This window comes from Gopherus evgoodei, chromosome 14, assembly GCF_007399415.2.
Source record: "Gopherus evgoodei ecotype Sinaloan lineage chromosome 14, rGopEvg1_v1.p, whole genome shotgun sequence".
NCBI classification, from domain to species: Eukaryota; Metazoa; Chordata; order Testudines; family Testudinidae; genus Gopherus; species Gopherus evgoodei.
Genome location: NC_044335.1, coordinates 17689242 through 17951732, shown reverse-complemented (window position 1 = coordinate 17951732; position 262491 = coordinate 17689242). Strand labels below are relative to the sequence as shown.

Here is a 262491-nt window from a genome sequence, read left to right as displayed (position 1 = left end):
TTAACCTTATGTTTCTGTCTCAAAGTCACTGCTGCATTTATTTATTTATTTATTTATTTATTTTCCTGTTTCCATAAATTAAATACGCTCAGATACTTTTTTCTGTTCCAGGGCCCAGCCTCCTATTCCCACACTATTACAATCACAATGCTTCCCTCTGCTTCTTCGGCCTGGGAGCTAAAAATCCCCAAGCTGCGCCCCGACCCTGTGGCTGAACTGGAAAGTTGGTAGCTTGAAAGTTGCTAGTTTGCCAACTTTGTCTCCTGTGTTCACCTCAAAGTGAATTTCATTTCCCTTTTAGTAAATGCTGAGGCAGGAAAAGTCACGCAATCGAGGCAATGCTATCTGAGTCAATATTTAAACTACTATTTAATGTGGCTAGCTTTTTTGTTGATGCTGCTGATGAACTACCCAGCTTCAAAGACGTTTCCTGATTTAGATGCTAACATGGGGAGCAGTGCTGTGACTGTGTCCTTACAAAGCTATTACCGTTGCTAAACAGATGTTACCTGTGTCCAAAAAACTCGAAGTGCTAATAAAAATGCTTTCATTCTGGAATGTTTAGGTCACTTCTAGAGGATTCTTATAAGATGTTCTGTTAAGTTTTGGGAGAGAGTTACATTTCATAGGGTCAGCTACGCTGTAGGGACTGAATGGTTCACAGGGAAAGGAATATGATCTAGTCACTAGAGCCAGGATTTGGGATTCAGGAGACCTGGATGTGTTCCAGGTTCTGCCACTGACTCACTGACACTCTCTGTGCTTGCAAATTTGGTGCCCTTTTTTCCACACTGGTGCAGCTGTCGGAATGGTGAATAGTGCTAGTGTAGCCATGCCCAGGTGTTTTACTGCTATGTCATGAACGTATGTACACTGCTGCTACCACTGGTATCAAGCAGATGACAACTGTCAGAATTCACTGAACAGATTGTGTCAGCATGTTCTGTCTATGGGGCTTCCATCAATTATCTCTACAGTTATCGGGTACTTCAACTCCATCCTGGCTTCCCTATTAGTCAGTGACATATGTTTTCATCTTAACCAACAGAGGAACATAATCAATTAATGTATTTAAGTACAGAAGGCCTGAGTTGTCCTTTCATGCAAGAAGCGTAGATAGGCTGGTGATTTTTGAGCTGAGATCCGGGCTTTTTACTGACTGGTAATTTTAGTGTTGTTTGTCTTGGACATGGGCTCTGTACACAAGTCTGCTTATTGGAGGTCTTCTTAATCCTAACTGCTCATTGAGTCACAGCACCCCAAGTAGCATATAGACCCAGAAGAGAACAGACAAAAGAACTTCTAGTAAATCACCCCAAATATGCAGGAGGCAATGACTGAGGCCCAGTAATCCCATTACTGCTCAGCAAAAGCACTTAAGCATATGCTTAACATATGCTTAACATATGCTTAACTCAAATAGTGAGTAGTCCTATTGTCTTCCACAGGTACTTAAAACTAAAACACACGCTTAAGTGCTTTGCTGAATTGGGATATAATAAGAAAAGTAAGAGGTCTTTTTGATAAGTTTCTTTTCAAAATAAGTTTTTACATCTTCAGAACATTGGGGGATCATTTTTCTTTTTTTCTTTTTCTTATACTTTCTGAAAAGATTTTCATTAGTCTTTGTACAGAACTTTAATTTTGGTAGGGTGAAGGTTTTTTTAATTCCTATTTCTCCTAGCAATCATATTCCTTTATTGTAATGTCCTTCTGTGCTCTTAAAACAGTGCATTTACTTTAGAGTCCCCATGATGCTTGCTTAGACTGGAAATTTTACAACTTGCCAGCATGGAAGGAATTTTCAATCTTTAAAGGGACACAGTGTTTTCTGTTTCTTGTTTCCCCTTTGTTTATTTCAAACATGAAAATTTTGTAGCTTAACACAGTTGCTGTTCAATTTTAAAAGACAATTTGTTGCCACATGTTTTCCAACAAGATTGACAAGACAGGCCTGAAAGAAAATGCAACTGGCCACTTGTGCAAAACATCCACCATGTCAGGGATTATCACTGGGTCAAAGTATTAGATGCCATGAAATTCCCTGGGTTTATAAAGATGCAATTATTTACATTAGATTGTAAGCTGTTTGGAGCTGTCTTTTTGTTATACATTTCTACAGTGCCTACCATAATGGCACAATGGAGTTAAGGGCCCTAGGTCTACCATAAATGAATGATAAATAATAGTAATAATCCATTGCATGTCCTATGTCCTTACTGACCCTAGTCCACGACCAGGGTCAAGTTCTACTGTTGTAGAATGTTTGCAGTAAGGGGTCTGATCCAGCAAAATATTGCAGTCAATGGAAGCCTCCCACAGATTTCAATGAGGTTTGGATTGCATCAGATGCTGAGGAATAAGCATTAGGTGATATCTGGGGAACTTGTTGTGTTTATCCAGAGTGGACTCATCCTTTAGACTAAGAAGGAGTAGGTATGTCAAGAGACAACCAGAGCCCATAAGCTGTCTACTTGCCTCTCTCTGCTTCTTTCTCTCTGTTTAACAGACTTGGATTATCTGGGAGAAGTCTGTTCAGCAGAATCAGAGTGATTCCTTGAAGGTCTTTCCAAAAGCACACTATTCTGTGTATTGCCTGCTGTTCTAGGGACCAATCTAAAGTCCATAGAAGACAATGGGATTCTTTCCATTGACTTCAGTGGACTTTGGATCAGGCCCCTATCCTGACTGAGCAAAATTCACCACTTGGGTTTAGTTTGGTGGTGGTTGGGGATGAGGGTAGATGTTCACCACATTACCAATCTGTCATGACTCGTAATCTGTTCACGCATTGCATATGTGATTATATGAAGCAATCCCCTACAGTTTATTTATGTATTTATTTATTTATTGTGGTGCCAAATAACACCAGCCTCACATGCTTGATTTATGAAAATGTTTACACAGCTTTTCAGTGGAATTTACTGCACCACAGTTTTGCAGTTTATTGAATCTCTTTGCGGTTGAAAGTATCCAGACAAGCAAAGAAAGTGTAGAGACGCATGATTATAGGAGCAATATAACTGTGCATTCCTTTGCAATGGAGATCAGGGGAGGGGGAGAGAGAGAGTTTCTCCCCCTGTGTCATGATTGGTGCTTTTGTGTGTGTGTGTGGCTGTGTCAGAAAAGCAGCTAAATAGTGTCTACCTGTATTTACTATATAAGATGGCTTTGTAGATTCTCATTGTGATATAGGTCAAGGAAGTCTTCATCTTGGACACTGTTGACTTAACATGCATTTGCCTAAAGCCAGCCTATGTGACAATGCCACTCATTCTTGAATTGAGGTGCACAGTACTTACACATTGGACCAGCAGATTCTTGACAGATCTTCAAGGGTCCATAATCCAGTGGGAACAACTCCACAGATGATGTTTAATAGTGCCAGGTCCCTGATTAGGGATTACTTCCTTAGCAGTTTTCAGCAGCACCAATCAAACCCTTACAGACTATAAGTACTTCCTGGTATCATCTGCTGTTAGATACCTTTTAACAAAGACATATTTGATGGTTCTAGCCAGATGAGGCTGCACTCTGATTGTAATATAAGAGAAATGGGGCTAGAATCTGACCTGGCACACTGATATAGATCAAGAGTAAACCCACTGAAGTTAATGGAATTACACCAAAAGTAAGATGAGAATCCAGCCAGAGGCTTTTGTCTGGTGAATGGCCGCAAATGTTTATAAATTATGAGCCATGTTACCATAGCATACCGTACAGATAAGTAGCATATCTCAGTCAAAGAAAGTTATCATTTGGGCAGTGGCCCCCTGTCATAACAGATAAGGTAAGATGTTTATGAACAGAAGTACTTCATCTCTCTTTTGCCTGTAAAGGGTTAACAAGATCAGTGAGCCTGGCTGTCACCTGACCAGAGGACCAATCAGGGGACAAGATACTTTCAAATCTTGAGGGAGGGAAGTTTTTGTGTGGCTGTTAGTTTTTGGTTGTTTGTTCTCTCTGGGTTCTGAGAGTGACTATACTGCAACCAGCTTTCTCTCCAATCTCTCTGATACAGGCTCTTATATGTCCAGAATAGTAAGTACTAGGGTAGATAAAGCTAGTTAGCTTATGTTTGTTTTTCTTTATTTGCAAATGTGTATTTGGCTGGGAGGAGTTCAATGTGTATTTGGCTGGAAGGAGTTCAAATTTGTATTTTGCTAAAGGATTTTAATTTGTACTTGTATACTTAGGCTGGGAGGGTATTCCAGTGTCTATAGCTGAAAGACCGCTGTAGACATATTCCATCTTAATTTACAAAGATAATTTTTACTGTTTTTTTCCTTCTTTAATTAAAAGCTTTTCTTGTTTAAGAACCTGATTGTTTTCTTATTCTGTGAGACCCTGGGGACTGGGTCTGGATCCACCAGAGAACTGATGGGAGGAAAGAGGGAGGGGGAGAGAAAGGTATTTTCTCTCTGTGTTAGGATTACTTTCCTCTCAGGGAGAGTCTGGGAGGGGGAGAGAGAAGGAGGAGGAAGGTGGATTTTCCTCTCTGTTTCAAGATTCAAGGAGTTGAATCACAGTGATCTTCCAGGATAACCCAGGGAGGGGGAAGCCTGGGAGAGGCAAAGGGGGGAAAGGGTTTACTTTCTTGTATTAAGATCCAGAGGGTCCTGGGTCTTGGGGGTCCCCGGGCAAGGGGTTTGGGGGGGACCGGAGTGTACCAGGCACTGGAATTCCTGGTTGGTGGGCAGCGCTAGAAGTACTAAGCTGGTAATTGAGCTTAGAGGAATTCATGCTGGTACCCCATCTTTTGGATGCTAGGTTCAGAGTGGGGAATTATACCATGACACACCTTTTTTAAAATTTCTGTTGGGCTTAGGTACAGCAACATTTGTAGTATGTCAAAATTCAAGATAAGCAGCGAGAGAGCCACCATCTAGGTGCTTCACTAGCTAGGCAGAGTGAGATCTCCAACTGAATTCACCTTGCTCAGTTGGGTTTAAAGCATCACCATACCAACTGTAACCTAGTTTTTTGGCCTTTCAGTTCCTCGTTATTTATTTGTTTTCCTTTTTACCCCAGGAGAAATTGTGTTGCCATCATTTTGTTTTATACTGATTCTGCTGAATTTGGTTTCATTTCCATAATACACACTGTATGGTTCCCCTTGTTGGTCTCATCTGGTGATATTATTTCTAACTTAAATATTCTGGCTAATTTCACCTTCTTTCTTTTCTTCAAAGTCTTCCTGTTGGCATCTGACCATATGGCACATGTTGCCTGAATAGCAAATACTTTTTAAAATTAAACTTGTTTTTAGATTGAATTGATCAGAAAAGCTTCTAAATTATGTAACGTTTAAAATATTTTTTTTTTTGTATTGGGGCCTGGCATGGCAAGGCATTATATATTTTAAGAAGCATGAACAAGCTACATTGATCCTTAACGAAAACCTCAACTGACTGACAGCTTGTGTACAAGGTTTCTTCCTAGTGAGACTTGAAACAGATGAGATGTTAAAACCAGGGTTGGTAACAGAAGCCCTTGTGCAACTTTAATAATGATATTACTGACCTAATGGAGCAGGCATAATTATACCATCTTCCATGCACTTTGGTATAACAGGCACCCCAATACAGTGCACATCACTTAAAAGAAATAGGAAATGAAAATAGATTTCTCATATATATGGCCAAATTCAGTAACCAAATGTGGTCTAAATCTAGAATAACACTTTTGAAGTTAGTGGATTTATACCCATGTAAGTGAGAAAAGAATTCTGCCCAGTTTCTGATCTTCGTTACATTGGTGTAAATTCAGAGTAATTCCACTGAAGATAATGGAGTTACTCCAGATTTTCACCAGTATAACAGAGATCAGAATCTGGCCCACATATAGTTGACATGAATCTTCTCAAATTTACCCCTGCGTAATTCACGCCAATTCATTGACTTCAGTGGAGTCACTCCTGATTTATTCCCTGGTAAGCAGCTCATAATCAGGCCCTTCTCAGGACTTGGTGTCCTACAAATGAATTCTCTGCAACCAAGATAAATTGTGTTAGTTTTCAATGAGCTTTGTAGAAATCATGTCTCAAGTTCTCACTCTCCAGGAACCATAGCTGACAACAGAGCATTTGCATTTCCTTTTTCAGCTTCAGCATAAACAATTCTTTACAAAGAAAAAGTTTTCGAGTTCCTAGACTGCAAAATGAATTTGAACAAAACCATAGAGCAAAAAACCAGACTTGCTGGTTAGGACTGGGTAAAAAAAATAAAAATAGCTTCCACCTTTCACATGAGGACATAAAACACTTAATTAATTTAAACTCGCAACACTTCTGCGAAGGAGATAAGTGTTATCATGCCTATTTTAAAGATGGGGGAACTAAGGCACAGAGAGATGAAGTGACTTGTCCAAGGCCCCACAATAAGTCAGAAGTAGAATTCTTGAGTAGTGACCCTCATCCCCTCCTTAACCACAGATCCCACTCAAAGAGGATCTGTTGCCAAGAGCTTTGCATTGTGGCCACCTCATGTTCAACTCAGTTGGTTGTAGTACTTATTAGACAGGTTCCAGGCTGCTACTGTATTTTAACTATCCTGATGTTCAGACTTTTTCCTGAGCATGATAATGACACGGTGATTAAAACACTGACTGCTGCTTGGCACCCAAACTATGCTAGCGCTGCCAGCTGGTGCTACCACCGGTGCATTAGGGGGAAAAGTCCTAGGCCTGGTCTACACTACGCGTTTATACCGATTTTAGCAGAGTTAAACCGATTAACGCTGCACCCGTCCACACTACGAGGCCCTTTATATCGATATAAAGGCTCTTTAAACCGATTTCTGTACCTCCTCCCCCGATGAGAAGAGTAGCGCTGAAATCGGTATTACATATCAGATTAGTGGTAGTGTGGCCGCAAATCGACGGTATTGGCCTCCGGGCGGTATCCCACAGTGCAGCACTGTGACCTCTCTGGACAGCAATCTGAACTCGGATGCACTGGCCAGGTAGACAGGAAAAGCCTCGCAAACTTTGAATTTCATTTCCCGTTTGGCCAGCGTGGAGAGTCTCATCAGCACAGGTAACAATGCAGTCTCCTGAGAATCGAAAAAGAGCTCCAGCATGGACCGCATGGGAGGTATTGGATCGGATCGCTATATGGGGAGAGGATTCTGTGCTAACAGAACTCCGTTCCAAAAGACGAAATGAAAAAACATTTGAAAAAGTTTCCAAGGCCATGATGGAGAAAGGCCACACCAGGGACTCAGTGTAGTGCAGATGGAAAGTGAAGGAGCTCAGACAAGCCTACCAGAAAACCAAAGAATGCAAACGGAAGGTCTGGGGCAGGGCCGAAAACATGCCGCTTCTTCACTGAGTTTGCATACAATTCTAGGGGGGTCCGCCACCACTACCCCACCCCTGTCCGTGGATTCCGAGGTGGGAGTGGTATTCTCAGCCATGGCTGAGGATTCTGCGGACGGGGAAGATGAGGAAGAAGAGGAGGATGAGCTTGCAGAGAGCACACAGCACTCCGTTCTCCCCAACAGCCAGGAGCTGTTTTCTCACCAGATGGAATTACCCTCCCAGCCCTCCCAAGCCTCTAGCCCAGACAACAAGCCATGGAAGCGACCTCTGGTGAGTGTACCTTAGTAATATAAAACATGGTTTAAAAGCAACCGTTTTTTAATGATTGATTTGCCCTGAGTACTTGGGATGCATTCACAGCCAGTAGAGTTATTGGAAAAGTTTGTTAACATGTCTGGGGATGGAGTGGAAATCCTCCAGGGACATCTCCATGAAAGCTCTCCTGGAGGTACTACCAAAAGCCTTGCAGAAGGTTTCTGGGCAAGGCAGCCTTATTCCGTCCACCATAGTAGGACATTTGACCACGCCATGCATGTAGCAAGTAATCTGGTATCATTGCATGACAAAGCCTAGCTGCGTATGGTCCCGGTGATGCTGGCATTCAAGCAACATCCGTTCTTTATCTCGCTGTGTTATCCTCAGGAGAGTGATATCGTTCATGGGTAACCTGGTTGAAATTCAGGAATTTAATTAAGGGGACAGAGATGGCCATTCCTACTGGGTTGTTTGCCTGTTGCTTAAAAGCAAGATCCTTCCTTGCAGGTGGCCAAGTGGGGGGACGGGGGGGGGGGTAATGGTACTGAGCTTTTTTCGCGTTTGGCTAGCATGGGGATCTTCCCTGCTACCAGCCACGCGGTGGTTGGGTGGGCAGGGGGGTGATTAGCAGTAATCTTCCATGATACCAGCCATGGCGGTGGGGGGAGGGGTAAACGATCATCACAGAGAATTGGATGGGGGGGGTCCTGCTGCTGCATGTTAACAGGAAAGAAGTAGCACTGAACGGGATTTGCTGGTATTTGGGAAAGGAGGGCACTTTGTATATGAAGGCTGCAGAAGCCGAAAGACAATGGCTTACCATGGCCGCATGCAAGCTGAAATTCTGCTGCCCGGACCTGCGTCTCTGAGATCTCTAACACCAGAGCCGCAGGCACTCAATATTAAGATGCAAAATGCGACCTTGTAGTGAAATCACATGTGCTATGTAAGGTGAATGTGTTGTTCACTGTGAAAGAGTAACCATTGTTCTGTAAAATGTATCTTTTTAAATACTTCTCTCCCTTTTTACCTGCCTCACGCAGCTGCAAATTTTCAAGCCTCCCTACTCCATCCCGAAGGCTATCTCAGATAAGGCGGAGGAAAAAAAAAGATGCGAGACGAAATGTTCTTGGAAATCATGGAAGTAACCCGCAATGAAAGAGCTCATCTGAATGAGTGGAAGGACGTGGTATCAAATTACAGGAAAGATGCCAGTGAACATGAGGACAGGAGGGACCAACATGAGGAGAGGAGAGACGCTTGAGATGAGAGGTGGCAGCAGGAAGATCAGAGGTGTCGGCAGGAAGATCACGGTGGCGGGATGCAACGCTGGGCTGCTGCGTGATCAAACTGACGTCCTCCGACGTCTGGTGGAGCTTCAGGAACAGCAGCAGGGTCACAGAGTGCTGCTGCAGCCCTGTGTAACCACCCTCACCCCTCACCATGTTCCATATCTTCCTCACCCAGACGTGTAAGAACACATTGGGGAAGGTTTTGTGCACCCGCCCACTCCACCCCCATGGACGGCCCAACCAAAAGGCTGTCATTACTTTGAAATATTTTTAGTGGCCTTTTCCTTCCCTCCTATCCTCCTCCCAAACCACACCTGGGATACCTTGTCAGTTCTCTCCCTCTTTTTATAATGAATTTTTAATAAAGAATACATGATTTTAAAATGATAGTGACTTTATTTCCTTAAGCAAGCTGTAATCGAAGGGGGAGAGTGGGTTGCTTACAGGGAATGAGTCAATCGGGAGGGGAGGTCATCAAGGGGAAACAACACAACAGTCACACCGTACTCTGGCCCATGATGAAACTCATTTTCAAAGCTTCTCTGCTGCGCACCGCTTCGTGGTGTGCTCTGCTAATCGCCCTGGTGTCTGGGCTGCGTGTAATCACGGCCAGGTGATTTGTCTCAGTCTCCCATCGTGCCATAAAGGTCTCCCCCTTACTCTCACAGAGATTGTGGAACACACAGCAAGCAACAGATAACAATGGGTACACTCGGGGTTTTGGCTGAGGTCTGAGCGGGTCGTAATGTGCGCAGCGTGCCTTTAAACGGCCAAATGCACATTATCCTTACCACCATTCTGCAACTTGCTCAGTCTGTAATTGAACAGCTCCTGACTACTGTCCAGGCTGCCTGTGTAATGGCTTCATAAGCCTGGCATCAAGGGTTAGCTGGTCACCCAGGATAACTACCCAACTGTTATTTCCTGGTCTGGGAAGTATTCCCTTGCTGCAGCCAGTTTAAACAGAGTAGTGTTCCTGAGACACAAGCGTCATGAAACCCTTCCTGGCCAGCCCCGTGGATGTTGTGAAATGCCCCTTGTGATCCACCAGTGCTTGCAGCACCCTGAAATTACCCCTTGCGGTTTGCGTACTGGTGCCCTGGTGCTCGCAGGTGCCAAGATAGGGATATGAGTTCCATCTATCGCCCCCTCCCCCACAGTTAGGGAATCCCATTGCAGCAAAAGCCATCCACTATGACTTGCACGTTTCCCAGAGTCACAACCTTTCGTAGCAGCAGCTTAATGATTGCTTGGCTACTTGCATCACAGCAGCCCCCACAGTAGATTTTCCTACTCCAAATTGGATTCCCGACTGACCGGTAGCTGTCTGGTGTTGCATGCTTCCAGAGGGCTATTTGCCACTCGCTTCTGAACTGTGAGGGCTGCGTCTCATCTTGGTATTATGGCTTTTCAGGGCAGGGGAAAGCAAGTCACAACGTTCCATGAAAAGTGCTCTTACACATGTGGAAGTTTCGCAGCCACTGCAAATTGTCCCAAACCTGCAAAACTATGTGGTCCCACCAGTCTGTGCTTTGTTTCCTGGGCCCAAAATTGTGCGTTCAATGGCTAAACCTTCCCCATTACCAGCGGGGGGATCTCCAAAGTGCAGGGGGCCGCTGTTTGGAGAATTCTGTGTCCATGTCCTCATCAGTCCTCGTCGCCGCTCTGCCGTAGCCGCCTCCTCCTCGCCTGGCTTTGCAGGTCCTGGTTCAGCATTAGACTGCACTAGAATGTGCGAGGTGTTTACAATGTCCACGATTGCTGTCGTGATCTAGCAGGGTCCAATGATTGCTGTGCTGTGGTGTTTGCACAGTTTACCCAGGAAGAAAAGGTGCAAAACTGTTGTCTGCTGCTTTCACAGAAGGAGGGGTGAGGCTGTACCCAGAACCACCTGCGACAATGTTTTTTGCCCCATCAGGCACTGGGATCTCAAACCCAGAATTCCAAGGGGCGGAGGAGACTGCGGAACTATGGGATAGCTACGGAATAGCTAGCCACAGTGCAACACTCAGGAAATCAACAATTGCCTCAGTACATGACACACACCACCGAATTAATGTCTTAGTGTGGCCGCGTGCACTCGACTTTATACAACCTGTTTTACAAAACTGATTTATGTAAATCCGAATAATCCCGTAGGTAGACATACCCCTAGTGTCACCACAACCTTATGTCAGCACTTCAGGATCTGAGACAAGTAGCATTTCAATGTGTCTCTCAGCTGTATAGGACATTACTAAAATGCACATTACAAGTTGGTTTAGCAAAGGACGGATGCACCAGACTGTACATCTGTCCATGTGGGTGTAGCTGACCGAGCTGTAGGTGGTCAGGCCTACTGGTTGAACAAGAGATTACCTACCGTAAGAGGTCCAGGTGGGCAGAATCCAGAGAGTCAGTACTGGGAGGACATAACCAATGCCAAAGCCAGAGGAGTCAACCACCATCATAAGCCTGAGACACACGGGATCGAAGCCAGAACTCAGAAACTGGACCCTGGGGCAGGCGGGACAAGGACTGGACCAGAGCAGAAGCATGGCTGGGAATAGAACAAGAGCATGGACTGGAACAAGGGATGGGCAGAGTGCAGAAGATGAGTCGAGAGTCAGTACTGAAGGAACAGAAGCCTGAGTGTCAAAAGCCAAAAGGAACAAACCCTGGAGCAGAGCAGGAGCAGTGACTAGAAGCAGCTGGGGCAGGGACTGGAACAGAAAAGGAGCAAGTACTGGAAGCAGAGACTGGAACATGGGCAAGTGCAGCTGGCAGGCGTGATTTAAAATGTCTAGTATTCTAGAATCTAGTTCCTAAAAATGTTTCTTGACTTAGTAATCTCTCAGTATATACATTTCTGCATGACTTGTCCTTCTTGCACCAGATTCAGCCCATTTGTTGTACATTCCCCTCTTTTGCTCTTCCCTAATTAACACTTCTTATGTAAAACTCATCACAGTTTGATTGGATTTTTATGATGCTCTTTCCTGGCATAATAGTTTTTGATTATGTGATTAAGAGCTCTCCTTGGGCTCTTGAACTCAGAGGTTTGGGGGTTTAATCAAAGGGCCTTGCTCAGTTCCAACTGTTATTTTTTTAAACCGTGATTAGTGCAAAAAGCACTTTCACATAAAGAAAATCACAGATGTTATCCCTGCCTTAATTTCTGTAGCATTTATGGATACCATGTGTTGGACTTGACCCTTCTCCTGTTAAAGGCATGGTCAAATCCCCCTTTGTGTTGAACATCAGGGTTCAGGTCATTAATATCTGAAGCATAATAATGAGAACTGAGGGAACAACATTCGAGATGCTTGAAACAGGAGAATTTTGTATACTCATTGCTAGGGGGACCAGATAGCACTGTGAAAAAACGGGGACGGGGTTGGGGGGTAATAGGTGCCTATATAAAAAAAGTCCCAAAAAATGGGACTGTCCCTATAAAAAACTGACCATCTGGTCACCCTACTCATTGCAGATGTGAATTGGTCCCATTCTCATGAATGCTCTCATTAAAAGGGTCCTTTTTCCAAGTCAAATTTGTTTTTTTCCCTTAGAATCATTTTAAAACTCATCATTTCATAAATTTTACTGCCAAATTAAACATTTCCTGTGAATTTCATGAAGTTTTTGGAGGAACAAAGAGAAGTATAAACAAAATTGCAGTAATTTTGCAAAAACTGTTGTGAAATATTTTTGTCTAGACTGTAAAACATCCAAGAAAAAGGCCACTCTTGCATGTTTTCACTTTTAAGTAAATGAAGCAATAATGAGCAGTAGCAATTGTGGTATTTTTGTTTGTAAATAGCTCCCTTGTAGCTGCATGTGTTTCAAGTTTTTTTCCACTGGTCGATTCGTTTTACTAGAAACCCCCTTTCGTTGGTGTCAGCATGACCAATGAAGATGTTGCATATATTAATAAAGCAGCTACTTCTAAACTCTGCGGTTCTTTAAATAGAACCAGAAAAAACCAATTCTTGACGATAGAATAGAGAATTACAGGTCAGACAAACATTGTTTATTAGGAAAATAAAACATACACCCTCCCTCTTTCTCTTCTCTGCATCCCTCTTTTCTGCCTCTTTCTTTCCTGTTTGTGTAGTTCAGATGATGATGACAGCGGAAGCCTTCCAGAGTGGCACAGCAGCCTGTATGCCAGAAGCTTTCAACTTAAACACATGCCTAAGAACTTTATTGAAAGGAATGAAATCACTCATTTCAGATCATGCTTAAGTGACTTGTTAAACTGGGGCCTCATTCCCTCCTTCTAGGGAGACCTCTGGAGTTGTGTGAAGGAAGGAGACCTCATATGAACATCTGCCGCGGCTTGAGACATCTGCTGCCCTGACGTTCATTTATTCATTGCATCAAACTCATTTGAACAAGTTGTTCTAACCCTCTGTTTTTCATTGTCTCCAGCCCCTTTGCTAGTTTTCTTCCCCAACCCTTGCTTATATTTTTTTTAATGGGAGGGGAGCTGTGTAACCTGATGTCTATGTGTCTGAGGTGCTCTCCTTTAAATGTAAAGCACATGGGCGCTCTGTAGGGTTATGCAACATGTATTTGATATCAGGATCTGACTCTTTGTCTAAAAGTTGAGAGGTAGACTGGGCCCACAAAATACTAAATCAGCAGAAGTTGCACTACCTTGCCACTTGCAATTCACTCTCTGACAATCAAACATTCAGGGCAAAACTCTCTTCTGAGTTACCACGGTGCAACTCCTTCGGCATCAGTTACACTGATGTAACTGAGATGAATTTATCCCCGAAGACGTAACGTACACCACTGAGTTCAGCCCAGAGAGTCCCAATGGAGTTAAAGCTGCTTGTATCAGGACAGAATCGGAGCTAAGCTCTCAAAGGGTAGGAGCAGAGACACATACTGGGAAAATGTCATCCAGCTTCAACAAAATACTAATCAACTAAAGAAGTCACACTAGGTAAAGTCAGAGACAGCGAATGATACATTTTCTGCCTGACTGATATCACTATAGCATGATTTATCTTTTCGCTTGCAAATTTCCTGCAGAAACCTTAAAAGTTGATTAAGTACAAGCCCCTGATAAACTGACAGTATCACTCATGTATTTTCAACTGAATCTCACTGCAAATGTCAGACAAGTCATAACACGAAACCCCTGGCAGTAAATTAAACACATAAGGCAAGGCCTGAGCGCTCTGCTGAAGAAGATGGTACTGCATGTAAATGCATAATGACTTAGGCCCAGATCCCCAATGAGAGTTAGGTGCCCGATACCTTTGAGGATCTGGGCCTTCGTGCAGAGCACAAAGGAGATGTAGGTATTAGCTTGAAGATGTAAGGAAACAGACCAGATCTGTTCTTCCTACAGCTTTTGTGAGAAATCAGAGTTACAGTGAAGGCTGCAAATGTTTCAGCTATAACCCCTTATTTTCTGAAGCTCATAGCTATAGGGAGAATTTCCTTTCTAGGACAAAACTTTCCCTGCCTCATCTCAGCCCCAAAGCAGAAAATTTGAAAAAATTTTGTTGAGTTTGGCAAGGATGAAAACAATGTTCCTTCCATTTCCTGATTTAAAAAAAAATCACCATGCAGACTTAACATTGCATTAACATCCCTTTTGAATGTCAGGGTATGTCTATACTGTGAAATTGTTGACTAAACTTTTGTCTTTCATGGGTACTTAAAAAAGCTCCTCCTCCCCGCCCCGAAAAACAAAAGTTTTGCAGATGCAAATGGCAGTGTGAATGCGTCTTTGTCGGCAGGAGCGCTCTTCTGCCGACAAAGCTAACACTGCTTGTGGGGCTGGAAGTATTTTGTCAGCAAAAGTGCCGACAAAGTGCCGACAGAGCATTTACACATGCTGACTTTTAGTGACAAGGCTGTGACGACACAGCCTTGTCGCTAAAAGTTGCATGGTGTAGACAAGCCCTAAGTATCAAGTGAACGTTGCAAAGGCAAACCTTTGGGTGAACAAAAAGGACCTGCCAAAATTCCAGACACTTGTTGTTAACATGTGGTTTGATTCTTGTAGCCCTCAGACTCTCCCCACTATTAGGATAGGTGTAAGGTGAATAAAAACATGTGACAGGCTAAGAAGAACTGTTTTGTTTCCTTTCTTTAGAATGTTGACTGAAGCCTGATTTACACCTAACACTTTGATTGATTAGCTACATCGCTCAGGGGTGTAAGAAATACACACCACTGAGAGACATAGTTAAGTCAACCCAGCCCCGGTGTAGACACCACTAGGTAGACAGAAGAATTCTTTTCTCTTGAGAAGATGAATTTACTACGGTGACAGAAAAACCTATACATGTTTACAGACTTACAGCATCTACAGCTGTGCTCAGGTAGTGCTTATAATGTAGATATACCCTGAGGCGTGACTGTGCAGCCATTACTCACATTAGTGGGCACTTCCTCACAAAAGTCCCACAAAATGATTTATCCCTTTCTGAAACTCCACACCAAGCTGAAATAGCAGCCTTAGGGCTGGACTGAATCTTGCAAGCACTGCCCCATATGGAGCCACACCACCTCAGTGGGAGTTAGCAGTGAGACAAGACACCACCTAGAGTCCTCCGAGATGCAGGGGGAAAGCAGCCACTGCACCATCCCTGAGCAGAGCGCGATGAGAACTCTCTCTTCGGACTGGCCAGCATGGGAGTGGGAGGAGCCTATTTCTTCCCTACCTTCTTGGGATAGGTAGCACCAATGCCCTGATGCAGTGCTGCGCATAGCCTTGCGCAGCCCCACCTGCCCTGGCCACTTGTACTGGAGTGGGGTCCAAATTAGCCTTTAGTGCAGGGAGTTTAGCAAGTTGCCTTAGGCCTTATTTTTGTCCCTTATGCATCAGGTCACAATTGCAAATAAGCTCAGAGTCAAATCCTGCTCAATTTACTCTTCCAGATATGTACACAGAAATCAGGGGGCACATGAATAATGTGGGCAGTGCTTGGCCCTGAGTGTATCTAGATGGTTACTATTGATTTATAAAACATCTAGAGAGAAAATAACACACACAGCCCTGCTCTTTTAGGTGAACACTTTGCAGAACGATTTCAGTTTCAAGTTCCTAATAACACCACACTATGACATTTGTGGTTTCATTTCTCTCTTAGTCGACACAGTACACTGCAACATCCCTTCGTATAGGATCTTGCATACAGATTGTATCCTGGAGTTAAATAATACAACCACAGAGTCAAATATCAAGGAGAGAGAGAAACTAAAGGAGAAGGTTTAAAATGAAATCTAAGAAGAGCCAGGATAGAAAGGAGGCAGAGAAGTAAGAGGAGGAGATGGTTCTTATAGGGATTGTGTTAAGTGACTAAGAGGAGGCCATTGCTAGATGGGCAAGGAGCAGAATAGAGAGTAGGATACAGGAGGGCTGTTCCAAATGGCAGGAACCTCAGAAGAATCAATTTTTAGATCCTAGGTGGAATTTGCTGCATTGCCAGTTAGAAAAATCACCTTTTGGTTTGTAAACTGAGCCAATTAGACCTGAAATGATCAATCAAGAATCAGTGTGGAGCCCCATGGGGATAATTGTACAATTTTGCGTATATGCATTAATCTCTATTTACCCCGCTAATATTGTGTACCTCTGTAAAGCATGTGGGGTACAGTTTACAGGAAAGATGCTTGACAAAATGAAGTTTAGTTGTATTGAGGATCCCCAGGGACATGGACAGAGCTCCTGCTGGGTTGCACTTGTTAATCCTTGCACCACATGAGGAGAAAGAAAGGGGCAAAACTGGAAGAGAAAAAGTGTGGGTGAACCCTCCCAGGAACTTTTGGCTGGGTATCATGTTGGGTGGGAAGAGATCACACACCAACTGAGTACAGACAAGAACAGAGAGACAGGGAGAATCAAGAAAGCCACACAGAAACCCGTTGGTGCAGGCAGGGGCAGCACTAGGTATTTTGCCACCCCAAGCATGGCAGGCAGGCTGCCTTCGGCGGCTTGCCTGCAGGAGGTCCCCGGTGCCACGGATTCAGCGGCACGCCTGCGGGAGGTGAAGGCAACCTGCCTGTCACCCTCACGGCGACCGGCAGAGCGCCCCCCGTGGCTTGCCACCCCAGGCACGTGCTTGGCGTGCTGGTGCCTGGAGCTGCCCCTGAGTACAGGGGTTCCCAACCTTTTTCTTTCTGAGGCCCTCCAATGTGTTATAAAAATGCCATGGACCACCTGTGCTATGATAACTGGTTTTCTGCATATAAAAGCTAGCGCCGGTGTTAGCGGGTAGCAAGCTCGGCAATTGCTTGGGGCCTCATGCCACAGGGGCCCGCACAAAGCGACATCGCTCAGGCTTCAGCTTCAGCCTCAGGTGGCAGGACTCTGGGCCCTGGGCTTCAGTCCCATGAGGTGGAGCTTTGGCTTTCGGCCCAGGAAATCTAACACTGGCCCTACTTGGTGGCCCCTCTGAAACCTGCTCACAGCTCGCCAGGGGGCCCTGGATCCCTGTTTGAGGACCACTGTGTTAGTGCATTGTGGCCCTGGGAAAAGCTAGAGAAAGAGCTTTTAGGTCTGGTGTCGGCTAAAGAGGCACTGGGTCTGTAAGCTAAGAAACTGCTCCTTTTGATCTTGGTTCCTTCTGCGTTTAGCGACACAGAGCTTTGTACATTCCTTGTAAATAAACAAGAGTGCATCAAAGGAAATACCAGGCTCCATCAATTTATACTTCCAACTGTAGCATAACCAAGGTTCCAAACTTTGACCAGCCTCTTGTGTTGAAAATGGGCAACAAAATGAACGCAGTAACAAGTAGAGGGAGGAGGGCTTTCCAGCCTAGAAAAAGAGAATCAGATCATCTCAATCCTGAACCAAGGAGCTAAGAAACTATTTTGAGCTGTGCAGCATCAAGAAAACTAGAGATCTGACATAAAACACTGCACCCAAAGGAATAAAATCCATACTACGTGGTACCAGCCAGAGACATATTTTGATGTCATTTCCTATTTCTTTCAGAAAAAAGATTTGTACATGATCTTGATATGAAAAGCAGCTGAAAGGTTAAACAGACTGGCATTTATTTATTTATTTCCTGTGTTTTTTACCACTTCATTTGCCTCTGAGATTATCCCACTAATATGCAGGAGGAGTGCGCATTTGACAAATGAAAACCAATTGCTAAGGAAAACGCCGCAGTTCTTTGGATCTGGGATCTACCACATGCATTGTCACCTGGCATTTTATGTTCCACACTGTTTAGCACCTTTCTGTGATTAAAAAAAATACTAACATGATTTCCTTAGTCAGTGCCGACAGGACCTTTATTAGTTTTGGGAGTGAATTATTCTGTCTCTTTCATTTGTCACTGGAGAGCAGGGCTCTGTCAGTATTCCCGCCACTTCTTTCCTAACTGAAAAGCAAAATTTAATATGAAGCAGACTCATCTGAGTGCACAAGATAAAACATACGACATCAGACTTCTGTAGCAGGAGAGTCTCATTATCACCTTTTGTTGAGGCAGGAAAGATCCCAAGTGAGTTATTATCCACTCCTCAGTCTTCCACCTCTCAGGAATTTGGGATTGCATGAGCTACTCTTTCATTCTTGTCTTTCCACTTGATTAGGTCTTCCACTCCTCAAGCAAAAGCAATGATTGCTGTGAATATTAATCCCCACCTGTTCTTTCTGCTCCATAAATGTACACTTGGTTGTAGAAAGACAGTTTGTTTCTTATCTTCCTGCGTATTCAGATTCTTGGAGGCTTTTGAAATCCTTGTTTGGCCTGGACACTTAAGAGATAACATTTCTCTGTGAATGGATGATGGGCCCAGATTTTCAAACCCCAGCGTCTGAAGTGGCCTAAATTTAAGAGGCCTGATTTTCAGAGCAGCTGACCACCCGCAGCTCCTGCTGACTTCAGTGGGAACCCTGGGTGCTCAGTTCTCATGAAAATCAGCCCACTTTGATTTAGATACCTATATAGGGATTTAGAATCCTAACTTTAGGCACCTAAGTTTGAAAACCTGGGCCTGGGATTCTAAAATGTCAGTGGTTTGCCCCTTTTAAATGCCTTTAAATGCAAATGGGTTTAATTTCAATAAGAAAGCATGTGTTGTTATCTATTATCATTATTATTCTGGCAGGGGCTAGAGGCCCCAATTCAGGATCAAGATTTGTTACAGATAAATCCCACAGGGCTGGGCACTGTAAAACACACATGAAGATACAGCCCCTGTCCCAAAGAGCTTACAGTCAAAGAGCAGGTGATTTAGGGTATTTTACACTGTGGCTGGAAGGTGTAAATTCCAGCAGAAGGACGCATAGTTGCACTAGCTCCATGAGAACTAGCACACTAAAAATAGACTGTAGCCGGGGCACATGAGTGGCAAGAGGGGCTAGCTGCTCTGTGTGCCCATATGAGACCCCAAGCACATTCTCAGGGCAGCTAGCCCTTCTCACTGCTGGTGCTGCAAAATGGGGTTATTCACAAAATATTTTTTTTTAAGTGTCTGCTTTTCATGGAAAATTTTAAATTTTCAGCAATAACCCCAAAACCAAAAAGTTTGCGTTTGGGGCAAAAAGTTATTAGGTGCTGGTTTTTCAGCAAAAGTGGAAGTTTTCTCCTGGAAAAAAACATCTGGCCAGTTCTAATCTTAAGGCCGAATTTGACCTTATCTATCTGAGAATTTCACAGAGCCATTATTTTATGAATGGCAACATCCCTATTATCCTATATGAGGGCTATCAATATCCTGGCCTTGGTCCACTGCAGAGCTTCCACTCATGACAACGGGGGTTGAATGTGAGGACTACTGACAGTAAGTTGGTCATAAAGGTGCAAAAGGCCAGAGATCCAGTGCTTGATTTAAAGGGGAACTGAGGGAGCGACACAGAGACCATCATTGGTAAATTTCATGCTGGAATGTTTTGCCTCTGCTGCCTGGATTACCATCTAAAGACCTACATGCTGGCACAGTTCTTTGATCCTCCAGTTACTTTTTATTGTCCTATAAAGAAAGGAAGAACTTTGTATAAAATCCCAGAAGGTACAGAGGTTTGAGGCTTTGGAACTGGCAGTGCCCAGCGGCTGAGATAAGAGGTGGGTGGCTGAGCAGATGGAAAGGCAGCATGGAGAGGATCCTGGTCATGAACTAGCTGCTAGCACACCACTTGGCAGCTACTGTCAGAACCAAGCAGAGGCAGGAGAATAAACTCCTATGAAATGATAAAAGCTGAGCAGCAGTTATGATAAGAAATTGCTCAATGAAGTTTCCATTTGCAAAAGTAACACTAGATTAGGAACTGGGCTTCTCTGCAGAGCAGAGAGGTCATCCCAGGCCCCTTCACCCCCCATTGTGGAACTTGTTTAGGGAGAGATTTCCTTCCCAGTGCAAAAATTGTAACAGTAACACTGGTGAGGGAAGTGCCAGCATCATGTCCGACCACCTTTGACTGCCTTAACCCAATGGATAAGGCACCTATTTTGCAGCTGGGAGAACTGGAGATGACCTTTCAGTGTGAGATTCAACCTCCCCGCTCCCACCTCTTCCCTATCTTCAGGACTGTAGTTGAGCACCTTAACAAGCAACCCTACATCCATGTACAGAGAAGAGCTTTGCACTCTTCCCAACTCTTTGGAAAGCTCTGCAGCGTTGATGACGCTTCCTTTAACAGGCTAACAGCATGGCCCCTTTGTGATGCTTTTGCTTTTACTTTGGAAAAACATACACTATAAAGACTACACACACATAGCTGGGCGTGCTGGTTTGAGTCCCTACCTGGCAGTCACATGGGGCAAAGGCCATGTATCATTTCCCCCGCTTTTGTACGCTCTTTAGGTCTTTGCTTATCTGGCTGATTGCCATGTCTAGGTACTGCTCTCTCTCTTGAAGCTCCAAGACGGGATGTCCTCATGCAGTCATGACAATGCCCTTACTTGCTGCTCATTTACAAAATAAATGTGTTTCCTGTTGTCCTATTAAAGTACAAGATGTCAAATGAGAAGTGGAAAATCAGCTTCCAGTCACCTTTTCTACATGTACCTGTGGGTGAAATCACTGATTCAGCCCCATTAGTCAGAGCGTTTTCAAAAGAGATCCTGCTCAGAAGCAGATAACTACTGAGCCTGGCTTACCCATTCCCTAGTGTAGTGGTCATATTTGCTTCAGCGCTGTAGCTACTCCATGTTACCAATGATTTTATTGTTAGTCTCACAATATTTGGTGTTTTTTCTTATAGCCCCAGTTCCTGGAGTCCTGTGATTCATGAGACTTTTAGCTTTAGCTTTCTACTTCTTCTTCTCTCTTTTAAAAAAATAAACATATAGGATGTTTGTACAGTTTTCCTTGATCTGGAGTAAAAGACCTGCAGACTCAATCAACATGTTGTTGCTTTATGTGTATGGAAAACACACACAAACCATTAAGGGCAGAATCAGACAATCCTAGACATTTGCCACTTCAAGAGAGTCAGTATAGAGATGAACCCCAATCAAAGGTCCTTAACCCACCCTTCCTCCATTGCTCAACTTTGAGGGTTTGGATAGAATGGAACCTAAATCCAAATGACCCCTGGCCAAGAAGTTCTTTTGCAAAAACTAACTCCAGTTCTGCACCGTCGCCACTCTCCACTGTCTCTCTGAGTTGCAGTAGCATGATACCATGTTGCAAGATAAATGAACCCATGTCAGCTGGGAGTCCTGCAGGTGTGATACGCTCAGGCTTAGGGAGCATCACATCACATTGCAGGGACTCTTCTCAGAGCCTCAAGAGTAGCAATAACGCTGGCTGCAGCTCACCTTGGCTAGATGAATGGCCAGCAAAAAGCTGGGCCTTGTGGTTGGTGGCAGGAGATGAGTAGCATTTATGGGAGTGCTAAAGGGATCTCTCAGTAGAGAAGTCTTCATATCATCTGAACAGGGTTATAAGAAACAGCCATCATTGATTTGTCAAGAACAAATCATGCCAAACCAACCCAATTTCCTTCTTTGACACGGTTACAGGCCTAGTGGACAGAGAGGAAGCTGTAGATGTGATATATCTTGATTTTAGTAAGGCTTTTGACACAGTCCAACCTGACATTCTTAAAAGCAAACTAGGAAAATGTGGTCTAGAAGAAATTACTATACAGTGGATACAAAATGGTTTGCTGGCAGACTGGAGGGCATATCTTGTGGAATCCCGAAAGGTCCAGTACTATTCAGTATTTTCATGAATGACTTGGATAATGGAGTGGAGAGTACACTTATAAAATTTGCAGATGACACCAAACTGGGAGGGATTGCAAGCACTTTGGAAGACAGGATTAGAATTCAAAACAACCTTGACAAATTGGAGAATTGTTCTGAATTCAAGAAGATGAAATTCAGTAGAGACAAGTGCAAAATACTTCACTTTGGAAGGAAAAATCAAATGCACAACTACAAAATGGTGAATAACTACCTAGACAATAGTACTGCTGTAAAGGGTCTGGGGGTTTAGAGGATCACAAATCAAATATGCATCAATAATGTGATGCAGTTGAAAAAAACCCTAATATAATTCTGGTGTGTATTATCAGGGGTGTACTATGTAAGACACAGGAGGTAATTGTCCTACTACTGTACTCCTTACTTAAAGTTGTCCCAGTTAATGTTGTTTCATTGTTACATTGCTGATCAATTAGAGAACATGCTCATTTGAAGTTGCACAATGCTCCCTTATAACATTGTTTGGTAGCTACCAGCTTTGTCCACTGCTTGCAGAAAGAGCAGCCCGTTGGAACTAACTGGTGGGGGCTTGGAACAAGGGTGGACCAGTGGCCTGTCTATCAGCATCTGCTCCCTTAAGTTCCCTGGGCGGCAGCCGCCCAGTAGGCTAGCAATTGCCAGCTGTTCAGCTGTCCCTCCCCCTACTGCCATGTGCTGCTCCTGCCCTCTGCCTTGGACCGGCTCCCAGGAGCCTCCTGGTGGCTGTGCGGTGGGGGTGGGGGACAAAGAAGAGCAGGGCCTTGCAGAGTGTGAGGCTACATTAACAACGTGTTAACCCTTGAGGGCTCAGCCGAGCGCTAGTTCATCATTCAGCAGCAAGGCATTCCCTGGGAAATATCCCACCCTCTTATTTCACCACCTCAGCCAAGCTTCACAATCATCATTGCTGTGTACAGTATTAAACTGTTTGTTTAAAACCTATACTGTGTGTATGTATATATGTATATATATATATATATATATATATATGTAGATGTATGTATATATATATAAAAAATTTCCCTGGAACATAACTCCGCCCCTGCCACATTTACATTAATTCTTATGGGGAAATTGGATTTGCTTAACATTGTTTCGCTTAAATGCATTTTCCAGGAACATAACTACAATGTTAAGCAAGGAGTTACTGTACTCTACACTGGTGAGGTCTCAGTTGGAGTACTGTGTCCAATTCTGGGCACTACCCTTTAGGAAAGAGGTGGATAAATTGGACAGAGTCCAGAAGGGAGCAACAAAAATGATAAAAGGCTTAGAAAACTTGAGCTATGAGGAAAGGATAAAAAACTGAGCATATTTAGTCTTGAGAAAAGAAGATGGGTGGACCTGATAACAATCTTCAAATATATTAAGGGCTGATATAAAGAGGATGTTGATCAATTGTTCTCCATGTCCACTGACAGTAGAATAAGAAACAATGGGCATAGTCGGCAGCAACAGTGATTTAGGTTAGATATTAGGGAAAACTTTCTAACTACAAGGGTAGTTAAACTCTGGAACAGGCTCCCAAGGGAGGTTGTGGAATCCTCCTCATTGGTCGTTTTTAAGAACAGGTGGGACAAACACCTGTCAGGAATGGCCTAGGTTTACTTGATCCTGCCTCAGCAGAAGGGGCTGGACAAGATGACTTCTTGAGATGCTTCCAGCCCTGCATTTCTATGATTCTATGTGCAGTGAAACTGCAGGGGATTTCACTTCTTGTGAAACTGCTAAGCACATTGTTTTCTTGCAATAGCAGGATTTTTTTGGATTGCCCTCACATTCTCCTAAACCAGTGGCACCATCAATTGACATTCATCCTCTACAGTGCTGAAGTAATGCACCAAAGCTCAGCTTGCCAGACTGGGGGGAGGCAAGAGACTCCAGGTTTTTGCCATCAAGACTCCAGAGTGGTTGTAGCTTAATGAAATACAGTTGTATGCCTTCAGACGTGTTTGTGATATTTTAAGTCTGAGTTAATTGATGCAGCTAGGAAGTAGCACTTCCATTTTCTGTCTCCAATTTCTTCTGCTTTTTATCATTTATAGAAAATGTTTCTCAATCAGCTGCCAGTACTAACACGCTTGCAACTTCCCAGTGCTACATTTCAACATGACCAATATTCTGAACCACTGCTAGAAGCACTATCCCTGCTGCAGAAGAAGTGTCAAACTCCTCTCACCTGCTTTAGCCTGAGAGAGGCTTAGATTCCTCCCGGGACCCTAGCAAAGGTTCAAACACCACTTATTATTAGGAGGACAAGTGTTATCTTACTTAAGACTAGGTAAAGCTTGGAAGGAAAAGGACAAATTCTGTAGCGTGCTAAGTACAGGACAGTGTTTTTTTACTGTGGGACTCTACCCTAATGTTTTTAACTGTAGGATAACAGCCATTTATACTGGAGAGTGATACTACTTTTCATTATGTTTATTCATAGTTCTTTCGGGCAGGGACCATCTTTTTGTTCATTTTGTACAGTGCCTAGATCAGTGAGTCATAGTCCATGACTGGGACTCCTAGGGGCTACGGCAATATACATAATAATAACACTCGCCCTCTTCTTTTCACCAGACCCAAGACATCTGACGAGAGCTTTCTGACCTGTGCCAAAGGTTGTGACAGCCCCAGCTGCTTAGGGAAGGTGTCACTAATGTCCAGTTGTAGTCGGTGCTGATGGTTTACATTGCAATCACTGTAGTTGTGCATGCAGATCAGAGGTATTCAATTCCGAAAATCTTTGTCTGGACAAATTGGAGAAATGGTCTGAGGTAAACAGGATGAAGTTCAATAAAGATAAATGCAAAGTGCTCCACCTAAGAAGGAACAATCAGTTTCACCCATACAGAATGGGAAGAGACTGTCTAGGAAGGAGTATGGCAGAAAGAGATCTAGGGGTCATAGTAGACGACAAGCTTAATATGAGTCAACAGTGTGATACTGTTGCAAAAAAAGCAAACGTGATTCTGGGATACATTAACAGGTGTGTTGTAAACAAGACACGAGAAGTCATTCTTTTGCTTTACTCTGCGCTGGTTAGGCCTCAACTGGAGTATTGTGTCCAGTTCTGGGCACCGCATTTCAAGAAAGATGTGGAGAAATTGGAGAGGGTCCAGAGAAGAGCAACAAGAATGATTAAAGGTCTTGAGAACATGACCTATGAAGGAAGGCTGAAGGAATTGGGTTTGTTTAGTTTGGAAAAGAAAAGACTGAGAGGGGACATGATAGCAGTTTTCAGGTATCTAAAAGGGTGTCATCAGGAGGAGGGAGAAAACTTATTCACCTTAGCCTCCAATGATAGAACAAGAAGCAATGGGCTTAAACTGCAGCAAGGGAGATTTAGGTTGGACATTAGGAAAAAGTTCCTAACTGTCAGGGTAGTTAAACACTGGAATAGATTGCCTAGGGAAGTTGTGGAATCTCCATCTCTGGAGATATTTAAGAGTAAGTTAGATAAATGTCTATTAGGGATGGTCTAGACAGTATTTGGTCCTGCCATGAGGGCAAGGGACTGGACTCGATGACCTCTCGAGGTCCCTTCCAGTCCTAGAGTCTATGAGTCTATGAGTCTCATGAGTACCGATGTGATTCTTTGCTAGTTGGTTCATATTCCCTTTTTCAGCTATGTGGGTATGACAGGACTGAGATTCTCTGGTCAGCAGTGGAATCAAGGGGACTCGAGATGAATGGTGGTGATATAGCTCTGTACTAATGACAAGATAGATCAGTAGGAAAGGAGTAGGAGATTGTATGTGTCTTGATGTTCTCTCTCCAGAGTGTTCGGGACCGTCATCTGATTCAGCTGGCTCCCTTTGTTCCGGCTTCCCCTTGCTTTTCCTTTTCCTTCCCTTTTCTCTCTGTCCTCAGTGACCACAGACACACTGTAGATACCTTGCTTAATTGGGAATGCAGACAAGCACTCACCTGTCAAAGGGCATCCAAGCACATTTGGAAGGGATCCTTCATGCTTCTCAATTTCAACAGTTTTTGTGCTCCTGATCCCCTGTGTGCCTTCAATCTCCAGCTCAGTGAGGGACCCTGATATGCAGAAGACCACACAGAAAATTAATGTATCATGACTAGTTGGTGGGAAACTACTTCCTCTAGGCTCCATTGCAGTTTAGCTTGGGGTTGACAGTACTGCATGCCACACTGGCAATTGGAGGAGGGGCCATTAGTAACACATGCCTATGCTCCAGGATAGGAAGTGGGGAACATAGTCCAAGTAACTAATAATATGGATTAGTTGCCAAGGTTTAAAACAGTGAAAATAACTTCTAGAGGGATGTATTTTACAAGGGTCCTCAAGACAGCCTCCGATTTTGCATGCATAATGATTTGTACATGAATATCTCACTGCTCTATGACTGTAAATAATTTTGTATGCAAAATCAGAGGCTACATTTTGAAAAGTTTACAGAGGAAAGAGAGGAATAAAATATGTGAACCAATTATGTCAGCATGTTAAATAAATGGTGCAGTAGCTCAAGTGCATTGTAAACACATCAAATGAACTGCTAGATTCATCCAAACAAGTACTTTATAAATAGTCACAGGCTGTTATTTAAAACATGCTCAGCATGACCAATACATTAGTCACGTATGATTTATCTGTAGAAATATTACTTTGCATGTGACATTAATTTAACATTGATTTCATTACCTATGGGGCCTGTAAATTGGGTTTAGCAAGTGCTATGTGGCTTGCATGAAAATGCAGTTGTGAGGAAAGGAAAGATTCTGCTTATAGATCATTTTTGTCTAAACAAAGGCTGCTATATAGATAAGTGGGGAAATCTAGGGCAAATAAGCATCTTAAAAAGAGAGTGGGGAGATAGAGGAGGGCTGAATGAAATGAACCCTTGAAATGTGCTATGGAATCAGAGTCTGCCAAAGATGAACTTATTGAAGAGTAGCTTCACAAGTAATTGAGACCTATAAAGACTGTGAGCAAACTGGGGACAAGTGTGATAGAGGAAAATGAAGGGTCAAATCTTCGGGTCCCTATTCAGTTTTCGGTAAGGTTCCTTACTCAGGCAAAACTCCGACAGAAACCAGTGACAATTTTGCCTCAGGAAGGACTCCGAGAAAGCTAAGAAGGGACTTTAAGATGTGGCCCAAGTGTGTTAAGTTTGGCACATGCGGATGCCTTGATTCACACGTGTGAATGAGTGCTGTTCATTCAAAGTGAGCGCCAGAGATATGACCTTAAATGCCTGGGGGGGCACTTGATTCTGCTTTTAGTTCCACCAGCATGGCTGAGAGCAGAATATGGCCCTGGGCAGCTGGACTCTGAACTATTGGAAATGGCCTTTCACCCCCACGCACACATAAGATTTCATCATCTTAGTGTGTGTGGTTGAAGATCATTTATTTGTGAATTGCTGCGCCTGAGATATGATTTTTTTCCCTGCCACATGAAGTCCTTCAGAGAGACCCACAGACTCTACTGGGGAGTGCCTAGTCACTTTCTGGAGTTAGGTTAGATCTTTGGTGCCCTCAAGTGGAGAAAACTGGTTTAAACCAGAGCAAGGACAGACTGGAAAACCCCACCTACCTAGGAAAGGGTTACTATTGTTTTCAGAAGAGGAATTAGACAAGTTTTGTGAGCACAGATATCCAGTTCTCCTGGCATTAGCAACACCGGGACCTCTGATGCAGATGGGCTGCCAGCTGCTGCTGATTTTCAAGCCATTTAACCATGCTTGGAATAGGACCAAGCTTAAAGAAGGGCTCCTATCGCCACATCTAGGCACCTACATAAGTGGCTTGATTTTTAAAAGTGCTGGGCACCTGGCAGCCCTGAAGTCAGTGGGAGCTGTGAGCGGAGCTGGGCAAATAATTCACAGAAAATCATTTGGTCAAGGAAATAGCCCCTTTTTCTGCTCATAGAATATTCCCAAACAGATCCATTATTCCATAATTTTCAGGCTTATTCATTATGCCCATTTACTTATCCCGATTTTGCAAATTTTTTATCTGAACATTCGCAGCTCACAGCAAGTATCTGACAATCGGTGGCTAGAATTCAAGCTGAGCTTTGAGGCTGTGATAGGTCATGTAAATTGCACAGAAATGTTTTGGTTCCCTTGTTGGATCAATGAGACTCCAATCAGCCAAAAGATAGCTTGCGATGTGACCAGGGTAGCTTAGGCACATATAGCAGATAAACAGGATTAAAGCATTTTAGAAAATTTGAAAGCTTTTCCCTTTCTGGGCAATGCAGAGCTTATGCAGGGCATTGTTCCTAGAAAAGTCAGGTTACCCTGTGTATTACTGGCTGAGTACAGAGTTTGAATGGAATTTACTCTCATCACATACACACAAATTAACTGTATGTGTATGATCCTAGCTGCAAAAGATGCAGCTAGATCCCTCTTTGGCTTGTTTAATTATCTCTGTGCAAAGGCTCTCGTGAGGGGGCTTTACAGAACCTCCCTGCTACTGAGTCAAGCAGTGTCCTCTTCAATAAAAACCCCTTCACTTCCAGTGTGAATACTTGAGTGTGCAAGATGAGTGTTTGCTTTCTGCAAGCATTTATGTGAAAACTCAGGGGCTCCCACATTCATGGAGCATGAGCATATCCAGAGCAAAGGGATTTTAAAATTCAAGCATGTGCTTGTTCCATTAGCAATGAAAGATGTGCCAGCCAGGCAGAATTGTAGGAAATAAATTTTTACTGGGCATGTGGAGAGGCCAGCATTTGTCTGATTGCAGGCACCCTGGTCACTAGCTTGTGTTCCTGAGCCCCTGGTATCACACCAAACTAGGTCCCTCCTAAAACCTGACCCGCTTTCTGCAGTTCCACTTGTCATACTACAGTCCTGGTGGAAAAGGTTTTGTGGCAGTTGTGAGCACTCAGAATGTAAGGTCTTCAGGGTAGGAACCATCTCAACCAGCCCTAGGAGCCCAGTCCTGTTGAAACTGCCATAATACAAGTAATAAACAACTATAATAATCTGGCCCTAAAGTTCAGTCTGTACTTTTTTTTTTCATTACAAGTTTTAAAATGTCTGTTCTCTCCCTCTTCAACTACTTCTCTGTATCTCAGTGCAGCCTTCAAGACCACAATGTGAGTAAAACACTTGATTATTTGGTATAAACAGATCAAGCATCCTTTGTCTTAGCCTATTTCCAACTGCAGCCTGCCACCTCTATGCCAGGCTGACAGACTCATACATTTTCTATTTTAAAAAATGATGATAAATGAAAAAGAAGAAGATTCTATTTCAAGAAAGCAGAAATGAGAAATGTGGTCACGTTGCTCTGTTTGGAGATCCCAGGTCCCCCTCCCCCTGACCACATGTGGGCACAGCTGGTGTCTATAATAACATTACCTACTGGGAGACAAGTTTGCAGCACAGTAAAGGAGGTGACACACTCAGAAAAAAACACTGTATAAATAACAGTTTTAGTATTCTCCACCATGGAGCCCATGCTTCATCCAGTTTGGCCAGTATAGGGGAGGTTATGTGGGAACCTGCTGTGGAAGTGCAGTTCTCTTATGATATAATGAAAAATGTCAGAGTCATTTTTATTTAGCTGAGGGAAGCCCTCTGTTACATTGTCCCTGGCACTTGGAAATATACAAGGGATATGATATTAATGGGCCACTATAATCTATCATCCAGTGATGGTCCAGGTTGCATTTTCCAGTTTCTCAGGATTATTAATGTTACTGAGCCTGTAAAAACGACCTTATGCATTTTACCAAATCAGTTGATTTAATGAGTCAAAAAGCATAAGGTCTTGTTTTAAGGCATTGGCAATAACTCAGAGGGGACTTGTTTAGAGAATGGAAAGAGTTAATGATGACTTAACCAACCAGAATGTATCAGAGGGTAGCCGTGTTAGTCTGGATCTGTAAAAGCAGCAAAGAATCCTGTGGCACCTTATAGACTAACAGACGTTTTGGAGCATGAGCTTTCGTGGGTGAATACCCACTTCCTCAGATGCATGTAATGGAAATATCCAGGGGCAGGTATATATATGTGTGCTAGCAAGCAAGCTAGAGATAACGAGGTCAGTACAATCAGGGAGGATGAGGCCCTGTTCTAGCAGTTGAGGTGTGAAAACCAAGAGAGGAGAAACTGGTTCTGTAATTGGCAAGCCATTCACAGTCTTTGTTCAATCCTGAGCTGATGGTGTCAAATTTGCAGATGAACTGAAGCTCAGCAGTTTCTCTTTGAAGTCTGGTCCTGAAGTTTTTTTGCTGCAGGATGGCCACCTTAAGGTCTGCTATAGTGTGGCCAGGGAGGTTGAAGTGCTCTCCTACAGGTTTTTGTATATTGCCATTCCTAATGTCTGATTTGTGTCCATTTATCCTTTTCCGTAGAGACTGTCCAGTTTGGCCGATGTACATAGCAGAGGGGCATTGCTGGCATATGATGGCGTATATTACATTGGTGGATGTGCAGGTGAATGAACCAGTGATGGTGTGGCTGATCTGGTTAGGTCCTGTGATGGTGTCGCTGGTGTAGATATGTGGGCAGAGTTGGCATCGAGGTTTGTTGCATGGATTGGTTCCTGAGCTGGAGTTATTATGGTGTGGTGTGCAGTTACTGGTGAGAATATGTTTCAGGTTGGCAGGTTGTCTGTGGGCAAGGATTGGCCTGCCACCCAAGGCCTGTGAAAGCGTGGGATCATTGTCCAGGATGGGTTGTAGATCCTTGATGATGCGTTGGAGGGGTTTTAGCTGGGGGCTGTATGTGATGGCCAGTGGAGTCCTGTTGGTTTCTCTCTTGGGTTTGTCTTGCAGTAGGAGGCTTCTGGGTACACGTCTGGCTCTGTTGATCTGTTTCCTTATTTCCTCATGCGGGTATTGTAGTTTTGAGAATGCTTGGTGGAGATTTTGTAGGTGTTGGTCTCTGTCTGAGGGGTTAGAGCAGATGCGGTTGTACCTCAGTGCTTGGCTGTAGACAATGGATCGTGTGATGTGCCCGGGATGGAAGCTGGAGGCATGAAGGTAGGCATAGCGGTCGGTGGGTTTTCGATATAGGGTGGTGTTAATGTGACCATCACTTATTTGCACCGTGGTGTCAAGAAAGTGGACCTCCCGTGTAGATTGGTCCAGGCTGAGGTTGATGGTGGGGTGGAAGCTGTTGAAATCATGGTGGAATTTTCCAGAGTCTCCTTCCCATGGGTCCAGATGATGAAGATGTCATCAATGTAGCGTAGATAGAGAAGGGGTGTGAGTGGACGAGAGCTGAGGAAGCGTTGTTCCAGGTCGGCCATGAAGATATTGGCATATTGTGGGGCCATGCGGGTGCCCATAGCAGTGCCACTGATCTGGAGATATATATTGTCATCAAATTTGAAATAGTTGTGTGTAAGTATAAAGGCACAGAGCTCAGCAGCCAGTTGTGCTGTGGCATCATCAGGGATGGTGTTCCTGACAGCTTGTATTCCATCTGTGTGTGGGATGTTTGTGTAGAGAGCCTCTACATCCATGGTGGCTAGGATGGTGTTTTCTGGGAGGTCACCAATGCATTGTAGTTTCCTCAGGAAATCAGTGGTGTCGCGGAGATAGCTGGGAGTGCTGGTGGCATAGGGTCTGAGTAGAGAGTCCATATATCCAGACAGTCCTTCAGTGAGAGTGCCAATGCCCGAGATGATGGGGCGTCCAGGATTTCCGGGTTTGTGGATCTTGGGTAGTAGATAGAATAACCCTGGTCGGGGCTCTAGGGGTATGTTGATTTCTTCTGGTGTTAGTGTAGGGAGTGTCCTGAGTAGATGCTGTAGTTTCTTAGTGTATTCCTCAGTGGGATCTGAGGGAAGTGGCCTGTAGAATTTGGTATTGGAGAGTTGTCTGGCTGCCTCCTTTTGATAGTCAGACCTGTTCATGATGACAACGGCACCTCCTTTATCAGCCTCTTTGATGATAATGTCAGGGTGGTTTCTGAGGCTGTGGATGGCATTGCGTTCTGCACGGCTTAGGTTGTGAGGCAAGCAATGTTGTTGTTCCACGATTTCTGCCTGTGCACGCCGGCGGAAGCATTCAATGTATAGGTCCAGGCTGTCATTTCGACCCTCAGGAGGAGTCCATGTGGAGTTCTTTTTCTTGTGCTGTTGGTGGGAGGGCACCCGTGTATCAGTGCACTGTTCAGTGTTGCCCTGGAAGTATTCTTTGAGTCGGAGACGGCGAAAGTAGGCTTCCAGATCGCCACAGAACTGTATCATGTTGGTGGGGGTGGCAGGGCAGAAAGAGAGTCCCCGAGATAGGACAGACTTTTCTTCTGGGCTGAGTGTGTAGTTGGATAGATTGACGATATTGCTGGGTGGGTTAGGGGTACCACTGTTGTGGCCCCATGTGGCAGGTAGGAGTTTAGACAGCTTACAGTCCTTTTTCCTTTGAAGAGAGGTGAAGTGAGTAATGTAGATCTCCTGTCTTATTCTAGTGAAGTCCGTTTGTATAGAAGTTTGGTTATTAATGAGAGTCTCCAGGTTGGAGAGCTCTTTTTTGATGTTTTCCTGTTTGCTGTATAGGATGCTGATCAGGTGGTTCCTCAGTTTTTTTGATAGAGTATGACATAATCTCTCACTGTGGTCCGTGTAGTATGTAGATAGCAGTGGATTTTTTACCTTTAGTCCATTTGGTATGATGTCCATCCGTTTGCATTTGGAAAGGAAGATGATATCTGTCTGTATTTGTGCAAGTTTCTTCATGAGGTTAATGGATTTCCATTCCATACGGCTAAATGCAGTGCCTTGCATGGTGTCAAGTATCAGAGGGTAGCCGTGTTAGTCTGGATGGATTCCATGGAATGCATAGGTTCCTTTCTACCTTACTCATGTGAGGTCAATTTAAAGTGTAGTGAATGGGTTTGCTAAGGACTAGGGTCCTCAAAGCCTTCTGGAGATTTATACGGCCATTTTCAGATGCTGTCAGCCTGTCCTTGGGAATGACACCCAGCTGCCAAAGGATATGCAATTTGCTGCAGAATATTTTCTTTCCAAATAACTTATTCTTGTGCCATACTTAGACTGAGCTCCCGAGAGGGCATGATGGCAAGAACAGACGTGTTCCCTGGGAATTCAAATACAAACATATCAGTTGAAGGGGAAAACATTCACTTGGTTTACAAGTTAAAAAATATTGCCATAAAACTGCCAGCCCAAGCCAGTATCGGAAAACCCAGTGGTATCCTTTCTGTTATTTACATCAGCGCTAACCTTCTCCTACAATACAGATCCTAAAACATAACTGGTAATTTGGTTGACGATGCATGAAGCAAATTTGAATCTAGCTCTCTCTTCTTCAGCATTATTTGCTCTGCTATGCTGCTGACAGAAGTAAAAACCTTGTTTTCATTTTTGTCAATAAACTAAGCAAAAGTCAGACATGTGGAGCCTTATTCTCCTCTTGCTTATGTCAGTTTTACACCACTGTAATTCCACTGACTTCAGCAGAGTTATTCCTGATTTACACAGATGTAAATGAGAGAAGAATCAGGCACACAGACAGCAGGAGCAGATGTGGACAGGCCCAATGTGATCACTTTTGCAGAGTCACATTTCTGATCATGAACTCATGAGTTATTTGAAACATACATATTTGAAAACCTTATCCTCAGTAGGTACATAGAAAATATCAAGACATTAAAGTGAGTAGTACTATCTCCACAGAGCATTGACCAGATCCTGTGGAATGTGCAAGGGAATTAAACTCCTTAACTTCTCTGTCTTTCTTACAGTCAGTAAATACATTCCAGGGGAACATGCTTGCTCTTTGCTGCAGATTTTAAAGAAAGAAAAACTTATACATATACAGCAGACATCAGGCCAGATCCTCAGCTGGTGTAAATCAGCATAACACCATAAAAATCAATAGCTCGATGCCTATTTACACCAACTAATGATCTGGTCCACCAACTCCATCTCTTTTGCAAAGAAAGATTCATAAATGCTTGAAAACATAATTAAATAAGAACTGAGACTGGACTCAGCTACATGCAGCTTTTAGCTAGGGTGACCAGACAGCAAGTGTGAAAAATCGGGGTGTGGGTTGGGGGATATCAGGACTGTCCCTATAAAATCAAGACATCTGGTCACCCTATTTTTAGCAGATGAGTCTAACTATGGGAACAAATGAACTGCTGAAGCCTGATTTTCTTGTGACTTACATCACTATAAATCAGGAGTGACTTCTGTTGAAGTTAATGGAATTTACAGTCACTAGGTGAGTGAAGAATCAGGCTTTGTGTTATTGTTAATAGTTAGGCCAGATCTACACTACACATTTTTGCCAGTTATGCTAGTCATGGGTGTGATGAGGTGTGACTTGTGACTGACATAGTTGTGCTGACCAAAGCCCCTAACACTGGCAAAATTGTGCTTTTGCTAGTACATCTTATTTCACTTGGGGTGTGGACTGGAATAAATTATGCTGGCAAAAGCATTGTTTTGCTGGTATAAACTATGTACACACTAGGAGCACTTTGATAGCATAGCATATTGGTATAGCTATACCAGCAAGCCTGGCCCTATTTTCAATGAAGCTCATCTTCAGTTCCAATAGCTTTGGACAAGTTCATTGAATTACGTTTACTTAAAATCAAGCAGCAGTGTTTGGGGAGTTGTTTACTAATTATTTTTCATATTTGAGTTAAAGAACTTCAACACAGGTTAAAGGTCTGCGGGCAAGGCCAACGTAATATTTTACAAAATGATAACAAATATTGTTACCTGTGTTACTTATAACGTCACAGATATTTAAAGATGAAAGGATTTTTAAAGTCAAATGTACTTTTTCTCACCACTGAAGTTTGTTTACTGTGTGCACCTCATTCAGCTCCAGCAGTGAAACTAGTATATAGTCAGTTTCCAATTTTCCTTCTCATGCAATGCTGTGAGGTTTGGATTCCTAGCACTGGAAGGAAGGCTTAAGCTGCTCCCCACTCCTCCTTCACTGAACTAGTTTATGTCCTGGAACCATTTCTATTCCTTTCAGATATGGTAAAATCAATGAATACCCCTCTCCCCAAAAACCTGGATTTCAGGCTGAAACCACTTAGTGGTATAGACCCATGTTTCCAATATGAAACCTTAAATAGGACATGACCTATCTAACCTCAGATTAATGCTGAGGGACACATTATTCCCTTCTGTGGAAAGCACAGAAAGCCTCCCAGCAGAAAGACAAGTGCAATTTTGTGGTGCAAGGAGAAGTCTGGATTTGGTTGGAGAACTAAGAAAAGGAGCTCCTTGACTATGGCCTATCTCTCAGTGGAGGGAGAGTGCTAGGCTGGAGTAGCCTCCATGCAGTACCTCTGCTTCTGCTCTATGGCTTTATAAAAAGGTTTCTTCTTGGATACTCAGGCTGGTTGCTTGGGAGTGGATTTGCACTTTAGTGAATAAAACAAGTATTATGTGCTGATCTGAGGGTGAAAATGCAGAGGACATGGTTGCCCTGGTAATGCACTCATCTTTGAAAATTGTTGTCTGTCCCTTCAAATAATCTTAGCTGTAATGGAAAATTCTGATGTGTTGGATAAGCAGGGGCATGGGCAGCAGACACTCATGATCACCAGTGCCTCTTCCACAATCATCATCCTCTGGGGCTCTGGGTGCCTCACACAGATGAATCAGTCTCATGCAGACAGGATTCTGCACTCCTTAATAGTAAAGATCTGAAAGATGGTTATATCGGAGCTAGAGTGAAGGGTAGAAAGGAAGAAGAAATGTAAGGTCAGTAAGGGTAAATCACCAAAGTTTGGAGGTTAAGAGAAGAAGGGGAAAGTGCAAATGCTTATTCAAAATGACTTGGTCTGGAAATCTCATAAGAACAGGTTTTCTTGCGAGGTTACCAGGGAGTTCTGCTTTCAGCTAGGTCACAAATGCCTCAACAGCATATTGAGCTATACCAGCAAACCTGGGCCCATTTTCAATCAAACAGCAGCCTTGTTTATGGTATTTCTGCATCCAGACAAAGCCAGGAAATTCAATAGCATGTGAACATTTAAAATAAACCACCTAAAACATTATTTGTTTGTAAAAGGTTAAAATTCTGTTTGGGCCAGTTCTTGTTTTCATCTGACATAGTTCATCCATCCCTTGTGAGCATGTGGGGTCTTCCAGAAGACAAAGCACAAACAGTAAGCTATAGATTTTTGAGTAATGACTGCTCTCTGGTTAGACATCAGCATGGCCAACAATAGGATAGAATTGCACTGACAATCAAAAGCAAAGATCCATCATGCTGACTCCCAGAGAATTGTAGGAAAAGCTGGAAAGGAGACCAAACACAAGTCACAAGATAGGAGTGGGTTATTTGCTCTGGTACTTTCTCATGAAGGTCTCTGATTTACGAATACTCATGAAGCCTAATTCTTTTCTTAGCATGTATAACAACCGACCAATCGTCATCAAGGGATTCATCACACTCTGCACCACAGTTCTGCAACACAAAGCACAAGGAGCCATTGTTGACACATCCACAATATGAGATTTCAGACAAATGGCTGAGAATGCCTGGAAGCAGTTTTGATACAGCTTTGTAAGGCTGGAACTCACCTTTTCATTTTCAATAATTCCTGCTGATCAGATACCCCTCCTGCCAAGAAACAGTGCAATCTGATATGGTGAGCCCTGTTCCAGAGATTTCAGACCCAAGAATATCAATTTAATGCTGCCAGCCTGGAAATAAACTGTCCTGACATTCACTGCTTCTCATATTAACCTCTCCTGGCTTGCATGAAGTCATGCCTGTCAGTGCAGTTAATTGCCCAGTGGCAGTCATTAATTGATATCCTTGAGTTGGGACCTCTCTGTGAACTGGACATGCTGGAACATCTCCAGTTATTGGGATTCAAGCAGCTTTTGAATTTATGGTGAGAGAAAGCAACTCTGCTGATGACAGGCGTTCAACACAGATACCTCAGCACGGGTGATGCCTCGAGCCTCTAGGGAGAGTGAAAACAGAACTAGCTGGACCAGTCTGGAAAACTGAAAACTAAGTTAGTACAAGCCTTTCTTTGAATTTTGTGTGCTACCAGGGATATCTTTTCCTAATTCAGTCCCATGGCCCATCCACATCTTAGGCTGATGTACTGGAAATGGGTCATTTACATATTATTTCAGGGTTTTGTGTTCTGGAAAAGAAATCTGGCTTTTTTGCCTTGGATATTCCTTTCCTCCCCCAAAAGATTGTTTGGGCCTTTGGACACATTAAAGGTTTGTATTCAGACACAAGCAAGTGCCTTTAGCTGACTGCTGCTGATTGAGCTGTGCCCAAGAGCCTGAGGACAATAAGTGAGCTTTTTTCTCACCCCATTAACTTGCTTTCCAAAATCCCACCCCTGTGGCATGGGTGATATATTGTTGGCAAGGAGTTCTCATCCCCTTTCCCTGCCCAGTTTTGTATATGGACTGGAATCACTGCTGCCTTCTGACTCATATGGGGCAGACTGAATTTTCTCCCACTTCACCAGGCTGTTTCCTGATCCAAGAAATACAGTGCACCATTTAAAACAGAGAATCCACAAGGAAACCTCCCCTATTATATACTTTAAAAGCATGCATCTTTATGATGCTGAATCATAGTAGTCAGAGAAGAAAAAGAGATTCACTTTTCTCTCTGCCTTTCAGACCTCCTGACAAATGTCAGCCCAGCTCAAGCAGAAGGGCTCCATGTCTGTTTAGAGGTCCAGCATATTCATAGATTCATAGATTCTAGGACTGGAAGAGACCTCGAGAGGTCATTGAGTCCATTCCCCTGCCCTCATGGCAGGACCAAGTACTATCTAGATCATCCCTGATAGACATTTATCTAATCTACTCTTAAATATCTCCAGAGATGGAGATTCCACAACCTCCCTAGGTAATTTATTCCAGTGTTTAACTACCCTGACAGTTAGGAACTTTTTCCTAAACCTCCCTTGCTGCAGTTTAAGCCCATTGCTTCTTGTTCTATCCTTAGAGGCTAAGATGAACAAGTTTTCTCCCTCCTTCTTATGACACCCTTTTAGATACCTGAAAACTCGTATCATGTCCCCTCTCAGTTTTCTGTTTTCCACACTGAACAAACCAATTCTTTCAGCCTTCCTTCATAGGTCATGTTCTCTAGACCTTTAATCATTCTTGTTGCTCTTCTCTGGACCCTCTCCAATTTCTCCACATCTTTCCTGAAATGCGGTGCCCAGAACCGGACACAATACTCCAGTTGAGGCCTAATCAGCGCACCGTAGAGTGGAAGAATGACTTCTCGTGTCTTGCTCACAACACACCTGTTAGTGCATCCCAAAATCACATTTGCTTTTTTTGCAACAGCATCACACTGTTGACTCATATTTAGCTTGTGATTCACTATAACCCCTAGATCCCTTTCTGCCATACTCCTTCCTAGACAGTCTCTTCCCATTCTGTATGTGTGAAACTGATTGTTCCTTCTTAAGTGGAGCACTTTGCATTTGTCTTTATTAAACTTCATTCTGTTTACCTTAGACCATTTGTCCAATTTGTCCAGAACATTTTGAATTATGACCCTATCCTCCAAAGCAGTTGCAATCCCTCCCAGTTTGGTATCATCTGCAAACTTAATAAGCATACTTTCTATGCCGATATCTAAGTCGTTGATGAAAATATTGAACAGAGATGGTCCCAAAACAGACCCCTGCGGAACCCCACTTGTTATATCTTTCCAGCAGGATTGGGAACCATTAATAACTACTCTCTGAGTATGGTTATCCAGCCAGTTATGCACCCACCTCATAGTAGCCCATCTAAGTTGTATTTGTTTAGTTTATTGATAAGAATATCATACGAGACCGTATCAAATGCCTTACTAAAGTTTAGGTATACTACATCCACCACTTCTCCCTTATCCACAAGACTTGTTATCAAAGAAAGCTATCAGATTGGTTTGACATGATTTGTTCTTTACAAATCCATGCTGGCTATTCCCTATCACCCTACCATATGGATTATACAGAATCAGACTGAACTCAATGGAGAATATTAAACCTAACCAAGACTGCCAGTCCATTTCTGAAAAAGTGTTCAGAATCTATCAGGACACTGACCTAACTTACCTTCTGCAACTGCTCTTCAGAGATAGTTTAGTGTTGACTAGTGGTGAAGGAGTAGGTGGAATTCCTTCTGCATGGCCAGCATCTTCAGATGGTTGATTTAGAGGAACCAAGAGTAGTTGACATAGCCCCATAGTGTCCTGCTGTTCTCTACAGGCTGGAAGTGAGACTTCATGCCTGCCATGTTCCTCCTCTAAAGCCCTTCACAGGGTTCCTTTCTTTTTCTACATTGAGTTCAAGCTTTGGTGATCACACCTGAAAGGTTGTGCACAACTTCACCCTGCCTTCATCTCAATACCAGTGCCTAGGTTCTATTGTGATGTATACATTAGAAATATCATGGATGGATGCATAAAGATCTCCTACACACTACATGCTCCAGCTCTCGTTCCCTTCATTCCTCTGAATTTTCTTTTCTAACTTCTTCCCTTAGCTCCTTCTCCCATTCTTGGTTTCATTATTTTTTTTCTTGCATCCTTGTATGCTTGCCACTGCTTTTGAGTCATGCATCCCTTTACCCTCTTCATATATCTATAAGAACTTTTATCATGAAGCCTCCTACAGTCTTCTCCACACCAATACTATCCTTCAACCTCTTGCATTTGAACTGCTATCCAGTGTATTGTAGTTACTTGAAGTATATTGCAAGCTTTCTGGGGAAAAGATCTTGCCTTCAATGTGACTCTTAACCACTATGAGCAGAGCTCTATAATGTATAATGCATTCAAAAAATCAACTTCTCTGGCCAGGTGATGTTCTGAGAAACTGACCATTCAGATGTGGAGATCAGATCTGTGCAAACCCCAGACTATGAAATCAAATTGTAACAGGCAGAGTGTTTTGATGAATGCCTTAATGGCTCTTAGGAGTCACAAAGACCTAGTGACTTTGACTACCTCATAAATGCAGTCCCTAAGAAGTGGTCTGCCTGGACTGTCACAATAAATAAGAATAGATAGTTTGTGCAATTACTTCATATTACTCACATGAGTCTAACCTCATTGGCAGCCAGACAGAAAAGCTCATGTGTCCACAGTGCCATCAAAGCAATGTTTAATCTCATAACAACAGTATGAGCAGGCACGTGCAATTATAATGGATTCATGCATACACAGCTGCACTGTGACACAGGAACACATGGAACCAGGGTTTCTAGCATACATGCATTTCTCATGCTATGGCTTGGATAAACTTGGATTTTTGTTATGGTTTGAAACTCTGGAGTCTTTTATGGTGATCCTGGCAGAGGTGTAGCGAGCGCCCTCCGTACCCTACGACCGGAGGGGGCCCCGCAAGGAAGGGGGCCCCTAAAAGTGGCCAAAAAAATGTAAGGTATAACTAGGTAAGTGACATTTATTGACGCTATTGCACAATCCATGTCGGTTTTACTGACAAAACTGTGAAGTCATTATGATACATCATAATGCTATTGGCTACATCAGTTGTCTGTCGGTCAGTTTCGAATTTTAGTTGGACCCATTCAAAGAATGTGTATTTGCATTCATAATGGCGGTCGGCGGATAAATGTTATTAATTTAGTTGTTTAGTTTTTTATCATTTCCAACGCAGAAGTGTGCTTTGTGATGTCTAAGAGAATGTATAAGAGCGGAGCTAGTAAACGAAAGGCAACAAAAGATGCCAAGAAGGAACTTGAGAAAATTCCAAAGTTGTCAACATACTTTGCGCTGCAATCCAACGTACAGGTACAGGCACATGATACGGACAGTGCTAGCAGCGACAAATCATATCCAGAAATATCCAGAAGTGCTTCAAGTGAGGTCAAAGGTGAAGCCAGTTGTTCTACCAAACAAACTGTGACAGATATTCCAGCTGCTGCCGGGAAAGAAGTATCTGAATCTGAACCACTGACTGATGATCCAGGAGATTGGCTGTCTATAATATCGGACAGGCAAGTGTGTGATATTGTTGCATGTGGCCCACCGCAGCAGAATGAAAGTTACGAATTTCCATTTAACGAGGAAAGATGGAGGTTCACAAGTACTCATTTCTATCGAACCATGGTAAATGGCAAGAAAATAAGACGTTCATGGTTAATGTACTCAGTTCAGAAAGATGCCATTTTTTGTTTTTGTTGTAAATTATTTGGCACTGGCGACATACCGCTACATCGTGGAACATCTGCTTGGAAAGCACTGTCGAAAAGACTTCAGCAGCATGAAACAGGCAAAGGTCATCAAGACTGTATGGTGAAATGGTTTGACCTTCGGTCAGGCATAGTAAACCGTACATCTATTGACCAACTCGAATTGCAGGCTTTTCTGAAAGAAAGAGATTTCTGGAGAAATGTTGTCAAATGCATGGTTGGTGTCGTTATTTTCTTGTCTGAAAGAAACTTGGCATTTCGAGGAAGTAATGAAAAGCTCGGCGATCCTTTGAATGCCAACTTTTTGGGACTGTTTAAATTGCTTGCAAAGTATGATACTGTCCTCAGCAAACTTTTACAGAGGATTAAGAAGGCAGAGACACATGTTCAGTACCTCAGTCCACAGATCCAAAACGAACAGATTCAACTTGTTGCCAGTAACATTCAAGAGGCCAACATAGCGCAGCTTAAAAAAGCAAAATATTATTCAGTTATTTTGGACTGTACTCCCGACTTGTCACATGAAGAACAGATGTCTGTGGTGTTACGCTTTGTTGAATGCAACGGTAAAGATGGTGTCAATATTTGTGAAGCATTTGCTGGTTTTCTTAATGTTCATGATACAACTGGTGAGGGCTTATTGGAAGCGTTTCTTGAAAAGGCAAACAACTTAGGAATAGACATTGCTGACATGAGAGGCCAAGCTTATGATAATGGCGCAAATATGAGAGGAAAGAATAAAGGAGTTCAAGCCCGCATGCTAGAAATAAATGACCGTGCCTTGTATGTACCATGTGGAGCTCACACTTGGAATCTTGTGATCTCAGACGCGGCAAAGTCATCGAAATATGCCGTTGACTTTTTCGGTCTGATTAACAGAATATACGTTATCTTTTCTTCTTCACCTTCACGTTGGGATATACTTCAAGAACATATGCCAATATCTGTTAAAGGGTTATCGGACACTCGTTGGGAGTCGGGAATTGATGCTGTGAAGCCATTGCGTTATCACCTTGAAGAATTGTGCAATGCTTTGTCATCTTTGCGAGAATATGCGCTCGAAAAGAAAGATGGCAATACAGCAACAGAAGCCGGTGTGCTTTTAGACCATGTTACTGTGTGGCCTTTTGTTCTGACTGTGTACACGTGGTACGATATACTATTTCACATCAATAAAACCAGCAAATTAATTCAGTTACCAGATGTGTCAATTGACGTACTGCAGGCAGAAGTTGGTGCTACAATGAAGTTTTTGGAAGACTATCGAAATACAGGATATAACTCTGTGGTCACAAATGCACGTGAAATAGCAGAGCATATGGGTATTGAGCAGGTGTTTCCATAAACCAGGGTGCAACGTAAGAAGAGAATGTTTGATTACAAATGTGCTGATGATTCGAGTCGTCTTTCTGCCGAAGAAAAATTCAAATCGCAGTTCTTTCTTGTTCTCACTGATCAGGCCATATCTTCTGTTTCGTTGCGATTTGACCAACTTGTGGAGTGGTATAAGTTGTTTGGATTTCTGTACAATGCTAACAGCCTGAAGCAGTGTCACAGAGAAAATGAACTGGAGAATCACAGCAAAAAATTTTGAAAGAAAAATGGGAGACATTGATGCCAACGAACTCATAATGGAATTGAATCGTTTTATTTATGTCATCGAGAAAGAGAGAGGACTTGTCATGGCAAACAATTTTTTAATGTATATATACAAGAACAGCCTTCAGAAGATATATCCGAATCTTTGCATTTGCATCAGAATTCTTCTGACCACACCAGTTACTGTTGCTGGTGCTGAAAGGAGCTTCAGCAGAATGAAACTGATCAAGAATATCCTGCACTCAACCATGACAGATGACAGGCTTTCTGCGCTTGCAGTTATCTCAATCGAAAACAAGATTGCCAGATCTCTGGACTATGATGCATTGATTAACCAATTTGTGGAGAACAAGGCTTGAAAGAAGCGCTTTGTGTAAATACGGAATACATGTACACTGTAGGCCTATGTATACATAATATGAACCCTGTATATTGTATAAAATAAATACCGCATTCCAGTTTCTGCATTGTAAGGGGCCCCGGACATATGTTCGGAGGGGGCCACGTTCTTTGTTGCTACGGCCCTGGATCCTGGACACCTACCTAGTCAAATCGTGTAACAGGCAATCTGACTCCTTCTGCCTTAAACCCAACATTAACTAATACTTGAGCAGAGGCTATTCTGCAATATTACCCTCTTAGATCCTAACAAACATGCATCAGCTTACTGTACCCACTCCTAATGGAAAAGGAAGAGAATTACCTTCAACCAGCAATTTTCCAAACCTCTTTGGCTCCCAATTCATAGCTAACAATTTTGAATGAATGTGCAAGAGCTGTTTGAGTCTCGTCTGAGTAGCAATATGTGCAAGGCCTCAAAATCCAGAGGAAGGTATCTATAAAAGCATCCCTAGAAACTAAGCCACGGAATGTCACTGTGTTTGCCGAAAAAAGTTTTTGTTGTGACCAGCAGTGAGACGCGGCTATGAACAGGAGGATAATTAGCGTCAGAAGCACAAGAATTATTCTCAGGAGCTAGACTAGATAGCAGAAACTGTTTGCAATCTGACAGACTGTAACAGAGCATTCTGGTCCTTTAAGGGAAGGCATGGCCCACCACGTCTATTACGAAGCTCTGGCCATGCTCCCAATCTGGTTGTAATCCCTTGATGGAGTAACTGACTGAGAAGGAGCATATGACTTGGAGCAAGAAAGGCTTATTAGGGGAAGCAGGATATAAGATCTCTCTGAGCTCAGCATGAGGGAGACTCTGGTGAAAGCAGCAGCTCGCCCAGGGCTGGGGACTGGACCAGTGATTCCTTGCTGAGAAACAGCATGGAAGATGCCAAAGAAGGCCTTAGGAAAGGCAAGGCCCAGAAAGACGAGCTTGTGTCAAGGGAGGAAAGACAGTTTGAATTCCATGAATAGTGGGCAGAAGGAAAGGCTGCCTAGGTCTCTGAGGAGAAGGCTCCATTGGTGAGTCCTAGATTCCCCCTAGGATCAATCTCCATTAACTAAATCCAGGTACAAGATGTTAGTCTCTCTCCACACTAGGGGAAAGATCAGGGTTAAATTGAGGTTAACACATGTTAGCTAACCCCACCTAACCTCAGCCTCTTTTCCTAATCTTGACAAACCCAGATTTGAAAGGTTTCCCCGCTTCGGGATGGCCTGTGTGAAATTCTCAAACCACACTCTAAAACCACATGGGTTGTAGTAATACAAGATTTATTAAAAACAGAGCAAGTAAGAGAATCAGATTAAAGCAAGAGAAATAGTGCGTATAAAATAGCTAGTCTTGTGGTCTGCAATAGCTAATCTAGAGCAGTCCCCTTCATGCTGTCACAGGAAAATAAGTAACATAACATCTGACATTTCCAGGGAATGTGCTCTCTCCGGTCCAGCTTGTCCTTTTCCTCCCAGTCCTCTTGGCTGGACTGCGTGTGAGACCCGGTGAGAAGGCAACGCTCATCTCTTCCTTCCTACCTGACACACCACTGATATATTTTTCATGTTACTGTGACATGTGCTTTATTAATTCCAGACAGGCTCCCCACCAGTCCCTCCAAACACACAGAGATGTGCCCCGTTTCTCCAGGGGGGGATGTTCCAGTGTCCAGTTCCCCATCACTGCTTTGGATAAACAGTATAGGTTCCTGTAAACCTGCCACATCTTGGGCCTGATTCACATGTACACTGAGGCCCCTTTTACACTACTCTGGGAGCATAAAGGGGCATTAAAGTGAGGGTAATTGTGTAAAAGGGCCTTGATGTAAATAAGAATTGGGCCCTTAGTTCCTAATAAGCATCCTCCACTCTAGGGACAATTGGCTTCTTTTTCTAATCCAGCAGCCATACTTTCTATCCTGTTAATTTGCCCTGGCTGGACTGTTTGCCTTTAAAGATACAGGATTCACTTGTTATGTAGCTCCCTCTTAATTTTATCTCTGCACTCTATCAAAGATGAATTACTGACAGACCAAAGGTTATCTATCAGAGTCCCCACCAGAGGTTTTTCATCTGATGCTGCCTACTTAACTTAGGCCACGTCCAGACTACCCGCCGTATCGGCGGGTTAAAATAGATTGCTCGGGGATCGATATATCGCGTCTAATCTAGACGCAATATATCGATCCCCGAGCGCACTTATATCGATTCTGGAACTCCATCAACCCCAACGGAGTTCCGGAATCGACACGGAGAGCCGCGAACATCGATCCCGCGTGGTGTGGACGGGTGAGTAATCCGATCTTAGATATTCGACTTCAGCTACGTTATTCACGTAGCTGAAATTGCGTATCTAAGATCGATTTCCCCCCCCAGTGTGGACCAGCCCTCACACTAAAAGGCCAAATACTGCCTTTGGCCAGGAGTACAGGAAGGGCTATCACGTACCCCCTGGCATATGCTTATCTACTTCTAGGATACAGACTTCAGCACTGATGTGTCTTGTGAAACTAATCAAATCGCACAGATTTCCCTTTGCACTACCGCAGCTGACCTAGCTCTCTCTTCTTTATTCTCCTCTTTCATCTCTTCCTTACTCTGCATTTTAGCCCATCTTGATTACTTTCTTTCTCCCTCCCCCAGTGAGGGACGATTTACCCAGAGGTGACACATCTTGAATTCCAACTGTTGAGGAGATGTATTAATCCCTTTCTTTTCCAAATGAAACCGATCAGAAAAAAAATTGAAAATTGTCACTTAGGTTTTATTCTATCAGTGATGAGACTTTTAGGTTTGTGCTGAATTTCTTGCCCCACGGATCAGAACAAATTAAATTAGATGAGGCTCAGTCACTGAGACAACCCGTGGAAAGGATTTGAAAGCTTTTGCTATAGTGGAGCTGCAGTGGAGCTGTGAGGAAGAATTCAAGGAAGCAGCCGAGTCATACAAAACACGGCACCCTTCCTAACTAATTCACTGTGAGGATCACATTGAATCAACACTAACCCAGCCTTTGCCTTTCTGACCAGGGCCGGTGCAACCATTTAGGCAGACTAGGCGGTTGCCTAGGGCGCCGAGATTTGAGGGCGCCAAGCGCACTCAATTTTTTTTTTAAATGGTTGAGCAGCCGTTGCTGCTGGGACAGAGAGGGAGTCTGAGCTGCCGCAGTCAGGCCTGCAGGACCGCCCGCAGGCAGCACTTATCACTGTTTGGAATGTTCAGTGTCCCCATTAGAAATGCTAACAAGCTTATTCAGTGAAGTTTTGATGTACTTGATGCATGCTATTAGATCGTCAATTAGGCATCAACGAGATAATTTAAGAGTAAATGTCTTTTTGTTTGAAGTACCACTGAACACTAATCTGTCCATTGCCCTCTCCCTCCTGTGTTACTGCTTGAAGCAGAATCCTGGGTAACAGTAACGGGGATGCTGAATAAACCTTTTAAAATATTTCCCCTTTATAATGCCATATTTTTAATACAATTTTAAAATTAGATCCCATAATTTCAAGGCATCGATTTCCCTGTTTAGACAATTAAATTGCAATTGTCGGCATGAACATCATTTTAAAGCTGGGTTTTAAAAATCTAATTTAACTTCAAAAATTAATGACCAAAAGATGGGCATGTGAACTAAGATAAAAGTAATTAACCGAGGGTCTAGCATTCACTCCCAACACCGCAAAAGAGCTGAGGGATTTCCAAAGAACTCAGACACCACTACAGTGTATCATTCAAATGTGAGAACATAGTTACTACAGATAATAAATAATAAGTTACCTGGGTTGGAAATAGATCTTTGTGGCAGGGAAAGCAGGAAACTTGTCTTTTTGATTACAGAATTATTGTGCTTCTGGATCCATTAAAATTATAACCGATTTTTTGGGGGAGGGGATGTGGGGAAGAAACTATTTTCTCTACTAGGTTTGTTTATAGGCAGCTGAAAAGAAAAGTTAACCCGCTTTGCACAGAACTGAAACCTAAAGGTCTCTCCTCCCTCCTTTTCTACTCTGACCCCTCTGGGCTATTCCAAGTTAATTGTCATCTAATTGCTCAGCAAAGAAAGAGATAGTGGCAGCAATTAGACATAGCCCTCACCAGTTCAGGAGTCATTAACATAGTACAAAGACATGCTGCCTGCTTTACAGGCACCCAGGCCTAATGAGGGACTGGGGGAAAGAGGAGCAGGGCTGAGCCCCTAGGGAGTGAGCCGCAGAGAGCCAGTGCCCAGGAGGCTGAGGGGGCAAGGGGCTGCAGAGGTGTCCCCTCTGCTATTTAAAATGCAGATCCCGCAGCGGTACCTCTCCATGGGACAGAGCCGGCTCCTCACAGAAGCTTCTGTCCAATAGCTCTTCCTTCTGCAGCTGCTCTTTGTGCTCCAGCTCCATCCATGGCAGCTGAATCCCCTGTCCTGACTGCAGCCAACCCCTCACTCCCTGCCCTGCATGCAGCCAACCCCTGCTGCACTCCTTGCCCTGTCCATAGCCAGCCCCACACTACCTGTCTCCATCCAGCCCCTGCTGCAGCCCCTGCCCTGCCTGCAGCCAGCCCCACATCCCCTGCCCTGCACGCAGCCAGTCCCGCACCTCCTGTCTCCAGCCAACCCCACACCCCATCTCCAACCAGCTTCGCATCCCCTGCCCTGCCCAGAGCCAGCCAGCCCCACACCCTGTCAGGTTATTCAACTATTTTCATTAAATATGTAGGCTAAATAATGAAATTAATACATTTTCAAGCCCAATACGTATTAATTCTAATGAACAATGCCACATTATGCAGTATTCATTTTTGAAAGTTTATAATAAGCAATGCTCTGGGGGGAGGGGTGGGGGCAGAGGGCGCAAGGTGGAAGTTTCACCTAGGGTGCAAAATATCCTTGCACCGGCCCTGTTTCTGACCCAGATTTCTGGTTTGAAAACTGTAATCAGACCCCACATAATACTTTCAGTATTTTAGTCCTTAATGAAAATCCACTCTACCAATGGGGCGCATGACACCAAAACTATCCTTCAGTGCTGTGGGACCCCACAGAAAGCTGTCCGCTCTGCAGTGGTGTGGGGACACTTCAAGGGATCAAGACAGAGACCCGGGCTGCAACCCTGCTGGATATTGTTACAAATCTGGAGGGGTATTTTGAAAATGCCTCATGCAATTTAATAGCCCAGCATGAAAAATACTAAGCCTTATAGTGTATATTCAATGCAATCCTTTAGACCTGTAAAAATATGCTCCAAAATTGCAGTCCTCTACTCCAAACTTTTTGTGGTTATCACACTGGACTGGGAGTCAGTTCTGTTTCCCTTCTAGGCTCTATTTCCCTTTCTGCCATTGCCTGGCTTGGTCACGTAGGCCATTTAATCTCTTGGAGCCTCACTTTCCTCATTTGCAAAATGGATATTATGGGCCAGATTTATCCCTATTGTAACTTCATTAATTTCAACAAATTTATAGCAGGCATGAATTTTGCCCTTTAATACTGACCTGCCACATAGCGGGGTTGTGAAACTTAATTGGCATTGTAAAGTGCTTCGAGATCCTTGCTAGACACTGTTGCTTTAACATCACAGTAGAGCAAAGTGCATTCTGGGATTGCCTTTCTGTTGAAAGAAACTTTGTCATGTCAAAATTGGCTCAAAACTTAGTTTTCTAGTTTTTAAATCATTGCAAAACCCGAGACCAATAGAAATGTTTCCACAAATTTCAATTCCAAATATATATATTAGGACTGTCAAGTGATTAAAAAAATTAATTGCAATTAATCGCGCAATTAAAAAAATTAATCATGATTAATCGCACTGTTAATAGTAATAGTAATAGAAGACCATTTATTTAAATATTTGTGGTTGTTTTCTACATTTTTAAATATATTGATCTCAGTTACAATACAGAATACAAAGTGTACAGTGCTCACTTTATATTTATTTTTGATTACAAGTATTTGCACTGTAAAAAAAACAAAAGAAATAAAAAAATAGATGAGACCAGATTTTCAAATAATTTGGACATGTAATTGTGAATAAAACTGCATGTGTAGTTTCTGTGATTGTTTGAAAACTAGCTAATTGTACATGCAAATAAAACTTCTTTGCTATTTGAGCACATAGCTGTAATAATTACATACATAAAGTTGGCATAAAATTCCACATGCACCCCCTTACTATTGTAGCAGTCTCCAGGTGTGCGGCTTGTGTGTGTATCATGAGGTATTTTGTAGCAGTTTTTCCTTAATATTTTACAATGCTGTTTTTGGTGGTGCTAGTATGATGTGTCATATTGCCTATGTTGAATCAGGAAAAAAATAAGCTCCCATTCCCTACGCTGCTGCTGCAGTTGCCTAGAATAGTGCTCTGAATTCTAACCCTTGACATCCACATGCACACAGCTTTGATTCTGTAGAGAGTAATGGAGCCGGATGCATGGAAACGTAATCCTTCTTAAGTATGAAGAGACGTTTTCTCATTTTCCCTGCAGAGGTTGAGAAAAGAAGAATCATAGAAATGTAACTCACAGAGCAGTGATGTGACCATATTTATCTGAGAGATAACTAGGGAGAATCACTTCTAAAGGAGAAGAGGAACTTTAAACTGAATTTAGAGCCCTAGCAAGATCCTGAAGTCAGCTCACGGTCCTGCAGTTGTTTACAGTTCTACAGACTGTGCTGATTTCCTGCTATTCCAATAAATGTGACACATTATGGTTTTGCATCATTTTTTCCTAAAACATTTAGTAGACAGTTATACAAAGAGGCAGCAGAGCTATACGTCTGTGAGCTGCATCTCATAATGTTCAGTGACCCCAGGAGACTTTACAGTTCTGCAAGGCAGTCAGGCTTCCATTAAAACTATATGCAGAAGGAAGTATCACTGTGAAACTGCACGTGTTCAGAGAATGACAGGAAAATCAGTGGTTTGGATCTGAGAGATATCACATGTGGATTCTGCACAGCAATCCTTATCTTTCTACAACGTCACAATTTAAAAACAATATATAACCCTGTGTAAGCAGAGTCAGGATGACATCTGCTGGTGAATTATGGCGAGTGTGGAAAAGAATTTCAGGGGCTGATCGTGTTTGCATAAGAACACCCACCCAGCCTGGCATAGCCCACGGCAGCCTGGGATGGTTGCTTTGGCAGCTGTGGGATCCCCAGTTTCTTTGTTGTTGGGGCGGGAGGAGTGGAGTGTTGTCACCCTGATTGTGTGGATGAGGAACTGTGCTTTGTGACAGGGAGTCTCGCCATCAATTGAGTGGCACTCGCTAGACAAGGGAGTGGGCTCCTTGTGTAAGCCAGAAGCATGAATTGCACCTCTTCCTCTTTCCACTGTTGAATACCAGAGCTGATTTTTTATTCCCTTAAGAATCTAAGTTACAGGTTACTGAGCTGAACTCGGAGCTGCACTGACCCAGGACAGAGACTTTTGGGTTGTGGGACTTTTGGGACTGTGGGTGATTTTTGGGTTGCTGGGACTCCGGAGCCCAGGGGAAAGGACACAGTCTATTTGAGGTGTTTTCCCAATTTAATGCTATGTTGTTTATCTCATGTTATTAAACATTTTCCGCTACACTGAGACTCTGTGTTTGCAAGAGGGGAAATATTGCCTCTTTGAGGTGCCCAGGGATGTGTGTAAGATTTTCCCAGGTCACTGGGTGGCGGCTCGAGCTGGTTTGCATTACGTTGTAGGGAAGGAACTCCTATGTATTGAACCCGGCCCTTGCTGCTATCAATTCGGCCTGGCAGAAGGGTTACACCTGATTTTCAGAAATGCTTATGCACAATTGCATCACTAAGCTATCTAAGCAGTTATTTGCATCTTCATTTAATCTGATTGTACATGCAATATTGGTAATTAAACATTCAAAGGAGGTGTGCAAATGTTTGTGCAAGATAGAAAACAATGACCTATGCTTTATTAAACACAGGAAATACAAAATTATTAAGGAATCTAGCCTCATGATTTATTCTGTAGTGTATTGGATATATAGAAACAGTAGAAAACTGGGACTTCACTGGAAAATACCAGAGAAGAATCTGGAGTATTTAGCATTCTGTAATTTGAAGCAATTCTCTAGATGTTTAATACAGTCGGTTGCTACTACAGAAGTTCATGTTTTCTTTATATGGTGGTCCAATGTTATAGGGAGTATGAATTTTCAAAGAGAGTATCAATTACTCATATGGTTACTATAAAGAGTTGAGCCAAATGATTGGCCCAAATTTATCCCTTCCGTAAACACACTGAAGTCAATGGGAATTAATATGTGCTTATATTTCAAATTCAAATACTAACAAGAATGAACGTGCTCTGTAAAGAAAACCTGAACTAAGCGCATAAATTACCAGGCTGCAGGAGGACTTTCGGCTGAAAATTAAACCTAAATTAAAGCTTCAATCCTGCAATGAGCTCCATCTTTTAAACATTTTTTATAGTTCCTACAATCTAATTTAATCTTACTTGATATTATTTATCCACGTCTTTCTAATTTTCCCATCACCATGATATGTTGCTTCCAAAGTTCTCCTGTCTGAATAAGTCTTCCTGTCTGCTACAGCATTTACACCCTAAAACAGTGGTTCCCCATCAGGGGACCAGGACCTCCTCAGGGGCTGCGAGCAGATTCCAGGGGGGCCAACAAGTATGGCCAGCATTGGACTCACTAGGGCCCAGAGCAGAAAGCTGAAGCCCCACCACACGGGACTGCAACCCTGGGCCTTGAGCCCCAGCACCTGGGGCTGAAGCTGAAGCCCGAGCAACTTAGCTTCATGGTTCCCTCTGTGGCATGGGGCCCCGGGCAATTGCCCTGCTTGCTACACCCTAGTGCCAGCCCTGGCTTTTATACGGAGAAATACAGTTACTGTGGCACAGGTGGGCTTTGGAGATTTTATAGGATGTTGAGGAGGCCTCAGAAAGAAAAGGTTGAGAATCCCTGCCTTAGAATACATCGTTCTGGGATGTCATAAATACAGTACCAGAAAATGCCATGGTTACAGTGAGCTGGCCTGTGGAACCCTAAGTAAATCACATTTTTTCCACACTTTAGTGCAGTGGTCCCCAACCTTTTCATCTGGTGGGTGCCAGACGAAGGACCGTGGCGGCGGTGGAGCATCTGCCAAAATGCCGCCGAATTTTAGCGGCATTTCGGTGTCGCTGCCTCTCAGTGACGTCACTTGTCGGCGGCAAGTGGCGTCATCGAGAGGCATCACCGCCGAAATGCCACAGAAATTCAGTGGCATTTTGGCAGATGCTCCACTGCTGGCCAGGACACAGGCACATTTAGATGCCCCCGCGGGTGCCATGGTGCCCGCGGGCACCATGTTGGGGACCCCTGCTTTAATGTTTCCTTATTTATCATTATTTTACTACACTAAATATCATATGCATTTGTTTTTTCTATTTATTGTGTTATTTTATCAATACCCCGCACAACCTAATTAGTAAATGACTTTAGCACTTACTTGTGTGCTTGGCTCTGGGTTCAGGTTTTCACTAGAAGGTACCTTTAACATACCAAAATAATTATCTGACAGTGTTCTGAGCTAGGTTAGAGCCAAAGACGATGTAGTGAAGGCTGCTTCTCTATTCCAGCATGCTTAGCCTGAGTCACTCTGATAGCCATAAGCTTGGACTTTTTCCTGAAAACTTGATGCTGATCTAATGTTCCAGAGCAGGTGAGTTTTCCTGTTGTATATGATCTACAACTTGGTCACTTTAAAACTGCAATGTCAGACCCTTGCTAATAAAAAACAGTTTTGTTTAAGTCATTTTCTTTCTCCTGCTCTCAGTCAGGGGACTAAGGCCTTTTAAAATGGGAATTTAATGTTCTTCCTGTGTGAAATCACTTCTCTTCTTTCATTACCTTTACCTGTGCCAGGACATCTGTTTGTTATCCTTGGCTCCAGCTGGCCTTCTCTGTGGAATTGTACAACATCTCTCAACAGAGGGGAGTCACACCTGTTGTCTATGTTAGGACCTTTGGTAACAAAACTTCACACTCCTTTAATATCCTTCCTCAGAGGTCTCAGGGCATTTTGAGCATTATTAATGAATGCAGCTTCACAACCCTTCTCCCTTTAAGATAGTTAAATATTATTATCTCAGAAAAGATAAGCAACAGCTGGGCAGTCAAGCAGACAGTGTAATTCAGGAAAGTTCTGGGGGAGGATCTGATAAGGGGCAGTGAATGGAGGGACTGGGATAATGCTTTTTGGGAATGTGGGATGGGGACTTGATTCTTGACTGTGAGATAAATCCAGTACATGTGCAACTTTTGTTTTACTTCATTTCCCCCCCAGAAACTCATTCTAAATTCACCTTCTTGATTTGAAGCAAAGGGAAGTACCCATCAGCTGCCCTACAACTTCAGCAGACAGTCCCTCCAGGAGGATATTAACCTTTCCACATAGTCTCCCCTTTTGTTACTCTACGTATTTCCATCCATTCTATCAGCAAAAGGTCAAATCTACTATTAGCTGCAAGAGAACTTTAATAACTAATATGTTTTGCTTGCACTCACACCTACAATAGACTGTGATCTCATGGCTAATCACTCTTATACCATGTCCATTCTTGGACTGGAGATCTCCAAAGAAAACCCAAGGACTTCTTATGGGAGCAGGCCTTAAAATGATCTCCACTAAATACTGCATCTGCACTTCTGATCCTCCATTATTTCTGATTCTACTCCCTGTGAGTTCTTTGTTTTAGTGCTGGTTGAGTCTACAGTCCTCTTTGGCTTGTGGACAGTAGGGTCAGCCACAAAGCACCTGTCACTCTTTCCCAAGTCAGTACTGAACAGTGCCTCAGAAAGATATTAACCTTGGACTCCTGATGGTGTCTTTTGGTTAAGACAAAATCAAAGTCCTGTTGCTTGAGGACACTTTGGTGCCATTTGAAAGGGTTGAGTAAAAGCCCTGTTGACCTGGAAATATTCCCACTCATATAACAATCTAGACAACCTTATTTGCCCCAGTAGTTTCAAAATGTCATGTAATATTTCTGACACAACTGAGGTCATTGCATTTCCATGCTGACAAGTGTTTCATGTAGCAACTTAAGTATCCAGTAGGGGTAGCCATAGGAATACATTAAAATCCAGAGATCATTTTGGGTGTTATAAGTGTGACATTCCCCCTGGTACAACGTGGACTGCTGAACTACTGTGTCCCCTATCTCTCTAGCCTGGGCTGCTTTACTGTCAGAACAGCCACTTCTGGCCTGCTCATGCACAGCCACTAGCATGTAACATCACTCCCAGATGTTTACATGAATGCTCTCCCACCCATTCATGAATAGATAGAAGGCGACACCCACATATCCCCTAGTCCCAGCCTTGTATCCCAGAAACGTGCATCTTGTACCGTTCACTAGCCCACAAGCTCATAAATGAGTCTGTCATTCCAACAAAGGGTAATGCATATGCACTAACCCCATTGACCTAAGTAGAGATTTCCCAAACATTTCAACCAAACACACTGGTTTAGATAAAACAATAAACAAGTTTATTAACTAGACAAAGATAGATTTTAAATGATACAAGTGATAAAGCATAAAAATCAAAATTGGTTACAAAAGAAATAAAAAGATAAAACACCAATCTAATTCCTAAACTTTACCAAGGCTAATAGTTCTAAAAGCAAAATAGGTTATCTCACCATTAGCTATAATACATTTCACAGGCTGCTTCTTTTTCTAGCCTGGGACCACTCCTCTTAATTCAGTGTTCTTTAGGTATTTGTTGATGTCATGGGAGAGGAGAGGAGATGGTAGAGGTGGCCAAAGGCCTTCCCTTATTCTTATATTCTGACACCTTGTACTGGAAAAGTCTTTGCTGGGTCATGGGGTCAGCAGTCCCATTGTGTACGTGCTCTTCAAGCTGTCCATTGGGTGAATTGTAAATACTTTGTTTATAACTTCCCTGGTGGTGATTCTCCACTTAAGCAGATACTGGCCTTTTAGCGCCCAGCTGGCATGCCAGTGTGCCTTTGTGAAAATGGTCTGAGGGCATTACCCAGAACTACAGCATATTTCAGTAATAATCATATAGCAAGATCTTACAATTTTACATGCAGTGATATTACACACATTTCAGCAGGATAATAATATTCAGCAGTTTGTGAGTTTTCAAATGATACCTCACCAGCCACACTTTGTATGTAATATATCATAACCATATAACATGTATGAACATGGGATACAGGGTATCACATGAGGTACAATGTGTCCCAATGGGCTTCTACTGTTGAGGCCAAAGGATAAAGAGATTAGAGAGGAATGGGCCTAGTGGTTACAAAAGGAGACTGGGTGTCTGGGATCCTGGATTCTCATCTCAGCTCTGGCCCTACCTCACTGTATAATCTTGCCCAAGTCTCTCAACCTTACAGTTTCTTAGTTTCCCCATCTATAAAATAGGGATGATGCTGTGAAAGTTAATACTGATAAAGTATGTTGAGATCATGAGATGAAAGGCATTAAACAAGTCAACAGTATTGAGTTAAATTGCCTCTCTTCCAGTATTCATAATTTTGTGCATACAAATAACAAGCAATATTAAATTCTTTCTGCATCTGTTTCTGGGTGCAACTGAAGTTATGTGGATATCTCAGATCCCATGGTTCCCACAGATCAGTTACACATTTTAAATGATATCAGATAGGCATGCAATAGCTTATCCCCACAAACCCTGGGGCAAGAAATGAGGCCAAGTTTTCAAAAGTCCACCATGTGCCAGCATTAGGGTTTTGGAACTCTCTTTTCCCCCATAAAATCCGTTGTGCAGGGCTGGTCCCAAATACAAACTTTCTACTATCTCAGGGGTCGGCAACATTTCAGAATTGGTGTGCTGAGTCTTAAATTTATTCACTCTAATTTAAGGTTTTGCGTGCCGGTAATACATTTTAATGTTTTTAGAAGGTCTCTTTCTATAAGTCTATAATATATAACTAAACTATTGTTATATTTAAAGTAAGTTTTTTAAAATGTTTAAGAAGCTTCATTTAAAATTAAATTAGAATGCAGAGCCCCTGGATCGATGGCCAGGACCTGGGCAGTGTGAGTGCCACTGAAAATCAGCTCGCATGCCGCTTTCGGCACACATGCCATAGGTTGCCTACCCCTGTACTATCTACTGAGACATTTATATAAATGACTAGCTAAGTAGCTCCAACATGATGATGCATTTAAATTTTATTAATTTACTTTAAATGTTTTGATTTTTCAACAAAATGAATTGAAATGAAACATTTAAATAGTGTTGATTAGAAAGCTTTCATTTAGTTTCATTTCAAATAAAAAATCATTTTTTTTCCCAATTTGAATAGAAAATTAATATTTTGGTTTTTCCCAGTTCTTTCCCTTTTCCCACTGGAAAATGGTATCATGAGCCATGGGGCTTGAATGTAGCCCACAAGAGCAGCCACACTCCTATCCTCCACCTGGCAGCAGCTTAGCTGGGACCCATGAAGCCCACTCCCAATGTGAAGCTCCACCCCTGAGGTCTGATTGGCAGAGTCCCAGAGTGGCTGACTGGCATCAGGAAAAGGAAGCTGTTTGAGCAATTCTGCCTCTAGCCTACCCTGGACTATGTGGCTCCCCATCCTCAGCTTAATTTCATGGCACCTGATCTGGGCCTCCATTTTCTCTTCTGCTTTTGACCTCCTGGTATCCTGATCTAGCTGATTCTTGACTCCTATCTCGTATTTGCTGATTCTGGCTCTTATTACTAGGTAATAGTAATACTGTGACAAAAGGGAAGTCAAATGATAAAAGATTTTGAAAACCTGACCAATGAGGAAACATTTAACAAATGGGCATGTTTAGTTTTGAGAAAAGAAGATTGAGTGAGGATCTGATAACAGTCTTAAAATAAATTAAGAGCTCTTATGAGGAGGTGATATTTTGTTCCCATGTCCACTGAAGGTAGGACAAGAAGTAATTGCTTAATCTGAAGCAAGGGAGATCTAGGTTCCATATTAGGAAAGACTTTCTAATTATAAGAATAGTTAAAGCACCAGAATAGTCTTCAAAGGGAGGTTGCGGAATCCCCATAATTGGAGGTTTTTAAGAACAGGTTGGACAAACATCTGTCATGGATGTTCTTGGTATACTTGGTCCTGCTTCAGGGCAGGGAGATGGACTAGATAATCTCTTGAATTCCCTTTCAGCCCTACTTTTCTAGGGTTCTACTCAAAGGGAACACAAACCCAAAACAAATGAAATTTTTCAATTTGAATAGGAACTGAACTTTTTAATTTGAAATTTTCATTTTGATTCACTGAAAAATAAAAACAAATCTGGGACAAATTTAGAACATTTTTTATTTTTACATAAAATACCTAACATTTTGAGCAGACCTAATCACATTGTAATATTGTATGGCAATGAATGTGCTGCCAATTTGATGTGATGACACTGTGTAACCCACACACCTCCTGTATGTGGTGGTATGTCCAAATGGTACTGAGACCACTTAGAGAGAGTTAGCTAAGGCTGTAGAGTAGGCTCCTGTCATAAACAGATAGCTAAGGGTTAATGTCTCTTTCACCTGGAAAGGAGTAACCTGAAACACCTGACCAGAGGACCAATCAGGAAACAAGACTTTTTCAAATCTGGGTGGAGAGAAGTTTTGGGTGTGAGTTCTTTGTTCTTTGTCTTGTGTCTGTGCCCTCTCGGCTATGAGAGTGATTTTTCTATCTCCTGGCTTTCTAATCTTCTGTTTCCAAGTTGTAAGTACAAGGATAGTAAAACAATAGGTTTATATTGTTTTCTTTTGTATTTACATGTGTGTAGTTGCTGGAATGTGTTAAATTGTATTCTTTTTGGATAAGGCTGTTTATTCATTTTTTTCTTTTGAGCAAATGACCCTGTATTTGTCACCTTAATACAGAGAGACCATTTTTATGTCCTTTTCTTTCTTTTTATATAAAGCTTTCTTTTTAAGACCTGTTGGAGTTTTTCTTTAGTGGGGACTCCAGGGAATTGAGTCTGCAGCTCACCAGGGAATTGGTGGGAGGAAGAAGTCAGGGGGGAAATCTCTTTGTGTTAGATTTACTAAGCCTGATTTTGCATACCCTCTGGGTGAGGGGGGAGGAGGAGGAGAGATTAGCTCTCTCGGTACTTGTGTTTTCCAGGACTGGAAACAGGGAGGGTGGAGTCCCTCTGTTTAGATTCACAGAGCTTGCTTCTGTATATCTCTCCAGGAACCCAGGGAGGGAACACCTGGAGGGGTGGAGGGGGAATGGAGATGGTTTATTCCCCTTTGTTGTGAAACTCAAGGAATCTGAGTCTTGGGGTCCCCTAGGGAAGGTTTTGGGGAGACCACAGTGAGCTAGGCACTGTATAAATCCCTGGCTGGTGGCAGCTTTACCAGGTCCAAGCTGGTAACTAAGCTTGGAGGTTCTCATGCTAACACCCATATTTTGGACGCTAAGGTCCAGATCTGGGAAAAATGTGATGACAGCTCCTTTAACAGGCAGTTGGCTTTTAGCTCATGCGGTACAGGCTCATGCACTATGCTCTAGAGGTTCCCTGGTTCAATCCCACACGTGGATGACAATTACAACAAAATGTCCCCAAACATTCATCGGTTAAATACAACTTTCTACCACCTAACTGTGTTCTGTTCTGATTTTGGGGGTTCAGTCCTATGGCAGAAGGAGTTCAAGGTCCTAAGAAGTAGTGATGTTGGCTTATGACATGATGTCATTGACTGAGAAGCAATGGTGTTGAGGTGTGCCATGTGGAGTCACTTCCTATTAGAGAGACAGTTCTCCCTTTGTGGTGACGGTGCCACACTGGTGCCTCCTGACTGTGGCTATGGCTACACTGCCATCGTAGCACAGGCTATGCCTACCCCTCCTAGCTAGCATGGGTAACTATCAGGGTTGCCAATTCTGGTTGGACGTATTCCTGGAGATTTAATCACAACACAGTTTTAAATTAAAGATGAATCTTTAATTCCCGGAGACTCCAGCCCAATCCTGCAGTGATGGCTGAAGCAGTGTGACATGGACGAGGGGGTACTTTCCCCTTTCCTCCTCTGCAGGCCCCCAGTTCTGACCTCATCATCAACCCAGACACGACGGCCACGCCTCTCCATCACACCACACCCACGCCCCCTCCCCTTTTCCTACCCCGCCCCCTCCGTCACCATTGGCAACTTTGTGAGGGGTCAGAGGTCACGCCGGAAGACTGGGGAAGGTAGAGTTGGAGGCGTCACGTGACGGATCCAATATGGCGGCGCCGTGTCCCTGCTGCTGTTGCCGCTTCTGAGGGAGTCGCGCCTCTTCCAGATCATGGGGCCCCAAAGCGGCCGGAGCCTTTGAGCCCCGTTTTCCTCCCCCGGCGGGGGCCTTCGGCCATGCAGCCCCCGGCCCGGGAACAGGACACCCGGACCAAGAGCATGTTCGTCTCCCGGGCCCTGGAGAAGATCTTAGCGGAGAAGGAGGCGAAGCGGTCCCCGTACGGCCAGCTGCGGAGAGCCTGCCAGGTGGCGCTGGGTGAGTCCGCGCCTGGCCCCGTTCCCCGGGGAGGGTGAGTCCGGATCGCCCCAGGTCCCCTGTATTCCCTGGGGGGGACATTCACCCTCCTTGGCAGCTGCGGGGACCCTGACAGGTGGCGCCGGGTGAGTCTGGATCAGGGTCACACTTCGCCTTCCTTTGGGGGGTGGCCATTTCCTTAGTGTGCCCCCGCCGCTGCAGGGGAGAGCCAGCCAGGTTGGCAGTTCCCTACTTCACCCCGCTGCGTAGAGCCAGCGTGCAGCCCGTCTCTGCCAATGGGCAGTGGCGTTATCAGTGACTGCGACTGTCATTAGTTACCATTCTGCAGGTTAATCTGCCACGTTGGATCTTCTTCGGTATCTGAGCAAACAGCCTGATTCTGGATCTTCCTGACGCTCAGAGACTCTGTTAGTCTCTGGACAAATTTGCTTAGGGGAAGGGAAATGAGGCCTTTTTTTTCCCCCTTAAACTCGAGAAAAGAACAAGATCCAATTGATTTACTTCTGATGTTAATGTAAAATGTAAATGCTGTCTGTGGATTCTTCTTAAACTAGTTCAGGGGCCATACAGCTGGAAACCAGGAGGGACTGTCAAAAAACTATCAACTTTAAGAGCAGTTCTAGCAATCAAGCTGATAATTCTTTGACATCTCTCTTATTCTTCAAATAATATGTTGGTTGAAAACTGTTAACTTTTCAGGCTTCTAGGTTGTGTCTGTAATGTTTTATTGAATTCCAAAAGTTCTTGAATTGACTGTGTTAGTGCAGAAGTCTCTTGCAACTATAATTCTTCTATATCAGCCAATTTATTGGATTTGGGGAAAGTTACAGTGTATAGGATAATGGAAATTAGAGTTTGGGCAGGAGAGGAAATGGCATTGGGTCAACCAGTCCAGTTTTTATGTTCAAAGTGACCTTTTTTTGTTTGTGTTCTTTAAAGGGATAACACCAACCTGAATTTTTTTAATCAATTAAGTTTCAGGTCCTACATTTACCCTGAAGTTACTTGTAAAGCCACAAAAACTGTAAAACCAAGTGTTGCTATTTTCGTTTTGTTACTTTTTTAGGTGTATTTCCCCTGGAGCTGTGTGAAATACATAATAGGTGGAAAGAATCACTGAGAAGGCAGGGAAAACAATGAAACTGAGTAGCCATGATATGCTGTCAGGTGCACTTTGTAAATAACACCCCCTTCCCCCGCCCTCCCCCCCCCCCAAAAAAAAAAGACACACACCACCCTAGCTCTACCTTACAGAAATATTCTGGAGCTAATTGTAGTAACAGTAGATTGGGAGGTGGGATCAGGAATCAGGTGCAAATGTGTTTTTGATTTTTTTTAAAGCTGACTATTTCTGTTTTGCGGTGATAGTATTATATGTATTACCTTAGCGACCCCAGACTCAGAAACACCAATGAGGATTTGGGCTCCATTGTGCTGGGTGCTGTACAGATGCACATGAAAAAATAATCTATGCCCCGAAGAGTTCACAATCTAAAGTGCCAATCCTAGAATTGGATTTGTATATAGGCACAGGAGTGTGCACTGATCCAGTTGTAGGTCTGTTGTCTAAAGTAGTAAGATGCAACAGCTGTGATAAGTAGCATGTTTCTGGTTCTTAAAAATGTGTTTAATAAACAAGATATTAATAATATGGGTAATACAGTACTAGCTACCAGTAGATGTATTGATCTTGGTTTGACTATTTATGATACTTGAAGTAAAACAAAAAACTGAAATCTTGTGATGTTAATTATGTGCGGGAACCCAATTTCATTGTACTCATCTTTCATGGAATTCTTTCTACTAGTGAATAATTGATAAAATGATTGTCTAGTTTCCTTTTGTTAAACTGCAAATATCAAAAAGTACTTAAAACGAGGGGTCAAAGACAATAGGGCTCTTAATAAAATTCCCTGTGGCTCAGGCCAAGAAAAGAATGATATAAATGAATTTGGAACTAATTTCTTGTGTCATTGCACAAAGACTGTCTTTGGGGGAAACTGGTGGTAATGGTTAACGTGAAGCTGACTTTGTTTCCAGACCTGTGTCAGGGACAAAGTTGGGCCTGGGCAGATGATAATCTATTGCCCAACTATCCCTGCTCATGTAGAGCCTTGGTTGCTACACTGAAGGAATCTCTCCAAGTTACGTTTGGTGAGTGTTGCCAAATAACTTTTTCAGCAGCAACATGAATACATTCCCCTCTATTTATGCATCCAGGTATTAATACTTCACTTACTAAATCTTACTTCATATCAGATGTCCTCCTTTCTATTCCAGGTGAAGGAAAATAAGTTACATTGGAGTTCATTGGTGTAATTCACAATTAATGAATCTTAAACTCTTTAACATGATTATTTTTAAATGACAAAACTATGCAGCCAACCCAGTAGCAGATGAATGCATAGGAAATCTCACATGTACCTACACTTCACCTTTTTAGTTGTGTATGAACACATTAACTAAATTGACTCTAAAATCAAAGTTAGGTAGGACTGTACAGTTGTTCCTTGTCCTGTTTAACCTTAAGCTGCAGTGACCTTGAACAAACATCTGTGTGGTGTAGGATACAATTTACAATCTGGCTAGTTAACATAGTTAACGTGGTGAAACAAAACCTCTCAGTTTTACACTGTCTTCACCAGACTTCCCATATGGGGTTGTGTGTGTATGTAACAGCTGTTATAACCCCAACATAGTCAATATGGGTCATTTGAAAACCAAAAAACAGACTCTTTCCTCCAATCTTTCCCTTTTTCTAGTTAAGACAAGTGCTAAGTTGTCTTGACCAGTACTGGCTGAGAACAGGCAGGGTGTGCCTCCAAGCGGAGGGTCTTGCATCACCATCAGCAACTTTGTCTAGAAAGGCTGAGGAAAACATTTCCAGTAATATATGGAGATATACCTATCTCACAGAACTGGAGGGGACCCTGAAGGGTCATTGAGTCCTGCCTTCACTAGCAGGACCAAGTACTGATTTTGCCCCAGATCCCTAAGTGGCCCCCTCAAGGATTGAACTCACAACCCTGGGTTTAGTACGCTAATGCTCAAACCACTGAGCTATCCCTCCCTCCGTAAAACTATTCTGAATATTGAACATAGTTTTGAATTTCATTGCCACAGGACTGTCCAAGGCACAATCTTAATTATGTTAGCAAAATGCTCTGCATTTATATTAAAAAAACGAAAATCATCAGGCAGGGATTAGATTTAGCTGGCATACGGCACCAGTATCTCTCTAGTATGGCTTGAACAAACTGTGCAGAATTGAAGCTTTAATAGTTTGAAATAAAGTTTGTGGTCCTAATAGTTGCAAAGAAAATCACTTAAAGCCGACTGCCTGAGTCTGCAAATAAAAGCAGCTCAGAGGAATATGAAAATGCACTGTTCATTTAAAATGGTGTAAACTCTGAAGCCTAACATAACTGAAATCTCTTCATTAAGTGTCACTGCTGATTACATCATAGAAAGATTCAATTGTTTTAGGATTGTGGGCAGATCTTAAATTCCACTTCCCTTGCCTACTCTGACTTTTGCACCTCAGTGTTTTGAACAAATAAAATATGTCTGGCAAAATGCCAGTATGTTAAGCAAATTATTCCTATCCTAAAAGTGTAGTGTATGTGAAGAACATTCTACTGTAGTGCTATATGTTCAGGCCACCATGCAGTAAGGGCAAGCAGATGATTTATTAACATGTCCTTTATTAACTATGCAGTAACAATTTTATCAAGTTATTTCCCATTTATTTCAGCTTCCAGCACAACTTGTAGAGTCCTCTTAAAGTAGCTTTGCTTGTTCAGTCACTATATTCAGCATTCCTATCACTATGGCATCTAGACAGCAAAAGCAATAATCTTGTCTTTTATGGATTAACTTTGACTACTCCCTGTTTCTTCTTGAGTTAGCCTTTGTTACCTGACATTATTTGCCAAAATAGAAAGGAATCCACCTGGTTCAGCGTTTCTCTTCTGACTTTTGTTCCATAAAGGTGGATTTCAGATACCTTTTTTCTGACATTTCAAGATTTTTAAAGCATGAGGGGTAGGATTTTGTTAAAAATAGCCTCTTCTTCAGTGGACCTTCAGCCTCTATGTCTTTGGTTTCATATTGTCTTGCTTTTGTGACCAAAAATAATTTTATTTCTGTTAACAGTACAGAATCAGCAGAGCTTAGGGAGAGTGGGAAGGATTCTATTCTAGCTTGTGTGTCTGTAGCAGAACTGCTAGATTCTGGAATTAAAATGTAGCTATTGCTAGTGGTGATGCATGTGCCATAAAGCAAACGATTTGGCTCTTGGATTCCAGCCTGGATTTGCAGGGCTAGTAGTTAAAAATCCGTTTTCTTTGTAAATAGCTCAGTTATGTCAAAAGAGCGGCTCCCTGCATTCTTTATCCCTGATGAAATAATGCTCAGGAAGTTTGGTTGTAATCTTATTCTTTCAACCCATTTAAAGAGCTAAAATAATACAAGCCTTTCTCTTTTTTTAGAGGCCATGATTCTGGACTGCCTGTTTTCTGTTCCACTCCCCCAAGAGTATACTGTGGCATAGTCCATCTATTGAAAGAAGTAGGTTTGTCTTGGGCTGTTGCCAGTAGCATCGTGTGAGTTTGCCAGCAAAAGAAATTAATGTTATACATTATGTTCTCACCTTGACATTAGGCAAATCTCTTGATGTGGGGTATGTCCCAGAATGATTGATTTTTAAACTCACAAGCTTGTGTTGTGAAACTACTGTATCCTGCATTCAGTGGAATTTTACATAAGGGGATGCTGTCATGCCACAGAGGGGCCAGCATTTAACTCTTCTTACCCAATAGTGCTGTACAGAAAATGACATGGAATGTTTGTGGTGTGCTAGTACTATCACTATTTTACAGATGGTGTAACTGCAGTAGAGCAATTAAATGAATGGCCCAAGTTTCCACGGTGAGTCAGTCTCAGAGCCAGAACTGGAATTTAGCTAATCTTCCTCTTGATCCTAGAATGTCTCTGGACACTTCCTGAATGGGTCCTGCCATGCTTTAAATCTTGAGCTGAAGAGACTGTCTTACAGTAGATTCAGCTGCCTAATATTATGTCGTGTTTACAGCTTTTGCTTACTCTTCTGCATTATCCTTGAAACAGAATGCCTTATGCAATGACTGATGATAATAGATCTCAAATCATCAGCTCAAAAGTTCTGGAAAAATATATAGACTTGTATATTCAGTGAGTATTGGTGTACAGGATTTTAATACTAAAACTGTGTGGATATTAACTTTACTTCAGAATTGTGACGGGGAAACAGCTAGTATATGATTCATAATAAGGAGTGTATTTTGAGCCTTGAATACTGAGAAGCAAGGGAGCTTCCCTTGCTATCTGATGGAATACAGGAAGTAGCTAAGGCAAGTTCTATTCAGTTGGAAACGTCATTTTTCATCGGTCTGCAAACTTCAGTCTGGTATCTGCTGCAGCATTAGAGGGGAAAACAGACAGCTCTGATTTGATTACATGCAAGATAAATCAATTTAGTGGGAGAAGGAAACTCACAAACAAATCATTTGTTTCTATGTGGGAGATTGAGGGCTTATTTACATGGGGAAGTTATTTTCAGAATAAGGTAGGGTGTGAATTTAAAGTACTATAGCTAAGGCTACATTTTAGTCACAGGTATTTTTAGTAAAAGTCATGGGCAGGTCACAGGCAGTAAACAAAAATTCCCGGCCCGTAACCTATCCATGACTTTTGCTATATACCCCTAACTAAAACTTGGGCCGGGGGGCTGCAGGTGCTCGGGGATGCCCTAGGAGCTGCCTTTGTAGATGTAAACTAAACTGGAAAGAGGGAATCTTCTTCTGAGAATAAGAGTTACATGTGGAGTTATTCTGGAATGGCTATGCTGGTTAAATTCCTCACATAACCAAGCCCTTGCTTTACCTGCTGTTTGAGCCAAGAAGTGGCTAGCCTAAACAGTAGGAGATAAGCCTTCTTGTGTAAGAGTGATAGTGAGTAGTTTACATACAAGCATGACTGTTTCATAGAATAATTAACTCTGTGTAATTCTAACAAAATAAAAAGGTTAGTTGAAAGTAAGACTTAGCTGCTAAGTTCTTTTATGACAAAATGAGCATTAATGACCTCTACCAAACTCACTGACCATATGAGCTCTGTCTCCCCTGCCCCACCACCTTGGGCCTGTCATAAACAGATAGCTAAGGGTTAATGTTTTTTTACCTGTAAAGGGTTAACACAGGGAACCAAACACCTGACCAGAGGACCAATCAGGAAACAAGACTTTTCCAAATCTGGGTGGAGGGAAGTTTTGGGTGAGTTCTTTGTTCTTTGTCTTGTGTCTGTGCCCTCTCGGCTCTGAGAGTGATTTTTCTATCTCCAGGCTTTCTAATCTTCTGTTGCCAAGTTGTAAGTACAAGGATAGTAAGACAATAGGTTTATATTGTTTTCCTTTGTATTTACATGTGTGTAGTTGCTGGAGTGTTTTGAATTGTATTCTTTTTGGATAAGGCTGTTTATTCATTTTTTTCCCTTTAAGCAATTGACCCTGTATATTGCCACTTTGATACAGAGACTATGTATTATGTCCTTTTTCACTCTTTATATAAAAAGCTTTCTTTTTAAGACCTGTTGGAGTTTTTCTTTAGTGGGGACTCCAGGGAATTGAGTCTGCAGCTCACCAGGGAATTGGTGGGAGGAAGAAGTCAAGGGGAAAATCTCTTTGTGTTAGATTTACTAAGCCTGACTTTGCATACCCTCTGGGTGAGGGGGAGAGATTAGATCTCTCGGTACTTGTGTTTCCAGGACTGGAAGCAGGGAATCTCCTAGGGTCGTCCAGGGAGGGGAGCCTGGGAGGAAGTAACAAGGGGAGGGGGTTATTTCCCTTTATTGTAAGACTCAAGGCATCTGAGTCTTGGGGTCCCCCAGGGAAGGTTTTGGAGAGACCACAGGGAGCTAGGCACTGTATAATTCCTAGCTGGTGGCAGCCGTACCAGGTCCAAGCTGGTAACTAAGCTTGGAGGTTTTCATGCTAACACCCATATTTTGGATGCTAAGGTCCAGATCTGGGAAAAAATGTTATGACAGGGCTGCTGCGATAGTTTCATCTGGTAGACCATATAACCCAGCCCAATGTCTATCCCATCTCTCTCATACATGCTTAACTTTACTAATACGAGTGATCTCACTGAAGCCAATAGGACTATTCATGTGAGTAAAGTTAGTTTAATCAACACAGAGTATTGTTTATCTGGCTTTTGATAGCACTAGAAGGAGAAGCCACCACCTGTTAAACTATTTGTTTTTCTTTCTGAAATTTAAGATCTGATCAGCAAGCAATCATTTATTATCACTGAAAACATTGCAAAAATACTGCTTACAGCTGTGCCAGGTCTACACTGAAACCTGTTTGACAGGACCACTCAGCAGTCATCTCATAATAAAACTGAACTTCTATAGTTCCTGCCATCCAGGGAGCTCAATGCATTTTATACATTAAGCTGCACTGCCCACCTGTATCTCAACAGACCACATGGAAACAGGATAGTTAGCTATGACATACTATAGATCTCTTTACGTGCTTTTCAAGATCTTGCACTTCATTAACTTGAAGGATGTTACTCAGTCTTGCTGCTGCCTCTGATGCTATTCTGTGCAGAACAGGTAAGATATTGTCCAAAGAGTTCAGTCTGTTCTTGTGCCATTGCTCATTGCTGGAGTCTGTCCCTTCCCTTCCTTTAACCGCTGAACACATTGACCTGTGGTAGTGTGATATGGAAGGATAAATGTGGTATTAGGAGTCGAATGTCCCAAGTTCCAATCCTGGCTCTTTCGCTAACTGATCTTATGCAGGTCACTTCCTCTCTCTTCCATCTCCCCATGTGTAAAATGGGGATAATAGCACTAATTCACTTAACTACTTTACAGGCACCCTGAGGATTTATTCTTGTAATATGCTGTGTATAAATGCTAAATATATGTAAGGGATGTATAGTTGTCTGAAACACTGAAAGTTATAGTGCCAGTCAAAAGCATCTCTTGTTTAGCTGTGGCGTGTTTTACAATGAGATTCTGTAGCAAGTCCCCCATCTTGATCTAGTACAGACGTTAGAGAAAACCAGGTAGAAGCTTCTCCTTCCCCTCCCCACCACTCCCACCCCAGTCTCAGGGACTGCTTTTTGTTTACCCTAGCACTTCTCAGAAGTGTGAGAAATGTCTAAAGTTTGGGTGGACAAGGCCCAATTGTGGGTCAAATTGTAGGGAGGCTAAATGAGCTTGAGGGGTTGATTAGAAGGGCATTGGAATGAGAGAGAGCTGTTGAGTATGTAATATTGTTCAGAACTGTGGCACTGAGACATGGACAGAAGCTACAGAAACAGTGGGAGGAGGAAGGATCCAAGATTTAGAAAACGTCAATGTCCTTTTTTCTATAAAATGAGTCTAATATCACCTGGAAAGTTGGGAGGCCTAACTAGGTTGTTAAAGCATTTTGAGATCTTTGGGTGGAGAGCACTGTAAAAGTTCAAAATATAGTTCTGGAATAATAATGATCTATCATTTGTAACCCATCATTGGTGCCACAGTGTCACCAATACACGGTGACACGGTAACGTAAGTACATGAATCATGGAAATATGTATTCTGGGCTACTTGAGAAAGATTGGAGCGATGGCACCCAAGATTAATAATATTACCATGACACTGGAGGGGTCCATGGAAGAAATATATCTGACACCACAGAAATGTATCGCTATTTAAACATGGTGTTTTACAGACAACTACAGGCTCCAAGTGAAGGAGGTATGACGATAGCATTTGAGTCCTGGAATGCTCCTAGGAGCTCCTTGCGTTCCTCCGTTCACTTACTATTCCTTGCATAATATCACTCCTGAGAATGAGCAGAGTTATTAGGATACTCAGGTGACACCAAAGTCATCTGGATTTGTGCAGATCTAGTCCAAGGCTAATGACATTCCTCCAAAGGTGGTTTCGAAGAGCAAGTACAGAGTGAATTGCCCATTGTCCAGGATTATCACTTGAAACAAGTTAAGATGCCAATAGTATCCTGTCTGGGAGTTATGAGTATAAGGCTGCCATCTGTAGCTAGTGAAAATTAGGTCACTGTTAAAGTACTGGGATCTTAGATTATTATATGCTCTGATTTCACTGTGAGTGTGGTGTAAAGGCTAAGGTAACATTTGCCGTGTATACTTCGGATTGGTGATGAGGTTTGCTGTATTGACACTCCTGAAAATTTACTGTATTTAAAAAGTTCTGCTGTTAGTGTACATCCAAGCAGATTTATTTATGTTTGGAAACTTTGTTTAATATACAATAGAAAGAATAGCAGACACTAATGATATATAACTTCTAGTTTTGAGACTAGTTTACTTCGTGACAACTGGCATGTACATTCAGAAGGTGTAAGCACCATTTCCGTTGAATGTTGCGGTATCTTCATTGTTCTGCCTTTTCTTTTTTTCCTAGATGAAATAAAAGCAGATCTAGAAAAACAAAGGTAAGTTCTTAATACAACTGATAGCAACTTCTCTTGCTGCTATTTGTCAAAGATTGCACAGTAGTGAGTGTGCAAGTATCTGAGCAGCAATTTTTGCAAAGTACAAACAAGCTAGCTTATTGGGGAGAGTTTGAATAGCTTTGGTACTATCTGTGTAAGGAAACCTGTATGTGGAGAGTACTAATTATGTAATGCTCGTGGTTGTGGGTAATCAAATCGTAACTGCCAGCACATTTCATTACAGATAACTGCCACATTTCTGAAGGATGCCAATTCTTCACTTCCTTTCGTTAGCTAGGTTTGACTCTTAATAGTCATGACTTAACCATATTTGTTCATAGAAAATCCTAGTCTCTCTTCTTTTTTTGGTTTTGTGTTCAGTAATGCATGGTTTTAGTTGTTTTGATCACAAATGCTGGTCTGCGATAACATTTAATTAGCTACAGGTCAGCCAAGTCACTCGATTTCTTTCCAACATTAGCAACTGTGTGAATCAGTGTTGTTACATCATATCTAGCTGTCTGTCTGTCTGTGTCTCTCTCTCTCTCTGAGATGGTATACCCAGATTAATAGTATCTTAATGGGAAAATCTTTACGTTCTATACATTCCACAGTATGTTAGGATGGGGTTTTGGAGTTGGATGGGGATAAGCTGACAAATGGTAATGTTCTAAAACTTAATAAAGCGGAATCTAATAAAATATTTAAGCAATACTGTACCTAAATTGTTAGTAACAGCTAGAGATGGCTTTCGTGGAAAAAAATAAGAGTGCGTGCACCTGCTTAGGATCTAAGTGCAAAATTAAAAGTACTTCCCAAAAGATTCTTACATTTCTTGGTGGTATAGGGAGGGGGAATTCAGGACCAACAGAAGATGTTTGAGTCTCTAAGACTGATCTTTCCCGAATTGTATCAAATTTAATTGTATTTCCTTTAGAAATGAAGTTTCAATATGAACATCAAAATATAATCTGAGAGCTGTAGTTTTTCTCTTTGAATTAAGAGCAGATTTATGGCCATATAAAAATTCAGTAGTCATCTGAATCTGTGAATCACAAACTGAGTGGAAAATTGGAGAGATTAATTGTCAAGGCCTATTTTCCTGTTAATCCTAAGAGAAGCTGTACTTAGTGAAACACTCTGACAGGAGTAAAGAGCAAGATGAAAAGCACTACTAATTCCTAAATGGATAAATGGCAGTTAAAATTTATTTGCACACTTGAGTCCTAATCTTCAGCTAGTTTATATGTCATGGTTTCACAGATTTACATCCATGGTGTCTGTAAATCAGTTTCCAAAATCGTCGCTGGCTTTTTCTCTTGCTCTGCTACCTGCCAAGAATAAAAATGTCCATCTCAGTCTCAATATTTGTTTTCAGATTGCCAGTTCGGAAATACAAGGAATTCATAAAGGTCTCTTTAAAAAAAAATTAGCAAACACATGGTCTGCTGGCCAATGACTGAACACTTTTCCATTTATTAGCATTTTCACTTCTCATAATGTTGCTTGTTGTTTAAAATATTTCAAGTAAAGTCACCAGTTCCCCAGAAAGCTTCACATGGTCTCTATAGAGCTACTCTCCGTTATCACCAAGATTGTAGAATTGTAAGACTGGAATGGACCTTGAGAGGTCTTCTAGTCCAGTCCCCTGCACTCAAGGCAGGAATAAGTATTATCTCTAGCCATCCCTGACAGGTATTTGTCTATCCTCTCTTAAAAATCTCCGATCATGGACATTCTACAATTCTCCGGAGCAATTTATTCTAGTGCTTAACCACTCTGACAGTTAGGAAGTTTTTCCTAATGTCCAACATAAACTGCTATTGTTGCAATTAAGTCATTTGCTTCTTGTCCTATCCTTAGAGGTTAAGGAGAACAATTTTTCTCCCTCCTCCTTGTAACAACCTTTTATGTACTTGAAAACCATTGTTATGTCCCATTCTCTCCCCTCCTCACCACCCAGTCTTCTCTTCTCCATACTAAACCCAATTATTTCAATATTCTCTCATAAGTCACGTTTTCTAGACCTTTAATCATTTTTGTTGCTCTCCTTGGACTTTCTCCAATTTGTCCACAACTTTCCTGAAATGTGGCACCCAGAACTGGACACTACTCCAGTTGAGACCTAATCAGCATGGAGTAGAGCAGAATAATTACTTCTCATGTCTTGCTTACAACACTCCTGCTAATACAGCCCAGAATGATGTTTGATTTTTTTTGCAATACGGTTACACTGTTGACGCTCATGTAGCTTGTACTCCATTATGACCTCAGATCCCTTTCCACAGTACTCTTCCCTAGGCAGTCATTTCCATTCCCCCCTCCTCCTCCCAGCAGCTTGTTACTCTGTCAAAGAAGGCTATTAGATTGGTTTGACATCATTTGTTCTTGACAAATCCAAGCTGACAGTTACTTATCACCTTAATATCTTCTAGGTGTCTGCAAGTTGATTGCTTAATTATTTCTCCACTATCTTTCTGGGTACTGAAGTTAAGCTGACTGGTCTGTAATTCCCTGGATTGTCCTTATTCCCCTTTTTTATAGATTTGACACTGTATTTGTCCTGTGGAATCTCACGGATCTTCCATGACTTTTAGAAGATAATCGCTAATGGCTCAAATATCTCCTCAGTCAGCTCCTTTCTTCTAGGATGTATCTCATCAGGCCCCGATGATTTGAAAACAGTAATTCTTAACTTTCCTATTTTAGCCTCTGAGCCTACCTCATTTTCACTGGCTTTCATTAAGAGATTTCCAACTGCTACTAAACTTTTTGGTGAAAACTGGAGGGAAAAAAGTTATTTAGCACTTCTGCCATTTCCACATTTTCTGTTATTGTCCGCCCCTCTTCTCCCCCCCGTGAAATCAATTGTTGAATTAGTGGGCCTGGTTTTTCTCTTACGTGTACTAGTATAAATGGAGAGTAATTCCACTGAAACCACAATGGCTTAAAATAATATAGGCGAAAGGAGAATTTGACTGTATGCTATTTGTGATGAGGGATGTATCAAAATGAATAGCTGTAATATAAGAAAACTGAAGTTGGATTGTAAAGTAGGTTGAGTCTTCAGGGTTTAAAAATATATTCAGTTTGTGGGGAGAAACTTGCATCCCATTTACATGCTGCTCTGCGCCACTTATATCTGCTTTAATTTTGAAGAGGGTGAAAATGTAGTATTTTTTTTTCCTCTTAAACTAGGCAAGGCGCTGTCTCTCCACCAAAAGCAAACTTCATAGAAGCAGATAAGTATTTCCTTCCGTTTGAGCTGGCCTGCCAATCAAAGTCCCCACGCATTGTCAGTACCTCACTAGACTGCTTGCAGGTAAGTATTCTGTTTAAACGGGAATAGCGTGAGGTATTATGGGCAAAATAGCAGGTCTAAAATCTTGTCCTTTTTATTAGTAATCGTGACAGTGAAGGAGTGAATTTAGCCAGAACATGTGCAATTGCTCTGACAAAAATCATTCTGTATTTACTCCTGCTGAAATTCTGTGCCACTGCACAATGGAGAATTAATGTTTTCTGCAACATTTTATCCTCTCTCTGTCCCACACACCCCTACCTCCCAGAACTCCTGCCGGCCATCAGCCCCGCAGCTGGGGTGCCAGGAGTATGATTATATTGTGTTGTTTTGTCAAAGCAACACATCATTTTTCAGAATTTTAAAATACTGTGCACAGAATTTTTATTTTTTTGGTGCAGAATTTCCCCAGGAGTAATTTATATACGTAAATAACACAAAATAGGGCTTTACGAAACTTGGCTGAGGAATCTTGCTGTGATCTGAAAGCTTGTCCCCAAAAGATCCTTTTCAGCTGCCTTTCTTGAAGCAGTTTTTGAACTAAAGAAGCATGTGTCTGCTTTAGCTTTTCAGGCACTTCACCATTTTACATAAAGTGGTAAAGCATTCTCTATAAAGATTTGTAGGTGGAAACTAGCATTCCTAATGGGGCCATTGTATTAAATCCTTAAATTGCCTTGTCGCACCAACTAGAAGTCAGTTGGAGTTTTGGGTGCAGGATCAGGGCCTCTGATTATTGTCCTTTTTTTATCAGCTGTTTCTAATAATTTAAAAGGGCTTTTTCAGGAATTTCACTTTTTAAGCAGACTTGCTCTTTCTGGAGTGTTAAAAATAACTCCAAAAACCAAAACTTGTTTGTTATAGCAGAAAATTTTGCTAATGCACATTTGTATTCTATTGACTATAATATGGATTGGCATGAAGTCCTTTTATGAGGGCATTTTGTATCTACCTGCTCATTGCTGGTACACAGCTTGCAAATGAGACATTAAGCTGTTTAACTTTTAAAGCTTTGGTTGGCTGACATATGGACAGTCCAAGCCTACATGTGACTCAGCCTGGTCTGGCTCATATTTGTGCTGTCAGCAAAGTTGAACATTGTCTTGTAGGAGGCTGTAATTGGTTAGGAGAACCATATACAAAAATATCTTCCTGCGCTGTATTGCAGGTGTCTTGTAACTGACAATGTGTATTCTCTATTCTCTCCACTTAGAAACTCATTGCATATGGACATATCACTGGCAATGCTCCAGATAGTGGAGCTCCTGGAAAGCGCCTGATTGACCGGATAGTTGAGACCGTTTGCAATTGCTTTCAGGGTCCTCAAACAGATGAGGGAGTGCAGTTACAAATAATTAAGGTATTTCCGTTCACTATTTTCTAAAGTTTGTTTTAGGAATTTGTTTGCTTAATGGAAAGTTCGTTCCATCTTGCATGTTACACTGCAGCAATAGAATTCCTAAATCTGAAAGCCTGTGTAAGGGCCAGATTCTTCACCTGCTTACACTTTATGCAGTCTCGTTGATTTCAATGGGGTTTTCGAAGGGTATAAACTGGTAAGGAATGGGGACTATAAATCTATTTCTTTTGATAAAAAGTAAAACAAATTGATCAGCAATTGCTTGACACTATAAAATTAGAGGCATATATGTCAGTGGCTCAGTAGATATTAGTCCACCATGCACTCTGCTCAGAATATCTGGCATGCTATAGTAGCATCACTAGTCTGGTTCTGGTCCAGGAATATTAGGGTATTGCAGGTGAGAGCAGAAGTTTGCTTGGTGGAGATCTAATAATTTGATGCCAAATGTTAAAGCTTCCATTGGTCAAAGAAAGGAATCTGTGACTGATTGTGAAGGTGGAGAGAGTCCTTATTTTCGTTACAATATGTCGTCTTTGATGCAAACATTGACATACTTTTAAAATAACTCCATGGAATAGATCATTTGATATCTCCAATCTCTTTACAAATTTCAGCTATAAAATCATAGGGTTAGAAAAGATTGTAGGGTTTGTTGTGTAAACTTCCTCCAATCAAATTTTGATTTCAAAGAAATAGTCTTTTATAAAGGTAGATTGGAGTAGACTTATATTCCATAACAAAGCCACAGCCTACTTATAGGCTTTACACTTACCTGTGTAAATGTTCTAAAATATGGTTGTTCCTACTTATTTAGATTTGTCTTACTCTGTGTGTAATGGTTTTTGTTTGTTTTTTAGGCTCTTCTTACTGCTGTGACGTCTCCATATATAGAAATTCATGAAGGAACTGTCCTTCAGACTGTTAGAACCTGTTACAACATCTATCTAGCCAGTAAAAATCTCATTAATCAGACTACTGCCAAGGCTACCCTCACTCAGATGCTGAATGTTATTTTCACCCAGATGGAGAATCAAGCTGTATGTCATTATTGCCTTCACCAATCCATCTTCTTTAATGTTTAGCCTTGAAAAATGAACGCGCTACTCTACTTTTTTTGTGTGCTGTTTTGATACAATATCTCTTGCTCGGTAGTAAAGAAAATCTGGGCCAAATTCTGATTTGAAATGTGTTACTGATAACAGAATTTGACCCTGTAACTTATGCTTAACAGAGCTGCATAAAGAAATAGGGGCACACTCTAGAATAAAGCTTCCTCCCCCGACCACTACAAAAGGACATTTTATTCTGGATTTGCCCTCAGAGAAATTGTACTCTTCTTGACATTTAAAAAAACAAAAAAACAAAAAAACATAGCTCTATTGATCTTTGCTAATCAAATACCATACATGCAGGCATACTTACAAAAATATTTGGTTTGATCTTCAAAATAAAGCAGTTCATTACACAAGCAAAGTATAGAGGAGACTTTAGACAAATGCAGATGTAACTTTTTATTAAACATGATTAGTGAATCAACTCCGTAATAATCAAAATTTGAAAGGGAAAAACAGGGCTCAAATCTGAAGGGGGTTATGTTATGCAAAGCTAATCTGTCAAGTGTAATAAAGCAGCTTGAATAAAATTTAAGATGAAAAATCCACAGAGCTTGTAGCTAGAGCAGAAAGATTGGTTTCTAATTAAAGCAGAGGTAGTGAATAGGCAGACCGAGGGGTTTTTTATTATTTTTCTTCTTCTTCTCTGGAGTCGGTACCTTGACTAAGAAATTTGGACCTGGCCAAAAAATAGACTACCTCTGCCTTAGTGTGAACTTGGTGTATTTCACTGTCTGATGCTTAAGTTATGTGTTAAACATCTCTTTGCTCTATTAAGGGGTGGTTTTGGAGAAGTAGTATTACTTTGTTTTTTAGATACAAGAGGCCAGAGAATTAGAAAAAACAAATCAACAAAAATCCCAGTCTCCCATGATTCAGGATGTTGCAAGATCTCCGAAGATTAATCTGCTACGACGCAGCCAACAGGAAGGGAAACCCTCAACCCCTGAAAACACAGACTTAACAAATGGCGAGCCTGAGAGAACCGAAAATGCAGACCAAAAGCCAGAAAGAGATCTGACTCCTTCTGTCTCCGGTACATAAGATCATGTTGCTTGTGCTGACTTGCAGTAAAATAAGTTGCCCACAGGGGTAACTCTAAGTATATCCCTATATGTTCTTTAAACTCCCATCTTTTTTTAATGGCTCATTAAATCATGAAAATAACACTGCCTTTCTTTTGGCAGTCAGGTCTGTCTCCCCTCTCCTCCCTCCTGTTCTTTACTTTGGAGCACAACCCACCATGGCTCTAATTTCTTGGTGTGGAAAAGCATGATCATGTTAGGGAAGTTGTTGAAATGGGGGGTTTACTTCCCATAAGTGCAAGTCTTATCTAGCTCTGTAACTGCCAAGACCAATATTCTGGGATAACGCATTTACAGCATTTGTCTTGCAGACTTGTCAGTGAAAGCGGATAGATATCCTTGGGACTCAAACATTTTCTTTACCAAAGTATAACCACTTTAAAATGAGTGAAATATTAGTCTTGGACTACTTGGTAATATAAAATCTGTATGTGCAGAGTTGTGCTGGGTTTTGACTTCTTGTTTTCAGTTGGGGGGTAAATGGGGGTAGGGGAGGAGGAATGGAGAAGGTGAGGTAAGGTGTCTAGAAACAGCCAAAGCTAGTTGAAAGTCTTACGGGGAAAAAAATAGGATATGAGCATCTACTTCAAAGATTTTCATAATGCCACACACAAGGGTCAGAATTAAGACTGCATCTGCAACCTCCATTTGGGCATTTCTTAATCTTTGCTTGACTTTCATACTTAATGTTCGTTACTGTAGGTATTTTATTATATTCGGTAAAATAGTACTATTAGCAAATCTGTGCTTATTCAATAATATTTGACCGTAGTAAACACAATGTAGTGTTACCCACATAGTGTGGTGGGGAGTGTGTGTATAAAATGCGTTTTTAAAAGAAAACACTAAATTGCAGTATTCTTCTTACCTCCCTCACAAAAAATCCTATTTCTTGGCATATTTAATCAGAGGAAAGCACTGATGGAGGCAAGGAAATGGTTACAGCCATTCTGAAGGATGTGGTCGTATCAGCTGTTAAAGGTAAAACTTTATCGGAAGAACCTTTCCCAAGTAAACATATATATTTATCCAGCTTTTGCCTTGTGCTTTTAGAAGTATGGAATGCCTTTTTCCTTAAGAATTTATTTTGAGATCCACAGATGTTGTCGAGCCTAGTGACGCCTGTAATAGGAACATTGTCAATACCCTCCCGTGTACAGTAACGCCTCACTTAGTCGTCCCGGTTAACATTGTTTCATTGTTACGTTGCTGATCAATTAGGGAACATGCTCAGTTAAAGTTGTGTAATGCTCCCTTCTGACGTCTTTTGGCAGCTGCCTGCTTTGTCTGCTGCTTGCAGGAAGAGCAGCCCGTTGCAGCTAGCTGGTTGGGGCTTGGAACCAGGGTGGACCAGCAGCCCCCCATCAGCTCCCTGTTCCCATAAATTCCCTGTGCAGCAGCTGCCCAGCAGGCTAGCAGTTGCAGCTGTCCCTCCTCCCCGCCACGTGCTGCTCCTGCCCTCTGCCTTGGAGCTGATCCCGAGACTTCTGCTTGCTGTGGAGGGGGGACGGAAGGAAGAGGGGGGCTAATGTCATGGTGTCTTCCTCCCTCCGTCCCCCCGCTTCTGCACCCCGCTTACCCCATCTTCCATAGAGCAGGGGGACATACCAGGTCTCAGGACGGAGGGAGTTTGCAGCAGCTGCCTTCTCAGCAGGCTGATCTAATTAACATGGCAGTGTAATTAAAGGAAATGTGCATATCTCCATTTCTGCTGCCCTGTGCAGAGAGAGGGTTAACCTTTTGAGAGCTCAGCCAATTGCTAGTTCATCATTTAGCAGTAAGGGAAATATCCCACCCTCTGACTCCTCCACCTCAACCAAGCTTCACAGTCATCACTGTGTACCAGTATTAAATTGTTTGTTTAAAACTTTGTGTGTGTGTGTGTGTGTGTGTGTGTGTGTGTGTGTGTGTGTGTGTGTGTGTGTGTGTGTGTGTGTGTGTGTGTGTGTGTGAAAAAATTTCCCTGGAACCGAACCTAACTTCATTCACGTTAATTCTTATGGGGAAATTGGATTCGCTTGCCATCGTTTCGCTTAAAGTCACATTTTTCAGGGACATAACTACAACGTTAAGTGAGGAGTTACTGTATCACAGTAACCCTTCCTCTGGCTAAAGCTGAGACAAACTCCCTCTAGCCGATTAGTGCTGCTCTTGTCCATCAACCACAAGAGTGTCACCTGTGCACCCTAAGAATTTGTATGACATTGATATTTTAGTGAATTTTTATTGCAAGTATTTATTTGGGCTTTTCATTTTTTTTTATTTTATTTTATTTTTTTTTATTTATTTTTTTTAATTTTAAGTGGCTGAAGAAAAGCATGTTGCAACTGAAACAGCTACTCTCCCATCTGAATTAGAAGCAGTGGATCTTGCCCCTGCTGCTGGTATTAATGAAAATGTACAAACGAATGGAATTCCAGATGATAGACACTCTGTCTCCTCCACGGATAATCTGGTAAAAACAAAAAACCTAGACTCTTGATTTTCTTTTGGGGGAAAAAGATCAATCAAAGTATGCAAAAGGACAGCATTTGGTATTGTAAAATTGGGTGTGGAACAGTATGTTCTTAATTTTTGCTTTGCTACCTGAAAGTTTGCATTATAAGAGCATGAAAGTAAGATCAGGTTGCATTGTTTTCATATGAGTGCTGTGGTCTGAATAGTGATAAAATAATCTCATTTCTGAATGCCTGTAGATATTAATGTGTCCACATAATTAGTCTGTCTCAATACCTGGATCCTAGTGACTTTCACTCTTTCATCTGAAAATTTGGAATTCTTTTTGATAGGTAACTTGGAAAAACAACCCTTTCAAATATATAGTGAGTTAGAAGGGGCTGTAAGAATAAAAATTAAGTGCACTTACTTATATTACTAGCATCTTAGGGGTTGTCTAAATGAAGATGTAGTTCGTGTCAGTCTGGGCTGTAAATATACCACACGCTAGTTTGCCATGCATGATGTCCACGTAGACCCTGGTGGCCCACACTAAAAGTTCACTAGTGTGCTTTGATCTACTCCAGGGAACTTTCAGTGTGCAGCAGCAGTGTCCACACAGACAGTTAGTGACTAGCTGGCTGTGCAGAGTAGATTTACGCCCCAACTTGCCACAAACGAAGTGTTTAAATAGCCAGACCCTTAGATTATTGAAACCGAGAGTTTAAAAAAGTCTAATTTGCTCTGTTTGCGTGGTCTTTTACATTTCTCACACTGAACAGTGTAAACGAATTAGTTTCACTTTGGGGTGTTCTTGCATCATGATGCTGCTTTGGTTATGAACACTGCAGAGAGATGACTTTGTTCTTTTAAACACAGATTCCACTGGAACTTAAAAATAAATTATTGCATTCCTGCTGGCTTGTGTAAAGATGAACTAAAATTTGTGGCTAAACTTCGCTTTATGGTGACTCTCTTTAATTTTTTCATCTTATCAGTTGTTGTAATGAAGATTTGATGTAGTGGTTCTTTGCTTATTAGGAAACAGATGTACCTGGATCTCAGTCAGCTGCCAAATTCTCCCATATCCTGCAGAAAGATGCCTTCCTTGTGTTCCGGTCACTGTGCAAGCTTTCGATGAAACCGCTTGGTGATGGACCACCAGATCCCAAGTAATGAGCTTATATTTACTGAGTTGTATGCTCTTCAGATAGCTATTTTTAGGAACAAAGGGAATCAGATTGTTTAAGTACTTCATAGTACAGTCTTGGTCATCCAGAACTCCCAGTTACACCCCTGTTTTGAATACATTGAGAGATCTCTTTGCATTGAAAATTCCCTGTATGCACACCTTCTTACTTGGAGAAACCAAATAGCAGAGGGATGCAGTACTGCAGGAAACCATTATGCTGTAGTTCATGTGGTCTCAACAAAAGTTCCCTTAGATATAGTATCTCTACAGATCTGTGGAAAGAACTCATTCTGTGGTTTGAATCCTATGCTTTAATGCAACCAGTAGGAGTAACTGACCCAATCCCATGGGTTGCAAGCATCTAACATTCTCTAGAAGGAGAAGAATCTCCAAGGTAAGAAGGTTGTTATTCCCTAGCATTCTCAACAGAGAAGTCAAGCAAGCTGTTATCTCTGGAATGAACTGAGGTAGTGCTCATTTCACTTGGCCTGTAGAATCACTGTGACTTACACACACGTGTGTGTGTGAGAGAGAGATGAAAGTAACCTATTTTCTTAACGATAGTCTTCTGCTTTCTTCCCCAGATCCCATGAGTTGCGTTCTAAGATAGTGTCCCTCCAGCTGCTTCTCTCCGTATTGCAGAATGCTGGTGGAGTATTCAGGACACATGAAATGTTCATCAATGCAATCAAGCAATATCTTTGTGTAGCATTATCTAAAAACGGGGTTTCTTCTGTTCCTGATGTCTTTGAGCTATCTCTTGCCATCTTTCTCACACTGCTTTCAAACTTTAAGACCCATTTAAAAATGCAGATTGAGGTAAGAGTGCTTTATCTTCATTTTGCCTACAAATGTTCTGTTAACTCAATACATTTTACTAATAATGCAAAGCAAAGCACAATAGTTTTAAAAATTGCTGCTTCAAAATTTTTTGCTTTCTTTGCACCTTGAAGTACTACTTCCTTTACAAATTGGATATGCATGAGATGAAGACTCTCTTCCAAGTGAAATTACCGTGTACAAATGAATATGCTCATTTAGCATGTTTTTTTTTCTTTTTTAATTCTTCAGTAGAAAACTGCAGACATTGTATCTTTGTCTCATTTGCTGTGCACAGGTGTTTTTCAAAGAGATCTTCCTGAATATTTTGGAGACCTCCTCAAGTTCTTTTGAGCACAAATGGATGGTGATTCAGACCTTGACTAGAATTTGTGCAGGTATATAGTTATAAAAGTTACCTGTTCTTCACAATGTAGAAATAACTTTGGTTTGACAATGATCTGGAAATACTGAAGGCAGCTGATATCAGAGTAGTGGTAGCTTTAAGTGTGTGTTCTTAGAGAAGCATTTGTCTTTTAATTCAAAATATTTGAATCAAGAAATGATGCATAAAATAACTGTGCTCTGATATCATGGTGATGAACATGTTTTAAACATACTTTCCACCTATTTTTTAATTTTTAAGTTCTATATCTTTGAATTCTAATACTCTGATTTTTCTCATTTTTAAGATGCTCAGTGTGTGGTGGATATTTATGTTAACTACGACTGTGATTTAAATGCTGCTAATATTTTTGAACGCCTTGTAAATGACTTGTCTAAAATTGCTCAGGGACGGAGTGGACATGAGTTGGGAATGACACCTCTGCAGGTGAGAGCAACAACACTGGAAATAATATAGCTCTGATTTTCCTTCAATGCCGCCTCCTTTAAATAATGAGTACCAGTTAGTTCAGAGGTGGGCAAAATACGGCCTGCAGGCTGGATCTGGCCTGCCAGCTGTTTTAATCCAGCCCTTGAGCTCCCGCTGGAGTCTGGGCTTGCCCTGCTCCAGCACTCCAGACAGGGAGCAGGGTTGAGGGCTGCTCCACGCAGCTTCCGGAAGCAGCGGCATGGCCCCCTCCAGCTTCTATGCGTAAGGGCAGCCAGGGGGCTCTGGTCTGCATGCTGCCCCCACCCCAAGTGCCCCCCTGCAGCTCCCATTGGCCAGAAGCTGCACCCAATGGGAACTGCGGAGGCAACACCTGCAGACAGGGCAGCATGCAGAGCCTCCGGGACATGCTGCTACTTCTGGGAGCTGCTTCGGGTAAGTGCCGCACAGAGCCTGCATCCCTGAGCCTCTCTCTATGCCCCAACCCCCTGTCCCATCCCTGATCCCCATCCAAACCCCTCAATCCCAGCCTGGAGCACCCTCCAAACCCCACATCCCCAGCTCCACCCCAGAGCCTGCACCTCTAGCCAGAGCCCTCACATCCCAGCCTGGAGTCTCCGCCCACACCCTGAACTCCTCATTTTTGGCCCCACTCTGGAGCCCACACCCCCAGCCAGAGCTCTCATCCCCTCCTGCACCCCATCCCCAATTTTGTGAGCATTCATGGCCCGCCATACAATTTCTATTCCCAGATGTGGCCCTCAGGCCAAAAAGTTTGCCCGCCCCTGATTTAGTTTTTACTTGTATAGTGTGCAACATGGCTACAGTTGGTTTCATTGAGAGTCACTTGTGACTGTCACCGGGGAGGTCATCCTATTGTTTCATCTGCTAGTGAATTTAGTTGATTGAATGCCCAGTAATAATACTATATTATACATGTTCAGGCCACTCGTTGGGGGTGCTAAGGGAGAGTTAACGCTTCCATGATGTGAGGCTTCTCCCTACTTCATCACTCATGTGACTGAGTCATCTGACTTCCTTCTGTGGTTTACCCCGAGAGCAATAACGTTCTAGGTTACAGTACTTGCATTGTGTGGAGTCCCTGGCTTTGACATCACCTCTTCATCACAAGCTGTGTTTCTTTTTTTCCCCCCTCTTTAAAATGGCACTTTCCTAGCGGTAGAGAATGATGGGGCATAACAATCATTCTTCAGTGCGTGCAAAACTATCCTTCCAATATTGAGCTGGAGCTATGATAACCTATTGCTTGTGAACAGTAGTTCTGAAAGCAAATTGTAGGGACCACTCATTCCTGGAGCTGAACACACCTCTTCCCTCACAGTCACAGATCCATTAACACCATCCCCCTGCAATCCCCTTGTTGCCAGGAATGAAACCGACTGAGGATTTATAGTTTGATTACCTGCCTGTCAAGGTAATGCAGTGCAGCTCACTTACTGGGATGCACCTATTTGCTTTTATTTGGAGAGGGTCTGAATTGTAAATCCTTTTGCAGCTCTTAGTAGTACCATTTAGAAAATATGAGTGTTATTTACAACAATATTTCTTGCAGTTACAAGGATTAAAATTGGTGATCCCTGATCCAGGACTTACTATAGACAGACCTGGGCCAATGTCAATAAAACATTGCTAGATCAAAGAACTGAAATAGCTCTGTATTCCTGCCCCAATGATATTCTTGCCTTAGTCCTCTTCTCCCATTCTTTGAGATCATGGTAACAGCAGGGAAACAGTCCACTTATCCCTGGAAACACTGCTTTATCAATAGTTGCATATAATATGGCTCTCCAGCTGAAAATACTAAAACTGTTTCAAGCTTAAAAACCCCCCAACAAGTTGTCATTACTGGTGTCTAAAGCTAACAGTAGTGCTGTACATCAGAACAGCTTTCCTTTACTATTAAGTCTCTCTGAGGTGCATTTGTTTCTTAAGATTTTATGGGTGTGATTTAACTAGAGAGAGAGAGATAATTTGTTGGCTTGTTCTCTTCCTGCTTTAGATGTATTTTGTCTCAGCACAGAAAATCTAAATTTTAGTATCTAGGACTTGACCTGTCCAGTGTGATTAATTTTTTTTTTCTTCTTTCTTTCTGCAGGAACTCAGCCTGCTGGAAAAAAAGGTCTTGAATGTTTGGTTTCTATTTTAAAGTGCATGGTCGAATGGAGCAAAGACCTGTATGTGAACCCTAACCATCAGGCCAGTCTTGGTGAGATTTTCCACCCCACCCTCCAAAAGTAGAAAAATGCATTAAAATGTGGATGTCAGTCCAAATGTGTGTCCAGCAAATAAATAAATGTATATCACTTTTTATGTACACCTTTTTGCTGCTGTTATAACACTAGCAAGTGTGCTGTGTGTTTCCATAGGAAACAAATAGAAGTACTTGCCCTGAAGATCTTACAATCTAGATAATGGACTTGACAAAACGCTCTCTGAATGAGGAGGATGGGGAAGCAGAGCATTGGTTACAGAAATAGGACTTTGTGGCTATTTGGTTAAGCATAAAAGTCCTATTTCAGTAAACCATGTCGTCTTTACTCTGCTTTCCATTCCTGGTGTGTGATCGTCACTTCTTTGGCAGATCCACTGACAGGGTTATAAGCTGCTTGAGACATGGATTTTTCTTTTTCTTTTCTTTTTTTTTTTTAACAGCTAGCAAAATTTATGGAAGCTTTAAGATTAAAAATACAGTGTACTTGGTAGACTGAGGAATATCAAAGCTCTGTAAAAAGCAATGTGTCTTGTCTACAAACTGATTGATAGTTCACAGTGAACATGAGGAAAGAACAGGTTTACAGATATTTCTTTTTCTGTTTAAAAGCTGAGGTTCTAGGAGTTGAGCAGGAGACTGAAAAGAATAATTCTTATGTGCACTAATAGTGTTTGTAGGCCCCAGGAATTCAAATAGAGTTTTTAAAAAAAACACACACACAAGGTGGAGCCCTCATATTGAGTAGTGTGCTAGCCAGCTCTCCCCCGATCACTTAGGTGGTGAAACTGGTGCTATTGTAAGTAGCAATAGCTCTTCTTCTGCACCCTGTACACCCTTCTTTACTAGGTGGAGGCGCAGAGATCTTTGCTCCACTCTTCTCCCTCACTGCTTCAGGAAAGTGGCATGGGGCATAAGATGCCCCTAATGATTAAATGTTTGGTGGCTGTTTTACTGGAGAGAGGGGTCAGATGGCTTAAGGGTGTGTGTGTGTGTGTGTGTGTGTGTGTGTGTGTGTGTGGTGTGTTGTGTGTGTGTGTGTGTGTGTTCACAAGCTCCTTCGGGGCATGTTGGCTTTTCTCACTAATCATTCTTATGCTTCTTGTACTCTTTGCCTACCTGCAGGTTCAGATAGACCTTCAGATCAGGAAATGGGTGAAGGTAAATGTTTGGAGACTGGAAGAAGACGGAGTAGTGTGAGTTCCTTGGATTCGACGGTGTCCTCAGGAATTGGAAGCATTGGCATCCAGACTGCTGTCCCTGATGATCCTGAGCAATTTGAGGTCATCAAGCAACAAAAGGAGATAATTGAACATGGAATAGAATTGTAAGTGGATTGACAAGGAAATAAAGGCTAACTAGTGTGAATGTCTGTCGGATGCATCTTCACAGTTTCTGATGTAGTCACTATGTATTATAGGAACCGTGTTTGTTCAGTTTAAAGGGACACTTGTCATAATAAAGTAGCACTGACAACTAAAAATGACACTTCCTTCTGAAAACCTTTGTCTACTCTTGTCACAAGCTAACTCCTGAGGGGTGTGTCTGCGGCTGACCTGGGTCAGCTGACTTGGCCTTTGGGGCTAAAAATCGCAGTGAAGATGTTTTGGGCTCAGGCTGGAGACAAGCTTTGAGATCAATCCCCCACGCAGGTGTCAGAGCCAATGCTCTACCTTGAGGCCAAACATCTACACTGCAGTTTTAAGCCTTGCAGCCCGAGCCCTGTGTACCTGAGTCAGTTGCTCTGGGTTCTGAGACTTTACTCCAAGGGGTTTTTATTGCAGTGTAGATGTCCTCAAAGTCTGCTGTAACTAAAAGGAATTGGGGGATGATTTTGTTCATTCTGTGCACTTGACACAACTGTGTGGTCGTCTCCTTTTAGGCCGATTCAGCCACAAAGGAGAGGAAACTTTTAAAGTGATTGTAAATTACTAATTGGTTTGGAGCAGGTGTAATATCAGACTGCTCTTTATTTCAAAAAAATGGGTAAACTTCAAGTTGGCAATGACCCTTTCAAATTGCCATATTTAAAAAAAATCTTCTTTGGTTGTATTACTAATGAAAACTGAAATTCTGCAAGTGCTTTTGCCTTTTGTGCTCCTGTGTTACACACACACACACACAACTGGGAGAATAAAATGATTGGTCCAAGTACATTTGTCTTATAATCACTTTAAAAAATTAAATTATCCTGGATATTGCCATGCTTCAAATGCTGTAGAAGGGTGTTCCCTTTTAAAAACATCCAAACGCACACAAACCTCCTTAGAACTGTTCTTTATTTTATGGAAAAACTTCTATTAATAGCATTTGGAAAAATCAGGTTTTTTTTTTTTATTAAACCTAAATTATCTTGACATCCTTAATTCTAAAATAGTGGTCTTTGAATATACCACATAATACGCAGGATGGGATGTCTAGTGTTACCTAGCTAATGCATTAGTCCTCCACCTCCCTCACCCCAAAAATAAATAAATAAATTAAATAAAATGCCCAGACGTCTTTTCTTAACTGTTCACCTTTAAGGTGGAAGTAATGTGATTTTTAAATTCCTTCCTTTTGTAAGGGCTCTGCAGATGCAAGTAAACTTTATGCACCATAGTGTCTTGGGAAATGGTATTCCAGGTGTAAGCTATAGCTTTTCTGCTTCTCATTTAATTTTTTTATATTCTGTCTGTATGAATAGATTTAACAAAAAGTCAAAAAGAGGAATACAGTATCTTCAAGAACAGGGCATGCTTGGCACGACAACAGAAGACATTGCACAGTTTCTGCACCAAGAAGAACGTCTGTGTTTTGTAAGACTGAATGCTACTTAAGCGATTAATTTGTTTTACGAAGATATTCCTTCCCTCTCCCCAGCAATTCAGCTGTTGCTGCTTTCATATTCCATGCCACCTTACTTTAATTACTTTTTTATGGCAGAGAATCTAATGAAGGTTCTCAACTCCCTCCTCCCAGGTTAATCTCAAATCACCACTACACAGTGGTGCTGGAACACTTTTAATAGGAGGGGTGCTGAAAGCCAGCCCTCTGCCCCAGCTGATGCCGGGAGCAAAGCCCTGGGTGCCTGCGCCTATGCCTCCGCACCACTGCTCCCAATTTACATACTCCTTTTAGGCTCTTTGCAGATCCTTTCTTTTGGCAATGGAGGACTGGGTGGGATTCCCTTCATGCCTACTAATGCTGCTTTTTTTTAGATCTGCCAGAAGAGCGAGCTGGCTTCTTATTGGAGCCGGTTATTTTACAGCATTGACTTTAAAAGTGGTGTTAATGACTCTTAATGAAATGTCGTGACAGTTGACCAGATTTGACTTTCCATATCCAACAATGGCTCTGCTTCTCATGAGCAACATACCAACCTTTTTATGAAATTTTACTGCAGTGCAACTGTTATACAATAAGTTCATTGAAATAGAAAAGGGAGAAGGTACAGTTAGTTTGATACATAATATTCATAACAGTCTCTCTTGTGTTTAGACCCAAGTTGGAGAATTTCTAGGGGAGAGCAGTAGATTTAACAAGGAGGTGATGTATGCCTATGTAGACCAGCTTGATTTCTGTGGGAAAGACTTTGTCTCTGCTCTGCGTATATTTCTGGAAGGTTTTCGGTTACCAGGCGAAGCTCAGAAGATTGATAGATTAATGGAGAAGTTTGCGGCTAGATACATTGAATGCAACCAAGGGTAACTTGAAACATAATATTGGATAAACTGTCTTAGGAATGGTCACCTTGTTGGCAGCCGTAGGCAATAAAGCAAGGCTTGACTCGTGCTTGGCCCGCAAGGGGCAAGGCACACTGCAGGGATGTGTGGGGGCAGATTGTGTTGCTGTTGTCCATGCTATACCTGTTCTGTAGCTAAATGGAAGACCCGTGGGATGTTCCTGTAGGCAGCTGCTATAAATCATCATGAAGTCTTGAATAGTAGGTGTGGCAGTATTGGCACTTCAGAGAGCACTTTCTAACAGGTGCATGGGATCTAATTGAGCAAGAATGCTTCAGATACTGCATATCCTATTTATCCGCGTTGTACTTAACCAGTTCAACAAATTCAAAGTTTTGTGAGCCTTAGTGAAAGATAAAAAATCTAGTTTGGTAAGTAACGTGTCTCTGTGTAATGAGGCATTTTCCCACCTGCCTTCAGCCAGGCAAATGTGCTTGGATGGGTCAATTTGTGATGATGTAGACCATTTTACTCTAAAACAAATTTGAAAATGCAATTCTTGCTTGAAAACTTTGATATTGTCTGCTTAAGAATCCAGACTTTATCAATTTCCACTCCCAGATCAGTCACACATACTAATTTTTATTAAAACAGTGATATTTAGAAAGGAAACCTGGATGTGAGTATACTAGTGGATAAATCTTATTCTAATTGCTTGTTGAAAACAGTGGAAAAAGATGGAAAAATAGTAATGAATAGCATTTATTTAAATGCCTTTTTCTGTAATCTTGTAAATTTATGGCTTCACAAATTCTTCCCTTTCCCCTTCATTGGCCTTGCTGTAGCTTTCAGTACATATTAAGCAGTAGCTGGGCTAATTTAAAACTTATTTTACTATAAAAGGCTAAAGTATGAGATTCCTTGCCAGGCTTTACTGTGCCAGGAGTGTGTAATGCTTCTGAACTGCATCTCTTCCCTGCATGCGCAGAGAGAGCTAATGGATTGAAGATCTAGAACTCTAAAACTTGTTTCTCTGTTTCAGGCAAACCCTATTTGCTAGTGCTGACACTGCCTATGTTTTAGCATATTCTATTATAATGCTGACTACAGACTTGCACAGTCCCCAGGTAGGGAAAAATCACTATAGAACTGTTACAAGTGCTCTTCTCCAGAACTTGTTCTCAAAATTTGACGCCTGAATTTTTATCTATCTCACCTGTTGACAGGTAAAGAATAAAATGACAAAAGAGCAATATATTAAAATGAATCGAGGAATCAATGACAGTAAAGACCTGCCAGAAGAGTATCTGTCCACTATCTATGAAGAAATAGAAGGGAAAAAAATTGCAATGAAAGAGACAAAAGAATATGCAATTACAACTAAATCTACTAAGCCAAGTAAGATTTAATTAGAAACTCAATATACTGCTCAGTGTTTTGTATAGTATCTCGAATTCAAGGATTAACATAAAATGCCTTAATTCAGCTTAGCCTTTGTGTACTTCACACAAGCGTTGGCAATCTGGGGACCACTTTACCCAATGCTGAAACGTGGCCACTTTCATGTAAAAGCTCCTAGCACCACTAGGCATGGTTAAGGAGAAGAAGTGAAGAATGCTGTAGCTATTTGAAAAAGAAGAGGGACTTAAGGGAGGCAGAACATAGTAATCTAAGTTAGCACTTAGCCAGGAGAAAAGAGCTGACAGTCTTCTTCAGAGTTTTATGTGACTATCTCATGTTGTGCCATGTTTAACAATGGCACCTCATAGTTCAGAGAGACTGATTTGCTGTTCCTAAGGAGTTTGCAGTCTGAGGTGATAACACAGGGAGGGCTTAGCAGTTGGCAACATCATTAAAGTCACTTGAAGTTAGGTGACTTTTCTGTACCTAGAATAGATGAGGACTTAAATGATATGTCACATCCAAATGACAGCACCTCCAGCTGCACGGTACTTTTAATAGCATATTGGGCAATTAATGTAGTGCTAACTGAAGGAAGAGAACCAAGTACCAAATTGTCAGCACTACCTCCTTCAGTGCTTGCATGCTCCTTCGAGGTCTTACATTCAGGTATTGACTCTCTTTATCTTGAGAGTTAGCACCTCAGGCTGTGACCTAGTTATGGCTGCAGGAATAAAGAAACAGCACTGATTATTTTAATAGGCTATGGTTATGTCTACATTACACAGTTTTTAGCGACATGGCTGTGTTGCTACAACTGTGCCGCTAAAAGTCATGCAGTGTAGCTGCTGCTTGTCGGCTCTCCTGCTGACAAACATTCATCCCCAGCAAGTGGCATTTGCATTGTCGCCAGAAGCACTCTCCTGCCGAGAAAGCGCTGTTCACACTGGTGCATGTCGCTGGCAAAATTTCTTGTCTTTCAGGGTTTATTTATTTATTTTAAACACCTCTGAAAGACAAAAGTTTTGTCATTCAGTTGCCAGTGTAGACATAGGTGGTAGTGTAGACAGAGGCTATGTTGCTCAAGGGAGTGAAAAAACCACCCCTTTGAGCAACATAAGTTACTCCAACATAAGTGCTGGTGTGGACAGCTTCTCCTGGTAACGTAAATGCCACCACTCTTTGGGGGTGGATTAATTATGTTGACGCGAGAGCTCTCTCCCGTCACTGTAAAGTGGCTACACTAGAGATCTTACAACAGCACAGCTGCATCAGTACAGTGGCACTATTGTAAGTCTCTAGTGTAGACATAGTCATAGCCATAGCATCTGTTTTGCAAACTTGAGACTTTAAAGCATTCTTATGTAGTTCACATGAACTAAATGACTTAATAAAATATGCCTCTGGATTTTACTTTTTCTATGAAGCAGGTCATAAAGTGTGTGAGGCTGTTAAGGGAAGAGCTGTATAACTACCATATATGTGGACTGATGTACTAGACATGGTTGTGTTTTTGTTTGTTACCCCAAGGCTTACACTTTATATGAAAGGCAAAGTCCCATGACAGCATCTTGAGTAAATCCAAAAGCTTCTGAACAAGCTTCCTTAAATTGCAATCTCTAGATAAAAATTTAAAAAATCTCCTTTCAGCATCTGATACCCAGAACTAAGGAACGGAGCCTGATAGCAAAAATACATATAGTGATGCAGGTTTTGTGGTGTTCTTCATAGATGTAGCCAATGAGAAGCAGCGGCGGTTATTGTACAACCTGGAGATGGAGCAAATGGCTAAAACGGCTAAAGCCCTCATGGAAGCAGTAAGCCATGCAAAGGCTCCTTTTACTAGTGCCACTCACCTGGATCACGTCAGACCCATGTTCAAAGTGAGTGTATGGATTTCTCCGTCACGTATCTTTGTTAGGGCATGTAATCCTCTTCAATCCATAACGTGCCTCATTGAGAGCTGTGATAACCGAGCCATAGAGTGCAGCAGTGCATCTCTTTTTTATGAAAGTGTCAATATTCTGATGTGACTAAAAGTGTTGCATTCTGCCATGAGAGTCTCTGGCTCAGGAGTGTGAAGAGAAGAGCTGGGACTATTGGAGGCAGAAAAGGGTCTTATTTTTTTATAGGGGATATTAATATACTCTAAATCGGGGAGGGCAAACTTTTTGGCCTGAGGGCCACATCAGGGTAAGGAAATTGCATGCAGGGCCATGAATGTAGGGCTGGGACAGGGGGTTGGGGTGTGGGAGGGAGTGCAGGGTGTGGAAGGGGGTGTGGTGTGCAGGAGAGGGCTCAGGAGGAGTGTGGGGTGTATGAGGGGGTTCAGGAAAGGGTGCGGCATGTGGGGGGGCTCAGGGCAGGGGGTTGGGGTGCAGGGAGGGGTGCCTAGTGCAGGAGGGGGCTCAGAGAAGGGGGTTAGGGTTCAGGAAGGGTTTAGGGTGTGGCAGGGGGTTGGGGTGCAGGTTCCGGTCTGGTGCTGCTTACCTTGAGCGGTTCTGGGATGGCAGCGATGTGCAGCAGGGCTAAGGTAGGCTCCTTGCCTGCCCTGGCCCTGCGCCAATCCCGGAAGCAGCTGGCACCATGTCCCTGCAGCCCCTGGAGGAGGGGTGGGACAGAGGGCTCCATGTGCTGCCCTCGCCTGCGGGTACCTTCCCCAAAGCCCCCATTGGCCATGGTTCCCCATTCCTGGCTAATGGGGGCTGTGAGGAGCGGTGCCTGCAGGCGAGGGCAGCGAGCGGAATCCTCTGTCCCCCTTCACCCATCCCCCACCCCCGTCCTCCCCAAGGGGCCATAGGGTATGGTGCCAGCCACTTCTGGGAGTAGCGTGGGGCCAGGGCAGCAGGGAACCTGCCTTAGCCCTGCGGTGCCACAGGGGTGGCAATCCTGCGGGCCAGATCCAAAGCCCTGATACACCAGGTCAAACCCGCATGCCATAGTTTGCCCACCCTGCGCTAGATGCTGTAGAAAAAGTATGTGAATGGTATCCTGGTACTTCATTATGTGAATGGGAGGATACAGTGTTGGCATGGGCAATGTCTACACTAGCCACTGCTTTAGGGAGAATCATGATTTGGTGGTAACGAAACTAAACTTACAAGGGTTTCCTTTTTGCTAGCTTGTCTGGACTCCATTGTTGGCAGCTTACAGCGTTGGCCTTCAGAACTGCGATGACACGGAAGTTGCATCTCTGTGTTTGGAAGGAATTCGATGTGCAATCCGAATAGCCTGCATTTTTGGAATGCAGGTTTGTATATGTTAGACATGCTATGTCTAGGTCACTGGAGTCCATCATGGCCTCTGACATCTGTAATAGTAAAACTATAAAAATGTTACTTTGGTGTAAGCTATCTTACGCAAGTGAAAATAACTTGCTCTGCTAATCAACACATATAATGTTTTTGTTTGCAGAACAGTTTTAGTTTTAATCTGTCCAGAGCTCTGGATCATAATAAAGATAATAGTGCGGGTTTATTCTTAATCCTCAAATGTCTCCCACTTCTGATACTCCCATTAAGATCATTTGCTAGTATGTCTCCAGCTCTTCTGTACTATATTGTCAGGGAAATACTTTGCCATAATTGCAATCACAGAGCCATACTTGGAAGGGAAGTTACCCAGACCTGAGGGGGTTGTGTGCATTTTGGCGGGGAGGGTGCTTTTTCTTTAGTATTTGCAGACATCTCAATTTCTCAGGCTTATTTCTGTTCTCATGTTTGTATCTGCATTCTAGCTTGAACGAGATGCCTATGTGCAGGCCCTTGCTCGCTTCTCACTCTTGACTGCCAGCTCTAGCATCACAGAAATGAAACAGAAAAACATAGACACCATTAAGACACTTATTACCGTGGCCCATACAGATGGCAACTATCTTGGGAATTCCTGGCATGAGGTAAAAACTTGAATAGGAACTGTGAGGCTTCAGTGTGCCCTCACAGCTTACCAAACTTTTGTTCACCGAATTCTGCCTACTGTTTGTGCAGCCCACAGAATTTGAAACTCCAGCACCAGAGAACTCTGCTGTGATGAAGGGATTTATTCTGCAAACTGTGCACTGGCATCTCATTTTCATTGTTTAATAAAATTCTTTCTAGCCTTTGTAGTTGTGAAGGCAGCTCAAACATGAACAGTGAAACCAGTACTGTGCTTTTTGTAGACAGCATGAAACACTCTACACCTCAGTGGAGTGTTGCCTCTGAAACCTAATGATGTTTCAAAAGTCAATATGTAAACTATTGTGCTGTTCACTGTAGCAGAAAAATATATGGTTAGTCCAGGGGTTGGCAACCTTTCAGAGGTGGTGTGCCGAGTCTTCATTTATTCACTCTAATTTAAGGTTTCGTGTGCCAGTAATACATTTTAACGTTTTTAGCAGGTCTCTCCCTATAAGTTTATAATATATAACTAAAATATTGTATGTAAAGTAAATAAGGTTTTAAAAATGTTTAAGAATCTTCATTTAAAATTAAATTAAAATACAGAGCCCCACGGATCAGCGGCCAGGACTGTGAGTGCCATAGGTTGCCTACCCCTGGGTTAGTCCATCCCTCAAACCTTTCCTCAAAGAAATCTCGACAGTGCAGTTATTGTCAGTACATTGAAGATGGAAAAGCAGGAGAAGAGTAAAACTGAATCGAATCTGAAAACATACAAACACTGCTGTGACTAAGAAAATATGACAATAGTCAAAAATTGGGATTTGTATTGTTTTGTTTATTGATCTGGAGATTCTGTACAATCCGAAGGACCTTGCTGCAGAATTTAGGTTCAGTTCATAATAAAGCACACAGTGTCTTGACTAGTTGTACATTTACTCTGTCCAGAGCTCCTTTCTTTTTCCTTAAAGACTTGTCTAAAACTTAAAATTAAGTATCAGAATGGATGCCAGAAACTGAGGGCAAGAGGCATTTCCATTTCCTCATAGTCCTACTAATTTTTCCTCTTGTATTTCTCTCAACATTCTTTCAAAGTGATCCACTGAAAGCATAAAATTCACCTAATGTTGTTGTGTGTGTCACCATTGTAATGAATTGGCATCCCCTCATACCTCACTGCCCACATGAATAGCCGTATTGTTAGGACAGCTTGCAGTAGAGAAAAAGCAGGAAGGAAGCAAACTTTTGTTAGTGGCAGTAAATGCTATCTGAGATGGACACTGTGTGAGAGATTCAGTTCTTCACAAAGACCCCGTTTCTCTCCTAACCCACAATAAATTAATCAAGCTGTCTCCTACAATCAAGGAAGGAAAGTCATTTCTATCTTCACATAGTTGGGAAGTATTTGGAAGCTACGTCAGTAGAGACTATATAAATACCTAGGTAAATGGATGAGTGCAGCACTGTCCTCTACTGGAAAGGATATCTGACTAGTTGAAGATATTATAAGTACTCTTTAATCGGTTGAGCTAGCAGTGCAGCTTCTCTAGCTCCTCAGAATAAGGCCTGTTTTAGAGTAGAAGGCCATGAATTCTGCCTTAATGGCATATGCCAGTATCTGGTATCTATGTATGTGTGGCCAGTGATCTTTACAACTGCTTCAACTCTGAGAAACAATTTTGCGTTTATATATGAATCTAGTCTCTTGTTTGTGTTCATGAGATTAAACTATAAATTTTGCATGTACGGAGAGAGTAGATAGGCTCCTCGGTGCATTGGGGGGTGAGAGACTGGGCTAGAACTGAAGTAGAAGACAAGACTTGTCGAACCAAGTTGGAATGATGATCCTATTACAAACTTGTGATCGTCTTCAGTTGATGTATTGTAGGAATTTCATTGCAGCTGCCATTTGTAGTAATGGGGGCTCTCTTATTTATCTGTATGGGGAAGAGAACCTAGTGGGTAGTAAGCTCCATAATGTATAAGTTCTTAAACCACACCCTAAGAAGGAAACTTGATCTCGTGACCAGAGAACTAAGAGTTGGACTTCTTGGTTCTGTTTTTCACAGTTGCCACTCACTCACTGTAATCTGTGGCAAGTTGCTTAATTCCATTGTAAATTAGCAGTAATATTTGCCTATATCACCGAAGTGTTGAGGCTTAGTGTTGATAAAATGGTTTGTGAACCTGTGAAGTCTCGTAAGGTTAAACATGTAGCGGTCACTTACATTATTGAAATGTGCATTTGTTATTAGATCTTGAAATGCATCAGCCAGCTGGAACTAGCACAGCTTATAGGGACTGGGGTTAAAACTCGATACTTATCTGGCTCTGGGCGTGAAAGGGAAGGCAGCATTAAAAGCTACACATCTGGAGAAGAATTCATGGGCCTGGGACTAGGTAAGATTAATAGCTCTCACTTCACAAACCTGCACTTACCAAGTTAATTAAACTAAACGTTTGTCACTATGAGAACGAATGATCAGTTCTTCATATGATGTTGGGTCGTATATTTACCTGCTTTCATTTTAACTGTGTGGAGACTATTGTCACTACATAATTAAAGAAAGTAGCCATTACTTCAGCTACCTTGGTAATGATTAAACATCTGAACACATTCCAGTTTCTATAAATCAGCTATGAGAAATTACTTCATAGACCCAGATTAACTGCCTTGTAGGAACTTAAGTGTGATCATAACTTTCTGTTACATCAGATCTAGTATGGCCATAGTCTTGTTAACAGACATTAAAAGCTCTACTTTTTTCATTCCATTTTGAAATAAAATGTTGAAATTACTGAATCTGTCTGAATACTAAAAAATTTTGCTGATACTAACAATTTTCTCGCCTTGAGATGTGGCGATAGATGGTTTTCAAGTTAGATATTTCACCCGAATGTACGTTGCATAGTCTAAAATCTGGTTTGTAAAGGGGGATTAGGGAGATGATGGTAGTCTGCATTTACCTGAGAAAAATGCATTTACCTGCATTTCTCTATGAAAAACATTTAATGTAGAAGTACTCTAGAGTTCCACTGAGACAGTATCACATTCTGTATATTAATGGAATTAAACTACACATGCCCAGTACTAATTGCTCATATTCAGTTATAAATGTTTTAGTACCAGTGTTACTGTAGGTTCATTACAAATATTACATTCAAATGTTTTTATTATAGGCCTTTAGGCATAATTGTCATGACAACTGTTAGTTAACTAACGCATTTCTCAAATGTTAAAGATGATTTGTAAGCCTATTGTAATCTTGATGGCCTGCTTTCTTAAAATGGATACCAGCCACCAAAATTAAAGATGCAAAACTGTATCCATTAAAACAGCTCTATACCCTCCACAACAAAATCTTTACATGCTTATAACTTTTGTTATGAACTTGTTTGAAATAATTTTCAGGCAGTGAATGTTTTTAAGAGGTACACTGCTTTGAAACTGGATCTTCACATGCAGAATAATCCAGGTGCATCATTTTCTGACCTGTAGCATCTGTTCTATGTAAATTCTAAGCTTCTTGGGAGCAGGATCCATCTGAATTCCTGTTTTTGTATAAAATTGAGCATATTGCTGGTATTTAACTATGACTATTTTCTCAGATTGGATCTGATACTTTATTACAGGTAACCTAGTTGGTGGTGGTGTTGATAAAAGGCATATGGCCAGCATTCAGGAGTCTGTGGGCGAGACCAGTTCACAAAGTGTGGTGGTGGCAGTGGACAGGTACTGTAGTGCTTTCTCTCTTTCTGTTTGTAGTGACTTGCAAATCAAGAGTTACCCAAACTGTCCTGATTTCCCCCTGCAGACTGACAGGGCGGTTGGCTCTCAAAGCCTAACTTAAAACCCTTTTAAGAACAGGTTGGCATTCACCCTGAATGATGCCAAATCTCCTGGATCTGATGATGGTAAAATATTCTGGTGGGTGGGTGTGGTTTTTTTTTGTTTGTTTGTTTTTTTAAAATTTCAGTCCTGCAACACTAAAGAGAGTGAAATACTCTTCTAGTAAACTAGTCTGGTGTGACCCTTGATAGCTGGATAATTGGAAAAAAGAATGTATTCAAGTTAGTTTGAGGGTGGGAAGTAGAGAGAGAGAGAGAGAATATTCTTAACCTTTTCCATTTGGAGAAATGGCGACCAGAATTCATTGAATTGGTGCCTTTGTAATGCACACCTGGTAATTTTTATGAAGGCTTTCTGCTATGCTGGGTTTGTCCTGTTAATGTTGGCCATGAGCCACTACTTTACAGTTAGACTTTTATCACTGCTGAGTAGCTAACCGAAGTCAGGTTTCTGAAATGCATCAGTGTCTTCAGTCTATTAGACCATGCTGACCTCTATATTCAGCTTTCCTTTTCTACCTCCTCCCTGTACATAGTTCACTGTTTCCACCCGTAAGTCACTGGTGGAAATCCAAAGCATTACCTTGCTAGTCTATTTTGCAGCATCACGGTTTCTTTATAAACTTGCACCTTTTTACCTGGAAATATTTTAGTCTGTTATGTTCTTTTCCTTTATTTTTTTTTAAATATAATTTATATTTTCACACATCTTGATTTGTTCTACAGAATATTTACAGGATCAACCCGGTTGGACGGAAATGCAATAGGTATGTATGCTGAACATATGAGGAAATTAACTGTGTTGCAGTAGAACACCCAAAACTCATAGTTTGTAATATCTGTTTAATATTCAGTTGATTTTGTCCGTTGGCTGTGCGCCGTTTCCATGGACGAGCTGGCTTCCCCACACCATCCTCGCATGTTCAGCCTGCAGAAGATAGTAGAGATCTCATATTACAATATGAATCGAATTAGACTGCAATGGTCAAGGATATGGCACGTCATTGGAGATCATTTCAATAAGGTAATTCAAAACTTAAAGGTTACACAACGTGCTTTTGTAGTACTATTTTTGAGTCCAGTTGGAATCATGCTCATTAGCTTTCCCTTATTAAGATGCCCAAGATAATGTCTTGGAGGGCTTTCCTGATTCAGAACATCATAGGTTTTAACATGTATTGATCAACATGGATTTAGTTGAGGCTACTACATTCTTTACATTAGAGTTGGAGAAGTCCTAAGTCTTTCTTTCATATGTGTTTGGATCTTAATTGAATCCGTGGTGTTGGGCCATAATATTAGTATTATCTTGAGGAGGAGGGGATTGATATCTGTCCTCTCCCCTTCCCCACCCTCATCCCCCCCCTTTTTTTTTTTTTTTTGGTTTGTTTTTGGAAATCATATGACCACTCTCTTCATCCTTTGTTTCCCCCCTTATTGAGAACGTCAGGACATGATTTATGTTGCCTCTTCTTTCTAAACTATGTAGGCAGTTTCCTTTTGGAATCAGTAATGCCTAGTTAGGTTTCATCTTATAAAATGTGTGTAGACTGAGGGACAGCAAACATATGTGTTCCTTATGATGGGATAATTAATTTATTTGTCTCTCCTGGTAGTCTCCACTGCTAATCCTTTTTTCCACACAATCGATCAAAGCAAGAAAAATGACCATCTGATTCTCCTCTGAAAATAAATAAATCTAAATTCTCAATTTGTTTTACCAGCTAAGGAGTCTGTTTCTTTAGTTTTAACATGGACAAAAGCACACATGTCAGCTTCAGAAAACATGGTCTCACCACAACATCTAGCCTAGGAACATCTATGATGTGCAGCATAAATATCTAGATAGTTCTAAATGAATCTTTTAATTTAATATTTCCCCATTCACACTTAATCCTTGCTAAAGGATTCAGATGTAGGTACCTAAAGTTAACTGCAATTTAATTGCCTGTCTGACTTCCTTCCACTCCCGACAAGATATACTGACCACCTATAGCTCCTATTGAAGTCAATGACTGAGTGGTCAAGATCTCTGGAAAAAATCAGCTCATTATCATCTCTGTTCCTATCTTTAGGAATTTAAGCAAAATGTACAAGCTTATGAGGTTTTTTTCTTGCTATGAAATGTTATCTTATTGAAACTAGAAAAATAGTGAGTATACAGGGAAACTAAGTGTTTTAGCATATTTGAGTTTGCAAACACTCTCTAACATAAAATTCTGCATGTCCTAGCCTGATAGTTTGGTGGTGTATCCCTTCCCTCATGCCCCTTAGTAAACTAATCCCTGGGGTTCTTAGACAGCCATTATAAGTTCGTAAAAACCATTTAGGTGTATAAAGATTGGGTCATGGAAATGAAATCACATGATGGGCTTGTGTAGTATAGTTCACATGAACTTTTAAATGTACGTTAAGACACACACACACCCCCTTTTCCTTCTCTGTTACTAGGTTGGATGTAACCCTAATGAAGATGTGGCCATCTTTGCAGTTGATTCATTAAGGCAACTATCAATGAAGTTTCTCGAGAAGGGGGAATTAGCCAACTTCCGTTTCCAGAAAGACTTTTTGAGGCCCTTTGAGCACATTATGAAGAAAAACAGGTGTGCGTGCACTGAAACGTCTGTCTTGGCTTGGGTTTTTTTATGCAGCAACTTAAAATGTGACCAGGTTTCCTGTGCTAATGTGAGTGGGATGCTCTCCGGTGTGCAGGCAATGGCAAATAACATGGTGGTTAATTTGTTTTTAAGATCTCCTACCATTCGTGACATGGTAATACGCTGTATTGCTCAGATGGTGAACTCGCAGGCTGGTAACATTCGCTCAGGCTGGAAGAATATCTTTGCAGTATTTCACCAAGCAGCTTCAGACCATGATGGGAATATTGTGGAGCTGGCTTTTCAAACAACAGGACATATAGTTAGTAAGTAATGGTTGGCAGATGGAACACCTTAACTAACATACTCTTATGCTAAAGTGGCCTATCTATGTAATAAACTCTACTGTAGGGGAGGGGGCTGTGTTTTTAAATATCCAAATTGTTTAAAATATGTGGTTAAGTTTCGCCTGCTCCCCGGCTCTAAATTCTGTATCCTGGAAGACCAAACTGTTGTACAATGCCTGATTAGTGTACAATGCCCGATTAGTGTATGGCATGATCTGTAAGTATTATTGTATATAATCTGAATCCAATCGGGTATATGAAATACTTTTAATAGTAACATGTATGTGTTTTTTTCCCAACCCTATATAATACATCTGGGCACCTAGATTAATTCTCCAGCTTTACACATTTAGTTAAGTACTGTGTCTCTGATATATAGCTTCCAGCAAAGGCAGTGATGGGTGCCTTAGAAATGTCATGGATGGCTAGAGGAAAACTCTTCCCAGTCCAAGCATAATCTATTCATAGCCCTTTATCGTAATTAACTGCAACTTAAGACACTCCACCCTCATGCTTCTCCTTAGACAGAAAAAAGACTACAAATGACTTGATTTGAAGGCTGGATTAGATGTTGCAGTAGTATTTTCTCTCCCCCACCCCACCCCACCCCACCCCACCCCCACCCTCTTTATCAGGTCAGATTGTTTGTGGGGGTATGGGTGGGTTGCATTGTATTAACGCCCAGTGCTTACTCCAGTCTGTCTTTTTAGCGCATCGGGCACGTAAATACCTTGCAATGCTAGCTACAAAAGTGTCATGCAAACACCTGTTTTCACTTTTGGGTGACATTGTAAAGAAGAAGCAGGCAGCATTATCATCTGTAAATGTAAACAAACTTGTTTGTCTTAGCGATTGGCTGAACAAGAAGTAGGACTGATGGACTTGTAGACTCTAAAGTTTTACATTGTTTTGTTTCTGAGTGCATTTATGCCACACACAAAAATTACATTTGTAAGTTGCACTTTCACAATAGAGATCGTACTACAATAGAAAGGGAGAGCATTGGCCTGCTAAACCTAGGGTTGTGAGTTCAGTCCTTGAGGGGGCCACTTAGGGATCTGGGGCAAAAATCAGTACTTGGTCCTGCTAGTGAAGGCAGGGGATGGACTCAATGACCCTTCGGGTCTCTTCCAGTTCTAGGAGATAGAATATCTCCATTATTAAATATGTGTATGAGGTGAATTGAAAAAATGCTATTTTTTGTTTACAAATATTTGCTCTGTAAAAAGATCAAAAATAAGTGAGCACTGTGTACTTTGTATTCTGTGCTGTAATTGAAATCAACATATTGAAAATGTAGAAAAACATTCAAAAAAGTTTATAATGTCTGGTGATAATCTATTGTTTAACAGTGTGATTACAACTGCGATTAATCACAAATTTTTTTGTTAATCGCATAGTTAACTTGCGATTAATTTTTTTTTTTTTTTTTTTTTTTTTTTTGTTTTAATCAACTGTCCTAGATATTTTACTTGCTGAGTTAGCCCTACAGAGCCATTTACTCTATTAAAAAGATTTGGGCATAGTGGTGAGCTAGTTAAAAAGGAGGGACATTGTGTACTCCAGTTTTTGAAATGAAGTAATTCTAGTTTCTGATGGCATATTCGTGCAATATATGCCCTGAAACTTATTTTTAAGCATTCTCTGTACACTTTTTTGTAGAAGTTATCTGCTCGGTTGCTGTTTAAATGCTTTTTACAGCAAGGGAGAAATTGACTCTGAGTTAAAAAGTGAAACTAAGGGTATGTCTACACTACATGTAATTACTGTGGTGGCTGATATCCACACTACCCTCCTTCTGTTGGTGGTGCGCGTCCTCATCAGGAGTGCTTCCACTGACTGAAGAGTAGCAGTGTGGTGTGGCTGAGAGTCTGGGCTCTTAGCTTCATGAGTTCTCCCCCTGGAGCCCAGCTACCCCATGGGGCTTCTTGCCTTCCTGCTCCTAGGGGAGCGGTGGGGGGGAAGCCACCCAGGCTTTTTGGGGTGGGGTTGGGCAGCCAGACTTCCAGCCAGGAGCCTTTGTGCTGCTGGGATCCCAGGGGGAGACAGCCAGGCTCCCAGCAGGGAGTGAGGAGCCCAGGCAGCACCACCAGGAGCCTGGGTGACAGCCTGGCTTGGAGCAGAGACCGGACAGCAGCCCTGCTGGGAGCTGGGTTTTCTTATCAATTCAGGGCTCCAGCAGAGCTGTGAAATTGATAAGACAGCCCAACAGCTGATGTAAGTCACGCAATGTTTACATTGACACTGCATGGTCCTAACTACACTGACATAAGCCCTGTACCCCTCGTGGAGGTGGAGTAGTTATGTCGGTGTAGTAGAGGACTTAAATCGCTGGGAGCAAAGCTGACATAGTTAGATAGACATAAGCTGCCTTATGTGTAGGGTAGACCAGGGCCTAACTGCTCGTCGTATTAATAGCATTATGCTTATAAATAACAGAATAACTTTCCTCTCCTTTTTTTTTTTTTCCTTCTTTTTCCCCCTACAACATCAGTTATAGTGATCTTACCTTGGTTACAACTACTAGGTACAAAATTTCCAGACAGATCTGATTTCATGCTGACTGGCCATTCAGTTTTTGAACACTAGTCAGTTTCTCTTACTACAGAACCTCTGAGGACTCTCTGGGTTATTTGACCTAACAAGAGAGGGTTGTGCATCTTGCATACAGATAGAAGATGATTTGAAATTTAACAATAACATCTAAAGAGCTTAACAAGCGTATCTGTGGCTTTAAAAAAAAAAAAGACTTGAACCATTTTAATGAGGCTATGAAATAGTAATGATCATTATCATAGAATGGATTTTTAATATTAATACTATTACCTGTTAGTATATACTAAGAAATTGTGGTGTGTGTGATTCTGTAATACTGTTCAGTGTTTAATATTGATAAAATCCAATACTAGATCCTCAGCTGATACAATTGGTATAGCTTCATGGCTCAGTGAAGGTATGCCAGTTTACATCAGGGAGGCTCTGACTCAAAAAGTCTGATACAATATTAGTATGTTTAAGACATTTCTCTTTCCTTTTGTTTTCCCCAGCCAATATTTTTCAGCAGCATTTTCCAGCAGCAATAGATTCATTCCAGGATGCTGTAAAAATGTTTATCTGAATTTGCCTGTAATGCAGCATTTCCGGACACCAGTATGGAAGCATCCGACTTATCCGTTATTGTGCTAAATATGTTTCAGAAAGACCACAGGTATTTCTGTTCTTGTTATAATTTTTAGTTTTTAACTGTGATTACTCCTGTAGCTAAGACTCTGCTCTTAACACTAGACTTTAGGTTCTTAGTGAATATCATGCTAAAATGTTTTCCCAAATTAGACACCTGTTTAGCATTAGCAGAACACACACTTACGCTAGTCAACCATCCTCTTTAGAAAATGGAGCGCACCTTGTTTCAATCAGGTGTGGAAAATAGCTGGATAAAATGGCTGTTGCAGCCTTTGTTAAATAAAAATTGTAACTCTTAACTCTAAATAAGGACTCTTGCAATCTAACTTTCATATTGCATGTCAGTTCCTATCCTGTTAGAGCTTAACACCAAATCCCTATTGTATAAATATGTAATATTACAGTAATCTGTTTAAAAGAACGTAGGCTGAAGTTACCTAATTAACATTGTTAGTTAATCTTGCAAGATTTGCAGGTTCATCAGTTCTTGCATGCACAAGCACAGCATTGACTTACACAGAACTGCGTGCACACATCTATTTAGATGAGCAATTATGTGTAAATGTGAGTGCAGTTAAGAGGTTGATCTGAAATCTTGTCTCCAATGTACAAAAAGAGCCAAATATTTTTTAAACCTAGAGTAGGAATAGAACTAGATGAATCTTTTATTTAGAAGTGTTAATGGAGATACTTGGAGAAACAAATAAAAGTAGGAAAGGGTTACTCAAATATCTTATTTGACCTCTCACTACTTACTTAAATTTTGAGTAGGTAAATTCCATTTAGAAGATGCAATTTTTAGTTTAATTCTGAAGTCTTTTAGATGTGACTTAATAGGTGGTAACCTTTCTCTAAATGGCTTTCAGGTGTTGCGAGAATATACAAGTGATGACATGAATGTTGCTCCTGGAGACAGGGTCTGGGTCAGAGGATGGTTCCCTATTTTATTTGAACTTTCCTGCATTATTAATCGATGCAAATTAGATGTTCGGACAAGGTAATGAGGTTCTTTGCTTTTTAGCTGCGTTCAGTTATTGAAACTCTGATCAGAGGCAACCGTTTTAGCATCTTTTTTTTGTATTCCTGTTTCCTTATTGTAGAGGCCTAACAGTGATGTTTGAAATAATGAAGAGCTATGGCCATACCTTTGAAAAACACTGGTGGCAAGATCTGTTTAGGATTGTGTTTCGGATATTTGACAATATGAAGCTTCCTGAACAACAAACGGAGGTAACGAAAGCCTTCTGAAGGATCTTGTTGTTGTGACAAAATAAGAGGTTTCCATACATTGTGAAATAAACCCCCCAAACTTCCACTTAGTGAAATCCTACTGTTCTTGGGAGGAGCGAGATTCTTAGCCCTGGTAAATTGATGCCTGGCACCTTTTTTTTTTTTTTTTTAAACAAAAAAAAAAAACAACTAGTTCAGCCTGGACAGTGGTATTGTGTGTGTCCCCATGCCCATGTAGTAAGTGAAGGCCCTGATAAAGGCCTAGTATGAGGCCTGAGGCCTGAAGTAATGTCAAGACTTAGCTAGAAAGCGAAGTCAAGCTGTGAGCTGAAGGCCGGCTCAGTTCACAGCTGCTGGCAAGGAAGGGCAGATATTGCATAAACATATATTCACCTAGCATACCGAAGTATAAACACGGTACCAGAACACCTTATACTGGAACATTCCACAGATAAGAAAGAACAGGCCCGACCCATCCCAATGACAGGGGGCAAAAGGGTAATATGATGGATAGAGTTGTTTTGATCGAACCAACATGTACAAGGTGAGAGGCGGCACTTTACTACGTAGAGGGGTTGTACCTCAATACGTCAGGAGTGATGTGTAACTTGTTTGTACCTGTGTATAAGAATGTATCCCTGGGGCGATGTCTTGGTCCAGCCGAGGGGCAGTGGAAAGTCCCGCCACTGACTGAGCTGAGTCCATTGCCAAGAGGCACTTTCTCGTAGTATGCCCTGAATTAGGCTAAGAAACCTATAGGGAACTGCCATTGTGTCCGAGCGCAATAAACCTAGCAGACGTGACTTTGCACCTTACTAGAGTCTGTGGTCATTGGGGGTTCTCGTCGGGTCTGCTGTATCAGCCATCTGCAGAGCTGGGGCAGCACACAGGGTGAGCTCACGCACGCAGCCAAGTGATACCAACAGAGAGAGAGCAGAGCACCACACCGGTTAGCATCTGACAACACCTCTGACAACAGCCCAAATGGTAGCTAGTTTCTAATCACCCCTGACTCGAGGTACTTACAAGATGATTCAATTTTATCCAAACTACATTCCTCTTTTTGTATATCCAATCCTATACCATGTAGCACCATAAGATGGGAACCCATTCTTTCCATTCAGCTCTTACCATAACAAAAATAAAGGCCTGTCATTGTCTTGCAGAAATCTGAATGGATGACAACGACATGTAACCATTGCACTTATGCAATCTGTGATGTATTCACGCAATTTTATGAAGCTTTAAATGAGATCCTTCTTCCTGACATATTTGCACAGTTACACTGGTGTGTAAAACAAGGTAGCTTATTTACATACATATACACATTGTTTTTAAATCTACGTCAGGAATTCATGCTTTAACTTTTTTTTTCCTCGAGGTAATCAAAGCAAGGAAAATAAACCACTATTGCTGTATGTAAAACTGACGCAAGAATGTTTTTCATGCTGTTTAATCCATTAGTGACTTTTCTGTCTGCAATTTTTGCCAACGTGCTGCTACTTACGAAAGATCTTTAACTTCTTTTGGTTCAATATGAATTACGTTTTGCCATTATCCCTTCTTTATTTGGCAAAAAGCATTTTTTTGTTTGCTGCATGAATAACATTTAATCGCGCATTACGTTCACACTTCAAAAATTGTCTCTATATCTATATAGACAGCATTCTAAAAGTTAGAATACTTACTTGAACAGGAGACATAAGGGATCAGCTGCCATATCTTTTTGTTGGAATTTTATATTGTGAATTTTATGCAGACAGCACAGAGTGTTTAGGGAAGACTGGGAGGGAAAGGGGGGCTTGTGAATTGAATGCAACTGTCTATAAATCCTCCATGGTGCCTAGTTATTATTTCATGGGAAAATGACTTGGGGCCTCTCAGGCACTAGACTAGGCATCAGGAGATCTAATCTCTATTCCCAACTCTGTCACTGGCCTGCTGTGTGACCTTGGCAAGATGCTTTGTTTCTCTGTGCCTCTCTCCTCTTACCATTTGTCTATTTAGCTTGCAGGTTCCTCACAATAGGGATTCTTAGTCTTTGTACACTAGGGTCCTGATCTTGGTGCTTACAGTCACACAAATAATGGTTACACTCTAAGCAGGCTTTGAGCTATTGGAGATTCGGTACAAATACCAATTGCATCATAATATCAACATGCATATGACTGTCAAGCACAGTAGATATTTAATTCATTGTTTGACTAGAAGAGCTCAGAGATTAATAAATAAGGATAATTATTTTACAGATAATGAACAGCTGGCTCGATCAGGTACAAACTGTCTAGAAAATCTGGTGATACTAAATGGACAGAAATTCAGCCCTGAAGTCTGGGACCAAACATGTAATTGTATGCTAGAAATCTTCAAAACCACCATTCCTCATGCGTAAGTTAGTGCAACATAAATTTGTTTTGAGGCCAGCTGTCATGTTAATATTTTATTTATTTTATTTATTTATTTTCTCTGTGAAGCTTGCTGACATGGAGGCCAGCAGGAATGGAGGATGATTCCTCTGAAAAGCATTTGGTAAGACTTTAAGTATTTCTAAAGAAGAAGAGTTTGTGGTAAATCTGTTTGTAAAGATGCAAGCTGGAATTAAATACAGACTATACTGTATGCTAGGGCCAACTGATCATAAAGTCAAATGCAAGACTATCTCATTACTTTGACAGTAGAAAACTTAAGCCACATTAGTTATGTTATGTGAAAACTGAGTTGTGACAATTTTAAGTACATTGGTAAACACACTTGTATCTTCGACTATCCCTTCTAGGATGTGGACCTAGATCGCCAGTCTCTAAGCAGTATTGATAAAATGCTTCGGAAAGGGGACAGAGTCAGTTTTCAAATCCCACAGATGACAGCTGGAAAGGAGGTCCTTATGCAAGTAAGGATGCATTTCACTGTAAAGTTCTTTAGGTTCAACAGAACCTCTAGTCACTGACCCAGATCATTTAATTAACAACAACTTGCTGAGGTTCCTAAATCTGTGCTTCAGGTGCCCTAATGTTTTAATGAAAACTTACTAGCCAAAGCACATAATCTACTCTCCCATTTCTACCATGACTATAATTTGAGAAAATGTTTGACTATGCAATATGGTACTATACTTCAAAGATAACACACAAAATAACTGGGTATGGAGATGCTGGTAGAAATACGAGTTTCAGTCTTCTAGTTTTAACATACTTTATCATAAGTTGCATCTAAAACTAGACTGAAAACCAGAATTCCTCTATTCTATTAGACCAGAAACTGTTTGCTGGCCTCCTTATTAAATGTGTGGTGCAGCTGGAATTGATACAGACCATTGACAACATAGTATTCTACCCAGCAACTAGCAAGAAGGAGGATGCTGAGCACATGGCTGCAGCCCAGGTAACTTATCTTAGATTCTGAAGGTCATAATCTTTTTTTTTCCTTTGCATCTTACTATCATAGTAATAATTAGCACTTTTTGTAGTGCTTTACAGTTTGTGGAAGACCTTCCAACCATGAAGACTGTAATAATAATTTAAAAATGGGTTCAATAGAATGTAACTTCCTGTATCAACTTCCCCTTTCTGAACAGACTGTGTGCACTGTACTTTCTGAAAGGGGCATCTCTTTTAGAATGCATGCTCTGTTCAGGGGAGAAGTTATTTGTTGTTTAGCAAGGCTTAACTTCTGAGGCTGATAGCAGGCTGTCTTCAGTGACAAATCCTTAACTCTGAAACTCCATATTTCAGGTCCAAATACCCTATCTTGAGGGCACTGTGCAAAGCCCACCTGCTTGTTCCAGTAAAGGGCTGGGTTAGGGGTTTGGATCAGGGGTTTGTTAACTCCTGTATTATATTGCTTGGCGGTAGAGGTGAAGCTGATATTTTGGGATTGTCTGCTTCCTGACAGTTGGCAGGTCTCTTATTAATGTGTTATGTCCAGAGGCTTATGTAATGGTTGCACATCTTACAAATATAGAGAATAAAATTTTATTAATGCAACTTCTAATTAAGGCAAAAAAGATGAACTCTTACGTTGTGCAGCATCTGCTTCAACATGTGGAACTATATGTCTGACTAGTTAACTTGTCTGACAGTCTTCAGAACTCTGCAGAGGCAGTGAATCAGCCTCTGTGGATATGCATGTGCTTTGTATCACTCAACAGGACCTCTCTGTGCCTTGAAATAGAGGTTGTATTCTTTTTTGATCTAATATGCTAATTGCTAAAATAAATTACATCACATATTTTTGGAAATACACTAGTAGGAAGGAAAGCACTAAATCACAGGACAGCACTGGAACACAGCCCTAACATTCTCCAAACCCACGGGTCTGATGGAAACAGATGTGTAGATATTGTGGGCCAAACTTTGCTCTGGTACTCTTGAGTAAATTTCCATGACAATGGAATTATTCTGGATTTAGGTACTTCACCGTGTAACACAACTGAATTTAGGTACTTCACCGTGTAACACAACTGAGGCTTTTTTGGTCCCCTTCTCCATTAACCACCACTAATAACTTGATTTTCTGTGTAGAGAGACACACTGGATGCAGATATCCACATTGACACAGAAGAGCAAGGAATGTATAAGTACATAACTTCACAACATCTTTTTAAGTTACTGGATTGTTTGCAAGAATCTCATTCATTTTCAAAAGCCTTTAACTCAAATTATGAGCAGCGAACTGTCCTATGGAGAGCTGGTGAGCATGTTACTGAGTAATGGTTTTGAGCTTTCTTGCTTGTGGGTTTTTTAATATTTACCCTAATGTACAACATATTCCTACAGCAAAAGTGACTTTTTCCAAGTACTATACAGCAAAAGTTTATAATCACATAGTGCTACTTAACTGCTCTATATTAGACTTGTCACTTTTCTGATTCCTTTAATTACAGAATTGAAATATTGATCAAAAGACCTACTTCATTTACAATAAAATAGAAACATGATGGGAAACATTGGATTTTATGTAATTCAGTTTTGTCAATATAACTGGGGGCGGTGGGAGTAGGGGGTTGTTATTGATGATAGGGGAGTTGGCCTGGGAGAAATGGACCACTTCCGTGCAAGAAAACTGGATTCCATCACCAGAGATCCCAGTTTTCCATGATTTAAAAAAAAAATAATTTATCTGATACAAAGGTATAAAAAGCTGCATTTTTCCATGTTTAAAATGAAACTCTGAACTTCAGTTTTCCTAACCACAATATACATAGGTTCAGTGGAACCCCAATTATCTGATCTAATTGGGACTGAGGTTAGATCGGATAATCAAAATTTGGATAATCTGGAGAGCTTCAGCTCTGGGTGGCAGTCGGGCTTGGTCTGTCAGCTTCAGTTTGGTTAATACAGAGAGCCGATAGTGGAGGCTCAGATAAATGGGGTTCTACTGTATATGTTTTTATTTTTCACAAAATGTAAAAATGGAAGATTCTCTGTAAAAACGCAAATTCTGCCTTTTTCCATGGCAAATGCACTTCTGGGATTCCTGCTTATCTCTAATCACCTGAGCGGCCTTGTGGCAGTATCTTTGACCAATGCTGCTACTTGGTGGTAATTCTGTACCAACTTGGGGAGCTATTAAAAAGAAAAAAAGAAAAAAAAAAGTTAGCTCAAGCAGTTTTGGAAGGCTCTTGCTTCTGAGTTCGGGGTGTGTATGATCTTTTTTGAATAAAACACCGTAGAAAATATGTAAGGAGAGTTGTGTGTGCTGAACTGAGTTTTGTGGGACCATATGTGGCTTGAATAATAAAATACACAGGGATTTTAGAGGCAAATCCAAACCTATGTAGTTTACAAATCTAAACCTCTCGATGAGTGACTTGGCACACCACCTAAGGCTCCATGACAAACCCTGACAGTGCTCCCCTCAGATGTCATGTCAAAAGCCTGCAGGATTAATAGTTTTAAACATTTCTGTGTAATTAAGTTATCCCTTAAAATGATTTAGGCAGCACTACAATAGTTGGTCTGCCTAGCTGGTATCTTGAAGTTTTAATTATACTTTTTACTGTTTCTAAACTATATGCAAAGATGTATGAATGTATCAAATTGGAATTCATTTCTAGGGTTCAAGGGTAAATCAAAACCCAATCTTTTAAAACAAGAGACCAGCAGCTTGGCTTGTTGCTTGAGAATCCTCTTTCGAATGTATGTTGATGAAAGTCGCAGAGATTCCTGGGATGCTATACAACAGCGACTCCTAAAGTAAGAATGGTATTTTACCTAATGAATCTTGGGTTTCAAGAAGACTCTTTGGGGGGGACTGTCTTGTACTGTTTTTCCAGCACCTAGCACAGTGGGGCCCTGATCCTGATTGGGACTTCTGGGTGCTAGTGCAGTATTAATCATGTTGCTATTCATAAATTGATTAGGGATAGAAAAGGGGGTACTCTAATAAAGGGGCTTTGGCAACCAGAAGTCAGTCCATTCAGAATGGATACTATGTGGCCAGATAGCCCTTCCCATTGTGGGAATGGAAGGGTGTGAGCCAAGTGCCATATAGCCCAATTCCTGATGAACTTTTTCAGGCATTTGTTGCATCACAATTTGAACTTTGGGCAACAAGAGGTAATAAAGATATCAACTTCATCCTTACCCCAAAGATGACTTGCTGCTGACTGGAGGCTCAGAGGATTCATATTGAGTCTGTGTGGGGAGAACTTATAGATTGCCAGTTCAAATCTAGCTGAGGCTAGCAGCAGTCTGGTTACCATTACCTATTGGCTTATAGTTGCTTTCTTCAATCAGTGTGTGTAACAGGCGGTCTCTATCAATTTCTAGTCAACATAGCAGAAATCACCACAATAAATAGCACTGATTATGCCTCTTGTTGGCAGTCTTCCAAAGGGGCCAAAAACTCCCCTTCTGTCCACAAAAGGTTTGGAGGGGGAATCTTGCACTGCTTTACCTTTTCTGAGGCTCAGGAAAGGATTTCTCTTCATGGGGTTATCAAACTGATATCTCTTTAATGATCACTATTTTAATGTATTTTAAAAAATGTCAGTATGGAGGGAGGGATGTTGAGGGGAAAATCCTTTTCCCATCCTGCCAGTAGAGAACCATCAGTTTTAATGCAAGTCTCAATGCCGATTGGTTATCAGTAACAGTTTCAATAAATGAAAACCTATAGAGACATAACAGTGTACTTGTTTAAAGTTAACAAACTCTATTAAAAACATGATATACAAATGCGGGGGGGGGGAAAAAGCTCAAAGTGCAGCTTGCATTTAAACACAATACTGCTGTTATAGATGGCAGACACATATATAAACTTAATTTGTTTTGTTTGCTGTACCTTTATCTGCACTAATGTATGTAATTTTTTCTTAGTGTGTGCAGTGAAGCACTGGCCTATTTTATAACAGTAAATTCAGAAAGCCACAGAGAGGCCTGGACCAATCTCCTATTGTTGCTTTTAACAAAAACACTTAAAATCAGTGATGAAAAGGTAAGATAGACCTGGAAATCATTTGTACTTGCATTCAAATATACTTTCTCTGATCTTCACTACTGCTAAAAGGAATCTGTGTTATGAATTCTTTTTGTTTTTCAGTATTTTTAGTAGCTAACTTGTAAATTTTCTTTGAATGTAGGATTTTTTTAAATTTAGTTTGCCAGTGCTCCATAGTGCACAAAGGGAACTGTCAATGAAATATACTTATTCATAAAGATATGGTGGAGAAATATTATTTACATACCAATATAGATATTCATGGTGATTTGCAAACAAATGAATAATGTAAGGTTATGAGAATACTTGGTTTAAATTTCGTATGTTGCATTAGTTCCATATAATTTAACTTGCCAATTGTGGAGGAAATTTGTAGCTATAAATGTAAGTCTCCTGGATTTCCTGCGTCCCCTAGGATGTTGACCATGCAGAGGAAGGTTAGTGTAAACTGGCGAAGTAATATGGGGCTATTGGTACTCAATACAGCATAGGTCACCCAGGGAAGGTTACAAGTGGTCCAGTTTTGGCTGCCACATTAGTGTGTTGATAGTCAGAAATAAATATAAAGTCAACTTACTAAACCTTTTATCTTACTGTAAAATATTTTACTTAACTATGCATAGTTATCAAAATAGGAAATTCCCGGCATTGAACTAGTGCACTGTCACATTGTCTGAAATATCATATTGCTGCTTTACAGAGTTCAGAAATTGGCTTTAGTGGTGGCATGAGCATTTGATGACAGTTTCTTCTCTTCATTGGGAAAAACAATGCCAACTCCTGAGTTTTACTGTTGTAACATTCTAGGTAATGGGAGTAACTTTTTTTTTGTTGTCTTGTATTAAGTCATTTTATTCTTTTTCCACAAAAGTTTAAAGCACATGCTTCAACTTATTACCCGTACCTCTGTGAAATCATGCAGTTTGACCTGATTCCTGAGCTCCGAGCTGTGTTACGGAAGTTCTTCCTGCGTATAGGTGTAGTGTTCAAAATCTGGATACCACAGGAGCCGTTACGGACAACTGGGACCCGTTCGCCTTCATGGTAGCCCCAAGTAAGACTGGCCATTGCTGCTTATTCACAAAGTTTTAGTCATGCTACATTCAAGGAATGGATTCAAGAGGAGGGACAAAAGTCATTTGGTACCTCTCTGTAACCCAAGAGAGTAGCAGATCATCCGGATCGAGGTGCCATTTTTGGAAAAACATTTTTGTTCTGCCCACCCTACAAAAATATTGCTGTCAGCAGTTCAGTGATTTGTATTTAAGTTGTTGCCTACAGAGTTAACACGGATGTAAAGTCTGCTTCAGTGCTAGTCATTCTTACAATTAATTCTGTTTCCGCAGATCAGTTACTTCAATTGTTTGGTCTTGTACCTTCCAGCTTATTCCCGTAAATCTGCTGGAAATGATTCATCAATGGAAATTATTCCCCTTGGAAATACTGAATATGGTTGTATAGGCTTGTGATGTTAGCACATATGTTAATAATAAAATATATTGCAATGGCTAGTGGCCACCAAAATATCATGCTGGATTTTTTTTCTGTGTGCACATGACTAGAAGAGTTAGTGTGTATTTTTAGTTTGTTGTACAGTGGCTGTAGATACACCAGTTGGGGGAAAGGCTTTCCTCCTGCAGGTTATGTAGTAAGCCATTTTAAAACACTTTAGTAGCAGTGTTTACCCTTCCAAGATCAGCTTTCATGGAAGGTTTAGTTGTGTCAGGAATACATAGTAACACATACTCTCAAATGAACTCAGAAAAATCTCAAGTTATTAGGAATTGGAAAGCTTTTTAAATTCTTCATTGCGTTTTATATTTTGCCTGATTATCTAGATGAGATGGTAAAATGCAAGAATAGGGTTATTTATTTGATTTTCTTTAAAGTGTGCACTGAACAGATTAAGTAAAAATAATATTGGTTTGTCAACCTCTTCCATTTTGAATATATATTTCATAGCAAAGATGTCTGTTTAGCCAGAAGTAATCTCTTTAGTACATATCAGGACATATCTGTTTTTACTGCCAATTTCTGAGTGTTGGTTATTTTAATGCCTCAACTTTCAAATTCTGTCAGTATGGCTTGGGGAAATAAAATCTAGTTCCCGCCAGGACCGCTTTAGTTAATTTTTTTTTTTTAGCTTCAGCACACACTATAACACACCTTCCAATACATTCCTATTTATTGGAGGCAACCAAGAAGCAAACTTGTGATTTAACATTGCAATTTTATTAGCCCTAGTGACTTCCTTTTTTTTTTTGGAAAGGCCAGACCATAGTGTTCTTGTTACAATGATTCCTCTGATGCAGTTTCAGTTTTAACTGAAGTTGAACAGAACAGAACCTATCCATAGGATTATCCGTATTTGCAAGTGACTTAAAACCGTAACTCTGAAGACAGTATAGGATCCATGTGAAAGGGTGGGAGGAAAGTCACCACCTTCTTTAATGTATTAAGGATGCAAGTGGGAGAAGTGTTATCAAGCACTGTTTGTGCTACCCATATTTGCATACAAGAACTATATAAGTGTTAATTGAATGAAATAAAACATTTGTGTCTTTAGTACTTATCCTTTTGCTTTGTAAATAGAGGTTTTTCCTGCTAATGCAATCAAAGTTTAATATAGCATTGGAAAATCCAATCTTTGGATTCGATGGGGATTCATTTTTTGTGAGTTTCTTCAGAGTCAGAATGGTGCTCTTACTTTATAATGATGTAGTTTGTTTTGGCCAGTAGTGCTCTAAGGTTTTCACTTACCTTATTTTGTCTTTTTAATTTTAATACCAAAGAAAAGTAAATGGGTTTTTACTTTAAGTATACACTAGAAGAAATATATAAATTCTTTCAGTAGAAAAGAATATATGGCTATATTTTACCATGAATAAAGACTGAAAAATAAGTAATTGCATTTAACTAACTTGCTACATTTGAAATCTGTATATGTCCTTTATGTGGCCGTGTAAAGTGTAGCAGTCACTTATTCCCTTCTACTGTATTGTTTCATCAACTACAGTAAGAAAAGAAATAGGACTATTAGATTTTATTTCTCATGTTTGAACATCACTCTCATTGTTAATGAATGTACAGTATATGACTTTAGTCCTGTCTCCTGTTAAAACATCACCTTTCAGGTTGCATGCTTTCTATCCCTGCTAGGCAGCATGTAAGCAATACAACTGTCATAAAATCTAAACGATGAGCTTTGGGCTTTTTATTTTTTTTCTCCAAATTCTTTCACAACAATGGCATTTTGGGTTTTCTTTCAATATAAAATAGTATAGAAGTGGATTTAATAAATTGTCTTTATACATGTATGGATACTCAAGATAATGCAATTAAGAGCCTTTATCAATGTCGGAGAGCCTTTTAACACAGCTTGAGGTTTGAGTGACTATTTCCTTAGACTGATTCCTTATGAAAGGATTTGACTGGTCTATATGCCATTTAAAAACTGCTAAAAATTGATATTTGATCATACATGACATGTGAAACATTCTAGCTTTACCATGTAGTATATGCGGTGAGGAGAGACTGTAACAGCCTTATTCCTGTCTCAGAGGTTTCTGAAAGTTGATTGTATAGAGAATGGTGCATTAGTAAATGTCTGAAGCCCTTAATTTTACACCAGCTGTTTGCTTCTCTGTACCTTTTGGAAAGGCCGTAACCCATGGACATCATAATAACAAAGCTAAGAGTGCTCAGTCAAAACTCCAAAAGTAATTACCTTCTGGCTCTGATCCTGAACCAGGGTTTGCTGTCACAAACTCCCACTGTCTGTGTGGAGTCTCACTGGCTTCAGTGAGACTCCACACAGGGGTCCATGTTAGCATATGCTGATAAGGATCTAGGCCTCTGTGTGTAGTACACAGTTGTATTCAGATGTATTTTAAATGTTATGCAACAAATGACAGGTAGTCTTATAATTTAATGATATTAATGTGGAGTACCTGCATGTTTATGATTTTACTTTTTTTTTTTTTTTTACTGGAACCCTTTGAAGGTGGTGGACAGTGGGAGGGTTGTTAATGTGCTGCTTAGGATAAACCCTCAAAATTACCCTCATCTTGGTGTTTCTATTGCTTGTTATGGTGCAAGTAAAATATTATATTGAACCTTGTTTTTTTTTCTCCCTATATGATTTCACTTATTTCTGTAACTTCTAAAATGCAGACACAACAAGATTCTAGTACAACTCTTCTAGCTTAAAAAATCTAACATTGTAGTGCTATATTGATGAATGTTTTAAAAGGAATATTCTGTCCTTGGCCTGCAGTAAATTTACAAGCTTTCTAAGGTACAGCTCACTTAAACTCTCTTTAAATTTTGTTCAATCACTTCTGCTACTTCAAACAACATGTACTTTCTGTGCACAATGTATGTTTTATGTATGTAAAATGCCTAAGTTTAGTAACTAGTTACTTTTTCTTGAAGATCTCCATATTAAGTGCATTTAATATCAGTAATTTAATGAGAAGAGTTCCTTGCCCAATGGATGTATACATTTTTGAGAGAATAGCAGAAAATAATTATATAATAAAAACTATGTAAAGTTTTCTACATAAAAATATTGTGTATGATACTGTTATAATCCATGCTTTAATCAGGTGGTAAATCAATAAAGTTTTAAAAAGGTGAAGTGGTTTTTAATGTAGTAATTAAAACTTATGTGAAACTATTTTGTGGTATATCCAGTTTGTGAGATGAAACCACTCTTGTTTTCAAACTACTGAACAACAAAGCTTTTGGTGTATGGTAACAAATAGAAATAGTGGTAATGCGCTTTTTAAAAAACAAAGCAAAACACTTGACAAATTTTCAGAGAAGGCAGATACATCTTGGCTGTCCGCATAAAGTTGCCTATGCAGTCTTGTTAACCTAAGTGATTTGCTTAAACATGAATGTAATGATATATGTAGGAAAAATTGTGCTAACTTTAAATTGAGGCAGTTTCAATGAGGAAGTTCTCTATCCGTGACAACTTACAAAGAACAGAGGGAATTGTCCACTATTATTCATATCTGTTTTTTTAAATGTAGGGGATGTGGGGGTCACTGGCAGGAGAATTCCATTCCATTATAGTGAATTCCTTATAATTCTTCTATGAGCAATGAAGTACAAGTTCTTATGTATGCTTCCATGATTAGAAGAGTCCTTTTCCAGGTTAGAGTATGTGTTAGTGTTCTTACTACTTTTTGGGGGAAGAGGGAGAAGAGAAGGGTTGAGAACAGGTAATTCAGGAATCAGAATATTATCACTTTGATTTCCACAATAATCATTTTTAACTGCCACTACTACTCATCTGAATAGTAGCTTTTCAGAAACTAGGAGTGCCTGCGTAGGCAGAATAATATATTATGAAAGCTCCCTCTGACTAGCAGGCTCCTGCATGAGCACTGTGTGTTCAGCTAAGTTTAAGTCAAATAAATTGACTTAATCCTCATTGATGCTCATCTGATGTTTATGGATTTAAAATATTTTTTGGGCACAACTATAAACTACAACTATCTCTTCTACTGTAGGAAGTGAGAATAGAAGTCGTGGGTTATCTGGTGATAGATGTATGGGTTTTTAAATTGGGGTGTAGTATAGACCTTTCTCTGCTTTTTAGTACTACTGCAATTATAGTAAAACCTCTACAATAGTCTTAAACTCTTCCTACTACATTAATTTGCAACATATTCAGGCCATAACATTTTATAATCTGTCCAAATTGGACAGATGGTGCCTAGCTTGCACAATGTCAGCTGAGGTGGAACCTTGAGGCTTAGTTTGATGTGACTTGGCTGAGTGTGAATTTCCTTATTAGCGTTAGATTATGGCCAGTCTGGTCTCTAGGACTAGTCTAGTTTTCTGTTGACTTCTTATTTTGCCACTAGCTGACAGACTGATCTTTTGTGTGGGCCACAATTGGAGAGCCAAGAAAAACACCTCTCCCTCAAGGAAAATGAGACCTAAAGGTGTAATAGCAACCACAGGGTAACAATTATTGCATACAAATGGGAGTTGAGAAATAGAATATCCACAATGGGTATAACACAAACTGCCATGGTGCCATGGGTCTGCATCTCATCTTAAACATTTTGCCTGGGATCAGAGTTTTTAGTGCAAGTGGGAGAACATTAATATACACAATTAATCTGAGGACACAAAATAGTACATTAATGTGTTTGGCCTAGTAGTCTGTGGAATCAGTAACGTGAGAAGTGCACTGAATGACCATCTTAGTTTGACAAAATTCCCGAAAAATGTTACAGGTTAAAATAGTACTGTCTGCTATTAGTTTCTTCTAGCATTCCTTAATACTGCTGTAAAGCTACTAGAATGGTCTATATGTGAACCCTTTGTGTAATCTGATTTCTATAGCATCCAGTTTTATGATTAGGGTTTAGAACTAATTTCTTTTTCGCAAAGGTTCCCATACGAGCCCTGCTTTTGCTAGGCAGTTCCAAGAGAAGAGTTGGGACAGGGACTGAGGAAAGGTGATCAGGAGTCTGTTACTTCAGTGTCACTAGGGGGTATCTTCTGTGCTGCTTTGGATGCAGGGCTCTTATACATATGCCTATCACAGCATGTGGGTGTTCTTCCTCCAGTACACTAAATGCCCTCCATAGAAGCTGTGTGTGAAAAATCAATCACTATGCTCTCAAACTCACACAGGAAAATAAGACAAAAACATTGCATCAGCTGTGGGTGAACATATTTCACAATGCAATTACTCCATCTGACCTCAGTTCTCTGCAAAGGAAACCTGTACCCACTTTCAAAAGATGAGTTTGAGAGCTAAAATTCCTAAGGCCTTGGCTACACTGGTGCTTTACAGCGCTGCAACTTCCTTGCTCAGGGGTGTGGAAAAAAACACCTCCCATGGGGAGGTGGAGTACCTGCAGTGCTGGGAGACCTCTCTGCCAGCGCTGGCGCTGCGACTACACTTGCACTTCAAAACGCTGCCGTGGGAGCGCTTTGGGGCTTTGAGTGTAGCTAAGCCCTGAGTAAGCTGCTTCTCCTCTCCCTCCCCAACTCTGTGTAAATGTAAATACTTGTCTCTGCCACCAACAGAAGTTGGTCCAATAAAAGAGATTCCCTCATCCACCCTACTACTTACAGTGTCAGGTTTGACCAAATGGCCTTGTTGAACAGAAGTGGGAAGCTTATGCTGTCAGTTTCCTTTTTTTATTTACAGGTGCTTGTAAGTTCCATAAAAAGCAACGAGTCCTGTGGCACCTTTAAGACTAAAAGATGTATTGGAGTCTAAGCTTTCGTGGGTGAATACCCACTTCAGAAGCATGTAAATTCCATGCAATCTTTAGTCACTTGGCCACAAAAGAACAGGCCGTGCCAGTTATTCCTGAACCCTGATAGAAGAAATTTAGGTTGTAGATGAGCTCTGGCTGGCTTGCTGCTCAGCGGAGATGTGAGGGGGCAGCCTTGATTCCTGAAGCTGGGGACTAAATGCGTTGCGGGAGGGGGCCGTTGCACTGGCCCCCCTGCCCTGGAAGGAGTAGTAGCAATGGCTTAACGCTCTGGCGGGGGTGTCATGTAAGTAGGTGAGACTCTCACAGGTGGGGGGAGGGGCTAATGTACATGTCCAGCCCTTGGGGGTCGCAGGGAAAAGCTGAGGAACGGGAACTCTGAAGAGAAGCGCACCCTCAAGGCCCCTGTAGCGCCGCTCGCCTGCCTGGAGGGTGGGGATGAGGACCGGCGGCTGCCTAGCCGCGCCGGGGGGTGGGGCAGAGCTGACCCAGACCTGGACCCCTCACAGCCACACGCCCCGCCGCGCCGGAGGGATTGTGGGAGGAGGCTGGCGATTGGCCTAGCGGTCCAAGGAGCGAAGATGTCGGCGATTGGCCCAAGCCGGAGGCGCTAAGGCTTTGCTGATTGGCTCACCGCCGCGCGCGTAGCGTGATGCGATCAGTGCGTCGCCGCCGCCGCCGTCGCGCCCTCTCACCGTGGTTTGAATGTGAAGCGGAGCCGGAGCTCTCGGAGCTGCTGCCGCCGCCGGGGAGACCCTCCAGGTGAGCATCAGCCGCGCGCGCAGCGCGAGGGCCCCTGCGGGCGAGGCTCGTAGGCCGGGTCCCCTTCGCTGCTGACATGGGGGGGTTCCCTGTTTATTCCGGACTGGGGGTGGGCTCTGGGCCCGTGGCCCAGCGGGAGGCGCAGCTGAACGTGCTGGGCCCACCTGGGCCCGCCTTCAGCGCTTGCACCCGCCAGCGTTGGTTCTTAGACCATAGTAGTAGGGAAAGGTTCGCGCTGATTGGTCTGCGCTGCTGTCAATCTGTGGCGGGTAGCGAGTTAGTTTGAGGGAGGGTGGGTGCCGCTTCAGTCTCTTCTCCGGGGCCCTGAGCGAGCCCCCTTGGCGGTAGGGCCTGGCGGGCAGCGTACCCCGGCTCCTCGACTTAACAGTAGCGACTGAGGGTGGCAGTGTCGCCTCTTATCCCCTCTTCGGCAGGCGCTCGGGGAGCGCGAAGGGGGTAGTCTCCCCGCCCCCTCTTGCACAGGCTGGGTGGGTGCAAGGGAGCAGCCGCCGTCCTCTGATCGCTGCAGGGAGGGGATAAGGGGGCAGCCTCTGCCCTCACTTACGGGCATCTCTCGCTCTTCTGTCCCTCGGGCACGTGATCTGGGTTTACTGCGGTATGATGGGTAGAGGAGCACAGGAGGTGATTTGCACGGCAGTATTTCGGAGGCAGCTGGGTGATAACAGGAGGAAGCCTTACCACATAGGTGGGGTCTTTGCTGCAGAAGTCTGTGGCACTGAGTTTCTCCCTCTCACTGTTGGGTTGCGTGCTTTTCCCCTCTCTCCCCCTCTTCATTGTGCATGCTATACACTCACTGGTTAGTACAACCAAAGGAAGGAAACTCAGGCACTCCTCCCTGGATGTAAGCTGGGTTCGCTTCCCAGCACTGTACCTGTTGGAAGACACCAGCTTTTGCTGCAAAATACTTGTGTGCACTTAGTCCTTGTTCTAATTTAACTCTATGCCTGATTACAGGCTACAGTTGAAAGGGAAGAGAGGAGTTAGGATGCATTAAAAAGGAGTGAAAATGAGCTGAGGTGTTTGGAGGAAGGAGGAGCAGTCTTTACATCTGTGTAATACTCTGGGCACTGTAGTAAAAGCAGGGATTTAGAAACTTGGAATGGATGGTGAAGGAGTAGTGGTGATTTGGAAAACATACTAGGCCTAATTACTTTAAACATATGTGGACGTCTATCTGTTTAACTCCTTTCTTTCCTCCATCTCTTTCCTGCTCACTGCCAGATAAAGTGGGTACAAGAGCTCTGCTGCTAAAGTAACTGTGGTTACTTACAATCTTAAGAGAAGTTGGGGTTGAGAGAATGGGCGATACCAGATCATGAGACAGCCATTACCTCAATGTGTATTGGTATTGTGCCTTTCTATGTACAGATATCGGCAACTGAGGACTGGGTTACACCTAAAATTTAGGTCAACCTAGCTACTTTGCTCAGTGGTGTGAAAAATGTCATGCTCCCAAGGGACGTAGTTAACCCAATTTAAACCCTGGTGTAAGTACGGCTAGATTAATGGAAGAATTCTTCTGTCAACCAAGTTACCACCTTTCAAGGAGGAGGATTTACTACATGGATAGAAAAACCCCTTCCATTGCCCTCACAGTGGGTTTTGTGATAGAGGAAGTTTGCAGAGAAGATGGGTTTTTGGAACAGTAAATCATAGCACTCGGCACCTCTTGGCTTTGCCCTCACTTTGTCTTGTTTCAGGTAAAATCCCAGCTAGTACTTGTTTCCAAAGTATTGTGGTTTAGTCAGTTGCTATTCCACTTACTGTCTCTTCACTAAATTAAGGAAATAATATTCCTGTGAATGGAACTCATGCCTGATAAGTGATCTGACAATTTAGAGCAGAAATGCAGTGTTCTCAAAGGTTCTTTATAGTGTTGCATGAAAGTGGAGTGGGGAGAAATGTCTTTTTTTTCTTATTTCTGACACAATAATCCTTGCCCTCAGTTAATTTGTCTCCCTCCTTAATATGTGAATTATGTTAGTGTCTGTCAGCATAGACACTTGCCTGGGTCAAAACTTAAAAACATTTTTACTCTCTTTATAGAAAGTTGCAGTCTGTTAAGGAAGATGCATTATTATGGCTTTCTTGTGTGTGTTAATATAAAGGGGGGAAAAAGTTGCTGGCAATATAGCACCACAGCTACCAAGTGAGCACCAGTTCACAATATATGAATGAGTTCATTGGCCTTTGGTTGGAGCAGATATGGGCCCATTAATTTCAGTGGGATTATTTATGTAAAGTATGCAAGATTTAGTCCCAGAGTCTGAAACAGGACTGTGAAAACAGACTTCAGTTTCTTTCTGTTTGAGGTTTTTCTATAACTTTATAGTAAGCTCTCCAGGGAGAAGAGCCCATTCTATCTTTGCGGAAATAAGAGAGGCTGAGAGAGAGGATTTCCTGTGGTCCTACAGGACCAGGTACTGGTTGACATGCCAGATGCAACTGAAAGGGCGTTGAAATTCTAAACTCCTGCTCTGAGCTCAGAGAAGGAAAGCATAGTCATCTGAGTTCAGAGTTGTTTCAACAGACAGTTTACCAAAGAAAATCTCTGATAAGAAATCAAATAGATTCAGACTGAAGGGAATAGAATCTTAATTCAGTAGCTAACATATTTTTTGGCTAAAGTGTCTTTTATTTCCTGATTGTAACAGAAAAATGACGAAAGTAGTAGATGAGAGGTGGAGTGAGAAATAGAGGAAAACAGTTGTAAAGATGAAAAATCAGCAACATTCTTGTAGCTAATGTAAGTTCCATCCACTATGGGACTGTTGGAAAGGGTGTGTGTGTGTGTGTTATGGGTTCGTTTCATACCGCTGCAGCCATGTATCAAATCTACATAATTCACAAGTGACATGAGTTTAATTAGGGTGAAGTATGTCTACATGCCTGTATTATACAGCTGCTTACTAAGGCCAGTCTCTCCCTAGCTAGTACTTGCGATCCATTTGTTTCATGAGCACTGAACTTCATTCAGACTCAAAAGATAAACTGAATGACTTGTGTATTGGTTGATTCCCTGGCCTTGCAAAATTACACTTGCCTGAAGTAAGTAATTTTTAATTATGGATGCATCAAATATTTGTTTTACCATAGTAATGGTGGATGAGGGCATTTTGTCAGAGAGCTGGTAAACTCTCTCATTAAATATTACCTTTTAGTAGGGTTTTGTTAGCTGATATGAGCTAATGAATGTGATTGTAGTCAGGTCAGCTGAAAACGGGAGGAAAATACTGTTTTGGGGCAGGATTGTATTCTTTTACAACATGCAAAGGTCACTTGCATACTTATCCACAGTAAGGTAAATGAAACTCTTGTGGTATTACTGTCTCTTTAAAAAGGTATATAAGTACATACTATACCATTAGGCAAAAATTAGCTCAACGAGCTTAAGGTTGGATGCATTTGTAGATACGTTAGAAGTTGCTGTGAATTGGTGATCAATACTCAAATGGGACACCCAGACTTCAGTCTGGATTACAGAAGTATCTGCTGATACTCCAGTGGCAAAGTGTATGTTCTCATAGCAGATTATAAATTCTGTACTTAGTTTTAATTATTGCTACCATCTCCTTTTTGAGAAGGGAAACATCTTCTCACTGAAGATTAGCCCAATCTAATTATTGCCTAAACAATAGGATAAGAGAGTGCAGCTTGGAACAGCAAAGAAAAACAGACCACCGTGGGAAAAGGAAAGGGAGGAAAAGAGCTTGAACAAAATTGAAATGTGTCTTGACTCTGGTCGAGTGATGATAGTCACTTGAATGATCTCAACTAAGCTGTGAAGGTAACAGCTCACCAAGGTGAACCTGGAAATATGTGTAAGACAATGAGAGGAGAGGAAGAGTAATGTAGGTTGGCTTGGCTTGAAATAGCTTTCTGTTTGCAGGGTAAGAATTTTATATTGCAAGTTCTTTACCAGCTTTTTCTTTCATAATGTGCCTTTAAACAAGAGTCAGCTCTCCAAAGAACTTAAAACTGTTCTGTTTGCAATTCTCTAGGTGCTCGGCCTAACTAATAAAATAGTTGTTAGCAGTCATACATAATTGAGAAAAATGTCGTGCTTTCTGCTTTAGATATATATTTCATTTCATATTAGCTTTGCTTGGATATAATACAGGTTATGAATGCACTTTCTGAAATTTCAAATGAAAATGTAAATCCTAAATAATTGTATGCACAGCCTGTTGAGCTGGTAAATAGATTGCATAGAAACTATTTTTTACTCTGAATTCTTAACCAAATATTTCATGCATCTTTAGGTTCTTCAGTTATGGAGCTCAGTGATGCCAATTTACAGACTTTAACAGAATACCTAAAGAAGACACTAGATCCAGATCCTTCTATACGGCGTCCAGGTAAAGTAGTTAAAAATGCATAGTGCTTGGGTGAAAAGCATAGTATCTGCTTAGTTCTTCTGTCTGCCTGAACTGCCACTGATGTTTGTTAGATGTGATCTTTTTCCTACCTTAAACTGTTTTGGGTTAGTTTCTAAAGCAGTTGAGTCTTTGAAGGAACCCTGTGACAAAGTGTGTAAATAAAAGCTATCCATAACTTTTATCCCTGTTTTCCTTCTCTTCCATGTCCCTTCTTTTCCTAATTTCATATTCTCTTATATATCTTCAATGAAAAGAAGCAATGCTGTTTCCAAACATAGATAATGCTAATTAAATTAATGCTAATGAAAAATCCGAGATTTGCCTGTGGGTGTTCAGGGGTTTTTAGAAATGGTGAGGATGCAATATTTCCACAGCTTGCTCTGCATTCAAAACTTTTTTTTGTAGTGGAAACACTCTAGCACCACCATCACTTAATGTTTGTCAATTTTTGTGGAAATAAAAATGCAGTCTATTTACATACTTCTCTTCTTGAGACACACTCATATGAATATTAGTCTAATTACTAAATGGTGCTTTGTTTTCTATTTCAGTGTTGAAGAATGATAGGGCTCTGTAAAAGCTAATGCATTTTTTGTTAACTTAGCATATTATCTTACAGCGGAGAAGTTTCTCGAATCAGTTGAAGGAAGCCAGAATTACCCATTGTTACTCTTAACGCTGCTGGAGAAGTCGCAAGATAATGTCATCAAAGTCTGTGCCTCTGTAACTTTCAAGAATTATATTAAAAGAAACTGGAGAATTGTAGGTATTTTGGTGAATAGTTGTGATAAAATGTAATATAAGCTGTCTGATATACAGTAAACTATTCTTATGTGAACAGTAATCATGGAGAACATTAACATACCCATGCTTTGAGAGATGATAGATGGATCAAAACAAGTACAGATCTTGACTTATTGACTGGATAGGAATTGACAGTATTTGGGTTCTTGAAGCCTGAGAGAAGACAGTCAGATTCTTGTTAATTTCACTCCCTTGCTGGATCATAAGAATAGAGCAGGATAATGAAATGGTGAAGGAAGAATATAACGTTTGATATTCACATTTCAGTAGGGCAAGCCTGGTCTAAACACAAAGTTGCCTCATTTCAACTAAAGAAGGTGTTTTTGGTTTGGTTTGGTTTTTTTAAAACCAGTACAACTTTGTATGCGAACACTCCTTAAATCAGTTTAGCTTAGGTGAGGTTGTAACTGATTAACGCTAACCAATTTAAAGAGTGTCCACACTTGGATATTATATTGTTTTATTTTCTCACTTACAGAGATGTAGGAGCTTAAAGTTGTTCTTATTTTGGAGATCCTGGAGCATTCTTTGTTCAAAATATTCAGCTGTAGTGAAATTTAATTTTTGGATAAAACAACTACATTTGGAACCTATCAACCCTGACAATGTGTGGAGATTTTTGTAGTACACCTAGCAGCTAAATGCTGAATTCCCACTGAAAGTTATTGGGAGTTAAATGCCTAACTGCCATTTGTATCTCTGAAAATCTTCAATGTATAAATTTTATAATGCTGGAAAAAATGCTTTAGGATTAATGCAAATTAGCTGTTAAATCAGAATGTGAATTTCCCATTACAAATGGGATGACTGTATTAGTGATGTAAAATTTTAGGCCTTTGGGGTGTCTTACTACAATTTAAATGAACGCTGTCATATCACAATTCTTTGTATTAAATATTGTATTTGCTGTTGACATAATTAGTACCCAGCATACAGTTATAGCAAAAGGTGCTAATGGTTTCCTTATTAGTACAAGCACTCGGGATAAAGATGCCATGTAGTAGGTGCATCCAAAGAGTCATTAAGGATGCTGTATGAGTTCAAGCACCCCCTTTGTCTGGCAATTGAAATGCTAAGATTCACTTGTGTTGCAGAACAGCTGTATAAAGTATGTGCTCAGATTCACCTTTCTAGGCCATGTGGTCTTAGTGTGCAGCCTTGGGCTAGGTATCTCCCAGGTATAAAGCTCAAGGACACCGGGAGGAAAAAGGCACCAAGTTTATCAGCATATAGGTCACATTTGCACTACAAACATTTATCGGCACAAGTTATGCTTGCATAAAGCTGCCACAGTTAGTCTATCACTTGTGCACATGCACACTTGGCTTCTTATGTGAGTACTGTACGTATGCGCTAGGAATGCTTGTTTTGATGAACAATGCGGTGTGCCATGGGTAGGTAATCCAAGTGTGCAACTCCCCGTCATTCAGTGCACTGTTTTGGAAAGTTTTGGCATTGCAGCATGGTGGGGTATGAGTGAGTCGCGCAGGAGTGACTGGGACTATGGGGTTCAGGTTCTCATCGTGCGACTTTCTCTGCCCCATAATGCCATCTCTATCCCATAATTTTCGTGCCTGTTTTGAAATCCCATGAACCCACGTGGAACTTGTTGCAGTCCGCCATCTCTAACACATGCCTGGAGCATGCACAGCTCTGAACTATTGTCATGAATATTGCAGGCACAGGCAATCTTCTGACATTTGAAGAGCCACGGAGAATGTGATGATTTTCTGAAGAGCAGATTGCTGTGGGACATAGTGAGATCTAGTTCAAGATTGTTTTTGGTGTACATGGAGCAGGTGCAAGTGGTGGAACTCTGCTTCTGGCTGTGGGAAACAAGTGCTGACTAATGGAATGGCATTGTTATGTAGGCTCGGGGTGATGAGCACTGGCTGCAGAATGTTCGGATGTGTAAGGCCGCGTTCCTGGGTCTGTGTGCTGAGCAGTGACACAAGAAGTAGAGCTGCACTGACAGTGGAGAAGTGAGTGGTGATTACACTGTGGAAACTTGCAATGCCAGATTGCTGCTGTCTTTGCAAAGTCACTTTGAAGTTGGAAAATCAACTTCGGGGACTGTTGTCATGCAAGTGTGCAGGGCCATTAATCATCTCCTGCTGTGCAGGATTGTAACTCTTGGCAGTGTGCAGGACATAATGTGTGGATTTGCAGCAGTGGTTTCCTCAACTGCAGTGGAGCAATAGATGTCATGCATGTGCCTATTTTGGCACCAGACCACTTTGCCATAGAGTACATCATGAGAAGGGGCTGTTTTTCAATGGTTATGTAAGCGCTGGTGGATCACCAGGGACTTCACTGACATCAGTGTTGGCTGGTTAGGGAAGGTGCATGACACGTGTATCTTTAAGAACACAAGACTGTTCAGAAAGCTACAACCAAGGACTCTTTCCTGATCGGCAGATTATCATTAGGGATCTTGAAAGGCCAATACTGATCCTGAGGGACCCAGCCTATTCTTTACTCCCCTGGTTCATGAAGCCATATACTGGCTTAGCAGTTGGAGACTGACAGTTGAATGAATATGCTTTTGGTAGACTGAAAGGGTGCTGGTGTTTGTTCACGCAATTGAATCTCAGTAAGAAACATATCCCAATTGTCATAGCTGCCTGTTGTGTCCTGTATAATATCTGTGAAGCAAAGGGGGAATAGTACCTGCTAGGGTAGAGGGCAGAGGTGCAGTAGCTGCCTGCTGAGTTTTAGCAGCCAGACGTAAGGGCTATTGGAAGAGCTCACTATGGAGCTATATAGCTCAAGGAGGATTTGAAAGAGCACATTAACAGCAAGCCACAGTAATGCATTGTGGTGTATAGTGCTCTACCTAGCCCTATAGTTTGTGGGCTTGTTACAAATTGTGTGGTACTTGGTGCACATCTGATGATTACACTTTGTTCACTGAGCCTATGAATTGTGTTACAATGTATTCTAACAACAAAGTGGGTGCTGTCAGTGCCACCAGGCATACTGCGGAATATGTTGGAAACTAATAAAGATGAATTATTTGCCACACAATGCTGTTTTCTTGAGTAAATGAAAACATCAAATTTTTTTTTTAAAAGTTAAAACTAAATGCATTAAAACCTTAATAGACTTGTGGAACAGAGCTTAAAGAAGGGGAAGGAACATTCATGTACATTTAGCTTCACAGACAGCAGTCATGGCTCTTAACAGGTCAGTGTATGTATAGTTGTGGTTGTCTTTAATGTCCCCCGGTGTGCAGGGGTAGGGATGTGGCCCCTGATACCACGTGGAATGTGGAATATACTGGAGTTCTCCATGGCCTTCAGAGGGAGGCAAGCCTGGGCTTGTTGAATCATTAGGGCCAGAAGAGTCTGCAGCATCTATGTTTGTTGTTGCTAGAGAAGCCCCTTTATGACCTGGTGCATCTCTCTCTCTGACTCCTGGGCTCTTCTCCTGTCTGATCGTTCCTTCTCCCGACAGTCTTGCAATATTCATCCTCCAGGTCCTCTATTCACAGTCTGATGCAGCACTGGCTTGCAGGATCCCACTGAAAATGTTATCTCAAGTCCTCCTCTTTCTCTTCCTCCTCTGGCTCACGCACTCACCAGTGTGGAAGGGAAACCTCTGATTGCTGCAACTACAACAGCTACAGATAAAACACACAGATACCGTTGTCAGTATAGTCACAATGGAAAACAAAAGTTAAGATTCAGAACTGCCTTCCCTTGCTCCCCTAAAAAGCTAAACAAGAGGTTGACATTTCTGCTTCAGAGTGATTGTGCACAGCATCATTCACAGCTTCAGCCATGGTATGCCCTGCCAGGGATGAGGGAAATGAAGGAGGGAATTGCTCAGTTGCATAAAATTATGAGTATAGTGCAATGGCACTGAATATTGGCACCATTTTTACACAGGCGTGGGCTTGCCTTTACTCAACTGCCTGGACTGCAGTGAAGTCTCAAATAGGTCCTGAATTGTGGCATAGCTGGACACCCTCCCCAGTTGCATGTCCCCCGTGGTCGTCCTCATCCTTGCTATTCATACCGGGGACCTGTGACTTGGGCTTCTCAGTGGTATCCATGGGGGAGGGTTGGATGATGGTGTATCCACCAAATATGGCATGCACCTCTTTGTAAAAGTAGCAGGTCTGCAGCTTGGCACTGAATCGACCATTGGCTTCGTTGGTGTTCTGGTATGTCTGCCGCCATTTCTTCGCTTCGGTGCTGCTCCCTGTCATACCCCTTCTGCCTCCCCTGTGCAATCTGCTCACAGATGTCCACATTTCTGTGGATGGTCTGTAGCTGTGACTGCACAGTATGTTCTCAGGCCCAGGAAATCCAGTCCTGTCTGCTTGTGGCTGGAGCACGTCTGGAGCATGTAGCTGATGTGGTGAGCTGTGCAGTTGTCCACAACAGTGGAAAACTGGTAGTTGTGCTCACCAAGATGGACAATCAGGAAAAGACATTTAAAAAAATTGGAGGACTTTAAGGGTGGTGGTGTGCTTCGGGTCTCTATGATGCCTGGGCAGTGGAGTATTATGAGACAGCGGCTGTAGGACTGTTAGGGTCTACATAGGTAATGCAGTGTCTGCGTTCACTCTGTGTCAACCTCAGTACATCGACCATGTTCTGCTAAGGGAGGTGGTGTTACTATGTCAGCATAATGGAGAGTTTGTCAGTAGGAGACAAAATTGGACACATTCAACTAGGTTGATGCAAAATGGTGATGTTGACATAACTTTTTAGTGTAGACCAGGCTTTAAACTTGATAGGCCTTGGAGAAGAGAGCCAGAGACACAAGATGCTTCAGGCGACAGGGCAGAGCTACCTTTTCTGGGGCTGCTGTAAGACGGAGATGCCTATGCGCTGCTCATTGTAAGTCCTGTTCAAGGAAACAGGATTTGTGCATCTTGTAAATAAACAAACTGCATTAAGAGGTTCACTCTCACTTATTTCTGCTCCAAATAGGAAGCTGATCTTGCAAGGCCCTGAGTTCTGCTACTGCTAAGCAAGAGGCCAATAACGATAAATTACAGATTAGAGAAGGGGAGGGGCATTTCTCTAGTCGTTTTCAGTTTTATTTTGTGTAAGCTTTGAAATTACGTATTTGTAGTTTGAAGTTTGCTGGGTTCCAAGTTAAGTTCACCCACCCAGCTGAGAAATACCTTCATTTAATTAAAATTCACCTATAGGTGTCTATTTTCAAGTGGTTGGTCAGCCTCTTCAAACCAGTAATTCTGAAGGAGAAAGTGTAGTCCCTGATTTTATAGAAGCATTTAATTTTCTTGCTTTATCTGCAGAGATTGCCCTTATGGTTCCAGCATAGGCAGATGTATATCATTGCAATAAAGATATTGGCAAACACTCAGTTTTCTTCACTGGGTTTCTTTATTGTGGTGCAACATGCTCAACTTATGTAAAGAACACTCAAAAATATTTGGAGTATTTTTTTTCCATTGCACAGAGGAGTAACAGATGTCTCAGTTAATTAATGTTTTACTTTTAGATTGAAGATGAACCAAACAAAATATGTGAAACAGACAGGATAGCTATTAAAGGCAACATAATACACTTGATGCTTAGCAGTCCAGAACAAATTCAAAAACAGGTAAGATGGCAGAATGAAGTGGGGTTTTTTAGATTGCTTAACTGTGATCTTCGGGCAGATGTTGTGCCTAGAAGCCCTGATGGGAGATCAGAGTCGTGCTCTGGGGTCTTCCAAAGAGTTTACAATCTGTGTGTGTGTGTGTGTGTGTGTGTGTATATTCATTCTCATTCTCTCTCAATGAGAACAAGTGGATAAAACAAATGTTTTCCTCTTTAACTTGTGATCCCTCTCAATCTAACTAGCTTAAAGTGAGTATCTAGGTATTTGTCATGTGTCAGTCACTGTATGCTCCTAAGGGAATTCTGCACCAAAAAAATAAAAATTCTGTGCACAATATTTTAAAATTCTGCATATTTCATTCATCAATAAATAAATGTGGAGACTCCAGCATGGTAGTGGGGAGCATAGGCCACTGGCTGCATGGAGGTGGGAGATCACCCTGCAGCTCCCCTGCACCTCGGGACACAGACTCAGTGGTGACACTGCACCAGACCCTAACCCAATGCAAGGGCCGGGCTTGCCCCGGAAACACCCCAGGGCCCTGCCCCTTCATGCCATATGTACCAGGGTAGCAAATGAGAGGGTGACACAGTCTTGCATGCCTAGCTCTGGCCCTGATCCAGGTGTGAGGCAAGCAGGCTTAGCCCAGTGGGAATCCAGGTGTGGGGTGAGGGTTCTGTGTGAGTGGTTTGAAGGGGGTGTTCCTGGTGCTGGGGGAATGGGACTCTACAATGGAGATCCAGGTGAAGGTGGTTGGGGCTCAGCAGGTGTGGTGTGGATGCAGGGGTGGGGGTCTGGTTGCAGGGAAGGTGAGAATCACTGTGGTGGGGATTCGGGTGCAGGAGACTGAGGGGTTTCTGGGTGTGTGGGGGGCACTCTGGGTATGGGTGGTCCAGATGCATGGGTGTTGGGTGGACTGGGGAGCAGGGTAGGAGCCACCAGCCGTGGTGCAAAATTCCCGCAGGAGTAAAAATAGTATGTAAGTACTGATCACTATGCTGCTCACAAATGGTATGATATAATGGTTACATTTCCTTTCCAGTTAAGTGACGCCATTAGCATTATTGGCAGGGAAGACTTCCCTCAGAAATGGCCAGACCTGCTGACCGAAATGGTGAATCGTTTTCAGAGTGGAGATTTCCATGTCATTAATGGAGTCCTTCGCACTGCACACTCCTTATTTAAAAGGTATTAAGGGGTTAGTGTATGAATTCCAGAATTTCTACTAAAATGCACATACCTCTGCTTATTAAATTGAATTCTGTGGCTGTGTTAATTGTCTTTGGCTTCTGATTGAAGTTACTGACTTGATAATGATTGGTAGCTTTATTTAAGTGATTATTGGATTTCATACCTTTCATGGAGAGTTTTAACTGTAGCATTTAGTCATTCAAGCAAACGCAAGAACTTGTCTCAAGGTTCAGAGTTCATTTATAAATAATTAGATGCAAGTTAAATTGGAATGAAGTGCTATGACCATTTTTTTCCTCCCCCTGCCTTCGTTTGCCAGATACCGCCATGAGTTTAAATCAAATGAACTGTGGACAGAAATCAAACTTGTCCTTGATGCCTTTGCACAGCCCTTGACAAATCTCTTTAAGGTACAGGATTATTTCTGACAGTTGTTTGAGCTTCTTTTAAGGATGATTTAACACTTTAAATTTACTTACTTGTGAATTCTTGTGGAATGCAAGTTATTTAGAAATAGTTGTTCAGTTGTCATCCTGATTTCAGTTTAAAATTTAGTACGTTTCTAAAGTCATCAGTACTCTGTAATTGTAACATTACATGGCACTTGCAATACACCCAATACATTTCTGTTCATGTTTCCTATTAACCCTTTCTTCTTTTCTAGGCCACCATTGAACTTTGCAGTACGCATGCAAACGATGCCAGTGCTTTGAAGGTTCTCTTCTCTTCTCTAATTCAGATTGCAAAATTGTTCTACAGTTTAAATTTTCAGGTGAATCTTAATTTATTGTTCCGAATTATTGGGTCTGCTCTGAAGGAGACAGAGCTGTTATGCTTTAAGCTGTTAAGCTTTTTGCTGTAGAATCAATTTAAAAGGTCCCCTCTGGAGGATATTATCTGGTTAAGGTAAAAAGTATTAACCTGTGCCTACACAAGAGAATAGGCAGAGGTTGGGATTGACTAACATGTTTGCTAACCTATAGTTAATTTTAGTCTGTCTTCCTGATCTAGGTAAACTCTAAGTAGCAGATCAGAGAGGCAAAAATACAAGGGTAGCTAGTTACAGGTGAATTGCAAAAGACTCTTAAAAACAAAAACCCTGAATTTGTGGCCACTCTGCTGCTGCTGCTTAATGCATAAAGGAGCCTGAAAAGCTTTTGTTGCTTATGGTAAGGTAAACAATAATGAAAACGTTCAAGAATGTCAATTTTGGCCTTTTCTGGTTTTGTTAGGAGTGTTCAACCTTAATTACAAGAACAGTGGTGGTGGTGAAGGTTCAGTGAACGTTGTTTCCCAAGTGTCAAACTATTTTGCATGTCTAATAAGGTTTGACAGAAAACAATTGTAAACAGTCTCAAGCAAATCAAATGAGAAGGGATTTTATTAACTTTTAAGTTTGATAGCAACATAATTTCACTATTTTTTTATTGCCGTAGAATTGCTAAGGTATAAAACAAGCATATCTGTGTTTAAAAACATGCTAAAAAGCAAACTTTTAGACTCTTTATACAGTGCAAAGCACCCTTGTGAGTACAGGCCCTTGAAGTGTGATAAATGTCCCCGGAGACTGTTGGACTCCTGTTTCCTTCTTTTGTACTGAAGAGTAGGATTGAGCAAAAGGGGCGGCCTGTGCTTTTGTGTTTTGAGGCTAAGGGGGCAAAAGGAGTGAGAGTGTCTTTCGTTAGGACAAAAAGGGTTGTGAGTTGCCTCTCTCTGACCATCTTTCAGAGGAGAAAATCTCTCATGGCTCCTAATATCTCCTGAAGTGGCGTCTACAAACAAATACTAGAGATAGAAGCTATAGTGTGAAGTCTCTATGTCAGGGTCTTGCATGATTTCCTGTGTCGTTCCTTTCTGAGAAAATAAATTAATGGACAGTAACTATAAAGCTGCCAAACTAGTATAACCAGGAATGAACTTAAAATGTGCATTTCTTTCATACTTTTTTCTCCTCACAGGATCTTCCTGAGTTTTTTGAAGATCACATGGAAACCTGGATGACAAATTTTCATAGTCTTTTAACTTTAGATAACAAACTTTTACAAACTGATGTAAGTATTCCATAAAATTTGCCTCTGTTCAAATCTGTTTGCAGGGGGAAGGAGTGACTAAGGACTTGTCTACACTGGCAACTTTAAAGTGCTGCTGTAGCAGCGTTTAAACGTGGTTGTGTAGTCACAGCACAGCGTTGGGAGAGAGCAATTGATGGACCTATCCTCTGTGAACTTATCTAATTCTTTTTTGAACCCTGTTACAGTTTTGGCCTTCACAAGATCCCCTGGCAATAAGTTCCACAGGTTGACTGTGTTGTGTGAAGAAGTACTTCTTTTTTTGTTTTAAACCTGCTGCCTATTAATTTTATTGGGTGACCCCCTTGTTTGTGTGTTATGTGAAGGGGGTAAATAATACTTCCTTGTTCACTTTCCCCACATTAGTCATGATTTTATAGATCTCTGTCATATCCCCTTTTAGTCACCTCTTTTTCCAAGCTGAACAGTCAGTCTTTTTAATCTCTCCTCGTATGGAAACTGTTCCGGACTCCATCGTTTTTTGTTGTCCTTCTCTGTATTTTTTCCGATTCTAATATATCTTTTTTGAGATGAGGCAACCAGAACTGCACACAGTATTCAAAGTGTTGGGCATACCATGGGTTTATATAGTAACATTGTGATGGTTTTTTTTTCTGATCTTTCTCTTTCCTAATGGTTCTTAACATTCTGTTAGCTTGTCTGCTGCTGCACATTGTTGATAGTTTTCTGAAAACATCTGCTCAGTGAGGCCAAGATCTTTCTTGAGTGGTAACAGCTAAATTAGACCCCATCATTTAGTATGTATAATTGGGATTATGTTTTCCAATATGAAATACTTTGCATTTATCAGAACTGAATTTTGTCTGCCATTTTGTTGCCCAGTTGCCCAATTTTCTGAAGTCTCTCTGCACCTCTTCATAGACAGCTGTTGGGTAATTTTGTATTGTCTGCAAACTTCACAACCTCACTGTTCACCCTCTTTTTCCAGATCATTTATGAATATGTTAAACAACATTGGTCCCTGTACAGATACTTGAGATACCTTCTATCTATTGTGAGAACTGTACATTTATTCCTATATTTCCTTATATTTAGAATTGTGAAACACCAATACAACAGCATTATAAAATACTTTCCTCTTTTTATTTTGGTAGCTAACTGTTCACTAGTGTTGAAATTTGCATGTTTGAGTTTTTAGTTTTGTTTTATATGAGGATGAAGAGGAAGCTGGATTATTGGAGCTATTGAAATCCCAAATTTGTGATAATGCTGCTTTGTATGCTCAAAAATATGACGAAGAATTCCAGCCTTACCTGCCTCGTTTTGTCACAGCGATCTGGAATTTGTTGGTCACGACAGGCCAGGAAGTTAAATATGACTTGGTAAGTTGTTATATATTTCCATCCAATTTTAGAATAAACAGTTCAGTTGTGCTAAAAATGGGTCCATTTTATGTTCTAGTTGGTAAGCAATGCAATCCAGTTTCTGGCCTCAGTTTGTGAGAGACCACATTATAAACATCTGTTTGAAGATCAGAATACCCTGACAAGCATCTGTGAAAAAGTTATTGTTCCCAACATGGAGTTTAGAGGTAACTATTTTTTTTTTTAAGGCATGTTAGTAGCAATTATGACCAGTAAAGGATAACTGTTGTTACCTTCATAGTAATGTAAGGGCTGCACGATTAGACCCTATGCATCCTTGCACAAGAGTCAAACCATGTCTCTCTGATAGTATGCTAATCTGTTGAGTTGCTGTGGAAATGATCATGTGAGAAAATTTCAATCCGGGAAGGAACGATAGCAGTCCTTTCTCTTGTAATTTCAAGTTGCGCTATTACTTTGAATTTTTAAAGTTATTAGTGCAAACACCAGAATAATTCAGGCTGTGTAACGAGGTGGAGCATGGAGAATTTACCCCATCAAGCTTTAGTGGTTTATCTGTCTGGCTCATCTGAATCATTTTGATCCTGGGGCCAGCAAGACTTAACTTGTAACAAAAATTTATTGCACCAGTTGGAAGCTTCCCTTCTTTCTAATGCATGAGTTTGAAAGCCTCTTGGTTCAAATACACTTAAAATACACACCTCTACCCCAATAGAACGCTGTCCTCAGGAGCCAAAAAATCTTACAGCTTTATAGGTGAAACCGCATTATATTGAACTTGCTTTGATCTGCTGGAGTGTGCAAACCTTCCCCCCCCCACTCCGCCCCCAAGCACTGCTTTCCCGCATTATATCCGAATTTGTGTTATATCGGATCACGTTATATCAGGGTAGAGGTGTATATGGGGGGAGGAATAGCTCAGTGGTTTGAGCATTGGCCTGCTAAACCCAAGGTTGTGAGTTCAGTCTTTGAGGGGGCCATTTAGGGATTAGGGGATTGGTTCTGCTTTGAGCAGGGGGTTGGACTAGATGATCTCTTGAGGTCAGGGCCGGCTTTAGGCTGATTCGCCCGATTCCTGGGAATCAGGCCTTGTGCCTAAGAGGGCCCTGCGCTTTTGGTGCCTTTTAAATTTTTTTACTTACCCTGGCTGCTGTCTGCTCTGGGGTCTTCCATGGCCCCGCTCCCCTGACCAAAGCACCGGGGGAGCGCAGCTGCCCCACAGCCCTGCTCTCTCAGCTGGAGCTCCGGCCGGGAGTGCGACAAGCCCCGTGGCCCCAGCCGGAGCCCTGGAGTAGCAGGGGCTCTGGGGGCTATTTAAAGGGCCAGGGCTCCAGCCGCCTCTGCCACCCCGGTCCTTTAAATTGCCGCTGGAGCTCCGCCATCCCCATGCATTCCCCAGGGCTCCCACGGCTATTTAAAAGGTCTGGGGCGGGGTAGAAACGGAGAGCCCAGGGCCCTTTAAATAGCCCCCCAGAGCCCTGGGATAGTGGGGGGCTTGGGTGCTTTTTAAAGGGCTGGGGCTCCAGCTGCCTCTGCTGCACCCCCAGCTCTGCCTGCACCAGCCCCGCTGCCTGCAGCCAGCTCTGTACCCCCTGCCCACAGCCAGCCCCTACCAAACCCCCTGCCCTGTCTCCAGCCAACCCCTGCCACACACCCCTGCCTGCACCAGCCCTGCACTGCCCACCCTGCCCTGTCTCCAGCCAACCCCTGCTGCATCCCCCTGCCTGAAGCCAGCCAGTCCCATACTCCTGTCTCCAGCCCTGCCAACCCCTGCTGCATCCCCCTGTGGCCCTGCCTGAAGCCAGCCTGCCCCACACTCCCCTGTCTCCAGCCAGCCCCGCACCCCTTGCCCTGCCTGCAGCCAGACCCTATCTCCAGTCAGCCCCTTCCCTGCCTCGAACCAGCCCCATGTCCACTGCTGCCCTGCAGTTCCCAGGCCAGTAACCTGCACACCTGCTTCAATGAGGGGGGCAGGAAGCAGCAGGGACCCACACATGTGTACACCCCCAGGGAGTGGCGGGGACCCACACATGTGAAACGGCAGTCATTAATAACCAATCAACAGCATATATGATGCAATGTACATCTTATACAATTTTATTATTTATATAGTTATGGAAAGTAAATAATACATGGAAGAAATGGAAGGCTTTTTTTTACACTTTTTTCTTTTTAAGTCATCCCTGCCAGGGCCCCGCCGAAAGTGTTCGAATTGGGCCCCACACTTCCTAAAGCCGGCCCTGCTTGAGGTCCCTTCCAACCCTAATAATCTATTATTCTATGAATGTCTCCCATCTTTTCTACATCCAGTGTATAACCGCTCATGAACATGAAAGAAAAGGAGTTACATTTGTCAGTTAAAGCTCATTGTGTCACTTGTTATGCATCAAGCCCAATATGCTGTGTAGTAGCTGGCAAGATCTCTTAATCCCATTAATATCACAGAACACTGTTTAAACCATAGTTGTTGACACAAAGTATCTCAATTCTTTGCTAAGAACCAAACACACAAATGAATTCATTAGTGTATCTCATAAATGGTCTATTTCCTCTGCAGCTGCTGATGAAGAAGCTTTTGAAGATAATTCTGAAGAATATATAAGAAGGGATTTGGAAGGATCTGGTAATGCACAGATATACTGGGAATATTTTACATTTTTAAACATAATGCCAAAGAACGGAAATAGTTTTCTGAAGTTTATATATCTTTATTTTTACACTTGGAAGGCCCTTTCCAAAATCAGTTCTAAAGAGACTTTATCCAAATCTTGAGAAAGTTGACTGTCATGCAAAAGAACAATTGTTCAGTTTTTCCTTAAATTATAATGGGAAAGAGAGTGGCTAAAAGTCAATGTGTTGCAATTGAAAGACATAGCAGAGTTTTAAATACTACCACTCTTATCTGGAATTAGCCACATTTCAGATGTACAACAGTAATAATACCTAGTACCTAGTTCTTATGTAGTGCTTTTCATCCATTGATCTCAAAATGCTTTACAAATGAGGTCAATATCATTATCCTTATTTTACAGATGGGGAACTGGCATTGAGGTGAAGTGTCTTGCCCAAGGTCACCTTACAGGTCCATGGCAGAGCCAGAAATAGAGCCTGGGTCTTCTGAGCTCTTATCTACTAGGCAACACTGCCTCCACTATTAGCATTTATTCATAATGATCCTGAAGTTCAGTGATATAATATGCAGTGGTGGTGTAGCCATGTTGGTCCAGGACTGTTGAGAGACTTCTTATGAACTTGTATACCACTCTTATCAAATTTAGGCAACTAGTTACATTTTACATGAACTTTGAGGCTACTTGGGATACTAGGAAGACAGCCTGATGCATCTGAATGTGGTTCTGATGTCGTTTACCTTAGTTATATTATGTTGGAGACCAGTTGGGCAAATAAACTGCAAACAGTTATGGAAAGTAGGTTGTTACTTGGTACTTGTGTTGTCTAGTTGGAAACCTTAAATTTTTAATCCATTTTTTAAAAGCTCATTCCATATTGAGTTTGTCTAGAACAGGGGTCGGCAACCCATACACACACACACACACACACACACACACGCAGCCCTCTGCCCTGACCCCTGCACCCCCCACACATACTCAGCCATCTCATACCCTGACTCCTGCACCCCCTCACCCTCACACACCTCCAGCCCTTGTTCTGACTCCTGCACCCCACACATACCCAGCCCCCCATGCCTTGACTCTTGCACCCCCCCATATCCCCATCCGCACCCTGAGCACCAAACGGGAGCTCCTGCACCCCTCCCCACATTCCCACCTGCACCCCCAGTCTGGGGTCCCAGCCGCTGGCCCTGCTCAGCCCACTGCTGGTCTGGAGTCCTGGCTGCCGGCCCCTTACCAGCTGGGGTCCCGCAGGCCCTGCTCAGCCCACTGCCAAACTAGGTGAATGGAGTCCCAGGCTGGCAGTGGGCTGAATGGGCTGGCAGCGTGAGATCGTTTTAATTTAATTTTAAATTAAGTTTCTTAAACATTTTGAAAACCTTGTTCACTTTACATACAACAATAGTTTAGTTATGTAATATAGACTTAGAGAGAGAGACCTTCTAAAAATTGTTAAAATGTATTATCAGCATGCGAAACCTTAAGTTAAAGTGAATAAGTGAAGACTCGGCACACCACTTCTGAAAGGTTGCCAACCCTTGGTCTAGAACAAGCTTCAGTGTGTGTATGTCCTCTTTGGAAACAAAAAGAAAATTTTGCAACATTGTCATGCAAATTTATTAGCCCAGGCACTTTATTGTAAGGGTAAAGAGAAAATTATGGTGAAGAAGAAAACTCCTTGCATGCCTGTCAGAAAAATTTTCATTAGGCAGTAAATATGGAGAGCATGCTATCAGCAGTGTTACATATCTTTGCCTATATCCCAGAATATTGTTTAGCGCTCTATTAAGCAGCAGATTAAATTTTCTGCATGGATTTAATCGTCTCCATTCTATATTCATCACAGTAAGTAAAATATTTGACTTAATACTGTACATGGCAATAGTTGTTGGTAGTCAGTATAAACTATATTAGGTAGATATGTGACCTAGAGCCATTCATTCTTTTGTATGCAAATAATATTTTTTTCTTTTTTATACAGATATTGATACCAGACGCAGAGCAGCCTGTGATCTAGTACGAGGCTTATGCAAGTTTTTTGAAGGACCTGTAACAGGGATCTTCTCTGGCTATGTTAATTCCATGCTCCAAGAATATGCAAAGAATCCATCTGTCAACTGGAAGCATAAAGACGCAGCCATTTACCTTGTAACATCTTTGGCATCCAAAGCTCAGACACAGAAGGTACTTTTACATGCCTTTTATTTTAAACCATAATGTATCTGTACACACATCATAGAGTTAAAGGCCATAGGAGACCACTGGATTGTCTGACCTCCTACATATCACAGACCACTACCATCACCCAGCACTTGCACATTTGTCTGATTTTGGTCCTTGAGTTTAAAGTATTACAGCCCACAGGAGACTAAACTATTATGTACCGCAAGTTGATTGAGTTTGTTACATGGTATATACTGGCAGTAAATTCACTGAAGGGAAGGGCATTACGCTGATCAAAATTTGGCCCACCGTATATGAATTAGAATGGCCTTATGAGAGACTAATATAATTGTCTGCAATCAAGCATAGTGAAAAATATTATGCATCTTTCTTTCTTGCTGTTCTGCCAAAGAACCCCAGTTCTGCTCTATAGCTCTCTTGCTTTCCAGTTGTGAGCATCTGGAGAGCAGTGCTCAATTATGATGCATTAGATGGTTATGATATAGATAAGTCTTACAAGGATTACAAAACTGCCATGAAACACATCTCCACTTGATTTAAGAGGAACTTGATTTCAGCTCTATATAGGGGTTATAGGATTAGCAAGTGTCATAAATACTTTCTCAGTTTAGGGGCTATTTTATGTTGAACGTTGAACATTGCAGCTAGAAACGACCCCAAAACAAATGTGTGCAGAATAATTGGAAAGGATGTTCTGAATGAGAGTATCTATGTAGCTCCTAGACTGTGGTGATTGAGTACTTTATAAATAACTAGATAAATTTGGGTGCTTTCTGTAAAACCACTTGGAAATAAGTTAAAAAAATAGATGAATATTGATAAAGATTTTTCTGATTTCTTTTTTCTAGCATGGAATAACACAAGCCAATGAATTTGTAAATCTGACAGAATTCTTTGTGAATCATATTCAACCCGATTTAAAGTCTGCTAATGGTAAGCTCAGGGTTATCTATCCCATAATGCTCCTTTTGTAGCATACCTAAAACCTCTTTGGTGGCCGTTAACTTTTATTGATTTTTCAGATGCACAAAAGTTTTAAGAGTAACAATACTGATGGCTTGCCTGCAGTGTATACCCACCCATTTTTGCATAAGGTAGCAAAGTTAAAAATTTGGTTATAGGAGACTGAATGTTTTGTATTCTGCTGCTGCAGCCATTCATTCTATGGAAGTATTTGGTGGGGATGAGGATGGGAGGTTTTTCATATTCCCACACCATTTGTTTCATGATAGACTGCTGTTTTCAGCCTAGAAATACAGTTAACTATTCATGTACAAACTACCTTTGATTTTTTTTGGGGGGAAGTACTTCTTTAAACTGTGTCAAGAGGTTATCTTGATCAGTTCCATGGCCTACCATCAGTGTGGTGGCTAGTGCCATGTCATATTGTTGTAGGTCAGGACTATGAATAACTGATCAGACCAACTCAAAATCCAGAGTTTAACATATCTGATCGTAAAATTATAAGAAGCAAAAAAAAAAAAAGCAAATGTGGAGAGTGCCGTTTCGGTCTTACAACTGCTACATGCTTACAACAAAGTCCATGTTAATACAATTTTGAAAATGTACAGATAACTCATGAAGAATTCTTTGAGCTGCTGTCAACTCTGTATGTAATTTTGTTAAATAAACTCCATATACAATAATGCCCAAACGCTCACTAAACATCCCTTTCATTTCTAGTGAATGAATTTCCTGTGCTTAAAGCTGATGGCATCAAGTATATCATGATTTTCAGGAATCAAGTAAGTTGCTCTCTTAATCCTCCATTACTAGTGTCATTTAGCTTGCAGTCATTTTATACTTACCAAGCCTAATGAACTAATTTCCACACAACATATAATAAATTATTTCAACAGATATTCAGTAACCACATGTTCCATGTCTGAAGATGAATATTAGTGGTATAAAAAACTTGTTAATGTTCGATTACTGTTAGAATAGGGAACATTTAGGATTTCTTTTCCACTTGTAACCTTCCATGTGCACAGAGAAGAGAAGTGACTTTTAGCTAGGGCTTGCCCAGTTGCCTTTGTCATGACATTGTTACAGGAAGTACAATAATTTTTCCTTTGACTTTTGAGATGTAGCAAGAGAAGACATTAGGTATTTCAGTTGTATACTCTTATTTTTGCTAAGCTTTTCAACTCACAGCTATGTATTATTTCAAAAGACAAAAGGGCCTGATTCCACACCATTGGAGTCAATGTGATTTTTTTTTTTAATTAACTGTAATGGGAGCAGGATTGGGCCCCAAAATCAAATCAGACAGCCTGATTCTGCTACCTTAGTCATGTTGAGTAGTACCTTATTCCCCAAGCATTCCTGATCAAACTGATATCATAGAGGATATCAGAGAGCTGTTTTTCATTTAATAATGGGGGAGAAAAGTATTTTAGGTATATCAAATGCTGCTAGAGAAGTCTATAAAAATGATCATCATACAGACAGTTAAGAGGAGAAAAAATATTAAGATCTTAATTTAGAGATTCTTTGCATAATAAAATGCTGAAGAAAAATATTATTTTAAAAAATCTTAGTATATTGATAGGGAGCAATACATAGGTGATGACAGGAACAAGGTAGTAGCCCTCTGGATATCAGGTGGTCAGGGTGTGATATTAACTACTGGAGAAGCCTGCCAGAGATTCCTTCTGATCTCCTGCGGAACTTGTGTTGTCACAATGAAACAGATTCTAGGGTGAATGTTTTCTCAAACTACAGGTGTCTGATTCTAAAATGTCAATTTCAGTGTTGTCACTATGTTTTTGTAGGTACCTAAAGAACAACTTTTGGTGTCTATCCCTCTCTTAATCAATCACCTGCAAGCAGAAAGTATTGTGGTTCATACTTATGCAGCCCATGCTCTTGAGAGATTGTTTACCATGAGAGGAACTAACAATGCGACACTGTAAGTTTTCAGTTAGAAGTAATTTTACCTCTGGGTTTTTATCATCATTTTAGGGGATTTTTTTTCTCATCATATCAGAATATCCTAAGTTGCTCAGAAATTGCATTCTGAATAAAACATTGAAGTGTTGCAAAACTGTCTTTTTTTCATTTACAGCATTACAGCTGCAGAAATGGCACCATTTGTAGAAGTGCTGCTAACAAACCTTTTTAAAGCTCTGACATTTCCTGGCTCATCTGAAAATGAGTATATTATGAAAGGTAAGAAATTCCATACGGTGCGCTGAGAAACTGATTTAACTTGAGGAGGTAAGAAGCTACTCTAGCTATGGGCCTCAAAGTCTGATTTGAAACTCCTGATTTATGCCACTTTTTTTTTTTTTTTTTTTAAAGTGGATACACACACTAAATGCAGGTGCTTATTAGTTAGGTTAACATAGCTAATTTTGCCATGGCCCAAATGTGGAACCCAGGAAATATAGTATTTATAACAGGCTTGTATGTGACAAAAACGTAGCAAGGCCTCAGATGGGGCATGTCCCTCGTTCTGAAGGCTAGCTGGGAAATATTTTAACAGTAGACTTTAAATGTATCAGTGTCTCGTGGCTAATGCATTGGACTGAGACTCAGAAGATCTGGGTTTAATTCTTGTCTCTGCAACAGATTTATATTGGGCAAATGACATAATCTCTCTGTATCCATCTGTAAAATGGGGGGATAATGATCATTTGCCCAAATCTTTGTCTTGACTATGGATTGTAAACTCTTCAAGACAAGGCGTGTGTGTGTGTGTGTGTGTGTGTGTGTGTGTGTGTGTGTGTGTCGCATCTACGACAACGGGCCCTGATCATAGCTGGGGCTTCTGGGCTTTACTATAATACTTATACAAGATCAAAGGATTTATATGTATAACTGGCAAGCCGGCACATCTTCATGGATGTAAAATTCTCTATCTTAATTTATTTACAGCTGTTATGAGAAGTTTTTCTCTGCTACAGGAAGCTATAATCCCATACATCCCTTCTCTCATCGCTCAGCTTACACAGAAACTGCTGGCTGTCAGTAAGGTAAATAGAAGGCTATCGGAGCACAATGTTCACTTCACTATTAGCTGCTGCTCCTACTTTTTAAGGCAGAAATCTGTTTTGTTTTTCTTAAAAATGATTTTTTTGTTAAAATACTGGTTGTTGCACAACAAATTGCCAATTAAAATAATAAGTAGCTCTTCTACATTTGGTAGGAATTCATTCTTCATACCTAACAGTGAAATATCATCCTCTTTTGTAGACACAGGTTCCTGCAGAGTTTCCCCTCTTTCATTTGAAATACAAGCTTTATAAAAAAACTTTAAGTGTATTTATAATATAACAATTATTTTAGTGCAAGCTTTTGTATATACACAAATGGCCTGTATATAAATCTGGATTTGTCACAGATAGTCACCTAAATCTTAAAACTGTCTGTCTGATTTTCCTTTGTATTCGGGACTTCTCAGGCTGTTGTTTAAACCAATGAAATATGGAGGCAATAAATGTTATACATAAAAGAAGAAATTAACTCTTGATATGTTTAAATCTCTTGATAACTAACAGATTTTTTCAGTTCAAGTTGGACTGCTATACTTTATATAGACAATCCTGTGAAGACTACAGGCCACCTTCAACTGTTAACCAAATAAACTTTTTTTTTTTTAAAAGCCTACATTTTGCTGTAGGGAATAAAGGACATTCTGTATAGATAAAGAATTGAATGAACATTGTTACGTAACTGCAAAATATATTTTTTATTTTTTTTCAGTAGATGTTTTCCCATGCTGTTTCTTTTTTTATATTTGTTTGGTTTGTCTAGTTATGAAAACTGTATTGTATATTTCCAAAACTGATAAAAACTTAGACAATGAATATTAGTGGATCTTACTGCTTTATCCCATGGTGTCAGTGGAATTATTGCTAGAAAAATATAGCATAATGCACGTATTCTTTGACTAAAATTAGATTAAGAAGCTTTAGGTTTCTATTTAAATATAAGTTATTGTGTTAACTGACTTGGCTCAAAGTCTAAGTTGATTGTTTATTCATAACTTGTTTTTAGAACCCAAGCAAACCTCACTTTAACCATTACATGTTTGAATCAATATGCTTGTCGATAAGGATAACTTGCAAAGCAAATCCTGCTGCTGTTGGAAGCTTCGAAGAGGCTTTGTTTATGGTGTTTACTGAGATATTACAGAATGATGTGCAAGGTAACTAAAAGCCATAAGTAGCTGTCTGTGTTCCCATCCTATGTTGTAGTGTATGTAATGTGCAATGACTTACTACACATATTTGTTAATGCAGTAATTCTGAGTTACATATTATGACTACGGTCCCAAAGAGGTTTATTTATAAAATACAGTATCCCAATATCTCCTTGTTCATAAAGGACATGCCAACTGAAAATTTAACCAATTTTTAAAAAAAAACAACATAGGTAACTTATAACTAGGGCAGTCAATTAATTGCAGTTAACTCATCTGATTAACCCTTAATCGCAGTTTTAATCGCACAAAAAAAATTGAAATGTTATTAAATATTTTAATGTTTTTCTACATTTTCATATATATTTTGTGTTGTAATTGAAATCAAAGTGTGTATTACTTTGGATTAGAAATATTTGCACTAAAAATGATAAATGAAATAGTATTTTTTAATTCACCTCATACAAGTACGTAGGGCAATCTTTGTCATAAAAGTGAAAACTTACAAATGTAGATTTTTTTTTTGTTACATAACTGCATTCAGAAACAAACAACGTAAAACTTCAGAGCCTACAAGTCCACTCAGTCCTACTTCTTGTTCAGCCAATTGCTAAAACAAATGTTTGTTTTAATTTATAAGAGATAATGCTGCCCTTGTCTTATTTAAAATGTCACCAGAAAGTGAGAACAGGCATTTGCATGGCACTTTTGTAGCCGGCATTGCAAGGTATTTATGTGCCAGATATCCTAAAAATGTGTATGCCCCTTCATGTTTCGGCCACGATTCCAGAGGACATGTTTCCAGGCTGATGACACTCATTGTGACTGATCTCCATGGGGAAAAATTGTATGTCTTCCGCTGTTTTACCTGCATTCTGACATATATTTCATGTTATAGCAGTCTCGGATGATGACCCAGCACACGCTGTTCATTTTAAGAACACTTTCACTGCAGATTTGACAAAACGCAAAGAAGGTACCAATGTGAGATTTCTAAAGATAGCTACAGCCCTCGACCCAAGGTTTAAGAATCTTAAGTGCCTTCCAGAATCTGAGAGGGATGAGGTGTGGAACATGCTTTCAGAAGCCTTAAAAGAGCAATACTCCGATGTGGAAACTGCAGAACCCAAACCACCAAAAAAGAAAATCACACATCTGCTGGTGGCATCTGACTCAGATAATGAAAATGAACTTTGGATCATTACCAAGTAGAACTCCTCATTAGCAAGTCCCCTTGAATCATAGTTGAAGCATGAAGGGACGTATGAATCTTTAGTGGATCTGGCACGTAAATATCTTGTGATGCTGGCTACAACAGTGCCATGAGAATGGCTGTTCTCACTTTCGGGTGACATTGTAAACAAGAAGCAGGCAGCATTATCTCTCTAAAATGTAAACAAACTTGTTTGTCTGAGCGATGGGCTGAACAAGAAGTAGGACTGAGTGGACTTGCAGGCTCTAAAATTTTACATTGTTTTATTTTTGAATGCAGTATTTTTGTACATAATTCTACATTTGTAAGTTCAACTTTCATAATAAAGAGATTGCATTACAATACTTGCATTAAATAGTATTTTTCAATTCACCTCTTTTGTATTTTTACAGTGCAAATACTTGCAATAAAAAATAATATAAAGTGAGCACTGTACACTTGGTATTCTGTGTTGTAGTTGAAATCCAATATATTTGAAAATGTAGAAAACATCGAACAATAATTAAATAATTGGTATTCTATTGTTTAACAGTGCGATTAATTATGATTAATCGCAATTATTTTTTTTAATTTGTTTGACAGCTCTACTTACTACCCTTATCCCCAAATCATCCTGTCAGAAAGCTACAAAAACTAACATCTACATAGGCTTCAAGTTTTTCTCCTCTCTGTTGCATTGTGAAAGATTGACAAATGGAGAAAATTTGAATTTGACTATACACAAAATGCTTGCAAATGTATAAAATAAGTATATGTGGGGGCAGAAAAGCTTTTTTTCATAGGTTTCATTACAGGGATCTTAGGTAACTTGTAACAATAGGTACTTGTAACAATAGTAGGTTTAAAAATAATTCAGACAGAAATATGTTTCTATGAATTGAGAGTGACCCTTTCAACTGTATGTAAATGTCATTTTCTGCTCCCTCATAACAGAGTTTATTCCATACGTGTTTCAAGTGATGTCCCTGCTATTGGAAATGCATAAAAATGACATCCCGTCATCCTACATGGCATTGTTTCCTCATCTCCTCCAACCAGTACTGTGGGAAAGGACAGGAAACATTCCTCCTTTGGTGAGACTCCTCCAGGCATACTTAGAGAAGGGTGCCAGTACAATAGCAAGTGCTGCAGCTGACAAAATTGTAAGTTGGGTTAATTTGACTGCAACATGCCTATCACTGCATTTTTCAATTTAGACAAATGAGATACTGACACACTTTCCAAAACTTAATAAATTTAGTAGATAGCAAGATTAATGCAGAGTTTTTACTCCCTCTGTAAACTCAAACTTCTCACATAGTAAACTGAAGAATAATGTACACAACACAATGTACACTGCACATCCTCTTCATTCCGTTTTTCTTTATTAATGGCAACCACTCCGTCACACAGCTAACCATTGTAGATGCAGAATTCTTGTGCCCAGTCCCAGCTGCTCTTGGCATGCAAACAGGACCGGCTCTACTGTTTTTGCCGCCACAAGCAGCGCACCGAATTGCGGCCGTGGACGGCGAGGGCTGTCCATGTGCTGTTAGGCTGCATGCGCATTTCCGCTGCGGTGGCAATTCGGAGGCAGCTTCTGTCTTCAGCCGGACAGTTGAACATAAAAGCTGTCGCCACTGCGGAAACGCACGTGCTGCCCTAAAGGCACATGGACTGCGCCCGCCGTCCATGGCGGCAATTCAGCGCGCTGCTTGGGGGCAAAAACACATGGACTGCTGCCCCTTGCAGATTGCCGCCCCAAGCGCCTGCTTGGGATGCTGGTGCCTGGAGCCGGCCCTGCATGCAAATAGATTTCCCCAGTTCTGCTAGTGAGATGGAAGAAGCTGGTGCATCTCGGTAGAGCTCTGGAACAGGAAAGGACAAGGATTTCTCCCAGAAAGAGTACTGGAATAGTGAGGAACAAATATGCCCCCCATGCTTCTCCCTGCAACTTCCAGCAGCAGATTTGTTCTGCATATCCTGACCCTCCATCACCACCCAGCTTCAGAGAGTCAGGCCTGAGCAAATAATGCCATTGAACAGGCAGGCAGCCATGTTCTGAATTAAGATTGACTTTCATGTAGTTTTCAAAGTTAGCTCTAACTCTTTGAACACTTGGTTACATCAATGTTCTTTTGCTAAATCTTTTTGTCCCTAACTGCAGAAATGAAATTGTCTGTTAAATTGATTTATTTGATTCTCCTTGATATACTTTTTAGGAAAATAGGTGCATGACTTTTGCTAGTTCTTCTCATATCTGCTAAGTCACACCAGAGAAAAATGCTGTCTTCCATTTGTTTCACTTACAGCCTGGATTATTAGGTGTGTTCCAGAAGCTGATTGCCTCTAAAGCTAATGACCATCAAGGCTTCTATCTTCTCAACAGTATTATAGAGCATATGCCTCCGTGAGTATAACTTGTGAAACTAGGTTCAAGCCTAATTACTGAAGACCAGACATATTTATGTACTTTGAAAGATACCAGTGCTAAATTCAATCAGATGTCATAATTTTAAATTAAACTCTTTTATATACATTTTCTATAAAACTACATTAGCAAGTTACAGTTGTAACTTGAATTATTGTTTTAAATTTCTAGAGAATCAGTTGACCAGTACAGGAAGCAAATCTTCATTCTACTATTCCAAAGACTTCAAAATTCCAAAACAACAAAGTTTATCAAAAGTAAGTTTTGTGTCATATATGAATTCTGATATACAGAAATCCCTATAACTTGGAACACAAAAAATGACTGGATGAACTTACCATAGGGAAGAATCCTGCAGTGGTTAAGGGGGATGAGTACATGACCTAACAGGTCTTTTGCATCTCGAATTTCTGTGATTTATACAAACTTATTTCCATTACCAAACAAAGACTACATCTTGAGGCAGTTAAGGTTGCACTCCATCCATCCAAAACCTTAAAATAAGAGAAATAAAAAGTCATGGGGAAAGACTTGTGTGTTCCTTTCCACCTTCCTATTGCTGACACCACTGTTGATAAAACACTCCATAAGACTTTCATTTTCATCTCAAATTGATACCGAGAAGCAATATGTATTCCAGCTTCATCAAACTTGCACTCTAAAAGCAGAAACTGTACAGTGACCTGATGTGCTTGTATGTCAATTATATCAACAGATCAGCACACAGGACTCTCACATTTCATGTATTTGGGAAGTTATTCTGCCTTAACACAACTGTGGTCATTGTTATGGTTTTGCGTTACACAAACAAAATGTATGGCAAATAACTGAAATGTGAAATGTGTTTTGGTGATTTGTACCATAATTTAGAGATTATCATAGTTACTCAGTGTAAAATCTTGTGTTCTTTCACTATGTAAATCATACAGTATGCCACAAAATCTTTAGTCTTGTAGTTAAATGTGTGTCTTTGGCAGGAATGAGAATGGTATGATTGTTATAACAACCTACATCAAACTGAAATTAAGTGATTTTCCTAACAGCCACATAGGAAAGAGGGTTGACAGTTGTGTTACAATTGCTCTAATTCTTAGTTTATCTAATTATGGCAGGAGCTTTAACACATTGCATGAGAAAATCAATCTTTGTTCATTTCTTTTTAGATATCTAAAATTGTACCCTGTGCGTTTCTTTTTGAACAAATCTCGATAACTGGAATGACTCTAGTTCCTATAACTAAAATTTTACATTCTTTGGATCACCATTTCTAATCTTATCAAAAAAATGCCACTTTTTGAAATCAGATGGTTATGCCAGGTTGAGTAGTAATGGTGCAGTCTGTTTCTCATTCTAAAGCTTGTTCAGAGAAGTCTCTTGTTATACAATAGTATGTACAAATATTCTTTAGATAGTTTTTAACTTGATCCTTTTCTTTCAATAGGTTTCCTAGTCTTCATTAATTTGTACTGTGTAAAATATGGGGCATTAGCACTTCAAGAAATATTTGACAGCATACAGCCAAAGTTAGTATCATTCTTACATAATATTTACTACTTGTGAGAAATAGTTGGTCGGCTACTTAAAAATCAGAAAACAAGTACTTGTCCCTTCAACTAAATAGTCATTTTATCTCTCCCATCCCACCCCACCCCCCCCATCCTGGAGAAGGGGTTATCCTCTGAGATTTCTGCTACCATATCAAAGGCTCCATGTAGCAGTAATACTTTCTTCTGCTGAGACTGGCTGATTGTGGTTTCCTTCTGAATCATTCTGATTGTCTGAGTATCTGCCAAAGAGTATCCCCTGAAGGGGGCAAGAGGTAGTCCCTGTTTCACTTCGATCCATGGGAAGAGTGTGCTTCCTACACACAATTTCCAGCTTGGGTCCTCTGGGAATGCTCTGTCATGCTAGATTCCACTTTTTTGTATGGTTTTCTGATGCCTCTTGTTGCTGTCCTAATTTTGTTTTCTACGGCTGGGTAGTTCTCATATCCTCTAGTCTTTCTTTTCTTCCTAGTGTATCTAACGTACTTTTCCATGTGATTTCTATTGAATGAACTTGTTAGATCTCTTCACTGAAGATCGTGGGGAATTGTGAAGTTTGATTCTGTTCCTGTTAGGAAATTAAACTTAACTTGGTTTGGATTTTTGAATGAACCCATTTCAGGTCACCTCTGTGGTGGCATAGCATTGCTTTTCTTTAGATCGCTCCCTGAAGATTACATACACAGTTTTAGTATATGTTTATTTTAAATATAATTGGTAGATTTTTCCCCTTCACCATTTTTATTTATATTTATTTTTCTGTTTTACAACATCACAATAGGATGTTTGGAATGGTTTTGGAGAAAATTATAATTCCTGAAATACAGAAAGTATCTGGACAAGTAGAGAAGAAAATCTGTGCTGTTGGTATTACTAAAATACTAACGGAGTGTCCTCCCATGATGGACACAGAATACACAAAACTCTGGTAAGTGCAGAACAACTCCTGAAGGTTTGTTGGTGAAGATAGTGTTGCTTATGCAGTTGAATTAATCAAATCCCTTTTTAAGAATATATATTTTATTCTTTTGTGGTCTTAAATATGCTTGCTGCAATATGGAGTGAGTGTTCAGGCCTGTTTGCTGTTCCTAAGAGAAATATTACACTGCTCCTTCCAGAGCAGATGTCAGTATTCATAGAATAGCAGGGTTGGAAGGGACCTTAGGAGGTCATCTAGTCCAACCCCCTGCTCAAAGCAGGACCAATCCCCAACTGAATCCCTAAATGGCCCCTCAAGGATTGAACCCTCAACCCTGGGTTTAGCAGGCCAATGCTCAGACCACTGAGCTCTCCCTAGCCCTCTGACAGGGGTGCACCATTGGACAGTTTAGCTAGGATCCTGCTTGAGAGAATACTTCTTTCCTTTACCTTTGCATTATTTATGAAAAATCAAGCCAGGTTTTGACTCATTGGTCTTTAGAATGGCAACATAATTGAGCCTATGTATAACTTTAGTTCTGATGTTGCCATTGTTCCATTAATAAAATTCTTGTTTGCCATCAAGCCTCATAGAAATTCTATTGTCCAAATGGCAAGTAACTTAAGTTATAGTTAAAATGATTTGATCTCAATGTTAGAATATTAGGAGAAAATTAAATGGCAGCATGAATGAAGTAGTCTAAAAGAGTTGCTTTCCTTAGACACTTTAAGAGAACTTGAGACAATACAAGATGAATACATTCTCCATCTTTTTAATAAGAGCACCCAAGTTGTGCCTGTAAATTTTTGTGCACATCCATTACACCTACGCAGCCCATATTTGCTCAAGTCAGAACGCAATCTATGAACACCTGGCCCTTTGTTAGTTCTCACTCAGGTTCCGATAAATTTGAGTTTTCAGTATTCTTTTAAAATTCATCCATGCTAACATAATGTGTGTCTATTTTGGTTTTATCCTCCTTCGTCCTGTGGTAGGACTCCTTTACTGCAGGCTCTAATTGGTCTCTTTGAACTGCCTGAAGATGATACCATCCCTGATGAAGAACACTTCATTGATATAGAAGATACTCCAGGATACCAGACTGCATTCTCTCAGCTTGCCTTTGCTGGGAAAAAAGAGCATGATCCTGTGGGTCAAATGGTGAACAATCCTAAAATCCACCTGGCACAGTCTCTTCACAAACTATCTACAGCATGTCCAGGCAGGGTAGGTAACAGTTAATGTATGACACATTAATCTCCATTCTGCAGAGAGAAGATACTCTTTTGACAACGGATTTATTTTGTGCAAGTTGTCTTGCTAGCCAGAAAAACTGAGTGGATGTTTCACTCATTTAGTTTGCAACTGAAGTATTTTTCTGTAAGGTATACTTAGCTAGGCTAATAAGGGCTCAGATACTTCTGTTGGATTCTGAGAAGAGGTTAAAATGTTGCCACCTCTTAGGGTAAACTATCTTCTCTTGGGAAAAGGGTAGGTTGAAGAAAAAAAAAAACTCGTCTGAATTAGATTCTAATGCATTTATTGGTCTTCTGGGGAAGATCATGCCTGGACTGGAAGCAGAATCCAGAGAAAACATCCAGTGCCACTAATGAGTTAAATAGAATAGGAAAGCTCCAAATCAGTATCTTCAGCTATGTCGGTGGTTTTCAAACTTTTTTTCTGGGGACCTAGTTGAATAAAATTGTTGATGCCTGCAACCCAACAGAGCTGGGGAGGAGGGGTTTGGGCTGTGGGAGAGGCTCAGGGTTGGGGCAGAGGGTTGTAGTGCAGGGGTGAAGGCTGCAGGCTGGAGCTGAGAATGAGGGGTGCACGGTGTGGGCGGGGGCTCTGGGCTGGGGCAGAGGGTTGGGGTGCAGGATGGGGTCAGGGCTCTGGGCTGGGCATGCAGGCTCTGGGGTTGGGTCAGGGATGGGAGGTTTGGGGCGCAAGAAAGCGGTTCAAGGTTTGGGGAGGCTCAGGGCTGGGGTAAGGGATTACGGCACAGGGTTGGGGCGTGGACTTACCTCCGGTGGCTCCTGGTCAGCAGTGCAGCCGGGGTGCAGAGGCACGCTTCCCGCCTGTCCTGGTACTGCGGACCGTGGTGTGCCCCAGAAGCAGCCTGCAACAGGTCCAGCTCCTAGATGGAGGCGCTCAACTCTCGCCCACAGGCACCCTCTCTCCTCTTTCTCCCCGTCCCCCCCCCCCCCGCCGCTCCCATTGTCCTGAAATTGGTGTGCAGAGCCAGTGCTTGAGATGGGGGCAGCACACAGAGCCCTGTGTCCCCCCTGCCTAGAAGCCGGACCTGCTGCTTGCCGCTTCCAGGGTGCAGCGCAGTGTTAGGAAAGGTAGGCACTAGCCTGCCTTAGCTAGGCAGCACCGCCGAAGGGATTTTTAACGTCCTGGTCAGCAGTGCTGATCAGAGCAAAGCGACACAGTGCCTTACATGTTGTGACCTAGTACTGAGTCCTACCCATGGTTTGAAAAACACAAAATTCTGTTACTGTTGTCATGGAAAACGCCTTTTCAGGATGAATAGTCTCATGCCTGGACATACTAATAGGCTGCAGTTAAAAATACCTTAAACTATATAATATTTTTAAGTTTTCATAACTCTTAGTATTCTTCAAGATTTCTAAGGAGCAGAGAGATCAGGGTACAGCTTACTGTGTAAGGCACCTAATTTTTGTAATTGGTTTGTTTTCATTTTTCACATCCTACCCAAACTGGTAATACAACAATATAAGCAAAGCTGTTCATGTTAATTTCAATTTCAAGATGCAGTATTGAAAAATGCTGGGAATTAAGATCTCTGATACTAATTTATTGGCCTGGCAGACAATGGCATGTCTGTTGCAGGAAGTGCTTTCACATTGCAAAACACCTTGTGTCAGGACTTCAGTTAGCTCCGTATCTTATACCCTCAGACTGATGGAATCCTGAAATATAGTGGTATTTGGTTAATGCATGCACATATTAATGCCTCTATCTTATTTATTCTTAAGGTTCCATCAATGCTGAGTACTAGTCTGAATGCAGAAGCCTTGCAGTATCTCCAAGGATACCTCCAAGCCGCAAGTGTAACACTGCTCTGAATTGCATGTTTGACAAGATTGAAAACTGTTTGTTTAAAAAGAAAATTGACACTGACTTTCTTTTAAGCAGAGTTCAGACAAAGTGAAGTTGCTACTTCAAAATGTATTGCAGAATTCATCTTGTAAAAGATATTAAATATTACTTTAAGCAGAAATGGAAAATTAGGTGGTTCATGTGATCATAAAGAGGCAGCTAACTTCCATTTCCATTTTAATTTCAAAGAGAATAGTAACAGCAGTTTATCGTGTGGCATTGATTTGAGTTCTGCATCTGCAGTGTTTGGATAATCTTTTCAAATGTATGGAGAGCACTGGCTATAGAAACTCACTTTCTGTCACTAAACTTCCTTTTCATTTTGATGTTGTCATTTGTATTTCTTTTGTGTTTTTCTTTAAACTGTCTAAATTGTGAATAAATAAGAAACACTTGTTTAAAATGTCTAGAAATGTGCATTTACTGTTGTAAACTAATAATCAGAAAATAACATTTAATACACATAATAATAGTGGGACTTCAAAGTTTTGGAGGTTTCTTTGGGGGTTTTTTGGTGCTTCTAACTCTAAGCACTCTTCAAAACAAAACTAAAAATATATTTGGAGGACAATTCAAATCAAGGTATTGCTCTTTTAGTAATAAAAATAGAAGTAGGAAGCAGTAATTGTGCTTATAAAGCACCCCTTCTTTTTGGGCAATGAATAATAGCATAATGTAGTAAAAACATAACAAAAACCACCATCTTACATTTTTAAATAAAACTAGTAGATTCTTTTCTTTAAATGGGTTTTTACTAATGGATTGTACTAAAATTGCAGTCATATAAAACAGTTTTGTGCACTTGTTTAAAGTGTGTTTCCCATCCCTTCAAATTTATATTGAAAAAATTGAAATTTGTTTATTTTAGGTGCATCTCAGTCTATGCCTAACTTTATCATGATCATGCATGCAAATGTACAGTTAAATGCTCTGCTCATTTGTATTCTCAAATACTCAATTTGCATGCCCATAACTTCTGAAAATCAGGCCCTTAGAGCACTAATACTGTAGTGAGACAAATAAAACTGGCTTTGAACTCCTGAGACTGGGATCAGGGAACTCTGCAAAAAGGAACCAGAGAGACCACCTCGGAACTTTAACAGTGTCTTGGGGTAGGGGGTGGGAAGAAGTAAATTTTTAAGGAATAAAATAAAATCCAGGGGCCTTTATGCTTGGTGGCAAATTACTGAAAGCAAAATTTCTCCTGAAGAATCCACAGTGGCTACGTAAATCACTACAGGAACATGGAAATACTAGTTTTAGTTTTTTTAATACCTTGGATAAGATGATAAATCCTCATGCTTTTGGGGCACAAGGCAATCTTTGATAAGGGGTTTCTTCTCTTATGGACAGGAATAAACCTGCCTACTTCATAGCTTCTTGCTTTTACCTCTTGAATCATCTGGTACTGGGGATTGTCACAGACAGATACAGTTCTATCCAAGTTCTTGGTCTGCATCCATCTAAGTGCTAATGATGCATAAACAATGCAACTACCAGATGTATGTGAGGTGCCTCCATTCACCCTTCCAGGAGGAGTATTGCATGTGGGAACGGCCTTATTTTATTTTTTTGAGGAGCTGTGTGCTTTAATTTGTCAAGTCAAATTTGAAGAGGCATGCTTTGCACTTAGTACAGGAAATGGTAAATATATTGGAATAGATGGAACACTGATTTGATCTGGTTATCCCTATGTTTCAACAAATCTGAATTATGTCCACTTCTAGAAGTTTCTAGATTGTCTGATTATTTGTTTTGTGACTGTTTTTTTCCCTTTTTTTGAGACCCAAGCCAAAAGGGCTGATGCAATCCTTAGAGGCATAAATAGGAATCATAAATTGGAGCAGAGATTATTTTCCTTCTGTATTTGGCACTGGTGTGATCACTGCTGGAGTGAGTGTGGCCAGTTCTGGGTGTTGACAATTCAAGAAGGATGTTGATAGGCTGGAGAGGGCTCAGAGAAGAGCCACAAGAACTATTACAGGATTGGAAAATGTGCTTTATAGTGATGGACTCAAACAGCTCAATCTATTTATATTAACGAAGAGGAACGTTTAAGGGGTGACAGTTTTAGTTTATAAATACCTACACTGGCAACAAATATTTAATAATGGACTCTTCAATCTAGCAGAGGAATTTATATGATCTAATGGCTGGAAGCTGAAGCTAGACAAATTCAGACAGGAAATAAGGTGTACATTTTTAACTGTGAGTGTAATTAACCATTGGAACAACTTACCAAGGGTTGTGGTGGATTCTCCATCACTGACAGTTTTTAAATCAAGATTGGATATTTTTCTAAAATATATGCCTTAGGAAATTATTTTGGGGAAGTTCTATGACCTATTATGCAGAAGGTCAGACTAGATGATGACAGTGGTCCCTTCCGGCCTTGGATTCTATGAACTTATGAAAGTTATATTGCGTTAAAACCACAATGTGTTTCTGACACTTTGATTGTGTATGGTTTTAAATATTAATGTTTTTACTTCTTTAGCACCTTTCATCCAAAAGTCTAAAATCACTTTACATAACTGATTCTCCATGGCCCTTTTCTTTTCCTCTTCCCTCCCCCCAAAGTTTCCTGCAGAAACTAAGGCAAAGAGATTGTGACTTGCCCAAGACTAACAGTGAATCTGTAACACAGCTAGGAATAGAACCCAGGTCTCTTCATTTCCCCTTCTGGGCTTTAATCACAACACTATGCTTCCTTTTTATGGCCTGACAATTAAACAATAACCTGACAAAAGCCAGGGACCATGCATCATATTCACTTCCAAGCAGTCTATTTTGAATAATCTTATATCAGAAAGGTGCTAGGCAGGTCTTTGATAGATAGTGTAATATATATATAATGCAACAGTGTTAATGTAAACTGTGCGAAGCATAATTTGCAAGTTGTTTTTAACTTGCCTGGCTTACCAAACGAACAATGTACTTGCGGGGTTGTCATTCTTCAGTTAAAACTTGTACAGAAACTATTGTTCATTCTCCACATCTGTCCAAAGCTGCATGGGTCAAGCTGTCGGCCTACGCCACTGAAGTGGCCATGAATCGTGGTTTTCAACCTGTTTTTCATTTGCAGACCCACAGAAAGTTTCAGATGGAGGTGTGGAACCTTTTGGAAATCTTAAACACCTCCCCAGGGTCTGCACCCCAGAGGTTGAAAACTGCTGCTCTATGGTAACGACAACCATTCATGGATTCCTTAGACATAGGCTGTGGACCCTCAGGAGTCCACGGACCACAGGTTGAAAACCACTGTTATGAGAAAATAACCTTAAAATAACTAACTTGCGTGGTGCTCTACAAAATAGCTAAACAGGTTCCTTGCTTCAAAGATTTTACAATCTCGAGTAAGAGGAGAACCTTATATGGTAAGATGCTTTAAAGTAATTAAGTTAACTTTAATGATGCAGGAAGGATTATCTTTTATAATGTATATAAAAAAGCCTGACTTTCTCCTTCCCAACGTTTGTTCTACTTGTTTTTACCTGCAAAATGGCAGGAATACAGGGTTTGTCTCTTCTGCTTTTGCTGCCAGATTCTTTGGATGAGGACAACCAGGAAACAGGTATGTGTGCTTTCTCAGACCTCAGATGAAGGCATGCTGAATCTCTAAGGCCTGGTCTACACTAGTCTGTTATTTCGGAATTAGCCGAGTTAATTCGGAAAAAAAAATTATTCTGCTCACATGACCAAACCAGTTTTTTCGATTTAAAGGGCTCTTTAATCCAATTTCTGTACTCCACCTCAGCAAGTGGAATAGCGCTTAAATCGAGATCGCAATCCCAGGTTTAAGGGGTATTGTGGACAAATTTGACATTATTGGCCTCTTGGAGCTATCCCAGAACGCTCCCTTGTGACCGCTGTGGGCAACACTCTCAACTCCAATGCACTAGCCAGGTGGGCAGGAAAAGCCTCAGGAACTTTTTGAATTTCATTTCCTGTTTGGTCACCATCAGCACAGTTCACCATCACAGGCAACTATACAGAGTCCACCATCACAGGAAATAACGCAGTCCCGGATTCGCAGACGAGCTCCAGCATGGTCCGAACGGGAGGTACTGGATCTCATTGCATGTTGGGGAGACAAGTCAGTTACGGCAGAACTATGTTCCAAAAAAAGGAACGCAAATACGTAAGCTAAAGTCTCCAGGGCCATGACAGAAAGAGGCTATTCCAGGGACACAGAGCAATGTTGTACAAAAATCAAGGAGCGCAGGCAAGCGTGCCACAAAGCCCGGGAGGCGAATGGGTGCTCTGGGTCACAGCCCCATACATTCTGCTTCTACCATGAGCTGAATGCACTTATGGGGGATGATGCCACCACTACCCCACCACTGTCCGTGGACACTTGCAAGGGGGGAGTTGCATGGAGTGAGGAGGAGGAGGACAGTGCACAGGTGGCAAGTGGAGAATCCATTTTTCCCCCTAACCAGGAACTAAACGCTGGAGCCAATAGCCTCCCCTGAGTCCCAAGGCGGGCTCCCAGACCGTGACTCTGGAGAAGGTACTTCTGGCGAGTGAGAGCCTCATTAGAGCCACGTGGCGGCGGGGGGGTGGGGGCGGGGAGGAAAGCCAGCTGCACTGGGGTGTTCGTATTTAGTTTAAAGGGCTCATCCCTGCTTAGAGCTTCATCGGAGCCATGCGGGGGGGGGGCAGGGTTCTGTGAAGTAACCATCCCAGAGAGCCCACAGGCCCTCCTTTTATCTGGCAAACCCACCAGGCATTGCATGCTATGGGAAAGGGGGCCCAGCAGTTTGAAAGCATTGAAATGAACAGAGAAGAAGTAGAAGCCCACGTGCCTCTAGGCTGCCTGCAAACTGAATTGTTGCTTGGCCATGTGTGATGACTTACTTACACCAAAGTGTCCCCTTTGCTCTCTGAAATGTATCTTTTAAAATACTACCCTCCCTTTTTCTCCTCCCGCAGGTGCAAATGTTTCAGCGTGGCCCCTATCTACTCTGTCCCAGAGGTTGGTCCAGATTAGAAGGCGGAGAAAACAAACTCGGGACAACATGTTTGCCAAGCTCATGCAGTCCTCCTGCACTGATAGGGCCCAGCTGAATGGTAGAGGCAAACAATTGCCGAGTCCTGTAAAGTGTTACAGGAACATGAAGAGAGGAAGGACGCGTGTGATGAGAGCAGGCAGGACGCTATGGTCAAGCTCATGGGGGGAGCAAACTGATATGCTCCGCTGTATAGTGGATCTAATGCGGGAAAGGCAGCAAGACCACAGACTGCCGCTGCAGCCCCTGTATAACAGCCCTCCCTCCTCCCCAAGCTCCATAGCCTCCTCACCCAGACGCCCAAGAACACAATGGGCGAGGCCATGGGGTCCCACATGCTCAACCCCCGAGAAGAAAGCTGGCATATGCAAACTTTTGATTTGGTTTCTGGACTTGTCCTTCCCTGGTAGCCAAAAAAAGGTGGGAAATGGTTAGATAAAAGAGTAGATTGAAAGACAAGAGGACATGTGAGGTGGATTCATTCACCTGTGAGAGTGTTTTTGCCCCATCATGCACTGGGAGCTTAACCCACAATTCCAATGGGCAGCAGGAACTGTGGGATAGCTTCCCACAGTGCACCGCTCCGACATTCGGTGCTAGCCTCGGTGCTGTGGATGAACTCCGCCAAATTCACACGCTTTAGTGGGGACACACAACACCAAATGTATAAAATTGCTTCCGAAAATTCGAACAGAATAAGTTAGAATTAATTTCATACTGCAGACATACCCTAAGATTTTTTTTTCTCTCAAGTAAGTCAGATGTTTGACTTAAGTAGGTGTTAACAAAACCAAAACTGTCAGTTCTCAGATTTCAGTCTTGCAATATAATCCTGCAAGTCCTCCCTCATAAAAGATATCCCAGACCTAATATTTGTAATTGGGGAGAGGGAAAATCTTTCTGAAAAATTCCTTAGCCCAATTATGCAGCAAAAAAGGGAAAATTTTTCTTTTAGAGCTTACATTTAATTAAAATCCCTTATGACCAATAAAGATAAGTCAGTATTACTGTTTACTGTAATGCAAGGGAGAGTGGAGATGTTCCTAATGCATACAATAGAAACTAATCTTAAGTTAGTGAAAGCCTGAGATACTGTCCCACTGTTTGAAGTAAATGATTGGACCTTATAAAACCTAAGCTACTGTGTTTTTAAAATAATGCATAACAGTGCAATATAAAGTGACAGAAGTGAGATGAAAATGTATTACAAGCTACTGTGTCAGAAAAACAAGAACAGCAAAAAAAAGAAAAAAAAAGTGCAGCCAGCAAAGCTTCTTCACATGTTTAACTGCCTGGTGAAAATTATTATTATTCAAATACCATAAGATGAATTATGCAACCCGTTTTTTGTTACGTCAGTACTAGACTACTTTGAAGCAAGTATCTAAGTAAATGACTGCATGATAAAATTACAACAATACTTTATATGGTAAATTCCAAATGATTGCTGATTACAGTACTGTTTCCTTAATACCTCCTTGCAAGGATATCAAAGTGCTTTATAGGCACTTAACTACTTCTGTGACCTGCGAATGAAAGAAATGGATCCATGCCCTATTTTTACTGCTTAATGATAAATAAAGAAGTTGAGTGGTATCTTATAAAGAACTTTTTCTGCTTGCTTTACCTTTCTAGGAATATAATCTTGTATTTACTTGAGGGGTCAAAGCTACTTTAGCCCTCTGTTGAAGAGTTGGGCATGTTAGATATCTGACACGCTCCCATCTGTTGCTTCAGACTTTCAGATTACATAGCTATTTATTTAAAACTTAATTCAGCTTTTGTAATCTGGCTACACATCCTTTCTCCCCTTCCACATTATTACTTCAGATGTCCATAGTCTTTTGGGGAAAACAATGTAGGTAAAATCTGAATTTCTAATATAAAAATTTAATCAGAAATAATTAACATCCCTCCTATATCATAAACCAGCCTCCTCTACTCCCCCAAAAGTGCACACAATTGCTTTTTCTTAGGTGGGTCACCTTTAAGCCTCACAATAACTAATAAACAGGAAATTATAGGATTTACACCTATTGCTGAATTGCAACCATCTCTGGGATGGAATACCAAAGATATCTTAACAGCACACAGCAATTACTACACAACAGATCAAGACAAAATAGGAACTGGTATTTAAATAAACATGGGATGGATGTCTAATATTATGATCTTTTAAAGGTCATCTTGTCACTGTACTTAAAGCTGTACAATATATTTTCCTTATGGTTTATTTGGAAAGCATCCTCAGAATAAATATAGAATTGAGTAATGTATGGAAAGCTCCACATCTATTTGTTTTGATGAAGGGCTTGTAATTTAATTATTTATTCCTGTATGCAATCCTTTACACTTTATAACTAAACTATTTACACATGGTTGAATGATGCAGAATGCCTGCAAGGGTTTTTTCAATTTACAAGCAAAACAGAGGCAAAAATAACTAATTTTAGATTAGTGAAGGATTTAAATACTACAGGGTCTTAAATGTTACACTGTAACTTTTGAATGCGGGCTTTTTTTTTACCTGATGTACTAAAAAGGAATAAATATTTCTGAATAGAAAATTCCTCCCAACACCTTTCTCTGGCAAAACAGATTGACCTGATTTAGCTGGCATTTTACCTTCCAGAAAAAGACGATAAGGATTATTTTTGGCATCACACCATAAGTTTATTATTTTATGTTTGTTCTGCAGTTTGCTGCTGCTTAATCACCCCCAAAAGACTTACGGATTGAGGAGTTTAGCCTCCTGTAGGTATTAGTGATCATGCATAACATTTGGTAGTGATGGTTAAATCTCATGCACCATTCTGATTGTAAGTTTGATTTTACAGTGGCTTAGGGAAAAAAGCTTCCAGTACAACCCTGCACAATTGGTCCGCTGCATAATGATGCCAGTTTTTTGCCTTTCTTTTGGAACACAGGGTTAGTGGCTATTTTTGGAAGGACAGCATTGGATTTAATGGCTCAACATGTTATGGCAAATCTAAGGTTATGAAAGGTTGTAGACTCTTGCCATGTTATACAGAAAAGTAAATTTTCAGATAGTGGTGGTCTGCTTGGAATCTGTAAAATCAAAAGACTCGTACCTTGTTTTTGTCTGCTAGAGTACCAGTATTTAATAAGAACGCTTACCCCAGGTGTTAATTTGAGTCAAGAGGTACAATTTGTGTCACAAGTACACAAAACAAAACTAAGTTTGTTAGTGATGGTTATAGGCAGACAGTTCCGGGGGGAGGGGTGGGGCGGGAAATGGGCTATTAGTGCAAAATGAAACCATATATGCAAATTAAACAAATAGGAAATAGCTGTCTAGGCCACACCCATGCTTCAAACATGTTGTTTAGGTTCAAAGGGTATAGTTATGCTTATTTCATTGGGCTCTTGGGCCATTAGTACCGCTTGGGCCATTAAATGGTGGCAGCCCATCTGTTCCCCAAAAGCTGTCAGCATTATGAGTTTTGTGTCCTCTGCACATACTATTTCAGGGGTAGGCAACCTATGGCACAGGTGCCGAAGGCGGCACGCGAGCTGATTTTCAGTGGCACTGACGCTGCCTGGGTCCTGAACACTGGTCCAGAGAGCTCTGCATTTTATTTAATTTTAAATGAAGCTTCTTAAACGTTTTAAAAACCTTTATTTACTTTACATACAACAATAGTTTAGTTATGTATTATAGACTTATAGAAAGAGATATTTTAACACTTAGAAGGTATCACTGGCACGCGAAACCTTAAATTAGAGTGAATGAATGAAGACTCGGCACACCACTTCTGAAAGGTTGCTGACCCCTGTACCATTCTGTTAATGACCCCCCCCCCCCCCCGAATTTTGGGTGCGGCACAGATCTTTCTTAGGCACCGCACTTTGGTTACTTTTAGACTTTCTTGATCTGCAAATTGGAGTGCATTTAAACTTCATTTAGAAAAAATGTTTTGAGTTAGGGGTTCTAACCATTTTGACATGGCTTGGAGGCAGATAGAGGCATTGTGGTGTCGGTAGAGTTTGCTCCCCTGGTCTCTTACTTTGGTGGTCGCAGTTTGTTTTATGGCTGTGAAGGGGTTTTTAAGTCCTGTCCGTTTAGAATTGTTGTTCCAAATATTTCCATCCCATACTTCACAAGGATCCCATGGTTTATCCCAGCTAGGGGTGCCATCTTCTGGGCTGTCACCCCATTTTCCTACTGTTACCACTGCTACTTGGTGGGTTGCAAATTCCAATGTTTGCTTAAGGTGTTTAATAAGGGATTCAGTGCGATTATGATTGGCAGAGGTTCTGCCTTGTTTTTAAAGTTAATTTTTAACCATTTCTTGTAACACTTAATTATTTTTTTATCTTATTTTTTTTCCAGTTCTGGTCTGCTAACTTTTTTCCCCTTTGTTTCCCTGCTCTAAATGTGTCCCAAAGGGAATCTAACTCTGCATTCCTGTTCCCAGTACCTTCCATTTCTTGATCTTTTTTCTGCTTGGGAAAACTTCTTTTGCAGGGAGGCAATTCTCCTCTTGGCAAGCAGGCAGACAGAGCTATGGCTCATTGCTTGCCTCCCATAGTAGCTAAATTGTTGCCAAATCTCTTTCTGCTGAGGTTGAAGGTTTATATACCATTATATATTTGGCAAATTTATCTTCTAGATATGAAATAGTCTGGACATTTGCAAGTACCTGTTCGATCCATGGACTGTGCCCATATTTTTGCAAGATTTGGTCAAAAAGAGTAATCTCCTGAACAAAAGGCTGTGATTCCAGTCCTTCCTTGGAGGTATCATCTTTAGATTGCTTCCTTTTGAACATTTCTGCGAAGGTGCCCATTTACACGCTGTTGCCTTGTGTACCACTATTTGCCCGTTCTCGTATATTCTTCAGAGCTGGGTCTTACACAAGGAATGCAGGAAATACTGCCTGAAACTCCTATGCCCTTTGGAGTTTACCCTGATGCTTGGGTTGGAGCAAGAAACGTTAAGTTCTCCCCCTATTTACTCGGCTCGCTACGACCGAGGGTGTGCACACCAACTTCTACAATGATTGATCAGTTTTATTTTACTGTAGGCAAAACTTTACAAGAAGTATGGTGTATCACCATGTTCCCCTTACGCTATTCTCCACCAAAAATCTTATGCTCATAAGAAGCACACGGAATTTTGATGCTGGCTCTCATCTTCAAATACTGAATACGCAGAGAAAAAGAAGTCTCCATAAACTGATAGGCCTTATTTTTTTAATATTCTACCATTCATGTATGTATAAGACTGTATGCTCTTTGAGGCAGGAGCTCTGTAGTCAGAGAGTGTATAACACACTGGCTGCTATTTCAAAATCAAATTAAAACTCTCCAATCCTTAAAACTCCTCAGCAGAGACCAGTTAAATTCTGTATTTTTTCCTTATTGCAGTTTTTCATTCTCTTGAAGTATACAGTAACAGTGTTTAAAAGTTCCTTACTATTTTATTGGTGGGGCGGGCGTGTATAAAGTTCAGCAGGATAGGAACATGAACACTTAATGTTGGGTTGTTTGGCCTTAAACCTGTGCCCTAACACCCACATAATTACAATGCAACACTTGCTTCCATTTAAGGATCTTAAATGGTTTTAAACTAATTATTTGTATTACAATAGTATAAAGGGTCACTACTGGTAGACCAGGATGCTGTTGTGGGCTGTGTACAACAACAAAATAAACCCAAAATGCTGCTTCCTTCTGTGCAGTTTACAATCTCATCTCCCCGCTTGGGGACCTTGTTGATGCTAAATGGTACAGTGAGTAATTCAAACTAAACAGCTTAAAAATCACTCTGGAGTATGTGAAACTTGGTCTAGAATATAAACTCTCTTCCTAGCTTTGGACTATGGCAGTAGTTTCTAACCAGGGCTACATGTAGCTTTGGGGCTACTCATGTCTTCTGGGGGTACATCAACTCATCTAGATACTTGCCTAGTTTTACAACAGGCTACGTAAAAAGCACTAGCAAAGTCAGTACAAACTAAAATTTCATACATACAATGACTTGTTTATACTCCTTTATACATAGAAACGTAAGCAATATTTATATTCCAATTAATTTATTTCATAATTATATGGTAAAAATAAGAAATTTAAGTAATTTTTCAGTAATAGTGTACTCGGACACTTCAGTATTTTTATGTCTGATTTTTGTAAGCAAGCAGGTTTCAGTCAGGTGAAATTTGGGGGTACATAAGACAAATCAGACTCCTGAAAGGGGTATAGTAGTCTGGAAAGGTTGAGAGCCACTGGACTACAGCTGTCAAGTAAGTATCAGGAGTAACCATGTTAGTCTGTATCCACAAAAACAACGAGGAGTCCGGGGGCACTTTAAAGACTAACAGATTTATTTGGGCATAAGCTTTCATGGGAAGAAACCCACTTCTTCAGATGCATGGAGTGAAAATTACAGATGCAGTATCTATATGTGTAATTTTCACTCCATGCATTTGAAGGTTTTTGGTTTTTTTAACCCACAAAAGCTGATGCTCAAATAAATCTGTTAGTCTTCAAGGTGCCCCCGGACTCCTTATTGTTTTTGTGGACTACAACTCTACTCTAGTGTAAGTGAGCACCTACTGTTTCTGGAAATTGGTGGAGGCCTATACATCACTTGGATTAATTAGAGCAGCTGTCACCTATGCTGTTTTATGAGCTAGAGTTTGGGGTGGACCAACTACACCTCCCCCTATGCAATGTTCCATTTAGATCATAGAAGGAGACAACTCCGAATACACTGCTACATTGGAACTACTTCTCCCTTATGTAGTAGTGAATATTAACTCTACTGCTGTAGTTGATAGGATGCCTGTGATCTCATCTTCACATCCATCTTAGCTGTACCGGTCCTGGCTCAGGTAGGAATAGGCAGCAGGTTTAAAACAAACAAAAGGAAGAATTTTTCACACAATGCACAGTCCACCTGTGGAACTCCTTGCCTGAGGATATTGTGAAGGCCAAGACTATAGAGGGTTCAAAAAAGAACTAGATAAATTCATGAAGGATAGGTACATCAAGAGCTAGTAGCTGACAGGTGCAGTGATGCTGGCCCTAGCCTCTGTTTGGCAGAAGCTGGGAATGGGTAATAGGATAGATTAGTTGATGATTACCTGTTCTGTTCATTCCCTTTGGGGCACCAGGCTTTGGCCACTGTTGGAAGACAGAATACTGGGCTAGATAGACCTTCAGTCTGATTGAGTATGGCTGTTTTTATGTTCTCAAACAAAATGCACCCCAGGAACCCCTCTCCCAGCAGTGGCATGCCTCGCCTCACCAAGCCAAGTGGGCCTGGCCCTCTGGTTTGCCCACAACTGGAACTCAAGTGGGCCTGCTCTTGCTCCACACTACACACAAACCCCATCTGCTTGGCTTCTCACCTAGTGACAGTGTAGGCGGGGGGGTTCCCAGCTACCTGAAAGAAGGGCCCAAATGGGGAGCAAGGGCCTGAACCACTCCAAGCGCACCAGAAACACTACAGCAGTGCCCCTGCCCTTCCCCAACATAGGATCCTTGCCCCCACCCCTGCGCCGGTAGGATAATCCTGCACGGCCCCAGTGGCAACCAGAGTCTGAGTCAACCTTCAGGGAGGCTTCAGGCCCTGTTTGCTGAATGGTCTCCGGCCTAAGGTCAGCCTGGGGCCCGTCTTGGACTGGCTCCTTGGGAAAGTTTGACCAAGTTCAAGTACCTCTCAACTCGGAGTGCCCAAGCGAAGCCAAGCATGCCGGGAGCTGTAGTTCCCTAGGAGATCTGGGGGTCTGAGAGCGATGCATGCCGGAACCTGTAGTCTCCTTGGAAATGAGGCGGTCTGAGTAAGCAGTGCATGATGGGAGCTGCAGTCCGGGATAAGGACTATGCTTCTAGTCGGTCCGCTGGCGGATTGGCAGCGAACGCTAAAATGGGCGGGTGCTATAAGGTTCTGTGGCCACTCTCATTGGCTCGCAATCTACTCAGGCGTGGTGCCGTCACTTCCTCCCCGGCCAGACCTGCCCCCGGCGTTCATTCTCTTTAGTGTTTGCCCTGTGTCCGCCGCCTCCCTCTGCCACTGCGATTCGCCCCCCCTTCCCAGGCCCCCCTCCCCGCCTCGGGACCCGGCCAATGGACTGAGACGCCCGCCTGCCCGCCCGCAGCACCAGCCGGCCCGGGAGCCGCAGCCCAGGCAGCCAGGTGAGAGGGGGGCGGCTCCGGATTCCCCACGGGGGGGCGGCGGCGGCGGGGCCTAGTGGGGAGCGGCGACTCTGCTGTCTCCATCCGTGGGGCGTGCGAGGCCGGCAGCAGGGCCCTGATCGGCGGGGATGGGAGTCGGTGCTCGGTAGGTAGTAGCGCCGCTAGCTCGGGCAGGGGCAAGGTTCTCCTTCGCCTCCCGCTTCCTGGGGACGAGCCGGAGCCCTGCCCTCAGGGGCAGCGGCAGGCGGGCCCTGGGGGGAGTCGGCCTGGCCTGGTGTGTGTGCGGGGGGCGGCTCAGGTTACAGAGCGGGCCCTGGCTGAGGCTTCTGAGGGGGAGCAGGCCGCGCTGGGTGGGAATCGCCGCCCTGTCCGCGAGGGAGGCAGCTGAGAGGAGCATCCCCAGCCCTGCCCCGTCGGAGACACCGACCCCCAGGTGCATAGGCAGGTGGTAACTAAAGCGCCAGGTTCCCTCCTTCCCACTCATCCGCCTTGGCGTTACAGGGGATATCAGCCACCCCCATTTTCCCGTCATATCATCATTTTTTTTTGGTAGATGTAACAGCAACAGGTTCCTGTGCGAGCTGTTTCCCTGCTGCCCGTTTTAGAGCTTGTGGGACAGGTGCATTTGTCTAGTTCATACCTGCTGCCCCATTGTGTTAGAGCCCCGATAGGCGATAGCTTAACCTGATACACAGATAACAGCCTTATGTTTGTTTTTGCCTGTTGAAGAGGCAGAAGAACATAATGCACGTCATCAGCGGGTAGGTTAAGATCACAGTGATACAAACAAACAAAAATGCCAGACCAACAATATAATCCTTTATCCACTGCTTCGGTAGTAAGTTTATAAAATAGACACACAGTGGTCTTCTGAGTTTTATTTAAAATTCCTATAATTCTCATTTGCAACTACAGTACCTTGTAGCAATATTCCGGGGGTGGGAGAAGCTATATTTTAAATGTGTTAATGGTGATGTTAACATCATGGCATAGAGACAAGTTGTAGTTTTAACATGTGTTAGCTGGTAAAGGTAAACTCTAGGAATTGGCTTAGAAAAACCACAAGCATTTGGGAAGTGTCCAGACTAGCCTTTACAAAGGTGATAACTATTTCAAGTTAATTGGCAGTCAGTTAAAAAACTTTAGTGTAGACATATACTGTATAGTTGATTCCCCCCCCCCCGCCTTAACACATACATACACTTTCCAGTCCAAAATCCTCATTGGGTTGTAGAATTTAATTTTAACAAAATAAAGCTCTGTACTGTGTCTATGTGTAAATAAATAAAATAAACCACACTAAAATAAATGGCAAATTCTTGAAAGTCTTTCATATCTTTAAAATTTTTCTTGTGTGAGCATCTGTCAAGCCAATCTGTGTAGAAGTTAATCTACGCATAGGCTTACCTACGTCTGTGCAATTGTGCTGATGTAACTACAGGATCAGAGATAAATTGAAAAAATGGGCTGCCTGTATTTCTGTCACTGAATAATATAAATTCTACTCTGCAGGTATCTGGATTTTTAGAGCCCCATCTAATAGTCTTTATTGGTAAATCTAGAAATTTTGAAAGTAGTTTGACTATATTTTTACACATTTATAATCCCAAAAAGGGGAGTTCATTTTGCCTGTTGTAACAGTACTCTCAACAGTTTTATTGACAACTTCTCTTAGATGTGAAGATGTTGATATTTACACTGCATGTATGTCTTGATTATTTTAGTGGACTGGACCAATAGAGAAGACCTGTGTGGTATTTTTGATAACTACAGTCATTAGCCTTGAGTGTGTATTTTCAAACCATGTAATGTTATACAAAAATAAATAAAGTTTCATTTAGCATATTTTTGTGGTAGTGGAAACTGTTAGCATTTAAAGGTGTACATGTTATCTCATGTCATTAAGGCAAATAACTCTCTCTGCTCTTGGTTTTGTGTCTTTAAATCACAGTGTTGCTCCTGCTTCTCCTTCAGATCCCTGTTTAGGCTTTTCATCACCTGCTTCTCTTTTTTATCATGAATCCACATCCTCTCTCCTGGAGTGTCTTACTGTATTTGTGAAGCACCATGTAAATTATCCGCTACGTGAATTATTTTGAGCCTCATCTTATAGTGCCACAAATATTAGCTTTGAGTTATTCCTTGGCTAATCAAGGTCTTGTAGGAGGAACATGTTTGTGGTTTATAGAAAGTTTGTCCAGGAGCACGACCTTGCTCAGCTGGAGTGTTTTTGCTTTCTGATCACTCATTTTTTCCTGTAATTGATAGAGTATGAGGGGCTAATGCCTTTTTTGTGGCATCTAGTTAAATGTTTCAATAACAAATATTGGCTATCCTATTTTAATACTACACCGCTACCCCAATATAACACGACTCGATATAACACAAATTTGGATATAACGCTGTAAAGCAGCACTCTGGGGGGGCAGGGCTGTGCACTCTCTTGGATCAAAGCAAGTTCGATGTAACGTGCTTCCCCTATAATGCAGTAAGATTTTTTAGCTCCTGAGGACAGCTTTATATCGAGGTAGAGGTGTAATTATAAAAGTTAAATAATCAGCCACATCAGAGCTGCTTCATACTATAGGTTATCAAACCATTGTCACTGAGGTCTGGTTTACGTTTAAAACTTGGGTCGACCTAGCTACATTGCTCAGGGCTGTGAAAAAATTTGACCCAGTTAGGTCAGTTCCTTCACTGTAGATGCAGCTAGGCCAACAAAATAATTCTTCCATTGGCCTAGCTACCACCTCTACAGTAAGAGGAAAAACTCTTCTGTTACTGTAGTAAGTGTCTATGCTACGGCAGCGTAGCTGGAGCTGTGCTACTGAAGTGTAGACATACCCTGATATTGGGTTATCATGGAGTATTTTATAAAATGACCTAACTCTACAAAGCTATTTAAGTACATGGAAATTTGTACTTGAAGTTCCAATAATAATTTGGTGTAGGGGAAGACTGGAAAGGAGCAGAGGCAGCTAAGCCATCAGTTTCGCAGTATTTAACTTTCCATGTTTAAAAGTGTGTAGCCTTTATGGTAGTGAGGAAAACTCACATTTTGTAGTGTAGTTCTGTCTTCCTGGGTCTGCAGACAGCAGACTTAAATCAGTTTCACTGTTACCATGGGATTCTAACTAGCATTCGTGAAACTGATGATGTCTTTGTCACTGCTACTTGGAAAAGTTATGAACAGGCAGGATGCTGTAACTATTCACAGAGAAGGAGAAAACAGAAGAGGAAGCTGAGTGAAGGATAGTATGACAGTGCCCCTGGTCACTGCAGTGAGGAGTCTGGAGGAGATGTAAAGTAATGGATCCTTCTGTACAGTAAGGGGGCTTGAGATGATGGAGGGGAAGGGGTTTGATATGTATTACCCTTACTAGCCAGAGGCTGATATTGGAGACAATAATATCATCTTTCTTGGTAGCCACCAGCCATCAAGTTAAAAATGGGCAATAACTACAAGTGAACATTGAATAAATACACAAACATCCCACTTCTGCATCTTGGGCTCGTCTAATATATTGTACAGATCTCTGACAGACCCAAGCATAGTTTCATACACTGACAAAACCTGTATAATTTTTCATGGCATTAAGGTATTCATTTAATAAGAGATGGGAGCCCTGAGCAGGATTCAGAAACAGCGCTTTGTATGAGTTCCCACACCCTTCCTCATCTCAGTGCCTTTGTGGAGGGTGGTGGTTCTCACTGATTGGGGTAGGCTGGTAGATGTAGTATTCTAGTTATATGGATGTCAGGTACATTTTTCAAGACCTCAATTTTTGGGCTTCGGTTAATCACCACTGTTTCTACTGAGGTTTCAGAAGTGTCCGATTGCAAGTTTCAATTTTTTAAGTGGTGAGTGTAGAGTGCTAATAATTCATAAAGAATGTGATATGAAAACCATTCCTTCAAAATTGCAGATGTCACCAAAACCCTGCTGCACCGCAGACTTTCTCTGAGACATTGGGCAAGTCACGTAGCCTCTCTGTTCCCCATCTATGAAATGAGATAATAACACTCTCTGTATTTCACAGGGACATTGTGAAAGATTGTGAGGCAGGTAGGTACTGTTATAATAGGGGCCATGTAAGTGCCTAAGATAGATAAGAGATTTATTTAAAGCTAAGTTCACTGTGTCTCTTGTATGAATGGCCAAAAACACCACTATTCCTGATCTTGAATTGAAGTTCTGCATATTTCATTTTATAAAAGCTTCTGTCTTCCCATTTGTACCCCTGAACAGGAATATGTTGCTGATCAGAAGAAATTATTCTGTCTACAGAATAACTCATACTTTTTAGACTTTAGTTTTAGCTAAAGTACAGTACAGTAGCACATAAAATAGTCTGTTTTACTGTGCCTTATTAATCAGTTACTATTTTTCCTCCCTCACTTAGTTTCTGAAAACCAATACAGTATTTAAAATTATACGGGAAGTAGCTACCCCCTTTAAAGAAAGGGGACACACATTCAGAAATGGGTTTCTAGAAACATGCCCATTTCAGCTAGCTTCTAGTACAGAGGAGGGCAAACAATGTAGCCTGCAGGACCATCCTGCCTGGCTCTTGAGCTCCTGGCCAGGGAGGCTAGCCCCTGGCCTCTCCCCTGCAGCTACACCGCCGAACAGGCAGTGCTCTGGGTGGCGGGGTTGCACGCTCCTGCGGAGCAGCGTGACAGCGTGTCTGGCTCCAGCTGGGCGTCATGGCTGCCAGACATGCTGCTCTGATCGGCATGGTAAGGGGGCCGGGGGGGGTGCATAAGGGGTCCCAGGCGGCAATCAGAGGACAGGGAATGGGGTGGTTGAATAAGCATGGGAGCACTGGGCGGCCTGTCAAGGGGTGAGGGTGTGGATGGGGTCAGGGGGGTTGGATGCGTCGGGAATTCTGAGGGAGGCAGTCAGGGGGTAGGAAGTGGGAGATGTCAGATGGGGACGGGGGCCAGGTTGTTTGGGGAGTCACAACCTTCCTTACCCAGCTGTCCATACAGTTTTGCAATCCCATGTGGCCCTCCGGCCAGAAAGTTTGCCCGCCCCTGTTCTAGTAGATTTATGTTCTTTATAATTAGAAGCTATTTGATTTACAACTATTAGACAAGTATGAAAATGGAGACAATATTTAAACAAACAGAAATCGGAGGACATTTGATAATGTTATCAACGTGATGCTATGTTGGTTTTGTGTTAGTCATTTGAAATTAAGAACTAATAGACAAAAATACCTTTCTATAACCTCTTACATATTTTTCAGAATGATTTTAAAACGAATATCAGTCAATTAGATGTTAAACTTCATAAACCTGCCACAGTAATTATTCTTCTACCTTGGGATAAGTCTCGCTGAAGATGTTCATAATATATTGGCTTTTGTTATATTTAGGGTGATTGAAGAATTCCTTTAGTTTTTAAATATCTCTGGGGAATATGACTATAACATCTCAATTTAGTGTGATGGGCTCTGTAAGATATTGTATTATTTGTATCTAACATTTTTCTGATTAGTTTTTTTACAAAATATCCTAAGTGTAGAATAAACTGGATTTTTTTCATCTAAAAAAGGTGGCTAGAAATGTTAGTATGTCTTGTACAATTTTCATTTGTGTAAATTGAACATTCCTTGTCCGCTACTATTTATTGCACAGCCTGTTTCTCATCTTTTCTTTTTTTCAGTCTTCTGTTGCATACTGCTTTGTGGTATAAGTACAGAAGAAATTGTCCCTATCCTACGTTGTTTACAATTAGACACAGTACAGTATACTAAAAACTACACATGGTGCATGGACTGAGGTCAAACCTTCACATGATTGATTATTTTTTACGTAAAATTTTAAATTTAATACTTGATGTATACCCTTGAACTGCTTCACACAATGTTCTGGGATGGTAGCATTTGGATTTTGAGGAAGGTCACTTATAGAACAGTGAGAAGGGGATTAAAGGACAACAAGTCCAAGCATTTAAGAAATATCCAGCTATTGAAAATGGTTACAATCATCCTGCAAAGTACATTCTCAGAGGCTGTAATGCTGCAACGGAAGGATACTTTTCTCTTTCTTTTTTTGGTACTATCCAGGTGAAAATCCTATGGAGAGAGAGGAACGTAAACCTGTCTTTAAAGTTTTGGCTCTAGTAAGATAGTTGTAAGACTTTTATGGTAGGGACTGAAATGCTGCTTTGGGACTTACTTTGTCTTGCCTTATGTCAGAAAATCATTGCAGTGCCAAGAGACCATCTGCCTTCTCTGATAAAATAGTAGGAAATAACTGAGTAGGAAACAAATTTTTAATTTTCAAGACGCCAGAGGCAAAACTGGGGGCATGCTGTGTGTAATGTCTGTTTAATAATAATAAAAAAAATGTTTTGAGTAGGATTGGTCTAAAATTGACTTGATCTTAGTACTGAAAGCATTTCTTTCTTTAAAAAAAAACAAAACATCCTGGCATTTAACTACATAATTTTTAGTTATGAGACATGACCAAGTTTCAACATTGAAATTATTGCTTTAATGTTACTTAAGTTTTAAACCTTTAACAAAATATTTAAGACATTAACTCTTTAGGGAACTTTTACTAATCGGTATCTCTGCTTTCTCCTTTTCCTACTTCTGCTGCATTATATCAGTATATAGTACAAGAAGTTATTCAGAAATATTAAGGAGCCTGACCTGGGCCTTGATAGTCAATAGTCATATAAAACTCACCTTGTAGTAAGTAAGGGCTGCAGCGTTTGATTCATAGTTGTTAAACTTTTTCTATTGAATCAGACTTTATAAAAATTATTGAACACAATGCCAGAGCCAGCCCTTTACCTGATAATATTGTCTGCACAGCTGTTACTGTAACTTTTAAAGATGGTTGCAAAAGTTAATTTTTGAATAAGGCTGTCAGATACCTGTTTCTTTGTGTAGTGTATTGCAATGCATTGGTTCTGTGGAGGAGGCATAAATTCTGTTCCCTTATCTGATCTTAGTCCTCCAGTGTTAGATCACATGGCAGTAAGATCAGGCCTTGCTGTGGAAGGGGGTACATCGTATTCTTAAGCAACCCTTATGGCCAGGCGAAGAGCAGGATTGACTGATTCCATGATTCCAGTCATTCCTCCAAGTCTAAGGCTTGGTCTACACTTCAAAGTAGTTTGACATAGCTGTATCAGTCAGGGACAGGAAGGGAACACACCCCTGACGAACATGGAGTTTAGGTCAGAATACCCAGCTTAGACGCAGATAAGTCGATGAAAGAATTCTTCCATCAGCGTAGCTGCTATAGCTCATGGAGGTGGTGTTCCTTGTATACTGACGGGAAAATCTCTTCCATTAGTGTAGGCTGCATTTACACTACATAATTGTGCCAGTATAGCTATAGCAATATAGTATCGGTACAGTAGGCATCCCTAAGGGAGGTTAGTTGGGATTAGGGAAGGGGAACAGGAAGAGAAGCGTTGTCAAATCAAGCTGTAGTTCTGCATGGTAAAAAATGAAGCTCATTTGTAAACAATCTGTCTGTGAGACTATAAGGTTTATGTAGGTTCTTGTCTAAGGCTGATATTTTCAGTGGTCATGGGCAGTTAGGCACTCAGTTCCCTTAGGCCCCTCTGAAATTCCCTGCCTAAATACTTATAATGCATATGTTGAAGTCATCTTATAAAACAAGCCTGAGAAACTTAAAATATTGTGGAGTTATCATTTTTCTGAAAACGAATTCCAAAATTGTCAAACAGTCTTCACTCTCAGCTACACTTTGGACAATTTTTTGCCCTCATATTCAGAGTTTTCTTCATTGCTCCTCATGATAATTTTTAGCAATGATCAGTTAATTATAGAATACCTTAAAATATGTCAGTAGCTTCACAAAGCAAATTATTAACACTGCATTTTTTTCCTTCCTAGGCTTTCTCCAACATAAATACCCTCCTTGGAACTAAAACCAAAACTTCACTGTCCCTGGATCACCTAAAGGTAGAGGAAACATTAAACCTATGATTCAATAACTTTTATCACTTATAGTGTCTACCTTTTTTAACCTAATATTCAAGGAGGTTATTAACTGGCAATATTCTGTTACACGGTGGAAAAGAGCTCTCTTTCCCCCTGCATATTTTAACTTATCTGAAACACCTCTCATAATTTTGGCATTAAAGAAATTACCCAAAAAAGAAGTTAGCTGAAAAAGTTACTTTCTTGCATAACTTTTTCTTACAGAAATCTGACAATTTTTGGCTGAGTGAAATGAGGCCGTAAACTCAGCTTGATAGTATTTCTCTGGATGTAACATAACTTTAGACTACCATTCCTGACACTTCCAGAATTTCAGGGAATATTATAGGCATCAATAGACAGAATCCTATTGATTTTGGTAAAAATTGGAAAACCAGGAGGAGGAAACTGTGTGGGGGAGTGAGTGGGATACAGTCCCTGGCATCTGGTTAGCACACCCATCAACTTTAATAAGCTCTCTAACTGTTTATAGAACAAAGAACTGGTTAATGGAAACTACCAACATCTTCCAGTATAACAACATTCCTCATCTAAACTCTGCCCATCATTCCAATGGAGTTTAAAATGTTCTTCTTTCTGTCTTATCTCCTAGGCAGAAAGAAAACGAATTTAATAAACTACAAATAGTACCACCTAAGCTATTTACATATGTCCCTGAACTGAAGGGGAGGTGGGGATGTAAGAGTGGCAAATTGAAACTGTAGGGTGGGGGAATGGAGGATACAAGAAGCCCCTGGTGTGTGCAATGAGGTTGGCATACAGAAGCTGAGAAGTATGACTCTCTGATCTAAAAGTGTCTTAATGAGAAAAGGATTGGGCTTGGGAGCAAAACCACCTGTGTTAACTTCTGTACTCTGCCTCTGTTCGTTGTGACTTTAGGCTTCAGTTTTGCTACCTGTATCTCACAAGGGTCGCCTAAAGTTTGTAAGGTATTTGCCATCAAGCAAAAGGTCCTATAGGAGTTCAAAATGTGTTTTTAATTAATTTTTGAATGCAGCTAGCAAGCAATTATCTGTTTTTTTCACCTAATACATGAGTATTTTCTTAGTTTTCTACTTCAGTTGTAAAATGTCAGTATCAACGTCAGTCTCAAGTTTTCTATTGTATGTGGCAGCCTAAAACAGTCTAAATTTCTGTTACAGGACACATGTCGCCTTAATAAAGGTTATTGCCTATATTTTTTAATAGATGCTAAAATATGGCCTATAGTTAAGCTTTTGCTTTGTAGGGAATGTCAGTCACAATAGCTTAACGAGCACCTTGTACAAATCAGTTACAGTAGTTTGGCTACCTGAGTAGTTTAAATTTTACCAATAAATGGACACCTTGCTTTGTGCACTGTTTGGAGTTCTGTCAAAATATTTCTCAAATTTGATTTCACAAAGTGTGTATATGTATGTTATATAGAAGTCATCTGTGGGCCATTCCTATATTTCTTATTGTTTGCAGTACCAGAAATGAAATAAATAGAGATGTCTTGAAAAAAACCCTATAGAATTAGTTAAAATATCTGCTTCACAAGAAAGGTTAATCGTTGAATACAAGTTTCCCTAGGCTTTCCCTGCTCTGATAATAAGTGTTGATGCTGAAATATTTCCAGATTGGTAATACCTTGCCAGATGCACAGACATAATGCAATTGGACTATAAATATAAATGGGCTCTGCTTGAAGGAGCAAACTAGGTAACAATTGCATCAAACAACAGACAAGTTATATCTATGTACAAACAAGCATTGTGTACGTTGATAGTAACACAGATAAAAAGGATAGGTTAATTAGAAAAATTTCACCTGCAACACAATTCAGTTTTATCTTGTTTTTTTTAAAAAGTAGCAAATTTATCTTGAGGTATGGAAGTAAACAGTGGGTTCATGTATTTAAGCAGTTGGCTGGCATAGGGTAAATGTTAAGAGATGACTACTGCCACAAGCTGGCAATTATACTTCAAGTGAAGTTTTAGCTCATTATGGATTCTTTCAAATCTCCAATTTGGGCAGACATTACTGCCACCTAGAAACAGTGATTGGAGAGAGCACTCATGATTTTGCTTGGTGCATTTTTCTTGCCTGCTAAATTGCCAACATTGTATACTGAAGGTCTCCATAATATTGTTCAATATAGCATTTTTCATCTGTAGATTCAAAGCACTTTACAAAGGAAGATTGGATGGTATTGTTCCCATTTTACAGATATGGACTTTGAGGCACAGAAAAATGCTGTGTGGTTCCATTTAATTTAAATGCTGTTACTTGGTTTCTTCTGAGGCTGGAAATCTCATGTCAGATTCCCAGAGCATAAACAAAGGCTGAGCTCTTTCAAGTTATTTATTTGAAAGTTGAGAGAGTGAATGTTGGGGTGCACCGAGGGGAGGTAAACTACATAACATTGTTCCAAGCAAAGAGGTAAACTTTCAGCAGCCGTTTCGTAAACCCTGCCAGGCCTTTGTCTAAAACTTGAGCAGTTGGTTCGTTGGGTGAAAAGAAGCAGCAAGTTATGACCCTATGAACATGTCTACAGTGATTTTATTGTCTGGTTCTGGAATGTGAAGAGCTGAAATTTGTTCACATTTGGATTACTTTCTAAAATCTTATTGCTTCAAGTCCTAGGTCATGTGCTGGAGTTTCTCTAGAATTTTAGGATAACAGCTGAATTCTCTGTCTTAAGCATTGTTCTCTCTAGGGAAGCTTTTTCAGGCTTAATATTGTCGTCTGACTCTTGATGGACACTGATCCACATAGAACTTAGTTTGAGCTATGATTGTGTGTGACACTCCATCCCTTTGTCCTCCACAGTAATTATAGAAAATAACTAGTATCCTACTCAGAGACTTGCTTCCCTGCAAAAAATACTAGAGCAGTTTTGGAAGATCTAGGTAGTGAGCACCTTGTGGATGAAAGGAGCAGAAGAGAACAGGAATAAATGTATGGAGAAGTAGAGCCATAACATTCTAAGCTAAACCACGAAACATGGGGAGAACTCAGACATAAGTCAAATGAAAACTTTGGCTAATCCTGTTAAGTACATGCTGACTTTTGAGGCAGTGTGGCTGCTAATGGATGTTGCTGACTATAAAGTGTATTGATTGGGGAAGTACTGATCCCAGTAGATCATGATGTACACAGAATTAAAGTAGCATTCTGCTGTATTTTTATCTTGGTTGCACCCAGATAGATCAGCACTTTTAGCATGGCAGTGATTAACAATATTCTGAACCAGGCAGTAATTTAGGAAGTAACAGGCTTATGTTGCTATTACCCCCAGAGGCTTATACCAAGTAACCTATGAAATTGTTCAAGAATGACCACCTAGAAAAAGAAAACTGGGTTGTGTTGAATGGTGCTGTGAATGCATGGCAGGAAGTTGGTACAAATTTCAGCAGCTTTTGCCTAAATATCTCCTATTTCTAGAAAAATTTAACTCTGAGCCATTGGGTTGCTTTGAAAGTGTAAGCGTGATCAATGTCCGTATTGATGTGATTTAATTTCATTATTTTTTCTAGTCTTAAGTTTGTATAACTAAAAATAAAATGTCACTAAATTTTAGGTTTGGCATCCACAAACATCTAACAAGCCACATTTGTTACAGAGAGGAATGTGTTAGTGACCTATATTTTAACATTTGTAAAAAGAAAAGTCAAACTTTCTCTTTTGCTACAAGGACTGAGAATCTGTCCAGAAAAGTTGCAATCAGTGTTTGTGCTGGTATGTACGTTCTTTAGGCTGAAAGATGCCGTCATTTCTATAAAATATTGTTTCATAATCTGCTTAAAAATAAACTCCATTTTAGTAAGCTGCTATAATCTTTGGGGTTACAGCATGTAGTGCATTCTTGCAATAGTTAATCGCATGGTGTTTTTAAACCAGTAATTTTGGGGACATACAAAACATCTGAATAGGTTAGTTTTTATACTTCTGGAATTTAGCTAGCCAGTCTCTTTGAAATCTTAAATTATGCTCATTGGTCGATCTTAATGCTGACTTGAAAACCTATGAAATATTTAATGAGCTGTGTAAAAGTTTAGAAATAGGCTTATAAAATTAAACTCTAGTCATCATCCAGTGAGCAAAATAGACTAAATAGCAAGCAATGAGGCGAATTATGGAAGGCAGTCTGCCCTTGATAAAATCATGGAGTGTGCTTCGGTAACTTCCTAATTAAATTAACTATTGTAGCTCATTAATATTTATGTGCTAACAGTATTTGTTACTGTGACAATGCAAACCGAAAGGTCTTCGGAACACCAGCATTTCAGTTTGCTTTTTTGAGCATCTAGTGTATTTGCAGTACAATAACCAAGCAGAAATATCATTACAGGGAAAAAAAAATCAGAGCTTAGTTACAGTTTAGATAGTGAAGTACTTGCTACAGGATTATGTTTTACCCTTGAAGACCTTTTGGAAACAGCCGCTAGAGATGAATTTGGTGGCTCGCCTAAGCGATGTCTACACTAGCACTTTTGTCAGCATAACTTAGGTCACTTAGGGTGTGAAAAAATCTTTAGTGTAGACATAGCCTTAGTTAGCAGTTACCCACAGGAATTATTTTTTTTTCTATTTTCTGCACTGCTTCTAGCTTGATTCAAAGTACTATTTAGTGTTTGTTTTGCAGCTTAGCTTCCTGAGATTCCCTCTTCCTATTTGGTGGTACAGTAGTGAAGTTCAGCTGAAAAATAGTGCACTGGTTTAAACATATGGGAGCTGTGGGCAGTTTTCAGTGAAGGAACTGCACTTTAGAACTTGGTTTCTACTTCTATCTTTTCAGAAAAGTGGTGTAAATTGTTGTTTTAAGGGGCATGGTATTACTTCAGGAAGACCAAAGGAAGAGAAGATTCAATAATTTCTATCTGTAAGATGTTACTCTTTAGTTGTGTTAAGCTTGGGATCTCATTTCACTCTGCCAATTATTTTTTCATTTAAAGTCAAGACTTTATATATCTGAAAGTGCTGAAACTCTTTGTAATTAGATGTAAGGGTTATAATGTCATTATTCTGGAACCACCTTCTAAATTTACTGCATCTTGCCTTCTCTCAACCTCCAGGTCCTTCTTTATAAACACTGACAAGTTATTGACTACGGTTATGGTGTACCGAATGTGGACATTCTTTAAGTTTGATAGGCGCATACAGCGCTTGCTCTCAGATATTTAAGACCATTTGCTGTATATATGAAAAACTAGTCTCTCTGAACTAAATTTTTCTTCTGCGAGCGAAAGCATTTAGAATGAATCACTCATGGCATTTTTGAGTTTATGCTGGCAACTTTTAAAGTGAGGTTGAATTAGCAGGAAAATCCTTTTTTTAGCCCTCAGAACATGAGGGAGAAGTGCGCTTCGGAGATTCAGGCCATGGCTACCCTGGTGCTTTACAGCGCTGCAACTTTCGCGCTCAGGAGTGTGGGGAAAAAACATCCCCCTGAGCGCTGCAAGATACAGCGCTGTAAAGCCTCAGTGTAAACAGTGCTGCAGCGCTGGGAGCCAAGCTACACCCATAGAGGATGTGGAGTACGTGCAGCGCTGGGAGAGCTCTCCCCCAGCGCTGGCGCTGCGACCACACTCGCACTTCAAAGCACTGCCACGGCAGCGCTTTAAAGTTTCAAGTGTAGCCATACCCTCAGAATTTAAACTGCTTTGAATATTTGTAAAGTGCCATAAGGTCCCTGTTATGCTTGCTAGTATTTCCATTTTTAAAATAATGGAAATTGGAACCTTTTTATCGTTCACTGTGTGTATATCTGTAAATATTAAAGAAATGTAACTGTGTACTACTACAAAACAAGGTGAAAATATGCAAGCAAGTAATTTGCATCAGACACAAGCAATCTTGTAGAAAATCCTCAGACACACATGGGGAGTACATAAATCATAACAGGAAAGCTAACTATTAATCCCAGAAAGAAATTCCACACAAGCTTTTTAACAGTATACTTTTCAAAGTTCCATTCTTAACAAATATGAAAAATATATTAAGTCATTCAGGTGAGACTGAATGTTCCCACTTCAGTAGAAAATAAACAAAAATCTTGATACTTGGATCTGAAAAGAGGAAATTTCCTTCTTGCCAGAGTAACGTTTACTAACATAAGGAAAGATGCATACTTAAGTAAGATGTTACCTCTAGTTGTCTAAACCTAATTCATTCATGATCAATTGTAGATAAGAAAAAATGACTACCTTTGTTGAGGCATGGAATCAGAATCAAGAGTATTTAAGGGAGACTTAATTGAAATGCAACAAAAAAGTTTAGGAATATGAAGAGGAGCATCCAAATCAGTGAGTTTAGTAGACCAAAAACCTCCAGTTGAGATCCATTTATCAGAAATGCCACCAAATAGAAATATTGAAATATACAACTTTGTCTACTGGATTGGTAATGGAAATTAGTTTGCAAAATTATCACTTTGCCTTCTAGAAATTTCTTTCCTCAATTGTTTTTTAAAAAATAAATAAATCAGTGTTTGTATATTCATGAATACAAGTTCTCACTACTGCTCTTCTTAGCCATGTAGTGTCTGTCCCACTTCCTCCTCAATGCAGGGAAAGGCTCTGGCAGCTCCATGCTGCCAAAACCTTTCCCTGCTGCCTCCCCCCTGCCAGAGTCTTTCACTGATACGTTTAGCTACATGCATGCTGCTGCACGAATGCAGCTTGCTTTTCACTGTGACATGTAGCTACTCAGACAGTACATGCAGCCTCCAGTGGTTTGCAGTATAGACATACCCTTTGAGTCATCCCCCTTTCCTTCCTACATTTGGAAGTCTCTTCACAGGCTCAGAATTTGAAGCCTGCAGAACATGTGGATAGTTGTATTGCTAGTAATAGCACCTTGGTGGATTCTGGGTGAGCAGTTTCACTTGTATTCTTCATCTTAAAGTTATACAGACATAAACCTTTGCCAGCAAGCTAGGTTTTATAGAAATCTACAGCTGGGAAGTGTGTGTATACAATACATTAGCACTGCTTTACCGCGTTATATCCGAATTCGTGTTATATCGAGGTAGAGATGTATATGATTGTGATGGCATGTACTTGCTTTGAGCAACTGTTCTTTTTAAAAGACCACGTTATTGGTTATCTTTTTGAGAATAGACTAATTTCAAATACACCTCTACCCTGATATAATGTGACCCAATATAACGCTGTAAAGCAGCGCTCGGGGGGCGGGAGGGGGCTGCGCACTCTGGCAGATCAAAGCAAGTTTGATATAATGCAGTAAGATTTTTTTGGCACCCGAGGACAGCATGTTATCTGGGTAGAGGTGTAGCAAGAAATCTGAAATGTAATATAATTTTGAAAGTTCTGTTTTGTATGCTAGCAACAACTCAGGTAACTGGATTTACTTTGAAAGTGGATTCAACAATGATGTTAGAAAAGAGATGGGCGTTTAGGTAATTTTAAATGAGCAAGAATAAATGCAACTACTGTCCTTTTCTGTTTTGTAAACTAAACCAATGTGAAGCTTATGCACTTAGAAATATTTTGTTAAAATTGTTGGGATGCAGACGAGTTTTGGTGTACAAAACGGAAACAGTGGGGTGCTTGAAGAATGTTTGGACTCCTTTTTAATAATAGAGAAATAAATCTAATAGATGCTTTCCAGTTATAAACTTCTTATACAAACTGATGTTACAATCATGTTTGTGAATTATTGGAACTTATATATTTGGTATAATCTTTATTTTCTTCCTTACAACTTTTAGGTAGACCATTAGGCTCCATCACACTGAATTAACCTGCATTCAAAGCTGTCTACCTGCAGCAATTCGCTTTGGTTGCAAGTGAACATGTCTCAAGTTCAAATTCAGAATCCATCTGCTGCTCTCTCAGGGAGCCAAATATTGAATAAGAACCAATCTCTTTCGCAGCCTTTGAGTATTCCTTCTACCACTAGTTCTCTGCCATCTGAAAATGCAGGTAGACCTCTTCAAAACTCTGCTTTACCTTCTGCATCTGTTACATCCACCAGTGCAGCTGCAGGTAAGCATGTTAATCAATGTCTGTATTTCTCAGCCTTGTTCTGTGGTCTGATACAGCAGGTTGCAGACATATAGGAACTGTTTTACAAACATTACATTTGCCACCTGAGTTGGCTTCCATGTTTTATCCCTGTTTTAAGATCATAGTTTTAAGTGAAATTGTTGTAAACAGATAAAAAAATAGCTTTCAAAAGTTTTGAGAATGAATTAAAAATATCTATTTAAAGTTTTAATAGCTAGATTTTGTTGAAAGAATTGACAGCAACATTTTAATCAGTGTTCTTTACAACAGTTTATTTCACTTGAAGCACATTTTAAGCTGACAGCATGTCTTCAATTCACATATAACAGCAGGAGGATTGATGTGTGAGCAAAGACCTGGACCTTAGACCATCCCTGACAGGTGTTTGTTTACTGGAGGTCTTTAAGAACAGGTTAATGAGAATTCTACACTCCCCCTTGGAAGACTATTCCAGTGTTTAACTATGCTTATGTTTAGAAAGGTTTCTCCCCCCAAATATCTAACTTGTATCTCCCTTGCTGCAAATTAAGCCCATTACTTCTTGTCTCCCTTCAGTAGACATGGAAAACTAATGATCACCATCCTCTTTATACATGCCCTTAACATGTTTAAAGACTGTTCTCAGGTCCCCACCTTAGTCTTCCTTTCTCAAGACTAAGCATACCCAGTTTTTTAACCTTTCCTCATAAGTCAGGTTTTCTAAACCTTAGTCCACATTCTTCCTAAAATGTGGCACCCAGAATTGGACACAAACTTTTGGCTGAGGCCCCACCAGTGCTGAGTAGAGTGGGACAATTACTTCCTGTGTCTTACAAACAACACTTCTGTTAATACACCCCAAAATGTTAGCCTTTTTTGCAACTGCATTGTAGTATAAATCATTCAATTTGTGATCCCCTATAACTCCCTGATCCTTTTCAGTAGTGCGACTCCCTGCCCAGTTATTCCCCATTTTGTAATTGTGCATTTGACTTTTTTTTTCCTTCTTCCTAAATGAAGTACATTGCACTTGGATAATGAATAGCATAATGATCAGACTTTTTGAAAAAAGGGAGCTACTTAACAAGGGTTTTCCTGAGAAAGTGGGAACAGACCTGAAGTAGAAACGGTGATATGGCTAGGGAACTAAATTAAATGCTTGAGAACTTATCCTGATTTCATTTGAATGCATAGCATATGTAGGTTAAAATTAATGTAGAGTTTGCATGGAGGAAAAATGAACGAATACAGACCAGAGTAACATAGGAAAATAGATTCCCAAGGGCAGAAACAGAAAAGCTCATAAATAAGAACTGATCTTTCAAACAAATGAACATGACGATGCACAGTTAGAGAACATCTAATGTATATTGCATAGGTCAGACTTGAGGCCTCAGCCTCCTAAACTTTAAACGAGATGTCTGAAAGCAAATTGCCATTTGATCCTTCCTCTTAGTTTCTGCCACAATTATGGCATTTGCTCTTGGATCTCGAATTTAAATGCTTTCCATTCTACACACAGTGGTTAGAGATCTCCACATCCACAGCTTCACTGGTTTGAGACATGGTTAAAGGTCTGTATCTCAGAAAACAACTCTGATGGTAAAGTAGCGTGTTCCCCCTGAACCAGCATGGATTGCAAGCTGCTATCAGTACTTCCATAAAGATACTGAAAATTAATTGTTGAATCTTTGGTAACTTTTTAAATTTTGGAATATCAGTCGTCTTAATTATGATCTAATAATCTGTGATTTTTGCCTTATCATTCAGCTCCTTCTAACATGGCAAACCCCAAAGAGAAAACCCCAATGTGTCTTGTGAATGAGTTAGCCCGTTTCAACAAGATTCAGCCTGAGTATAAGCTTTTGAGCGAGCAAGGTCCAGCTCACTCTAAGGTAAATATTGCTCATATCACGTATGCATTTATATTGGCAAGTAACTTTGTTAGTTGAAAGGCAAAATGTCTACCTCTTGTGCAAAATAATCTACAGTAGTAGAGTTATGGGTAGTTTAATGGGACACTGAAAACAATTTAAAGCCTTAAGTAGTTTCCAGTTGCAGTCCAGCTTTTTTAGTACAGCCCGATTGAGTATGGATGAAGCATATTAAGGCTGAACTGGGGATGTTATCCCAGGGGTTAAAACTTGTCCAATGCTAATTAATTGTTTTTAAAGCTGCTTGTGGTGGTTGTTGCAGGAGATGCATAACATATTGTTTGAGACTTACCCTTAACTGTATACTACTTACCTTTTTCCGTTGTCTGCATTGTGGTCATGGCCTTAACATACAGTGTTTAATGAAGAACGTGTTAGCAATCAGTTTCTATTATAATACCCAACTTTGAATTGTTACAAATATGTTTTTGTGCTGAAATTTCCCATGCTCTCCCTGCTTGACAGTGATTTTATTTTGAAGTTTGAGCTAAATTCCGTTCTGCAAAAAACTACCTTCAGATGCAGTAAAGATGACTGAAATGTATTGTCGTTCTCCCCCCCCCCTTTGGAAAAGTAGTCCTTAATGAGAACTCAAGTACATTTGTTCAGTATGGGAATAGTACGTTAATAGGAAAATCACTTCTGGGAATACTCAGTTGGCTACTTAAAATTTTAGAAGTAAAAACAGTCCCTTGCACATAACTGCGCATTTTCATTGACCAGATTGTGCTGCTCCTGCTGGAACAATTTAATCTCAGAGAATTGTCTGAACTGAAACTTTTTGCAAAGCTTTCCAGAAAACTAGAATTGGAAAGAATCATGGGGAGAGACTCAGGGGGTCCCTAGAATTTTTGCTGCATTCTGCAAAGTGTCAATATTCATTTAAGGTAGTGCCTTTCCAGTGCTTGCTTTCTGCAGATCACTTCACCTTTATCACAGGTAATGCAGTGCATTAGAAGTGCTGTGACAGCTTTTAATAGTCTATTCTCAAGCATTAAACAGTCTGAAATAATGCCTAAAGGCACTTGATGTTCAGATTTGCGTATTTGAGTGGCTCTCCCACATTTCATTTATTTGCAGGTACAGTAACTCCTCGCTTAACGTTATGTTCCTGAAAAATGCTACTTTAAGTGAAACGGTGTTAAGCAAATCCAATTTCCCCATAAGAATGAATGTGAATGGGGGTTAAGTTCCAGGGCATTTTTTTTTTGCCAGACAAGACCCCACACACACACACACTGTGTAAGTTTTAAACAAATAATGTAATGCTGTACACAGCAATGATCATTGTGAGCCTTAGTTGAGGTGGTGAAATAAGAGAGTGGGATATTTCCCATGAAATGCCTTACTACTAAATATCAGAGGGGTAGCCATTTTAGTCTGGATCTGTAAAAGCAGCAAAGAATCCTGTGGCACCTTATAGACTAACAGACATTTTGGAGCATGAGCTTTCGTGGGCGAATACCCACTTCGTGGGATGCATGTAGTGGAAATTTCCAGGGGCAGGTATATATAAGCAAGCAAGCTAGAGATAACGAGGCCCTGTTCTAGCAGTTGAGGTGTGAAAACCAAGGGAGGAGAAACTGGTTTTGTAGTTGGCAAACCATTCACAGTCTTTGTTTAATCCTGAGCTGATGGTGTCAAATTTGCAGATGAACTGAAGCTCAGCAGTTTCTCTTTGAAGTCTGGTCCTGAAGTTTTTTTTGCTGCAGGATGGCCACCTTAAGATCTGCTATTGTGTGGCCAGGGAGGTTGAAGTGTTCTCCTACAGGTTTTTGTATAGTGCCATTCCTAATATCTGATTTGTCCATTTATCCTTGTCCAGTTTGGCCAATGTACATAGCAGAGGGGCATTGCTGGCATATGATGGCATATATTACATTGGATGTGCAGGTGAATGAACCGGTGATGGTGTGGCTGATCTGGTTAGGTCCTGTGATGGTGTCGCTGGTGTAGATATGTGGGCAGAGTTGGCATCAAGGTTTGTTTCATGGATTGGTTCCTGAGCTAGAGTTGCTATGGTGTGGTGTGCAGTCACTGGTGAGAATGTTTCAGGTTGGTAGATTCTGTGGGCGAGGACTGGCCTGCTTCCCAAGGCCTGTGAAAGTGTGGGATCATTGTCCAGGATGGGTTGTAGATCCCTGATGATGCATTGGAGGGGTTTTAGCTGGGGACTGTATGTGATGGCCAGTGGAGTCCTGTTGGTTTCTTCCTTGGGTTTGTCTTGCAGTAGGAGGCTTCTGGGTACACGTCTGGCTCTGTTGATCTGTTTCCTCATTTCCTCATGCGGGTATTGTAGTTTTGAGAATGCTTGGTGGAGATTTTGTAGGTGTTGGTCTCTGTCTGAGGGGTTAGAGCAGATGCGGTTGTACCTCAGTGCTTGGCTGTAGACAATGGATCATGTGATGTGCCCGGGATGGAAGCTGGAGGCATGAAGGTAGGCATAGCGGTTGGTAGGTTTTCGGTATAGGGTGGTGGTAATGTGACCATCACTTATATGCACTGTGGTGTCTAGGAAGTGGACCTCCTGTGTAGATTGGTCCAGGCTGAGGTTGATGGTGGGGTGGAAGCTGTTGAAATCGTGGTGGAATTTTTCCAGAGTCCCCTTCCCATCGGTCCAGATGATGAAGATGTCATCAATGTAGCATAGGTAGAGAAGGGGTGTGAGTGGACGAGAGCTGAGGAAGCGTTGTTCCAGATCGGCCATAAAAATATTGGCATATTGTGGGGCCATGTGGGTGCCCATAGCGGTGCCACTGATCTGGAGATATATATTGTCATCAAATTTGAAATAGTTGTGTGTGAGGATAAAGGCACAGAGCTCAGCAGCCAGTTGTGCTGTGGCATCATCAGGGATACTGTTTCTGACAGCTTGTATTCCATCTATGTGTGGGATGTTTGTGTAGAGAGCCTCTACATCCATGGTGGCTAGGATGGTGTTTTCTGGAAGGTCTCTACGGAGAAGGATAAATGGACACAAATCAGATATTAGGAATGGCAATATACAAAAACCTGTAGGAGAACACGTCAACCTCTCTGGCCACACTCTAGCAGATCTTAAGGTGGCCATCCTGCAGCAAAAAAACTTCAGGACCAGACTCCAAAGAGAAACTGCTGAGCTTCAGTTCAACTGCAAATTTGACACCATCAGCTCAGGATTAAACAAAGACTGTGAATGGTTTGCCAACTACAAAACCAGTTTCTCCTCCCTTGGTTTTCACACCTCAACTGCTAGAATAGGGCCTCATCCTCCCTAATTGAACTAACCTCGTTATCTCTAGCTTGCTTGCTTATATATACCTGCTCCTGGAAATTTCCACTACATGCATCCCACGAAGTGGGTATTCACCCACGAAAGCTCATGCTCCAAAATGTCTGTTAGTCTATAAGGTGCCACAGGATTCTTTGCTGCTTTTACTACTAAATGATGAACAAGCATTCGGCTGAGCCCTCAAGGGTTAACCCATTGTTGTTAATGTAGCCTCACTCTCTACAAGGCAGCACAAATGGAGGGAGGTGTGACAGCATGGCACAGAGAAACAGACACACACACCGTGTGTGTGTGAGAGAGACACGCACATTGCCCCTTTAAGTAGGCTGATCCCACTCTAAGTACACTGCCTTTGTAAGTAGAGCAGCAAGTTGAGACAGCAGCTGCTGCCAGCAAGCTCCTTCCGTCCTGAGCCCTGTTGTGTCCCACCCCCACCCCCTGCTATGTGGAGGGGGGTACAGGAGAAGGGGTGGGGGACACCCTGACAGCACCCCTCTTCCCCCCCCCCCACCCCGGCCTTCTGCACAGCAAGCAGGAGATTTCCCCAGAGCAGCTCCAAGGTAGAGGGCAGGAGCAGCACACTGCAGTGTGGTGAGGGACAGCTGAACTGCCAAGCAATTGATAGCCTGCTGGGCAGCTGCCACACAGGGAACTTAAGGGAGTGGGGAGCTGATAGGGGGGCTGCTGGCCCATCCTGGTTCCAAGCCCCGGCCAGCTAGCTCCAACGGGCTGCTCTTCCTGCAAGCAGTGGATAAAACAGGCAACTGCCAAACAAAATTATAAGGTAGCATTGCACAACTTTAAACAAGCATGTTCTCTAATTGATCAGAAACATTTTTAACCAGGAGTACCTTAAGTGAGGAGTTACTGTACCCTGTTGTAACTGACCTTGAAGTGCAATTTACTAGAACTCTGCTTTCTAGAAGGTTGAGAGCAAGAGTTTAGTAACTTGCACTTACCTGCAAATACACAATTTTTAGTGAAGTCTCATAGGGCACTAATCCACTTTTGAAATAAATTACTTTGGTATTAAAGTCTTCAGTGCCTTTTGGAATTAGTGGTGCTCGCATGGATCCTTTTGTGTACTTTCTGTGCCATAATATTCTAGTGAAATTTTGGCAGGTTGTCGTAAATACTTTTGTTTCTTGAGTGTATGCTGTTAGCATTCAAATGCTTACCTTAAAAGGTTGTAGAAAATATACAGGAGGCTTCTGATGTTGCAAAGAGAGTGTCAGGAAAAGTTAGAAAATTAAACTTTTTTTTTCCTTAGTAAAGCTCTGCATTGCGTGGATCCTGAGGCTAAGACCTACAGGGAAAATCTGGTGGAATGTTTTTATCTGTTTAAGGTGCCTCAGGCAAGAGGCCTATGCTGTAGTAGTGATTATGAATGTCATATGCACACTAGAACAGTTATTTTCAACTTGTGGTCCATGGACCCCTAGGTGGTCTGCAAACTGTCTAAGATTTCCAGAGGGGTCTGCATCTCCATTTGAAACTTTTTAGGAATCTGCAAAAGAAAATAGGTTGAAAACCACTGCCCTAGGCGAATATGCTTAGGTGTGATTATTTAGAAAACATTAAAGTTGATTTTGTTCCAAGATAAAGACAGTTCCATTAATTTTTATCTAGTGTCTTAAGCCAAAGATTCCATGTGCAGAGCAGGAAAGTTACATTTTTTAAAAATGTAACTATTTGGAAGAATAATCAAGGCATATATTCTTTGCATTGTTGTTGTGATCAAAATTAAACTTACTTAACCTGCTGTGGATTTGATTCACTTATGAAAATTAAGCTAATAGGTCTGTCCTTATGCCACTTTACTTACGGTGACGTATTACAAAGTTTCTGTAGTCGTTACACTTGTGTAAAATAACTTTTATCACCATACGGGTCTGAAAAACTATGCACCTATGACAGTGATTCCCCAAAACCTTTTCTATATTCCCCCCAGCCCCCCATTACCCATAATGGAACCTGTTCACCTGGGGCTGCAGCTGGGAGCTGAGGCTGGAGCCGGGACTGGGTGGTGCTCCTTCCCCCTCCTCTAGTCAGGGCCTGGCCTGGGCCCCACCATGTGTCTCCCCCCAAACATTCCTCCATGTTCCCCTCGGGGGGCATGGCCCACACTTTGGGAATCACTGACTTATGACAACAAAGAACTGTAATGCCTTAGTGCCTCACATATCTTTGTTGTGACCTCTGAAAAATGTAACCTAATTGAAAGTTTAAAGTAACAAGTGAATGACTTATGCCAGAGGTTCCCAAAGTTTTTTGTTACTGCATATCCCCTTCCAGATCTACCAGCTGCCGTGTACCCCAAAGTTTCACTAACACTTTGTTCTTCCTAACACTACCTATCTTTAGCCATCTGTCCATATTTCAGTTACATACAGATACAGTTACTGTGACACACATACAACCGAACCCACCCCCCCCCCAACCCTGAGTAAGTTCTGAGCTCAGTTAGACTAGGCAGTTGCTGGGCAACTGAAACCACACTGTATGGTGATTGGGGGTGAGGGTTCTGTATGTCAGCAACTGTGTTCTTATTGGTATATCTTGAAGTCACTAACTACCGTATTTTATATAACATTTTCCCACACAGAGTTGTAAAGTTTCGTTTGAATAGCTTATTATGAAAATGCAGTAAATAAAATCCACCATTACACAGTTTTTCCTGCATTCCCCAGAGGTGTCTTGTGCACCCTGGGGGTACATGTATCATACTTTGGGGACCCCTGACTTATCCAATATAAAAATGTAATTCTACATAAGCAGTCTGCATTTTGAGAAGATTTAGGAGAATCATGTTGACATTATAAATATTAAAATCACACAAATTTCTCGCAGTAACTTATGTGCACATCCTTCAATGCAAACTCCCCAAATGTCTTGCAGTGGGGAGCTGTTTGATTAGTACTGTTATAATAGTTTTTGTTAGTCCCTGCATTCAGTAGCCCAGGAAACCAAAAGCATAACTTCAGTTACTGGTTGACAAGGCTTTATTTAAGTTGTACTTAGTAATAAAAAACCTTTCGGATTGTAGCAGAAGGCATATTAAACACATAAGAAGTCCTAACAAATAATGTGAAATGGTGGTGTTGGCTATAATAAAGAACTTGCACTTCTTGTTTGTAGGTATTTACAGTGCAGCTGACTCTTGGGGACCAGCACTGGGAAGCTGAAGGAACTAGTATTAAAAAAGCTCAACATGCAGCAGCTGCCAAAGCTTTGGAAGGGACAAAATTTCCTAAACCTACAGCTCGCCCGTCTCGTAGTGAAGGAAAGAATCCAGGTATTTGCCAGGACAGGCTCTTTAAAAATGTGTATAGGATACCCACATCTGAACTTGGTATGTATAAGTTGCTTAAGATTGTGCTTACTTGGTGATCTTGAAGTGACATTCTGTACAGTCAGTGGCAACTGTCAAAATACGTGAGATCTTCATCTTAATCTAAAGGTCACCTGTATGCAGTGTGGAATTGTTCAAATGCCTCTGACCACGAGAGGCTATTCTGAAGTGTAATTTGTTCCCTACACCTAGATATGCATTGTAGTAAGTTTAAAGAAACTTCAGTTTCAAGTTTACTGTTTTGTGTATTGCTATCAAACTCTTCAGTTAGAGTATCCTTGTAAAGATTGACTTGCCCATGGTTAGAATTTTTTTACTGTAATTGAATTATGGTGAGGGTAAGTAATAAGACTTTTTGCTTGGGCAGATAAATATCTGGTAATCCTGAAAGCCTGATTTTTGCAGCTACATAGTGTTTTTTCTTAGTTTTGTTTTCTACAACATTTTCTATCAGGTACATTTTGAAGGATTTTATGAGGACTTCCAAATATAATCAGAATACATGCATAAAATTTGTAGTACTGGATGTAAAATTATTGTAGTTGGCATTTCAGTTAAAAGGTTTCAAATTGCAAAGTCAGCATTTAATTGGGACCTGTGTGTTTGAAAATAAAAATGTTCTGATTTCACTAGGCTTCTGTAGTAAGAACTTTTTGTAATTGGTAAAATGAAGCTGAATAATCTTATCTTTTACTGCATGCTCTTGACTTAGCTTTATTTTCTATATATTCTGTATCCAAGACTTTCCAGTCAGATTAATATATTAGTGTAACATCTTGATGATTAATCAACAACATTAGTACAGATTTTAAAATCACAATACAAAAGATAAAAAATATTCAACCCTTCTTTTAAAACACTCTATAAAACAATTAGAGTCCTGTGTGGATACAGAATTTATATCTGTGGATATAAAGCGGATGTCAGTGGAGCAGCAGTGCTGTATCAGGAACTGCAGCGGCAACAGTAGCATGTCGAACCGTCCCTCGCAGGAGCCAGCACCCAGCCCCAGGCAGCTCTTCCGGCATGACTCCTCCGCCTCCAGCCCTGCCCACTGGGGTGCGCGCCAGGCTCACCAGCAGCTGTCCCTGGTCATGCTGGTGTGCACAAGTGCCTTGCATGCTCCCGAACAGGAGACTCGCACCGCTGCATGGAAGGGACTCCTACCTGGGAACATGCTAGGCTCTTGCACACACCAGCATGACCAGGGACAGCTCCAATGAGCCTGCTGGCTGCCTCAGTGGGCAGGGCTTGAGATGGTACAGCCACGCTGCAGCTGCCCGGGCTGGGCGCTGACTCCTGCAAGTGATGGCTCAACATGCTGCGGTTCCTGGTACAGCACTCTGCAGATATCTGGAACCATGGATATAAATTTTGTATCTGTGCTGGGCTCTACAAACTATAGTGAAAGGATAAAACTCATGAATAAGTTGAGTCATTTAGTCCATAAAGAAGATGAATTTCACACAGCTCTTTCCTCGTATTTGTCACTGCCTAAGCAAACAGGGCAACTGCTCATATAACCAACACATTATCACTACCTAATAAATATTCTTCCCTGAGTGTTTGTGTATTTCACTGTGGGTACACATGTGCCCGAAGCCAGAGAATTTTGAAAGCAATATCCATCCACACATGCTTCCTGAGCCTTTGACTGAAGAGATAAAGGACGCAGTGGACCCTGCCTCTACAGTTCCTTCTAACCTCGTACAGTCCAGGTCAGAACCTCCAGTGTCCAAAGCTTTGGTTTTGCCTTAATCTGTGAATATGGATCTGTACATCATTTTCGAAGTTAGAGTTTAAAGTTTTATCCGATAGTTTTAGCATTTTTTAGTAAGCCTCCCTGACATGGGGAACCCTCCCAACCCCCATGCCCTGTTTTGCATACTGGACTATGTGCAGGACTCCGGCTTCAAAATTTATGCTTCCTGCCCCCACTCCTTCTTGGTCAGCGATGACCACCAACGCTGCTTGTATTGCCTCGGGGAAACCCTCATCGCAGCAAGGTGCAGTATCTGCCATTCATTTCCCAGTTGTACCCAGGAAGGGTGTCAATTTTGTGTTAAGAGGCACCTCATGGAGAGGGCCCTGAGACTGCAATTGGACCCAGGCCAGCAAACCCACCAGACATAGTTCCAGTTGAGCAAAGAACATGCCTTCTGCCACAAAGTCTAGCTCAGGAGCCAGGGAGTCTACCCCTACAGATCCGTCCTCAGTGTCTGATCAGGAGAGCAGGGAGCATTCTTATAAGCATGAGAGCAAATCCTAATTGGATTTGGAGGTGAAGTAGGATTCTGCCTAAACCGATGAAAGTATCTAAGATCAGTCCAAGAGAAGTTAGGATATCCTAAGTCTCAGGGGCATGACCAGAAAGCCCACAAGTCCAAGGCTCCATTGGCACCAGATTGTGATTTGGCAGCAGTGGTGCCTTCAATATCGCCCAGCACAAACCTGGGGTGTGCTGGCACTGATGAAGAGTGATCACTGAGACCTTTGGCTAGCCATGGTGCCAACTTTGTCTTCCATGGCTGTGGCACAAACTGTCCTTACTGCAGCTCTGTTCTAATGATCGAATGGGAGATTTGATCATTAGAAACATAGATAGCTGGGTTTGTGATGACTGGGAGAACTGTATGGTGACTCACCTGCCTGGTGCGAAGGTTGTGGATCTCTCGAGGCATCTAGACAGACTTGTGTAGTGCTGGGGAGGAGCCAGTGGTCGTGGTACATGTAGGTACCAATGACGTAGGGAAGGGTAGGAGAGATGTCCTGGAAGCCAAATTTAGGCTGCTAGGGAAGAGACTGAAATCCAGGACCTCTATGGTGGCATTCTCAGAAATGCTCCCAGTTCCACGCGCAGGGCCAGGTAGGCAGGCAGAGCTTCAGAGTCTCAATGCGTGGATGAGACGATGGTGTAGAGAGGAGGGGTTTACGTTCATTAGGAACTGGGGAAACTTTTGGAATGGGAGGAGCCTATATAGGAGAAGTGGGCTCCACCTAAACCAAAGTGGAACCAGACTGCTGGCACTAAACATTAAAAAGGTTGTAGAGCAGTTTTTAAACTAGGAGATGGGGGAAAGCCGACTGGTGCAGAGAAGCATATGGATCGGACACAGACTTCTCTTAGGGGAGAGTCTGATGATAGGGAATCTCCAGGTTATAGTCAGGAACAGAGGACGGAAGAGGATAGTGTAAGGGCTGGATCAGATGATAAACAGTCACATAAAAAAGAATCTGGCACATCAGAAAAGGGCAGACAAATAAACAGGGACAAGTTTTTAAAGTGCTTGTACACAAATGCTAGAAGTTGAAATAATAAGATAGGTGAACTAGAGTGCCTTGTGATAAAGGAGAATATGGATATAATAGGCATCACAGAAACCTGGTGGACTGAGAGCAATCAATGGGACACAATCATTCCGGGGTACAAAATATATCAGAAGGACGGAACAGGTCGTGCCGGGGGGGAGCGGGGGAAGTGGCACTATATGTGAAAGAAAATGTAGATTCAAATGAAGTAAAAATCTTAAGCGAATCCACATGTTCCATAGAATTGCTATGGATAGAAATTTCATGCTCTAATAAAAATAGAACACTAGGGATCTATTATCGACCACCTGACCAGGAGAGTAATAGTGATGATGAAATGCTAAGGGAAATCAGAGAGGCTATCAAAATTAAGAACCCAATAATAGTGGGGGATTTCAATTATCCCCATATTGACTGGGAACATTTCACTTCAGGGTGAAATGCAGAGATAAAATTTCTCGATACTTTAAATGACTGCATCATGGAGCAGCTGGTACGGGAACCCACAAGGGGAGAGGCAACTCTAGATTTAATCCTGAGTGGAGCGCAGGAGCTGGACTAAGAGGTAACTATAGCAGGACCTCTTGGAAATAGTGACCATAATACAATAAGCATTCAACATCCCTGTGGGGGGGAAGAACACTTCAACAGCCCAACACTGTGGCATTTAATTTCAAAAGAGGGAACTATACAAAAATGAGGGGGTTAGTTAAACAACAGTTAAAAGGTACAGTGACTAAAGTGAAATCCCTGCAAGTTGCATGGGCCCTTTTTAAAGACACCATAATAGAGGCCCAACTTCAATGTATACCCCAAATTAAGAAACACAGTAAAAGAACTAAAAAAGAGCCACCGTGGCTTAACAACCATGTAGAAGAAGCGATGAGAGACAAAGACTTCCTTTAAAAAGTGCAAGTCAAATCCTAGTGAGGCAAATAGAAAGGAGCACAAACCCTGCCAGCTTAAATTCAAGAGTGTAATAAGAAAAGCCAAAGAGGAGTTTGAAGAACAGCTAGCCAAAAACTCCAAAGGTAATAACAAAATGTTTAAGTACATCAGAAGCAGACAGCCTGCTAAACAACCAGTGGGGCCCCTTGACGATCGAGATACAAAAGGAGCGCTTAAAGACAATAGTCATTGCGGAGAAACCAAAGGGATTCTTTGCTTCAGTCTTCACAGTTGAGGATGTTAGGGAGAGTCCCAAACCTGAGCCGGCTTTTGTAGGTGACAAATCTGAGGAACTGTCACAGATTGAAGCCTCACTAGAAGAGGTTTTGGAATTAATTGATAAACTCAACATTAACAAGTCACCAGGACCAGATGGCATTCACCCAAGAGTTCTGAAAGAACTCAAATGTGAAGTTGCGGAACTATTAACCAAGGTTTGTAACCTGTCCTTTAAATCGGCTTCGGTACCCAATAACTGGAAGTTAGCTAATGTAACGCCAATATTTACAAAGGGCTCTAGAGGTGATCCCGGCAATTACAGACCGGTAAGTCTAACATTGGTACTGGGCAAATTAATCGAAACAATAGTTAAGAATAAAATTGTCAGACACATACAAAAACATAAACTGTTGAGCAATAGTCAACATGGTTTCTGTAAAGGGAAATCGTGTCTTACTAATCTATTAGAGTTCTTTGAAGGGGTCCACAAACATGTGGACAAGGGGAATCCAGTGGACATAGTGTACTTAGATTTCCAGAAAGCCTTTGACAAGGTCCCTCACCAAAGGCTCTTATGTAAATTAAGCTGTCATGGGATAAAAGGGAAGGTCCTTTCATGGATTGAGAACTGGTTAAAAGACAGGGAACAAAGGGTAGGAATTAATGGTAAATTCTCAGAATGGAGAGGGGTAACTAGTGGTGTTCCCCAAGGGTCAGTCCTAGGACCAGTTCTATTCAATTTTATTCATGAATGATCTGGAGAAAGGGGTAAACAGTGAGGTGGCGAAGTTTGCAGATGATACTAAACTACTCAAGATAGTTAAGACCAAAGCAGATTGTGAAGAACTTCAAAAAGATCTCACAAAACTAGGTGATTAGGCAACAGAATGGCAAATGAAATTTCATGTGGATAAATGTAAAGTAATGCACATTGGAAAAAATAACCCCAACTATACATACAATATAATGGGGGCTAATTTAGCTACAACGAGTCAGGAAAAAGATCTTGGCGTCATCGTGGATAGTTCTCTGAAGATGTCCACGCAGTGCGCAGAGGCGGTCAAAAAAGCAAACAGGATGTTAGGAATCATTAAAAAGGGGATAGAGAATAAGACTGAGAATATATTATTGCCCTTATATAAATCCATGGTACGCCCACATCTCGAATACTGTGTATAGATGTGGTCTCCTCACCTCAAAAAAGAGATTCTAGCACTAGAAAAGTTTCAGAAAAGGGCAACTGAAATGATTAGGGGTCTGGAGAGGGTCCCATACGATGAAAGATTAAAGAGGCTAGGCCTCTTAAGCTTGAAAAAGAGGAGACGGGGGGGGGGAATATGATAGTTATATAAAATCATGAGTGATGTGGAGAAAGCAGATAAGGAAAAGTTATTTACTTATTCCCATAATACAAGAACTAGGGGTCACCAAATGAAATTAATAGGTAGCAGGTTTAAAACAAATAAAAGGAAGTTCTTTTTCACACAGCGCACAGTCAACTTGTGGAACTCCTTACCTGAGGAGGTTGTGAAGGCTGGAACTATAACAATGTTTAAAAGGGAACTGGATAAATTTATGGACTTAGCCACCATGAATGGCTATTAGCCAGGAAGGGTGAAGAATGGTGTCCCTAGCCTCTGTTCATCAGAGGATGGAGATGGATGGCAGGAGAGAGATAACTTGATCATTGCCTGTTAGCTTCACTCCCTCTGGGGCACCTGGCATTGGCCACTGTCGGTAGACAGATACTGGGCTGGATGGACCTTTGGTCTGACCTGGTACGGCTGTTCTTATGTTCTTACTCCAGGAAAAGCCAAGTCCTGTGCTTCTCCTGAGGGGGTCTTTGCTCTCCCAGATCTGATGTCTCCTGCTCCATCAAGTTCCTCTTTCTCAAGAAAGATCCAGTCATGAGCCAATTTTTGGGAGGAGTCTGTCTCCCATTCCATGTTTGGGTTATGACTTCCCTCCAGCAGCACCATGGATACTGCCATTGGATCTGGAATTGGCTTTCTCTTCCTCGGGAGATTCTGAACTGCATGATGAAGTGCTATTTCATCCTCCAAGACATCTTCCCAGACAGGAGGCCTGGACCAGCTTGGGATCAGCCTGCACCTCATCTGCCTTTGAGCCACTATTAGCCTATGCCATGGGGACCTCCACAACCTTCATTCAGTCTATCCTATTAGCCGTAGTGACGGCAGCAGAGTTGGTCCCTTCTGCTAAGGAATCGTCTCATCCCTCCCCTCTGAGAGGGCAACCGGAGTCGCCTCCAGATCCAATTGAAGAGGAGTAGTACATGCCTGATTCAGCAGTTCTTCCAGAATCAATAAGGTTGTATCTTTGTCCCCAGATGAAGCTGTGGCTCTGTCTTCATCCTTTCTCTCCCCTCCTCCCCCATGAGCATAAGCTGTTCCAAGAACTCCTCAAAAATGCAGGGTTGCTGCGTATTCTTCTTGAGGAAGTTCAGGATCCTCAGCATAAACTTCTGGATATCTTGCAGTCTTCAGATTCTAGTTGAATAGCTCTACCTGTTAATGAAGCCATCCTAGAGCCAGCTAGAGCAGTCTTGCCCTTGTGCGCCTACTCCTAAGAGGGCAGAGAACTGTTACTATGTCCCAGCCAAAGGGGCAGAATTTGTGTTCTCATCCTGCCTCAAACTATTCAGTGGTCCAGGTCACCACAAAGATCTAGAGAGCAACTCCCTTGAACTACCCCAACTGATAGGAAGAGTAAGCATCTCAACTTTTTGGGAGGGGGAAGGTCTTTTCATCTTCTAGGTTTCTGTTCAGGATAGCCCGCTATTACGCACGATTTCCTGAATTGGTTAAAAATTGCCAACTTTGCTGACAAGCTACTGCAGCAGGACAGAACTCATTTCCAGGCTCTTGCAAAAGAATACAAAATGGTTGACAGGACTGCTCCTCAATTAGCAATAGATGCAGCTGATACATGTTCAAGGACAATGGCTACTGCCATTTTAATATACAGGAAATTGTAGCTTCATGCTTTGAGGTTTCCCAGGGAGATTTAGAACACCGTTGGGGACCTTCCCTATAGTGAGACTCATGTATTTGAGCAGAAGATAGATGAGAAGGATTCTAGGGCCACCCTCTGCTCCCTGGGAATATATACTCCTGTCCCAAAATGAAAATTTTGTAGGCAGTCATACAAGTCTAGACTGATGGCTCAACAACTCTGCCACCAGTGACCTTTTGAGCTATCCCATAAGAGGCAGTGGGTTCAAAAGCCGTACTTCCCCACACCTTCCTCAGCAGGTTCTTCCTCCCAGTTATATCTCTTTGAGTGTTTGTGATGGGCGCTCAAGAGCTCCAAACCATTAAATCCAACACCTGTTAATCCCCACGTACTCTTTGGGGGTTGTCTCTTTTTCCACACCTGGAGTGCAATAATGAACAAATGGGTGCTGAACATTGTCAATTCTGGCTGTATGATAGTTTGTGTCTACCCTGTGCACCCCATTCCCTACCTCTTTTCAGAAGCCTCTGTCATGAGAAGATTCTCAAACAAGAAGTAGAATTCATCTTAGAGTGAAGAGTGACAGAGCAGGTTCCTCTTCAGTACCATGTTTTTACTGGACATACTTCCTAGTACCCAAAAAGAAGAGTGATTGGAGACCCATTCTCGATCTTCGCCATCTCAACAGTTTTATTTGCAGACTCAAGAATCGCATGGTCACATTGACATCTATAATCCCATCCCTGGAAAAGAGAATGTGGCTTTTAGCTCTTGATATGAAGGATGCCTGTTTTCACATAGACAGACATCTACCCTGTTCAAACGTTTTCTCAGATTCATGGTGGGCTGCAACCACTTTCTATATGAAGTACTCCCTTTTGGCATTGCTTCTGCCCCCAGGGTCTTTATCAAGGTATTCTGTGTAGTGGCAGCCTATATCAGACACACAGCCTATATGCCAAGAAGCCTGTGCATTGACTTTGGCAATGCTTCAACCCCTCTCCTTATTGGGACTCAGTGTAAACTTTGAAAAGTCCATCACCCCAGTGCAAACTTTAGGCTTTATCAGTGCATCCTTAAACTTGATTGTGGCAAGGGCTTACCTGCCGATGGACAGGTTTCAGATTACAAATGATCTGAGAGACCAGGTCATAAGCAACCCTTTTGAGCACTTGTCATGATTTCTCATTCCTTGGTCACATGACTTGATGTGCTTAGATCATGCTGTTTGCCACACACTACCTTCATTGCCTGCAGGCTTCAAACCGTGTACTCATCAAACCACCAATCATAGTTCCATAGTGACTGTTCCCACCAAAATATCGTCCCGACTGTGGTGGAAGAATCCCCTTCAGGTATGTGTGGGTATTTCCTTTCTTGCCTCTCCTTTAGACAAGGACAATCCTTACAAGTGCCTCCCTGTTGAGTTGAGGAGCTTACATGAACAACCATACAGGACAGAGCACTTAGGCATTGCGAGCATCCAGGATGCACATCAATGTTCTGGAATTGTGAGCAGTTTGAAAGACTTGTGAAGCCTTTCTCCCATTCGTTCAAGGTCACCATACCTTCAGTGTAGGACAACATCATGACTATCTTGCATCAACAAATGCGGGGAGCAAAATCCTGTCCAGCAGTGAGCAGAACTGGTTAGTTTGTGGAACTGATGCATCAGCAGTCAGATCACCCTGTGGGCAGTCCACCCGCTGGGAAATCAGAACGTGCTAGAGGACTCTTTCAGCAGACATTTTGCTGTTGGTCACAAATTGGTGCCACACAACTGTGGGGTGAACCATATTTTTGCTCTCTACAGGACCCCCACTAGGGGCCTGTCCCCCTACCAAATGAACAGAAGAACGAAATATACTGCTCCAGATGCTTAGGTTGCCACTCACAGGGGGACACTCCGCTTCTTCTGAGGTCAGACCATCTGAACTATGCCTTCCCTCCACTACCACTCCTACCTCTGATCTTCAGGAGGTTTGGTAGGACAGGGCATGAGTTATCATCATTGCCCCCAACTGGCCCAGATGGTTTTGGTTTACGAGCCTCCTGTGCATTTCATCTTGGGCACTGATTATTATGACATTTTCCAATCTCCTGACCCAAGGAAACAGCAAGAGCAAGCATCCCAACCTGTCCGCTTCACCTCGGTGTAGTTTTTGGATGGACATCATCCGTAGAATGATCATGTTGTGGAGAAGTACAGAGCATCTTTCTAGTAGTAGAAAGGAGTTCACTAGAAAATGTCATCTAGCCAAGTGGAGGTGTTTTTCTGTGTGGGCACATTGACAATGTCTGCCCTCAGAAGCAGCGGCTGTTCCTCCTATCTTTGATTATATTCTTTCCTTAAAGACACCAGATTTGTCTTAACTCCTTATGGGTCCAGTTGGCAGCAGTTAGTGCATACTATCCACCTTCATGTGTTACTCGATCATCATGCATCCACTGACTACCAAACCCTGGAAAGGCATAATTAGAACCTGTGTGTGTGTTTAAGTAGGTTTTTTTTTTTTTTTTTTTTTTTAATCAGATTTAAAACTTGTTCTTTCATTACTCAAACCATTAGTTTCTTGTTTCCATGTCTCTTCTATCCATGAAGGTTGCATTTCTGGTAGCCATCACCTGACCCAAGAGGGTTGGTGAACTTGGAGCACTGATGGTGGAGGTCCTTATGCTATATTCCATAGGAACAACGTTTCATTACCCTTATGTCCTAAATTAATCCCCAGAGTAGTTTCAGAGTTTCACCTGAGCCAGTCAATTCACTTACTTGTATTCTTTCCAAAACTTCATGCATCCTTAGAGGAAAGAAGGCTCCATTCCCTTTGCATTTGGTGAGCCTTGGCCTGCAAGGGACAAAAACAATCAGTCTCCCAGACTGTTTGTCGCCATGGTGGAAAACATTCAGGGTCAGGCTATAGCCTCTCAAAGAATCTGTCAATGGATCTCAGATTGTATTTTGCTCTGTCAGATGTTTAATTTCTCTCTCCCTCCCTCCATGAGGTAAGGGCTCATTGCACAAGAGTGCAAGTGACATCTATGGCATCACTTCAGGAAGTGCCTCTACTTGATACTTGCAAAGCAGTTACATGGAGTTCTAGCCACACATTTCTGAGACGTTGTGCTTTGGTTCAGGACTCCTCTGATGCATCCTTAGGAGTAGTGCTCCTTTGGCTCCGCCATCTGCATCTTTAACTGTCCTCTTGCATGTCAATCGCCCACAGTGGAATACATGTAGGGACCAGCACTTGAAGAGAAATTACCTTGTAGTAATTGGATGTGTGGTCCCTGTTTGTATTCTGCTACCTCCTCCCACCTCTGCTTTGGATCGTCTTTTCGTTTGCAGTGGAGAATGAATTGGAGAGAGGATAACTGTCTTGACCTTTTATCTCCTTGGTTGGAGGCGTAAGGTGAACAAGAGCGCCTGTGCGGATGAAGGGATGCTGCTTTCAAAATTCTCTGGCTCCAGACATATGGAGTGCATACATTTGCACAGTGGAATAGAGAGAGAGACCACGCATCTGGAAAAACCTGCTGTTAGTATAAGGGAATTATCTTTGTCTTATAGTTTTTGCCCAAACGCTTTGTTTCATTGGGTCCAAAATTAGAGAGCCATTTATTTCTTAAATGGCAATAAACATTGCAAGATAATGTAGCAAATCTTCAACCTGGCTGGACCCACCTGGAGGCAAACAGTTGTGCTTCTTAATGCCATTATACGTCCCTTCCAGATAAACCAACTGCATTGTTTGGAAATGGAGAACTGTAAAGGCCCTCCTTAGCTTATTCATAATCTCCAAATATCTGTTTCCAGTCAAATGCCAAAGGAAAAATTATACAGCTGTTTGTTAATATAAAAAGGTACCTCATGGGGAAAGAAACCTGCTTTTTTTGTGTGGTTTCCCATACTGTTTGGGAAAAATAAAGGAAGTATTCTCACAGTTTATCAGAACCTAGAAAGCTCAATTGATTGTAACAAGACTCGCCAGTCCAATAGCAGTACTAGATTTCTCTGGAACCCATTTTTTATATATATGGTAAACTTTTTGTACATGCTTTCACTCATATTCATATTCACAAATTCACTACTGATTATTTTGATGTGTGCACCAAGAATCTAGTGCCAGCCTGTCCTGGTTTGAGAGTTTGCCTGATTTTACTCTGCCTTGACACTTGGACAGCTATATTCTATATTTCTATTTATCTAGATAGTGTAACCCCCACAGTGGAGCTAAATGCTCTTTGCATGAAGCTGGGAAAGAAACCTATGTACAAACCTATTGACCCTTACACAGGGATGAGATCTACTTACAACTATAATATGAGAGGTGGTGCTTATCCTCCACGGTATGTACTACAGTTTTTCAGTTTTGTAATCAGTCCCATACTCTTGAGTTCCTTTCTTTAATGTGCATGCATTGCTGCTGAGACTTTTTTTTTAAATATCTCTGAAAATAAAACGTGCCTTAAAAGGACACTCAGCTTTAGCCAGTATGTTATTCAGGAACTCTCCTGCCCCAAGTACTTCTGAAAGTTTGTTTTTTCTATCATATTTTCTTTAAATTTTTCTCTTTACTGTGTGGAAAAAATCCAGAGGGGCGGGGGAGGAGCTAAACAGTGAAATTGTGCAGTTGAGAACATATTCATTGTTTCACTAAATAAACTGAAAGAATTTGCTCTAAGTTATAATGTTAGGTCTGGGGAAAAATAGGGAAAACATTTTTAGACGTTTTATTCTGAAGTTGGCTGTGTGCCTTTAAGTATTGACTTTGGTCTAAAATACTTGAGTATAAAAATCCATTGTTCCTTGCTTAGTAATTTGTCAAATCTATAAAAACTTAATTTACTATGCTATCATTCTGTGCTTCAAAAGTATTAGAAATGTGTTTAACTTTTCCTTGTCTTACAGTTTAGATTTTGTAAGTTTTACAATGTAATAAATCCTACATTAAAGTCATTCAGAGCTAACAGTTAATGTATTCAAATTGGCTCTCTACTATAGGAGTTTATTGTTGAGCTTCAGTTTCTGAGACTCATTAATATATGATGTTTAACCCTAAATCTTGACTTTGTAGCTTACCAGCAATTTTTAATCAGGCAAACTTGCCTTTTTAATTTTAGGTACTTTTATCCATTTCCTGTTGGACCCTTACTTTATCAAGTTGAGCTCTCTATTGGAGGACAGCAGTTTCATGGGAAAGGAAGAACAAGACAGGCTGCTAAGCATGATGCAGCTGCTAAAGCACTGAAAATTCTGCAAAATGAGCCCCTGCCTGAGAAACCAGAGGTAGGAATTAACCTGAAAATGTCTGAAGTTAATTGTGGTACCTTAAAAGTTGAAATGCAGTTTTAAATATTCTTTGCTAGTTTAAAAAGAAACTGCACTTCTTGGAAGACTTAATTTTAATGGCTTAACGCTTGTATCTAATGGAACCACTTATAGGACAAATAGAACTACATCTACACAATCAGAGTTACCCTGTATGAGGTCATATTCATTGCTTTGTGCTGTCAAAATTCCTGTAGCATTGTCACCAGTAGATTGATCCCTGATGGGCGATAGGCAGCAGGAACAGATAAACTGCTAATATTTAACTGACAGTGTGCTTGGTGCTGTACAAACCTATGGCGAGAGAGCTCTCTCACATGCGACTTGCAGCTTAGTTCAGATGCCTCTAGTACATAGTGTCAGTATGAGTTTAACATGATGTAGGAGTTTTGCCAGGAGTGTGGATATACACTGTAGAATTTTGAAAAGGTTTAGAGCAGGGGTTGGCAACCTATGGCACGCGTGCCAATTTTTAATGGTACGCTGGAGCCTGTGACTCCAGCATGCCACTAAAAATCCTGCCCAGCCCGGTGCGCTCTCCTCTGCCCTCCACTTCCCCCGCAGGGGCAGGGAGCAGAAGCATAGTCGTGCGCACGGGGTGGGCAAATGGCCACACTCTCCCAGCACGGTAAGCCACGAGGTCCGCACTCCCGGGCCCGAGCGCCAGGCCGCGTGCAGCAAGCTGCCGGCCCCTCCCCCACCTTCTCCCCTTCCCTGGAGCCATGCCGCCACGCGCAGAGCTCTGGGGGTTGGGGCTGCGCACTCCCGAGGGCAGCGTTCAGCTCCGCGGGGAGGCAGACACACTCCCTGTTCAACCGGAGGGGCACGGCTGTGTGCTCCCGCAGAGCAGCATATCTAGCTCTGTGTGGAGCCTCATGGTAAGGGGCCCAGGGCTGGGGGGGTTGGATAAGGGGTGAGGGAAGTTAGGGGATGGAGCAGGGTGGGTTGGATGGGGGGGGTGAAATCCTGGGGGGCAGGGGTGGCTAGGGGCGGGGGGGGAGGGTTGGATGGGGCATGGGAGTCTCGGGGTTTGTGAGGGGGCAGGGGGTGGATAGGAGTCAGGGCAGTCAGGGGACTGGGAGCAAGGAGGTCCTGGGGGGGCAGTTAGGGTGGGGGGTCTCTGAAAGAGGTGGTGTATGAGTTGGGAGTTCTGGGTCCTTTCAGGAGGCCGGGGTGTGGAAAGGGGTTGGGGCAGGCAGGGAATCGGGGGGGTTGGATGGGTTGGGAGTTCTGGGTGTCCTGTCTGGGGGCAGGGAGTGGTTGGATAGGCATGGGAGTCCCAGGTGTCTGGCTGGGGCAGGGGTGTGGATAAGGGTCGGGGCAGTCAGGGGACAGGTAGGAGGTAGAGTCCAGTCTGGGAACAAGGAACAGGGAGGCTTAGAGAGGGGCTGGGGTCCCAGGAGGGGGGTAGTGAGGGGACAAGGAGCAGCGGAGTTGAGAGTTTTTTTAGGGGGGCAGTCACCCAGCACTCTCCCTTGAGCCCTGACCCCTGCCCCCCCATGTCCTCTGCCCTGAGCCCACACACCCCCTAGGCCCCTGCCCTGAGCCCTGTACCTCCCTCATACATACCCAGCCCTGTGCTTGACTCCTTCATCCCCCCCCCCCCCCCCCGCAACCCTAGCCCTGACTCTGGCACCCCCACCCATACCCAGCACCCCCTCTGCCCTGACACCTACACCCCCCACATGCCCAGTCTCCAGCCCTCTGGGTCCTGGTCGCCAGCCCCGCGCAGCCCGCTGCTGGTCTGGGGTTCTGGCTGACGGACCCTTGCCAGCCAGGGTCCCAGCCACAGGCCACGCTCAGCCCGCTGCCGGCCTAGGTGAACAGAACCCCAGACCAGCAGCGGGCTGAGCGGGCTGGCAGCGTAAGATCAACATTTTAATTTCATTTTAAATGAAGCTTCTTAAACATTTTGAAACCTTTGTTTATTTTACAATACAACAATAGTTTGTTATATTATATATAGACTTATAGAGAGAGACATTCTAAAAAACGTTAAAATGTATTACTCGCACGCGAAACCTTAAATTAGAGTGAATAAATGAAGACTTGGCACACCACTTCTGAAAGGTTGCTGACCCCTGGTTTAGAAGAAAGGGAGGTTGTTGGGAGATTAAGGAATTGGATGGAAGAGGTGTGGGTGTGTTGCTGTGGGGCGCATTGCTAGATATGCCTTGGGGAAATGTTTATGCTTAAACTTGTATATTAAGTACCCAGAGCAACAGTGTATGCGTAATATATATTTTAAAGAAGAACAGATATGTGCAGGACTTCAAAGGTGAGGAAGAAATGCTTTAACTCAGTTTGGAGGGAGAATCCAGTGTGGTTTGAACTGAGTGACATGACTGAGATAAGAGAGATTTAAGCTATGTTTTCTGTATGGACTGGAAGCAAGAATCTAGGGGCCGGAATGAATTAGCTTGTAGTATACAAGGCCACAGATGACAACACATTGGTTTGGTTTTTAGTACTAGACTTAGAGAAATACCAATTTACCTGCATATGTCTGCCTTAATAGATAGCAAATACTAAGGCAGAATTGTTTCTGTACATTTTTCATTAATTTTGTTTTTCACTATATTCATGAAGTGTAAACTGTTCTTTACATTCTTCTTATGTATTCAATCATTTGAACACTTCTAAACTACAAACCATGACATAGTTACCAATTAAATAAGTTATGGGATATTTCTTTGCTTGTCCTCTGTTGGCAGTTCAAAATAGGAGAAAAGTTCAATAAATAAAAATCTGGTCCTCTTAACAAGGAAAAGTTTTTGTAAAGTTTCAAAATTATGAGCAGGGAATGCTTCAATGCATCTGAAACTAGAGGTTAAAACTATTATGCTAATTTATATTTTGAAACTAAAAGGTGAAGTCACTGAAACAGCATCAGTAGAGGTGGCACTGGTGAACTAATTATTACACTTAAGGGGTTTGAAGTGGACCACGTTGCACTATTTTAGGGGCGTGGGTTAAGACCTGAAATGGTCATTCTATGTCCTTTCCTTTCGGTTCTGTCACACCATGGTAGGCTCAAAATGAGTGAATCTGAAATCAGAAAAGTGTTAAACCTGATGTAAAATCCTTTTGAGTACTGCTGTCAATCTGAAATGTCAAATGTCTTAACTACATCTTCTCCTGGGGTGCACTCCAAGAGATGAACCTTCTAGCACTAGTACTTACTGATACTGCCTAAACAGCTGTCAGATGCTGTGGCACACAGTACATTTCTCAGTGCTCTACCAGTTGTGCCATTGTGTGGACCAGGCTTTGCGAACATAGAGTACGTACCTGTATGTAGTTTGAACTTGGAAGACTGGAAGCCAGTATGATGTACATAGTACTGAGAGAACCAAAAATATTGGATGTTTTTATTATGAAAAGCATGTTGAGATTTACACATCCCTCTGGAGTGTTTGTAACTCAAACACTAAGTATTAGTGAATGAGAGAGAGAAAGTAAAACTGACTGAAAACAAATGAAAATGGTAAGTATTTTAGTGTTTACTCATATTTCACTTGGGATAGCAGGTAGGACCATAAATGGTGAGGAGTAAACTAGATTTCTAAATGCTTAATTTCTTAATCTAAGATGGTAGTAACTCAAGTAAGGAAACTGTTTTTTAATTAGACCTATTTTTAACCTGACAAGGCCTCTTCAGAGTATATTTTTCCAATTGAAAAAAACTGACCCATTTTCCATATGGTGTTATGAACTGAAGTGATTTGTAAATTGACACTATTCCCCTCCACCATGGTCCCTTCCACGTCACTGCGTGACAGCTCAAGTCCTAGAGTTCCTTAGTCATTGATATTCTACCTATCAAATTCACCTTTGTACCTTGTGCAGAACACGAGTCCGGTAAGGCCATAACAAACTTTTGAAACAGTAATTTGTGATGTGCTCAAGATAGTATTGCTCTCCTAGTGGAAGGTGCATAATCTTAAACTCAGTCATTTGATTTTTAGGCATTTTCCGAGTGATGCATTATAGTAATTTCTTTTATTTCTCCTGTTAGAAACATCTGCAGAGCAAATGATTAAACAGAAGCATGTGGAGAACATGTTACTACCCCAGAAACTAATTAACCATCACTCATGAGTGTCCCATATGTAATTCAAATTTCTCCTGCCTCTCTCATCTGATAGTCTTACAAATGTCAAATCAGCTTATGAGACTACAGTGTTTCACAAGTGTACTTCAATTTGGAAGCCAGGTCATTTAACACTTGAGTTTCTTAACACTTCCAAAAATAGTTTTGAAGTTTATTGTCCTACGTGGTGTATTTTTTTTCTTTCCTTCAATGAACACTTGTGAATCTTATCAGGCTTTTACATAAAACATGTTCTTCATTAAACAAGGTTCTTAAGCTTAAGTGTCTATACTATGTCTGGTGTATTGTACATTCTCATCAAAAGTGACAGTAAAGATTTAGACAACTTAAAGATTTATGAGTTGCATAAACTGGTTTGCTGACAATTCAATTAGGGGGATCTTTATTTAAGTGATTATGCTTCTTTTAGGTTAATGGAAAAGAACCAGATGATGAAAATCTCAATAAATCTGAAATAAGTCAAGTGTTTGAGATTGCACTTAAAAGGAACTTGCCTGTGAATTTTGAGGTATGTTTATTTTACAAGCTCTAGAGTTATTCTTTAGAATATTAGAGTTAGGATACTAAGCTAAAATTACAGAAAATGGCTCTGTTTTAGACATACAACAGACCTTTAAAACTTCACGTTAGTTCTGAATATGCTTTTATCTTAATGATTATATTAATATTTAATATCATTAAAAAAAAATTCTGCCACCCCAGAATTGACACCCTATGCTAATTACATCACATGTGAGCAGTACTGTTGTGGGATAGGCCCCATATCATGCTTTTTGAAGATGAATTCTGAAAAGGTCTTCCACTAAACTTTTTTTAAAATAACATTTGTAGTTAGAACAATAAAAGCAGAGTTAAGGGGAAGTTTAAAGTCTCCCTTTAAAGGCAGGTTACAGAAGCATTTGCTTATTTGTGCACTGATGTGAACAACAAACAAGGTGGGGGTTCCCATTCCATATTACCCTAATCCTCAAGACTCATAAGTTTACTGTTACTGAAAATTGCCCTCCTGGCATCAAGAACTGCAGAATCTTTGGCCTCATATGCATAAACTGCCCGGCTGCTTCTCACTGTCTTAGTTACCTCCTTGTCCATCTTTCTCGCAGCTATTTGTTATCTTAAATGAATATCTGCCAGAGGAACATCTTGTTGCACTAAAACTTTAATTTATCGTATTGCTGTGATGTGGAGAAGACATAGTGATTCTTCACACAAACACCTGAGTTCTTATGAGATAAAATACAATTGCATATCACTGAATTGCTTTTAATCTGCTGTGTGAAACACTAGATTAATGACAGATTTGTTACATTTTCAATCCTCTGCTTGTCACACACTTGAGTTTAAATTTTTATTTATTTTTGAGCTCTTTACTGTCAATATATGGGCATTTGGTGTCTTTAAAGCGTGAGTGGAAATAGAGTGTCTGTTCAAAGACCTAGTAAGTTGTAGGCAACAGTACCTCACGTTTCTGCAGTATGCTCTGTTTCTTTGAACTAAAATCACAGTAGAATCTAGATCCAAAAAAATTACTTTTTACTGCTCAAATTATTGTAATATGAGCCATTTAATGGGGTGATTTTAGTTGGGTGGAAATATATACCAGAAAAGGAACACTCGTGTTTCCTGTTGAAAGGTAAAAACAGTAAATTAAATGATGTCTGTAGGATGTAAAGTCTACTTACAGCTTGCTGTGCATAAACTTTTTCAGATATAAATATCTTAGCAAATTATGGATGGGTGGGTAATATCCATTATACTTAGTGATAATGCATTTAAACAGCCACTACCTGGATTGTTTCAGGAATGCTATTCCATCTGAGTGTTCTGCATTTGAGAGTTTTTGTGAGTGAAGTTTGTTATAACCAGTGTGCCCTGCCATTTTTAATAAGTGTTTATCACGCTTTCACTCAGTTTTTCCCTCTGAAACAGGTAACAAAGGAAAGTGGTCCTCCCCACATGAAGAGCTTTGTAACCAAGGTGTTCGTTGGAGAATTTATGGGTGAAGGTGAAGGAAAGAGCAAGAAGATCTCAAAGAAAAATGCTGCAATAGCGGTCCTAGAGGAACTGAAAAAACTGCCACCCCTTCCTATGGTTGAGAAAATGAAGCCACGAATCAAAAAGAAAACAAAATCAATAGTGAAGGTAAAAAAAATACTTTATGGTGGACCCAAATTTAACTATTGTAAAATGTCATAGGGTGAGGGATATTCCCAAGCTGATTATAAATCACCTTTTCAAATGCTGCACCTAAACTAGCAGTCCCAAGCTGCAACTGAAATGTTAGTTAACCTGCATCCACTGTTAATGGAGATCTGGCCTCAGTGTTGCACTAAAGAGGAATTGTTAGCTTTGAGAGTTAGCTTTGAGAGCAATGAGAAAACACATGGAAGAATGTTTACCCTATAAACTAGTAGTTTTATCTTATTTTCAAGCATCTACAGATACTGCAGTTTGTCGATTTAGTTTTAGTGGTGCCACCTCCCTCAGAGACTGCACTTTCAGCTCTAATCTCCTAACATTCAAAATAAGCTGAACTTGTGACACTTTCTGGTGGCAGGTTATCGAAGAACTAAGTTGGCTACTTCTGTTTGGCTATTGGTATTGCTCTTTGTAGTGTTTCATAAAGCAGGTTTTGGTGGTTTCTTGGAAAAGCTAAAGCCTAGAGTTGAATGAATGAATTGGCACACTACATTTGGGATTACTGTACTCAAATATTCACAAGTGTCAGCTTATTTCTTCAACGTTATTTCCACCTTAGCTGCAAACAAGCCCAGAATATGGCCAAGGAATGAATCCCATTAGCAGACTTGCTCAGATACAGCAGGCCAAAAAAGAGAAGGAGCCAGAGTACATGCTCATCACAGAACGTGGTCTTCCAAGGCGCAGGGAGTTTGTTATGCAGGTTTGTATATTGATTTCAGATCTCTGGTTGCCTGGCTTTGATTTTTTTTTATTATTTTTATTTATTTTTTTTTTTTAAAGCTTCGGGTTACCAGACTTTACAACATTGATAAATGTAGTTAGCAGGATTGCACCCTTCATTCCACTGAACTCGTTAGGAAATATTTCCTCTGACTCCACTGGAGCAGGATAAGGACTCAAGACAGCAAATCTCTCCTATCTTGAGTCCTGTTAAAACGCTGGATAGGTTGCTGGAAGACTCTCTCATACCTGCATCAGGCTCTAATTTTCTTTTTTAGCACAAATAAAACTAACGTGAATAACAGAGTGCTGCCGAATATGATGATAGGTGCTTCATACGTCTAAAATGTGGGCTTCATTGAAATATAGCTCTGAGAATCCCTTGACTTTTTTCACTAGTTTCCTTCTCCCGTTAAAAGTGCTGTGGTCCAAAATCTCACTTTGCATTTCAAATTCCAGTAATTTGGTAGTATTTGTGATAGTAGGTATTCTGCTGATTCGTGGTTGATTAACTACTGTCCCTTGGTAGTTAAAATGCTTAAATGCTTTCCCACCCTCTGTCTTTTATGCTGAGCAAGGCAGAAAACTACCACTATGTAGAAGGATGTGAATTTTTACTGCACTTGCATTGCACCAAGAAAGCTGCATAATTCTGAACCAATTACTTTAACTTGGTGACTTGTTGAATATAAATTTCCTGGCTTGACAGAGCATTTAAGCCAATGCCAAAGTGAGATAATGAAATACAGCTGATCATTCTATTTGTATGCGGCTTTATGCTGTGGGGCTCATGATCAATTATATCAAAAGGCAAACTTGGTTGGGACAATAAATCAGTTCAGCTGGTTCTCTGATCACTCAGACCATATTTGAGACAAATGGGCCACTAATGAGCATACACTGGTTTTACTTTTATAAGGATTTGTTTGCTTTTTCTTTGTCACTGTTTCTTCCAGGTGAAAGTTGGCATGCACACAACTGAAGGAATGGGTACGAACAAGAAAGTGGCTAAACGCAATGCGGCTGAAAACATGCTGGAGCTTTTAGGTTTCAAAGTCCCCCAACCTCAACCCCCAAAGCCAGCGCTAAAGACAGAAGAGAAGGTAACACATTTTTAATTTACTACCACTTGGTATTTCAGCAAACGTTGAGTGAAATGTTGATTGACAGGGGGCAAGGGTATATCAAGTTCATACTTCCCACTGCAGCACACTTGACAAGAGGCAGCAGTGATCCAGCTACAATGCACTGAGTGAAAGGAAGTGCCTGTTAGTACTGCCTGTTGGTATCAAAGCCCCAGTGAGTTTCTGAACAAGGGTATAATCATGGCCCTATGCACTAGCCACTGGGTGCAGAGTAGTGTTGGGGCACATGATACAGATCTTCCTGGGTCTTGACAGTACTAGATCTGCTCCTGACTTATCCAAGCATAATGTTGCCGGAGGACCGTCTCTTCACAGAATGGGTCAGAACCTGAGATATTTAAAGTCATTGGTCTGAGGACCTAGGCTTCAGCAGGCTTATATCAGACCTCATTATAACATTATTTTTATGTAGCTTAATAGTAGATACTGTGGGGTACTTAAAACAATTGAACAGTTTTTCCCTTGGTTGATACCTTAAAAGTTTGACTTCTACTGACTTAGCATACTTCACAATGAGGCTTGAAATTAACAAGATATTATTTTTCTCCCTTTGTACTCCAGTGTCGTCTGTCATTACTGCTCTAGGGACAGTGATAAATAAGGTTAAAATTTTGTCATGGTTATTTTTAGTAAAGGTCACAGGCAATAAACAAAAAATCACAGAAGCCATGGCCTGTCTGTGACTTTTGCTGCTGCGACTCTATGGTCTCCCTTGCCTCTGTGGTGGCTGGGAGCTGCAGGTTTTCTCTCCTCTCCTCTCCCCCCCCCCCCCCCCCCCGCAAGGCTGTCCCTGGTTGCTGGAACCCCAAGGAGGGCACCCTGAGGCGGCTGTCACCTGTTGCTGAAAACCTGCAGGGGCCCCACTGACTGCCAGCTCCAGTCCCGCAACCCCAGGGGCTGAAGCAGAAAATGTCACGGAGGCCTTTGGAAATTAGATTCCATGACCTCTGTGACATAAATGTAGCCTTAGTGATAACTAATGTTCATTTAACTGGCTGTGCTTCAGTAAGCTGTTTGCATGTAGGCCCTACACAAACAACTTTGGCATTTGATGTCTTGGGTGGGAGTGGTGAACTCTTCCAAGATTTGTAAAATGGGCAGGGTCAAAACTTGGCTTAATTTGAAACCATGAATTAATGGATAGCTTTTTAACAAATCCTTTCAGTTACAATTGATACAGTACCATAATATTTCCATTTGAGAAGGCATAGTAATCCCAGGCAACTCTCTTATGGCTGTGCAGTCAGCTTTAAAGATTCAGACGAAGCTTTATTATCTTCAGACTAGATTCACTTTAGCCCACTCAGTTTAACAGTACCAACCCAGAGTATCCAGTTCTGAGCTACAATGATTTTCAGTGGTACTTACTCATAGACTAAATGTAGTCTTGCCTACCTAGTGTGTGTATGATTCACTTAATTTATTTTGTTCTTGCATGGTTATGTAAAGATTAAGTTCTGGGTATGCAACTAGAATCCTTTTTCTAAAGTTTTGTGACAATTGAATCACTTAGATCTTGAAATCTTTAAGGAAAAGTTATTGGTGTTTTGGGTTTTTTTAGACGCCAGTAAAGAAACCAGGTGATGGAAGAAAAGTAACCTTCTTTGAACCAGGCACTGAAGAAACTTCAGCTAGTAAGTGAAATTATTGAAATTAATTTGGTCCTTTATTTTATTATAGGTGTATGTTTGCAAGACATGTTTGTTTCTTGATTTGATTGCTGCACTTAGTCTGCTGTGTGTATGGAGTACTAGATGAGCCTTCTTTAAGGAGCTGCCTTATTGCAAATGGTTCTGGTTCTGCTAGTGAGGTCTCAGATGAATGAGCATGGATTTATGTGCATTAGTCCTTAAAGTTTATTAATAGAGGGGCTTGATTCTGCCCCAAGTAACATCCATCTTCCAGCTATGAAACCTCATTTGCTTCCAAGATCATTTTCGTGGCTTGTGCTCTGACTTTGTCACCCCTTCCCTCATCCATTTCTACTGTTCATCCTGTAGTCTTGCCCTACCTAATTTATCTGTTCTGCCAGGATGCTGGCCCCTGCCTTTGATCTGTCACTGTACCTACCCTTCAGATACACCTCCTCACATTCTCCCATGGTACTCCATATTGGCCTCTGTCAGGGGATAGGGGGACTGAACTCCTGCAAAAGATCACTACCTTATCCTCTTTGAAATCTCTTCTTAAATCTAACTTCTGCCATGGTGCCTACAAATAACTATTGGTTGACAACAGTTAGGCAGGCGGTGAGCTGTGACTCCTGCTTATTGTATGACACTCTTGCTTACAAACCTTGTGTTCCTCCTCATGTTCTCCTCAACCTGCTGTGTCTTGTCATAACCTAGACTGTAAGCTGTCTTGATCCAGGATTCTTTTTACTGCCTGTACAGTGCTTAGCACAGTGAAGTCTGGTCATTGTGTGGTTCCCTATGCTGCTACTGTGATTCAAGTAACATAGTAAAATAAGAGACCCTGATGTCAAAGGCCACCTGGAGTCTAGCTGCAGCAATGCAAGATCGCCCCACTGGAGAGGCTGTGGTCAGGGCACTTAGGGATAAAGGGGCACCTTTGGCAGGAACAGCCATTGCATTGAATAATTCATTCAACACAGCATTGCAAATACTACCTGGGGTGCAGCTCCACCCTTCTTAAACAGTGGGGATGAATCAAGCTCAGTAAGTGTGACTACTTTTGGAATACAACAAAAACTTGTAGATGTTTAGAGATTTATAAATTGTTATATGCATGCTGACAAGGCTCCTTTATAAATGGCTAGAATCTATTTAATGTGTACCTCTGTCTCTTCAGGTAATAAAGATGAGGAGTTTAGGATGCCTTATCTCAGCCATCAGCAGCTTCCTGCTGGAATTCTTCCCATGGTCCCAGAGGTTGCACAAGCTGTAGGAGCCAATCAAGGACACCACACCAAAGAGTTCAACAGGGCAGCCCCTAATCCTGCCAAGGCTACAGTAACAGCCATGATTGCTAGAGAGCTGTTATATGGTGGTACATCTCCTACTGCTGAGACCATATTGAAGAATAACAACTCATCAGGCCACGTACCCCACGGACCACTCACTAGGCCCTCTGAACAATTGGACTATCTTTCCAGTGTTCAGGGAATCCAGGTAAATGTTCAATCTGAGGTATATCTGGAAAAATATTACATAGGGTTTGCCCTACTAGATTAGACCATTATTTAATAAAATACTCTCTGCGAATTGCTTCTGATTTTGAGTACTTAAGTTGCCCTCAGCTTCCTATTAATATTTCTCTTCAGCTGGAAAACCTTTTGAATTTTAAGGTTTTAGTATATGAAATATGCATTTCTTTGATGCATCTTCTACCTTAATTGAGTGCTACTATGATGCATGTTCTACCTTAACTGTGTGCTACTACGAAGTCTATTTTTAAGAAATGGAATTAAGTTCCATTTTGTAAAGTGTTTCCTTAATGTGAGAATATACAGCCAACCAATATTGGCTGATCCAAATTTTAGTTTCTGAAAAAGCCCTGGGTACTTTGACACTTGCTGTAGGCTACAAATTATTCATCTTCCATATTCTCTTTAATCGGAATTTACATTTCAGTTACTGCATTGCAGTAATACACAAAGAATTTCATGGATAAATTATATTATGAAGAATTTAAAATGGCAAGTATCCATGGTTGGAATAAAGACAGCAGTAATAACTTTATACAGCACCTTTCATCTAGGAGCTCTTATACGTGTTCAGGAACTATTACAGGTTCAAAGTTAGGTTTCAGAATAAGTGATTTTACTAACTTTTATAAGAATCATTGCTCAGTTAGAGTGAATATGGTTTCATGGTGAAGGCAGATACTACATAGTGACTGGAATACATTTACTCTTTTCACAGTTCATTGAGAATAACTGAAGCATTTTTCTTTTTCCTTAGGTGGAATACAAAGACTTTCCAAAAAATAACAAGAACGAGTTTGTATCTCTTATAAACTGTTCCTCTCAGCCACCACTGATCAGCCATGGAATTGGAAAGGATGTCGAATCTTGCCATGATATGGTATGATGACTATCACTGATATACTGTCTTCTTTGGTCTGCATTGAGCAAGGGGTGCAATTGATTGTCATTTCACAGCCAAGTATCTGTGCTGTGTAATTGTCTGGCTAATTTTTGTGTGACATGTTGCAAGCCTCAGAAGCACTTAAATTGATTTACACTATACTGATAATGTACTTCAGGTGTAGAATTGACATTTAAAATGCTAAATACATGCTCACCATTTTGGCCTATAAAAATGTACTTGCTTTCTTATCTTGCTATGGTTAGTTAGCTTACATGATCATTTAATAAAGAAAATGTATACAGTGAACTTTCAGAACATAAATGCCTATCGGTATTTTCTCATTGGGAACTGAAATACACTTATATCTGATTCTATTATAATTCTTCAGGCTAGACTTCCTGCTAGGAAGTAAACCAAGATGGAAGCAATGTCGTTCCCATTAGATAGCACAAAACACACTCAAATCTATTCAGTTTTAAAAGGAGATCTTTAACAATGGTTTTGAACAATGGTTCCTTACAAAAGGATGAGTCTCCTAGACTGTAAACTTTGAGGGAGAGACCTCGTCTTTGTACCAGTCTGAAAAGTGCTTATATTGTTGGTAACATGCATCTAGTCCATTACAACTTTGAAAAAGTTTTTCATTCCTGGGCTGTTCAGTGGTGAATTGTGTTCTAACTGACAGCCTCAGACTGTTAGCATGGCAGCTTTTTAACTCTTAAAATATATTTTTGTGTGATTTAAATTATATTTCTTTATACTTGGATTCTATATAGTGATTTTATAATCTCTTAAATTTTTCTAGAGATTTCTTTTTTAACCTGATTTATGTCCTCACTTTGAAGTATTCGTAGATATTTACCCATCTTGTTCAAAGAATGTGTATAAGATTAGGCATAAAACAGTTGTTACAGGAAAAACTGTAAATTTGGGGAAGAAACCTTGAGACCAGCCTTATGAAATAATTGTATGTCTCTTGCACATGTTCATATATTTCTTTAATTTATGCATATGACATAACTAACCTTTAAGGTTAATATTAAACCAAAAAACAATGGTTTAAAAAACGAGAATAGTCCAAGTCTGATCCTAATCAAATTACTGTAAAATCCTTTTCAGTTCAGCCCAGAAGATGACCTGTTTGTCATAGTGACAAAATACGCATAGTCTATTAAATAGTAATCACACTGTACCTATACTTGTATCCATATTTTCATCCAAATGTAACTTAGTAGCTCACTTTTCCCGCAAAGCATTTTCTAATTCTGTTCATTTTAACCATCTGTGCCAAGTGTCAATATGATTAGAAATAAATAATTGGTAATAACCTCTTTAATGACATGAGTAGCAGGCCGGTGGTGGTGGTCATGTTTGGCACTGTTGGATCCATTGTCCCATCCCCCAAGAACAAATGCAGTAGGAAATCCAAAGCCACAGCATCCCGCTACTATATAGTGCTACAAGATGATTTTAGAAGTTGAAACTTTCATCCTTCCTCACTACTAACTACACTAGAGGAAAACAATTAGACTTGGCTTTACTTTGATACCCAAATTCAGGTTGGCTTTTAGTCCTGTTTTCCCCCAAATGAACTAAAAGAAATGACACATTAAAAACACTAATGCTGTCTCTTTTCTTTAGGCTGCACTGAACATTTTAAAGTTGCTGTCTGAGTTGGACCAACAAAGTACAGAGATGCCACGACAAGGAAATGGACCAATGTCTGTGTGAGTGGAAGAAATTAATTCTGGCCAATATTTTTCCCTTGCAGTAAAGTAAAAGCAGCTTTGAGCTTTTAAGGGCAGTCTTACCTCAGGCAAATAAAATGTTGTATGGTTGGTTGGCCTTTGGTTTTTTTGGCCAGGAAAGTTAAAATATCAAACTATATCATCTTGGTAAGGGCGAGAGAGCAAGTTTTATGACTAAGCTTGGACATTTTTATGACAGGCCAAAGAAAATTTATTGGGCTCAATATGGGGTAATTGGGTGAAATGTCATGGCTCGTGATATATACAGGTAGTCTAACTAGATCATCTGTCTCTTTTGGTCTTTTGCACCATGAATCAATTACTCTTACCCACTTGCTTTAACAAATGTTTAGTAGTTCCTTTTTTCAGAAAGTCTTCTGAATATGTAACCATAAACAGAATATCCAGGTTAGCCAGCTTACTGTCATGTAAATTGTCACCCTTATGGAACTGTAAATGAATTTCCTTTGCTGATCAAAGTAACGTTCTTTTGCAAGAAGTTTGAGCTAATTAAATTGTGGCACTGGCAGCACACTTTCTATCAATTTAGAAAAAAACATTATGGCTCCCTGTTAGTTCATGTGAATTATTTTTTTGTGTGAATATAACATCCTCTGTAGAGACAGTTAATATTAGTGAAAACAGCATTATAGGAGGATCCTCTGAGTAACATGGTGTTTCTCATTTCTAGATGTGTGAAACAAGAAATGGAAAGTGACCCTCTCCTCAAACCGGCTAACTCAAACACTTTGGGACAAACACTGGACAGCACTGCCTGAAAAGGCTTTTGACTGGACCCAAACTGAAAGCACCAGAGAAAATCAAATGCTTCCTATTAATGTAACCTAACTGTTTTAGAGTGCTACAGTCTTTCCAACCTACTGTAGTATCTAAATCATAACCGTTGCTTTTTCTTCAAAGTGATAAATTTTTAGTTTCATTATACTGTTTTGATTGAAATGACACTATAAATTTTTCATTTAAAAGTTTCTTAATTGTATCTAGAACAATAGCACAGTTTAGAAACTTTGTCTCCTGAGACTGATGTTATCTGTGAACTAACTTGGGAAGATCATATCCATGTATGTGGTTATTTTGTTTTTATTGAAATAGCAAAGTTTCATTGGAAACAAATTGTGTGCCCTCAATTGAAAAAAAATAAAATAAAAAAAGTCAAAGACTTTGGCAAACTTAACTTAATTCTCCAACAGTTGTATGAATTAAACATTTTAGGAATTTTAAACTTTGATTTTTGGTTAATTTCTAGTTTTCTTGAGGGGGATGGGGGGGACTCGAATGCAACAGGAGTTTAAATAATCTCTGATCTATCTTTTAAAGATTGTGTGTTTGTGTATGTGTATGTATATATATGTGTGTGTGTATACATACATATATATAGTGGCACACAACTCACTACATTACAGGATATGATCTCAGTGTAGTGCATATAAAACTGCAGATTGATTTTCCTTGAGTGCTTTATACTGTTTAATTACATCTCCATGTAGGGCTGAAAAAAATTACCTATGTTTATATATAAACTGTGTTGCTTTTGATGTTGTGTTATTGCACACAATTCTGTGTGCAATAAGTTTTTTGCATATGGTCCAGGTAAAGCACGATAGCCTTGCAAGTTAAGTACTGCTTCAGTTCATTGTTTACGCTGGAATTTTTTCTCCCCATGGAATGTAAGTAAAACGTAGTGTTTGTCTCAAATAAATGGTAATACTAAAAGAATTTTGGTTAATTTATTCTTGAATGCCATTACTGGGGCTCCTTTTTGATAGGATTTGTAATGCTTGTGATATAGTACGGGCTGTAATGTAAAACTATGAAGTAACTGTACAATGGTTAATCAATAACCTATAAATAACTACTTTTTAGTAATGTGGAGGTTGACAAACTGGCTAGGTCAAGAAAATTCAAAAGTAATATGGGTACATTCTGTCTTTGGTGCCACAATGTCTAGCTTAAATACATTAATGGGAGTCTTACAAAATTATAACATGATTTTGAAAAGCAACATGGCATAGCAGGTTGAAATGATATCAATACTTCGATCTCTACTTTTAAGTTTTCTTGCTTGCTTGTAATTTGTGTCATAATCTTAGCTTTGCACAGAGTAATTGTTTGGGGGTACTACTTAAACACCCCAAACCTTCCCTCTAGCAGCAAGAATTGGCACCATAGACTGACACACAACAATGTAACATTTGGATGTGAATTACCGTAAATGTATATTTAACTGGTAACCTGTAGCAGCTCTTCCTAAATATCTACATGCAGTATGTGAAGTAAATGTTCTTCTGAAAAGCAGTTACTGCACATGCTGTTTATTCAAAGTTAAATGTCTCGGCCATATTAAACCTTATTTTGTTCACGTTATTAAGCAATTGGGCCATACTAACTCCTTACCAAATTTTTATTAAATCAAAGTTGTTTTTGATCATTATAAGTGCAAAAAGCATTGTAAAGTTTTTTTACATTTGTAGAACTAAAATGCTGTAAATTTAAAAATTAAAAAAAAAGACTTGCTAGGCTGAGACTCTGTATTGCAAATTCTTACAACCAAACTTAGAAATTCCCTGGAAAATCGTTTATAATGGAAAACCTGAATGATGGTGCAGGTGGTCAGCATAAGTCTCTACTATGTAGTTGGTTAACTCTCTTCTCACTAATCTGAACAGGGCAGCCTACAGTTCTGGCTGTCTTGGCTTGTGTAGCTGTTGAGGTATTACAGTGAACTTTTAACACATGAACTTTTAACAAAACTGCATAAAAATATAAAATGTCTATACTATCAAATACCTAATGCCTTCCTAGAGGCACTTGCACCATAGTTGTATGTGGTACATTAGACACAGGATAAGATCCCTGGCCCAAGTAGCCTGTAGTCAAAGCCAGATAAGAGGAGATCAAATTATTGGGGAGGTGGGTGGTAGGTGGGGCCAAGAATGTGCAAACGGAGAGCATTTTATTTTTTTCACCTGGAGCTGTACTCACTTGAGCTGCTTTGTTATTGCTTGGGTTTTATGTCTATTTAGCCTACTCTTGATGCAGAGTAGGATAGGACAAGTGTATAATAAATACCTAGCTCTTATATAGTATTTTCCATTAGGAGATCTCAAAATGCTTTACGAAGGAAGCCATATCATTATCCCCATTTTACAGATGGTGAAACTGAGGTACTTGGCGGTGAAGTGACTTGTCCAACATCACCCAGCAGGCTAGTAGCAGACCTGAAAATAGAACCCAAGTTTTCTGAATCCCTGTCCAGTATCCACTAGGCAACACTTCCACTGACTTTTCTCTATGCTAAACTCCTATTGCTTTGATCCTCTTAGATCTCTAAAAACGTGCGTGGATGTGACTAAAATGTACAGTGTTCACCACTGGCCAAACTCCACCCACTGAAGTCAAAATCCCACTGCAAGTCTATAATTCTGGTAAGTCTTATTTTGGCTAATAAGCCTCATATAAGCAGACTGCAAGATTTAAAGTTCTAAAAACATGCCTTTGAATCAGACTCTTGGCTTAATTGGTTTTAGTAATTTTTTCACGCAATGGGAGATTTTGACAAACAGTCGAACCAGTCCAGGAGCCTTTACTGCTCTCATTAATCAAACAGTCTAGCAAATGGATAATCTTCCTGGGTTTATCTTTTTGTCTAAGTTTAGGGTTCCTGACTATAACAATATCAGTGTCCCAGAACCTAACAAACGTTCAACAAGGGGATAAGCTTTGCAGACCAAAAAGTCATTCAATTTAGTCATACAGTAGAACCTCCGAGTTACAAACATCGCAGGAATGAAGGTTGCTCATAACTCTGAAATGTGTGTAACTCTGAACAAAACCTTATGGTAGTTCTTTCAAAAGTTTACAGCCGAACATTGACTTCATACAGCTTTGAAACTTTACTATGCAGAAAAAAAATGCTGCTTTCCCTTTATTTTTTTAGTAGCTTACGTTTAACACAGCACTGTACTGTGTTTGCTTTTTTCGTCTCTGCTGCTGCCTGATTGGGTACTTCTGGTTCCAAATGAAGTGTGTGCTGACTGGTCAGATCTGAACGTTGGTGTTCATAACAGATTCTATTGTACTGAGTTTGCCTTTCAAATCTTGACTGAGTGTAAGGAAAATCTAACATTTAAAATATCTAGTCCTGTTCTACCAATCAGACTCTTAACAATTACACTAACAGCAGTTGAGACAGTGATCTTTCTTTTCAGTCTTTGCTTTCTCTCACATAGTAGTAATAGCATTTATATAGCACTTTACATGTTCTTAGTACTGTATAGACACCAATCCTCACAACATCCCTGTGAGGTGGGTGAGAGAGTTCAATTTATGCCAGCTTTCAGCACCGAAATCAACACACACTCTTAACGCAAGCTTCACACTGAGTCTTCTAACATTTATAAATGGCATTTGTGTTTCATACTCGTATCCGCAGCACTGGTTTGCCTCCTGTGCAGTGGAACTGAGATGATCTATCTGCTCAACCACGTCTCCTCTTCTTGTCACCAAGTGGTCTGCCTCGAGCTGAGGCAAGCACTTCCTCTTCAGCCATTGCCTTTAGGCACAAATCCTACCGGGATGGGAGCAGCTTTAGAGTCCCTTCCTCCAAACTTCAGAGCAGACCAGTGATGTCTGGAACTGTCAGCTCTCCCTGTCTCAAGCAGCAGGGTGTGGAGCATGTAAACAAATGTCCCATCTGTGAAGTGTCTGTCCAGGCAGCAACTAAAATAGAATTGTCTAGTCTGTTCCCAGGGAAAGGGACTGTCTTGGAGATGGGAGGATCTTCCCCTAGCACAGCATCTATCCACATCACAAAACAAGCATGTGCATAGCATGTATTTATCAGACACCTAGCTTTAACTGACAAGGACCTTGGGTCCCAATTAGACTAAGGTATTCCTATAAAGTCCTAAAATGGGCATTCAAGAAGCCATCCTGTAAGATTCTCCCAGCATTTTAATGGAATATCCCCACAACCAAGGGGATACAGCTGATGAAAAACAGGGTGGGGGGAAATCATTTTTTTGAAATTTTCCTGTTTCTCATAACTTTTAAAATTCAAAAAAAGTCATCCAGCTCCATGAGGGGATTTTTTTCGATGCCCTCTAGTCATATTCCCCAGCTGAGAAGATACAGCATAAAACTTCCCATCCAAAAGCAGCTAAGAGAAGCATGTTTGAAAATACATGACCTCTCCCCCTCTTTATAATGTGGTGGCCAAGAAGTCTAGAAAATAATAAATTTAAAAAAAAATCCTGGAAAGACTTATTCTCCTCATCTCCTTGCTATCTCCTGGGACTTTGGGTCAAAATAGTACTCCAGCTTGTGGAGCAAAGTCAAAGACCTGATCTCTTCCTGCTCTAATGCATAAAGACTAAAGGATGGGATTTTCAGAAGCACCTATGTGCCGTGAAGAAACTAAGCATCAAGTGCTAATGCATGTATTTATATCCTTCATCTAGCCCTCCCCTTGTGTGTAGTAGCTATTACATAAATGCTTGGTGTCATCAGAATTCTCCTGAAAGCCTGTAGACATAGACCAAAAGATAAAGTATGGATCAATATAAGATGCTACCTTAAGTGCTTCTACATTGAAGTGAGTTTATTCACCAGGTTTTCCCAGTTGAGTTTAGATTAAGAAAGTGTTCCAGAAGCTGTTAATAAATCCATGCAAGTACCAATCTTCATCTTCCTTTTGCTATGAGATGGCGTTTCGCTTCCCTTTGTCTAATGAATGGATGCATGCACTTATCAATACCCAAAAACTTGTGAACAAGAACTGGAACATCCCATGGAAGGAGGCTGGAAATAAAGTTTCAGTAATTAGGAAAAGATGTTAATTTTCTCAAATCATTATTCATTTAATTTTTAGGGCCTTGATTGAATCTGTGGATTAAATCTAAATGTATTAAAAAGTGAACAAAACTTACGTGAGAGGATATCTATGCTACCTTCTCCATCGAAAGAAAAAATCTTGTATGTTACTAATACTATTCTAATATATTAAAAATTTAGAAGATTAGAAATGTAAAAGCTATAACAGTGTTAAACAATCCATCTTCTCCCTGTCAGATCTCAGGTCATATTCCACAAATTGCTAATAGATATGTTGAACATTAAATGTAATGTAGCTGACAATCTGAAGAAGCCTTTGACAGTGTATCTTACCTCCATTGTCTTTGCTGTTTCAAACATAAGATGTAGGTGCTGTGTCTTGCATATTTAAAACAATCTTTTTGCAGCAGGAAGAACATGGTTTCTGAAGTAGCAGACCCTGGCCCTATGTTGAGGCCAAGAACCTTCTGATACGCTTTTCTATTAAATCTGAATGTTCTAGCCCTTTTGGGATAGTCAGATAACACTACAGCCAGTTATTTCACTTTTAACTGCATCTTGAAACAGTACCATCAAAATGAATTAACATAGCTGCAATTCCCTGAGTGGAAATACTTACTGTTTTAAAACTACTGCAAAGTACATTATTCTAGGGATACATATTATGGGCTGATTATTCAGTATTCCTTTCATTGCTGTCTTCACACAGTCATCTGGTTTTAATGGAGAGGGAAGAGCATCCAGCTCTCACCTAGAAAAACAATTGGTAAATGTTTCATTGAGAAAGAAATAATCAGTAATTTGGGGAAAATTAGATTCTGTATAACCCTTCTGAAACCACCACTGCATAAAGGAAAAGTGTCAACCTTTCCTTTTAAACCATATTAGGTAAATCCAGGGGAGTTCATAAACCACGGTGTTCATAAACACCTGTCAACCTGTTCTAATTACAGTAAAAGCTATTATCCTGCACTTTATCAACCGGAAAGCTCTGTTAACTGGCATTTCTGATCTCTCCCAATACAAATCTTCAATCTAGTAATACTGCCCAGGAGATTATGCAATTGCACATTCTGCACTCTATTTTTATGCAAAAGAGGCACAAGCTGATATCAGGGGGTTTATTCAAAAAAGCCACTTCCAGGGTGTATCAGAATCATTACAGATTCAGCCCAATCTCCTACACACCTACATCTACGATGAGGATTGATGATGGTGACTGAGGCACTGCAAGATCCTGAAGTGCCTTCTGAATCACCAAAGATTAAATTATGTTAAGTGTATTTTTAGTGATCTGGGTGTATGCCATGCGCTGCCCATAGTGATATGTAGGGTCATAAGAAACCAACCACTCTGCAGTGCAGTACGACTACTGGATTGGTGAGTACCTGTACACTATTTATTCATTTTATTGTATTCTAATTCATTGAAAATTGGTATTCCATTGGTAAGTATAACTCTTAATTAACTAGAATTTTTCACTAACTGGCACTCTCATTCCCCCAGTATGCCGGATAACAATGCATTAGCTCAGATATCACCCTTGTTGGTGATGTACAACATCAGGTTCTCTTGATTTAAATGAATTTAAACAATTCTGGCTCCTGGTGAGGATTACTAGCAATAATTGTGGAGTTCTTTATATTATGCTAACATCAAAGGTAACTGTCATTTTTAGTGCGTCTTTAAATTTGTGTAATAATGCTAGTTCCATTCAAAGTGTTGTAGGTGCTGACTCAAATAGAACAATGTCATGTGATCTCTTTTTTTTTAATGAAGCATTGCTTCTGCAGACCAAATCTGCACTGTTCTGGGAGTCTGGCTTCATTCAGGCAAGAGAGACAGTTGCCTGATTTACCTAAAGTGATACACCTTGACAAACTGGGCCAAATGCAGGAGTTGATTGCAACTCTCTCAATTGCAATGTCATTGATTTTTTTTTTAATGGAATTGTGCTGCAAGCTGAATCTGGTCCTTTTATAAGCTGTTTATCCAAAGTCAGTTTAGTTTTAATTTAATGACCAACATTAAGCACAGTGCACATTTGAGAGTAGTGCTCCATAGTCATGAATACAGGTTTACTATCTGAGGTCTGGTCTACACCTGAAACTTAGATTGACCTAGCTATGTCGCTCAGGGGGGTGAGAATTCACTCCCCTGAGATAGATTCATAGACTTTAAGGTCAGAAGGGACCATTGTGATCATCTAGTCTGACCTCCTGCACATGGCAGGCCACAGAACACTCCTGAAATAGACCCCTAACTTCTGGCTGAGTTACTGAAGTCCTCAAATCATGGTTTAAAGACTTCAGGTTACAGAGAAGTCACCATTTACACTACTTTAAACCTGCAAGTGACCCATGAGATGGAATTAAGCTGCCCTAAACCCCGGCATAGACACCACTAGGTCGATAGAAGAATTCTTCCATCACCCTAGCTACTGCATCTTGAGATAGTGGATTTACTCCAGCAACGGAAAAAAACCTTCCATCGTGGTAACAAGTGTCTTACACGACAGTGGCTTAGCTGCACCTGTACCACTATAGCACTTGTTTTGCAGACAAGCCATACGTGAGGTTCTCGTACCCAGGCTGTAGTTCGTTTTGAATATCTCCACATTAGTTGAGTTCTGGTCTACTAGGAGCTTGTCCTCTTTGGACAGATGAACTGGGAGCTCAGCATTAAAATTCAGTTATATGTGAGCATGGCTGGAGAGGGAAGGCCAGCCTCCAGCCCCAACCCTGCAAAACACACTTAAGGTATGTCACCTTTTGGCTTATGACATTACTTCGGGGGGAGGGGGGGAATACTGTATACCCTGTAGTGTTTCATCACTTGGAATTTTTTATTCTCATCCTGCGATATTCAGGCCCAATCCCCTGGTCAGAAAATCTTGCATTCTTTGCAAATTCTATACAGGCTACTTCATTAATAAAAAATCTTTGCACAGAATTAGCACTTTGCATCCAGGGGCCTCCAGGTGCTTTGCAATTAATGCTCCTGTGATTGTGCAACTAAGTAAACTTGAAGCTAAGTGACTTGTCCAAGATCTCAAAGTGGTAGAGTCAGTAATACAAGAAGGGCATCCTGTCTGCTCCTCCTGTGCTATAATGTGGATCTGATCTTAAAAATGAAGAAATCTATTTCGGTATAGGGTTCCTCCCTCTCTTACAGGAAGGAACTCTTTATTTTCATGCTAGTGTATCCTTATCCAGTAGGTTCGTTCTAGTTTGAAGTGTTTTGTTAATGAGGGAACATGTGAGTACTGACAGCTCCTGCAATTTGGAATTGCCAAAGTTTGCTACAATTCCCCCTGGTTTCTTAGTCATGTCCAATCATTCTAGACCAGGCCTGTACAACATGCGGCCTGTGGAGGCTCACTGTGCAGCCCGCGGGAGGATTCTAAATCCCGCGCACACAGGAAAAAACGCACTCGCTCACCATCACCGCCAAAGTCCCAGGGCTGGCGTGGCAGCACTTCCTGGGGCAGCTCCCAGTGGTGTGCCTACCAGCTGGCAGGAGCCAGCAGTGCGGGTGGCTGAGTCCTGCCCAATCAGAGCTGCAGGGGTGGGGCTTTCAGGCATGCTGCTGGACCCCTCCCCAGTGGGACATGGGCTTCCAGGGCTTGAAAGGGCTCTGGGCTGCCCGCAGGAATCCCAGCCGCGGCTCCGGTGGCTGGGCTGGGGCTGGGATTTAAAGGGCTCAGGACTCCTCGTGGCTGCAAGGTAATTATGAAAAGCACAAATGTTTTCTTTCAATGGAACAGGTATTTTTCATTTTTCCGTGATTCATAAAAAAATGTTTTTTAATGGTTTGATTTAATTGAAAAATTCCTAAAGTATCACCCCCCCCCCGCACCTTCCTTTTTGGCCCACAGCTGTTTTGGTGGGGCGGCGCTGAGGAAGGAGGGTTTGTTTCCGCAGGGCCGAGTGGCGCTGGGGCGGGGTGTTTCCACGGAGCCAGGCGGTGCTGGGGGCTGTTTCCGCGGGCCAGGGGGTTTCGGCCCTCAGCTGTTTTCTTTGGAGTAATGTGGCCCTCGCCGCTTTACGAGTTGTGCAGGCCTGTTCTAGACGATCCATTTCTAGCCTGATTCTTCTCATCTACGCTTACATTTGCAACCACCCCTCAGAGAAAGGTAAGGATTTTACAAGTTCTCTTTACTTTTATCAAGAGATGCCAGCTTTACCTTCTGATTTTGCTGTCTGCCCTTTCTTAAAAAAAGCGTCAGTGTTCTACACTAGTGATCGAAACTGCTATGATTCAGTAATATTAAGGGACAAGTATGCTAGGCTAATTAAAGGAGAGTTTAATTGCTCCATTATCTGAGCGGTTGAAACAGGGCAGAGTTGCTGCAAGGCTAAACGTTGGGGGGTGTCTGCTGATTCTAGTTGTCTACAAAGTCAACTGGAGATGTTCTTTCAGGTTCCCTAACAGGAACTGACCCTGGTTGCAGCTGGACAGGTGTGATATGTCTGCGAATGAATTGAATGTAAATGGTTTTACCTGATTCTACATCCAGTGAACATGCCTGCAAGATAGGGGCACACCAGGGTAGTCTTCACTCCATTGATTTGCTTGGCTTTCAGCTGATGGCTAAGAGCTTCATGGAATCCAGCTGCTGCGAACTTGCTCGCACAGTAATCCTGCAGAAAATGAGAGGCTTTGGCTAGTGATAGGTGGGGGAAGAGGCTTGTTCCTCCTGGAAACACTCCTAGGTATTAGATGGCAATTGCTAGCTTAGCTGCTGGAGTGCTGGAGCTGGCTGGCTTCTCTGCACAGAGTACGTTTGCTCATTGAACCAAAACATTCCCTTGAACACATGCTGAAAATGGAGACTCTTGTGACCTGCTTAGTTTTCCACATGCCACCTTTCAATATTGGTATGGGTTGGGTAAAAACCTTATAGAAACTGTGATGAGTGCGATGCACCCTTAAAATAGCTTTAAGAAACAGCTAAGAGGCCCCACCTAAAACAAGGCATAATGGAGTCTGCCCCAAAACTACCACCATATGGGAAATTAGTGGGTGCTTAGCACCCACCTGCAGCCAGCTCCCCCCAATTCTCCGCAGTGCCTCCTATCCACTTGCGGCCCTACCAATCAGCTGCTCCTCCTCCCTCCCAGCACCTCCTGCCCACTGCAATCAGCTCTTCTGCAGCATGCAGGAGGTGCTGAGGGGAGGAGCGGGGATGTGGTGTGCTCAGGCGGAGAGGTGGAACTGGGCCAGAAGAGGCAGGGCTGGAGCTTGGGGGAAGAGGTGGAGTAGGGGTGGGGCCTGGGACTGGGCAGGGGTTGAGCCCCCTTGGGAAAGGAGGAAGCTGGCAGCTGTGGATGGCAGGGGGTTAACTGGGTAATGTTTAAACATGAGTGGGTGGGACAAACTGAAGTGCAGACAGAAACTGAGAACGCATAGAGAGACTGAAGCACAGGAACTGAAGCAAGACATACTGGGAGAGAGCGAGAGCCTGGACAAGCATGGTGTATGACCCTGGAAGAAACTAGAGAGGGGACTTCTGGGTCTGGTGCTGGATAAAGAAGCTTGAGGCTGTAAACAAAGAAGCTATCCCGTTTTTTGGTTCCTCTTGTGTTAGGAGCAACAGGACTTTATACACTCCTTGATTATTATTTTTTAAAAAGCATCAAAGAAAGTACCAGACTCCAACATCAATTTCTGCTCACAGCTGGAACATCCTCTGGGCCTGAGCTTTGGCTCGCTACTCAGGTCAAAAAGAGGTAACAATATTCTGAGCCAAATGATGGTCCCAAGTAAATGGGACACAAGGAAGCTGTCTCATGTTTCAGTGAGTTAGGCTCTGCTCAAACCATTTTTCCTTTTTACCTCAGATTTAAACTCCTTTCTGATTCACCATATTGTTCTATAATCTCCTTCATCTCTTTGATCCAGGATAATGTCTTTACTTTGCCCCTGGATAAATGCCTTTTACTAGCAATGCCTGCTGATAAACTGCAGGTGCCAGTGAACTAAGGATGTGATCTAAAACCCAATGGGAGTCTTTCCATTGGCTTGGATCCAACTCAGAGCCAGGTTTTCATAGTGCTTAGACATGCAGTTTTGCTTGCAAAAAGTGTGCACAGTTGTGAGCCTCACTTCCCCATACAAATCAGGTCAGTGCAGACCTGAGAAGTGAGGTGCATTTACACCATCGTTCTAGCTTTTTAAAATCCAGCCTCTGCATTAATACTGCTCCTGTAACACTCCGCAGATGCCTAATAAATATTGTCATTGCACTTAAAACGGATGCATAAAAACCCCATAATGAAGGAAAATCACCTGTTGGTTTTTCTTAATTTCAAGGACCTCATTTTCCGTCCTTTACCTTGTTTGGGCTATCAGATTGCTTCTGACAGCCTTTCTATTAGCATTTAATATCGTATTTTTACTGTACATTCCAGGTAATTTTTTCTCTCATTGGACTTGCCCCCTCCTCAGAACCTGAGAACCTGTTTAGAGGTTTTAGCACCAATAAGCTATTCTGATAAGTGGATCTCTCAATAACCCCCCCTCCACGTTTTTAATATGGATAATAGACTGTCCTCCACAACACACACATTTAAACATCCTGGGGAAATAATTGGGGTGCTTGCCAAAGCTGACAGTTGCTGACATTGAATTTTCATATGCATGCCAGCTCTTTAACAAAGGTCATCCCCTTCTCAGGAAAACAATGCAGCAAACTATGGCTGAGCTTTTCAAAGGAGACCAATAAAGCTTGGTGCCCAAATGCTACTAAATTTCAATGGGATTTGAGTGCCTTAGGTTATAACATTTGCATTTCATTCCGACTGTTCCAAAGTGCTTTAAAGGTAGATACACATTATCTCCATCTTAAAGAAGGGGAAAAATGAGGTGCTGAGATTTGAGAATACAGGACCATACATCTAGAAATCCACAAGAAACTCCATACTGACATAGCACTTCCCACATGCCTGTGATGGAGGTAATGATTACTTTTTGCCTTTTAGCTGTAAGGAAACTGAGGCTGGAAAGGATTAAGTAGCTTGCCCAAGGCCTCCCAGAATCAGTGTCAGAGGTGGTATTAGAACTCAGGAGTGCCGTGCTTGGGCCACTAACCTACATTCCTCCCGAGTGATGCCTTCTGTTTTATCAACTGCAGTTGGTGGGGAGGAACACCCATGAAATTAATTACAACGGAAAAGTAAGGCTACGATTTAATCACGGGTGTTTTGTAGTAAAAGTCATGGACAGGTCATGGGCAAGAAACAAAAAATGACAGTACTTGACCTTTTCATGACTTATACCATAAATACCCCTGATTGAATCTGGGGGGGCCTGCAGCACCAGCGGCCAGGGGGGAGGAGGGGTAAAAGGAAAGCACACACTTTGGTGATCCATAGCTACTGCTCGCCATACAAGCTGTTGCAAAGAGGCCCAAGGATCCTGCTATCGTCACAATGTGACCATGGTCCATCTCCATCATTTTGGGAAGGAAAGCCTTGACAGTCCATATGGACAGAAGGAAGAAAGCTTATTCATGTGCACCATTCGCCTATTACACTTGCACATCTAAGAATAGGTATAAAACTCCAAGGTCTGTTTTGCTGATGTGCTGCTAGGACACACTTTTATTTCTATTCTTAGCTTCAGCTTAAAAGACTCATGGCTCAAGTATTACTGCAGAGAAGCAGCTTCTTTTACTTGCCCTTATTCCATTATGTGGAGTAGATGATTTTTAGGCATTTGCAGTTTCCTTATTCTGAATGATCAATGTTTCTGATTTGGCAGCTGCATGGAGATTTTCCCAACATGCAGTAAAGATGCTGACGGTGTATTTTTATGAACATTCCACGCAGCCCCTTAGCAACACTGCTGCTTTCAGATGAGAGATTTTTCATGGCTTTCAAGTCAACGATGCATGTGATTTAACGTGAGGCAGCTAGGAGAGATGGGCTTGAGCTGTAAAATTACAACCTGGATTGGAACTTGCCCAATGTTTGGGGGTGTTTGGCTCTGTGGTTTTGGTTTAGCTTCTTGTATTACATAGAGGCCAAAGCTGCTCTTTTGATCTCAACTCCATCCAAGTTTGGGATAGTTCAGATCCAAGGTTCTGATTCAAGCCCATATCTAGCAGCTGGCCATTTACATGCTAAACATTTAAGAATCCCACAGAAACCAATGTGGTCAGTTTTGGCAACTCAGACCTTTCTCTTGTTGTATTAAATTTAATTTGGGCACTTGAGCAAAAGAATGACAGTCTGCCAGTACAGGGCGTTCACATTTAGCGGTTGTTGAAAACGCATCCTTTTAACGTTCAGCTGCAAATGAAGATTTTCCAGATTGTAGAGTAGTGGCTCTCAACCTTTCTGGACTACTGTACCCCTTTCAGGAGTCGGATTTGTCTTGTGTACCCCCAAGTTTCACCTCACTTAACTACTTGCTTTACAAAATCAGACATAAAAATACAAAAGTGTCACAACCCCTGTTACTGACAAATTGCTTTCTCCTTGTTACCATATAATTATAAAATAAATCGATTGGAATATAAATACTGTACTTACATTTCAGTGTATAGTATATTAGAGCTGCATAAAGTCATAGTATGAAATTTTAGGTTGTACTGACTTTGCTAGTGCTTTTTATGTAGCCTGTTGTAAAACAAAGCAAATACCTAGATGAGTTGATGTGCACCCCCTGAAGACCTCTGTGTTGTAGAACCACTGTTGTAGAGCACTGAGAGCATCAGTGTAATTTAGGCCGCCAGCAGCCTTGTAACCATCCCGTTGGCTAGAGCCACTCTGTGCAGGCTTAGAAATAGTGGTTTCAATGCCAGCAGCCACTCCTATTATTGCTCCCACTGGTGGAGAGACACGGGCAGGAGAACAACCACCTCTAATGTAGACAAAGCTAAAATGCTAAATGCAGACGCAACCCAGAAGCATCTTTATCTTGAGTGAGCACTCTGGCAACCGTGCTGCCATCACTTGGGAGATGTGTTCTGTTGGGTAATGCCCTGGTAAATGGCTGGACTCCAGCAAAGCTTTCATAAGCTGGCTGGAAGCCAGTGAATCTGAGAGGCGCTCTATCTGCATCCAAAAGTGAAAAACAATGGGAGCTGAGGTGGGTTCTGACCATTTATCATGCACTTATAAACTTTACTCTGCCTCCTAAGGGCCCTGCTACAATCAACCCAAAGTAAGCTAAGAAACCATATTTAACCCTGCTCTAGCCAAAGAGATTTCTATGAACATATTTGAATGTTACCCAGGGAGATGAAGTAAATTCAGCCAATGGAGCTGTGTCTCATGTGTTTGATTATCCTAGCCCCTCCCACTTTCCCTATCCTGCCAATTTAGGAAACACTGATGCCCATTTAAAGTTCTTTTCAGTTGCACATGTGAGATGGTTTTGCCGTGTAACAAGATTAGTTTTCACTGCAATCCTCTTAAAATGTTCTTCCTCTGATTATCTTTTCATCTTTCAGTGCTGTGAAACCAGGATTAATGGGATCCAGACTTCATTCCCCAAGTCCTGGCTGATAAGCAACTTTCCAGAATCAGCTGCCTACAGACAGAAGTCATACTGAACAATAATTGTTACCAGAATTTAAATGGGCATTTTTATAATATGACATTTTGCATAACACCTATATGCACTCAGCACATTATCTCCATGTGATCCCCCTAGATAAGGAGATGGGTGAAACCACATAAGTTAGGTTGTCTCTGAGGGAGTGAGCACAGAATACCTCATGTGGGTTTCTCCTCTGGCTAGCTCTGTAGAGAGAATTGGTATTTTTCATATCCTAGTTCACACATTTGCAGGATGTCTTCTTGCACTCTTGTCAGATTTTAAATAACATCCTTAAACCATCCTCTCCATCCACTAGGCTTTCGGGACAGACTTTCCTTCAGCTTGGTTTTGATTTGGCTGCTGTCACGAGAATCTCAATTATGAAACAGGCTGATTGGTTGGTTGAAAAACCAGTGTGGCAAGTCAAATTGTGCTAAAGCTTCCTGTAACTTGGTAGATCTGAGCATCCAAATGGCTATATTTGGTTACTCAGCAGAACCAATGTTCATTTTACACAGACAGAAACTGAGGCACAGAGTGGTTACATAAGTAAGAGCTATAGAGGGAGTCATCAGCAGAATGGGATGTGAAACCCAGGACTGCTCACTTCCTAATCCTTTGTTTGTTCCAGCAGATCACTCTGCTTCTCAAAGCTCATAGACAGGAAGCCAAAACATGAATGGGGAGGGTTCCTCAGCTTTCCCCCTTGCTGTGCTGTGTTGCGCTATCCCTTCAATACCACCTCTTTTGTTATTGATCTTAGCCTGGCCACCAGAGGAGGTTTCATTCACCAGAGAAATTCTGGGAAGCAACTCACAGTTCTACCTTGGAAACCACCCTATCATGTATGTGTTATCACAGGGATGGGAACACTCTGCTTGGCTGACCTTTCTAAACACGAACTGCTGTGCTTGCATTGCCCAAGCAATGCAGCCTGAGAAACACCTTCAGTGTATTTTCACAGATGCCATGTGGCCCTCTCTGTCAAAATACTTCTGCAACAGAGGGATGACCATTCAGTTCTCATGGCTAAGGTGACTCCGTGGATATAAAATCACTGATGCAGCCATGTCTGAGTGTGCCATTTATGAGACAGATTGTTCTTATTGGAGACAGATGCCTTTCTCTTTGGAAGAGTCGTTATTTAATGGAGAAATATTTAAAGGGATCTTATCAAGACTTCAAAGCCTGGGAAATTCAATCTGACTTAATCTTTGGACATAAATTAATACTTTTATGTTGAGTAAAACTAATTCAAAATTTTGGTTTTATTGATTTGGAAAACTGGAATATTTTTTATTTATTTATTTTTGCCTGGACTCTGCTTAAGGTGAGTTTGAGAGTTTGTAATGAATGAATCAGGGACTGTATTTTTTATTCTGTTTGTCCAGCTGCTAAGGGACTCCTGGTCCAAGACTGGACTTCCTACATGTTACTATAACACAAATAATAACAATCCTTGGCGAGAACCCAAAATAGAAAAATCAATCCGCTCCTGAACTGTGTCTGGTGGGTCCCTGAGGTTCTACATAGTGTAAACTGTAAAATATTTGATCATAAATGATTACAGAGTCTATTCTCACATGTAGGAAGGGTTGTGATAATTTACTGGGTTTGGATCCAATGCTCTGATTTTCTAATGTTTTGGTTCAGAAAAATACGAGCATGAGAAGCTCGCCGCATTGTATCTGCGCGCTCGCTCGCTCTCTCTCTCTCTCCCTCTCAATCTCAATAACCAGGGCAGGATGCTTCAGAGGAGGGTATAAACCTACCACAGTGGGTACTAAACTAGTAATACTAATCAATGGGGGTTATCTCTGTTCTCTGTTGGTGACCTTATCAAGCCTCGGACTACAATGACTGATTGCCATTGCTTTTAATTTTAGCTAGGTGATAGCTGCTCCAAATGTAATTTTTATGCTAAATTTCATCTTGAACTAATAAAATGACAAATTGTATAACCACCTAGTCTAAAAATGAGACAATAATATACAGACCTGAAGGAATACAGTTGCTAGTGCGATCTAGATTGGATCAAGTACAGGACTTGAATACCTGGATGCTAGTCCCAGGTTTTTCACTGCATTTGTATGGCCTTGGACAAGTCACTTAACTTCTCTGAACCTTAAATTTTCCCTTCTGTAACAGAGATAATGATGCTCATCCAGCTTTGCAAAGTGCTTTGAGATCTATTGATAATCTTGACTCATACATTTGGAATTTCTTGTACCGCAAAATATTGAACTCTAGCAGTGAGTAGAGGGGTCTTCCTAATGAAAAGGGAATCTCAACCTGTCTTCAAAAAGTTTAAGAAAGAACTAATATTTCAAATGTTAAACTGCCCATGTGATGCCAGGACCCATTTAGAAGGCAGAGATTGTGGTAAATATCCCCCTTCTCATGCTTGTCTCAACAGGATGTGTCCACTTCAAGGTCTAACTGGATGCTATGACTTATAGAGCCCTGCAAATCCATGGATATCCATGGACCATTTTTGCAGATAATGGATCGGATGCGGATACAATCATACAGGGCTCTAATCACCAGCAGGGCCTGGCCTGTGGCATCTGGCTCGGGCAGCCTGCGTGGTGCAGCGCACTCGGGACCAGTGGTCAATGGCTGGGGGGCACTCACTTGCTGCACCCCTTCCTGTCAAGCAGCTCGGGTCTCTTAGACAGTGACAGTGTCCCCACTGTGGGGCCTGGAGTGGGCAGGCTCCAGTGCCCCATCTCTCCACCCCATTGTGATGCAATGCCCTCCTGCTGCTATCGCTCACGAACCCCTGGGAGCTGCATGCAATGTGCTGCCCCTTCCCCTCAGCCTACCACCCTAGGCCATCCCTTCTCCTTGAGACACCCCACTATCCAAAGTCAGACAGTGAATCAACAGCACCCAAGTATAGGGAACCCGCCCTGTCCCAAATCCCTGAACAAATGGATGGGTTCTGCTCCAGCATGTCCTGAAGGGCAAGACTTTGGCCTTTTGGGATAAAGGGGGAGGGGTGAATTCCCAAGTAGAGGTGCCCTGCTGCATCTCCCTCTGCTCTGCACTCTAATTCACTTCTGCTGTTGGTCTAAAATCGGCCACATCGGTTGCCTTCAGGATGTGCTGGAGGGTGAGAAGTAAGAGTCAGTCCCAGTCACAAAGAGCAGACCAGAGGAAGACCTTATCTCTTTCACTAACAGAAATTGATCCAATAAAAAACATTCTCACCCACCTTGTCTCTAATAATGAGCATAAATAGATAAGCAAAAGAGGCACAGGGAGGTAAAGTGACTTCTCTAGGGTCAGACAGCAGGTCAGAGGCAGAGTAAGGAACCGAAACCAGGGCTTTCTTCTAAGCCTGTGCCCGATGCACAAGGGCACTCTGCCTCTCAATCATCTCATTAGGAGCCTGATTCTGCAAGGTGCGAACTGCCCTCCATTCTCATTGACTTCACCAGGAATTGAGAGTAGTCAGTAGCTTGCAGCAGGATCAGGCCTTAGATTTGCAGCTCAGTGATTTACTGAATGTGTAACAGTTGGGGAGCTTTTCATTTATGAAACATTGCACAAGCTTGAACTCTTGAGTGCCCCAGTTGCTGCCCAGAAACTACTGATGTGCTAAATGTCAGAGTCCTGCCTGCTTTTGACGCGAAAACTGCCATTGATGCAAAGCACTGGCCTGGAACGAAACACGTACACTGCTTTCCAGGGCCTGTTCCACTTTCTCTTTGCCCAGACTCCCGCCCGGTGGTCTCAGGCCCACCCTGGCACAGGACGTGCTTGATAGGGCTTTAGCAACCCAGACCCATCCTGGTGTGTGGCTGCAGTAGAGAAGGGACAACCCAGACCCTTTAACCCCAGGCCCATCTCCTACTCCTGCTCCTACAAACCGTGGGCAGGCGGTCGTGGGTTGCACAACCGCTCAGCCTTTCTGTATCTGACTGGCCAGCGGGGAGGGAGCCCGATTAGGGAGAGCCCAGACCGGTGCGCCCTAGCGGGGTGAAACGAGCATGGCCGGACACAGACAGCTCCTCTGGGACTACGTTTCCCAGGTACACATGCGTGGAGCATGCGCAGTCAAACACTGTCCGCTATATAAGGGCGTTGCGTGGGAAAGCACTCCCTTTTTCCTACTCGTCGCTGAGAGGAGAGGTGAGTGGCTTGTGCGGAGTCGGGGGGAGGGGGGTGTACAATCCAGTGCCATCCGCGGCCATCCGCGCCGGTGGGTTCCCCCTGTCTAGCTCCAACAGTGCCTCGCAGCCCCTACTGCTGCACCCGGCCTGTATTGATGGGTGTCCCCTCTGGAGGGGCGGCGGGGAGCCGGCTGCACCTCGGGGTGCGCCCCGCTGCCTGGGGGACTCCTTCGCTAGCGGCTGCCTCTGCTGCTGCAGGCTGCCCTCGCGCTGGCCGCCACCCCCGTCCCCCAGCGGACTGTCGCTCCCCCTGGAAGAGGGCCCGGGAGCGTGTGGCCCCTGAGCGGGTTGGCCGCTGTCTGCTCCCCAGCCAGGGGTGCACCCGCAGCCCGGGGTCTCGCTGGTGCACGTGATGACTAAAGCTTTTTTCCCCATCAGAGCGACAGTGTTGATTTCGCTACTCTAAGCCAGATTGTGTCTGATGCACCAGCCCGGGGAGGCGGCCTTTGCTTTGCTCCCGCCGGCTGGTCAGCGAGGCTAAATCTCTTTCGCCTCTTCGGTCTTCTGCTTCTCAGGTCCAGCAAGCAGGAGCGAGCAACATGTGCTGGAGACCTGGCCTGGTAGCGTAAGGCCAGGCGCGGCCCCAGGAGAGAACCAGCAGGAAGCACCGTTTCTCTAGTTATGAACCCACTGTGTCCATTGCCCCTCGTGGAGGAGGCAGCGGTAAGTCTGTCTAGGAATAAATACCCTTAGCTGCTGTTTTATACGATTGTTTCTTGGTGTCTGCATGTAAATACTGCATGAGGCTTTGCTTAGGGCAGCCCAGCTGTGGGTGGCTGTAGTGAGCTAGCTAGGTGGACTAAGCAGTCATTGTACAGACAGAACAAAAATGGTCTTGCCCCAAAGAGTTTACAGTCTAAGTAGCTTAATACTCTGTATGGCCCCCTCCATGGTAAACTGTCACACCTCAAACCAGCTTTGCCCTAGCCAACAGATGAAAGCCACTTGTATTTTGCATCCTTTTTGCCACTTTCTCTGTCCAATATCCTAGTCTCTCTTTGCTATCTTAGGCTCTCATCTTTAAAGTGCTGCTCTTTCACCAGCCCGTCTCTTATCTTACCTCACCCACCTTGTCTCTCTTGCTCCTGTAATGCTGCTGTTTCATTTCATCCCCTTGTTTCTCAGCATGTTTTTTCCCTTCCCCACATGTGACCAAACAACTGGCTCCTCTATCTTAAGCTTGCATAGCACCTACCACTGTAACATCCAAGGTGTTGCAGTCTCTAATTTAGATGGATGCTAGGTGCTCACTGTTTTGTGGCTGAAACATGTAACTGGTACTCTTTTTAGGGTGACTTGTTAAAGTGCATTTGTACAGTTGTATGCCAACCTAATGTGCAGATAACCAGTCAGCTACATAGGTCACGTGTCTGTCTTGCTGAAACTGCATGCAAACTAGAGTGTCATCTGCATGCTGCCCTGGCACTTCCCTCCTCTACCTCATTTGAGATCTCACTGGTGTACATGATGACTAAACTTTTTTCCCATCAGAGCGACAGTGTTGATTTTTCATTGTTTTAGCCAGATTCAGTCTGATACACCATCAGGGAATGGCCCTTCCTCCCTCCTCTCCCCTCCCTGCCCCATTAATCCCACCCCATGGCTTTGTACTTTTTAGGTCCATGGCAGCAAGGTGGAGCAGCATGAGCCTGGGTGACCTGGCTCACTGAGAGAAAGGTGACATGGTGACCTGAAGCAGACTTGGAAAGAGAGGCCACTGCCCTGGTTAACTAGCCACTTGTGAGCCATTAATAGGAGAGAGTGGTAAGTTTCTGAATAAACATCTTTCAGTATCTGACAGCAATCTCAAATAACTTCTCCCTAGAAAGGAGAGACTGGCTTTAAACCCAGTCATGTATCCCACTTACTTATTATTAATTACGGTAGTGCATAAGGACCAATTGAGAATGGGGCTCCATTATGCTAGTCCCTGTGCAAACAACAGTAGACAGATGCTGCCCTGAAGAGTTTATGCTGTAATAGACAAGACGGATATTTAATCCATCTGCCTCTCAGGCTAGAAGTTTGTGCATAGCACCTCCCAAGTAGGAGTGACTGCAGCTTTTGCTTTTAAACATTCTGTTGAGGTATCATTTTTAAAAAAAAAAAAAGCCCTTTCACTTTGGATGACTCCTTTCTGAAGAAATATCTTGTCCCTCCATTGCCCACAAATGTCTGTTGCTGACCAGGTCTGCCAGCCTTACACATAGGCGGCAAATACTGCAAGTAAACAGCAGTGCATGTCCAGTGGTGAGGAACACAAAAAGCCAGGGCCCAGCCAATCCATTGCTCAGGTTGCTGGATGGCAGTGGGCACATTATTGATTGGGGGGTCATTAAGCTTTGCAAATAGTCCATGAGTGAGGAACATTTGTGGAAATCTGGGAGCACTGAGCAGATGCACGACCCATGAAATGCAGGCCAGTCAAAATGGCCTCTGATAGGTGGTGTCTTCTGTGGAGACCTGAAGAGCTCTGTGAAGCTTGGAGGAGTCCAGTGGCACCTTAAAGACAGATTCATTTGGGCATAAGCTCTCATGGGTAAACCCCACTTCTTCAGATCCATGCACCTGAAGAGTTTTTTTTTATACCTATGAAAGCTTATGCCCAAATAGCTCCATAGTAGCTCTGTCCAAGTCTATAAATAAAAGTGAACAGCAAAGCCAATGTGAGCTTCCAAGGTTTAGGTAGAGTAACCTGTGTGGCCTAGTTACCAGCATTGCATAACAGTTTATGGAACTAGACTTATGGTGGTGGTGGTGCCAGGTACAGAACTTTCAGGGCCATTGTGGCTGTACAGACAGCCAGGGCATGTGATAGCTAGTGCATCTGTATATAGCATGAAGGCAAATTTTGCAGTGTGGAGGTGTGCTGTGTGCATAAAGAGATCACAAATGTGAACACTACAGAGTACATAAAGTCCTAATAGGAAAGTTTTGTTCAAATAATTAGATAATTCATTGAGTGGATTTATTGATGGCATAAAGCAGTAAGTCTTCTCTCCTGTATTGCTGTTAAAGTTGTTTCATAATTTGATACTTGTAATGTAACTGAATTGCTAAGAACTAGTGGCACTCAGTGTGGACTATAAAATCCTTTATCATTCAAATGCACCCACTTGCTGCTCTGTAGATCATAACCTTTATAAGATGCAGACTGAATATTTTAAATGCCAGCAGCCCTGGAAAGTCAATTAATTCTCCTGTACAACATCTCTCTCCTGCAGGGACTATTACGTTGTCCATAGACGTAGACTTGAGGATCATCTTAAGGTAAACTGGGCTTTAATTTTTCTGGGGGAAAAAAGTGTTTGACAATCTGAAAGGCATGTCATTCTGTGGAATGTGATGACTTGAAACTTTTTCCCCATCAGATCGGCAGTGCTGACCAAAACTTGCATTTTAGCCAGGCTGTCTGATTCCACAGATGCAGAGATGCTTTTCCTGTTCGTGCTGCTCTGTAAATGCCAATTACATATATACAGTGTTTTATGCCCAAGGCCTGTATGCCCAAAACGATTGCACTTAAATGTAGACTACTTTGAAGGCAGGCAGCAATTGAGGGTGCTTTTTGCTCACATCTCAATGCTTGAAGATTGTTACACATGTTGGTGACTATATATAAACTCATGATTTTTAGTAAGGCTGTTGACAGTCTCACATGACAGTCTTGTAAGCAAATTAGGAAAATGTATTCTATGTGACATTAGTATAAATTGGATGCAAAACTGGTTGAAAGACTGTACTCGGAACAGTTATCAATGGTTTGCTATCAGACTGGAGGAGATATCTAGTGGATCCTGTGGGTAACAGTCCTGGGTCCAGTAGTAAACGTTTTATGGATGACTTGGATAACGGAGTGGAGGTTGTGCTTATAAAATTTGTGGAAAACACCAAGCTGGGAAGGGTTGCTAGCACTTTGGAGGACAGGATTAGAATTCAAATCAGCTTTGACAAATTGGAGAATTGGTGCAAATCAAACAAGATAAAACTTAGTAAAGACAAGCACAAAGTATTACACTTAAGAGAAAAATCAACTGCACAACTACAAAGTGGGGAATAACTGGCTAGGCAGGGGGTCTAGGGGATCACAAATTGCATATGAGTCAGCAATAGGATGTGGTTGTAAAAAAAAAAAACCAAAAACTAATATTTTGTCCAAAGAGATGGACAAATTGGAGAGAGTCCAGAGGAGAGCAACAAAAATGATAAAAAGTTTTGAAAACCTGATATCTGAAGAAAAGTTATGGGGGGGAAACCCAAACCTGGACATGATTGGGGATTGGTCCTGCTTTGAGCAGGGGGTTGGACTAGATGACCTCCTGAGGTCCCTTCCAACCCTGATATTCTGTGATTCTAACTAATCAGTATTGACCACAATCCATGTTTTTATGGGCCCTGCAGAGACTGCTGTACTAGTCTAAAACAAAATGTAGATCATTGGCATAGCTGACTGTAAAAATAGCTTGTGTGCTATTACTGCTGTGTTAAAAGTGACTGAATTTATTTTGAGGGAGGGCTATGGCTGGGGTTTCTGCTGTTTTCACTTGTTAATGATGTGTTTGTGGGTGGGTCATCAGCAGACTTGTTAGTACTTAAGGTCCCATCCAGCCTGAAAGGCTGAAGATGAGTCCTGTTTTAAAAAGGTATTAAATGCCTGAAGATGCAGAGAGGTGCCTAGTTAAATTTTCCAAAGCACCTGCCACTTAATTCTCCATTGATTTTCAATGGGAATTAGGCATCTCGATGCTCTTGATTTAAATCCTCTTTAGTGATTAGTGCTCATGTCACAGGACTTGTGGGTGGAAAGCTCAATTAAGAGGGGAAAAGGATGATATTTAGTCAAAATTACTTTGAAACTGGTCTTAACAGCAACTTATTAGTGAGTAAAAAGAGCTTTTGTTGAAGATTAGTATTGTGTGCCTCAACTCTTCATTCGAGGTGTTTGCCTCCTTTATACATGAAGCCCAGGAAATGGCCCTGCTTTTCTTGTTTTTATCTTGGGAAACAACAGTATCTTAAAACAGGGGACTGAAAGTTCAATCTGTTGTGAAGAAAGCCAAACAGTTGTCTTAATTTTTCCAAAAGCTTTAAACATAATGAACTGAAAAAAGCAGATTTATGTGGGTGTCTTGCTGTACTAAGTTTGCATATACTGCTGTAGCTGCATTGGGTCTTAAATGCTCTGAGAGGGAGGGAAAAGTAGCTGTTCCTTATTCTAGCTTGTGGAGACACAAACACAAGGTTGAGTCCTGGTTCAGACCTCCCATGTGTCACTCTAGAAGTGCAAAGTGACAAGAATGGCTTTTAATAGTCTGTAAAATAGGCAGAGGTCATATGACTAAATCTTGACTTTCCCTTGACAGGTGAAGGAGTTGTCAATGTCAGCACGAAGCAGAAATTGCACTGTGAAGTAGCAGAAAGTTCTCCTGTACTATTGCAATCATTCACCAAAGTGACAGCAAAATATCCCAAGCTAAGCTGTTGTGTCCACATTGCTCTGCAATGACTTCATGGTCAAGCTTCCCTCTTTCTGTGTGGAGTAAGAAATACTGCATGTCCTGCCTCCTTAAGAGATGCCTAGGGGCTTTATCCGCTCCACCGACACTGACTTGGACTCCTTATTCATTCCATGGGTGGCGAACCCGAGCCTACTTATTTACTGATACTTTAAAAAACCCTTGCACCCCAATCTGGGTCTGTGCTGGTTGAGATGTATGTATTTTTTCATCCTTGCAACGGTATCTGTAACCCCCCCTATAACCCAAGCCTGACCCCAGATGTACAATACCTTCCTTCTCAGCCTGTATGTATTTCATTTCAAACATTTCCTTTAATAAAATGTATTGCCTCAAAACTCATGAGCCATTTTATTAGAAGGGATTGACTATCTATGGATCTTGATGTCTTTTTATGCAGTAACATACTATGTCAAGTGTTTGTGTCCATAATAGCTGTGTTCACCTCCATGCAAGCTGGGTTCAACCTGCTGCTGTAATGTGGAAGATAATGTACTAAAAATCATTAAAAGTACTGAGGTAACTTCTTAAGTGGATTGAAGTGTGTGCTTCTGTATATGAATGGAAGGTCATGTGGTAAGCAGAGCCTGGGTCTCTAGACACAGGGTTCAAATCTGAGCTGTGCTAAGCAGATTTCCTTTTGGATCTTAACCAAGTTATTTGATCTCCCAGCCTCAGCACCTCATGTGTAAAATGGTGATTATGCTTCCCTATGTTGTCAAGAAAAATCCATTAGTGTTTGAGGTGCTCAATACCACAGTTGTGGAGATGACAAAATACTTCAGTAGCCTGTTCTAGACATGGGTGAATGCTGACCCCAGGCATAAGGTGATGCCAGTATCTTGAGAAGCTTTTTAAATGGTTAAATTGGGGGAAAATACCCAATTCTCAGCTTGTTTTCAGACAAATAAAACTACCCCTCAATCATCCTCCTTAGAGACACCTTTCTTAAAACCTACTTTGCATGAGATTCTGACATGGTGGTTGGGTGCTCTAAAAGGTATTTAGGTTTTGTCGGGCTATTTTACAGATCTGGATGGTCATCAAATACATGCACCTGGGAAGGTAGGTGTTGCTTACTGGCAACTTAAGGAGAGCCAGAGCCTCAGTTGCTGTAAAGAACAAGGTTCTGGGGCCTAGTCAGTATGTACTGCCTTAGAGCTGGTAATTCATCCTGCACTGGTATTGAGGGGTAGCCGTGTTAGTCTGTATCCACAAAAATGAGTCTGGGGGCACCTTAAAGATTAACAGATGCCTCTGAAGTGAGGTTTTCAAACCCACAAAAGCTTATGCCCAAATAAATCTTAGTCTTTAAGGTGCCACAGGACTCCTTGTTTTTAAAGCATCAGGTGGTTTGCATGCTTTGGGGCTGCTGTTGTAGCTAGACTTGTGGTGAAGCCTTGTGTTCTTAGTGTCTTGGCTCCCTCATCTCCCTGCTTCTGACACATGGTATTGGTTAAGGGTATGTAATTATGTTGGCAAAGGGTTTTTCTGTTGCTGTAATAACACCTCCCTGAATGTGGGCAGCTATAACATCTCATGTAGTTTTTTTCACTTCCCTGACCAATGCAGCTACGCTGATAGAACTTCCATGTGTAGACTAAGGCCTTGGCTATACTGGCACTTTACAGTGCTGCAACTTTCTCACTCGGGTGTGAAAAAACACCCCCCTGAGCACTGCAAGATACAGTGCTGTAAAGCGCCAGTGTAAACAGTGCCGCAGTGCTGGGAGTGCGGCTGCAAGCTAATCATGAGGAGGTGGAGTATGTGCAGCGCTGGGAGAGCTCTCTCCTAGCGCAGGCGCTGCGACCACACTCGCACTTCAAACCGCTGCTGCGGCAGCACTCCCATGGCAGCACTTTGAAGTTTCAAGTGTAGCCAAGCCCTAAGCCTCGGAGCAGACAGAGCTTAGTAAGGGTGGCCATACTGCAGAGCACCTGTTGCCGGCTTTTCCTCTCCACACTGGTCTGTCTTCCCATTCAACTCTTGGAGTGTCTCAGAGAGAACAGTGCTAGTGTGGGTGGCAGTCTCCCCTTTCTAGCTGATCTGTTTGTATCTCTACCCCTTGAGCTGGAGTGGAGAAGCTAGCCTGAAGGCATTCTGAGCAGTTGCTGCACTGGTTCCCTCATTTCTTTTCACTTGCACAGAAATAAAACTAGGTCCCTTTAAGGCTATAGCTGCTGTTATAAATTACTAAACAAAAGTAATAAGCCTTACACAACTCTGCCTAAATCTCATTCCCCCTTAAGAGCTCTGTTTTCTGTAGATGCAGCCAGGTGACTTCAGAACTGAGGAAAAACGTGTTCTGAATCCGAAGTCTTTCAAAGAAAGGTCTAGGGTCAGCCCCTCATAAATCAAGGGGAACCTAGCTCTGTTGCCTTCTGCTGATCCTGTCACTTTGACAGGAGGAAGGTGCAACATACAGGGAAGCCCTGCTATAACATGCCCCACAATAATGTGAATTCAGCTATAACATGATAATAAGGTGGCTCCAGCTGCCCCAAGCAAAAAGGAAAAAAGTGGCGGGAGCAATGCAGAAGTGCAAAAAGTGGGGGAAAAAAAAGGCTGGAGCACTGCCCAAGGGTAAGGGGGAAAAATGGAATGTGCCTTCCCCACTGCCTCTTCTCCCCTACCCCCGCTTCTTCTTTTGGTGAGAAGAGCAGTTCTCCTCCCCAACTGCTCCTTGCTCTTCCTCTGCCCCTTGCATGTCTCCCCTACTCCCCAAGTGTTCCTCTAGTTGCATGGCTGAGAGCCCCCACTGCTGGAGCTGCATCCTTTCAGTTACTGTTATGGGCAGTTCACAAACACAAGTCATTTACTGCCAAGAGAAACTGACGGCTTGAAATGGTAAACCTTGCTATACCACGACCCCGCATTTATCACGATCAAATTTTTGGACCCCAATCATTGTGTTATAGCAGGGTTTCACTCTATTTAGTGATTGCATTTGCCAGTTCTGGCTTGTAGAACCATTTCTTTAGTGAAATGGAGGCACTTAAATGCTGCAGCTTTCTACCTCCATCTTGCAGACATTTGTCTCAGACCTCCCAGGCTACCTTTAATACAGAAGCATATAGTGCATACTAACAGGAAATCACTAAAGCAGGAAAAAGTCACAGTCAGGGTGGCAGTTAGAGCCATGGGATATCTGGCAGCTCTCCTGTACATCTAATTTACATATTCTGATACCATTGATTATATTAAGCAGTAGTAAAAATCTGTTTTGTTTCCCCTTTTAACTGCTGTCAGCCTGTTCTAGTGTGCAGTGATTTACCACAGGATACAAAAATCCTAACTACTTTGCCCTGAGTGATGAAGCGGATAGTCTCAGGTGAGGCTGCTGCTGTTGTTCATTTAGGAAGGTGACTAGCTATTCTCCATCTGGCATGATTGCTATGTGCTGCAGAATAATCGTGGCTGAGTGATGTTTAGCTGCAAGCTAGAAGCAGCTCTGTTAGGGTAGCTGGGTCAGCCCTGGCATTGTTTGAACTGATGACTCCACCAGGGTTTGGGTATGTGTGGATAAATAAGCTGGTAGCACTTCTGCATTCCTGCCACAATGCACATGCATCTTCAGAGCTGATTTAATATTTATTAGTGTGTTCATTACCTAGCAGTGTCTAGAGTGGTAGGACTCCATTCAAACTGCAGCCTTGAGGAAAATAGCTGCTATTGATGTGCTAGAGTAGGGGAGTAATGCAGCAGGTGTGTACATTAGAGGTGAGTGTTTCTAAAATAATTCTTATTCCATATTCATTAGAACCCAAAGGAGCAGGCTTACCTTTCCACAGCTGTAAGGTAACATGTCTGCAATGTCCTAGCCAGTGCAAACCTGTAACTAGTTCATTGTATTAAGTATGTATGAACTATTAAGTGAGCTGTATTTGCCTGGGGGCAAATAGTACTCCTGGAGGAATTCTGTGCTAAAAAATAAAAAATTCTGCTTGTATGTCAAAATAACTAAATAATTGCATCAGTGTCAATTATTTTATTAATTTATTTCAAAATACCTGTCAGCAAGTATGTCTGTAACAATACAGATCCATAAAAAAATCCCCCTGGAGTAGAGAGTTAAAGAAACCCCATCCGCAGTCCAGTTCCTGTTTGTCCCCAGCCTAGCCAGATGCTCAGACACTCTTCTGATCCTACCCCCTCAGTTCAGCCATGGGGCTCTCCTGGTCCCAGACCACTCACTCGCTTTCAGAGGTGAAAGTAAGCCGGTCTGGTAATGGTATACTGTAAGAATGTGGCCGCCAGTACACAGCCGACCATACGAGCAGGCTGCTGGTGAGGGGGCAAAGGGGGACAGCTGCCCTGGACCTCCTGGCAGCAGCCCCAGCCCTGGGCCCCTTAAATGACCAATGGAGCCCTAGGAGGCATAGGCCGGGCAGTGCTGAAGGAATGGTTAGGGGAGTCTGGCCCCAGCCCCACCCCTTCAGTGCTGCCCCCCACACTTTGCCAGGACCCCAGCCACCCTGCATACTAGTAAGTCCTTTAAGTACTTTCACCCCTACCCACGTACAGCTCAGGGATCCTGGGCGAGAAATGCCTGATGCCTGGGTTCTGGGCTTGCATGGAATTTCCTGTATGTCCACCACCATCTTCCTTCAGGGTGTGCTGGGAACCCTCCACTTCCTTCCCCCTGGCCTGTTTCTATTTCTGAGCTGGGCTCAGCTGGGTCCAGCAGCACCTTGTGGCAGCCAACATCTCTGCAGCCCATTTTTGTGGGGATAAAAGGATTATTCTGTGCACACATTAATTTCCTGCAAAATCCTGCATTGTGCAGTGGTGCAGAATTTCCTCAGGAGTAAATAGTTACAGCTCTTAATCACTGCTTCAAGCTAGTAGTGGCAACAGCAGCAATTCCTCATGCGTCTTCAGCAAATAGCAGTCAACTAGGCAGAGGAAATATTTAAGCAATAATTTCCTGCAGCATTTAAAATATGGATTCGTTAGTTCAATGCCCAATAGCAAGAGCCTAATTAATACTCTAACATTACCATATATCATTACCAGGTTGGGAGGGCATTGCATATTTGTAGAGCATTACGGCTATTTAGAACCATAAATGACAGTTTCTATGGTGAAGGGAGGAGAAAGGGTGGCTGAGCTAACAGCTGCCTTTAGCATATATAGTCACAAGACAGTGAGAGTGGAAAATTGACTCTCATAATTTAAAACAGTTTTCCATTAATCTGGGTAGCGATTTTGCTTATTTAGCTGCTCCAAGCAGAATAATCTCTTGAACTAGAGCATATTGATGCAGGAGCTAAATGCTTCTAGTATAGACAATGTTAATAATTTAAGTCTGTTTAGCAGACACATCCTTTATAATAGGGATTGAAGGCAGCTGAGCCCTGCTGGTTCCACGGGAGTCCAATAGGAAACTGGTTAGCCAGTCTGAGAGGGACCAGCTGGGATGGAATTTTCTCTTTGCCTTTTTTTCTCTGTTTCTTCTCTCCAAGAATAATTGAGTCCAGATTTCTGCTCTGTCTCACGGGTTGCTCTGCATGTGTATGGGAATACAGCTTAAAATCTACCTCTGGCTACTGCTGATTTGCTCACAATGGATTGGACATCCATGTGAATGCCAGCAATTCTGGATGTGAGTGTCTGCTGTGCAGGAGTAGAATAGATGTGGGTGGGGAAATCAGATACAGATTCTTGAGAACTAAATCCAGAGATTTGCAGGTAATTATGGATCTGCAGGGGGTGCTGTGTGCATACATTTGCCAAGGTTTTGTATGGGTCAGGTGGAATTCTCTGTCTAATACTCCCATCTGTTTGAGTTACAGGGGGTAGTTTGATCTGCCAAGTCATCACCTCTTTGTGTTCCTGTATTTTGGTGCTTTCTCCTTGTTGCTTGATTAGTGTAATACATAAATTGGGAGCCTCTAGCTCAAAGAAGTCCTTGACTTTTTTTTTTTTCCTGCAACAGAGAAGTGAAACAGATTTGACACACAGCCCTCTCAGAAACAGCTCCTAAGTAAATCTGAACTTGTCAGGACCTCATGCTGGGAGAGATGGTTAGATGAGGGGTTTTTTTGTGCTGTTGCTGAGAGGCACAAAGCCCAGACAGAATGCAGTTTTCCTATGCTGTAGTAAAAGCCTGGTTTAGTAAGTGTATCTTACAAAGTTTTGTGTTAGCCAATTTTGGTCAGTTTCCTGAGATTTGCTTCTGTTGGAGTTCCTGGCACTTATTCAAATACACAGAAGTCTAAGGACAAGATTTTCAAAAAGAGGTGTTCAAAAATGGGGCTTCTAAGTAAATGGGAGCTGCTGAAGTCTCAGCCCTTGAAAAATCTTTCTCCGAAAGCTCAGATTGCTGAAGCACAGCAACACCTAAATCTTTTAACTATGTCAATGGATTTAGACTCCCAAGCACCTAAATCGCTTTAAAAATTAAGTAGAGGCTTCTAAAGCAGTTAGGCATTGTGATGCTGAGCACAGCAATGCCTAAATACTTTTAAAAATCTGGGCCTAAATAACTATCTAAGGTACCTAGATGCCCCCCAGCAGAATTGTATCTAAATACTTCACAATCCTTTAATGTATTTAGTCTTACAACACCCCTGTGAGGTGGGGAATTTATGCTCATCCCTGTTTTACAGGGGGAGAACAGAGGCAAAGACAGTTTATGGCTCAGATCCTCAAAGGGACTGAGGCCCCCAACTCCCATTGTGATCTCAATGAGAGTTAGGCACCAAGATACCTTTTAGGACCTGGACCAAAGTGGCCTGCTTGAGGTCACCCAGGGAATCTGGCAGAGCTGGGAGTTGAACCATGCCCCAGGCTAGTGATTGAAACATTGGCCTAGCTTTCCTCTCCAGGCTAGGGAAGGATGTAGGAGCACCCATATTTGAAAATCTTGGCCTTAACCTATTGCTTTAATAAATGGGAGAGGGGAATTACCTCAGCTCTAACGCTCAGCAAGTGAAGTCTGAATTCTTTCTCTGGCTGGGTCTGAGCTGTGCTTCATGTTACTGAAACATCTGTCAGCTTCTAGCAGGGACCAGCCAATTCCCTGGTATAACCACCCATTGGCGCTGACTCCTGGGTGCTCCAGGGCTGGGGAGTGGGGTGTGCTCAGGGGACAGGGGGGAACTGGGTCGGAGGAGGTGGGGTGGGTTAAAGCAGAGGCAGGAAGAGTGGGGCGAGGGTGGAGGCTTGGGGAGCGGAGCCTGGACAGAAGGGGATATAGAATACCCCTGGGGCCCAGAAAAAACCAGCACATGTGATAATCTGCATGTTTTTGGAGCACCAGCTGATGGCAGAAATAACATTTTTGGAATGAAGTTGACCAGGGATTTATTCAAATTCTCCTTTTAAACTGAGAGCCCCAACCCAGAGGCAGTTTAAGGAAGGTTCCAGTGGGTTAGCGCTGCATCCAGCCCTGTGGCCATGTGAAGTAGCCAGAGCAGAGAATGAATGCTGGGAACTGAGTGGATTTTCTCTCTGCTTTGCCTTATCAGTTACTGCAGGAACAGACAATTCCATACATATTTACATAACTTAAAAAAAAAATCTGGAGTCTCTCACTTGGTTCCTATTTTTAAACAGATGTTTACTTTTCTCAAACAGGTCTGTTTCTTGATGCCTTTAGGGGATAGGGTCTGGGGGGCCAGAAATAAGCACAGATTATTTCTCTGTCTGATGTTGCTTTAATAGATTACTTTTTCCCCCCATACACCATGAGTGGTTTAACATTTATTTTCCCAAAGACCCAGTAATCTTTCTGGCCATATGCTGATTATAATATTATTTTTTAGAGCCTATCCTAGCTCTGCTGTGCAGCAGCATTAGCTGATGGGTTAGCACGAACTATTTATTCATTGCTGTTTCTCTCCTCCGCTCCCCACCCCCCAGCTCCATCTCTAATCTGAGAGTGATAAATTGAATAGTTATCAGCTTCTGATACATCAGTTGTGTTGACAGGCCAGACTGTATTCGAGGCAATAATAGTTTGTGATTGCTCTGAGAGATCTAGGGCTTCTGATTGTGGAGCACAGTGCAATCAACAAATGCTTTTGACTGTCATAAAATCTTGTTGGTTTTCGGCTGATCAACTGATAAATTACCTGATGGTGATGACTTGCCTCTTCCTTTCCTTGCTGCTCAGTTGATTCTTTTAAACTGAAAAATGATTAGATGGCTGCTCTGGAGGCTGTACGTGGTAAGTTTCATTTTCCCTTTGCCATGGAAATGTGTTAATGTTGGTTTTGTGTCAACCGTTTATCCATACAACAAAGAACTGTAAATGCTTTCTTGTGGGCTACAGGAATCAGGATCCTTTTAAAATACATCTTTGGGGCTGAATTTTCTGATGTCTTTGCTTTTAAACACAGCTTTGGGCCTATGTTTTTATTACAAATTTGAGTAGCACTTAAGGGTTCCCAAATAGGGACGGAGGCTCCATCGTGCGAAGCGCTGTACAAACATTTGTGCCCCATGTCCACTTTCAATTTTTCCCTTCCTTCATACCAGCTGCTACCTGCATGCATGCGATTTTACACCTGCAAACACTTCTGTGCACAACACCTGTATGTGCACCTTTGGCAGATTCAAACAGTGGCAAATGCATGTGGTAGTGTTTTCCGTGCATCATCCCCTCATTGGGACAAATGGGCCTTGCATGTGAAATAATCTGTGTGTGCAGGTGCTCGTGCCTCAGAGTACAGGTGTGGAGGAGCAAAGGCGAGGGACGGACGGCATGGATGGGTGGGTGAGTGGGCTGGAGGGAAGGTAGAGGTGCCCGAAGTATTTTGTAGCTTTCTGCTAATGTTTACAACCTAGCCTGTACCACTGTGAGAAGACTCTCCCTTTTAGCACAGGATGCCCATCAAGGCCCAGTGCCAGTGTCTTTTAAAATGCTTTATAGGGAATGAAACACTGGTGAGAAGTGTCAGCTAGATGGCCAGGAGACTGTTACGCTCACTTTATTCACAGAGCCCAGGCAACAAAAATTAAAGCTTCTCTGCATCTGCCTCTTTGCTGAAGCAACCAACGAAGGGCCAGTTAGGGCCTGATCCAACTCCCATTAGTCTTTCCATTGATTGGAGTGGGTCCTAATTGCATATCATGATGTGGAGACTGGGAGCAGGGCTGAGTCCACTACCCTAATGTCAGATGCCATAGAGCAGTGACTCTAAACGTTTCTAGACTACTGTACCCCTTTCAGGAGTCGGATTTGTCTTGCATACCCTGAGTTTCACCACCCTTAAAAACTACATAAAAATACAAAAGTGTCACAGCCACTGTTACTGACAAATTGCCGACTTTCTCATTTTTACCATATAAATCAATTGAAATATAAATATTGTTTACACATTTCAGTGTATGTATATAGAGCAGTATAAACAAGTCGTATGAAATTTTAGTTTGTACTGACTATGTTAGTGCTTTTTCTGTAGCCCATTGTAAAACTTGGTAAATATCTGGATGAGCTGATGTACCAACCCCCTGAAAGACCTCTGCGTACCCCCCAGGATAAGCATACCGCTGGCTGAAAACGACTGCCATAGGTCGCCCAGCAACTATCAGATTGTAGCAGTTGCTGATCACATCTGAACTGGGCTGGATTTGCTCCAGTGACACAAGTGAAAGGATCCACAGACCATTACCATCCTTCTTATACAAAGACCTAATTCTCTTCATTTTGAACAGTGATTAGCTGGGTTTTGAAAGGAAAATGTTAAGGGATTCTCACCAATAGGCCCTAGATCAGTGGCTCTCAAACTGTGGGTTGGGACCCCAAAGTAGGTCATGACCCTGTTTTAATGGGGTCACCAAGGCTGGCTTAGACTTGTTGAAGCCTGAGGGGCAGCGAGGCTCAGGCTACAGGCCTCCCGCCCGGGGCTGAAGCTCTCGGGCTTGGCTTTGGGCCCCTGCCTGGACAGTGGGGCTTGGGAGAGCTCAGGCTTCGGTCCTCCCTCCTTAGGGTTGTGTAGTAATTTTTGTTGTCAGAGGGGGTCGTGATGCAATGAAGTTTGAGACCCCCTGCCCTAGATCTACCACAAAAAAAAATACATCCTTCTCTCCAAATATCCATCAGGGGAAAAGATTCTCAGTTTCTGAAAAGAGGGCTGCAATAACCTTGAGTTATAGTATCTCTTTGTACGTAATGCACAGATCCTAAGCTATAGGGACCACACCCACCCCTCCCTCCAGCCCAGGTAACTGGTGATAGAGAGATGCTAAGGGAGGGGAGTCATTCCTCAGGGACATAGGGCCACCTCCTGACCGGAGAGCTGGTGCAAAGGGCTGATCATCTGGCCCCCACAGAACTGATTTTTCATAAACTGATTCATAGGCTGTCTCTGTTTCACTGGAGTTTTGCTTCAATGGCGGTAATTAAAAAAAACACCTTATGAGCCAGACTCTGATCTTGCTGTAAATCTGGAGTAACTCCATTAGCTTCATTGAGGTCACTTTGGAGTAACCAAGATCAGGCTCTGGGCCTGAGAGTTCTCCACTGAATCATTTGTTCTTTCTTTCCTGTTCTATTTCAGTGTCTCCTGGGGCATTTGGCCTTTTCACTGTGCTTGTCATTCAATCTTGTTCTGCATAATTCCAAACACTCCTATTGGGGTCACCTTGAAGTCTTCCCTGAACTGCTGAGAATAAGATCAATGTCTTGAGTCTTTTCTTCCAAACACGTATTATTAAGCCAGGAGTTGTCCTCATTTCCTTACTTTGCACCTGCTTTCCCAGGGGTGACTGTGCAAAGATGACCCGAGCTGAAGAGTTTTCTAGACTAGGGGTTCTCAACCTTTTTCTTTCTGAGGCCCACCCCCCACCAACATGCTATAAACACTGTGTGACCCACCTGTGTCACAACTGCTTTTTCTGCATATAAAAGCCAGTGCCAGCATTAGTGGGTAGCAAGCAGAACAATTGCCCAAGGCCACACACCACAGGGGCCCCCAGGAAGCTGTATTTCTTAGACTTCAGCCCAAGTGGTGAGGGTCAGAGCCCATGCAGTAGGGCTTTGGCTTTCTCCACTAGGCCCAGTGAGTCTAATGCTGGCCCTGCTTGGCAGATGCCCTGTGACCTGCTTGCAGCCCGCCAGGGGTCCCAGAACTCAGGTTGAGAACCACTGTTCTAGACTCTCAGTGTTGCTGCATTTGGCAGGAGGGTCACTTTTTTTTTTTATTGTGTAAGTAGACACAATAATACTTAGCTGTAGTATGGGGTAGAGGGCTTAATGAGTGTGAGAGATGGACTTTGAGATCCATGGATGAAGGGCAAGAGCTATTCTCATTCCACTCAGCCAGGGTGGTGGTGACGTTGTACAATGCGTGAGTTTTGCCTGGTGGTCCTGATTGACTGTATGGAGTTTTTTTTGCAACTCATTTTCCCGGTAGCTATCCTACAGAACAGATGCTGCACATTGGTACCCACTAGGTAGCCTACAGCAGGTATATTATATACATTTGACTTAGCGTATATGATCATATATCCCTGGTGTGGGCTGGGCACCCAACGTTAACAGCCTGCTACATATGTACTTTCAAAGTTACTCCTTTAGCTCAAAGGTGGTGGAAGCTTGTGATTTTGGTCCTGAGCTCCCCCAGTGGTAATGGGAGGCTTGCACTTAAAGAGGATGAGAGCATGATCCTTAGATATAAGGAAACTTTGTTAGAATCACTCAATGAGAAAAACAGTCACAGGGCATTTTCAGGGTCACCGCTGTCTCTGCCCTTGTTATTTAATCTGTGGGCACATGCAGTTGCCTAATTTGTGCACTCAATGGCAACAAATGCATAAACAGCTGCACATCTAAATGATAGGAAAACTTGGCTTTTGTGATAGACTTAAGAGTCATCCCCCTGTTGAGGTAAAGGCGTAGCTGACATCTCTCTTACAGATGTTATTTCAGGCCATCTGTAGATGCAAGAACCACTGCATTGGTTACACTTGATTTGCACACAGTTCACATTTCAAAGGTTTTCTGTTCACCCAGAAGAGCTAGAAATTGACTACTACTATTTTATTTTATTTTATTTCAGAAAAGTTTGCCTTCTGGGAAATCTGCCTTTGGGCTGAGTAAATGCCTCAGGCAGGTGTGGTTCGGGCCTCTGGAGCGGGGTACCTGACGCTAATGTTTTGAAAGCAACATTTTCTGAGCATTGGTTGTGGTGACAGTTGCTTTTACAGTGATTTATTTATAGCTCTGATTTTTCCTGGAGATCTAGAGAGGAATCCGTCTGAGCAGGTTCATTAGTCAGCGATTTATGTGCCATGGCCAACGTTTTATGTTGCGGTAAGGACTAAGGGAAAGCGCATAGAGACAAAAGCTGTCAAGCAGGCCAGGAGCAATTATTGCTTCTCATTGGTTTCGAACTCACTTGTTACCATAAAAAGAGGCCTGTGGTACACAAGGGCTGCCATTAGCTTATTTAGGGGCAATGATTTGAGATCTGTCTCTTCCTGCTGCTGACTTTGGCCCTTTCTCTCTTCTCAGATCTGTGAAGCAGATTCCCTGCCAGCCTTTCCACTGATCTGTTTACTCCGCTTGGGGCCAAAGTAATTTTCATGCATAGCATGCAGTGCCCACATGTGAGGTTACTGGCTTTAAGTCAAATACACGTAGATGTTGGCATGGGAGATCGTTAGTGCTCGCTAATAGGAATGAGAAGTTATGTGCAGTCCGGGCTACAGCCCAAGCAGCTAATGAATGTGTTTGCACTCAAACAGACCTGGGTTTTTGTCCAGCAGATCTCACTATGCATGCTGTGTTCTGTTTTGGACTCTCTGTAGAAGCTGGTTGCCCACTGAGATAAGGGCAGTGCTGAGATCAGCCTGCATGTTTATGCAGCAAACACAAATAAATCCCCTTTCTGCTCTTTACCCTAAAAGGACATCATGTGCTGACTTTCACTGGGGCTAATCCTGCCCAAAGTATGCAGAGTAACATGGCAGTGAGGAGAAGAGGAGACAGCTGGCAAGTGCCCAAATTGTCATGGAGCAGACAGAGCCAGGATATCAATTATTTAACATTTATGCTTCTGAATGCTTCACAAATAGGATGTGCCAGGCCACAAAGGATGGTGGTGCGCTGTTCCCTGTGAGGTGCAATGCAGCCTTTTCTCCGCAAGTGGGCGTCTCTCTTTCTCTCTCTCTCTCCATGCATAGTGTGCAGGTGTGTGAAGTTACCAGTAAGTTTCTTGCAGTGTCTTTTTGAGATGAACTGTAGCCCTCTCTGCAATAGGAGGAAGGTGGGAAGCATCCAGGGAGCTGCATCCTGCTCTTCCACATGGCTCATTCCTTACAGCAAAGCTGAAAACACAGATCCCTTCCAGGGAAGAGGTTGTGCTCTTGAAGTGTCAGTTTCTAAAGGAAAGGTGTAATTGTGAGATGTGAGGGAAAGCTAGTTCTTGCTGTAATAAAACCCATACTCAGTTCTAATTCAAGCCAAACGCCTATTGGAGTCCTGGGGAGTTTGCTGGACTGAAGAAGAACTGAGTGTTTAAATCACATTCCCACCCCCAGGATCCCTATACTGAGGGGATCTCCCTCATTCCCTTCAGAATGGGGCTTGGCTGATTTCATCGCAATATTCTCCTCCCTCTTCTTCAAACCTTGCTCCGTGGCTCCTGGGATCCGTGTGGAGGGCCACTGTGGTCTGGGAGAGGAGGGTGCAGGTTGATAGAGGACAGGTACAGATCATCTCCTCACCAGCCCTTTGGAACTTGCAGCAGGAATCTGCCTTTTGGGGGTATCCCTCAGGGAAGTGTCAGAGACAAGAGCCCTGTTAGCACTGTTCCATTGCAGCTACGCTACAGAGTTGGGCCACCAGAGACGCAGAACCAGGGTGGAGGCTTGAGGCCTCCTCACAGAGAGTCATGGCCTCCTGCAGGTCCCTCTCTCCCTGGGATCTGTATGGATCTGGAGGGATTGTGGGGGCTGGCCTGTGAAGAGAACCCTCTGGCAGAAGGATTGATGAGCAGCTTCCATGAGGAGCAACTTGTGGTGATTTCTTTGTGTTTAGCCCTCTCCCACCAGCTGTTTGGACCTCAGGAGTTGGAGCAATGTGAATAATCGTGAGGTTGTGTCAGATGTGTTAATGCCTGCCATGCCTCAGTTCTCAGCCATGCTGATAGAGTTGTGACTCGGTTCAGGGCAGCCTTAGAGATGTGGTGTTATGCGGTGCCCTCTGTCCAGGAGACCTAAAGTAGGTAGAGGGTGGTAAAGCGCTGTTTGTGGTCTAGCCTTTTCTAATGTTCGTGCCTGCTGTAGAAATGGGGTGGCTCAGAAGTCTTATGGCCAAAAAGCTATCCAGAAAAAGAATGTGCATAACAGTGCAGTGAGGGAAATAAATGTCATCGGGCCAGAGCTTTTATATACCGGTTCATGCTGCTGTTACGGAAAGCAGAACCTGACAGAAAAATGTGCAAGCTGGGTCTACAAGGAGCTCACTAGCTATGTAGAGAAAGTTCCAAATCAGAGGAAGAACTGAATAAAATGTTCCTTGATGTAATAGTGGATCTGGCCTCTTAGCAACAGCCTTGTAATCGTCATGTCATCTTGCTCAGAGCACTATTATTAACAGAGCACTGAGCATGTGAAGGAGGGAAAAACCCTGGGGGGAAAACATCTTTGTTTTGTTTTTGTCTTGTTTTGTTAAAAATAATAACAACCACCAACTTTGTGATTTCCCAGCATATGAACTTTCACAGGGAGTTTGGTTAAAATGGGTAAGTTGAGCTGGGAGTGGATGGCTACATGCTGAAGGCTGTGACTGAGTGCATAGTGCTGTGCAAATGTAGGGTGACCAGACAGCAAGCGTAAAAAATCGGGACGGGGTTGGGAGGTGATAGGTGCCTATGTAAGAAAAAGCCCCCAAAATCGGGACTGTCCCTATAAAATTGGGACATCTGGTCACCCTATAGAAATGTAACCAGCTGGTCAGTGTTGGGTATGTGTCTACCTCCCAAACCACAGATGATGTGAATCTGTTACAGCTCCCAACTACAGTGCCCTGCTCTTTAGCTTCAGCTCGAGAGATCTCTAGTTCATTCCCTGGTTTCAGTCAAGATAGTGGCCATTTCACAAATATAACTAGAGGATGTCTTCCCTGCTCCAAGGAACTTACAATTGAAACTGAATACAAGCCATATCATTCAGATGCACAAAACAAGCTGAAACACTAAACTAAGCCAGGGAGGTGTTTCTTTATTTTATAAATTGACCAGAATATTCCAAATTTTCCCCATGCAAAGATGTCTACCCAGTTCTGCACCTAATTTGCTTTGGCACTCATTTCCCTCATTGCATGGAAGACTTTAATTGAACGTGCAAGTGGCCAGTTATGGTAATTTACATGTACAATTGTCTGATTTGCATGCAGATTAGGTGTGTGAGTGTGCATACTTTTTTGCATGGGCAATATTGATGCTATGGGTTGTGTTCTGTGCTTGGCAGGTAAAACTGAGAGAGCTGGCAGGAGAAGTGCATTTAAGGAGCGCTGTGGAGGTGCAGAGGGAAGTGATTAGCTGCACAGGCAGCAGAAATCATTGTTCAGTTCACCAAGCCTATCTGAGTGACTTGCCCACTAAAGCTGTTCCCTTTCCACCTCAGCAGAAAGCAGAGGCCCAAATAGAGATGACTTGCAGTCTCTTTTGTATCCAGTAATCTCCAAAGCTGTGATCCAAATGAATTGTGTGCACGTGTATGTGGAGGGGAGGGCGGTGTTAGTGAATCTTAGTGCTCGTAAAAGGTGCTGAGCTGAGAGCCCTGGAGACTGAAGTCCTCCATTTGTCCAGTACAGTAACTGCTCACTTAAAGTCGTCCTGGTTAACGTTGTTTCGTTATTACGTTGCTGATCAATTAGGGAACATGCTCGGTAAAAGTTGTGTAATACTCCCTTCTAACATCATTTGGCAGCTGCCTGCTTTATCTACTGCTTGCAGGAAGAGCAGCCCGTTGGAGCTAGCTGGTGGAGGCTTGGAACCAGGGTGGACCGGCAGCCCCCCTATCAGCTCCCCACTCCCCTAAGTTCCGGGTGCAGCAGCTACCTGCAGTTCAGCTGTGTCCCTCCCCCCACTGCCATGTGGTGCTCCTGCCCTCTGCCTTGGAGCTGCTCCCTGAGACTCCTGCTTGCTGTGCGGGGTGTGGGGGAAGGAAGAGGGGGGCTAATGTCAGGGTCTCCCTCTCCCTCCTGCTCCTGCACCCAACTTATCCCTTCTTCCATAGAACAGGTGGGACACACCAGGGCTCAGGATGGAGGGAGATTGCAGCAGCTGCCTTCTCAGCAAGCTGATCTAATTAACAAGGCAGTGTACTTAAGGGAAATGCACATATCTCCCTCCGTTCCTGCTGCCTTGTGTAGAGAGAGAGTTAACGCTTGAGGGATCAGGCAATTGCTAGTCCATCATTTAACAGTAAGGGAAATATCCCACTCTTCCACCTCAAACCAAGCTTCGCAATCATCATCACTGTTTACCATTGTTTATTTAAAACTGTGTGTGTGTGTGTGTGTGTGTGTGTGTGTGTGTGTGTGTGTGTGTGTGTGTGTGTGTGTGTGTGTGTGTGTGTGATATAGTCTTGTCTGGTGAAAAAAATTTCCCTGGAACCTAACCCCCTCATTATATTAATTCTCATGGGGAAATGGGATTCACTTAACATCATTTTGCTTAAGTCACATTGTTCAGGGACATAACTACAACGTTAACTGAAGAGTTACTGTACAAGCAGTGGCAGAGCTAGCCGTGCCTTCACACTGGCCCTCCAGTGTGCCTCCACCTATCCTAGAGCGATCACTAAAGTCCTTGGTTTCCCAGTCTAGGCTGCTTACAACAAGGGGGAGAGTTAAGCCCAGATCCTCAACAGTATTTAGGGGCCTAACTCCTCTAATATCAATTTCAAGGAGAGTTAGGACCCTAAATACCACAGATTTGGGCCTCAGTGCCTATTGTGGTGATTCTTGTGACATGGACACACATCTGATATGAACTGGGCTGAAACCACCAATTCATTTCTGGCAACAGCTGTTAGATTTTCAGTCATTTTGTGAATTCAAATTCTTGAGTGGTCTTGGCTACTCAGCCACTGAAATCTGTGTCGTGAGTCTTAGCATTTCATCCTTCCCAGGCCCTCAGTCATAGGAAGTGATGGTTGAATGATGTCAAATGGGGCTGGTCTACACTACGGGGAAAATCGATCTTAGATATGCAACTTCAGCTACGTGAATAACGTAGCTGAAGTTGAAGTATCTAAGATCGAATTACTCACCGTCCTCACGGCGCGGGATCGATGTCCGCGGCTCCCATGTCGACTCCGCAACTCCGTTGGGGTTGGTGGAGTTACGGAATTGATATAAGGCGCGTTCGGGGATCGATATATCGCGTCTAGATGAGACGCGATATACGATCCCCGAGCAATCGATTGCTGCCCGCCGATAAGGTGAGTAGTGAAGACGTACCCATGGCTGCAAACATCATAGTCTTTGTCTCATGGAAACAAGAGTTGGAAAAGTCTTAAGTCACATCTCCTTCATCTAACTTCTACCGAAGGTTTGTTCCTTACCCTGCATTCTGCAGAGCTTGTACTATAGCATTTAAAGCAAAATTACAATATGATTTTAAAAACTCTGCTTGGATTTCACACACAGATTTCTCTTGTTTCTGCCACATGGTGCTCGTGAATTCCTCCTCTGGCTTTCCCCACCCCCTTTTTCATTGACAATATGAGATGCTATTCAGCAGTATTTCCATTATCTGTAGAGATTAGAAGGGAGAGTTACAGCCAGCCAATGATACTGTTAATGTGATTTTTGGGTTATAAGGCCAATATCTTGGGCTTCATTTAGTATGTATTAAAAGCTCTTAGTTCTTTTAAATGTAATTATTTAAAGTCTAGTGACCCCTTTTCTTATTCAAATCTGTCCTCTGACTGGTGTCTTTAAGGCTCCTCTGCTCAGACAGTGTTAGGCTCACATTGTGCTGAAGTTAGCAATAGAAATGTACAGTATGTTTGCATTTAGAAAAGGACGAGGGAGGGTTTGGGGAGGTTGCCTAGAATCTAACTCTATGGAAAAAGAGAGACAATAAAAATGTATGTGCCTTTTCTTTAACATGATGCTCTGGGATATAAAGCTACATCAATCCATTGAGCTAGTACTTGAACCTTAGTGCAGGGCATTTAAAACTGGATTCTTCCCTCACAGGCCTCCAGCCGATGAGCAAGTTGTGGTAAATACAGTTATTTATTTCTCTTGCAGTAGCGCCTAGGAGCCATGGAGCAAGGGCCCATTGGGGTAGGTGCTTTACCAACACAGCACAAACAAATGGTCCCTGCCCCAAAGAGCTTACGATCAGCTATAGGACTGGAGACAACAGATGGATACAGACAGAGCATCATCGGTGAGTTCATTGCTGTAGAAAACACATAGGAAACTCCTCGTGTCCTTGTTCCAAGGATATTAAAATCTACGGGAAGGATCCTGCAACTGGCTTTGTGTGTTGGGCCTCTGCACCCCCACACATTGACTTCCTGGGGCTCGGTACCTGTCTACACAGAGCTAGTTACAAGATCAAGGGCCTAAAATGGCTGCCAAAAGCTGTTCAGCAGTATTGCTCTGGCTGATCAGCAGGAGAGATTGGCTTAGGTCATAGCATTCTGCCCCTCACCCAAATCCTAGTATCTTCTGCTTGTGAACTTGTAATCTCCACAGCAACTGTCGCCACCAGAATGCTGCACCTTCAGTTATCCTAATAATCACAACTAAGGGCAACCTATGCCCCCATCCTACCCCTATGAATGCAAACCCCAGAAAATATCCATCAACAGAAATTGTTTGTAGAGCTAAAGTTTTCTTTTGTTACATCTTTCCAGGAAGCAATTGAGGCCTTTCATATGCTGCCTGCTGTGATAACTGTAAGAAATAATAAAACCAATTATATGTGTATTTGAATAAAACACACAGCTATAGTGGGGGGGGGGGGAGGGAGCTATTTACCATACACTTAATTTTCTATCTCGTTCTTTTTATTTACAAGGTTTTTTTTCTTCCTGCTATAATTTTACTGTTGTTTTTCATGAGTCCAAGAAGGAGCCCAAGCTGTGAAATTAGTATTGCTCTGTGGTGAAGGAGGTGAAATAGATAGATAAGCTTTGATTTGGAGCCCCATAATTTAAACCTGGAACCAGCTGAACAGCGTTGAAATGATAAAAGTTTAGTATGATTTTGGAGGAGAGAGGAAAAATTCAGGTTTTCCCCTCAGCATGAAAAACCACAACTAAAATAATTA

At 41.7% G+C, this 262491-nt stretch overlaps 3 protein-coding genes, 1 long non-coding RNA gene, 3 other non-coding genes and 2 pseudogenes across 14 annotated transcripts; 8 read left to right on the top strand and 1 right to left on the bottom strand.

Moving 5' to 3' along the window:
* The window catches only part of LOC115635206, a 9187-nt pseudogene extending 8956 nt beyond the window's left edge, over nt 1–231 (top strand).
* Nucleotides 232–59303: 59072 nt separating this feature from the next.
* LOC115634938 (brefeldin A-inhibited guanine nucleotide-exchange protein 2-like) lies at nt 59304–115737 on the top strand. Its single transcript, XM_030532998.1, is given in 42 exon segments — nt 59304–59624; nt 69108–69138; nt 72337–72460; nt 73653–73799; nt 74660–74839; nt 75731–75950; nt 76909–76980; nt 78303–78454; nt 79477–79607; nt 80212–80446; nt 80745–80844; nt 81139–81284; nt 83403–83505; nt 84634–84835; nt 86195–86306; nt 86989–87194; nt 88216–88300; nt 88400–88571; nt 90306–90457; nt 91696–91824; nt 92311–92469; nt 94708–94852; nt 96086–96185; nt 97028–97068; nt 97156–97325; nt 98753–98904; nt 99052–99224; nt 102293–102348; nt 102350–102401; nt 102404–102453; nt 103295–103425; nt 103529–103658; nt 104825–104960; nt 105908–106046; nt 106133–106187; nt 106435–106471; nt 106474–106548; nt 106909–107039; nt 108179–108347; nt 109714–109852; nt 110978–111095; nt 111970–115737. Coding segments are annotated over 42 exon segments (5373 nt in total). The 5' UTR covers nt 59304–59485; the 3' UTR covers nt 112147–115737.
* A 2539-nt stretch (nt 115738–118276) lies between these two features.
* LOC115634937 (exportin-2) lies at nt 118277–154088 on the top strand. Of its 2 annotated transcripts, none has more exons than XM_030532995.1 (25): nt 118277–119113; nt 123397–123492; nt 124133–124275; nt 129799–129900; nt 130943–131088; nt 131411–131501; nt 131756–131863; nt 133050–133142; nt 134336–134503; nt 134583–134712; nt 137064–137129; nt 139121–139323; nt 140172–140256; nt 141007–141068; nt 142098–142234; nt 142391–142494; nt 143203–143300; nt 144325–144475; nt 146616–146824; nt 147974–148071; nt 148264–148349; nt 149534–149615; nt 150418–150564; nt 151551–151782; nt 153558–154088. In XM_030532995.1, exons 2-25 carry the CDS (start codon nt 123408–123410, stop codon nt 153645–153647), a joined length of 2916 nt encoding a protein of 971 aa, XP_030388855.1. In that variant the 5' UTR covers nt 118277–119113; nt 123397–123407; the 3' UTR covers nt 153648–154088. The 2 variants fall into 2 exon arrangements, with proteins under 2 accessions (XP_030388855.1, XP_030388857.1); XM_030532997.1 differs by lacking the exon at nt 118277–119113 and adding an exon at nt 121785–121880.
* A 12600-nt stretch (nt 154089–166688) lies between these two features.
* STAU1 (staufen double-stranded RNA binding protein 1) lies at nt 166689–220688 on the top strand. 7 transcript variants are annotated; one of them, XM_030532980.1, is made up of 16 exons: nt 166690–166856; nt 174743–174811; nt 182547–182823; nt 184594–184718; nt 191167–191323; nt 203044–203182; nt 203957–204122; nt 208688–208786; nt 210208–210420; nt 211037–211180; nt 212157–212303; nt 213907–213979; nt 215157–215476; nt 216269–216391; nt 218039–218124; nt 218837–220688. In XM_030532980.1, exons 3-16 carry the CDS (start codon nt 182631–182633, stop codon nt 218922–218924), a joined length of 2073 nt encoding a protein of 690 aa, XP_030388840.1. In that variant the 5' UTR covers nt 166690–166856; nt 174743–174811; nt 182547–182630; the 3' UTR covers nt 218925–220688. The 7 variants fall into 7 exon arrangements, with proteins under 7 accessions (XP_030388841.1, XP_030388840.1, XP_030388839.1 ...); XM_030532979.1 differs by having other exon boundaries at nt 210190–210420; XM_030532978.1 differs by having other exon boundaries at nt 191167–191380.
* Nucleotides 220689–223499: 2811 nt separating this feature from the next.
* On the bottom strand, nt 223500–232099 carry LOC115635204 (annotated as a pseudogene).
* A 5515-nt stretch (nt 232100–237614) lies between these two features.
* Nucleotides 237615–243775, top strand: LOC115635151. The gene is made up of 5 exons (XR_003996544.1): nt 237615–237684; nt 238241–238388; nt 239344–239489; nt 240950–240995; nt 243089–243775. It is a non-coding gene; the product is annotated as an uncharacterized LOC115635151 (long non-coding RNA).
* LOC115635337 lies at nt 238065–238156 on the top strand. The gene has a single exon (XR_003996569.1). It is a non-coding gene; the product is annotated as a small nucleolar SNORD12/SNORD106 (small nucleolar RNA).
* Nucleotides 239180–239270, top strand: LOC115635338. The gene has a single exon (XR_003996570.1). It is a non-coding gene; the product is annotated as a small nucleolar SNORD12/SNORD106 (small nucleolar RNA).
* Nucleotides 241058–241150, top strand: LOC115635339. The gene has a single exon (XR_003996571.1). It is a non-coding gene; the product is annotated as a small nucleolar SNORD12/SNORD106 (small nucleolar RNA).
* Nucleotides 243776–262491: the final 18716 nt, after the last annotated feature.

Excerpts from the sequence above, each read along its gene's own strand:
- STAU1 (XM_030532975.1), top strand. The coding sequence starts at position 182,631 with ATGTCTCAAGTTCAAATTCAGAATCCATCTGCTGCTCTCTCAGGGAGC. Across the intron at positions 191,381-203,043 it reads GATACCCACATCTGAACTTG|ATAGTGTAACCCCCACAGTG; the intron begins GTATGTATAAGT and ends CTATTTATCTAG. Across the intron at positions 210,421-211,036 it reads AAACAAAATCAATAGTGAAG|CTGCAAACAAGCCCAGAATA; the intron begins GTAAAAAAAATA and ends TTTCCACCTTAG.
- LOC115634937 (XM_030532995.1), top strand. The coding sequence starts at position 123,408 with ATGGAGCTCAGTGATGCCAATTTACAGACTTTAACAGAATACCTAAAG. Across the intron at positions 131,502-131,755 it reads CCTTGACAAATCTCTTTAAG|GCCACCATTGAACTTTGCAG; the intron begins GTACAGGATTAT and ends CTTCTTTTCTAG. Across the intron at positions 140,257-141,006 it reads CGATTTAAAGTCTGCTAATG|TGAATGAATTTCCTGTGCTT; the intron begins GTAAGCTCAGGG and ends TTTCATTTCTAG.